This window comes from Colius striatus, chromosome 1 (genome assembly GCF_028858725.1).
Source record: "Colius striatus isolate bColStr4 chromosome 1, bColStr4.1.hap1, whole genome shotgun sequence".
NCBI classification, from domain to species: domain Eukaryota; kingdom Metazoa; phylum Chordata; class Aves; order Coliiformes; family Coliidae; genus Colius; species Colius striatus.
Genome location: NC_084759.1, coordinates 155,547,685 through 155,836,042, shown reverse-complemented (window position 1 = coordinate 155,836,042; position 288,358 = coordinate 155,547,685). Strand labels below are relative to the sequence as shown.

The following is a 288,358-nucleotide window of genomic DNA, read 5'->3' as shown; positions in this document are numbered from 1 at the left end:
CAGCAGCAGGCAAACACGTTACAAAACTGTGCTCCAAATAAGCAATCTTAGCACCTCTGGATCCTGAAGGGAAAAATGTACTTAGGCATTCAAGCCTGCACAACAGTACCCTTTTCTCTGGGGAAGGAGCTGGCAGTAAATGCCAATCATAGCCTGCAAATGGCAAAGCAGTTACAGTAAGCAGCCTGGGCAGGGACTGGTGGCCATAGAAAACATCTTCCCATCACTCTCTCCCCACTCTTGCATTGCAAGGCTTTCTCTCCTTGGTGCTACAAGCTGGCCTTCAGCCATTTTCTCATCCCACCTAGTCAAGTGCCACCACTACTAGCATGGCAGTGACAAACCCATAACAGCAAACCTCAGGTGAGATCTTGTCCATCCTATTTTCATATTCTGCCCCAGTCACCTGTCATGGATTTCTCGTGTAAAGTCTCGGGATACAAGAAATCAACACATCTACATCTGCATGTGCACAAGGCTCTGGCTTCCATTACACTTGTATCACCACAGTCAATGAGCATAACATCACATTACCCACTATGTTACAAAAAAGGTAAATTTCTTTCTCTGATCATGCACCAGAGCATCATTTTGGCCATTTGGAAAGATGAGTTGCAGCCTTTGAGACAATCACCTTATTTTATTTCTTTTCCTTGCAATGTTCTCCATGCAGAATCTGAGAAAACCTGCAGGATTTTTCCACAGCTTCCTCTGCAACTAGGCAAAAGCTGACAGAAGGTCATACTGGAGAGGCATTTTCAGTAGCTGTTGGAGGCAAAGCAGAGACTCGGGGACACCCACAGCAAGACACAGAGTTCAGGACTCAAGGCACGCAGACTCGACAAATGGCAACAGTTCTGAATATCTCACAAGCAACACAAAGATTCTGTAAATGATCTGCCGGACAGCTCACCTCAGATCTCCACACTTCGGGTATCGGTGTCATATCCTCCTGGGCCCAACTCAGGAAGCTCACATGTTGGAGTTCAACATGCAGGACTCTGGAGGGGAAGAAACATCATTTGAAAAAGCCTGAGGAGAGTGGAAGCACAAGGCTTCCCTGGGAACAGCCTCAGGGCACGGAGTCTCTCCTGGTCCAACACTGAGAGCATCCCAACTATCTGGCTTCTAGTCAACATAGCACTGTAATTCTCATCTGCCTAGAACTACATTGTCCTTTTCCATTAACCCCTTGCCCTGCAAATGTTAGAGATGCATAGGAGCCATCTGACTATTTGGTGGCTTTACATAGCCCACAGGCTGCCCTGAATACAGATCTGGTTCTCTATATCCATCTCATGCTAGAGATTCCCCTTAGAACAGAGACCCTATCAGGAGTGGGAGTCAGCATACAGCCTTGCACATAGCCTGCCTGGGCACAAAAAAAAAGGGTTTTCACCAACACCTCTCTGCTAAAGGAGCTGCACCTAGCCCATAATCATCTCTCCCAGCACAAGCTAATAAGTGGGCAGAGAGCTCAGTGCCTTCTCCCTCCTGTGAGGACACCCCACCCACAGCTGTGCACCTAGATAAAGTGCCAACAAATTATGGAGGCGAGGCAGAAAATCATTCCTACAGCTCTCTTTGCAAGATAATTTATAGCATCTGCTTCTGAATTCGAGCAATGCTGCAGCCTTCCTAACCTGCTGATCTTACTGCATGGTCGTCACCATCTCCTGGCTGTTTGGGGAGCTTATGTGAAGGAGAAAGGCATTAATAGACCTCATGCAGATTGTTAGCAGTGTTTGGCCAGCTTATTCAGTTGCCCACAGCTCATAAGAGGGGCCAAGGACTGAAACTGAGTGATAGAGATTGTATTCCTGCTCTCACTCAGCAGCACTAGAAGGATCAGCAGTTGGGTGTAAGAGGCAAAAAGGGGTACCATAGTCTCTCTGGACTCTCATAGACTGCATTAGCAGTCACAGTAGAAGTGGTACTTACGTGCCAAGGAAAAGTGCCCCAAACATGGCCATATTCTCAAGCTGGGAGATCCTCTTTATGTACCTACCATGCATTACCAGATTGCACCAGGCCACCCTGTTTTTTTAAGTCATAAAATTTTTGTCAAGCCTTAGCAGTGCAGGCTGAGGTAAGACTCTCCTTGCCTATACCTGGCTGACCAAGCACAGACAAGCATCACTCCTGTGCAGCATAGGCCTCTGTGTCTCACTCCTGTACATTCCTTCCTCAGTTGTATCACATCTACTGACTTCCAGTGAAACCTGAGTTTCTCACCTACAGCTGGACTTCAGTTCCTCCTGGCAAACAGTAGGGGACAAGATGCTAATCCTCTTCAAAGCAGGATAATACCCCCAGACCAGAGTATCTGCCTGGTCACACCTGGTGCCCATACAGAAGACAGACAAGTGGAGAATCAATTCAAACTGCACGGTAAATGAGCTTTCAGAGTCTGACACTCCTGCTCTAACTTGATTTCTCTAAGAGCAGGAGGAATTGTCCTTTGGAGCTCAAAATATCCATGTCTTGGCCACTGGAGTTGCCAAATATGTATCCTTCTTTCCTCAGTAAATTATTGGATGAGCCTCTCTGACACATAGGGTCAACACAAGACCTGCTATGTGAGCTGAGGCATGTTGTCATAAGTCATGGTTCTCATGAAGGTGAGGGCTGTGCCTGAGCCACTCAGGCAGAGCTGCCCAGTGCTGCCTCTCATGGTCAGTGCCTCTTGCCAGGGAAGGAGCAGTGAGAGCAGGAAATGCAGACACGCTGCAGGGCACTCCTCAGGATACACCTCCTGCAACTAGCCTTCCCTCCAAGAGCCCATCTGCTCCTCTTCTTCCATCCCTCTCATCTTATGCAAAGCAGCTCATTAGTCCCATTAGCATCTGAGCACCATCTCTGATTGTTCATCAGTGATTCCTTTGTCACCCTCCATCACTCCTGTTGAGCCTCATTAGTGCTGCTAGGAAGCAGGGGAGCTGTTGGGATATTTATAGGAAGGGTGGGGTGTTCTCTACACTTTAGTGCTAGTATCATTTTTTCACTCACCACCTCTCCTCTCACTCCAGCCCTTGCCAGAGAGCTTCCTCTTAATATGAGGGTTATCCAGTGGATTTAATGAGACAGAAAAGGACTAGACTGATAGTTTTGAGACAGGGAAATGAGAAAGGCAAACTGGATGTACGTAACGGCTCAGTCCTTGCTCAGGAGTGTATAGGTTTGTGTAAGGCTGGATACCTGTGGCAGGGGTCTGTGTGCTCCTGTGCCTAGATGCAGCATCTCACTGCAGCATACAGCAACTCACTAATGAATGCAAAGGGATCATCATGTGCACATGTCTATCCTGGGGAGGTACGTAGGTGCCCTAGATACAAGCATGGCAGCTCGTGTGTGTGGTACCTGTGTCAGGGGCTGGGTGTGAATGCATCTCTAGGCAGGACACCACCTCCCTGCACATAAGCTGATGAAGAGCTGTGTCATCTTCCCAACAGCCCCACAGGGAGTGACTTCCTTGCTCACTTACAAGGATGTTCCTTCACACAGCACTTAATTACAGAGGCAACTAGACAAAGACTAATCATTCTTTCTAATACAGGGGAGAGTGGTCATTCTAATGGCAGGAGATACTCGGTCTCTTTGGGAGAACAAGAGGTAGTGGGAGGCAGAGGAAGCTGAAGAAAAACCATAGGACAAGGAGAGGAGGACAAAGGAAGAACAAAAACCTAAATCAGTTACCTGGTACAGACACCTTTATGACTTCATAAATGGAATATGCTTAGTGTCAGCAATCTTTGCCTTACAGCACCACAAGGATGCCTCTCCCTAGTCAAAGCCACAGGCCCTGATCGCACCAGCAGCCAAACTGTGTGACATTTTAATACCACTTTTAATCTCAAGATTGCATCTTCCTTCCAAAGGGTTCCCAAAGAGTTTTTATAACCTTTCCAGACACATAATTCATGTCTCATGGCACTGAAATAGAGCCTGTTCCTGAGAAGGATGAGCCAGCTTTGCCACTGCGCAGGAGTTTTGGACAGAAAGCAATGACATTTTCTGTTTCCATCTGAAACCACAGGGTATGCATGTGCATATGTGTGAGGAGTGGGATTCTGAGGGAGCAATTGCACAGTATGGAAGCTGTCCAGGAGCTGTAGCCAAGTCCTCGGCTAATATGTAGGTTAGCACCGGGGAGCTGTAAGAAACGGCAGTGGAGATTCCGGCCATGGAAATTCTACCCCTGCCTCCCTGGTAGATCACGCCCCTACAGGCAGTTAGACCTCTGTGTGGCGGGGAACAGCTCTTGAGGCTGCAAGCCAAGGTCCTGACATGGGATCAATTGCCAAAAAAACAGGCTATGGATCCAAGTGTCTTGGACAAAACCCAGTTTTGGGAAATGGCATCCCATACTTCCCCCTGTTTGGGTTTCAAGCAAGTCCCACTACTTTCTTCTTCACAACAGCAGCTGCCCTTCCCATTCTCTCCATGAGTGTCTGCTCCTTGCCCACTGTAGGCAGGGGTGATGCAGGTCTCCTCTGGAGTTGGTGTACCTACCAGGCTGTGGTACGCCAGAGCTGTCCTGTACTGAGGCTGGTGAAGCATTGCAAGGAAGAGCCTTCTTTGCTCCCCACTGAGGATGGTGCTGGCTGACAGACATGAGGCAGGGTTGGCCATTGCTCTGTGGGAAGTGCTGCTCAGACTTGTCGGTAGACCTCACACAGAACCAGTATTCTTGACAGAATATGAGTGAGAGCCATGAGTGATACTTGGGCAGAGGAGTCCGTCTTGTAAATCTGTCAGGAACTGTGCCTTCCCTTCTTCAGCCAGTGGACTGCCGCAGCAGCAACCCAAAGCTCTTGGGGAACATCTGCCCTCCCTCACTGAGACCTCTCTCTGTGTCTCTAAGTAGCAGGAGCAGAGCTCTCCCTGCCCTCTGCCTCTGCAGGCCATCATGCATACAGTATTATGTTTGCATAGCTCCTCGGCCTTCATTATTGCTGCATCTCTCCACTTTCAGCTAATTTAATTGACTGCTCTGGTTGTGAAGAATCATGGTGTCTAGGCGCTAGGAGTAATACTTAGCATGATACTGCCATTTTCACATCCCAGAGCAGTGCAAACATTAACTAATGCTAACTCTAATTAGCTGCAGCTCACTGGAAAGTAGGTAAGCTTGATATTAGCCTCATTTTTTAGCTGGTGACACTACGACTCAGAAGGCCCAAGTTACTCATCTGTGCTGTGGAGCTGAGTTCAGCAAAAGGATTGGGATGAAAATAGGCAAATATATTTTGTAGGTGGTTCACCATCCTGGGGAATATTCTGGCCTCCCATACAACATGCATTTGCCCCAGTCATACCTCAGGGGCAGAGGACAGGATGCTTCAGTCCCGCCATGCCACAGCCTCCCCACAGAAGTATCTGTGCTATGCTCAACCAGCTGAGAATCTCTTCCTTGGCTGGTGGTGTCCTCACCTGCTGCTCTCTCCCACAGTACCCAAGTAGCACATACAAAGCCAGCAGGATTCAAGGAGATTTCCCAAAGCCACAGCCATGCAATAGTAGTGCACAGGCTTCCCCTTTTCTCTCATTTCCCACTGAAAGATGTTGAATGAAACGGCAAAACCCTGCACTGACTGTTCTAGAAGCCATATTATCAGTGAAAAGTGATGCTCTGAAGTTCTGCCATGGTCTAGCTAGCAGTTGCTGGAGAATTTCTAAATGCTACAATTCTTTCTTTAAACAGAGCATGGCCCTTGCGCTGGGACATTTCAGTTTTAGAAATCATAAGTCACTGCATCATTCTGTCCTCAGAAACTGCCCATGCTTTCTTTGCTCTCCTGGTAGTTCTTCCTCAACCAAATCCAAAGCTATCTAGAACTTAAACATTTCACACTCAGGAAAAGAGTCAGAGAAGTCTTTCCTTCTTCCTTCATTGTTGCTCCTCTGCCTCATAGCAGACTTTTCAGCAAGGTCATCAGAGATATCGATGGACACTTTGTAAGACTGGTTTGGGAGAGGTTTCCGACTGGACAACCGCTAACTCAGCCAGTTAGTCTGCTTCAAAATTCCCTCACGCTGCTTCTATCAGCAGCAGCCCTCAACCTTCACTCCTCCCTGGGTCATCACACTCTTCTACCTATTCTGCTGCAGCAGCTTCCTACCCAGAGGTAGCTGCATTTCCATTGAAAATGCATCTACTAGAGCATTGCTTGGAAGGAAGCCTGAGCTTTGAGCTGAGCTGTTGCCGTGTTCTCAGAAGAAGAGGTCAGGGTCTCTCTCTTGCACATACCCTGTGAAAGCTTCTCTGCTTAATGTTGTATTTACAAGAAAAGTTGGGGAAATATCACGGCTAAAATGATTGGTGAAAACAAGTTTGTCCAATACCAGGAATGGCTGGGAAGAGGGGTCAAAGGTAGTGCTGGCTGAAGTTGATTCCTGAGTGTAATGGGATGTCACTGTACAGTCCTCTTCCTTTATATAATTTTGCCACAATATAAAACCTGAGTGCACTAAGCTCTGGGAAATGGTAGGCAGTTCTGTTCCCTGCTCCCCAGGAAGACAGAAGAGTCAGAGACAGTATGGAGAAGGGCAGTTAAAATGGCAAGGGGTATGGAATAGCCCCCTTAGAAGGAGGGGCTGAAATGGCTGGTGTCTTTGCTTTGGAGAGGAGGATGTTAGGAATCTTTACAGACTCATCAAGGCAGTGGATAAGGTGAAAGCAGAACTGCTGCTCACCAAATGCCATGTTGCTGGTTGGGTACACAGGGAAGACACTGCTGAGAATAGCCAGGCTCCTGCACACTTACAAAATGCCATCACCCACTGGCACCATGTGACACCAAGAGCTGGGCTGTGGGGACCAGTGCTCTGGCTCGGTGAGTCATTTTTTCCATGGTAATGCAGACCCCCTGTGCCACATCACAATGTCAGGACCAGAAAATATTGTATTCTTGTCTTTGTTACATGTGCAGCAGACTGAGATCATCTGGCAGTCACTTAGCTACAAACACAGTGAGTTGAGGCAATCTGGTAGTTTCTTGTCCTACTTACCCATACAGTGAGTTGGGATAATTAGGCACTCCCTAACTGTACCTGGAACTCCTGTGCCTGCGAGCCATACCTGAAACTCTTTTTGCCTGTATTGTAGCCTGCTTTGGAAAATGCAAAAATTATCTGACAAGAATTGGGACCAAAGTGAAAAAAAGTGAAAAATGAAATAAACTACTGACCAAAGTCAATCATCTTGCAATCCTGCAAATAGCAGTCATAAGCAAGGCCCTTTTTGATCTCTGGGATTGCAGCTGGCTGTGACCCAGCATCTCCCACTGAGCTGGGACATCTCTCAGGGTGGATTTTTCAAAGGTTACAGATAATAGGTTTCATCAAGATTTCAAAGATCATGTGCTGATAGATGTCAACAAAGAAGAAGGGTTAATGATTGCCTGCTGACAAATGCTGATGAAAGAGAATAGCAGGTAATTCACTACAATTAGATTTCACGAGGTTTTGAAGAACTCTTGGTACCAATACTTTACTACAATTTGCAAAGACAGAAACATCTCAATTGTAGAGTAACTTCTATATCTGTGTGTGAGTGTGTTTGTGTGATTTTTTCCTTACTTTCTGTATTAATTCCGCTAGCCATAAACGGTTGCCAAAGTCTGAGACAAAGCCTGGATCCAGCTGCCCCTGGGGTCCTCTCTGAGGAGTGTAGAAAGCAAGGGGATCCATTCTGAACCTCCTGACTCAAAGAGAGGGTCTCCCTTTCCCATTCTGTCTCCAATCTCTGTGCATATCATTCTAAATTGATTCTAACTCATTTTTTCTTGTGAGTGTTTTCTCCTTGTAGTAAACCGAGTGAACCATCAGAGTTGCCATCAAACTCTGTTAAGTCTCACCTTTACAATTAAAATCACCTTTGCTTATCAGTGATTCTTTAAGTGATCCAAATCACTTTTCCATGCCAATATCACACCTGTATCATGCATAGTGGGTATGCTGTCATGCAAGCCCAGCCTGCATTGAGGCATATCACACAAATGAAAACCTGTGGTTGTCCACTCACAGCAAGCATAAGTCAACCCCCTGCTCTGACCATCACACATCAGTGTACATAGCAGGCAGATGGTGGGACAGGCAGGATCCAGATATCCTCTAAGCACTGACTCCTTTGTGCAGCTGCAAAACTGCTTCAGTGTTGTCTGTGACTGTAGCCTCACACAGCAGGGCTTGTAGTTTAAGTCAGCAGTGCTGTGGCTGAGTAGAAGTAAAGCAGCCATTCTGCATTCAGGTGATAAGCATGTGCTCTCCCTCTGTGAGAGAAAATGGGGTGAGGGAAAAAGTGCATGGGGACTTCAGACACTTATGTTATCTGAGCACCCTGAGTTGCTTAGAGACAGAGGAGAGGACAAAACCGCTGTCGCTTCTGGTCTCCTTGGGAAGATGAATACTGGCTCCAGCCAGTAGCTAAGAACCATCTGCCAAGTGGGATGAAGGCTTTCCTTCTCCTTATTACACTAGCCCAACTCTCATTTCCTAACTAGATGTATTTAATAAGCAGTGCCCAGTCTGACAGCTGTCTTGCAGTTCATGCATGAGTTAGAGTTTACAGAGAAATTAATACCATGAAGAACATGCTATACAAATCATATAGAATCCCATCATTCACAGCCTGCCTTCTTGATATCCCCAACACACCTTTGCCTCAGGACTATAACTGTTCATTCAACATGTTATGTACAGTCTTTGGTGACAGAAGACATCATATGCAGGAACAGGCAGCAGAGGAGGAAGCAGAGGAGGAGAGAAAATTATCCCTCCTTCAGTTACATTCATAAGGAGAGGAAAGCAATATCAAACTGAGGAGCTTCAAGAATTAATTTAACCACAGACTTTGGATCACACACCTACCTTCATAGGGCTGCATTTGAATATTCCATATCCTTCATACAGAACACTGTTTTAGGGTTTTTCACACTTTGACTCCACTCTGGAAGCCAGAGTGCTCTGCTGTTGCTCAAAGCTCAACTAATGCCACAAAGTTCAATGAGAGAATTTATCAGTGGAGATATTTTTATTCTAAATCACTAATTTCATTTGCAGTTTCTTTGATGTCCACATGTTCTCAGGCACCAGCAGGTGTGTGCCTATGTGGTCTTTTTGCAAAGACAGGGGGGTAAGGGAAACAAACTCATGAGTCATCACATCACTAGAGTTCCTCCTATGCAAGTGACCACGGGCTGGTTTTGGGCCTGCCTTTTGTTCACTTTAAGGGTTTACAGTGGTTGTGATCTTTTGTCTCCCCACTCTGTTCTACCTCTTATGAGGATTAGGATATATTGCTCATTTACTCATTCTCTTTAGTCTCCTTACCTGGATGTCTTTAATGGCTGTAGGCTTATCCTTTATCTTACCTCTTAATGGCTTCAGTGTGCCTTTTGCCTTATTTCCAATCTGGGTGTTTTGAGAAGCTGCAAGATGTGCTGTGATCTTGATAATCTTCTAGATTGTCATCAACAGCTGTCATTCCTGTCCTTCTGCCATGTCCTCTGGTGCCATTCATGCCCAGCCATTCCACTCTCAATGTGTCTCTTAGATCTCTATGATATCTCTGGCTAAGGCATAGTCCCAGCCCACACACCTTCCATCACTATGCCTGCAAGATCCTATCATAGAGAACAGACATTTTAAATGCATGGCATATTTAGCTGAAGAAAAGCTATTTCACTCGCTGGTGATTCTTGTGTCAGTAAGAAACATGTTCTGACTGCACAGTAACCTGGTACAGAGTTCATCAACAGGACTTCAGTCACCAGGAGACATGTGGGTGTGTAGGAAACTTGTCCCTTGGCTGCTTGCTGTCAAATCTGGACTATAGGCCAGGATAATTAGGAAGCGTGTGGGAGAAATCCGCATTTGAGCAGGCAAAAAATAATCTGACAGGTTGATTTTTTTCTTTTTTGAATGATATCTGTTTGAATAAGGTTACCTGGTTGGAAAGCCAGGCTGAGCTCTGGCAGAGGGAGACAGCTTGCTAGTGAGGCTCAAAAAGGTTTCTGATGAGTTCAGTTTCTCAGCACTGCATCACTTCTGCCATTTGCCATTCAGGTGCCCTGGGATCAAGAAGAGCCCCGTTCCACAAAGTGGTGGACCACTGAGCATCCAGTAGCTTCTCTTTACAGAGAAATTCAGGATCCTGCTGTGAGGGACTGAATGAGGTACAGATTTACTGGTGTATTTGGGTGCTTGGAGGACTCTGTAGATTCTAGTACGACCCCTGTCAGGCTACTGCATGCTGTTGTAAATCTTCTCCCAAGGACTATGGGACTTATCCTGCACACACAAGAATCAGAGAGCAGGACTGAGATCACCATAGGTTCTTTCTAGCCCTAGGCCTCATCCAATAGCTGGAGCTGCCCTTGGGGGTTTCTCCTGGCACAGCATGGCAGTGAGAGGGTGAGACCACTCCATTCAGAAAAGACAGTTTTATCCTGCCACCCTTTAGGATGGGTGCCTAAACTACCAGGACACCTGGGCCAAACTTATTTGTGTTGGATTTGGGTCCTAAAGCCTTAAGTACAGTCTTATGTGGATGTCTGCATCTCCTCCCCAGAGCTGCCATGTGCTGCATGAAGCCTCTCTCCCCAAATGCAGAGCTCACTGTGCTGAGCCCCCAGCACTTTCTAACAAATCAAAATACAGAAGCAGGTCTGAACTGAAACCAGTGGCAGTTTTGTGCATTGGATGTCCAAGGAATTGTGCTATCAGATGGGGAAATTGTGGTTTACCATTAGCAGATGAGGTGGTTATATTGTAGGAGAGAAAAAAGTGTTTGTGGCTGTGCTTCAAAATTACTTACATTGTGGTGGGGTTTGTGGTAGTTTTGTTTTCCTCAGTGCTTGACAGGTCCCCTCAGCGTTACGATGACCGTGTGTGTAAGGCAGTGAGGTGGGGTAAGTCAGATAGATCACTGACCCTGCTCGAGTAAGGGCTAAATGACCTCCTGAGTTTCTTCCAACCTGAATCTGTGGTTTTCCTCCCAAAATACAGTGACCATTTTCAGTTCTGGAGGAACGGCGCTCTGAATACTGGGCTCTAAATTTATCACATATAAGGGAAAGTGATTTCTTTCTTTCTTTGCAGTGCTAATCCCTAAAAAAAACTTTAAAAGGTCTTACTTAAAATACCTATTAACCTGGAAGACACATAGTGGAGCACACATGAATAAAAGAGCATAGATTTACAAGCCAAAATAAATGAAAACCAGCAGCACCCAGGAACATAAAGTGGTTCTGAAGATTTTAATAGAGTCTAGAATGAGTTAGCTCCCTTGTGATCACTAGAATAACAGGAGGTGGCTGAAATGGCTCCAATAAAGTGCAGCTATTTTGGAGGCAGTGAGCCTTTACCACTCCACAAGATACTCTCTTCGTTCATCACCTCTAAAAGAAAAGCTCTGGATTTTTGCTAGGTAGGAGAAAGGGTAACATTAGCAAATAGAGGACATGCATGAAAAGGCTGTCTTAATTACATTTAAGGCTAAGCTCTCCTGGGAAATATGGCAATTCAGAACTGAGCTTATCCTGACCATCCTAACCTCTGTCAGCATATGAGGAGCTCTGGGCAAGTATCCTGCTTTGTAGAGGAATAAATCAGAGCAGTCATGGTGTTCAGATTGCTGCCTGATCATCACAGGCAGTCACGGAAGAGATGCTTAGTCTAGGGGCTGCAGGATGCTTCCAACAAACTGTTAAGACTCATAAAAATTAAGACCCATCATATGCCATCATTTTAATGTGGCATTGGAAGATGACAGACAGCGTTAAGTGCTGTTATTGTTGTGGATCTCTGAATTCAAAAGGAATCTGTTAAACAAAATTCCCATGTGATCCTAGGAAGCAGCATTCCTGCTCCCACAGAGAAGGGCGAAAAAGAGTTCAGACATCTAGAAGGAGAATTAATAAACTCAGCAAATGTCTTGATCACATGAGTGGGACACATCAAATGTATCTAAAGTTCTAATGATGTAGAGAAATGTGGAAAAGAAATGAAATTCAGAAGATGGGAGAGAGTAAAGCCTTTCTCAGTCCTGACAATCACAGAAACATTGAACTATAAGCCTGACACAAGACAAATATAGTGGAAACAAACAGAGATTTAGTTTCCTCCCCTAACTCGTTTGATAAGCCAATGCAATGGAGAGTTAAGTACTCATGTTTCAAAGTTATTTCCTCTCTTCAGAAATCCCTCTATTTAGATACATATTTGCCTATTAAGCTTCTAACATAATATACTGCTGAGTGGTGTTCAAATACCTCTCTGGTGAAAGTAGTCTTAGATACAGAGAAATATTGAGCACTGGATACCTTGCCAAAGACTCAGAGAGCTAGACATATTTTTAATGCTTTAAAATCAGGTTATTGCATGTAAGTGCAGCAGCTTTCAGTCATCCCAATCTTGGCTACAGAACCCATATCATCCAGTTGCAGAGAGATGTTACTTTTGTGGCACCCACAGCTCTGAATTCTGCACAAATTTGTGTTGCAAATGGTGTTTCCAGCCCTGAAGCAGTGACCGGTAGGATGGCAGCAGCACTGCACAGGCTGGCAGCGTGTTGTGCATTATAGGACAAAGAGATCTTGGACACTGGAAAGAGAACAAACACTTCCTGGAACAACAGACACTGCAAGCTCTTCAGTATCCACAGAGAACAGAGCAGCTCTGCTTTTGCACTTCACTTGGAGGGTACAACACGTAACCTGAAAATGAAAGCCAAGCACACCTGAGATTCTGGGAACTGGGTTTTTTGAATTTGTTTTTCAAAAGTGTGTGTAGCCTGCTATGCTAACTGTATTCTCACTCAGCCTGAAGTTGCACTTTAAATATGTCGACATGGGGTAAGGGTTGGGGCAGGGGAAGAGAATGCCGTGTCTGTCTCCAGCTGATTTCTCTCCACTTTGGGCAGCACCCAGAACTGCAGGGCTCTAATCTGGATTGTTAGCCTTTGCTCCCCAGGCCTTTAACCATTGCCAGTCTAGTAAAAATCCCCAAAATTAGCAATAACCAAATACTATTGCAAAGAAAATATGCAACATGTAACAACCTGACACGGAATTTGGCAGAGGAAGTAGAATTAACCTCTGCAGCACTGGAAAAGGTGCAAGGGGCTCTGTTCACATCTTTTCCAGAACTGCAGTGGCCCAAACACAGGTAGTGTCCACTACATGCCCACCACAGGGTGGCTACCCACTTTATTTTCCTTGAAAGCTCCACATTCCTGCATTTATCAGGGCAGATCTCAGTTACATGCACAAAAACATGTCACAAACACATGTCCCAGTGCCAGGGACACTGGAAGTTTCAAAATATTTGAGGGCACAGATGTATCCAGGGAGAAACGATAAGAGAGAAAATTTGAGCAAAATATTTATGGAGTTTAAATTATTGGGTTTTGGGGTTGGAGTGGGAAGGATGAGGAAGGATTCTCACTTGGGATTTGTTGCCATCTCAAGGTGTGTAGTGTATGTCAAGGCTGAGATGATCGAGGCTTGCTGCAGCTCCCACTTAATGACCTGTTGTGGAGAAAAATTAATAGCATAACAAGGGGATTTTCTACTACCTGTGGGTTTTGTAAGCTCCAGATCTCTCTGAAAAATGGAAAAAAAAAAAAAAGGCTAAAAGAGGTTAGACATCAAAGCTGAGCAAGGAGAGATTTTTGACTTGCATGGAGTGTTGCCTTCAGATTTGCACTGTAGCCTGTTGCACTCTTTGGGACTACAGCTGGGCAAGGAGAAGAAACTCCATTCTGGAGAGGATTTTGATGTTTTTAATTATGTTTGGGTATGTGAGTGTCTCAATTTGGAACAAAGACATGTTTTCCTGGCTTTGGGCAGGCCAACAGGTGGCCTGCCAATAGACCATGGAAGCCTGTCTCTCTGCAAGTGAAAGGCAATTTGCCACTGAGGTGGGCTGAGGAAGAGACAGGGACATTTCCCAGAGCAGCCAGGGACCAGACAGACTGCAAGTCTGACCTGTCACAGCAGCCTCCATCACAATCATCATTGAGATCAAAATTGCTCCCTCATCCTCCAAATCGGAAGATCCTGAAAGCAGAAAAACCAGGCTGTTTGAATTCTCCCAGCTCTCCCCAAATGAGAAGCTCTCACCAACTGTTACGAATTTCCTTCTAGGTCCAATCTCTAAGCACACAGCAGAACATTTTGTGTTGTGCAGCTAGGAGTTACAGAGTGGAGGAGCCTCATAAGCAGCCCATTGAAATTCACTGAGGACCTGCTGGGGTGTGAGGTGTCCATTCCATGTCCAGGAAAAGCCAAATGTTCTCTCTGATAACAGCAATGTGGTTCAGTTGCTTTCCAGATGTCTTAAGTAACTGAACGTCCCTGCTTGTCCATTTATGTGACCCATTTTCTAATGGTGGCCAAGGGACTCGGACAGCACCGTAACCTGCAGTAAAATTTAAAGACCTCCCTACCCTCAGTCTCTCCATGGCCATGAGTGCTCTATAAAATCCTAGATAGATTCAATTAGGTAGACAGGAACAAGTTAATTGGCGGTGTCACCCAGAGTGGTAGATCTCATTGCTTAATGAACCAGTAAGTCACCACAAATGGCAGAGCTGTCCCTTACAATATTTTTAATAGATGGCAAAAAAGTTGCCTTGAGGGGCTACCATGAAGCACATGCAAGTACTAGCACACTCCCTCTTGCTTTTGATGTTGCACTTGCCTCCTACTGGCCTGGGTAGTGGATAAAATCAGGAGCTAAATGTCTTTTCTCCTGCGCAGAGGTGAGCACAATCTGGGCAAGAAGGAGGCCTAGAGACAACACTGACTGAGGCTGGAAGCATTGACCTGTCACAGCAAAAAGGAGCCTCACTCCTGTCTGCCAGCAGCACATCTCCCACCATGCCAGTGGTCTGGAGCAGAAAGATATTGAAGTGCTGGAGCGTGTCCAGATATGGGACGTGAAGCTGGTGAAGGGTCTGGAGAATAAGTCCTAAGAGGAGCAGCTGAAGGATACTGTGCTTATTCAGCCTGGAGAGGAGAAATGATCAGTCTCTACAACTACCTGAAAGGAGGTTGTGGTGAAGTGGTTTTCAGTCTCTATAAGTAAGGAGTGGTAGGACAAGAGAAAATAGCCTCAAGGTGTGCCAGGGGAAAGTTAGGTTGGATATTGGGGAAAATATCTTCACTGATAGGATTATCAAGCAATGGAACAGGCTGCCCAGAGAAGTGGTTGAGTCACTAGCCCTGGAGGTATTGTCATGTAGCTGTGGTGCTTAGGGATATGGTTTAGTGTTGGATTTGGCAGTGTTAGGTTAACAGTTGGACTTGATCTTAAAGGGCCCTTCCAATCGAAATGATTCCATGTTTCCTAATAGCTTTGCCATTTGGCAAGGCAGACAAGGCTCCTCCCCCCACTTCCACTTTTTCAGGGGCTTTTAACAACTAATTAATTAGTACTCAAGGCAGAGTTTTATGTAAATTTTATTTAAATCCCAATCAGTGCTCTCATTTCCGTGCAGAGTTATTTTTACCACAGTATCAGTGCTCAGGTGGGCAAGTTACAAAACTACCCAGGGGAGCAAAGCCTGACGTGCCCAGCCTGACAAAGAGCCTGGGAGCACAGGATGGCCTGACAGGTGGCAGAGAGACGTCCCTAGCATGCAAGCCAGTGCTGAGAAGAAGGGGTAGGAGCAGTTGCAGGGTACTGATAAGCTCTGACAAGAGGAGAAGTAAGTGAGTCTTGACCATGGAGCAGATCATAAAGCGCTGACTTCTGAGGACTGAGTTCCCCTCCAATGGGAAATGGCCTAACACATGGATATGTTGATGCTATAGACACCAAGGAGATGATGATGACAGCAAGCCTTAAAAACAGTCCAGATCCAGGGGCAGTGTTTTTAGCCTATTCACAAAAGCAGGGAGTGTCACAGCAGCAGCCTCGATAGTGGAGTCTTCTCAGCCAAGATCAGCTTCATTCTCAATGGAGCAGTCCTGACAGTCACTCTGGGGATCTTCCATCTCTTATCATTCAGATCCAAGGCCTTTGACCTATCCACTTGCCCCATTTCTCCCTTTTGGAACACTGTCCAGTCATGGCAGGGCCTAGGGAAACTTTTATTAGCAGCACTCACATTCTGTGAAACGGAGAGAGAAAAGAACACCTCTCCTAGAACTTTATGTCCAATGAGGTCAACTAGATCCTCAGACACCTCATTACAGTAAGCCATACTTCACAATAGCCCTTTGCAGCAGCACACCAAGCACCAGCCAACACAGCCTGCTTGTGCGTCATTGCTAGAGCAGCCAGGTGTGTGACTGAGACTATCCTCTGCTAACAAAGCCAGGGGTGCGAGTGTTATCGTATCTCTCTGGTTTATGGAGAAAGCAAAGATTCTTCAGCATCTCCTCCTAGATCATTAGGCTGAGACAAGATGCTGCAGACCACAAAGAGGAACCAGCCACAAACTTGTGACACAGCCACCCAAAACAGGTAGGAGGACTCATCAAGGAACTCCTAACTTGCTGCAGATTGGGAAAGCGAGCTTGGCTAGATGATCTGGAAGCAGGATATGAATTAAAGTGTTAGGATCCTCTACTCAGCAGCACAGGACAGCTACTTATTCCTGACTGCTCTTTCAAAATCTCCCAGGGAGCGTGCTTTCTCCTCACACTGACTTCACCCCCCTTTCCCCAGAGGCAGCCTCAGTTAAGTGAGGTCAGAAAAAAACACAACTCTAGTCTACAGTGCAGCATAGTGGAGAGCAGATTTTCAGCCACCATATCTGACTCTTCACAGGGGAAGACAGCTTTAGGATGGCTTTTTAGCTTCTCCTGTTCAGATTTTCTAGCAGCAGCCAGGAGGCTGAGTCAACGCGAGTGACTGTGCCTCCTGCTGGATGGATTCATGCTGTTGATCCTCTCTGCCAGTCCCTTCAACAGCTCTCATGGTGCTAATCAACTCCTCAGAAATCTATTAGTTTGATAAAAATGCTCCCATCTTTGGTTTCTACCTCACGAATCCTTTTCCTACTTTCAACCTCGATAATTATAGTTTATTTCTTAGAAGAGGAGGAATGAAAGGGTTTCTACGGGAGATACAGTTATCATCTGCTAACCATAGAGACAGCAAGAGTTCTGCCACTGATAGCAAAAGTCTCAAAGGCAGTATATACCATTACTGAGAGAAAAAAAACCCATGCCCACTACCAATTTCAAGACATCCATGGGCTGGGAAAAGTTACTCATTGCAATCACCACTTAAGTCACTAGAGAAAAGAGGGTGCAATTACAGAGCAAGAACTTCATACTAATGCCATCAACCATCAATATCTGAGACTTGGCAAATCCAAAGAAAGTCTTTACTAGGCTCCCTTTACAGTCATGGCTCATGCATAGAGAGAGTCTGTGCAACAGCTTTGGGGACACTGGAAGAATTCCAAGGTGATATTACTCAACACCTAATACTGCTTCATAACCAATTAGATTTATTAACTTTCCCTGCCACCCAGAGTCTCTTCTGTGATGGCAGACAGATGTTCCCCAGGTGTTTGCAGACTGGTTTACCTAATAACTTTGATAACCTGAACCTACACAGCAGATGCATTAACAGATTTTGACATGATGTCATTAGTTTTTCAGCTGATGGCAGGGAGGGATGAGGAGGAAGAGAGGGAAGAATGAATAAATAAATGTTGAAATAGAAATAAAAAGAGAGACTAATTTATAGTCTCCTTCCTCCCCCCAGAATATGCAGTCCTGGCACTGGCAGTTGGCTATCCCTATCTGTAGGATTCCTAGGTCAAGAGGGCAAATTCCACAACCATATCCATCCTGCCAAAATTTTCTTCCTCCTCTCTACCTTTACTGTTTCCTTTGAAGTATGATTGTGTGGAGTTCCATCTGTGAAGGAAGACTGTGCTTCACGAATGAACACACATTTCAAGATCACAGCAAGGAGGGCGTTTAAGGTACAGAGACAGGGAAAGTGCATCGCAAAAGGCAGGCAGGGGGTAATACAGAAACACTCCCCTTTCTGTTCCTTCTGGTGAGTCAATGTGATGAGTCTGTTGTGTAAAACATATGCTGTTTGTACATCTGCATAAAACGAGGCAGTGAGATCCAGAAGCATTCATTAAGGGGATGAATTCAAACCTTATTTTTAATCTCAAGCTTACTCCCTATCCATAATTAAACCTCCAGTCAGTCGTTGAAGCTCTATCTGTGTGCCTTCCTCACTCTTAAGAGAGGATTAAACCTTCTACCCAAGGAGTTGTAAAGACCTTATTCTACATCCATAAAGCCTTGCATTTTACATTTGTGGAGAGATAAACAAACAGTTTATGAAACATCCAAAACAGACACAATGAGTCTTCCAAAATAAGACAGAGGTAACCCAGGTCAAAAGTTGCCTTCATCTCTCATCATTTAACACTGCAGGCAGAGATAAAACAAGGGAAACAGAGAGAAAAGCCACCACCTTGGCCAACGGTCCCTATTTCTGTGCTGGAAATGAGTTCAGGAATCTGGCAACAGCTGCCCTTTTCCCAGAGAAGCTTAACAAATGCAGCAGCATGGCTTCAATTTGCAGCCTTTTTATAACCTTTGGTAACACGTTTTACAAATGAAACTCACGAGATCTGTGGACTCATTACTGGCTCCTGAACACAGCTCCCTTTGGATAAGGTATGACCACTTCGGCACAGATTTTGTGTAGGAAACTGTAGCATCTCTGCCTCTGTGTGTCGTTTGGCCAGATGTTCATCACAACAGTTAATGTTTCTCTAAACCCATGCAACACCAGATTTCAAATCCATCCTTTTCGAGTAATGAGCATTTTGACAGGAAACAGCAGATATTCACTGAAGGGTCCAGAGAGATTGTCACCATGCTGTGGCTCAGCAAGTACAGCTGCTTCCCACTCCCCAGGCACACATATTCTTCTCCACTCCAAGTCAGTGAGGCAGAAATCATCCCCTCCAAAACATCTTTTTCCACCTGAAGACCACACTGTAACCAAAATCAGTATCAGGGATATCGGTTAAGCCTTTGCAAAGGCTTTCTCTGTGCATTTCACAAGAACGTCGCCTGCATCATTTCCCTCCTGCCTGGTAAGTTAAGTTCCCTCATTTATCAAGAGATTGTTATTCCAAGCTTGCACAGCTTTGACCAGGCTCAGGAAAAACAGGACAGCAGTTTAAGGCATGTCTGATTTATACATTATCAAAGAGGAAGTCACTTAGAAAAATTATGTAAGCCTGTATGTGTCGACAGGCTCCATCTCCATCATCCAGGACAGTGTCCTTCCTGGTGAGACTTCCAACTGCTCCGGGATTAGCGCAGTTTGCCTCTGTAAGACGTTTTCGGTGCACTGAGGCAAAAGCAAGGACCTCATGGCTCCAACCCCCTGTGCCATGCATCAGGCAACTTGGTTTGTCTGTTTTAACTTACTCCAGCAGTAATCCTAAAATCAGGGCAGCAATTACTTAAGGCAGAGTTCTTTCAGATGCAAGGGAAACTTGCATATCAAGAGCCTGTGTTCCTATAGGCCACAAATACCAAGCCTCCCTTCTCTAGCATGAATTATACGAAATCACCAGTACTAGATGGAAGAGAGAATTTAGGGGAACAGAAGATTACTCAGAAGGGCATGGTTGACTGCTGATTTATTAGCATCTATCTCCAGAGTTTCAGTCAAGTGAGAATGTCAGGGGAGAGGTAGCAGAAGGTCCATTACCTTCCCTGCTTCCCTGCTTTCAGCCAACTGTGCTCCCCAAGAAATGTGTACAGGGAATACTGAGATCCTTGTAGGTTTTACTTTGTTTGTAGAAGAGGGCTGATCTGAGGAAGGGAAGGCTTTGTACAAGACTTTGGAGACACAGTGAAGCACAGCCACTGTGAATTAGAGCTTTTGATTCTAACCCTCTTCTAATACACTGCACTGGATTGGTTTGTCTGGCACAACACAGACACTCTGTTGCCTTTTGGCTCCACATACTCTGTTGTTTCCCTTTTATACTGCTCCTGGCAGAAACATCACTACGGAGGGGGAGAACAAATTATTTATTCCTGTATTGGAGAGGACCTGGAGGGAAAAGTGGTGGCAAACTATTACTTCTCCCTAGATGATAAGTCAAAATTCTCTTTCCCAACCAGAAGTACAAACTCTGTTCTTATCTCTAGGATGGCATAGGATGTCCCCTGCTATCACATGCTGCTCTCCAGGATGTGCCACTCTAAGATGACCAAGGCACCTTTACAGGACTGGCAGATGAGCTACAGGGCGACAAAGCCCTGAATGGAAGCTTGAGAATAACTCAACTCAGGCACTGCAGGTGAGGTAGCTTGGAGATTGTCCCAGGAAGCACTCCAACAAAGTCAACTACCTGTGCAACAGATTGTCAAAAAGCTAGAACAAAAGCTCTAGAGAGCAATGAAGTGCCAGTGACCACCTGTTGTCCACATCACATCGTCACTGTCCTGGGGGTAAAGTTCAATGTTATCCAGCCACTAAAGTACAAACAGCAGAACGTGAAGATGCATGTTTTGCATACAGTGCTGAGGAAACACCATGATTTTTTTCAAGGCAGAAGTAGATTTAGGTCTTAACTCATCTTGTCCACATGACTCAGTAGGCCTGGCGTCAGACAAGACTAAAGCCACTGCATTAAGCCTGTTTGCAATTCACTTGAAATATGGCGCTCAGTTCACATGGACCACGGGATGCAGTGGCAGAAGCCCTCCTGGGTGGCTCTGTAACAGCATGCATCAATGCTGCTCCCATGTAAAATGTCAGAGAGGGTAGCAAGCCAGAGATACAGAAGCATTCATCTGCTGGCAGTGTTTCCCTCTCACGGTGCTTGGAGGGAGACAGAAGATTCTCTGCTGTCCTATTCCTCCCCCAGGTGGAATGTCTTACACTAAACACTGTCAGCAATTCACCCACACAGAAAGCTGTAACTGTGTTCAAGCAACCATTCATCTTGCCCTCCTCCTCCACAGGAGAAAAAGACACATCTCCCTCCAACCCTTTCTTGAGTACAGTCACATCTGTACTGCAACATACAGGTGCAAGTGCCACCCACGCAGAAACAGCTTTACTCATTTTACACTAGGCTACGTGGGTGACTGTCTAACCCCAACAGCAAGCCCTTCTCCATCAGCAGCTGAAGACCACCAGCCCACCACAACTGTGCCAAGTATCGTATAAGGAAACAGAAAATTATCTTACTTACCAGATGAGTGATACAGATTGCTATAACATCCTTACTGGAGTGCTCTCCCCAACAAAATGGCAAACCCTTTGGGAAGACATATTGCATTTCATTGCATGGCTACTTGAACTTCCTACTTTCTGTTATGGTATGTTGGCATTAACACATCGCTCTTTACTTAGCATCTTACTGGTAGGCCCAGTTGTTACCTGTACTAGTTTGTAATGACCCTTTGTGGCTTGACCATTTGCTTATGCCGGGCTGCTGTAAATAGGCCTCATTCAGTCATGTCTGATTTGCCATTAACCACAGCAGCAGCTGCACCAAGGCAGGAAGCAGGTGACCAGAAGTTGAAGAGACCAATTTATGAACAATCAGGAATTGCACAAATAGATATAATCCTGCCAAGCACCTGGACTTTACTGGCCTTAGGACTCTACAGGCCTCCAATTTAAGCCTTGGTCTTGCTATTATTAGCTCTAAGACCTACTAATTACAGAGGGTTTTTTTTTTTCCTACCAAAAAGTCATTTAGGCTTTTCCCATGTCTAAAATATCTTTTTACCGATAAAGTTCTTACCCATGCCAGGAAAGTACAGACCTTCCAAGTTCATAGCTGGTAGCACAAGGAGTGAACAGGGAAAACAAGAAATGTGTGACAGGAAGATTCCATAAACCTTAAAATAGACAATATTTATAATTATGAAAATTGTAGGTTTCACAGTGATTACACACATGACTTTGAAAAGTGATCAGGAGTCACTCAAAGAAAATGAAATCTACCCACTAGGAAGCAGTCAAACTGCACTTATATTAGAGCTTTTGCAGGCAAGGGATGTTCATCTTGGAAGCTGTAGGAATAACATATACAATGTTAAGCCTGACCTCATCAAAAGCATAACTGCTCTTCCAGGCTCCAGTGCATTGGGAGGCTTGCTGCATTTTTCATATTAACATATATCAAACCAGCAGGTGAAGAATTCACAAAGCACCCCCCAATCCCCAGCACCCAGCAGTCTCTGGCTATCTGTTTTGATTCTCCTCTTTGATTTGGCAAAGGGAAGGAGTCACATGTCTATGCTCAGCTCTTAAAGGTCCAGGTTTACAAAGAGATCCAGCAGGTTTTTGTAATAAATATTACCCAGAGCCTCATCAATTGGGCAAAGTACAAAACTCAAATCTCAGATTGCAAAGTTCACAAAAAACCTAGGCCTGGAGACTATTAGCATAATTTGATGGGTTTTTTTTTTTCAGTTGAGCTATTTGGGCTACAGCAGGAACTTATTAGTTGATCTTTTAATAGGTGACATTTCTGGGAGCATTTGCTCCAATTTGAAAGGTAATTTGTATCAGCTGTTCTGGTTCCTGTTCCATGACTCTTTCCCCCTTCCCTGCAGTGGGCATCTGAGATGGCAACTTTTTTGCTTGCTCTGAGGAAGCAGGAGAGTGAAAAGGGTCATCTTTTATGCAGGATCGGAAAAATGTTTAACACAACAGGATCCTGAAAATGTCTTTACTTAGGCTTTTACCTTTGCTGACGTAAAGGGCCAGACCTTCTATAGGAAAGGTTACTGAAGTACATCTCCCTTTTTAGTCTAAGATTGAGAGAATATTTTAAGCTTGAAACAGTTTGTCAGTGCCCTAATATGATACTCATTTGGGTGGCCTACAGCATGCTTCCTAGCATTTCCCTAACGGTTTGTATTTAGCAGTTTTGACAGTTTAAGTCCTGCTGCTCCCAGTGTTTGCATTAAACATGCACCTTGCAATTTGAAAGCCCAGGTTAACTCTAGGCATTCTGCAACTCAGGGAGAAGGTCTTGCAGGTTTGGTTATGCCAAGCAAGCATGATTTCCAGAAGATTAAAGGAGTGCCCATAGATTCAGAATATGATTAAAGGAGTTTCTTCCTACATCCTCTCCCTTGTGCTGAGTTGCTACCCAGCACGCAGCTAGAACTGCCTTCCCTTCAGGGTCTAACTGGAACCCACACAGCCTTGATGGACAGAGTGATCCACTTCACCTTCCACTGAGCATCTGTTGTTAAGTCAGGCCTGAAGAGACTTCTCACAGCAGGAATCCGATTGAGGCCAATGGATAAATAACACCCATGTGCATCACAGACAGATTTATGTGTGAGAGAGTTACAGGACACTTTTAAATTAGTGAACACAATGTTCTCAAAGGGTATGAGAGTCAGATCAGTGCAACTCCTTCCTGAGCAAGCCTCACAGGTCTAATCACAACGTTCTCTGCTCAGGAGAGCAACATTTAAAGCAGCCAAGAGCTTCCTGTAGATGTCAGACTGACTTTATGGCAGCCAGGCAGTGCCTGGGTGGGGGGTGGCTGCCACGCTTGCCCCTGCCTCAGCTGGAAGGGAGGGAGATAGGGAAACAGCACTGCTTCCTCAGGCCCCATTCAGACGCAGAACAGCGGTGGTGGCCCATGGCAGTAGACATTTCGTCAAGACAAGAGTTAGGCTCCTGCTTGCTCTGTTGAGGAGACAGCTTTCCCTAGGACTGTCCCAATCCCAAATATTTATTTAAATCTATTTAAGGTCAATGTAGAAGTCAGTATGTGGGAGAGATTGTGCTAGTAAAATAATGCCCTTTTCTGAGGTAAGGATGTGGGTTCATGATTTTCACTCAGATTTGTAGTAAGGGTACAGTCTGGGTTTCCTGCACATAGGATCTGCTGCATGAATAGCTGTAGTTGGCAGAGATGACACATAGATCAGCTGCATATCCCAGAAGTATTTGCACTCAGGAAAAGCCTGAAACTCTTTTCAGCTCAGCAACTGGGTAAGCTCGGATTTTGTCCCAGCACAGCTGGGGCATATTGTGTCCACCTTCTAAACCCACACACTCACCTAGTTTCTCATGTGCAAGTTTTATCACTCACAATAAGGCCTGGGCATTCATATATAGCAGTATCAGCCTCACATTGACAAATGTGTGTGCCAAGGAATGGTGAAACCACAGGGTACCCCTGTAGGCACCCAAAGGCTGTACTTGGACACACTTTTTTTGGGTAGAGCTCAAGGAAACTAACAAATTGCCATACTCCAGACCTGCCAGCAGAGCAACATCATTGGCATTCCCTAGCACAGCTCTGCTAAATAAACTACCATAGCCAAATAATTCCTGTAACTCAAGACTTGTTTCCCCAAGCTCAGGAGGCAGGTTTGGTAGCAAGCATGCACACAGTTACAGCAGCAGATCGGAGGGCTTGGAAAGAAAAAGATAGGGCTGTAGGAGACAGCAGGAATGAACAAACTCCAAAGCAAGACAGTTTCAGAAGGACATCAGTAGAAGGGTCACCTACTGCTTCCCTTTATACCTGTCACCTCGCTGATGTGGTTAATAACCCCACTTGCCCTATTTCTACAACTAAACTCTTAATAAAACGTACATGAAAGCAGAAACAATGAGGATTGGTCTCACCTGTGAATCAGTTCTATCTTTCACGGCCTGAAAAGGGCTGGAAGGACTTTAGATGATCACATGGCTTAAATGCCTTTTCACCAGGAGGACAAATATCTTCTGTAGTTGTTGCTATGATGATAAAGAACCCGAGAAGGGGATTTTTGTATACTTTGTGGGTTGTACAGTTGGTATTGAAAAGTTAACAGCATTAAGTGTGATGGATTATTTGAGTATGAAATATTCTTAGTCATAGTCAGAAGAAGAGCTGAGCAAACATTTGCCATGAAAAAAATACAAGGACGGTTTGGTTTTTTTTTTCCCTCCCCTCATCTCTATGAAATTTGCCTGTTTGTCAGGCAGAAATAGTTTTATCAGAGCTTAGATATGAAGTGAGAGGCTGTGTATGTGTGTGTGCACGGAGGAAGGAAGCTGGAGAAAGAGCTGTATGCAGAGCTGGAAAGCTGCAGCTCCTAAGCTCTGCTGCTAGCTGTTGCCTTGGCCTGCTTAAGGGATGAATCACCCAGCTGGAGCCCTGAATTCGAGTCCAGTCCCAAACACCTGGGTCCACCTCCTGGGACTGGCACAGACCTCCTAGGAGACCATATATGAGACAAGCACAACCAGAAATCACGCTGAGCATGTGTTCAAGGAAAGTGTTGCTGAGGAAGGCTGCAGCATATTGACTCAGTTAAAAATCTTGCTCCTGAATTATGCTGGTTGTGGATTTACCAGGGAGCAGAGGAGCTTTGCCCACTCAGGCCTGGTTCCAGTGCCTGCAACTATACCCAGGGATGTTTGCAGGTTGTGTTGCCATTTTGAGGAGGTCAGAGCTGCCTCTTCCCAGCTCTGTTGCTGTCAGCTGGGAACTGATAAAGCAAAGCTATAACCTGAAGCAATGTACAACACCCCATAGTAAGATTTGCCAAATCAGGTGCCTATAGCTGATTATAAGTTATGCAGGTAACATGCCAGAGATGATACTTTTAAACCTACATTTTGCATGGACATAAATGTTTCAGTGTGCATAAATACACCTATGGAAGAAACTGGAAACAGGAACATCTTTGCCAGATGATGTTAAAGTGTTCTGCGAATTGCTGTGTGTACATTATGGCCACACCAAGACCTGGACAGACTTACAAACAGCAGATATTGCTACATGTTTCATCAGGTCATTTATCAATCAAGTGAAATGTAGCAAGATGTACTTCATGACTGCATTTTTCTGAGAAAAATCCGTAATTTCTTAAAAAGTGTTTTTGTTTCTCTCTGTTGTTTCTGTAACAGCTATGATCCAGACTACTTAATTTTGTCCAGTCAGTGGCTGTTCAGCTCTCCTGCCTCAAGCTAATTTGTTGGGTTTTTTTTTTCCCTCAGCTCACTATGCGAGAGGGTCTCTTTGTTCTTGTTTAAGGTGATCTCCTCATTCTTATGCAAATGGAACAGCTTGAGGCAGAATGGCATCTTTCTTCAATTAATTTAGAAATCGCATTTGCCACCACAAATCAATATTTTCCTACTTGTGGCTAACTTCAGGACATAAGGACTAAAGACCTTTCATCTGTTTAGTATCTGTGGTGATGCAGAGCCAGTACGGTGCTCTGAGATAGAGAGCCCTGTGCCTGGGAGAGAATTACTATCTACCATTATCTAATATCATCCTCATGTAACACTCTTCTATCTTGACCACATAATGCAGCCTCACATAACACTCTTGTATCTTCACCACAGTCCATTGTGGGGTAAAACACGTATATCTGCTTGCTTACCAAAGCCAACAGCTTCTCTGTTGGCTGGAGACACTATCTACCTATCCATTGTAAAACTGGAGCAGGCTGTAATGCTGTCAAGTAGCTTAAACTGGATGCTTCTCCCAGAACTGCACAAAGGGAATAATTAAGGGGCCTGATTCAGATTTTTTTTTTTTTCTGGGCTGGCCGAATCTAGACATAAAGATAAAGGAAGATCTGCTGAGCTGAACAAATCTGTTCTTACTGACCATGTTTTTAATCTGACATCCTGAAATTAGAAGAGCGATTCTTCCCTGGACCTGGCACAGTGGAGGAAACTCACTCATTTTTCCTGCTTATATAGGGAGAGTCCAACTGTGGCCATCTTGAGCAAGAAATAATGTCTTCTCCTGGGTCTGCTTCAGTAAATCATGTTTAATATTCCAACCTAGTTAGCTTATTCAGTGAGGCTTAAAAAAAAAAGGAAAATGAAACAAACCCCAGACTAATCCAGGACTCCTGAAGCCACAAAAGACAAAACATAACAAAAGTCCAGATGCATTAAAAAATTTAAAATATTTTTATTTAAAACCAAGACCAAATACATCTGTATTTTGATGCAAACAATCCCAATGGGAAGTCCCATAGATGAACTATGGACTGAGCCCTCTACTTACACGTACCACCTGGCGGAGGAGCAACAGCAGCTTTCTCTCCCTGCGACCCAGCCAGCACCGTTCCTGCTCTTTGGCACCTTGCAAAGGGACTGGGTTTGTCAGTGAGGGGTCCTGTGCAGCAGCAGTGCCTCTTAGGTGCTGGGCTCTGACAGAAACAGGTGAATTCATACTCCAGAAGGGTGCTGTTAGGAATGCACATCCATTTCCAGGAAGAAATCAAGGCTACATGGAGTCCCTACTAGCCCTATCTTTATTGTTGGGGCTGTGGCCCCACCATGTCCTTTTTTACTTCCTTAAATATCAGGACATGCATCCGGGAGTGACTGAAGCACCTGGCCTGGGCACTTCCATCTCATCCAGTCTGAGACAGTGTGTCTCTTCATTGGAGACAGGTCTAGAGCAAGCCAGAATTACTAAAGATTTTAGTGGCTCTTTCACCCTAGGGATGTTACTGCTAGGAGCTGTGCATTTTCTATTGCAAGATCTTAAAGCTCTTTTTTTTCCTTTTCTTTTTTTTTGTTTGAGTGCATCTCATTAAGTTTCTGTCACCCACCCCTCTGTGTGAAGATGAAAAGCGTTATTGTCCCCATTTCAGGGCTGAGGAAACTCAGGCATGAAGGGCTGAGCTTAAAGCAGCCTTTCTAAACGGATACGGGGAGGCTTTGGCAGAGTCCTGGAAAGAACCTGACTTTCCCAGACTGCAAGGCTTAGGATTTTAGCCTGAGACCATTTTTTTTCTCTTCTGTACAGAGCCCTGACAGTCCTGTGAGGAATATTATGTAAATACAGGTTGTAGCTGTTGATATAAATCACTGTAAATCAGTAGCTGACATCAAAAGCATAAAGCTGCTGATTCTTTCCTAATGGATGGGCATTTCATACACCTGACAGTGCTGAGAATCACATCTCCCTGCATGCCTGCTCCCTCAGCTCTCAGTATAACTGGAGGCACTGCTGCCTTATTCCTGCATCCAGCCGTGTGAGTTGTGCTCAGCCCTCCTGCAGGGAAATATCCTTCAAAAGCTGCTCCTTCACTTTCAGCCATCTCTGGTGCACCACAGACACCTATATGTTACACCCACCCATCCACTCTGACCTCAGAGTTGTTTGACCTGATCTCAGCCCCACTGCAGGATGAAATCTTTTGCTCTCATCCCTTCATCCTTTCCACTGGCCTCCTCACCACTCCCCTTGCATCAGTGCAATATCTTACAGCAAAAGCCTCACTGCCTGCCAAGCCAGGAGCTTGGATGATGGTTCCTCAGGCACTGTCTGCGTGGGTAGGGAGAGAGACAAACTAGGAACAGCCACCTTGGCAGACAAAGCACAGATGGTCCAGGGGCCAGTGTTGTTGTCTTTCCAGAATTGTGCCTCTGAACTAGAACCAGCTAAACACAACAGGAAAGTCTCCCTTGACTTGAAGGCATGACAAAAGCCAAAACAATTGCCAACAGTCAACATTAGACCTCCTAATGTTACCAGTAACAGAGTGGCTGAGTGGGTGACAGCAATGAGAAAAGTTACACCTTTACTTTGCTGCCCATTCATCCATGTGAGCAACTTCCCTCTGCTCATGGGTGAAGGATACACTCTTCAATAGGTGCTGCCTGAAATGTTCTGCTGCTGGTCTTCCTACTTCCCAAGGAACCTGTTCATGCCACCAACCCAAGCTGCTTTCCAAAATATTTCTGATGCTGTCAGAATGTCTTACCCTTTAACCCTTTTACAGGCCCAAAGCACTTTCTCCAGGTTCTCTGGAGTATCAAGATGCAACGGTGTGATGAAATGATGTTAAAAAGGCAAGATGACAATAGCAGGCAAATGGAGATCAGTATTACACATTACAGTTACTGGAGTGACACAGAAAAGCATGGGTTTGTCAAAGAAGTCAGGTCAAACTGCACGGGGCACAAATAGCACTGACCTTTGGGGACATGCAGTTGGACTCAGTATCAGAGAATGTAAAGGGTTTGCCACCAAACTGTGGTCTTGCAAGAGGCTATCCACAACCCTCTCCAGTCCTCTGTGTCCTCACCATCCTCTGGCCCTGGCAAGCTCTGAGCCCAGGGAGCATTTCCCATTTTGGCACCCTGGGGCTTGCAAGTGCTGCCACACTTCTCACTCCTGCAGTGCAGTGGTGTGGGCTAGTGCTTGCTGGGGGAAGCATGGCATCCTCATAGAGCCATATACCAGCATTATAGCATGGCCATCCATCCCACTCAGAAAGGTGAGTGTCTCCAACCAGCTGCTCTGATATTTCAGCCCAGAAACCTTGGCAGTGCTGACTAAAAGGGTCAGGATCTGGTGTAAAACCTCCCCTGAACCTGTGCCGAATTGAGAGCGTGCTCCTCAACAAGGGGTGAGGAAGAAGCAGAGCAGAGGGGAGACGTCACACACAGCCTGGGAGAAAATACAGCGCAGGTCCCAGACAGCTGGGTTGCCATGGCTGAATAAGCTAAATCTGGACCATGGAGTCTGGTGAGAATAAATACGTCAGCACCCATCAGAATAGGAAAGCTGTCCAGGTAGATTTCTGCTTCTTTTTCAGGCTGGATTACAAGGCTTTGCTCCATTGACTTACAGGACAGAAATCTTTGATTTTTGGAGCTGATTATCTGGCTAAGAGATGACAAGGAAGAGAGGAGCAATAGCGCTCAGCCCCCGGTAACCTATCTAGGGAGTGAATGAAAGCGACAAAAACCTGCCAGCACACTGCCTACACATGAAGAAATTCTGTTTCCAGTCCCCCGGGGGAGACTTCTCCTGAAAATCCCTTTCCTGGGAAAAAAAAGAGAAAAAAAAAAAGAAGAATTAAAAACCTCATTCCATGTGTGTGTCTATCTGTGACTTTTCCACTTGACCTAAGACCTATACAAACAACAGCAGCACAACAGCCATCACATTTGTGCCAAAGGACTGAGATAGTCTTGGAGCTCAGGGGTGTGACAGACTGGTACCTAGGGCAACCCCAGTGCAGGGCAACCCACTGCCCAGCACGCTGAGGGCACTACAATAGATGACAGCCTTAATTGCTAACTGCAGAAACAGGGAGCAGGCAGGCAGGAGTGCAAAGGAGCTGCTGCAGGAGGAGGACTCGACATGTGTGGGATGTCCCCATCCTGTTCACGTGCTCCCCCTGCCTCCTTTCCCAGAGGCCCACCTGGGATCAGAGAATGTGAACAAGGAAGATGACATGTATTTCTCCTTCAGATACCCTCCCCCTTGCATCTCTGGGTGCAATTTACATATGAATGCAGTGGTGTTCTTCATAAGCAAGAATTAAGAGAACAAAAAGGTGCAGGAAGTGAGGGGAAGGGAAAGGGAGAAAGACAAGACAGAAACTGGAGGTGGTGACAGGCACCCAGAGGCACTGTTACCACTCAGAATGATTCAGTGTTGTCCTTGCTGACATGCACTGCAAGGGTATAACTTAAGAAAGAGTTGCCTTCTCACTCTGTCCTCGTAGTGCCTGGCACCCTGATCCATTCTGTTCTGGTTTCTGGTACGCTTGTGCAGCATCCAGGCCATCTTTCTGCGGTGGACACAGCAGGCTGAGCTTTTCCAGCCCAAGGAAAGCTTCTCTTAGTGCTGCAGTCCTCCCCCTCGATTTGTTAGGTGTAGGGCTTTTGCATGTGGCTAACAGCCACAGATACAAAATGTGCAAAAATGAAATGAATTTGAAGAAATTAGTTCAAATGGTGCCTACACATTTGAGATCTCCAAGGTCAAGGGTAGCAAGCCTTCAGGCTAAGTTCCAAGTTTCCAGTGAGGGACAGACAGATCAAAATATTAATAAATTCAGAAATTTGACAGAAAATAAAACAACATGAATGTGCAAGCATCCATATTTGGTTACAGAGTTCCTTAAAAATAGCTGCTGGCAGAAGAGGATTTTTATTATGAACAGGGAAGCATATCTTTATTCAGTCTTTTGTTAATTTACTTAATATCACAAAATTGCTCAACTCTGAATTTCATCAAATAGGGTCTATATCCCTAGGAATTCCTCTGACAGAGGGGTCCCCCAGAATCTGGAAGACAATTTACAATTTAAAGAAACCTGCAGACAGATTGACTGAGTAAGGATAGGAGTGTTAGGAAAAGACAGAGTGTGAGAGCATTTTATGATTCTATGTGTAAAGGAGAGAGTGAGCTTCACTTTCTCACAACTGAACCGAGGAGATTTATACACGTCCTTAAATTTTGTGACAAGTGGAGAAAAGGTTCCTGCTGCTGGGTTTGGACCAGCTTGCATTCTTTCCAGTCTTCTTTTCTTCTTTTTTCTCCTTCTCTCTCTCTTCTGCTATGTGCAGACCCTATATTTTTACGGAAAACTCATCTTGGTTCTTATGGTGTCTTTTTAGATTTATATGTATTAACAAGAAGATTAAAAGCTCTGTTTAGGTCAGTACCAGTAGAAAATCAAAGGCTGCTGTTACTCCTGGGCTGAGTCAGATGGAGTAGTAGATAGCTGCTTCTCCTGGGGCCACAAAGGAGGTGTCAGAGAGTCATTCTCTCGAAAATCCACGCAGAGCAGGGTCACCAAGAGCTAGCATCTCTTCCTATCTCTCAATGAGTACAAGGAATTATCCACAGAAGGCAACTGTATTATCATGGCTGGAAGGACAGCTGCATGGCAATGCATTCCCATCCCATGGCCGTCATAAGTATTGCAGTCCTTGGGCTGGCATGGGTGAATGTCCAATTGATTCAGATGCATTTGTGTTTCACTGCAGATCAAGCGCGCCTGCTCTTCCCTAACAGCTCCTGCCTGAGCCACCCTTGGGCATGGCTGGGCAAACCCTACTCTTAAACCTTTGCATCTTCACATCTGACTTTCTGCTTCAGCCAACATTGCTGTGAGCCAGCGGACTGCCCAAGCACAAGCTGGGACCGGACCTCTGTGATGCTCATGACCTTGGGTTGCCTCTTTGTTGAGCTGAACTCTACCTCTTGGTTCATGTAAGGTGTATGTAAGGCAAGAAATAATCTGTTAGAAATATTCAGTTCAAGTATAAAATTATTTTGCGTATTAGTACCCCATCTTTGGTCATTTTCACCAGGTCTCTAGGAAATGAGTTCACTCGTGACCGTGTCTGCAGAAGAGTAACATTTAAATGAGTCCTACAGGAGATGTGAGGAGATTTCAGACTCTCTATAGTCAGAATTTACATAAGAAATTTGATTCTTTAAACAAGAGAACAAAGACCTACTATGTGACTTACCTGTCCAGTCTAATCAGCTCAAACACTGAATGAAATTAATTACAACAATTAGTGATGGAAATGAGCATGCCAGTGTTTCTCAAGAAATAGAACTTGGTAATGTTTCGATTACTTAAACATTTCTAAATCATGTTTTTAGCTCTCATATTTCATTTTGATTTAACTTTCCAGTTTTATGTTACCTTTTACAGCTATTAAATATGCTCTGATGTCAGCACATGAAACCTTCACATCATAAAATAACATGAAAAAAGAAGCAAAGAAGAGCCTCTAATCAGAAATAGTACTTTCAAATGTAATTCCAGCATTTTCTGAAATTAAATCTTTCTCATGTTGCAGTTTCCTTTTCTCACATCGCCTCAAAAGGAAGTTCACAAAATTCTTTCAGCTTTTATCCAGGGAATAGCAAAACAACAAAGAAACAAAATTTATAAGCAGCAAGATGAAGAAGTTTTCAATGATCATTTCTGCCTAGCCCTGCTCACTGCAGAGTCTTTCTGGATGAGTGACAGGTCAGCAATCACCTATAGAAATCACCTGCCAAATCGTTTCAAATTAAGTGTGTGAGGAAACTGGGATGTGCTCTTGAATAATTCACAGTCACCTCTGCTATCCGCTATCCATGACTGCCCAGCTGTAACAAGGGAGCTGCCAGCCAGCGCCGAGCCTCACTGCTGTAAAGCCTTGGGAAGGGGATGGGACGGATGGAGGTCACCACGGTTGTGCTGCGCAGATGTTGAGATGGGAAGATAGAGGCGTTGGATTTGAGCTAAAGCGTTTAGGCCCATGACTGAAAGTCTGGGGCATTTGGGTACATTAGAGCCCCATTTGGTGGTGTTGCCTTGCACATGAATGAAAGCACACGGAGCTTGTGCAGGAGCTGCAGCCTCGCCTGCCTCCTTCCTTGGGTGGCTTACCCAGGCTTCCCACCTGCCAGCCAGTGCAAAGGGTTTCCAAGGAAGTCATTCAGTCCATTGCAGTCAATTAATCAGAGCAAGCCAGACACCCCTGTCTGCTGTCACAAGCCATTGCAAAGGGTTTCTGTAATCCTGCCTTTGAACTCAGTGGTTATTGCCATTTACAATGGGTTTATTAGAGGCTTAATTGAATTGGTCCTGCTCACAGTGCTCATTGCTAACACGCCGTCCATTAGCAGCTGTTAATGAGGGAATCCAGAGGATTACTACATCAATTATCAGGTTTGGTTTGGACCAGAGGGGCAGCCCACAGCAGGTTCCTGTGCACTCAGCTGAGAAGTGTGACACAGAGAATGCACAGGGAGCTGATGTGCTTGCTTGTTCATGATGCCTGCATCCTCTCCATGCTGGGGCTCAGCTATCCAGGGGCTCTTCCCCATCCTGCAGCCTGAATGCTGGAAAGGACCCACACCCTCACACTGCCATCTGAGGAACCACCAAGAGAAAGCAGAAACCACCAAGAGGAAGCGTGCAAAGCCACAGGAAAAGAAGCAAAAATTACTGCACACTTTCAAAAAGCAGACAAACTGGTAGCTAGAAGTGGCTGATGGGGCCTTGTGTTCAACAGCTCAGTTATACTAGAAAAATTGAAATAGCTAAACACAAGAGAAGACTTCCTTGCTTTTCAGGTGAGAGAGTCTTGGCACAGGCTGCCCAAGGAGGGTGTGGAAACCTCCAGAGCAGGTTCCTGTGTGACCAGATCTAGGGGACCTTACTTTAGCAGGGGGGTTGGACTGGATGATCTCCAGACGACCTTTCCAAACCCCACCGTTCAATAATTCTATGAAGTTGGTATGTATCCTGAGTAGTGGAGCATCTTGCACGTGAAACAACATTGTGTGCACTGCAATTTGCAGATCCTTACATGTACTTCAGGCAAGTGAACACATCCATTTCTGGAGAAAAGGAGAGCTTCTCTCCTAGGAAAGAGACATCTGTCCTGGGAGCAGAGGGATGGAGGGATGGTCTCCCACACGAGGAGGAGGATGCTAGCTAGCCAGGGCCATCCATCATGAAGGAGGCATCCATCATGAAGGAGGCATCCATCACAACCCACTTTGCTGAGAAGCAGCTCTCCAAGCTCCTAAGGGGAAGCAGGGGGCCTGACCCTGCCTGGCTGAGAGATAGTGCTGGGGATGCAGCATGGGGTGGTCAGGTTGCGATTGCTAGTACCATGAGATGCTGGATGCCCATCTGCTGCCTCACTACCCTGCCACTGAAAAAACAAGGAGAGCGATTTTTTCCTTTTTCTTTTTTTCCTCCCCTCTCCTGGCTTCCTTCCCTGCAGCTCATTTTCCTTGTGTTTCAGATAAGAGAGCGTTCATGAGCAGTGTTAATTATGTTCTGTGGAAATGACTACAGGACTGCCAGGTTGCAGCAGCCTGGGTCTCTCTGCTGCCATGCCTGAGGCAATGCCTTTGCTGCTCTTCAGTACTGATGTGGAGCCTGAGGAAACCCTGCACAGGGATATGCTGCAGAGCTGAGGAGAGGCTGCAGGTTGCCTGTGCCCCAGCTTCTGCTTTCCAAAGCCACGGGAGCCATGGATGCTGCAGAAGCAAGGTCCAGAAGCCTCAAGGGTGACACTGTGATTGGAAATGAAGAAGGGACAATCGAGGGAAATAGCAAGGAGATGATCATGGGGCGGGAAGAATATGACTCCAGAGCGGTAAAGGAGTGGGGAGCCCTATAGAAACTAGGAAAATGATGCCCTTTTTGCATTAGATGTTTTCAAATGGTATGATAATTTTTTTTAATTATGATAATGGGAGAAATCGAGTTCCTCTTCCCCACCCCCCTAAACTTGTTCCTTGCTATTTTCCCAGCTTGCAGTTGTGACAACCACTGCCAAGAGGGACCACCTTTAACCAGTTGTTCCAGGGAAGTGAAGACCTGAGTAAAAGGACAGGGAAGTTAACTTCCAGGTGATCTCTTATTTCTTCACTCAGGCCTGAGAAGGAGTCACAACTTCTGCTCTAAGGGGTGCCAAAGCTAAGCAAGCCTTAGGGGCAGAAGGAGGGTAAAAGAAAAGGAGGATCTTGATTTCAAAGGCAAGAACAAAAAGTTATTGAATTTTGATCAAAATGACACTGGGAGAAACGGGGAAAAAAGCCTCTTGCTGGGGTGGAGTGGGCTGGTCATTAGCTCTCCGGAGGGGGAGGAGAGGTAGGGAGGCTGCCAGAGGAACTGGTGAGACCATTATTTGGGGACCTGAGATGCTGACAAGAGTAACTATTTCCATTTCAAATGGGAAGGGGAGGGGAGATCAAACACATTTCACAGTAATGATCCCAAGCCTTCCCCTGAACACTGAGCCATACAAAAGCTCAGTGTAATTGAAGCCAGACACAGCTAAGAGGAAGAAGCAGAAATCTGCTCGAGAAGGTTGGAGGGAACAACACCCACAAAGCAAACATAAAATTTCAACCTGCAACAAATAAATAGCTCTGTGGTACCTACAGAACATCTGAGAAAAAGCTATTCCCCAGCACCGGGCTCTCCTCCCTCCAGTTTCCCTACCACAGGCTGCCCACATACATCAAGAAATGCTCAGCAAAATGACACCACACTCTTTTCCCCAGCTCTCCAGAATCCATGGACATCTATTCCCAATCATATGGGTGAAGGACAGTGAAAAAAATGAAAACTTAGTGGTAAATAAACATTCATGTTAAACCTTGGGTTTAGGTGGGTATATTGATAAGTGCTCACTGCTTTTCATTGCCTGATCTCCTGCTGAGACTATATCTAGGTAGTTTGATATGGTCCCATTCTTCCTACCTGGAAACCAGTCTGAGATCCACCAGCCTACTTCAGAGCGACCTGTTGTCATTGTTGTCACTACCCCAGGTTTTAAGAAACTGGCTGTTTCAAGGTAATAAGGATTTAACACCTTCTACAGCCTCAGATTTCAAAATGCCACTTAGAGAGAAAATACGAGTCTTTTCCAATCCTGTTCTTCCAGCCCAGGAGCCTTCAGACAAGGGAGCAAAGTGTTTTCACGTTGCAGAAATTACAATTCAGGTTTATTTAACACAAGGTGTATCATTCTTGTTTATTCAGTTAATCCAAATTTAGTTTAAAATGCCTCCCCCAGGCTAGAAATACTGGCCTGATAAAGTAGAGCATCCACAACATTATCAATCACTCCAAACACTCTTAGCCCATCCTCCCTCCCCACATTGTCACCACGGCCAAGCTATGGCAGAAAAAAAGAGCTTTTCACACAGTCAGCAGAGCCAGGAGCCCCTTCACAGGGAGGGGTAAGACCACTCTGCAGAGTATTGGGTCATTTCTTCAGCCAGAGACAGAAGCCTGCCGTTACTTAACTTGTGCACAGCAGTAGGAAGAAGAGAAAAAGCGGTTTCTAAGGTAACGGTGCATCCAGCAGCTTCTGGCTGTGCACGAGACAACAGCTGGGGGGCAGAGGACAGCATGCAGGTGAGTGGTGTCCCCACTAGAAGCCCCACGCAGCACTGGGAAGGCACAGTGATGCTGCAATGCTGCACTGGGGAGGCACGATACTGCACCGAGCCAACTGCAAGAAAGGGCCCTTGTGTGTCATACTGCAGCAACCTCATCCTGTGGGGACCAGAATAGGGGTCAGTGGATCCACTGGTCTGAGCTGAGGCTCATGAGTAGCATGAATCAAGGTGCAGGTGTATGTAAAGTGTTCCAGTCACCTAGCCATTCTTTGTTGAGTCTTATGTGTGTTTGGGACAAGGCAGTGTGCACCAACATCACAAATGGAGCCTGCTTCCTTTATGACAGGCAAGACGCAGTTTGGCCCCATCTCCAGGGGCAGTCACCCAAACCACAGCCTGCTCAGGCTGGAAGAGGTTTTATACCCTGCTCCAGGGCTAAAACTCCTAGATTTTGCTGTCACGAGAGTTTGATCTGAGCCCAGATGAGGAAAAGCTGAGTGCTGGGACACAAAGCAGTGCTGAAATGAGCACAGAGTCTGAGCTGCAAGGGATGACATGAGCACAGAGGAGCCTGTGCACAGAGCCTGGACCAGGAAAGGAGAGGGAGGTGCATCTGTGCACCCATGTATACACATGTGTGGGCTGTGGGGCTGCATGTAGGGGATAGGCCAGTGCCCTAAGCATGAAGGAACGTCTGTAAACAAGTGTGTGAATGACTACACAGGAGAGGGTGCAACAGCACTGGTGGCTCTCAAACTAAAGCAATGACAGTAGGTAGCCTTTCTCACACACAGGCTATATTGGACCCCACAGAAAACACTTTTGTGACATACAGCCCTGAATATCAGCACTGTTTGGAAGTCTCCTTTAGCATCTGCAGCACGGGGATGCATGTGTGTGTGCAAGCTAGACCCAGGTGTGAACTTTGTGTGTTTGTGCATGCATTGAAGGTAGGTGCAGCCACATAACACACACAGATGTTCTGTGGCAGTGAGCAGAAGCCCAGATATCTATTTCTGAGCCCCTCATGTAAAACGTGGGCAGCAGAGCCTGTGCCTGTGAAGTACACAGAAGCACCTCAGCCAACTGGCAGCCCCACCTTGTGCTGCAGCCAGCACTAATGCAGCCTTGCCTGATATTGAAACCATTACTCTTCACCAGTCCCTCGCCCTGTGCTGCCTCTTCATCCCCAAGAAGCTTGGAGCTAAAATTATACACCCGAATAATTATTCTGTGGCTTGAAAACAATCTCCCTCCCTCCCCACCCTTTTCTTTGACGCGTGTGTTTAATATCAAATTATTTATAACCCAGCCTCGCGGTCAAGCTTTTAATGAAAGAGCTGCCACAGACTTTTAAAAGCATCGTATTCACTCGACTGGCCACATTATGCTGAGTAAGGGCTGCAGGGGCTTTAGTGGAAGAAGCCTTGCTGCTGAACATCCCCCCAGTCCATGTGAGCACATGTTTTACTCACACTGCCTCTTCTTCCCTCCATATTCTTTGTTCTGTCTCTCCCCTTCCCTATCTAGATCTGCAGTCTCTGCCTGGCTATCATGAAATTACTGCCAGCACTGATGTCTACAAATAAAAGAATGAATAAACAGGGGTTCTTCAATGACACGTGGATTTTTCCTTTCCTAGGATTATGCATAACCAAAGAGAGGTCAAATAACTGGAGGAACGGATCCCCTAACCCTCCCTCCCTCCTTCCTTCCTTCCTCAGCACGATCTGCTTCTTTTCACTGCACTAACCTTTTCCTTCTCTAAGTATATATGCACGTATACATATTCCTCTCCCCTTTCAGCATGAAATATTGATGAATTCTGCTCCCCTAAATGAAGGTTTGTTGGAGATGAAGCCTGCAGTTCATCTTCAGAGCAGGAGGAATGCAAATGCATTGAAATCCTAGGAGGGATGGGACAGCGAAATACAAAGGCTGCTGCAGCAGCTGCCAGATCACGTTTGATTCTGCGCACAGGCACAGACAGTAGCAGGGCAGGAAAGCTGCCCCGAGCAGCACCGACCCTCCTTGTTCCCCAAGCAAGAGGCAGAAACAGGCTGCCCGAGTAGGAATCTTATTTCCACAGAAAATATGCCTTATCAGGGAGGGCCAAGATATCCTTAGCACAGATGTAAATCTGTGACTATGGAAGCTAAAAGGGAGTTATTCCAGATTTACAGACCCATCAGGGGGGTTTATGCGTGTAGTTTTCCACGGTGCCTTCTGTCATCCCAGGCACCGCTGCACACGTCCAATTTTCATGGGCTCTGGCAGGAATAAAACATGCATAACATCTTGGTAATCAATCCCCTCTGGGTCTAAAGTAAAAGACCTGTCCCCAGGGGATCTGAGCACTTGGAAGAAGAAAACTAACAACATCCCATAACATTTAGGGAGCTGTGCTTTTCTTTGAATTCTCCCAGGAACAAAGTGATGATGTCTGTTCGTCTCTGTACATAATTGGGCTCTGAGCACTGAGTGAGGAACATCAAAGAGGTGAGAATTTTGTGCAGACTTCCAAGTGAAGTTCTGTGGCTGTTCCTGATTTAGCAGTCAGGTAGGTAAAGTGGGAGCTAGAAGGCCTCTAGAGACCTTGCATACAGAGATTCCAGACCACAGCCGTTGCCCAAAAGAGCCATTGACCCCTTTGTACATGCTCTCTCAATCCCAGCATCTGAGGAGGCAACTTCTGTTCTCTATCAGCAGCAAGTAGTCAAACTGAGGCAAAATTACAGCGAGCAAAAGCACAGGAGAGAAGGGATCAGCTTCTAAAAGGCTCTTCCCCATCTTCCAAGTCGCTGAAGCATCCTGGTTCTCCCTAGATATGAAGGCCTCTCCAGAACCAGAGGGGAATGGAACAAGAAATTCCCACACTCTAATGCTATCAAGTCCTTGAAATCAGTGCTGCCCTGACACCTCTAATCCTAACTGTCCTTCACACTGACTCTCTCCATTTTGAAGTGAGTAAAGACCTCAGAAAGTCCCCTCACAAGTCCCTTGGACAGAAACAAAACCCAGTGAAGCCAAATGTGAGCAACAGAGCCAACCTGCTGGTTTCCCACATGCAGCTGCAGGATTCAAGCAACACTACCAAAGCCATTATCATGCTTCCCACTCCAAGAGCCACGGCACCTCTGCTGGCCTCACAGCCGCTTGCCCCAGCCAGCCATACCTGGTGATTTATGGGGGTTCCCATGAGCTCTGCTCAGCATCACACACTCCCTGGCCACAGCCAGACCAAGGAAAGAAGCATAAATCCCATTTCACAGATGAGAGGAGTGAAACAGGGAGAGGTGGGAGATTTCACAGCCAAATTCCCCCTCCAGATGTCTCCCACCTTGGCTTCTCAACCCTTCCCATATCCCCTTGAGGGGCCCAGACCACTTACAATATGGAGCTCCCATGTTATGGCTTGTACTGAGGGAGGGTACCCATGGCTCCCCCTCCTTCTCCTCTGTGTACCACCAGCTGAATGCTTTAGTGTTTGTTTCCCCAGTTCAGAAGGCAGCTTCATGAATCCCACTATGTGGCTTATCTTCTGCAATTAGCACTTCCCACTGTATCTGATAGGAGAGAAAGACTCAGCTGCCCCTGATTAATTGCCAAGTATTTGCTTTCTTTTCCACTTCTGTGGCCTGGAATTAATTAGTTTATCCCTCTTATTCCTTTCATGGGCCAGAGCATTCTCCTTTTTTTTGTGCAATTACATATAATAGCAAAGCTTGAAATCCCTTGGGGAACAGTTGAGAGAGGCTCTCAACAGGGAGGAAAGGAGCCTGAAAGCAGGGAGATTACTAAAGGTCATGAGCCCTACAGCTTCCCTGCTGTCTTAAAATATATATTATTCTCTGACTCCAGCATAAATCTCTTCCCCTCACCACCTGCCTTGCTGCCTTCTCTAGGCTTTTCAGTAAGTGAATGTCCAAACAGCAGGGAAAGCTTGCAGACCTAAATCCCAAGTGTGAGCAAGAGATGCAAAGCAAGGGCCCCCTCTTGGCTGGACACCTTCATGTGTTGCAGAACACACAGCTCTCACAGCTCAGCAAGGACAGTCTAGCAATTCTTACCTGGCCCCCATGAGCTACACAGCAATAGGAACACTGACTCTAATTGGAGGAGATACTACGGTTTAGATGTAGCAGCTAAACAGTCAGAGCCTCTGGCTGAGGAGAGTTGCTGCTGTGGTCCCCTGGAAAGCCAATTGACAGCACCCTGCAAACTTGAAGGAAATGAGAAGGTTTCTAAGAGCAGAGCAAGCAGGCCATACTCGATCCCTCCCTTGCAAACAGGGGTGGCACTGCAACCAGTGCTCACTTCCCAGTTCTGCTTTCCTAAACAGTACTGTAAATGAGGAGTAAATGAGTCATAAAACAGTTACTGAAAGGTAATCCTTGCTCCAAAGGGAGAAGGCTTTTTGAATCTCTTAAGCCAGGCCTTGTCTAGAAACTACAGCCCTCAGGGAATGGTAGGTGAGGCACCCTTCCATCTTGCAGCTGAGCTGTGATGTGCCAGGTGATTGCATTTGACCCAGTGTACCCCAGCGTGAGTTTCAGGGTGCTTTTCAGGGGTCAGGATTTCTGTGAATGAAAATGTCAGTGATATCTAGCTCATAGATGTGGCAACACATTGTGGCCAGGACTGCTGCCCTCAGCTTTCCAGCTGTCAGTGTGATCATGAGCTCACCCGGGGTGGGGAGGGAGGGATTCCAGGACACTTACACAGACAAAAATTTGGCAAGTGCTTGTTTTCCTACTACTTTTCAGTTTTGAGTCAAAGAACAGACAGCAGGTCAACTCTTCATGGGTGTTTGCAGAGAGATGGGGTGATAGGGCAAGACAGTGTGCATAAGAGACTCTGGCACCCCACTCTTTGGATTGACATCTCTCCCCTCCCCCCTCCCCTGTCTCTTATAACTTCATTTGGCTGTCTTAATTAATAGCAGTGCCCAGTTGTCTCTGCTGCAATCATTTTGGGTAGACTGATAAAGGTTAGAAATGTGTGAAAGATAAAGCTTGTGCATTGCCTGGGCTGAAAATCAAGAGGAGGCTGAGAACTGTATCTGGAGTGCACAGTCTCTCTTGCAGCTCTCCTCCTCTTCCTTTCTCTCCTTTTCCCTGACTTGTAGCTCTGCCAGTTCTGCATCACGAATCCCTCTGAACTTGCTCTGCAGGCAGGGAGTGAACAGAGCACAACCATGCCTGGGAATCTGTGACTACATAGTTCTGTGTGTGTCAGGGAGAAAGAAATGGATCAGGCCACACACACAACGTGTAGCTAAGAAATGCAAGCATGCTAATTATATTACACACACACAACTCTATTATTTGAATCACTGTCCGCACCCTTCAGTATAATGCATGCTCCAGAAAGCATCTGTTAAGCAAAATACATTAACAAACAAGGAGGAGGGAGCTTGCTTTAAATCAACTGTATATATCCACCCAGAGCATGTGCTGCAGTCAGCGAGTCATCTCAGGAGAAATGGTTGCATGCCTCTCCTTGGGAAGGCATCTAGCTTAGCACTGGTGGGCTCTTCCTTGACTCAGCATGGTGTGGAGGGAACAGATATTTCTTTGCTCAGAGAATCAAAAGGACATAAACCACTCACAACTGTTTCCATTATCCATTTTTCTGGGAGAGGACAGAGAGTATTTCCAGGTCCTGGCACCTGGAGCATGGCTGGAGAAGACGAGTACGTATGTGGGGAGAGCAAGTTATGCCAGTGGTCTGCTGAGGGGTCAAACATAACCTCTGACCTACAGTGTCCTGCATGTTGGAATCCCCAGCGTCAGGCACAGAGGAGACCCTTTTTTACCTTCCTGAATTAATTCCCATTTATCCCTGAAATTCTTGGATTGGTGTCTTGGTTCTGCTCCTTTGATACCTGCATCCCCCAGCCACGGTCTACTGATAAAATGTGGTCACCCTGCCTTTACTTGGACAGTGGTGTAGTAATTTACATCCCCTAAACCTCTCTCCCCTTTGTAATTAAGTGCATTAAGAGCTTTGCATGGCCTCAAATGGCAGGACTGCAAAACTGAGAAGGCTTTCCACCCTGGCACCTACAATGCGATTCATGCACATGCACCAAGCATCATCCTTTGTTTAACCTTGCAGTAATCTACAGCTTTACTAAGGTGGCACTCACAGAGGTGACTTGAAAGGAAACCAATAAAAATCTCTCTTAAATTACCTGGCAAACCTTTTAGTTTTCTATTACCTTGCTTCACAGCTCTGAGTTAACAGCAGACAGGGAAGACAAGCAATGTCCTGCTTTTGAATGACATGGAAAGCCTTGACAGCTCGTTCAGGTTTGCTGAAGCAGAGCCCCAAGACACATGCATTTCTTCTGCCCAGTACCGCACCAGTATTTGCAATTGCTGAGCTGCTTGTACAAAACAAGACTTTCACATGTGCAAACAGGTATTTATTCAGCCCCCTTTGAATACAAAGCTGCTGCCATTACATGCATAAAGTAAGGGTGCAGCTCCTCAAAAGCAGACACACTCTACCCCAGCTTCCCAACAGCAAAGTCCTGAGCTTTCAGTGTCAGGCACCTCTCAGAAAAAAGCATCACATACCATCAGATTCCAGTTTGTTTTTGCATACTGGCTACCTCGAATTCTTCCTACTGGTTTCCACACAAAGTGTTATTGTTTTTTCTTCCTTCTGTACATGTCTTTGCTGAGTTTCCAGACATTATTAAGTATCTGTCACACTCCACACCAGAGGTAGCTGCATTTCAGCTGTGGCTGAATGATCACTGTGTACACAGTCTGCAAAGCAGTTAGCAATTCTTCAAGATGACAGGCACTGGGGATGTCAGTCATTTTCATTAACATAAATAAGATATGTTTCATTTTAGTCACTCTAAAATCATTGAGTCATTTATTGATGTCTCGGTAATTTATGAGCTCTGTATCTTGGCTGGAAACCTATCAGTGTGACTGTTTGCAGTATGAAATGGGCACAGTACAGACAGAGATCTCTGTTTAGCTGGAGTTCAACTATTTATTCCCTGGGGCAAAGTGTTAAGCAGACTGGGGTGATGATGCTTGGGAGCCTTTCACCTGCAGTTCATACAGTTAGTGACAAAATGCTTTTACTGCAGTGCCCATTGAGAAATGGGCTGGTCATTTCTCATGTTCCTGTTGGTGCTTTGGCTTATCATGGGCATCCAAAAACTGGGTTTAATTCCCCTTTTTGCTGGCAACCCTAGTCAAGACGGCAAAGTACCAATTAGGACAGAGAATGAACTTCCTTCCTACTCCTAGAAACGGACAGCCAGAAGGAAATGTACATACGTTATGTTTGCTTTGCTGCAGCAGAGCTTTTATCTGGAGGGGTGATGAAAGGGAAGTGTGAGTCTCCCAGGGTGTCTGTCAAGCACTCTCATCAGGCTAATTTCAGATAAAAAATTTATCAGGCAAGAGAACTGAGTGGGTTCAGATGAGCTCTGGAGAGGCATAGAGATTTTCTGCTAATGAGACAAACCAAAACGGTATGCCAGCTTGTGATCGTCCAGAGAGAAGAGGAGCCCTGCATCCTCAACACCACTTCAGCAGCCCCCAGCCCACTGGTGGGATGAAAGGTTTATCTAAAACATGTATCCAGGCTCTGCATCTCTCGCAAGATGTCTGCACAAGTCTCCCTCTGCCATGTGTTTCACATCCTTTCTGCTCTCAGAAATGCCCAGCAAGGGTATGAAGCCAAAGGAGAGAAGAAGGTTAGGGGAGTATGAAAACCAGTCAAGCAAACTGTGATGCTGGGGGTAAAGAGCTTCACACAATCACTCCAATTCTGGCCATATTTTTTTTCATGGGGATGGAGGAAAAGGAAAACAGGACTGCCAGAAGATGCCCAGAGCCCAAGCTGACATTTCTCTCTTCTCCATAATCTCTATGGCACCTGACTACTGAGAGAAATGCAGCTGAAAAAAAAGAGGTTTTATCAAGCCAAATAAAGGGGGAAAACAGGTAACCCAAAGCCCAAACAAATATCTGTGTCCCTTTCCCTCCTTTTCTCACTCCTATTCCTTTCCTTTCCCTTTCCCTTCTGTTTCTAATCTATTATCTTCTTTTTCTCTTACTTTCCCTCCCCATTCCTTCCTGCTTCTTCAACCTTCTTCCCCATATTTTCTCCTACGCATCCACAGAGGGATCCCGCTCCATTCAAAGGCCCACAAAAACATCTGGCTCCCCTAATCTCTACTTTCAAATACGTGGCAGCAGTATTTCAATGGCGACGCACAGAGACGTTGTCATCAATGCTTTGCCACCAGACACTCTGCCAAATCACTCTTCCAAACAGCCCACAAGAGCAGGAAGCATCCCTCACCATGCACTCACCCAGGGACTCTAGCCTCTGGAGTAGAAAGAGGCGACAGTCCTGTCTTCACTTCAGAGTTGGATCACACCCAGGAGTGCTGCTTTTTAGAAAGGATCACCAATAGCTGCCCCTCACAGCCTCTGACATTAGGGTGGTCCTTGGTTTCCCCCAGCTCCACAATCAATCCCATGTGGATAACCCACATGCAAGCTAGGGATGCTCAGGCACTTACAACCAGGAACCATCAGAATCCCTGACTTTCCACAGGAGGGTCATATCCCAAAGCGCAAAAACCCTGCTCTTGCTTGCTATGAATATTGCCCTACTCTTGCTTGCTCTGAATATCACCTGAATGTCACTTCTTGGCATGCAAAACCAAGGCTCTAGGCTGGAATTTGTCAATTCTGCATTTGTTGACTTGTCACCCAGGAATGTTAATGATCTCCCTGCATGGCCCACAGCCTTCAGAGGTAAAATAGATCATCTTGAGCACCAGGACTTCCACTGATTTACTTTTAATACATCCAGGCAGTAAAGTTCTTTTGGTTTTGATCTGATAACTGTATTTTCCAAAGGGACTTCATCTACCTATTTGTTGCGTGCCAGTGGGTTGGTGAGGGCATACTCAGATGGGCTCACACACAAGTGGGAAGACTGGCAGGCTGGTAAATACCAGCAAGGGTTCTTTTAACCAGGCTGCGGTGAGAGCCATTTGATTTCAACAAACAACACGGCTTTAAATCCAGTTAATGCATGCAGTGTGGTGGGTCCAGATGACTGCAGCAGATCACTCTGTAGAAGTCCAGCAGTCAGTAGACAGTCCTTCATTTTTGCTTCATCAACAGCAACAAAAGGTTCTTTTGCAAGACACCTGATCTTCTAACCCTATCAGAAATGCAGTACCTGGTGGCACTGGGACGCCAGCACAGCAAGGCTGTATGTATCCAGCTTCTCTGGGCAGTGGAAAAGCTGTGCAGATGCACCTTCAGAAGGTGATGATAACTGAGATGTTTTATCTGCCATCTGCAATCAGCTATTAACATCCACACAATTAGTTACTGTAGCCCAGTGATCAGCAGTAACAGAAGATGCTGTGGTATCTACACCACACCTTAATATCTGCCATTAGTCCAACAAAGCAGCGGCTCTGTATGAATGCCATGTATGATATATAACACTGACAGAGGAGTCTTTCCTGTCATCTGAAAGGCAGAAATGCAAGCAGAGCACACGCGTGCAGCTCAGCACAGGAACACGCATCACAAAATTGTTACAGGCATGTCTAAACTTGTCACAGATGGGACACCTCTCTGAACATGGGAATTATTGCTTTCTGAATATCTTACCCCTCTCAAGATACAATGAAACTCTTTCTCACAATAGAGGAACCAGAGCTGACATTTGAAAGCTGAGGCACTTGTCTAAATGCAAAAGACAATAAATCTATACCAAGTCAAAAGGTCAGAACAATCTTAGGATAGCTGGAAAAGGGTATCTCTAGGCCAATCTCCAGACAGGAATCCAGACCAACCCGTTCTGAGCTGTCACTGTAGCTGCCTGGTGTCTTAGACCTTTTTGTTTTATTTTTTGAATTTGCTCTTAGTGTAACATTTCACAGCCCCTTTGAACAGACTCCACTGAAACTCTCCAGATCTCTTGACACATTTTGGAGTCCAGCTTTGGCTCGCAGGGTGAAAAAGGTGCGTGTCAAAGCTCTAATGCCCTGAGCTTCAGGAGGAGGTAGCAGGCTGCCCCCACTTCTCCTGCCATGCCTGGTACCCAGCAGTAGGGCTACAGTCCCTCCATGATCACTTGCAAAGATGAAGGGCCTGGCTTCAGGACTGTGGCTTCTTCTCTCTTTCTGGAACGTGTGCCAATGCGTTTGGGGGTGGAGAGGAGAGGGAGCCCTGCCGTCCACATGTACAGTGACTCAATGTGTTATTTCTGGCAGCTATACCACACAATTTTTTTTTCTACATTAAAATTCAAGAGCCCAGGAAGGCAGCTCAGGGCTAGGCTTCAGGATGCTAAACCCTGCAACTCAGAGCAATACACAACAGTAGAAACATGTACATAAATATAAACAAAAGGACCACTCCTCCTCAAGGTCCTTACCGTGAAAACCTTTCAAGCTTCCAGGAAGTCATTTAAAAACCAAAAACCAATCACCCAAATCTCCAAGGACTATACAGCCTCATGTTGTGCTGGTACATCTGCTTTGGACTGGCCTTTCAAGTTTGCTGCCTGTGTCTCCCACCCACGGCAGTGTTTCCCTGGCTGCAGCGCCCTGACACTGCAAGGATGCGCACCCATGTCCAGTGACTCAGCTGCCTGCATGCCTTGAGAGAGTAGAGGGTGTTCAGGGTGTCCAACACCTCTCTGAGTCACAGCCCTGCCCTGGAGGACTGCAGGTGATTCAGCAGAGGGTATGCAATCGTTTATTTGTTTGTTTGTTTGTTTGTTTGCTTTTCTCAGCTATCTTCCAGGTGAGTCACTGAGCACCCAAATATCTGCTCACACCAGTCATGCAAAGCCTGGGCTGAAGGTGAAGGCTGTGCAGCTAGCATTGCATTTGGTTCAAGGTAAGTGACAAGCCCAATGCCCAGCAAGAGTGTTGTGGGGTACAGTGTATGTACATCCCTATGGGATCTCTGGGCATGCAGAGGCACAATGGACATGCAAGGCACCATTGGTCCTATTCTTCCCTGCCTCAATCATTCTGTCCCTCCTTCAGGTCTTGAAACAGGGAACACCCACCTCCACTGCCTTTATTGATTGCCCCTATGCCAGCAGCTATCTTGCAGAGATTAGCCTGTAAATGGGTTTTATACCCCTCCTCTACCCCCAGAGCAGCCAGCCACTCTAGCCATTCCTCTTCTGGCTGTCCTCACCACATGCCAACACATCCCTGGGACTCCTCAGGGGCCACCACTGCCCATGACATTGAGCCAATCTCCTCTTCTCCAGTATCACTGCCTTGGCCTGCTCACCCCTGGCACCACAACTCAACCTTGTGACTTGGAGAGACATGCCTGGTTTTAGGGGAAGCACAGAGATTTGGTGGCTGTAGAGGACAAGGGATCGTGGAATCACAGAATCATTTCAGTTGGAAAAGACCTTTAAGATCATCAAGTCCAACCACTAATCTAACACTGCCAAACTCATCACAAAACAATGTCCCTAAAGAGAAACTGATGCAGAGAGAGAAAGTTCCTGGAAGAGCTGTAGGGCAAAAAGGGAACCCCTCCCAGTGGTACTAGCAAGGTGGAGGACACCTTGAAACAGAAGTGGTAATGATCTGTCTTGGTTGCCCAGTCATCTTACACAGCCAAGCCAGGTCCACGGCACAGGAGGTCACACGCAGGAGAGAGCATGTAGGGAAAGCAAGGTATGTGGCTGAAGCATGAGACCTCAGCAAAACTAGACTTGGGGCTCAGCCTCCAGGCTATGGCACTTTAGAGTGTGGCTCCTGGCTGCAAGCCCTTCTGCCTGCTCGCCTTTGTGTCTGAGTTTTTCTCTCTTCGTCTCTCATGCTCTTGTGCTTTTCTGGTCAAGTAGGAGGTTTGTTCTGGGTTGGCTGGGGCTGGACCACCGTCTGGGAGCACAAAGGGAAGGAGAAGAGAGCACAGCGGTGGGGACAGGTGGTGGCTCCAGATGGCAGGGAGGGGATGCTGGGGAGGAGAGGGGCAAGGGCCAGAGAAAGGAAAAGCAGGGGATGAAGAGATGAGGTGGAATGAGTTGAATGAGAAAGCGCAGGAGAAGGAGACCTGGCCCTTCACCAGGGCACCGCACACCTTGCACTGTGAGTGGTCTCCTCTCTGGAATGTTTTAGTTAATGCTTAGAAAGGGAACAAAATGTGTGGATGCCATATATTTTTTTTTAATAACAGTGATCTATTTATAGGCTGTAAATTATACACCGTGAACGTTGCTCAGAGACAAGACATTATTTTGCTGCCAAGAGGGAAAAGGGAAGGAAAGAAAAAAAGAAAGAGACACAGAGAAAGGGAGAAAGAGACACAGAGAATGCAAGGAAGCTGTGAGCTTCTGAATCCCCTCTCTGCACCTCATATATTCACAGCAAAGGGCACGTTATTTGCGAGAGGGGTAACGCTGAAGAGGCATACGGGGCCAGCTCCAGGAGCCCAAACCTTCTCCTTGCTTCCTGCCATGGATGAAACATGTGGGACTATTTCTGAATGAGTTGGTGCATTTTCTCGGCCTTCTTCAGAGTGCCAGAGCAAAGCACTGTGAAAAATGTTGCACAGGAGCTGATGGCCTTTGTTATCTGGCACCCTCCTGTCTGCTGCAGACAAATTGCACAGGCCACCTGGCAGGCTCTTCTGGCAAGCAACTTCCGAGTGCTTCAGAAAAACACCTTACTATCCCCCTCTCTCTTTTCAGTCTCTTTTCTGGTTTCCTTCCATAAATGCTCTCCCTCCTTTTGCAATCATACATGCACAGAGAGGACATTAGAACTCAAATTCACCTGCTAGAGTTAGAAACCCAACTGCACTACTTCCCTTTGCAGCCAATAGTAAAAAGGGAAAGGCAGCAATTCACCTACTTGGTCTCCTCATTAATTATAAGATGGCCCTACAGTATTTAATAGAGTATAATATCTAAGAATCTAACATTAGATGAAACAAGTCACAAGATTTATTTTTAATGCAACTATTGATAAAACTTTTCCATAAATCCTGGGGCTTCAGAAAGAATCGCAGCAAATCTAACATAGCCTTCTCCTTTTTCTGAATCTCACTGACCTCTTTTTGGGAGGATCTCTTAGCTTTCTGCCATCTAATTGTACCTTTCATTCCACAACAGTCTAATCCCTTTTTTCTCATTCAGATTTAACACTATTTTTTAATACCGCATTCCTTTTGTTTTTATATGCTGGAAGAGTTTTTGGCCCAGCTTGCCTATAGAACTAAAAAGCCACTTGGTTATCTTTTTCCCCATATCTATCCTGTATGATCAAAATGGAAAACCTGGAATATGAAACCCACCCGTTTTACAGTCTCACAGTGACAATCACCATATATCCACCCTGCTGTCTCTGAAAACATACCCTTGAGTGGCAGCCCACTGCAAAACATCTGTGATGTCTTCTGAGGCATGTCACATTCCTGATATGGACCAGAATCAAACCCTGCTCCTTAAACATCCTCGAATGCAAGGACCATGTGTGTGAAAGTGTGCAACACTGAAATTCAAATTCAAATCCACCCTCTTTTCTCTGGTTCTTAGTAATTGGCTCAGATTTGGAGTGCCCAGGGTCAACCACATTCTGCAGGCAGGGCTTCCCTGAGTTTCACTGAAGACAACAAAGAATGACACTACGGATAACTGGAAAAAGATGAGAGAGATTTGTTTGACAGTCTGGTGAATCATGAATGGTAGATTAATAGGTGCCTGAGTAACTGACAGGGCACTGCTTGGCATCGTTTCAAACCAGGTAAGAGGCAGGAGCAACTTAAGCCAGTCATCCTCAGGGTGGAGCCAAAGGGAGATCATGAATTTGGATCAGTTTGCAGGGCACAGACTCCAAAGTGATTCTCTAAGCTGCTAGTTAGGAGGGATGGCATACACATGTAAGATGGTACCATTTCTAATGCCATGTAATGAAAACTGTGAGCTCCCTGGAAGCTCCTGCAAATGAGAGCAATAGAATTACAGTGCATTGCATCAGGAGCTTGTCCTCTGTAGTTGCTGTTAAAAGCCAACGTAGGACACTGCCATACAGAGCAGTCCTTTTCATGATGAGTGCCTCTTTGGTGACCTATGTGCAAAGAGACTTTCTAGTTCCACTTAAAGGGACATGGAAACACCACTGCAAATGAATCCAAAGGTAACTCTCATGCAGTGATGTACCAGGATATCTGAGCAGACACTCAGGAAAATGTTACATTACACAGAGCCCTATAAGTGTGTTCAGAGGTGCTGACTTCAGTCCTGGATATAGAGCCTTCATCAGAGATACCATGTCACCAAACTGCCTTTGTACTCCAGCAATGGGTCTTCCCACAGCTAGGAGAGCACATTCATGCTATCAGTGATGTGTGGGCATGGAACCTGAAAAGAAAACACTGCTGACAAATAAAGAGAAACTCAAATATCCAGAGTTTTCAGTTTGGCCTGGAGGCCAAGTTGACCAACAGAATAGATCAGCCTAGATACTCCTCATGCAAGCCCCAGGGAACAGCTCTACCTAAGCACAGTGTACTCTTCCTCCCCAAACTCTGATCTTGACAGAGATCAAATACAAGCATTGTAAAAGAATATCCCAGAGTTGCTGATGGATTAGTACATTTCTTTCTAAGTCAGTGCTACAGCTAAATCTGTCTGCATCATACTAGAGAGCTAAGCTCCTTCCCCAAACCTTGACACCTGCAACCTCACCTCATTCCTATCCCTTGAAGCTCAGAACTGATTCCTGGACCAGTGCTCCCTGCAAGCATATTGGCATCTGGTACACTTGGCAAGGTCTTATAGCCAACCTGTATTTCCACTGGTGCAGCAAATCAGAACTGAGCAGTCTCCTGATCTGAGCCTTTCAGAGCACAGCAGTCTCCAGAGCCACCCCTCTCATGCCCTTCCCACGCCAGAAACCCGTCTTGTCTCTGTGCCACACAGCCTGGCCATAGCTGCCACTCCAAGAGCAGATGCCTGGCAGGGAGACCCAGCAGGGACGAAGTTCTGCAGAATCATATCTGCTTCTTTGTCCTGGTTTCCCCCAGCTCATCTATGATTTCATTCAAAAGTGAAATCATGACAGCTTTTCCAGTCCTATGGGTTTCCCCCAGCTCATCTATGATTTCATTCAAGTAAAATCACGACAGCTTTTCCAGTCCTACGTAGGCAGGATCCCTTCACAGTTAGATTTCTCCTTCTTCTTTTTTTTTCGTTATTTAATGAGTATTATTTTGGGGTGGTGGTGGAGAGGATGGTGCCTAAATGCAAATGTCTGAATCTGTAGCATAAAAACACCTCTCAGCCTAAAGGAAGAAACTGACAGATTGATGGAGAGCATCACCGTCGTGTGAAAGAACAAATAGGGTGAAGATGCTGCCAGATGGGAAACTGAATTCTCCTTGTCTCAGTGAGCACAGATATTGTTGGTGGTGTACGTACCACTGGCACATTCTGCAAACAGACTTTAATCTTAGCTGTAGCTGCCACCAAATTCTGCCCTGGTCTGCAATCAGCATTAAAATATTGTACCCAAGTGATCTGGACTCTTGGAAAATCCTTTATTTGTACCACTCAGGAGATCCCAGATTCACACCTCTGTTCTTACAGCAGTGACTTCAGCAGCCACAGGTAAAGAAGACTGTAAGGATATCTCCTTCATGCACACCCCTCCCACCTCTTCGACAGCTGGAACCTCCTTTCAGTGAGACACCTGGGAGTGGTGGCTCTTTGCAGAAGGCAAGATACATTCTACGTGGGTGAGACTGTTGTTGTGAGGGCTCTAGAGGAGGCAAAAAACCTCCTCTGTTACTAAGAAAGGATCTGAAGGCCGTTGTCGGGGGAGAAGCAAAAGAATTTCCATAAAAGGAAGAATTATTCTGCCCGCAGCCAAACCACCTCGACTCTGATCTTGTCAGATCTCACAGCAGCAGCCAGGCTGGTCAGCCAGGGGAGGTGAGTCCCTCGGTGGGGAGGGAAGCAGGATGTTGCAGGGAAGCAGGGAAGGAAGGAGGGAGCTCCTCATCCTGTGTAGACAGTAAACACTTTATCCCCATGGACTTTTTAAGGTTGTTTTTCATGAGTGAAAGAAGAGAGCCCTTTATGATGCTGAGGGCGCTAAGTGTGCATCACATAGAGCATCTAATCTGGCTTTCTCATCTAATTCCAACAGGATTAATTAGATAATGCCACAGTACCATCCCTTTCTTTCCACCTTTTTTCCTCCTTCACCTAAGCTGCTCTAACTGGTTGCGAACATCAGTACTGGTTGAGCAACTGTGTATGGAAACCTCCAACCCCTAACGTGCTATGATTCGCTATGATTCTATGAAAACTGCCCTCTTCTGGTAAGAAATGTAAGGCCCTTGTGGACAAGGGGTCCCATAGCAAAGCCACTTATTTGGATCAAAATGACCCCTTTCCTAATCAACAGGAGTTATTCCAGGACACTAAACCAGGAGAGAACATGGTGCAAAAGAGGGAATTTAGAGTACAGGGCCTTCATCTATTGATTTAAAACTAGAGTCAACATGAATCACTGTAGAGTACATCCCAGTCCCTTTCTCTGCAGTGCCCAGGGATTACTGCAGGTAGCTTGTCTTCTTGCTTTTCCTCTGAACCATGCCTTGGATGGAGCTGCAGAGGCTGACACAGTGGCATCACCTTCCAATTTCCTTGAAGTCCCTGGGAGAGAGTTAGCAGTAGGGTTAATTGCACCCACTGCAATTTTCCCTTGGCTTGACCAAATCAGTGATGCCGGTTGTTTAAAATCACCATAAGACAAGTAGGAGGAAAATAATAGATTAGGGGAAAGAAATACCCAACTCTCGTCCTGCTGCTCTTTGGCCAATGAAGTGATAAGGCAGAAAAGAGAGAACACTTTTTCCCCATCACATGTAGAAGCTGAAAATTGAAGAGCAACTGAAGAGTATATTTGAAGATAGCACAAATCCTCGATAAAGCCTCTCTGAAACTTGATGAAAAATTTCAAAGTAAATCAGGAAAGCTGGGATTTTCTAAAGGATAAATCCATCAGACTGGACAAATTGAGAACAGACGGACACGTATGATTGGTCTGGGCTCTCTCTTCTGAGGTAGGAGTGTAGAGTGAGCTTTAACCTCTTTGGATCCTGTTGGCTCAAGGTAAAGCACCCGGTGTCTTTCAGTCACTCTTTCCTGTCATTTCAGGAGACAGCCCCAGCATGCTGGCACTGCAGATGCAGAGGCTGCTGGGGCAACTATGACCTTGGCATCATACCCATCTTGCCTTGCTCTCTGATCACGTTCCTGACTCAGGGACAAGATGTGGACACCACAGGCAAGCAGCACACCTGACAGTTCTCTCCCTCACCAGGAAAGCTCTTCTCTGAGCAGAGTGGCCAAGGTGGTTGCAGATGTAGTGTTGAGGTATTTGGGAGGAGATGCAGATGCAGTCACTAACCTCAAGTGATGGTTTTCTTCAGTATCTCCTATAGGAGAGCAAGCAGAAGCACTCTGCCTGGCTTTCCAGATCTGCACTAACCCTCACTCCCCCAATACAAAAAATGGCATAAATTTCTTACCCACTGTTCAAGGATTTCTCTTATCCCCTTCCCATTTCCAACAAATCGGTTCCCTTGGAACAGGCCTGTAATTAAGTAACTGTACAAGGGACTTTGTCATCAGGTAAATACAGAGGGTGATATCTGGAGACAGAAATTCTTTCCGTGGAGATTAATCAGAGTTCCTGTCCCAGTCTGTCTGGCAGCAGGGAGAAGAAGATATGAACACAGGAGAGAAGTGCCAACACTCTGCCTCCTCCCCAGACATCCAACACCATCATGAAAGCATTGTTCAGTGAGGCTCTTTAGAGGATACAGACAATTTCTCTATTTACAGGCTTTCCGTTTAGGAAGAGCTGCTACTAAGAAAACTCAAGCAGCATCAGGAAACAAAAAAAAAATGCCAGAGGAAATACACTTGATCAGAAAGTACCACATTTATTTGCCCCACATGCATCTGCTTCTCAGAGGGGATGCAGACAGGAACGGATGTTTGTGATGCACCCAGCGCTTGGCGGGAATGCAGGTCCAAAAGAGTCAATAAGATACAGCTATGCCTCTTTCTGGCACATCATCCTGGTAACAGATGTTTTGCCTTAGGAGTCTGTGCTCTTTGGTGCCCACCAGGCAGCAGCAACCTGACTGCAACGGCCAGAGTCAGGGAAGGGAGCAGGAAACATGCAGGGATAAAGAGAAAGTGCAATTTTGCTTTGTATGTTGAGTAGAAAATGTCCCATGTGAGGACAAAAAACCACAGAGACCACTGAACATAAAGAAAAAGAATGGATGAAGAAATGATGCAGAACTCATCCCAGAAATGGTGTTAAAGCAGTAAGAAGAAAAAGGGCTGAGGGAAGATGTTCCAGGCATTCACCACTAAAACTAATGAAATGTAGCCACAGAAGGAAAAAGCTCAAGAGAAGAGGGGGAAGACAGAAGCAGATTCTCGTGAAGAATGACAGAAATGTTCACAGGAGAGAGTGCTCACCCTTTCACCAGAACACTTAGACACACAGCTCCTGTCAAAGAACAGATGTAAGCAGGGATGGATTACCCTAAAAGAGAAGGAAGGCTCCTCTGCACAACCACATATGAGCTGTTCCCTTGTGCCTGAGTTTTAAGTACCAACCCAGCCAGAAGCACTGGCAAAGAGTGAAAAGACACATGTGTTATTCACAGTGGTCCATTCCCCATCACCACTCTCCAGAATGTAGTGTGGTCAGGCATACTGGCCATCTCTGACCATTCAGCGCTGCCCACAGGCAGCCAATAACAGGGGCACACAGCTCTAGATAACAATCTCAGAAAAGCTCTTGCTTAAGCATAATGACTTGTTATTTTAATCACAGTGACGATACCTGCACTTCTTGTAACAAGTTCACCCCTCAGGACATTTAATGGCAGAGTCCCAGAATGCTGGATTAGCTGTCTGGGAAGGCATGGGCACTTCAGGGAACAACAGGTCTCATCTGGGAGGTACATGGCTTCAAGTAAGCTCTTAGCCTGAGGTAGTGACTGAAACGCTGCTGACAATCCCAGGAAGGAAGGAGGAAAAAAAGATATTACGAGAAGGTGAAGAAAGCTTTTGATGCTCTGTTTATTGGGAGGTGTAATGTGATATAGATTTAGCCAGCTTTATCAAGAAGTGGAGGAGACTGCCAAGTCCTTCAGAAGATCAGCACAGAGCTGATCAGGACACTTCCAGAGAATTTATAAGAGGCAGCAGACAGACAGGGCCTAACAGACAGGAAGTATGAGACTACCTTTTCCAGCTTGAACCCACAACAATGGTGGAAATGAACAAAAAAATCTACAAGAGTAGGAAAGAAGAAGACTTGGAGAGGAGGAAGACACAGGCAGGTTGACCCAGTCCATGGTGACTCTCAGGAAGGTAAAAGGGACCAGACACTCAAAAAAACCTTCCAGGGACAAAGAGAGAAACCCTAAAGGCAACTACAACTCAGATTACCAGAAAGTCCCAGGAGAGACCGGCAAAAAACCCTACAACCCACAATGTCCAGGCTGGCCCAGATTTCAGAAAAAGCTTACAATGGGGGCAGTGGAAGGTTGATTTTTTTTCCCACCATCTAGTGGGACCCTTTGTTTTCAGGAGCTCCAGGCTCTGTATCACTTGCAGCAGCTGGCTGGTCATTCAGTGCATAGAGAAGAACTCAATATGGGATATTTTGCCCACAAAGCTTTACTTAGGAGTCAAAAATCATACTCTCATTTGGAGATGAAAGCACTTATGTGTGGAAGCAGATAGATACCCAAGTGTGATTAATGCCCTGTAATTTTTAATGTCTAAGCACAGATAAAAGCATAACATAGGAAATGGAGCTAGATCTGGCTTCAGGCAGAGGAAAGACAGGTACTTTTACACTGTGATTCTTTGATTTATTTGAAATAGGTACATAGAATTAGTTAAATTGTGCTCTTCTTCTCCCATGGATAGGCTGACTCTGTGGTAGACATGTATCCTTAGAGAGAGAAAAACACTACCTGCACATAGAGAGCTTTGAAAGGCTCCATTTACCCAGGCCAAGGCACAACTAACTTGGCGTTAATGAAGATCCTCCTCCAGAGAGGGCACCAATGGCAACCAATACATCTGAGAAGATACTGGGGTAAGTCTGCATGCTGTTCTTTCTGCAGGTGCATGATCACACCCACTTCATGGTGAGGCCATGAAACTGCCTTGGCCTTCACTCAAGAGCCCAAGCAGTCTCCCCCCAAGGCCTAGCATGACTCCAGCAAATGGGTAGCTGTAGAAAGCAGAGGCTCACCCACTCCACCCTGCAGACAGAGCCCCAGAGACTCAGAACACTGCAACCTTAAGTGCAAGATGGAAGAAAAAAGCAATTGTCATTTCCTCCATGAGACAAAAAAGCTCATCTATCCTGTTGCAGCCTTGGTGCTCAGCAGGAGCTACTGCTCTGCCCTGACACGTTTTCTCATTTCTCTGTTCCTCTGGGTGTACTAGCCATGGTCCAGGAAGGCCATGTCAGAGTCTGATGCTGGGGAACATAGTCCAACAGCACAGCCTGAAGAAAGGTCAACTAAAGTGATCATTTGCCTTTTCTCTGTTTGATTGTCAGCTAAGTACTGAGGAGAAGAGCTGTGCCACAAATAGTGCCCAAGAAGTACTTCACAGAGAAACCGAGAAGATGCTCTTAAAGAAAACCCAATTTCTTCTTCTGGGAGACCCCAAGAGAGGTCTCTGTTTAACAGGCACTGCACACAAACAAACAGTGACAACTCAGGAGCCATCTCCCTCCTCTACATATGAGTGATTCCTGCTGGTTTCCAGCAAGGAATATTGCATCTTTAGGTTGGATAATGAGATCCTGTTTTGCAGTGCAGCTTCCCCGCCCCAGTTTCTTCAGCATTGATGTCTGAGGGAAGAAGCCAGTCTGCTCTACCTCCAGCATCTCCTCAGAGATCGTTGACCAGAGTGCAATTAGTCCCAGTTGCAGAAGGCTGTTAGTTTTGTATACATATGAACAAGTGTGCTGATCACATAAAAATGAGCTTACAGAAATGGAAACAATGATTTCCTTCTTGTATAATTTTCTTCTCAGTCTTCTGTGCAGAAAGGTAGCCTGGTCAGTGGCCACAAGCAAATAAGAGAATCCAATCAAGACCTAGAGAGTTCCATGGAGGTCCATTGGAGTAAAAGGGATATTTTACTGTTAGGCAAGGGTGGAGGAAGACATTGTCTTTCAGGAGAGGCAGAAGCTGAATCTGTTCGCATAAAGGCATCCACAGGGATTCTCCATAAATTGGACACACTGGCCAAGCTGTGGCTGCTTGCCAGTCTGATTTATTGCATTTCAGCTCCCCTTCCAGCTCATATTGTGCAGGGACATACATGTGAAATGGATAGATTGCAGATGTTCTGTTTCTGCCCCTAGAGCATTCATAAAAAAAGTCAAGGTCCCACGCTGTTTGCACTGTAATCACGAGGGCCACCCACTGAACCAAGGCAGGTTGAGGCTGTTCGTTCAGGATATGCTTAGGGAAGTTTTCCCTCTAGTTTTGCAACCACCAGATACAGAAACTTATTTTTAAAAGCCCCTTGAGATTTCATGAAATCACCAGAGTCCAAGCCTGGCACTTTAATGAAATCCTACGCAAAGCTGGGAAACTTACTTCAACAACTTTCATTGGTCTCTGGGGTTACTGCTAGCTGTAAGGTCCTACTTACAATCTCTAACTTCAACCCAAAATAAATTATGAAAGCAAGCACCCTGCAAAATAAACACAGACCAAATGAGGCTGTTTAGCATCTATACTTCTCACACCACTTCATTTCTCTGTCACATCATCTTTCAGCTGTTGGCTTCTGTAAGCACATGCTGCCTTTGGAGGCACCTCACCTACAGCACCTGGATTAAAAGCACAAACATAACACAAGCAATTCAAACTGACCCCACAAACCAGCTCCATCCCCTAAAGAGACTGGAAAAGATTGTAGCAGAGATTTAAATCATGACTGGTCTTAAAGCCCAGATGTATCATTTCACAAAGACATAGGGACCAGTATTCAGAGCAGAGGAATTCGGGAGTTTAGTTTGGAAGTAAGAGGCAGAAGACTTAGCACCAGGCAATCTGAAGGATGTTAAGTACATTCATCTTGTCCACAGATGAATGAAATGTTATCAGTAGAGCCAGAGAAGATAATTTGTCCTTTTTGTCTGTCCATCTCTCTCCCTCTCTGCAGCTCAAGGAGAGAAAATAAAAACCTCCACCACGTCTATCAATAAATTTCCATTCCCTTTGTATTCCCCGAGGTCTGAGAGTATAGAACATACCAAAAACACCCCTTGCACATAGGACTGCCTCAGGATGCAGCAGAGGGAGAAGTGAAGGAGCTGGCAGAAGGTTGAGCCTACTGGAGCTCAGAATAAGAAAGGGATTTTGCTGGAACAGGTTGTGAGATACCCAGGAGAGAGCAAAGGGACTGCTGTGCTCACTGAAGAGCCCGTGCATGGAAAGGTTGGACAGGAGGCTGCACAATGGGCCTGGAGTCAAGGATCCTCATATTCAAGTAGCTCTTCTCATGCCAAAAGGCTTCCAGCATTGGAGACATACCAGAAACATGCTTCAGAAAGCACAGCACTGAGGGTTTCATCCATCCAGAAGAGCAGGAAAAACGGAGTGCTGTTGGGACTGTTTCCTGAGCATTGGGAGTCCTGTTTAAAGAGGTTCTCTCATCCATCCCTAGTAGGAACAGACACACTACAAAACACAAGGAAGGAGAGTACACACAATAAAATGAGGAGGCTGTTGGAATGAAGAACAAGGAGACCCAAGGACTGTGCTCATAGCCAGGCACAGAGTACATTGCACCTTGCAAAGTCCCACAAGGGTCTGGCAACCAGTATCTCCCATCTTTCCCGCCTCTTGCAACAAACCTGACTGAGACGCAGCATCTTCCCTCTGCCCCAGCTTCACGTCACACTTCCCTCTACCCTGAGACCTCCTGTACCTGACACAGCTGACTGGCTCGGCACTCCTATCTATGTCTGTGAGGTTCCTCTTCTTTCGAGTTCCAGCTATTGCCTTCACGAGTCCAGGAGGTGGTGGTGATTCTGTCTGCTGGAGGAGAACCTCAGCTGGCTGTTGAAGTGCTCTGCATGAGTTTAACAAAAGCCTTGGCAATGAAAAAAAGCTCAGTCCAGGGAAGGGAGAGGCTATAGACACCACTCTGTTGTGATGTATTTGTCTGGCCTGGGAAACATACGGCGGGAACTCTGTATGGGCTCTGGTCAGACCATAACATGCTCTGGGGGAAGTTTTACTCTAAAAGTTATGATGTAATTTTCTTTTTTTCTTTTTTTTTTCTTTTGAGGAAGGGAATAGTGGCTGAAAAATTGCAAAGTTTCTATGAAGTTCAAGAGTGGGAAAACTTCAACAGGAACAGTACAAGCACTGCATGAACGTGTCCCAGGAGCACTAGCGGAGCAAAACGCAAAACTTGACACATAATTTCTTCCATCAAGATCCAACCCAATGTCCCTCCAGTGCCAGCACTGAACTAAAAATCCACTTTTCCTCCAAAACACAGCCTAATTGATGCACAGAAGTGTGAGCACATTACCAGGAGGGGGAAGCGCTGGGGGTCTGTGTGTGTACAACCACAAGGCAGTTCTGCTCATGGGAAAGGGGCAGGAGGCAGTGCTGAGGGATCGGTGACCTCCAGCAGGGCATTGGAGGGGAGGAGCAGGTAGGGGGTTAGCACAGGGGCTGCAGAGAGAGGCACCTCCAAGTCACCACACAATATCCTTGACAGCATTCCAATTTCCCAGTGCTCAGACAAGTGCACAGCCAAGGCATTTGATGGGAGCTGTTATTTAAACAAACCAGTTGTTAATAAATCGAGGCTTTTAGTCCTAATTGGTGGAGAACCACAAGCCTGCAAACCTCCCAGAGCTCCTGAATTATAGATACTGCCCCAGAAGTGCTGGGAATGGCTGAGCCGTTTCATGAGTTGCCACAGAGCTGCTCCTGCCCGTCTCTGTACACAACTATGGCACTGCTCTGACATGCCTGACCTGCCATGACACAGACCGTTATACCCCGTTCAGAGGCAGATTCACCTACAGCCAGCCAAAAGCTCTGGACCCTGAGGGAGAAGGGCTTTTGGTGGAGCTGTTTGCACCTGCTCTGCATCCTGTCCACTGCTGGCTTCCTCTCCACTTCCCACCCTTCAGCTCACCAGCTCTGATGGGGCCTAACTCACACAGGTTTTGTAGCTAAACAACCATCAAGTGTTTCCAGTGACAGCCTTTTCCTTGTTTCTTACATCTTCCACAAGTTCACAGGTCTTCTCCCGTGTGCGGAGTGCTGGACAAGCCCAGAGGTGCTTTGTTTCCACATCCAAGCAGAGCCAGCTCACCATAGTCAGACCCCAGGTACCGCCTTATTCATAAATTATTGCCATTTGCATGCCTTCAGTCAGGCTAAGGACTCTTTCCTCCCTTGGTCTTTCTCTCTGCTGCAAGATGCCATCAGTATTAACTTCCCTTGTGTGACTATGAATACAAACTATGCAGACAGAGACCACTGACCAAGTTACGAGTGAATCTTTCCTACTGGCATCACATCAGATAAGGAGCCAGCACACAGCTAGTTATGGGGATCCATCTAAGAGGCACCAACATCCACTGAAGGCTATGAAATCCTCCTGGTTCCACCATTTGGAGCCTCTCTGGCTCTGCCAAGTGAAACATTGAAAATATTTCGTTTTGAAAATGCCTAGGAGATATCTAGCCTTTAGATACAAAAAAAACGAAGACATTTCCTGGCCTGGCTGCAGCTCCTGGGCTCCAAAGCAAGAGGCTGGGAGCCAAGGCAAGGGGCAACACAGCAGCTGCTGTTTTCCTGTCCTACCAAACAATATTTAACACGCCCAAGTCCCATTCATGGATTTATCCAACTGAGTACACTCCTGCCAAACAACTCGACCCTCATTAATCAGTGCTTTTCAACAGAAACACTGTCAAAAAATTCTTCACTAGGCCCCAAAGTCCTGCATTCACTGGGAGACCCTACAATACAAGCAAAGTCTCAAGGGTGGAAACCTTGTGATTTTAAATCCGTGACTTTGACTCTCCTCTTTCTCAATAAGGAATCAAGTTTCCCATCCTCTGGTACAGCTCTGCGCTTTCATTTTCAAATCTCTCAGTTGTAAGTCACGAAGACAAACGGAGTAGAGGGGAGAGAGAGAGCTCTGAGGTGGTACAACAGAGTCTGAATTGCATCTCTACAGCCAACTTATTTGTTCTGTTGCCAAGTGTTCCTACAATGACTTAGACTGGCTGCTCCTGAAGGCACCTAGATGCTAATAAGCAGAGCAGGGAAGGGAATGATACTTATTCATGCTTAGTTATGCATTTTTAGTCTCAGAAGTAAGCCACAGTCTGGGTGGAAGCCAAAATCCCCTGTAGATGTGGCACTTAGGGACACGGTTTAGTGGTGGATGTGGCAGTGCTAGATTAACAGTTGGACTTGATAATCCTGAAGGTTTTTTCCAACCTAAAATATTCTGTGTGAGCCTGTTATTTCAAGAAGGTTGACCAAATTGACCTTGAGCTGACCATGAGTACTTGTAACAGCAACGAGAGCTGTGCTTTTGATAGGTAGGGTCAGATGACTGCCAGGTCTGAGCTGGCTTGTTTTTAAACATTACCTCTCTCGGCTGAGATGATGTGTTTCTAGCAGTGGCCACAACAGTGCTTGTAAGAAGGAAGTGTTTAGAATGCTGTAGCTGACAACTGCTTGTGGTTGCTTACTGCCCAGACTGAAGCAGAAGAAAACACTGCAGGAACAAATATACATCTAATGAATAAAGCTGTGGTATATGGGGCAGGGAAACAGCAGTGACTAGACTAACTTGTACTAAAGCAGAGACAAACTCAGCACAGCGAAATGGCATCCAGACAAAGCTCTGTGCCGTGCATGCTAGAAAACCATTGGAGATAAATGCCGTTCACAGCAGAAAGAAATGTAAAATGAATTAACAAAATGTCTCTGAAGGACAAAGCCCTCCCTGCTGACGGTTTAAATAACTGTTTTGATCAGCCTTTACCACGAACTGGTTTGTGATTGACAGAAAGAAACAAGCAAAAAGGCAAAGGAAACATGACAAGAGATCAAATCAAGCATAGCTACATCACAGCAAGCACTTCTTTTGATAAAAAGCATGTTCTGAAATAGCCTCCAAGGCAGCCCATGTGGCAAAAGTAAGCCTGGCATCTTCACATCACCAAGACTAATTACAGAAGCATAGTTTGTATTAGGAAACCTCACCTGGTGTAATTTACAGAGTAACGTGCCAGTGAAGACATTACTGCCTGACCTGAGATATTACACAGAGAAACACAGCTCTTCTTGGCACCCACCGAAAGGATTATTGTTTTGTTTTCTCAAAACTCCATCTTTCCTTTTTTTTTTTTTTAAATCAACAGAACTTTGTGTATTTTCCTCTGTTGCATGCCAAGACAAGATGTAATAAAGCATAAAAACACAACTGAATTAGATTAAATAGATCCTCTGTAAAATAAGCAGTTGATAAAGATCCAGGGAAGTTTTTACTAATGGGAAAAAAATCCGATAAAAACGCAGGAGTTAAAATAATGGGTATCACAGTAATTAAAGTCTTTCTACTTTGTTGCAGCCGAGGTGCTGCAACAGAGTTCTGCATATGAAGAAAGGCTGAGACTGATGGGACTGCTCAGCCTGGAGAAGACTCAAGGGGATCTCATCAAACTCTGTGAATGCCTGAAAGGAGGGTGCAAAGACGACAGAGCCAGGCTCTCCTCAGTGGTACCCAGTGACAGGAACAAAGGCAAAGGGCACAGAGTGAAACACAGAAGGTTCCCTCTGAACATCAGGAAACACCTTCCTGCAAGGGTGACTGACCATTGGCATCGATTGCTCAGCAAGGCTGCAGAGTGTCCATCCTTAGTGATACTCAAAAGCCATCTGGGTATCGTCATGGGCAACCAGCTTTAGGTAGCTCTGCTTGAGCAGTGAGACCGGACAAGATGACCTCCAGAGCTCCTTGCCTACCTCAGACATTCCGTGATTCTGTGAACTGGGAAGAGAAAAAAAAAAATCCTCTAAAGTTGCCAAAGAGCATTTTTCAAGCCTAACAGTCCAAGGAGTTAGGTGCCATTACAGAGGAGGGGCTTTTGGAAAGGTTACCAAGCTGTATCATCTACAAAAAGTCTAAAGACAAACTGACAAAGGATCCACAGAGTTTCTAGAAATTACTGGTTGTCCACAGTCCAGACACTGTTCAGACTGAACTAAATGGGGAACATACTACTTTCAGTTCTATGAAGTGAGCTGTTGCACAACAAGGAGTGCAAGTACTAAAAGGAAAAAAATCGAGGGATTTTTGTACCAAGAAGTTTCGGGTGCATTCCTAGTAAGTAGTGATTCATCTGTGTGTTTCTCCTCAGTGTGTCATTTCAAGCATACCCATCAATGCAGAGTCAAACAGTGTAAATGAGAAATCCATACAAATGACAGAGTACTGGACAGATGAAGCACTACCTGATTCAAATGACCTGCATAGACCAGAATATCTGGCAGCACTTTATTTGGCAGCATTTTTTTATTAAATGGCAGCATCATTGCAGAGATTCTTGAACAGGAACGCTACGATCACCTAAAAAGCTTCTGAATCCAAGGTTAATTAATACTGAAGCTGCTACCAAAAAAAAAAAAAAACAACCCAAACCTATGTGCTGGAAGACACAGTAAACCTCTCTAAAAAGAGGGTCAAACTGTTATTTGCTAGAGAAATGAGAAAGAATTAGATGTGTCATAACCACTAAATGAGACCATGTGGCAAAAGTGACCATGACATGTTTATATAAAGACAAATTACATCAACAGAGTTTGAAATAGAAGGCTGTGCATGAATCTGGCTTAAAATTGCAGCTTGATCAATGGTCCAAGAGCAGTTATTACGGTTTAGGCCTAGCCAGTAACAAAGCACCACACAGTCTCTTGCTCATGGGCCCCCCATACACCCTCACCCTCCTTAGGACCTCTCTACCTCCTCCCCACTCAACAGCACAGGGGCGCTGGCAACAGGGGATGTAGTCAGTCCCTCACAGATGGTCTCTGACTCTTCTTCTCAGAAGAGGAGGATTCCTCGCAATTTTCCCCTGCTCCACAGGGTGCACAGGGTGCACCTGATGGTACCTCCCACGGGATGCAGTCCTTAACAAACTTGCCCAGCCTGAGTTCTTCCCAAGGGCTACAGCTTCTGCTCACAAACTCCTCCAGTGTGAGACTCCTCTGTGGCCAGCAGCATTCGAGGCATCTTCTGCTGCGACACCACCCTCCCACAAATTCACAGCCTCCTCTGGGCATAGTCACTGCCCCTGGTGTGGGGTCTTCTACAAACTGCTATCAAATGTCTGCTTTACCATTGCTCGCCACAGGACGCAGCAACAACTCCTCCAGCACAACTCCTCCTCTGTTCCCTCACTGACCTTGAGATCCACATGCTCTCTTCTCTCTCCTCCAACTTACTGCACCATCAGCAGCAGCTCAGGGAGGGGGGTGGAAGATAACAGGAAGACCCCTCCTCTTCCTGTTTCTTCTTCTTAAAAAGTGATCATAGAGGCAGCCAATTGGCTCAGCCACAGGAGTGGGTTTGACTCTGAGGCAGGGAAAGTTTCAAGCAGCTTCTTACAGGAGCCATCCTTACACCACCTTCCCCACTACCAGAAACATCTCCACACAAACCCGTGACAGCAGTGTATTAACAAAGAAGAACTGGAATATGTGTCACTGAGGAGCCACTTGTACTCCCATTTTACAATACCACCTTCTCTGATGGAGACAGAGATTTCTCAGGCACACAGGCACTTCTTGCTTGAAAGTAGCATGTTGAAGGGCTTGTGTATCTCAAGGGCCCTCTGCATTCCCTCTACAGGACTGAGAAAAGATCCCTCCTCCCCTTGTCTCTTTGTACATCCACAGAACCCTCACATCCATAACCAAGGCACCATCTAGATCACTCACATGCATGGCAAATGAAATGGGTCTATTTGCACTATGCCCATTGTGCCTCTCCTTGAGCAGACATGCAAACCTTCTTTCACATCCTTGCAACCACAAGTTCACAAGAAAAGCAGTGCCATTGGATGGGATGCCAGGTGACAGTTCCCTGTGGAATATTATCCACTCTCACTGTTTCCATTCAGGACACCTCAGCATTTAACAAAATAAAGCAGCTGAACTCTAAGTATCAGAACAGCACAGAATTCTAAGCAAAGTATCTAAATCCATCCATTTAGGAAAACCAGCTCTGGTACTCCCCAGCTGATCACATTTATATCCTGCCAGTACGATGGATCCCATGTTACTCCCAAGAGCAGGGAATTCCCATGCAGATCTGCCTCTAGTTGCTAATTCACCCCATGAGTTTGCTCTTGATTTGGCATTAATTTCCATGACTGTTCCTAAAAGTATTTAGCCTACTGCAAGACAGAAGCCTCATTAGGGACTGGTTCCCACTTAAGTACTTACAAATGTGATGGAGGTCGTTAATACATGTTGTTTTTTTAAGAGGCTCACACTACGTTTATACTATGGCACACCTTTGGAGGCAACCTCACTACAGACCAAAGTCCTCAGGTGTTAGATCCTGTACAAACACAGGTGAGACACAGACCCTGCCCTATGAAGTCTGCATAGCAGACAGCATACACGGTCAAAAGCTGCTTGCACAGCAAGACTGCCAGAGGAGGCACAGCCCAACAGCTGGAGAAGAAGACAGAGAGCTGACTTGGAGACCCAGGGTAGAGATTCCTTTCTCAAGCCTTTCACCTGTGTGCTGGTAGCTGTTCCACCTTCCTGACCACTCAGCAGCATGACAATCTGTAGTCATGTCATACCCACTGCCTGATCCCTGTCAAGAACTTATTTAACCATCATAGTAAAGAGAAATCTGAGCCTAAAGAGACTCTTCCAGTGAGATGGAGAGGAGAAGGAGCACACATATCCACCTTCTTCAGCTAAGTTTCCTTCCTCTTCATGGCCAATGTAACAGTGGAGGGTCCTTTTTGGCTGTTACAGCACGCAAGGGTACTCACAGCATCCTCTTGGTAGTGTCAGCAGTGGCAAATCACAGACACTGGCTGTCTCTACTCAGGGACTTTGTGGGAAAAAGCAATAGCAGAGATGCCATTGTTCATGTTGTGTGTGGCTACAAGCAATCACCCTGCATTAGGTGGCTGCTTTAGGCTTATCCACCTCATCTCAACACCTGAGTGATCCCTCAGAGCAGAGACCTTCCTTTTCCTGCAACTTGCCTTTGCCATGGCACCAAAAGGAGATGGAATAGTTTCTCTCCCCTACCTGAGCCCTACACTATGCATAATTGCATAATCCTCTGACGTCTTCCTGTCCCTGTCAGAGATTAATTTTAATCATGCTCTTGGTAAATTTCAACCAAGTTCAAACTACTTATTGGGTCACAGCACTCCTATATAAATGTCTGATCCTGAAATTTACTATCCCTTGTGCTTGTCTGTGACAGTAGTTTTGGTCAGGACAGGTGGGAATTGATTAATTTGTTCCTCTCTGAGGGGTGTTTTGAGCGATGAGAATTCAAACCAGCGGGAGCGATGGGGAGAAGAGCTATAAGTCTCTCTAAAGGCATTGCCCAGGAGCCTTGCTATGAGTAAGTACCTGCCTGACTTTCCATGAAATCGGTTTCATTATATATATTTGATGTATGTAACAAGAGCAAATCCCAGGGACTGATTAATTGCAAGGTGAGAAATGTAAGTGCCTTTAATGTATAAACAGGAAAATCATGTAGCCTTTAAGACTTCCTCCCTTGTACCAGACTGACTTGGAGTGTCTGTTGACCTGTTCTTGGTCGTTCATCATGCACCTGTTTATTACTTTCACTTCAGTCTCCAGCATTCTCAGTCTCTCTGTGCATCAGATCCTTGCTCGCCCTCTGACAGCTCCCCAGCCCTTCTTGCTTTGGATCATTTGAATTGCCCTTCACTGGACCTCCATGATTTCTGCACTCCTCATTAGTTACACCATTCCTTTCATCTCTCCTCATGTTTATCCTTCTGTTTGAATCCGCACACCTCTGCTTGTTTTACAACCACCTGGCAACACATGATGACAGGGTGTTGAAACAGCTTAGCTGGTAAGGGCTGGATAGCCGTCAAAATGCCATGTTAGTTACACAGGTGCTGCTGACTGAAGAATTGGCTCAGACATCCAGTCACCTAGAACAACACACGTTGAGACTGCCTTATTACTGAGCTGAGGGAGTGGGGAGATCTGCCTGACCACGAGCATCACTGCTTCCCATCTGTGCGGGTGCAAGCAGAGCAGCAGAAACATTGGGGAGGTGAAGAGAAAACAGCTTCCTTCCCACTGTGATGCACACAGAGGAGCAGATAGGGCTTGGAAAACATGCTTAAAGCTGTTTGTTCCTAGCACCAGCAATGACATCAGCAGTAGGCTGTGATCTCAATGCCACCCACATGCTAGGGACACCAAGCATGGAGGCTATTTCTGCACTCCACAGCCATACTAAACAACCCTAGTGGCAGGAGCTGCTATGCTGTTGGCAATACCCTCCATCAGCTGAGCAGCAAGCCTCAACACCTACTGTGCTTGCAAAAGGGGCTCTGGCAATTCTGATGGCTCAAATTCAAATTCAAATCCTATGTGACAGCACATACATGCAGAAGCTGCTTTTACTCACCACTAAAATGCAGTAACCTCCCACAGCCAGTGGTATCCAGATACTTGGGTTATCACAGCCTGATATCAGAGGGGGAAAAGGATTTAGAGAAGGACACACGTGAGAGCAGCCTCACAGCTCAAGCAAACACCCCTTTCTGGGCATGTGTCATCTTGCAGTCAAACAAGGCTTCCCTTCACTAGAAAATGTTAACACTATCGCTCAAAAGGCAAATGTGCTAATGTAAACAGTTGCAGCATTGGCTTGATTATCTACATAGCACATGGCCACACATGACTGGGCAGAGCACCTTTGCTGTGTCCGGGCTGCTGAGTTCATCCACGCTCACGGATAGGCTACAGCATGCATATATGCTGGCCACTACTCAAGTGAGAAAATCTGCATGGCAGCCCTTCAGTCAGGCACTAAAACAAGGACTGTGCAGTAACATTTTGGTAATTTTGAGATGGACGTTTTCCTCCCTATTGTTAATTAGAGAATATGTCTGCAAAGAATGAGTATCATCTCACAGAATAATCTTCTGCTGATTGCATCTCCTGAGCTCAGGCATACCCAAATGTGTACACAGTGCTGAGTGCTTGGCTGATTGCTGCATAAAAAGCAGCATTCAGATAGCCGGTGCAAGGAACACGATGCAGTAATAAGCAGTCACTCTTTGGGAGGTTTGGGTAGTTCAGAGTGTTTTCAATATATGGATGTGCAATCTTTCTTTTGCTTTTTCTTAGCAGGATATTATTGCATATAGCCCTATATAGTACAACACACAATCACACAGTAATATAAATTAATTACAGCTCTTGTTGCTGGAACAACACAAAAGACACAAAGAGGAATATAAATATGCATGCATACATGTATATAAAGGAGCCACAAGATAGTTAAGAGGTCACAGGGGAAAAAAAAGTTCTTGGTGGTTTGAAGCCATGGTTGGGAAAAGATGAAAAAATCCACCTATACTTATTCAAAATTGCAGGTAGAATTTTTAGATAAGGAGAAATTAATTATACAAGCTGGAACTGGGCCAGGACACTGTCCTTTTCTATACTACCCAGCGTTATCATGTTTGAACATGCTTGTAGCTAATTGAGTCAGAGAACACAATGCTGAGCACAACATTCCTCTGAGAACAGGAGCAAGGCAGCACAGCCCCCTCTGGGTCACTCTGGACCTATTGTCATGGGACATCGTGTTTTTGAATACAATTTTTTCTAGGGCCCTGCTGACCATTGAATTAGTCAAGATCCACTCTCTGAACACAACCATATTCAAGCACAAGGCACCACTGTCCTTCATGTTGCTGCAGACATTTGTGCTAATGTTACATCGACTGAGAAGGTGGCTTACCAGGATTTAGATATGGAAAACACACTTATGCAGCTGACACTGATGAAAAATACACAGGGATCTGTAAGCCTTCCACTTGTATAGTGCTTTATCTACATCTCATGTGGCAGAAAATGGGGGAAGGGGAGGGGAAACCCAACATTGCAGCTGTCTGACATTCGGGTTTTTCAGTCCTGACTCAAAGCAGTGAGTACATCTTACAACAACTGATCTTCCTGCAGAACCTTTCTTTCCTTCTCCCATTAAGGCTTTATATTATGCAAGGCACCACGGTGATGATCTCTGCTTTAGGGTCCTCTAAGAAGCCTTCCTAATTTTAAAATAACAAAGACTGAAGGGTTCATATCCCGCAGGCCAGTCAAGGCAGAGGGCAGCCCAGGATACTACAGGTTGGGGAGGACAGTAATATGCTTTAATTGCTTGCTAAACTTTTCCTTGTCCTCCTGGGACAGAAACGGGCCTTCTTGCTCCATGAATTTCACTGCTGGTACATGATGGAATAGTATCATTTCCTGCACCTCACACAGGAGAACATGGTATCTGGCACAGGACGTTTGCTGGAGCAACTGGATTTCTGAATGCCTTGGCATTAATGCCACAAAGATCTGTGTAGATAGTGCTTATGAGGTGGAAGGCAGTGCACCCAGTTTCATTGAAGCAAAGAATCAAGAAACCTGCCCAATCCTGGTAGGTCAAGTCCATTTACCAGTGCTTTCTGAGGGACACCCGGCAGAGGAGAGTTGGTCCCCAAGGCAAGTGCAGAAGAAGAGGTCCTTCTCAGCTACAGCTGCACTGACAGTGCTTCTGGGAGCATCAGAATTAGATCCCGTAGGACAGAAGAGTGGTCATGTTTTGGGACAGACATAGTGTTTTCCTTGCTGTATTGAAGGCAATGTCAGACACCGTACTCATAAGTACCTTTGATTTCAGCTACGTATTATTTTTATTTCTTCAAACACACACGTTATTTTCTGACTCCTTTTGCTGCTTGTTGATTTGCCTTTGAGTTCAGGCTGCCAACAGATGACTCAGACAGTAGAGCTCGTGGCACTTCATTCTGCTCCTGTTTTATATCACTCAGTCCTCCCCATTGGACCTGACATTTTTGGCTATCTCGCAGCAGAGAACTTGTCCCAGAAGAGAATCCCACTCCCACCTCTGTCCTCAGGGCCTGGTGCTCAGTGCAACTCACCTGTAAGGGAGGCATTTATCCCCTAATCATGTCTGCCATCTCAAACACAAGCAGTAGGTTTTGATTGACCTACCCTTAGCTGTCTTCCAGTAAAGATGTCAATGGGTCCAGACTTGCAACAGAGACCTACCCAGGCAGTGAGTTTGTTGGGAGATTTGTCTGAACCAAAAGAGGTATCCATTTGGAGATGATGTCAATCTAGAGTCCACTGAGTGGACCAAGTCTAGATGCCAGAGAAAACCTAAACAATATAGTTGAGATTTCAACCTCTAAAGCTTAGGTGAGCACCTACACACACACAGACAGAGGTGTGCATGCTCACACACAGTTACATACATATACACACACACCAGTGCCAATCATCTGGATAGTTATCAAGAGCTCATTCAAGCACAGTGGTATCGCAGGCATCACCTTTAGGCCTGCATATCTTATGTCTGAGAAATATTTCCTACTGTGCTATGACCGAGGAAAGAGGCACGGAGAGACGACACGTCTCTTTTACACCTAATGTTAGGGAGGTGCATCCCCACCTACATGGCAAGGGTAGCAAACCCTGGATGGAGCAGTGAATAGCTCTTTTCCATCATTGTCTTCCTGGGCTGTGTTTAAAAGCTTTTCTATAAACCTTATCTCAGTGAGCACTGATAACATCAGAATAAACCTATTTTTGTTACACTTGAATATCATAAGGCTAGCAATAATATGATTATTTCCCTCTATATTTTTACCCATTTTTTCATAGCTAGTCCTGGGCTACCAGATTCTGGCTGAGCTGAAAGTAAAATCAAAATCTACAGAGGAAAACGAATCAATCCCTTTCCAGTTCCAGCCCAATGTTGTGCATCTGGGAGACTCGGAGAGAGAGCTTGATTTTTCAGTCACTATCTCATTCACTGATAGCATCTCCAGACTTCTTCAAAATTATTTCCTTCAGATAAACTGCTGTCAGTTGAGCTGTTTGAAAAGTTCTGATTGGAGATTATTTCAGTGAAATCTACAGAAATAAAAACTGCCTGAGAAGTATTTTTCTGCTGTTTGAATGCTTTTTCAATCCCCTTTGATTATTTGCTTTTCAGTCATACACTCCATTTAGTTTCCTGTTTGGATTGTTTTTACCCTATTAGCAGTTTTTAAGTGTGCAGCTTGGCCAAAAGGTGAGTATTTTCAAACTTGAAATAAAATCGAGAGAAATTTCTCTTTTTTTTTTTTTTTCTTTCCAAAACAGAACTTGCCAATTAGCAATAAAATGTTATGAATGATACTGAAAAGGAAGAAAGTCTTCTCATTTTGAAATGATAAAAGCATGAAACTCTTTAAAGCTTTCAAACTGTTCACATTTTCCCTGAACCTCCAGCCAAGCGTTAGTTCTGGCTAGGAAGTGAAATCCATTGAAATACACTCCTTCCTTTGGCAGATGAAACTGGAGCAAGAAGTAAAGTTTGAATAACCTATACGATATTTCAGATATGTGTTGAAAGCTAGCCGGTTTAGATGACAGTGTCCTGAATTTGAGTGGGAATTAATCCAACTCCGACCCAGACCTGGAAAATAGATATTTCTTTTCTTAACTACAAATATGGTGCTGTAGGAATTGCCCCAAAAAAATCACATTTCATTTCTGCACTAAGCTGCTGTCAAAAAAAAAACCCAACCAAAATTCCCCATCAAAATGGTGCTGTTCTGAACTCAGAAATACAAGACTGAGCACCTCTGCCTTAGTAGCTGAAGAACATGGGTTGAGACCAAAACACAAAACCTCGATATTCACTTTTTTTTTTTTTTGCCTTCTGGTGTTACTAAGGTCTCTATTGCACTGATTGATCTTGAGGTTGGGGTGAACCATTGTCACAAAACCATCCCCACGAGCAGATAAGTCGTAGAAACGTAGAACCATTTCAGTTGGAAAAAGACCTTTAAGATCACCAAGTCCAACCACTAACCTCACACTGCCAAAGTCACCACTAAATCACGTCCCTCGGTACCTCATCTACGGGGCTTTTAAATACCTCTGGGGCTGGGGACTGCACCACCTCCTTTGGCAGCCCATTCCAGTGCTTAACAACATTGCCTTTTGGTGAAAAAGTTGTTCGTAATCTCCGGTTTAAGCCTCCTCTGGCAAAGCTTGAGTCATTTCACTGCAGTGAGCCCAGTGATTTACAGTTGATAATAGAACGGGGCAAGTACCACCAAGGGACACAGAGCTTTGACAGTGCAGGGCTGGAGCTGAGGCCCTCACTGCACCCTTCAGAAAGGCATCCACTTGGGTCTTAGATAATGTCCTGCTTCCTTTGGTGATGAACAATGGTGCTGACATTACCCACTGTCTCTCCAGCTTCGTATCAAAACTGAGTATCGAGCTTTTCAGTGTCTCCTGTGCTATTATTGACCTACCTTTCACAGTTAGTACTTAACATCTATTTTTAGGATTCTCAATAAGTACATATTTATGTGTTTATATATATACAATCCTCTTCACCTTTACATCTGGTAGTCAGGATTTTATTTCCTCAGCTCATAATTTTGTTCCTCTTTTCAATTATCTGCATTTACTAATGTTTCATTTCTGTCAGCTGTTATGAGCTCAGCACTGCTTTTCCTGTTCTGGATCTATCTTGCTGCATCTGAGCATTTCTGATGTGTTCTACCCTTTTAATTGCACCCCACAGGTAGTCTAGCATCCTCTGACTAGCTCAGCTAGTCCATTTTCTTTATTTTTAGCTCTCCTAAAAATAGCTAACTGCCCTCTCACCATTAAAGGTGACCCGCTGCTCCATGTTTCCAAAACCTGCCACTTCTTATCACTTCTTTATAAATACCCTCTTTGGCCTTTTCTGTTGGTTGAACCAGGGTGATCTCTGCAAAGACCAACTTCTTCCTTCAACTTCTCTGTAGTCTTGGGAGTCATGATTAGTGGTTGATGCCAAGTTGAACTGACTTCCCTACTGTCTTTGCCAGCCTGTCCTCCTCTGTAGGCCTAACCTGTGCTTTGGTTTATGAAGATATTGTGCCTTGTCACTTGCTGACCTGACAGGAGTGGTTCAAGACAACTCCAAAATCCTACAGGGTGTTTAGCAGTGTTATCAGTAGCTTCATGGTAGCCTTCATCAGAGAGGAATCTCATGAGGTTCAACAGGACAAGTGCAGAGTTCTGCATCTGGGAAGGAGCAACCCCATGCACCAGCACAGGCTGGGGGTCGAACTGCTGAAGAGCAGCTCTGCAGAGAGAGACCTGGGAATCCTGATTGATAATAAGCTAAATATGAGCCAGCAATGTGCCCTCGTGGCCAAGAAGGCCAATGGCATCCTGGGATGCATCAAGAAGAGTGTGGCCAGCAGGTCAAGGGAGGTTCTGCTCCCCCTCTGCTCTGCCCTGGTGAGGCCTCATCTGGAGTCCTGTGTCCAGTTCTGGGCTCCTCAGCTCAAGAAGGACAGAGAACTTCTGGAGAGAGTCCAGCGCAGGGCCACCAAGATGATCAGGGGACTGGAGCATCTTTCATATGAGGAAAGGCTGCGGGAACTGGGGCTGTTTAGTCTGGAGGAGACTGAGGGGAGATGTTATTAACATTTATAAATATCTAAAGGGTGGGCGTCGGGAGATTGGGGCATCCCTTTTTTCTCTTGTATCTAGCTACAGGACAAGGGTTAATGAGATGAAGCTGGAACACAAAAAGTTCCACTTAAACATAAGAAAAAGCTCTTTCACTGTTGAGGTGAGGGAGCCCTGGCACAAGCTGCCCAGGGAGGGTGTGGAATCTCCTTCCTTGGAGGTCTTCAAGACCCACCTGGATACGTTCCTATGCAACCTGATCCAGGTGAACCTGCTTCTGCAGGAGAGTTGGACTGGATGATCTCTGGAGGTCCCTTCCAACCCTACCATTCTATGATTCCATGTTTCTAGGTGATGTAAGGGGATATTGACTCATGGAAACAGTTTCCCATCCATGCTTTTGTCTCAATATGTGTTTGTGCTTCTTGAATGCAGGAAGTGCTGGAAGCTATTCCTTCATCCACTCTCACCAGGTAACACCAGGACACTAGCCTCAACCCACATCTGCTAGTGAATGCCAGGACTCTGAATGCCAAGACCCTCCTCTCAAGTTAACATTGTATTCTCAATTTCAACTCTTCCCCATTTCAAGGTTTTAAAACACCACACATGCAGTAATATTCCCAGCCATTCTCCAACTTAGGAACAAAATGAATGAAGACGACTAAGAAAGTGTTCTGATTATGGGTTCCAATTTTTTTAAACCCTGATATTCTGTGGTAAGTTTCTTTATTTTTGAATATAAAGTGACAGAAATAATTTGTTGTTAGAAAAGAGAAAGTATCTTTGACTATTTACAGATTTTGTACATCACAAAGGTTTTCATGTTTTTGTTGATTTTGCTTCTTTTTTGACTTTTTTTTTCCCTTCCACATCCTTTAAACAATGCTGAACTGGAAATCTCAACAGTTCATAAAAACCATCTTCCCCAAAAAACAAACCCCAATGAGAAACAAGAGAAACCAAAGGGGAAAAAAATCATCTCCTTTCATAGTTCTCCAGGAAATCCATTTGCTTAAATATATATATATATTTATATATTTATATGGTTTTTTTTTTTCAAGTTCAAACACCAAAATTCAAGAGAGAAAGGAAAAAACCCAAACCAAAACAATGTCTTCCCCGCCCCCCCCTCCAGAATCTGACGTTCCCTGCTTATCCAAAGTCAGAAAGAGTTATTTACAGAAAGAAGAACCGGAGGAGGGTGAAGGTGTTAGGAAGAGGAGGATGAGGTCATGACTGGTGGAGCAGAGATAGAAGAGTTAGGGCCTCGGAGAGATGAGGCAAGCCTGAGTTCGACCGCGCTTTCCCTTAGGAAGACGCTACACTGGGGAAGTATCCACAGTGTTCCCCTGCCCCTGTGTTCAGTGCAAGGGTGCTGCCTTACTGGGTCCCCGACTCAGCCCTACACCATTCTCCCCGCACACTGGTCCTCTCCATGCCAGCCAGCCAGCCCTGAACATCCCCAGCCAAAGGTGCTACATCGAGCAGCATGGAGGGCCTCATGGGTCTCCACTGCAGCCAGCTGAACCCCTTCAGGAGGATCAGTATCAAGGCAGCCAGGACACAATTGCCAACAATGGTTGCTGGCCCTTTCTGTCCCACTGTCTGCTCACCCATTTCACTCCAAGCCTAAAGTCAGTGAGCGTGCAACAGGAGCCTGACCCAGGGCCACAGTGTTACATGAAACTCAACCTGTTACCAGCGATCCTTGGCATCTTCTTGTATTTCATGACTATAGGATATTGGCAAGTAATAGCTACTAAGGAAAGACTTCTCCATAGAAATTCTACCTCTGATCCCTGTCCCTCCCTCCGTCCCTGCCATATCCTGACTTCACCTGCAACCTCCTGGAGGTGTTCCGCCAGACAAGTCAAATATCACATTGCACAAAATGATGTTGCAGATGTGAGCCTACAATTTACACATGATTTGTGTGTATTATAATGTATTAATCAGGAAGCACTATGTAAATGTGTGTAAATGCAAATCACGATCTTAAATCAGTTTTGCATAATCCAAGTAAACAAATTAATCTCCCAATGCACTTATAAATGTTAATAAAAACTTGACATTAACCATGAAGTTTAGATAATGTCACTGGATAAGAAAGCAGTGTTGTATGTCACATATGCCCTTGAAATGCAAATGGGTAAAATTTATAAGTCCAAGTCATGCATGCTTTTCAGAACTTACATTGCTCCTTGCTGCAAGTCATGTAAGCTCTACTTTTTCCATCGGCAATTTCATTTTAAAACACTACCTCCTCCCCAGAGAGAGTAAACCATCCAAAATTAAATGTAAGGAACCCTTGAATATTTGAAGAGTGGCCGTGACTCTGTAAGCAGGAGTATGCATAATTTAAAGAGGAACTGGCAAGACAGACCTAAAATTTTGGAGCAATTATGAGACTGTAACTTGAAATAAGCTGAATTGTAACCCTAGGAAAAATGATTTCAACATCTTGGCCTTTATAAGACAAAAGGAAACTAGGTCAGCCTCTATCCAGTTGTGCATTTCTTTGCACTTCAAAGCATCCCACAAGGTTTGGAAGCAAAGACCAAGAAGAAGCAGACCAGGAACCTCAGTCACTATTCAAACAGACCAGAATGTCTTGGATGAACTTCATCAAGAGATGGCAAGTTGGATGACCACTTTGCATGATACAGAGAGGTTCTTGATGAAGTCTCTGTGGCAGCCTGAGGTGTTATTGCACACTGGTGGAACCAGAAAAGGAAATAATTTTCTATACAATGTTTTGGCAGTCGCCCTGTAAAAGCTGAAAGTTTGTAGCAGCCTGACAAAAGCAGCAGAGAGGTGCTAAAGACTACTTGTGGGGAATACAGTAAAGCCCTGATGGCAAGTTTCCCAGGAAGGGAAATGAGTTTTATTTTGAATCCCAGTAGAGCCTCCATGATTAGCTCAGAGAAGTCAGGCAAGGGTGGCAGAAGCAGCCCCATGCACTGCACACATTCTGTGAGAGCCTGAATAGCCCAGTGTCTGTTTCCATCAGGCCTATACATGCACTTCCACATGCTATCTGTAAAAGTAAAAGTAATAAAAAATGCACAGAGAAAACTACCACAATTTGTGGTTCAGGTTCTCTTTCTCCAAGGCTGGGATAAGGTATAGCACTCTTGAGGCTCTGCTCAATGGAAGCAGTGAAAAAGAGCTGGAAAACCAGAGCACTGTCGGAACAGCAAGATTTCTCACCAAAGCCACCTGAAACAGAAGCTCTTTGCCCTGGGAAAAGAAGGCGTAAGAAGAAGACATACTGACATGTACTGAAGTGACGTCAGGCAAGTCTGTGGTTGCTCCTGCATGGATCACAAATTCCCCTCCTCACTGTTCCCTTTCCTGTGTAGGAAATTCTTGTCTCCTTACCGGGGTGGAAGGAGCTCATCTGGGTGATGTGTGCAGAGCACTGCAACAAGGGAAGCGTTTTTTTTCTCAAATCTTTAAAGACATAACAGTCTGAGACCTTGACTGATCCTTCAAGTTGAGGTCCTAACATCCCAAATCCTGTCTCCCATAAGCACAAGCTTCCTGCACTAGTTCTGACCACATAACGGAGAGATTCCTATACTGCTTTCTCCAAACAGCAACCGTGAACACAACATTTTCATGTAGTGAAAATGCCAGATATCCTTTTCCTCTGCCCATTGGCTTCGCCACAGTTCAAATACAAGCCATATCAAGTCACCTAGCTTATCATATGTCTGGATGCCACAATTGTTTCCCTTATAAAGTATACATCTCATTATATCTGAAGAAAATTAGATGGAAATGCATGCAAGAATTCAGAATATTTGCATAATATATGTAAACCATGGCATCTGTCAATTTACTTGTTAATGTAAATGCTAATATTAATATATTTCAATTTAGCATCAAAACTGCAAACTCTTTGAAGTAAGGACTGTGGAAGTGAAAAGCATCGAATGGACAAATCTTGTTTGGAAATGGGACCTAAAAGTTTTTGATCAATTTTATGTCAGGGTTTCACCCTGCTGGCAAAGCACTTCGTTACACTCACTGTTTCCCAGATCAATGACTGATACTGACATTTGCCCAACTCCACAGCAACAGCAGTGGTGATAAGAAAGGGGGAGTCATTTTGACCAACACAAAATTAACCCTGAAGACATCGATCACTACTCGCATTCAATGTGCATCCCCAAGAGGACCTTTCTGATGAAATCCTGACCAATGTTCTACCTACTGCTTCCTCTGTGACAGGTGCTATTGAGGAGGAAGCTCCTGCACCTTCTGAGGGCAGTTTCATATCCTCATCTCAAGCCAGTGGATCCCCTGAGAGTAGCTGCTTGTTGAGATTGCTATCACAATATTTTAGGTTCAGGAGAGATGAACTAGACCTCATTATTAAATAGTCTGGCCCCTTCATGAAGAGGTTTTAAAAAGAAAAAGCATTCTTAGCTTTTGTAGTGAAAATTTCTATAAGCACCTTTAGTAACTTAGCACTGTTAGCTTTCGATGAGATGGGATTTGTTTTAATAAATCTCTCCAGTGCTTCTGAGAATCCTTCCCTTCTTGATGCAGACATGGCACAAGCGTTAACTAATTGTTTCTTCCCAATGCTCAGTCCTTCTGGTTTCCAGGCATCCCCAGATATCCAGGATGGGTAATAGGGTGACTTCAACAGAGCTATGAAAGCACCATGTGCCTGAGACTCTGGACTCATGGCTCATTCCTTGAGACTAAGCTGGCAGAGAAAGTGGCCCTGCCCTTTGTAGCAGAAGCTATGCTGTTCCCTCTGAAAAAGGCTATAGAAACATACCCAGAGCCGGTGTCTGGGCACCAGCCAAAGATCTGATTCTACCTCGGCAAAACAGTACTCTACACAGAGATGATAGTGTGACTTTCAAGTAAGGGAAGAACCTTCCCTTTCCCCTTTCAAGGAAATTTCCCCTTGGGAGCAGGGGAAATAGACAAGGATAGAAATCAGTCCCCTCTTTTCTGCTTAGGTATGAGTCTGCACGCTAGTCTTGAGAGAGCGGCGGGTGTGTGGTGTAAGTCACTCAGCATTCCAGCGCACGTCCCTCTGCTCAGAGTGTGGCCCACGGGTGATCGCTTACCCAAAGCTTAACCTCGCGGCTGGCAGGCCTCACTCTCTCACCTCCTCAGCGAGGACTAATCAGAGAGCCACAGACACAGGTCCAAAACGTCATGCCTCTCCAATTTTAATCTAATGCCTCAGATAAGAATGCTGCCATAGAGCCCTTGCTCTCTGCATATAAAGAAGGGGAAGGTCAACAGGGACAGCAAATAGGGCTGCCACTGCAGCACAGAGAGAGCCCTGAGGTGCAGGGGGAGAAAGGAGAACATCTGAATGGTTAGTCCTAAGCAATATGAAGCTGCAAAGCTAGGAGAAGTGGCTGCTTTATTACAACTAGCTCTCTTTGATCCCAAATGGAATGCTTTCACCTATATCTTAGCACAGGAAGGTTCTACTCCCAGGGCTGAAAAAGAAGAATTTGTGTGGACTAAAGGGTCACCATAGCCAGTGCAAGTGCATTTATCACTTAGAAAAGTCCCTACATATTGGAGGGCAAAGAAGAGCCCTGAAATTGTTTGCTCCAATAAGTGAACAACATCAGTTTATATCCCCCAGGTATGGGATACGCATCTTTGCAGACGCCTTTCCTGTAACTACAATCTTAGTCCCTTTTTCAAGTGTTGAAAAGCAATATCAAATAGATCTTTGTCACTGGCAGAATCTGAGCTTGCCGATGAACTGTGCAAATCATCTGTGAGGATAATCAAACCTAGCAACACTCATGTTAACAAAGACACAGGGATGTTTCAAAGGACAGCATCTAGGACTTTTGTGCTCAAAAACTCTAGACTCTTGCCCTTGCTGTACATGAACACTGGAAGGACTTCTGCCCTCCCTCTGGCTTGGTCGAATGTCTACCTTGAACGACTTGAGATCTGAGCAGTGAGGTGTGGAGACAAGATAGGCAAAATGCAAGTTGTTCAACTTCATCATTAGGTCCCCTGTGTCTAAGGGAAGAGATGAGCCTGCTGCTTTCCTCCAGGGAATGAAGATGAGTTAGCATGGAGGCTGGAGTAGAAGAATGGCACCTGGCTGAACTTCCAGCTAGCATAACACATGGTCAAAGCCCCAACTCCAGACTTTGAGTCATTATGCCTGGAAATCTAGATTTTTCAAAGCATTTCCCAAATTTCTGCTTTAGCTCTGTTCCTGTCTACTTTCAGGAAGCTGCTTGCAAAATGTATTCCACCCAGACCCGTATTTCCAGGACAGAATCACAGGTGGTAGGAGCTGGAAGGGACCTCTAGAGATCATCCAGTTCAATCCCCTGCTAAAGCTGGTTCACCTCAATCAGGTCACACAGGAACATGTCCTGGTGGGTTTGGAAATCTCTAGGGAAGGAGACTCCAGTGCCCTGTGCCAGGGCTCCCTCACCTGAAGAGCAAAGAAGTTTTTCTCATATTCAAGTAGAACTTCCTGTGTTCCAGCTTGTGCCTGTTATTGTCCTGCTGCTAGGCACTACAGAAAAAAGACTTGCCCCAATTATCTTGAAACTCACTCTTTAGGTATTTATAAGCATTGAAAAGGTCCCCCCTCAGTCTTCTGTTCTCCAAGATAAGCAGTCCCAGGTCTCTCAGCCTTTCTTCCTAAGAGAGATGCCCCATGATTATCTTTGTGGTCCTTCACTGGACTCTCCCTGTCTCTCTTGAGCTGGGAAGCCCAGAACTGGACACAGGACTCCAGATGAGGCCTCAACAGGACAGAGTAGAAGAGGAGAACTTCCCTCGACCTGCTGGACACACTCTTCTTGATACATCCCAGGATGCCAATGGCTTTCTTGGCCATGAGGCCACATTGCTGGCTCATGGTCAGTTTACTGTCAACCAGGACTCCCAGGTCTCTCTCTGCAGAGCTGATCTCCAGCAGGTCAATCCCCAGCCTGTGCTGGTGCATGGTGTTGTTGCTCTTCAAGTGCAGAACTCTGCAACTACCTTTGATGCTTTTCCTTCTCATAACACTTTGTGGCAAAGTTATTTATTCTTCTCCACTACTCTCATTCCTGTGAGTAGACATCCAACCAATTACACTTTTCCTGAAGAGAGACAAAGCTTCCAGAGCTGAGGTTTTTATTGTGACTTTCCCTTGCCTGCTGCTGAAGGCAGACCTGCTGTCAGCTCAGCATCCTGGGCTCTGATGTGCACCTTGCACTTCCAGCACTGAAGCTAAGGTCCCTGCAGGTGTTCAGTCTCTTGCCCTATCCCTTGGCTCACATCCTCCATGGAATATCCTGCTGCTCAGGGAAGAAAAAAGAGATCATCTCTCAGATGAAGGAGGCAATAAGACTCGGGGGGCACAAAGTCACAGTGCTGCTCTTGCTCCATGTCACATTCTAGCTAGTGAGCAGACACAATGCATCAGCACAGCACTACATGGTCACTCACATATCAATCACCCTCTTCCTGATTCCCCCTTTTCTACCCTTATCTGCTGCTACTGCCTTAATCCCTGACTCTGCTATGGGCATGCATATAAATGGGTTGCTGCTGGTAGAACACCAGTCAGATGGTGATTGTCCAGGCTAAAAATAAGAGGCTCTTTGTGAGTCTCCTTATTGTCTTTGAGGCAGAAAATGTAGGCCAATAACACAAACACAGAGCTAGTCCACAGTAGTCACAGATGTAAGATACCATGTTCTTTAGTAAGAAGGCAATGGGAATATCTGAGTCATTGGAGAAAAGTATGGTAAGCAGTACCCCTAAGCTGTGTGTAATGACTTCTCATGGTTCATTGAAGGACATGGAACAGTGCTAGCTCCTCCTATTTGGGAACAAAGACCCCTTTCCTTAACATGCAAGGACAGGAGGCCGTATAGTCTTGCTGTTCCTCACAGCTAGAAAATCTTGCTGGCAAGATTTGATGGCAAAATGATGAGACTAGGAGACAGATAAGAGGGAAGAATGGTAAATAGCCAGATACTCAGTGAAGGAAAAACCTAGATTTATAACTAATAATGACAAAAACGTCACCAGACAGAGCAAAGCCATTCTTCTTCCCTATAGGAGTAAAAAAGCAAAACCAGATAGTGCATGGAAAAGGGATTTGCAACAGGCAGAGACGGGCTAACTCAGACCTAGATAAGCCAAGAAGTAGCTTCAAGATTTGGTCTCTCTTGTGTTAAAAGGAGTCCCCTTTCCTCCATCAAGAGGTAACGTGCCCATGGATCTTCTTTCACACCTGTATTTGGGGCTCAGAATCCAATTCCAGTAAAACTGGTCTACATCACTGTTGCCTCTGGGAGCTCCCTGTCTACTCCACTCAAGTCTATCTTGACTTCAGGAGAAGGCAAGATTTTGACACAGGTATTTTTTCTGCATATTGCCAGAGGAGTAGTCTAGGCTGATATTGAGTCTTTACTGATGTAATTCTTCTTGGTCAGTGCTGAGCCCATGTTTTAAGCTACACAGTGTGCTATTGGCTTCTTTGCCTTTCAGACTGATGTAGGAGACATTCAGACAGGAAGGATGGGAGCAACAGAGAAAGTCTCTTGCTAGCTGGTGGGGCAGTTTTAGTGATTGTATGGGAGATGAGAGGATGAGGGAGGGAAGATGAAATTCATGCGCAGGGTGTTGGATTCACTCAGGCACAAGGAATATTTTCAAGACAAAACAGACAGAACAACCTGCCAGCTTCCCTGGGACAGTCTTGTCCTCCAACAATTGAAAGGAGCAACACCTCGATCCACAGCATGGTGGGATAGGTGCTACCACTTCTTCAAAGGTGATGTAGTGCTCCAGCACTCAGCATCAGAACCTCCAAAGGAGACAAAGAACACAGGCACCTCATTCCTTTCAGGGAAGCAGAGAATCACCACTGTCATTTCTAAGAGGAACTGGAGTGCTGAGATGACACACTGTTTTGTCTGGAATTGGGAGAGCCAGTCTGTGCCCTTTAAGAAATCTGTCACTTTCTTCTTTTCTCTTTTTTTTAAAAAAGACTGAAGACTAGAGCTAATGTATTCTGGCTTAACTTCTGTGCCTCACATAACACAAACCAGAACTTTGTCAGCCCTTTGTTAGTATCTTACCTCCTTCACACCTGCCTTCCCAGTACCACAACTTCAGCTATTCAAAAATCATAAATCAAGCATTGAAAAAAAATCATGATCCCTCTTCATGTTCAACAGCAATTCATGGCCATTTTCAATTTGCCTTTTGGGTTTTTTTTGGTCTTTGGGATTCATTCGGTTCTTATTTCAAGATTTTCTCTACATCAACCAGAGATAAAAATATCTTTTCATATAAAATAAAAGTTGTATTTCAGGTTTTGGGTTGCCTTTTTTTAACGTAACTAAGATCAGAGAAAAACATCATGCATTGTGAAACTCACGGTAAAAGCCATGGCAGTATGATCCTTCTCTCATACACCACTCCTCCTATCTTCCTCCTTTTCCCTCAACAACTAAACAAAAACACCCTCTGCACAGCTTTTATTCTTGATCATTTTATTTTGGTGGTTTTCATGCTACATAAAAATTAGTTTTTATATCAAAAAATTATTCACAATATTTCCAAAATAGTTCAAGTTTTTTTTTTTTCTTTTTGTGTTTTTTAAATATTTTTAATGTATTTTTATTTCTTTTTTTTATACTGCAGCTAGGGTTACAAAACATCCCATTTCCTCTCGCCACCACCAATTCGCTGTCAGTTCCCTTTTACATTTGCATATGTTAAAAAAAAAAGAAATAAAAAGAACAAAACTCTTTTTTTATCATTTACTTGAGAAATAAAAATTCATTTGGCACTCATGTCTCTGTGGCTCTGATTTTCACCAGTGGAGTGGCTGGAGGTGGGCACGTATGTGTGTGTGTGTGTGTGTGTGTGTGTATATGTGTGTATGTGTGTGCGCACGCGCATGTGCATGCATAAAAGGGATGATGAGGAGGAGGCAAAATTTAAGCAAAGATGGTCTCAGAAGTGGATAGGATATATCTGCTGTGTGCAACAGCTTGACAAGTGGCCAGGTTCACCGCAAGATACCAACAGCTCAAGAGGAGGTAGCAGTGTTGGGCAGTAGAAGACTTACACTAAAGGTGAGTATTTCTTTTTCTTTTGGTTGATAGACTGAGCTCATCAAATGTGCTCTCCAAAGTAAATGTACATTAGTTAGAAAGTATATGCAGCTGAAGCTGACCTGTACCAGCTCTAGAGATGCTACCTGCCCCAACCCTAGTAAGCACAACAGTTCGCCAATACTGCTCTGAGCCACTTCCAAGTGCCAAAAGATGAAGGTTCTGTGCTTTCCCTTAGGTGTCATGACATTGACAGCTGGCCAGATACCCATGCACCACCTTTAACCCTTACTTCATGGTGTGAGAGACTCTGCTCAGCCTTGAGTGACATTGTTTGAGTTGAGGGTCAGCCCTACCCACTTGCAAACAGCTCAGGCCCAGGCTGAACACCTTTGGCCCATTTAGAGTAATTCATTTGTCTCTGTTGCAGACCTAGCTAGGCACCCTGCTCCTGCTCCAGCATGGGAAGGGCTGTGCAGGGATCGGTGAGCCATCTTCCCCTGCCCGACCTCCAGTCTGATCCATGACACACACAAGCTATAGGATGGTCTCCTGTGGATGCTTGTTCTCTTTGGGTCAGTCCCCTCAGCAGCCGCAGGATTCTCATCCCAGGCATGGCTGCAGAAACCACCAAAACGGGCCTTTCTCAAAACCTCCCCACCTGGGCGATCCCACATGGCTCCAGGAAGGCAGGACCCAGTGGGTCAGACACCTTCCCTGCCTGCTACCTGCCTTGCAGCAGCCTTTGGGGCAATGGTCACAGCTTGCTGGAGAAACTTTTTCTTCCTTTTTTTTTTTTTTAAGAAAAATAATGAGAATAAGAAAACAATGAAAGAAAAGAGAGGGAATAAAAAAAAAAAAACAAAACCAACCCCAAAAATCCACCTGTGCAACAGTTAAATAATTTGCCTCTGTGACTCTACAGGGAAGCTGGTGAAAAGCTGCTTCCCAAAAGGCTGCTGCCTCCTCTATATACCAGCCCTCACCTCCAACTACAGATGGTGCTTTGGTCACTGGCAAAGAGACTTTTCAAGATAGCCCTGCCATTCAGGAAAAACACGTACAAAGGAAAGATCCCACGGGTGAACCATACAAACAATAACTGCACAGAACTGAGGTCTCGGAAAGTTGTATTGCTGAAAACACCTCCCTGCTCCCACTAAAAGGACTGCATAAACAAACAAATGAATGAGCAAACAAACAATCAAACAAAAGAAATCAACTGCTCATCAACACTTATTTTTTTTCCCCACGTTAGAAATTTTGAAAATGCAAAGCTAAAGAGAGCAGTTTGCTGCATTTCTGACCACTTGTAAGAGAGAGCCTGCTCCAAAGATAAGACAAGCAACCAGACAGGCAAAGAGGCCTCCAAAGCTAGCAGCTTTCTGTGTTAACCTCCGCACTAACCGCTGTCTAGTGGGAAGGTCATTTCCTACAGCACCTCTTGAAGGCTCCAGTTTGTTAGGAGCTTTTAGGTGTATAGCATGTTGCTAATAGTAATAATACTTAAAACACACACACACACACACACACACACACACGTGTACACGCACTCACACACATATATCTTCTCTTCCATAAAAGACAAGCCAGGCAGAGCACAGGTTACAATTTGATGGAGAGGAAAGAGTGGCTGAACATGGAAGAAAGCAGAGGAGGCGGACAGATATGGTCTGATAGAAGGAGTCACTGGAGATCACAGATTATTCTGTTACATCTTACATATATAAATAAAAAGAAACCATCAAAGAGGCCCAGTGACACCAGGATGAAAGGGTTGGTTAAGTAGACTTAAGATAGTTTAGATGATGAGGGCCCCAGCCCCTAAGTGTTGCTCCTTCCTTATCTGACTAGTCATGACTTCTCTTTATCAGGTCCTGATTGTCTTTCCAGCTGCTGACAGAGGATGGAAACATCTTGTCAAGCAGTTTTCCCAGTTCAAGTGCTGTGCTGGTTGGCACTGTAGGTCCCTTCCAGCAGGATTTCTTCTCTGATGCTAGAAGTGTAGCCATCTCTCCTGGAAATGAATGGGATGTAGAATGGCTGCAGAAAGTTCACTCCCTCCCACACTCCCTATTTACTATTCCCTCTGAAGAAATTGAACACCTCCAGAGCTTGAGATTTGCAAGCTCCCTACCAAGCTCCAAGCAGCAATGAGAAGGTTCTTCCAAATAGCAGGAACAAGAGATAAATCCACCACAGCTCAGCTTTTGTCTGAACACAAAAGCAAGAAAGGCCAGGCTAGTGCTTGCTTGCAAGTAGAACTTAAGCACTTGCATTGCCCTTGGAGGCAGTAAAAAGAATAACAAAGGTGTCACTTGTTTTTGTCAGTCACAGGACAGGTTGACCAGATGTCTCCCAAAAAGATCTTACCAGTTGGCGCATGATTGTCTTCCTGTTCCACCCACCAGTTAAGGCTGAAGTAGGTAATGAGTGTGGCACCATGGTTTGAAAACGTGGCACGGCAGATTCAGCATAGAAGTGAATGAACACGTGGAATGGATTCCTGGTGCTGCCTTCGAACCATCTCCAGAAGGAGTCTGTATCCCAGCCTTGTCACTGATACAGAGCTGGTCACCCAGAGTTCAAACAAAGCAGTCATGCCAGGGCCTACCAGGTAAGCAACAGGGTTGCCAAGGTACCTACAGGTACACTTCACCTGGCATATGGCTTCACTTTTCTTTTTTCTCAGCTCAAACACGTGCGTACAAACACTTAAGCACACATACAGATTGTGGTACCACACATACAAATGTGTGCAGGCTGCACAAATACACATACCACTATGAACCCATCCCTGCCCCACACAGGTAGACGCATGCAAGAAACACAGACAAGCAGCAACAGGCATGCAGCATACACATGGTGATCCCAAGCAGAGGGAACCTTTCTAGGCTATGTGTAAGCACAGTGAGTTCCTGGGAGGTGAACCCTGGAAAATGCACTACAGGAAGAGGCCCACACAAGCAGGAGAATCAACAAAAGGCATTCTAAGCATCTAAGCCCCTAAGTAGCTCTTCCAAAAGCTCCTTGAATTTCACAGTTTATCTGCCTGTGCTGATGGATCTGATTCCAAGGCTTGAAAGGAAGCAGAGGGAGAAAGCACAAAACTTTTACCTTTTATCAGACTGATTTTTGTCTGTTCAGGGGCAAGTATTACTGAGACAGAAGTCTCATGTTACGGATGCATTCTCTCCAGATGCCTTGCAAATGTTGCAGTTATGCTTATGACACACCAAATATGCAAAGGAAACACAGTAAGGAGCTTGGTAACACTCAGAAAAGTAACTCATTATTTTGTTCAAAAGCTAATCTATGAGATATACTCCCAAGGAGACGTCTGCCCACACTGTTGGGGTAGCACCAAATGGGCCATCAGTTTCCAACTTCATTTATCCTTAGAGTTCTGCCAGGAGTCATTCAAATGCACAAGCACACACTTTCTCCCAGACTGACAGGTATTTGCAGCCATATATTCACAAGTACACAGGTCATTGTGGATCATGCTGGGACAGCCATGCCAAGGTCATAGCAAAAGTACCTGAGAGGGATGTCTACTCTGCTCACGTCTTTGAGCAGAGCTCCATTCCCATGCATTTGTAGTGGTTTCATTCACCCATAAATCAGAGTTGTAAGCCTGCATTGGCAGGTTGAGCAAGAGTTAGCTGCAGCTGGGAGAAGGCTGCTGCTCTGGATAACCTCTGGTCATTCTGACCTTTTCCCACCGCTCCCGGCTCTGCCCATACACTATAACTCAAATTCTCAGAGACCATGGCACATGACAACACATATACACACATGAAGAGACTGATTGGCCCTTTCTCAGACTCAGGTGCCTTGAAGGATGAGCAGGCAGTGCCATGGCTGTGGAGGATGGTGGGTTGATGGACGTTCATTAAGAAACAATGTAAATCGTTCAGACCGGAAGGAGCAAGGTGTCTTGGCATCTGCCTAGAGCCCCTACCATTTTCACATTGGTTCTGCCTCTGCTTCTTCACCACGTCACACCCTGTCACTCTCCTCCCTTACTGACATGACATTTGACCACAAACCCTAGGCAGCTAGTGCCAAGCACCAGCTTATATTGACTAGCCAGATAGAAAGGGATCAAATACTACCAGACATTCCCTCCCAGGTTTGTAACACAGCAGAACATCCTGTAGGTGTTTGCAAATCAATGGCCAATAGACAATAGGGAATAGACAATAAAGGAAGGTAGCCCTGCACTTCCAGAAGATAGCACACTTCTCTCCACCAGCCTTGCTTTATTCACATAGAGTAAAGCAATGAAACTCCTGATGTGGGTCAACTTGGAATAGATAAAAATTCTACCTGCCCCTCCTCTAAGTTCTCCAGTCAGCCTTCAAGGACTGAAATAATATTCTTTCTCTTAGCTTTCTCAGAAAAAAACAATTTTGCTGCTTCCTTGAACTGGCTAAATTGCCAGACTGATAATTTCTGGAGCGTGCAAGAGCAGAATATCACCTTAGTGAAAGTAACAGAGAAGTCAAAAACACCATCTTGTAAAAATCCATTCAAAGCTAGAATTTTCCAGGAGACAAGAAGTAGAGGCTTGCCTTTCACCCATCTTCTGCATAGCACTGCACAATCTGATGAAGACAACAGAGCAACAGGACAGTGATAAGAGGAGCAGAGTGGGCAAACAGCCAGCATAAGTCATTCTGGAAGAAGAGGCGTAGAGATGAAATTGAAGAATCAGTGTGAGTAAGATGGGAAATAAGTAGATAAGAGGCCAGGGAAATGAGGCAGTAAACTGATGGAGAGGTTGAAACACCTGAAAATGAGGTTCTGCTTAGAGGAAAGACAGAGAGGGTCTAAAGGAGAGGAAGCAAAGTGGACAAGAATGGCACAGAGAGTTCAAGACCACACCACTTCCCCTCCCATTGGTACAAAGAACGTCACAAAAAAACGGGAGATGGAAGAGTCGGTCAGGAGATGAAGACCCAGAGAGAAATCCCTGTAATCCACAATAACAAACGTATTCTTTTGATGTCCCAGGGAGAAGACAACAGGGACCACGGAAGAGAAAGTAATCAAAGAGCAAAGCACATAGAGAAGGAAACAGCCCTGTGCCTCACACAAACAGTCCCTAGCAATCAACACAGCTTTTATTACAGGAAATTATTAACACCCTCTGCTACCCACCACCCCTCACCAATCCCAAACCTCCCCTGTTTGGGGACCCTTTCTTGGCACACACATATAACATCCAGATTAACTTTCCGAACCAGCAAAAGCAATCACTGAAACAACTTCAAACACCACAGACCAATAAAACCACAATTTAGAAGTTAACTTTCCCAACCCCCCCATGCCGTTATTTAATAAGGAAATACTATACAGATATAAAACCCACCCTTTTCCCAACCTGAATATAATTGCTTGAGTTAGATTCTGTACATATATACACACATATTTACACAGTAATGCTGCAGTCAAGAAAAGCAGAGGATGTAAAAGTCACAAATTGAATACATAAATTAAAGAACTACCAGCAGAACATTAGGAAAGGTCATGTTGTTCCTACTTGGCAAAAATGCGTTGTGGGATAGAGTCATTAAGCATACTGCAATGTACCATGTATGTGTCTCTGTGTGTGTGTGTGTGTGTGTGTGCATACAGGCATGCAAGCCTCACAGCTTTCTGCTGTGTTGGGCTTGTTCATCTGTGTTTCACTTCCCCAGTATGTCTCGTATGTGTGCATGTGCCCAGGGGAACCCCTGTGCCACAGCGTGGAATTTTTCTCTGACCTGTTGGAGTGTATACCAGTGCTTGCTGCGAACCTTTAGTGGCAAGAGGCCAGCAGGTTAAGAGATCTGTACCAACACATCACAGAGATCCTCCTTTACTTCAGCACTCAGAGGACCTGTACCCTTGGCATTGGCAGATGTGAGCTCTGCTCTCTGTGTTATGGTTTCACTGTCTTTTTATACAGAAAAGCAGATTCATGCTGTGTCAGTTTTGTTGTCAGCAATGAAAGACGAGTGCCAGAATTCACTCAAATGGCATGGCTAGGAGAGGAATTCGGGAATGCTCAAGAGATGAAGAAAGAACTCAAAGCCAATTGCAAAGTGTTTTTTGCTGTTGCTGTTGTTGCCGATCTAATGGCAGACACCCAGGTTTGTCTGCAGTCAGCCCCAGGGAGGTCCAGAGAACCTATGACGAAGATGAAGCAGTAGTATTCGTATTGCCAGCAAGACAGTCAGCGCCCCAGTTTGCCTTTGAGCAGGGAGAAGGGAGGGAAGTGTAGGTGGGTGAATGCAGCAAGGGTCTATGGCTTGGAAATCTATTTGGCTGCAAATTGAAAATAAGCCCTTGTGGGGACAACAATCGGGTCCCACTAGTTACTATCTCAATGTGCCCTGCAGCATCCAGCAGCATGGTAGGTGTGTTCCAGGTGGACACGCCAGGTGTGTTCAGCAGCAGGGAAGCACTTATGGGAAAGAGTGGGTGCAGATGGGTATCGTGGCTTGGAGTCCATCCCCATTTGTTGCCATCAATACAGTTCCTTTCTCACACATGGTTCCCAGGGGCTCCTGTGGTGAGCCAGACATATGCCACAGAGAGGCAGCATAGTCAGACCCTACCCTTTGCCAGCTTGGATTGAGCAGGAAAGGTGAAGTGTAATTCCTTAGAGCGATGGTACAGAGTCAGCACAAAGCTGCTTCATTGACACTCCTTATCTTTATCCTCTCCCCTTTTTCTTTCCCTTTTGGCAACCAAAAATATGTGGGGAAGTGCAACCTCCCACCCTTCTCCATGGGAAGGGCTCATCAAAGGTTGCTTGACTGGAGTGGAGGATGTGTGAAAGGCCTAAGTCTGATCATTGGCTGTGTTCCCAGGCTTGCTTCCATCTGTTGATAAGCAATGGAGGTGGGAGGATATGCCACGTTTGATAGAAAGCTCTAAAGCAAAAACTTGCCTATAAAGATCCCTGAGGTATCTCTGATCACTCTAATCTGTCACCACCATCATGTTCATTCTCTGTCTCCCCCTCTCTAATTTGCTGGCAATGTTGCTGTGAGAAACAACCCTGATTTGAAGGTACAAAAGGGCTTTATTCAAGATGGATTCTAGTGTCTTCTTGGAGTGAGGAGCTAAATGTCAGCATGCATTGCTGAAGAAGTCAGAAGCAAAGAAGCCCATACTGGCAACTATTAACTCCTCCACCAGATCCTTCAGGAAATCACAAAGGAACATTCCTCCCTCCATGCACTGGAAATTGAAATATCAATTCCCTATGGGCAAAGTTCATACTTGCATATTGCTGGGTATTTTGAACCCACTGGGGTTCTTGCCTGGAGAGTTCTGACAATGCATGCTGGATTTCAGAGAGAACGGGATGGGTTTCTGCTGAGGAGGTGGGGCCAGTGCGCTTCATTGTCTCAACTAACAATAAGTCCTGACTGCAGCTTTTCTTCTCTACTTAACAATGTGACATGTAAAGTTCTGATGCTGCCCTCACTGGGAGGCATGATGAGAGACTACTACACCAGCCCTTTGCATGTTAACATCACTGTAAAAAGCTGGCGTGAATACTCCAAGATTTATGACATGGAGATCCATGGCTGCAAGTTCAACTTGCCAGCTGCTTTCCGCTGTGCATGGCACATTTCTGACATTTTTTTCAATATTTCCTCTTTCTCCTTCATACACATCCTCCTTCAGCTGAGTACTTACACACCAGTACCACTTCAGAAGAACGTGGCTCATGAAAATACCTCTCAGACAGCCATGCCTGGGGCTAAAGTGAGGAGGGAAATGTCAGAAACATTGCCAAAGGCGCCTGATCTTTCCTGGGAGGCTGGCTGCAAAAATACACGGTAGAGGTCACCGAACTGTAGAGGACACAACGGGTTTTTTCAGTGTTCTTGTGTGCAGAAACCTTGAGAGAAGGGAAATGCTCCCAGCCACTGCCCCAGAAAATACTGGTACTTCTACAGGAGAGAGAAAGAAATGGCAAGGAAAGGGATGTGGAGTTTTGTCAGGCTCCGATATGAAATCCCATTCTTTTCTGGACAGGTAATAAACAGCACATGGGTAGTTTTCTAGTATAGGCAACACCTGCTGCTAATATTACCTGATTGATTCACTTGAATACTTAGAATGAAAATACACCAAATCTAAAATTCTAAATATATAATCAGAGTTTAATAACATCATCAATTTATTTTCTGAATTATGAATTACACCCTCCCCCCTCCCATCCCCTCCCCTTCATCTCTGTCCCAAAACTTGTTGACCTGTCAGATCTAAAATAAACAAAGCAACCAGAAAAGATCGCTTAAAGGAGAAAGGATTAACCTGATGGACGCATGGCCTAATCTATTATGGGAGAAGGCAAAATACCAGGCTCCTGCAGTTAGACCAGTGGTTCAGTCCAGAATTTCCAGTTCTTCTTTTCTGGTTGCCCTAGAGCATTCATTTGAGTGGTTTGTGGCACAGTTAGTATTTGCAGAGCACTAGGAGTGTTAACAGTGCTACAACAGTATCAACACTAGATAACGAATTTGGCAAACTATCATTTGCCAATCGGTGGAACAAGGGACAGACCAGTTCAGAGAAAATACGAATCAACTTTCACCCCAGAACACAAAAATCAGAACCTTTAAGAAGAGATTTGAAAAAAGTTCCATTAACTTCTTTTTGGTTTGTTTTCGGCTTAATTTCCCTGCAGAGCCACCCTCCAGGTTTCCTCGTTCCATGTGGGGAGGGACAGAAGAGTACCGAGATAACCGCCAAAGAGATTAGCTGCCCTTGCCAGCTGTCAAGCTCCCCCCCAAGCCCTTAGGAAATACCAGAAATTATCACAAGCTTTCCCAGGTCCAAGATTTCTAAACCGAAGTAGAATTGGAGAAGTCTCTTAATGTCAAAGTGATGGTCCAACCTGAGCGGCCAGCTTGATGATTCACCCCACCTCTATCAAGACAGTGTAGTGCCTTGAGGCCCAAACTCCACAGAGAGATGCTGGTACAGAGAGTTTATATGCAAAAAGGAATTAGGGGGTGTTCCCGTCAAAACATGAAACCCTGCTGGCAAGGCTTGAAGTGACGTTCCGGCGTCTTCCATTCATGAAGGTAAAGGTGACAGGGCTATACGGGGGCCTCGGGGGAACACGACACACATGGGTTTCTCTCTCCCTCTCTCTCTCTCTCTCTCTCTCTCTTTTCCTCATGCGTACGGCCTCGACCCGCGTAAACCGCTTCCAAAAAACGCAGCCTGAAAAGTTGTAGAAAACAAACAGAACGGAAACAAACTTCCCCTCCCTCCCACCCCATGACCTGAATATTCACGAGAAGAGAAACACCACTTTATACAAAAACTCAATAAAAAAAGAAATATTTACAAATGAAAGGAACGCCTTCTTGGTGGCTGCTGTCAGATGTGCCTGACCAGCTGCCATGTGTTCTGGATTGCAGATCGCTCTGTTAATTTGTTTGGTTTCTTTTTTTTTCTTTTTTTTTTCTTGTTTTATCTATTCTTTTCCTTTTTGTCCTTGTAATGAGAGAAGAGAGCAAGAAGAAGTTCCCTTACCCCGAAGACTAAGGGGTGGCATTACAAAGACTTTCCCCCTCTTCTCTCCTTAATTTCCTCAGTGAAATATAAGAAAATACTCCCCTCAATAACCCTACCCACCCTCTCCTCACACTCTTTGACTTTACAGGCAAATCCCACCCTCCCCCCAAACCCAGCTTTAAAAAATAAATAAAACAAATAGGTAAATAAATAAAAGGCCTTCTGTTGGCTTAAAAAGAGAAAGATAAAATCAACGAGCGTGAGGTGAGGAATGTGAGAGAGGTGGCTTTAAGCTCCAAGAAATGTGGCTCATAAAGATGGGGCTGCCAACTCCTTTCAGGGTCATTCCCCAGCAGTGTCTCCATGCTCTCAGCACAAGGTTCTCTCAACCCTTCCCCTGGTGAGCCACAGTCATCAAGACACTGGGACAGACCCAGGATAAACAGGAGAGACTGTGCCGTACCTCTCAGGGTGGGAGAGGTCCGCTCGCACCCCCACCTCAGGAGAAAAAGGACACATGAAAGGGGAGTTCAGCTTCTCACTCCTACCATTGCTCCCTTTCCTTTAGTTTAACTTGCATCTAAAATGATACAATGGAAAGAAAGAAACATTCTTATCGATACTAGATGCATCAGGAAAGCTGTCACTACAACTGCAGGGATGGGAAACCCTAGGCTATTCCAGCTTTGCGCCTGTGCTAGTATCTCTCTCTCTCACACACAGAGGCACACGTACGCATACACATGCACCTCAGCCTCGCACGTCTTGTCTTCAGCCCTTAGCACAAGTTTCTTTGCTCTCTGGCATTTATTCAAGTGCACTCCGTCCCAGGAAGACAAGCCGTGTACTTCCCCTGTACATTCAATAGTAAATATACATACGTATTTCCCATGGGTGCGCACACCCTCCTCCTGTTTCCACATGTGCAAGGAGGCATCGAAACAGTCCACCAGCATCACCGTCACCACGTGCACCACATGCATTGTTTTTTCCTCTCCAGCACCATGACAAGCATTTGCAGACGGCACCTTATTTTTTTTGTTCCAACCTGCTGGCCAAAGGTAGGGAGGGCAGAAGGATGAAAACTCATTTTTTTCCCCACCCTCCTCACTGAAAAGGACATGCCAAAACAGATTTGGTGTCCCCTGAAGTGACAGTGACAAAACTCCCCAACTTTCCTTGCTCTTCAGCTCTGTTCCACCATGTGTGTTATCCACACACCTTACAGGATCATGGGTTTATTTTGCTTTCTCCACAGACATTTCAAGTATAAAGTTATCGTATATACTCACGTACAGGCTAACCCATACTGTACACTGCTCCCACCCTTTAGGTATGTCACAACTAGCGAGCAATTCACAGCTAACGAATCAACCCTGCACCCCTTTCCCCAAATTCCTCTCATTTCAGTGCAAATCAGCATCCTCTGTCAGAGATCACAGACGTCACCCTGCCTCCAAGGTTGCTTTCCCAAACTCAGACTCCACTTTCTTTCTATCTCTCACATGGGTCTGCCACAGAAGCAACGGCCGTAACAGCCGTTGTGAAACCACTAGCCAGACCTGCCAACAAGCCTTCTCTCCCTCCCCCCACACCCCCCCAGCAGACAATTCAACATTTTAACATAAAATTTCTCAGCATATACTCAAAGATATAATTTTTTTCAGCCCTAAACCCCCATATTCTTCACAAAATAATTTAACGAGAACCTTAGTATAGCTAACACAGAAGTGCATTCATCAAGTTAGTCGTGTTATTCCCCCTTCACTTTCTCCACATCTTCAAACACTACTCTTTTCTAGGCAGTTTTAGGAAGAGTTGCCTGAGCAAGTGTATTTTCTTGCACATCCATTACACTGTTTATTCTGTCTCCTCCTGCCACAGACACACACGTGTGTGTGTGTATGTGTGCACGTGCCCTTTCTCCACCAGAAGCCAGCAAAAGTGAAAAGCTAGTCACTGCCGCTCCCCATCAGCCCACCCCTTCCCTGACTTTTTCTCCACTTCCTGAAATCATGAGCAACGATATCCAATTCCAACGTCACTGTAAAGTGCAATGGCCAGGAATGGAGGAGAATAGGAGGAGCGAGAACATGGAAAAGGAGATAAAAGGGGGAGGAGTGGGAAAGAGGAGGAGGAAGAGGGGAAACCAAATAGGTGGCACTTGTCACCAGTGCTGCACTACTCAGAACTCCAGTATCCCACAAACTAAGGACGACCCAGGAGAGTAGTCGATGGGATTGATCCCACCCTCCTACGCTCCACATACACCCCCAGTCCCTCCCCGTGCTCTTCCCCTCTCACTCAAACATCAGACTCAATACTGGAGAGTTTCTCATAAACATGCCCGTTGCTGGAGCCATTGAAAGCCCTGGGGTTTTTGTTGTTAGGCACACAGGGGTTGGACTGGTTCCCTATACAGATGTCCTTCTGGAAACGGGCTGGCACAGCCCCATGAAGGGCTGAGACCACCGGCTTGTTGGTGGTGACGATGGCTCGGAAGTCTGGCCTAGCTTTGGGCCCTCCTGCCACCACAGGCTGCCTGAAGAAATAAGATTTGCTGCCGTGGAGCAAGCATTGGTCATCCCCAAAAGTGGGGATGAAAGGGTTTTGGGTGACCCGGTCGGGGTAGAGCGACTTGCTGAGCATATAGCCCCCGCTGCTGCCGGGGTTGTTGTGATGGTGGTAGCTGGTGGCGGGCACTGAGGACTTGTTGTTGGCAAAGGTGGTCTCACTGGCTGGCATCTCAAACATGTGGGCGTAGGGGCTGCCCTCCAAAAAGCGGCCCTTGTCCTTGAGGCTGACGCTGCGGGGGGCCAGGGCTGAGTCATCCTTCTGCAGGTCCACAAAGGTGTCATAGGAGTGCTGCCGGCGGAGCTTGTTGCGGTTCTTCTTCTGCACCTTGGAGGCAGAATTGGAAGGGCTCTGAGGATATTTGGAGGAGGAGGTGGCACTGGTGGCCACGGGCACGGGGGCAGGTGGCTGGTCCAGCTCTTGGAGTGAGTTGTCCTCACTGATGTCATACAGGTTGCCCGCTTTCTTGCAGGCCTCGCAGCGAATGCAGGCCTGGCGGGTGGAGTTCTGCCCCACCACCGATGGCGTGTAGTTGTGCAGCTTAGAAGGGCAACTGCGGCAGAAATTAGCCCCCGTCCGGTCCTCCCAGTCTAGGTTGGTCAGGTTCTTTTCCCACGGTGCTGGGACCCCACTCACGACACCATGTTTGTGCTCGTTACCTCCGCCAAACTCGCCCGAGCCGTGCTTGTGGTGGGCTCTGTTGGTGCAGGATCCGCCCCCTCCTCCTCCCGTGTCACGCTTAAACTCATCTCCCCGCTCTTTGTAGATATCCGTCAGGTCCACGTGTTCCCAGTGCGGCGAGTTCTCCTTGGCCCGAAACTGGTCCAGGTAGAAGTCCCGTAGCCCTTCCTTGTCCCTGAAGTAGCGCTTGTGGTCAGGAGAGCGGGGCGGGCGCCGGCGGTAGGCCAGCTCTATCTCATCGAACTCCCGTCGGGACTTGGCGGAGGCCGGGCGCTTCTTCAGGCTGTCCTTATACTGCTGCTTCCGCCGCTTGGCCGCGTTGCCCTCAATATTGCCGTAGGTGACTGTGTGAGTGGAAATGTCAGAAACGTCCGAGCGGATCAGGTCATCATGGGCCCCGCTGCCGCCATAGCGGTCACTCTTGAAGGAGAACTTGCCATAAAGGTCGCCCAGCTGGCTGTGCTTGGCAGGGGGTAACCCCAGGTCCAAGGGCTTCTTCCCAATGGACCGTGACTGGGCGTTGAAGGGAGGGTTGTCACAGTCGTAGAGCCCGTCGATGGAGCTGGTGCTGCCAATGCTGTGGGGGCGGTGGTGGTGGTGGTAGTGATCCTGATACACGTTGCTGTCCTTCAGCTGGAGGTTGCCAAAAGTCCGTTCCACCTCACTAATATAGTCACTAAAGAGGTTCTCCTCACAGGGGGGATTGTTGTAGGATTTACAGTCTGAGTGGGTGAAGCTGCGGCGGTGCTCGGAGATATCGTAGACCGATGACTCTCGGCGGATGAAGTCCAGGGCACTCTGTGGTGAGCCGTTGACCCCTGACAGATTGGCCATGTTCTTGGCTGTCCGAAGCAGGCGGAGGATGTTGGAATGGGTGTTATTCATAGTCGCCGTGGGAGAGTTCATTGCTGACTGGCGTTCCTCAATGGCCACACCATGGATGCAGCTGTAAATACCCTGAAATAAGAGAAAGCAGGAAAGTGAGAGGTCCTGTAAAGAGCACACAAAAGGGGACCTGAACTGGGAAGCACCCTGTGCAGCAACAGCATGTTCCCGTAGGACAGCAAGGACTGTTAGCCTTCCATCACAAAACATAATCAAATCAAATGAAATCAGACCTGCTCTACCAACCCTTATTGTTCTGCCCCTCTTTCTTGCCCCTCACATTTTTACCTTCCCTTCCATTCCTCTTCATTTGCTTAGTTTCATGTCATATCTGTAGGATGCAGAAACACCTGCTTGCATCTGTAAGAGTTATTCAAATCTAGTAGGTGTAACACGAAATTGCAAATGGGGAAAATAATATCCTTGGGAAGAAAAACATCAAGACAAATGATTCTGTGTGGATGAGAGGAGGAAAGACTGTTTTAGCCCTGAAATTCATCTGGAAATCAATGAATCAATGAGACAGGAGGTATCTTAAAAAGGGAACAGTTTCATTTGTCATACACTTAGGTACATTAATCACCACCACAGATTAGAAAAGGAAACAGAGAAAGAGCAGGAATGCCGAATAGGTATTTAGGTCTTTTGCATCTGGTTGAGTGAGGTACAATAGAATTTTTAATTGCATTCTGTTAAATTTAACAGTGATAACAGGCTCCAAAATGACAACCCTGAAAACAAAAGTCCTCTATCCAACCTCAAATCAGACAGCAGAAGTGCACAATTCCTCCACATCCCTCACTAGCGCACAGACTAGAGCTACCCCAGAAGCAGAAGGAAAGGGGCTCATTTACTCCCTGTCCTGCCAAATAGTGCCTGCTGATTAATGTCAATTGGGAAATGGACACCATCACGTTACCATGGTTTCTCTGCAGTTAGCAGATGATTAACACTTTTCAGACTTTTCACCAACCTGACCCAGGTCTAACAGACAACCATAAAAGAATAAAAGAATCTGTACTTAGCTAAGGATCACCCAATACAATCCCCCATCTAATCTCCAGACTAAACCAGGTTAGGAACTAAAAATATAGAAGAGAAACTGCGCCTTCGTAGTCAAAAGATTTTGTCATTTCTCTTCAACAGTATGTTATGTAGCGATTTTATACTCCTTGCACAATCAAAGCTAATTCTGCTACATCAGATACAGATCAAAAATGCTGAGATTTGATCTCACTTCAGAATGGACCAGAAGAAGGGACCAGTGACTTTAAAGAAGGAAAATAATCTCCAAATGGAACACTGCTAGCTACAGTAATGAAAGAAAGATGACTCAGAAATGACTAGAAACTGCTTTAAATGTATATATGATACCCTAAGTCAGATTTGCATTAAGCAATTGCTAAGTCTATGTGGTCATCCTCTCTGGAAGGATTTTTTCATTGCTTGGGGCATGGCTTTTGGTTAGGGTTTTCTGACTGTCTATGATAGCACACTTACCATTAACATAAGGTCAGCTGAAAAGCTGTAACATAGAGGATGATGAACAAATCCTGAATTTCTAAGCATGTTACCCACCATTACTTGGTTTATTGTCCCCAAATTTGGCCTCTTCTCAACTCACTTTGGAGGAGCAGGCAGTTACAGTTAATTTCTCTTTATACTGTGTTTTCATTTCCATGGCTATAATTCAGCAGAGACCAGACATGTCACAGAAAAACATGGGATGTTCTTGCAACATTAATGGTGAAAAGATGCCAGTCTTTATCCTGCAGACTATCACTCTATGCCACCTGTGTGGATAGTCTGGTGGATTTCCCTGTCTCTGGTACCAACGACTGTCCGAATAAAGGCTCCGTTCCACTCCCTTGGCTAATGACACTCACCCTGCTGATGGAGAAGACCACGCCGGGCTTGCCAGAGCATACACCCATGAAGCAGTGGCGGAACTGCCAGTAGAAGAGATGCTCACAGATGAAGGTGATGAGACTGAGGGCCATGGCTGCTCCTAGCATGTAGAAGACACCTGCCATATTATCTATATCCAGCTGGCTGCTCATAACCTCATTCTTCTCATTGTGACAAATGCCAGTGAGCCACAGAGCTTCCAGCTCCTCCATCTCCCCTAGAAAGACAGAGAGAACAAAAGAAAGTTAGTCTTGCAATGGCTAAAAGGTTTAGGATGGGGTAGACTGAAAGCAAGAAGCTAAGTTCATTTCCAGCATTCATGCTCTTTTCCCATGAAATATCCTGACTGCCCTTCTAATTGGGGCAGCTGCAATTTGTTGCAAGGAAGGCAACAGGATTTTTCCACAGTCAGATGTTAGCCACAAAAAGTTGCACCACAGGACAAAGGTATCACACTTGCCAAATGTCTACAGTGAGATCCTGAAAAAGTTGTCCACCACATGACTGAAGACCTGGGCTCACAAACTTCAGTTTTTGTATTAGCTCAATGACAGGAAAAAATAGTGAGTGATACTTGTAGACAAAGATGAGTTACTTTCAAATTAAAGCACTGTATGTTTTCAGTTCAAAATTCAAAACGTTGAGTCTTTTAAAAACAAAATGTCTGATTTCAAATTAGTTTCTGTCATATGCATAGCTCATTAAAACTAGGTGCAATGTTCCCAAAGATATTTGTGCATTTTTACCTGTTTTTCTTCCCTTCAATTTTGTCCAAATTCAACACTTCCAAGACCTTTGACCAACCAAACACATTACTAATTTGTATCAGCTAGGAGCAAATGTTCTGTATTCTAATTTCATACCCCACTTACTCCCATTATGATATTTTCATGAGGTGGGAGAGAGAGAGAAATACATACTGAGACATTCAGAAACAAACTGACTTTGCAGCTTGGCAATTCTTTTCATTCTGTTAGGAAAGTTAGTTTTTCATATCTTCAGCCTCCACTCCAGTGACAGGAGAAAAAAAAATCTGTATATTTATGTGGCATCGTAGCATAGTCTTTAAAGCTTTATGGAGAACTGAATGTCTTTTTCTGAAATAATATATATTAGTTTGTTTAGGAGATAGAATACTCTATCCATCAGGTGACAATTTTCTGTTGAAGTATATCAGAGATAATGATCTTTCCATATTTATTATACCGTATGTTATTATCAGATTTCAGGGAAAAAAATACAACTAAAATAACCTGTGAATTTTATTTATTCAAATTAAAAAGCACACAGTAAGATGTAATATGGAATGGAAAGGGAAAGCCAGGAAAATATTTTCTAAAAAATAATTCCTTATCCTGTGAATCTTTTTAATTTTTTTTAATAATAGCATTTTATCTGTAAAGGATGAGAAGAACCAGACAGCTATAATGTTCTGATTAAAAACTCACTCCAAGCCTTTCCTTGGTTTTCTTAAGGTCTTGGAAAAACCTGAGTTAACTCTTTCATCCCAAAATATTTATCCTTTAATTTTTAAAACTGCATGGCACGATACTATCTAGAATGATAAAGGATGGGATGGGATGGGATGGGATGGGATGGGATGGGATGGGATGGGATGGGATGGGATGACCACAGGAAGTCCAGTGTAACTAGCGGGTTTGGTCATGGCAAAACCTCAAAGGTAGTGAAAAGTTCACAACAGAAATCTTCTTGTTATGTTCTTCTCACAAGATATTTTTCAAACACACATCTGAGATGATTCTATGAAACTTTACTGCTTTGGACATTGCTTTTGATGATACTGCTATCCTGCGTCAACAACACAAACCAAGAGACATCCTTACATTTTTTGTGCAACCATACCAAATCTTTGGTAATAATCTGTTCTCATTTGAAATTTGAAGCACGAATCTAGGAATGTTTTACATGCAAAACTTGATATTTCTTAGGAAAACTCCAACTCCTCTGTTCTTGGCACTTACCATCTCCAAAAAGCTGTAGAATGGCAAGATCAACCTGGCGCTTCCAGCCTGAGTCCTTTTGGATGGCAATGCCATAGCCGGTGGAAGCAAACACTTTACCACTCCCAATTGTCACCAGCTTGCAGCCTTCATCTCTACCAGCCATGTAGTTTAGCACTGCTGCATCATAAATGAAAGCATCCAACTTCCTGCACAGGTGCAAGAAACAAAGAGGAGTATAGTACAAAAAAAAGATAGAAACTGTATGAGTTCAAAGGTGTTCTTAGGTAATTAAGGCAAAACCAAAACTCTTTCAGATAGGCTACAATAGTTTGCATCCTCACCTACACTAGACTTAACTAAAATCCCAGCCTAGAACCTGTTTATAAAGAAGGACTGTCTATTTCTTTCTGACATCTTGATAATAATAACTTCTGTTTTGAATACAAACACACTGCAAGATGAATGAAGTCAAAGGGATCTATAGTCTTATGAATGGCTTATATTTCTGCACTGCCCTTCATCTCAAGGAAACCTAAAATGCTTCACCTAAACCTAAAATGTATCAATATTAGGTAGCAATTAGATAACAATAGTAGGGGTTAGAGTAAGGCAGACATTGTCTCCAATTCAAAACCCTGGTATGACTTAGCTGAGCAAAATGTAATTTTCTCAAATTACAGTCAGGACATTATGTTTAACTCTAGTCACTGTGAAAATCACTACTGCATCTTTACCAATATCAAGTGGCCACAACAGCAGTTTTATGGTTTACCATGTACTTTGGTAGAGTGCTTAGCTGAAAACTACTATAAAAAAAATCTCTTTAAACACAGGGAAATCCCGATTATGGGCTGGGTTGGGTAGACGACACAACAGACTGATGAGAGCATTCCTCTCACTGCAACAAGTTGATTTGGGTACGTGGGACAGCCTCAGAGGGCTGCATCTTCCACATAATCAAAGCCAGACAATGAGCAAATCCTCCCACTAGATCTGAAATAAAGCACTTTCTCATAAAAGACCAAAGACCTTCCACCTTGCACATTCCCACACCCACACTATCTTTTCAATCCACCTCCTGCATATATTTCCAGTATGGTGATTATCTCAGTTCAAATGTTTATCTGTGGGGAAGTCTGTCCAAGGATACAAAGCCAGGATGACATCTACTGCAAGTGATGAGCTCTGTTTGATCCATATATTTCTAGGACAGAGCATATTTATTTCCTGGATGATGACGATCCTGGCAAATGTGTCTTCCCAGGATGGCATCCAACAATGGTACAATCATTTATAATGGGCTGTGTGTCTCTGAACCTGGCAAAAAGGTTCAGTAATATTCGGTCAATCTAGTAATTAAATTGGCTGAATATCTTTATTCGTGCTTTGGAATGAACTTTCTCATAAGAGTGCAATATGAATGTAAGCAAGAATGGTTTTTTTTGATGGGGCTAGTCTCTGACTATCAAAATGGTCAGCTCTATGAGAAAGTCTCTAATTAAAAGGCACAAAGGCTTGAAAAATGGAGCTTTAAGTCAGCTTCTTTACAGATTACACTGCTATTAAATTAGTATGAGTTGTTCAAACATACTTTTTGCTGATGATTTTTCCCATATTTCCCAAAATACCCAAAGAAATGCTCCCAATTTATATACTTCTTTGAATTATATTCAAACATAATTTTTTCCAGCCCTTGATACTCATATGTTCCAGAGAGAAGGGCTACTTCCAAACAATTTGCTTCAAGCACACCTTGCATTAGATTATATTAGCTAGTGGTACATTAGGGTGGGATTATTCTGACAAGGATTGTTTCAGCATCCTGATTAACATGATCCCTTATATGCAGAAGGAGGGAAAACAATGGAATTTCCAGGTGACAATCTAAATGCTCTGGGGAAAAAAAAAAACCCTTTGTCCACAGAGGTCTGTGAGCTTTTCCTGTGTATATATAAGGACTCATCAAAACGAAATATCTTGATGAACCAAGGTTTTTGGAACTAATATACACAAGGCTAACATACACAAGTGTACAGAAGATCCTCTCTTTTTTTTTTGTTGTTTTAAATTTTTAATATTCTTATAAACATAGCAAAACCATAAACTCTTATACAAATGTCAATAGAAAAACCTGACTAAAAGAACCACAGAATTATTCTCCTGTGCTGTGTGTGGTCTTGCCATACTTTTAACCATGGAATGATAACGGAGGTTCATTTTCTAAAGCCCACAAAAATTTTCCAGAGAAGCATGCAAAGAAGTCAGGTTTCTGTGGTAACAATGCAAGAAGAAAAATCTCACCCTGTCTTCAGCGAGAAAAGTGCATCATCCACCCCCCTCTGATTGAATTTCACCATGTAGCTGTGCATTTCAGGGTAGTTGTTGCGAATGTTCCTTTCTGTGCTGCCATTGGGAACCGTCCCGAAGCGGAAAGGGGGTGAGAAGTCATTGGGTTTCTGGAACTGCAGAGACAGGAAAAGAACATTTCTCACAACCTTTCAGCAAGAAGCAGTCATCTGAATGGGAGAACATGCTCTCCTCAGAAGGTAGCTCTGATTTTATTTTACTATCCTATAGAAAACATTATTGAGAAGATACTACATTTCACTATTTTGAAACACAAATGTCTCCTGCTAGTGCCTAAGAACTGAGAAATTAATCTGAGCAGCCCATTATTTTTGTCCACACTGGATTAAGTGCATAAAATAGCCAGTGATCAAAAATTAAAAGGAGGTTAGATAAAAGGAAAGGGAAAAAGTAACCGTGGCTTTGGAACACAGTCAAGGAAGGATTTTCAATAAAATCTACATGCATTTTACCACAAAATGTCATTTAATTTCTAAGAAGCATCTTTTTCAGCTCTGTAGATGCCTTTGCACTTCCTGATTCTGACTGAAGTAGAAAAGTAATTAATGAGGAGAGGTGCCTCTCAGAACACCTCACATTTACTTCACCAAATGAACAATCAGCTTTCAAACCTTTGTGCAAATGTCCCAAGTGAAATGCTATTAGGGGCTGCAAGTCACCAGTAACACTTGATGCCCAGAACAAAGCTGGCAGAACACTCCAAATCTTTTGCTGCTCCTAAGAAATAACATTCATCATAACATTCCCCTACGGCTGCAAGACTGTGAGATTTTATTTGCCACTTGCTTAACTCAAGTCATAATCAATGCTCTCTGGGGTTTTATGAGCAGTAGAATTCAGACTGTCAATTATCAAGACTGCTTAAAATCCCTAGAACCAGCAGATGGGAAGGAGCATAGAGTTGTAAGCCAGGAACAGAATAAGCAATCACGAAAAAGATTCAAAGGTAGGTTAAATTGAGGTAATCCTCTTTCTCTATTGATATATCAAGTAGTAGCTTGCCTGGTGCAAATTCTTGACTCCCAATTGTGACTGTATATTTGAATAATCCTGAAAAGCACACTAAGAATATGCTAACCATCAGACCAAATCCATTTAGCAGCAACCATTCAGTTGGTACGTGAATATTTGCAGTCATGTACTTCCACCTTCTATAGTGGAAACATGGCTGTGGTCTACAGCTATAGCTTAAAAAAACCATGCATGAGTCTCGTTCTAGAGTTCTGCTCAAAGCCAGTTTGGAACCTGATCAACCCAACTGAGGAGGCCAAAGCCACAAAAGCAACGTAACTCATTCACAATATCTCAGCAATAAAGCCAACCAAGATCTGGATCTGCAGATAGGCGAATGCATCATTCACATCTTTTACTCCTATATACCAATCAACTCATCTGGCTGTGCCCCTAATCATCTCTCCAGTTTGGATGGTGAGATGGGCTGACTTGTATGTGCACACGTGAATATGTGGAAGAGAACATGTGTCCTGCTGCTTTAAGCCAATAGAAAACACCAGGGATGTTTTTTTAGAACATGGGTTGGCACATCACCCAAAAAAAGTGGTTTCATATAGCATAATGCAGTCAGTAAGGTGGCTCTTAGAACCTTGTCACACTCCTTAGGGATGAAACAAACTCATAGTTATCAAAACCTGTAATGAAAACAAACTTTGATGGGAGAAAAATCAAAGTTTAAATAAGTTTAGCACTGCAGTATATAAGCTAAACTTATTTTTTTTTCCCCAGCTGATTATAAAAGCAGCTTAAGGGGACCCATCACAAGAAGCATGTTGCCATACAAGGCTCAAACGAACACAGTAGCTCCCCTGACACGCTAAAACAAGAGTTTGCAAAGTGGTAACTTGCTTCTCCAGAGGCTGCAGAACCCATCCTTGAGAGCAAATGGGGCACTCTCTATCCCCATAGACTGCAACAGAGTAAAGTCAGCAGGGCAAACAGCAGGCAGGTCCAACCTCAGCTTCAGCATGTGCTGTGGAGGGACATCAGCTATGAAAGCTTCTCTCTGGGCCCAAAGAGTACTAATAGAAAAAGAAGCTGCATCCAACGTCTATTTAATACCTTCACCCTCTATTCTCAGCAATAAAATCTCTACTCCTGTCTTATTACGGTGTCTATGAATTGGAGTTGGGATGATTATAGAGTCAGGCAGGGCTGTGATAAGGGAAACAATCCCACATCTGAGCTATTATTTGTCATGCTTGTGTTTGAGGGCCCATCTTAGCAGCCAGAGGTGAAAGGCTCCATATTTAGTTTTTTCACTTCCTCGACAATCAAGAAATAAATGAAAGCATTCCTCTTGTAGGAAAACACCGTTTTAGGCTATGAGAAAAGCATGTTTCTAGAGAGAGAAGCCAGGCTGATAGCTTCTACAAAACCACATGCTGCACATTCACTCATCATCCCTTACCCCTTGCTCATTCCTTAGTCAGAACAGATCTGCAAATGCAAATTATTCTCCATACACCCACATCCACACACACTTCAACCATAGCCTGGTGGACAACAAGACGGGAAACAGTATGAAAGGATCCATACAGGACACACACCAGAAATCTGTAGCTGGAATGCCTAAGAAAAACATACATCCATCAGCCACCTGTTTTGGTGTTTGCAAAGCTGAAAGTAATTGATGCTCAGCTGATTCCATGAAGCCAGAGACAAGCAGCTAACTTCTCCAAATTTGAGAAGAAATAGTGGTACGTGCATGCAGCTATCTGGCAGGAGATGGCAGCTGAAAAATCCCCATGTTTGCTTCTCAGCAGTAAGTGGGCACAGCTTGATCCAGGGATGGAGATATCTCCAAAATAGCTCCCCAGAGCCAAAAAATGCTGCATCTTTCTAGGCTTACTTCTGCCCCACATAGCTCATACTGTAGGAGCATACAAGCCTTCCCAGAAGATATACAGCACAGATGGGGAAGGAGTGTATCTTCTCCTGACAGCACAGTGGAGGAAGATGTGTGGAGGAACTGAAGAACCATAAGGAGGAGAGTTAATTGACACTGTTGTTAAAGACTTGAGTAAGGAAAGCCACTTGTTTGCCTTCTCCCAAGGGCTGTAAGAGTGGGCCTGAATGAGGAGCATCAGCTCCAGGGAAGCAGAGCACTTTGGCAGGCTGGTCTAGAGGGAATCTGAGAGATGTGAGACAGGAGCTGAAGCACAAATGCAGGGGCCATTACATGAAGGCTGCCTGTGAAGAAGTAATCTCAATGCCTCAGTAAATATTGGCAAAGGAATTAACCACAGATATTGACAGAAAGGGTCAGAATTTAGATTAATGAGAGAACTCTCACATCGTTTCATGTAAAAGTTTCGCCTGCCAGAGCCCTAAGTTACAGCTGCTGTACCCCAGGCATCTACAAACAGCCCTGTGAGGCTCTGGAAAAAAAGAAAAAAAAGTGGTGTTAACAGGGGAGATGAAGATAAGCAACTGCAGGGGTTACTGAGCAAATACAGCTGCAGAGAATCACAGGGAGCAGTCAACAGGGCTGTATAGTGTCCACACTTGTAGAAGCCTCCTTCACACTTTGCTGTAGCAGGAACTGTGTCCTGCTGCCCATCTCTACCTACCTTGGAGGGTGACTGCTTGGAAGGGAACCCCCAGGGTTCAGCTGCAGCCCTTCATCCAAAGAGGCTTGAGCAGAAGTGTACAACACTTGCAGTCTCCTACTGCCTTGCCATGGGGCCTCAGTCACGAGATGCTCACCTTGTACCCGAGGTGATGTCACACACTCTCTCTTATGAGAGAAAACCCTTATGGAGCTGGATTCTGATTAAATATCAGGGGGAGGTGGATGCTAGACATGGGGGTGAGAAGCAGACACCAAGCGTGTCTGAAGGGCTGGGGTAGCTTTGGGACACAAGATGTCTGTGTGCAGAGCCCAGCGGCTGCCCACCTCTTCACCTTCACTCCACAAATTGAAATCAAGAAGCATTAAGTCCAAATCACACCACAGCTTTGGGAAAGTAACCTCTCGGAGTCAGAGTGCAGAAATCTTCCTGCTTTGGAGAGCGATAAACACACAGGCTGGGGGCTATTAGCACATTCAGAGTGGAGAGCCCCTTTCCCACCCTCCTCGCAACTCGCCATGAGAGCTGTCGGCAGCAGCAATGAGAGTGGGTTTAAGTGACTTGTCTGGCAGAGCTGTTTCATTAGCAATTTGGAGCCATGCCGTGCAGAAAGCAGCATTGTTCTCAGATGTTCGAATATCAATCTGCATAATGAAACAGGTGATAGGAGCTCTTCCGATTCAGGCAGCCTCAATTGGAGGGAATTCAGGGATGAGGGGAAGGGGTTATGTCTAATTGGCCACAATTAATTTGATGAGATTTTTTTTTCAATATATTGTCTATCACCAAATGGTTCCTACAGAAAAGCGCATCTGCACTTATTTATCTGCCTGATGTAGGCCCTGTTTACACTGTAAAGTGTCTGCCAATAGCATTGAAAGCAGTTTCCCAAACTCAGCAAGCTCTTGTAATGAAAAGGCTCTTTTTTATCTGCTGATCTACTTTTATACTGTTTAAAAAAGTTAAAACCAAATCCCCTTCTGGATAACATAATGAGCTGGTAAAACTTGGGGTGAGTGTATATGTGTGTGTATACACGTATGCAGTGCCTTACCCTCACATAGTTTTTCTGGGAAGGCCTCTTTCCCTTTGTATGGCCCAGACCCCCAGTTTAAGTTTTCTACCACAGGAAGCAACGCAGCTCTGATCCACTAAACTAAGGTCTCCAGGCTCAACTCCTTTGTTAGCTTTAAGTCCAAAAGAGCTTGAGCCTATGTTAGAGGCTCTAGGTTCAGTTCCTTTTCCCAAGTGTTAAGTACCAAGTTGAGATGACCCAGGAAATTTCACTCTGGGAGCAGGTCTCTCATAGCCTCTGTGTCAGACTTGCCAATCGCCTCAGGGTATTTTGGATACTTTGATGCACCTAGAATGACTCTAGACATCCACCTTTGTACAGATGAATCTAATCATTGGCCCTCAGGACAGCTTGTCCCACTAAAAGTACACAGAGCCAGCTGCTGTGGGTAGCATACAGCCCCCCACCATACTCTGTAACTTGCCCATCAGGATACCAGTCACAACGTTTTGCACAGGCACCTATAAGCAGCAGTGTGCTTGCTCTTTTGGCAGCCATACAACCAGCAGATATCTGTTGTCACACACGCCAAATATCTCTAAAAAAGATGGCATTTATTAGTGAACTGCAACATAAGATTTAGTGACATCAGGCTAGAAAATTAAAGTCTGTACTTGAGTGCATAATTTTAGCACAACCTCTCTGCATTGCCAAAACATCCTTGATTATCCCCTCTTGCTCTGGTTCAGCTGCATGTCACTGCAGTCAGTTTGCACCTTTCTTCATTGCCTGAGAATCTAGTCAGGTTGTTTGCACAGGAGATTAATCCAGAACTTGTTAAAAATTAGAGAGTGGGTCCGTGACTTTCAGGTCTAACTCTGAGGTAGTTCTATGCCTACACTTCAGTCTTGATAGACTACGCATCTCCACAGCAACATGTCTTGCCCTAGCTGCCTTGCTTCTGTATCCTCTGTTTCAACCAGGAAATTCACTTCACAGCTAATGGATGACTCTCAAAGAGAGGAGGCTTGTCCTTTTCATACTCTCAAAATATGTCACTTTTGTCCCCAAGCTGCACTGTGAACAATGCCACAGGATCACAAACCTGGATCTGACCTTGAGATGATATCTCTCCGATGGGCTTCTCATAGACATTACAATTCCTGACACCTCTTCATTCAGCCTGCTGTGGAAGATAACTGGTGCTGGAGATTCTCCCATTCCCTGGACAGTTTCTGCTAGGGGTTTAGTATTGTCAAGTTCTTCCAAGCATGTGAACTAAGACCTTTCTGCTGCAATTCAACTACAATATTTTCTGTTATCTTCACCGTGGACAGGTGTAGTGGGTCTGGGATGGTAGTGATTTTCCACAGCAGCTCCTGCAGTGCTGTGCTTACTGTTGATATTAATATTATGACTACCGCTTGCACAGCATCAGGGCTGTCCCTCCAGCATTCCTTCCCCCACCTTCACCAATAGCTGTGGGTGGGCATGATCTTGGGAGGGACTATGGCCAGGACAGCTGACCCAGGCTGACCAAGGAGATATTCCATACCATATGACGTCAGCTCAATAATATAAACTGGGGGAGAGGAGCAGGAAGGGGAGGCGAGATTCATTTCTGGCCTTCCCAAAGCAACCGCTACGCGTACTGCAGCCCTGCTTCTCGGGAGGTGGCCGGACAGCGCTGCTGATGGGAAGTAGAGAGTAACAGCTTATCTGCTTTTGCTTTGCTTCCCGCGCGCGCGGCTTTGCTGCTTCTTTATTAAACTGCTTTTATCTCAACCCACGAGACTCCCATCTTATTTTCTCTCCTTCCCTGGCTTGCTGAGGAGGTGGGGGATAAAGCGGTGTGGTGGGCACCTGGCATCCAGCCAGGCTCAAACTACCACAACAGGGAAAACAGAATAGGCTTTTCTTCTCTGAAGGTGCATTTTATGTTTTAGAAGATCATTGAGCTATTTCTTCTCCATGCATCAGGGCTGAATAGGCCCTGTTTCCCCAGTTTTTCTTTGCAAGCTACATTATCTAGACCTGCAACCACTCTTTCTGCTGTCCTTTGGCTGTATCCAGTAGGTCTTTCCTTGACCTGTCTTTGATTGGTAGACAGTACCAAGAACAATCTGATCAAGACTCCAAGATGCTGAGAGAACATTACAGTAAAAAAAGGTCACAACGAGACAATAAAAGCATTGCTAGTGAGCGTTAATGCTCATTATTACTCTCCTCAGTGCCTCTCTATGTTGTATTGTTTTCCCTCTGTTCCTCAGCATTGTCATCTGCAGCTTACAAGTTCTTCAAAGATCGAATTCTGTCATGATCTGCATTCAGGTGGTGATCAGTTTGTTTCTGGAATGTCTATCATCAGCTCCAGTACCATCTTCAGGGCTCTTATTGTATTAATTTTCATTATTCAGCTTGATGATGCACACAGGCACAACAACGCAACTGTGCCCCATCACCTGTCCTGGGAGAGGAAGTGCTCTACAGACTCCCATTGTGGAACCTGCTCTATTGGTATGTTAACACAGGGCACTTTTACACTGCCACAATAATTTCCCTGCTAGGAGTGTGCCAGCCCAACAGCGTAGGTAGAAAATCATACAGAAAGCCTAAATCATAGCACTGGTACAACAATCTGTGAGGAGAGCAGACTAAAGAGACTCATTCCTCTATTACTCATGAATCTCTTGTACAGATACTTCTCAAGCTTCCTTCCTAAAGCATCCCAATCCCTTCTGCAGAGTCACCTAGTTTTGACATTACAGACATTTTTTATTCCCAAAGTGGAACTCACAGCCATTTTGAAGTGACTACCAGTTTTTAGATCCTCTTCTTACCCTAGCTCCAATTTCCTCTCTTCTGCATTCCCTCAGAATATCACCCTCCACCTCCTCAGGAGCAGCTGGGACTTCTCACATCTCAGAATGCAGTCACTACTTCAACTTTTCCTGGTTGTGTGGCCCAGTCACAGTAATCAGACCTAAGACTGCAGTGGCAAAATCCAGTTTCTTGTCTTCACTAGTCAAACAATATTTTAATTATTAAGGAACAATAACAACAAAAGAATAAAAATCAGGGAATGTAGACCATCAAATTCAGTGTAAGTTTTGGGAGGGCATAAAAATACCTTGTGCTCCCTCAGATTTTGACTTTGTGCTTTATCTTATTATTCAATATCCAGTGATGTTTCAAATTCTCTGGTCCTGCTTTGTATAGTGCTTTCACCCATGAATTCCTCTAGATAAGTCTGAGAAAGGAGTTATCAGCGCAGCTGACTGCAGCAAAGTATTAGATGAAAGTAATTTTAAAAGGAATATATAGGGTGGCTCACACCCACAAACAAGAAGAAAAAATATCTGTGAATGTCTGGTGATGAACTAGGGACACTTGTGGGTCAGGGAAGGGAACAGAGCAACCTGGGGACAATGCAGAGGTGGGGGCAGGCAGGTGAAAGCAAGACAGGCATTCAAATATAGCAACTTTAAAAATAGTTGTCCTTGTAAAATAACTGACATGAAAGCAGAGATCCAATTGGTGGAAGAAGCCACCATCACATGCAGTTATTGCCAGAGCAATGCACACAGTAGGACTGTGCAGCCTCTTTACAAATGGGATTGCTATGTGCAGATCCTCTCTGTACCACTTCTGCACAGATCAAAACACTGAAAAGCTTGGGCAGTGCAGCAATGGCCCAAACAGGGGGCATTTCAGGGGTCCCACATCTTCCATTGCCAGACCTAAATGTGCATTCTGGGCCCCCACTGCCTTCCTGCTGACCCAGACATTCTGGATAAACCAAGCCTGTGGGATCACTCCAGGATTATATCATCACATGCAGACAGAGTCCAGCAGGTATGCCCTGTGTCCGCCATGTGTGTGAGCATTGTGCAGATTCTGGGCAGCTTCTCCACTCAGAAGGTAACACTAAAGCTTTAAAATTTCAAGACACATTTCGTATGTTAAAGACTTCAAGTCAGTCACAGTGTTAGGTGTCCCTCAAGCTTGACCAGAAAACAAGATCTGTAGTGGAACTACCGAGCTTCACCAATCAGAGACAAAAGCTCCTTGCACAGCCTTAATATTAGTAGGTGTAGTGTCAGATGAGCACAATCATATGTGTTGCAATTTAAAAGGCTACATGATCTTAGTTATAATACACTTAACTTCTCCACGCATGCATATAGAGGATGGAGATCATCTGTTTATCCTGGTATCAAATCATGCCATGTATTCCATTCTTGGAAATCAGCTTCCTTGGAAGCTAAACATGATGGGTCAAAAGGCACCTACTGAATAAACCCAGGCAAGCACAAACTACAAATCATTGAGGCAGAAAGATGCCAATTAGTACACTCATGTTAATATCATTGGAAGTGTAGATGTTCATTCAGAGGGAGAAAATTAAGTGATGAAAAAGACCTTGAGAGGAGAGGTGGCAGCCAAGTACACAGAGGATTGAAATCTGCTTTATTTGCACATGAGACAGCTGGTTAACAAACTATGAAACTCTGTAAGAAATTCAGAGAGCGTAGTTTGATGGGGGAGCAATTCCATTTTTCATCCATTTTCACTAAGAAAGGCAGGTCAGAGTCTCTTATTTTCTAATTGATAGCCAACCTGTCTCAGCATCTTGTATGAGGCTACCAGCCACTGGGAAATAGGGCGAAACCCTGCACAAGTTTGACAAATCTAAAGACTTCATCAGGCTCAGAACTTTTATCCAAGCAATTGGAAAAGCCTACTCATAGTATCAGTGCAATTTCTTAAGCATTACTATAGGCAAGGAGAAAAAGCAAGAAGTAGGGTGCGCTCAGCAGGGCAGCTGGGACATCCCAGCACCATCCCAGAGGTGGAAGATTATGCCTTCCTTTAGCCTTCTGCAGAATGCTGCCTCCCACCTGCAAGTGGATGACAGCAGAGCAAGGAAAGCCCTATCAGTCCCTTCTAAGTGCTGGAACACTGGAGCAGGTACACCTGAAGCAAGCAAGCAAGCCTGCTAGGCCACCAAGACTCGGGAGAGGTTTGACCTTTGCATAGCCAAAGGCCTGAGAGAAGCAGGCCTCGTTTCTACTAGGTGAAGTAAAAGTGCCTGGGAAGACCACAATGTGTCAAATATTTATCAAGTGTATGTATGTATATCATGGTCACTAGCCACAAGCAATGAAAGGGTGACTGTTGGGGTTTTAATTTAATCCTGTAGGTCTTATCCTCCCATCCTCTCCCACCAGCAATTGAGCCCTGATCATTCAGATGAAGGAAGCCAGCTCTAATCTCTCAGGCTGCCAAATCCTGGTGGCAGGGCCATTGTCTTTTATTTGACTGTGGAGTGCCAAGTACATTTATGGCACTATATAAATAATAAATACAAATATTCATTGTTTCCCTCTACGCTGACTTATAGTGACGTGGGAAGCAGGACAATCCTTTGCTTCCTCCCTTCTTCCCCCTCTTACGTAACTCTCTGAAGATAGCTTTTTCCAGACTGTCACACAATCAGCATAGAAGTGACCAAATTTGCCCTCCAAAGGATTAGCTCTAAGGGATGGTTAAAACAAAGATTGAAAGGAAGACTCAGTGGTGTCCAAGACCTGGGATGGTTTGGCCGAGGGAGTGCAAAAGCTCCAAGCTAAGGGCCATGTCATCGCTCTATAGCTGACACCTCTCATCCAGCAAAGCCCAAGAGATTGCATTTCTCCCTTTCCAGAAAGGATGAATTCAGCCTATGTCTGACTCTGAGTATCCCCTCCCCTTGGATCTTACCCACTTAAGTTTCCAACTAAACTGCATTTTAACTGGCACTAATCCTGAAGAGCCCCCTTACAAGATTTTAGTGCTATTAAATCTCTCCAGTTCAACAGAAAAGAGAGAATCTTGAGAGACTGAGTCAAGACTAAAGCATATCACAGCCTCCTCACCATTCTGCACTACATCGTGCTGAGCTTAAAAAAAAATAAAAGAGGGAGAATGACAAAGAAAGTAGCACTGAAGCAGGAGGAGAAAAAGCATGCTTGAAAATCCACTGACTTTAAACATTTATAGCCTTAAAACTACCGAATCCCTTTTTAGCACACAGGCACAGAGGTTTGTTCCAAGGATCTCAGAAAGCATAAAAAGAGAAGTGCAGAATGATTAAATCTACGATGAATGTACCCATCCACAACCGTAAAAAATGATCTGAGATCGTATTTACTTTGACATTTACATTAAGTCACTAGTTAAAAAGATTTATGGCTAACTTATGGTATGCTGTAACTATTTTAACATCTATTTATTAATATTAAGCCTTTATCATTACATGTAATTACACAGCTATATACTGCACTATGTAGAATTTGTAAATAGTTCATGCTGTAGTAACTGATGATTTACAAAGAAGTACAGAAAAATAAGCAGATTCTAAGGCATAAAATTTCAGACTATCAGACTGAATTTGTATACTTCACTATGAAGTATTTTTTTTAATATTATATCATGTTATATACAAAAGTCGTATTTAAACAAAAGACTGAACACAGTTCAGCTTATTTACAGGCAATCGTCTCCCCACAGAAGCACTGGGGAAAGAAATTCAGCTCCACTCTAGATGTAAGTCTTGGAAACTTTGTTATTTGGTTTGGTCAAGTAAGGTGCATTGGACTTTACACAGTTTTAAAAGGCTCCAATTTATCACAGGAGAACAGAGTTGGAAGTGTCATGGTCTTAGTTCCATTTAGCTAACTCATATCTCCACAAAGATCTTCTGACAATAAAAATCATACTGCTGTTGAAAGGACTGCATATTTTCTGCTTTTGGACACCATCACATAAAACTTCCTTTGTATTGTGTCAAAAATGTCTGTTGATAGTCACTGCACAGTCCTGTGGAAGATTTGTACTGCGTCCAAACCATCCAGTCAGATAATCATCCCCTTACAGACCTTACAAGGTACTAGACTGACCCCTACTTTTGGTCCCCTTGGAAAATTTCTAGCTGACAGATACACCCTCTCTGTATTTTCCCTTGACTTCCCCAGAGTAGATATTTGTTGTGCAACAGCTGCAAGCTCAGAAAAGCATTTCCCTTCAATCATGTGAATAATAGCACATGGACTTTAATGTCACCACTCATGATCACAAAGTTAAGCACATGCTTAAATGTGCTGTGTATCTGGGATCCTTGTATAATTTCCATTTAACAAAGTGGGAAATAATTCATTTTTCAGTTTCACAGCCAAGTGTCTATTATTGCAGAAATACAGCAGATCCTTTTTTTTTTTCCCCAGCTTTTCCAGTGAATCTTTTGCTTTGTGTCAATCTGAAGCGTTCGATTCACCTCAGAATAACATGTGTTGTTTTGTCTTCCAATTATTTCCTTCTGTCACTTTCCTTTGTTACAGAAAAAAGTGTATTTTTCTTTTTTTTTTTTTAATGTAGGTCAACTTTATGAGCAGTGCCTTTAGAAATAACAAGTCAAAATACATGTCAGAAATATCAAACAAGATCTTTTGCTTCAAGTATACTAAAATGAGCTACTTTGGCAAATATCAGAATTTCCCACTACCTTCTTACACTCTCTTCAGATTTTTTTTTTTTAATTTTTTTTAAAAATATGGGCCAGTTTTAACTCTATAATTCAATTTTCTTGGAAATAAAAAAGGATATTTATTGAAAAAAATAGCTAGCCCGTGCTGCATAGAAACAAGCCCTTTGTCTCAGCATTTCATTAACGTCTTAAAAAGCAAATAAGTCAAATATGTGTGAAATTTCAGCCATCTACATTAATTTGCAAGCACACAGAAATCCATTTCTCTCCTTTTTATGTCAATTACAAAATTACCATTTTGATACTTTATTAGCTTCTTTGGCATTTCCAACTAATTTATAGGCATGGATACTTTTTTTTAATTATTATTATTATTATTAACCTACTGCATTCTAAATGATTTTATTGAAATGTCCTGCTGGCTGTTCACATTTGCTGTTATTCTATTACTACTGTATATGAATAGAAATTATGTATAGCTATTAGATTATTTCACACATTAGTTGGTTTTATATAATCTTTCCTGTATTTATTGCCTTTGTTAGACTGAAATACCGCAGGCACTTGTTTCTCTAATGTGTCTGAAGCTCTCCCGTTATTGGAAATTGGGTTATATCTCCTAATTACAGTCAGATGAAATCCAGACCCAGGAGCTGACTGCAGTATTCTGCGACAGGCCATCTTACCAGCAGGGCTCTCTCAGAAGGTAAGGGGCCTGGCAGCCCCCCTCTCTCCATGGACCCCCAGAAGGATGCAGCCCAGAAGAGGATGCTCTGGCTGGGCTTGCTGGCACCGCTGCCCTCTGGATGGGGAACTGACCCAGCCAGCACAGCTCTGCCCTTGCCAGGACCACATCCAGACATTCCGCTGCACAAAGTGAACTGGCAACGGGTGCTGGTTTGGCATCTGTGCAGGAGGAGAGCAAGTTGGCACTCTGCGAGCATGGGGAGCTAGAAGGGAGATGCTATCAGAGCAGCTTTTTGCCAGCAGGACTTACATGGCCAGTACTGCTTTCAGGGAGGAGTGTGTTTCACCTCTCTCAAACTGCCCACAGCTGCACCAGCATTAAGAGACACAGCTTGAGGTATGATTTAGCAGCTGCAAGGGTTAACATAGTGGAAATAACAGCAATTGTGAGGTGGGCATCTGGGTCGGCTCTGGCTGAAGTTTTGAGCCAGCTGAGCACAAAGGAGTGGCACTCAGCAGGGTGAGCATCACCTGGGCCAGAGAGAGAGTGGCAGAGGTCACTAAGCTCAGACAGGAAGCCTCCAGCCACCCTCAGTCCAAGCTACTCTCCTGGCATGGAGCTGTCCACCCCAGCCCAGCTCAGACGGGCCTGCTCAAGCATCCACAAAGCACAGCGGGGACATGATGTTAGTCGCTGGCTTGCATGTCATTAGGAAGTAAGTGCTGGGGCACAGCCAAGACACCATCCAAGTCCTTTGACAGCTGGAGCATTTCAGCCCACTTTTCTGGGGAAATAGTGGGTTGGCAGCCGTAGGCACCTCTCAGAATGGCTCTTCCCAGGCAAGACCCATGAAAGAAAGGGTCTGAGGAGACCCGCAGGGTGGCTGTCACAGGGTGTAAGCCAGCCTGACCTTGACAAGCATTCTCCAGCCAGGCACAGTAATGGATTTTGTGACTGCATATGGCATTTTGGCTGCTGTAAAGCAACAGTGGGACACCTTCCCCAGGTACTGTCATGCTACAAAGACATGGGCAAGCATATCTAGGTCTACGTGAATAAGAACAATATCCCTTAAAATACCTAGTCCTTTGCCTGTCGGCATGTGTTACGTCCTCTGCTGACTCCTTGTGCTGGACACGGCTGCCCTTGTCAGCTGATGTAGCAGACCAGGAGGTTGATCTGCCTCAATTCTGCTGTGGACACCAGACTACACATTGGAGATAAAAGAGATTGGAAGCTACAGTTGTTTGTCTTGGCCACCTGGCATTGGTCAGTGACGGCCTCCTTTGAAAGTCTGAACTGGCTAATTTATACAGGCAGGAAAATGAAAGCAGAGCACAGCACATCTTCATCTACCCTGGATCTACTGCAACCTGAATACTAGCCAAGCAGTGCATTGAAGGGGTGAATGAGGCTTCGGGGGGAGGAGATTCAGAAGAGTGAACTCTTCCCAAACCAGGACATCCTGAAGCAGCATGATGAATGTCTGGGTGGCTGCTCTAAAATTCTGCAGGGTCCTCTGCACGTTCAGGGAGTGTAAATCCATGAACTGAGTAGATTCACTCACATCTTTTGGATGGAGTTAGTCCCACCTGTCCTTATTCTCCAGAGGGAGCAGTTGGCCTTCAGTTTTTACCAGCCAATTTTCCTCTAATTCCAGATGCTCTGGTAGATCCTAATTTTACCCAAATGTTGTATTTGCACTAGCAGATGTGTTTGAGGCATACCTCAAATAGTACTGTGGCTTTTCTCTTCCCTGAGAAACAAAGCACACATGATTTAGGGTAGCAAAAGCAAGCATAGGTATGTCAGGGAAGAAAAGCAGAAGAAAATGACCTCAATCCAATACACACAGGAGGCTCTATAGTGAAATAGACTAAAATAGGCCCAGAAACTTGTATCCAAAGGCTCTGTGAAGCTCCAGGAGCTACCGCTTTCAATTGGTATTTCATGCACATATCTCTGCAGGTATGAAGAATATCTTGAAAAACATGAGAATGAAAGCGTGTCTGTCCATGAGCCTAGGCACAGCTTGAAACAATAGATCACAGGTATGAACTATCCCATTTAGCTCAGTCAGTTGAAAACCTAATGATGACAAACTAATGTTAACTCTGATAGGGCTGGCTGGTTTTGAACAGTGTCTTTCAGTCTGAGGGAGTCTACAGCTCCTAAGGAGTCTCCGCAGCAGCCTCCACCTGACAGAAAAGCATCCTCCACTCCACTCCCTCCTCAACATAGCACACGGCAAATGTGGAGACAGCATGAAACAAACTGAGGTTGAAATTAAAACAAAAAAACCCAGGAGCATCTCTGTACGGGTTGTATTATTCCATGTCATATTGCATTCCAGGAAAAAAAAAAAAACAACAAAAGGGGGAAAAAAGAAACCTTACAAATTAATCCACCACAGAATTTCCAGCCTGCTGTGCAGGACACTGTATCCACAAGGGGCCTGGCCACAATTTATTTCTAGACTATTGTAGGGGACACAAGAGACAGTAACTGTAACCAGTCCAGCAGCAGCAAACTGACACTTGCAGCCCTCTTCTTGCTGCTATCCCTGCAGTATCGCAGTGTGTGTGACCTACGGCTGTTTGGTTGCCCCACAATGGCAGTCCCAGTGACAGAGTAGCAAATTCAGTGTGGGCAATCGAGCCTCATAAGGCTCAATTCCTCGTGAGTAACCTTGCTGCAAAACACAAACAAAGCAGTGTGCAAAGCTTCAGACCCTCATGAACCAGACAGTGCTACCCTGCATGCATGAGCAATCTCCTCAGCAAAAGCAAATGCTCTGCGAGGACAAAATGCACTGCATGTAAACAAGGCAGTGAAACACACTCAGAACAGAAAACGATTTCTTGTGCTAAACTTCCAAGGGCCTCAAAAAATGACAGTATAATGTCAAATGCAAGCAACAGAAAATCATCAAAGCCATGCTGATTTACTCCCATGGGCGAAACTTGTCCCGAGAATAAACTAACAGATCATATTTCCTAGCCTAATAGCCAGCATTCCTGCACAGACCAATTATTTCATCCTGAAAAAGCAGGTTACCATTGCTATACACATCTCCAAAGGTCCATTAATTCATTTCTTGCTGGCAGTCAAGGTGTGGTTTGGGATCACGCAAGCAGGCACAGTTCAGTTCTGTTTCTAATTCATCGCTGAAGTGCTTAAAACATGTAAAAATGCAACTGAATATCAATGAAGAGTGGTCGTGCTATTTAAACTAGGGACTAAAGCTATGATGTGACTCTGAAAAACACTGAAGACCTTCCCAGTAAAGGCAGAGAGGGTAAAGTAGCCTCTTTTGTGGAAAAGGCTGCTTTGAGGTTTTGGGTGGATCCATTACCTTTTTGTCGCTCAAGCCAGACACCTGGTCCACGTATTCCTCTTGGATCATGAAGGCAGCCAGGTTGGCAGTGTAGCTGGCCAGAAAGATGACAGCGAAGAAGGCCCACACCGACACCATGATCTTGCTAGTGGTACCTTTGGGATTCTGCACTGGCACAGAGTTGTTGAACACCAGCCCCCACAGCAACCAGATAGCTTTGCCAATGGTGAAAGAGGGACCTCCTGGCTCTAGAGTGAGTGAGAAACATGATCCCACAGTGAGCATCTCAGAGTAAGTGGTCTGCATTTCCATTCACATTTGCAACTTGACTTCTGTTCCCACACGTGAGATGAATGCCTGCAGCTGTGCTCCCCTGTGTTCGTGACACCATGTGTCAGTAAAGGGGAACCCTGAAAAATCAGTTTCTTTAAATACAAACCATGCTCTTCACTGTACTTACACAGGTGCAAGGAAGAACACCACCTGAAATAACAGGGCTCCACAAGTACCTCTGCAAGACGGTTTCATTACTCAGTCTGTTGAAGACACATCACTCAGAAAAGAACACAGCTCCCTGTCCCTTTGTTCTGTGTTTCAGGTATGTAACAGTGACATACACTCTTATCTATCCCAGGAAAATCAGCAGCTCTGCCCCACAGTCCAGGAGCAGTTCCAGTGTTTTAAAAGCTGCTTTTTCCCTTACTCACTTTTCAATGTGGAAGCTCACTCCTATTCCAAAAGCCATGTGTGCTGCTGAAGCACTAGGCCTGAAAACTGGTGAAATCCTGCCTTCCAGCAGTCTCATAACCCAAATGTATGCTAGAACCATTAGTAGAAACCCAAACCAAAATTTGTTCAACTTGAGCACAAGAGGAGATGTCAGGGATGCTACAGATGCAACTACTCCAAGGATCTTGCTTCAAACACCAAGAAGACCCTCTTAGGATGAGAGCCCTCTGGCACAGTTCAAGGGTCTGTCACTTTTCTGATGGTGTTAACCTGACTGCAGTCTTTTGGGTAGCAGCATCCCATGTTTTATCTCCTCCCTTGGGTAGGCTGACTGGTACCCAGTGCTGCTGCTGCTTGTGATTGACTCCAGCAGAGGAAAAAAAAGGTAAGAAAGTTTTGACAGTACACTCCAAATCCCTGAGCAGTGAATAGCACAGATTATCTGAAAGTGCTGTGTTACTGTAAAAAAACCTGAAAGGTACAAGAGGCCAATTTTGCACCCAGGGAAATGTACACCAAGTTCAAAGCAGAATCATCGCCTGGCAAAACTAGAGCCTCTAGATGCCAGGGAGAGAAAAGTTGCTATAAGAAACATTTTGATAGTCCTTGTCTTTTTACATGTTGGAGTGGTAGCTTTATATCCCTCTCTACACAATGTGTCCCAAGACACACAGGTGCAAGGCCTGCAAATCATCATTGGGAACTGTAAGGTTTAAGGAAATTTTAAGAAGTTTCCTCCTGAAGCCTTCCTCTCTCCACTGATCACCTATGTGCTTTCAGCTACTTTGTCAGTCACAAACCAAGACAGCAATGGGAAATTCTGATCCAAAACAGGGACCTGGAATCCTTCTGAGTGCTCTGACTTTGAGTGCCCCAACAACAAACCAATGTCACTTAGGGGCTAGATCAAGGCATATACCTGGAGAGAAAATCTTGTTCAGAAAGAGAAAATGCAGATGTGGGAGGCAGGGGTATACTGTTGTAGGTGAGTTCAAATGCAGCCAAAGTAACATTAGCCAGAGTGCTCATTACCAAACAAGCATTGCAGTCTCTACAGCAGATTTCCACATTACAGCTGTCAGGCATAATATCTGCTCATAATTACTCGAAAATACTGATACTTGTAGCTGCAATTCAGCTAACTTAATAACTGCACAATTGCATGCCTGTAAAAAAAACCTGCTTCCAGTTTCACATCTGTATTAACATTTCTCAAGAAGCTCATAGGTTTAGAAGTATTTACTTGTGTCCATAGATCCATGAGGTTATGATTAGTTGTCATAAAAGTCCTCCTCAACTCCATGTTGAGAGGTTTTCCACTTCCCCATATATGTGGTTCTGCATTCTCATTAACACTTTTTTTTTCCACTCCTCTCTAATTTGATGGCGTAAATTGACTCAAAGCACTAGACTGGGGAGTAAATGAGTGCATTTTCCAGCATCTCTATCCCACTATTATGAAAAGACCAATAAACTGAGAAAGGTTTGAAGGGCTGATTCATGAGAGAGTGAAGATACAAAAGTCACAGAAGGGCCAGCTTGTTAATAAGGCTTTTTTTTTTTTGCCAATAAGGCGAAAGATGCTGTCTGTCCATCCTCTCTTTAACTTGTCAGGCTGTCTTCTGAAGATCAGAACCACACAGATAGGTCACTCTTGTTCCCAACTTTCTTGCTGTCCTTGTAAAATAACCCATTACCCACTCCCAGGAACACGAGCTTCCCACTTTCTCAGTTGGCCCTAGCAAGCCAGAGAGCCAAGGGCTGGAGAAACATGCCCAGGTGACAGATATGGCGTCTGGAGGACACAGGACTATGCTGGGAGGCTGGCAGAGCCACTTGCTCTCCAGGGAGATGTAGCACTGAAGAAAAGACTGACAGTGCTAAGCTCTCTGATTGCCTCAGAGAGCACAGCTCCACAGCCACTGCCAGCACCAGCTACCAGGACCCATTTTTCTTCAATGAGAAACGAGTTGGAGCTGGTGCATGTTTTAGAGATGAAAGGCTCCATCTCCTGAGCCAAGCAAATTATCCATTATACACGCTTGCACTCTTCAGAGCCTTTTTTCCGCCTCCATCCCCGCTCTCTTTAGTCTGAACACAGAGCTCAGAGTGGGTTAGATCCATATCTTGTTCAAGGCAAAGGAAGTATCCAAACAAAGGAGCCAGAACTGGAAGCAAGAGAGGATTGTAGCAAGGAGGGACTCTCCTTACCTCTGCCATCAGCAAGGCACCGATTATAGCCCACAGGGCTGAAGTACTCAAAGACGAAGACAGCCACCGCAGAGATGATAAGCAACATCACAAACATCATCACCCATACATCAGCACTGAAAGGCTCTGGAGAGAGAGAGAAAAACCATGATGAAAGACCTGAAACATCACCTCACCCTTCCCTCACCTCCTTTGTTCTTCAGAGTACCTCAATGAGAACATGGGTCAACTGGACTGCAGAAAACTAGAAGTTCCAACACAGCCTCTGACTTGAGCCTGAAAAACTTCTTGAATTGGGAAAAGTGTAGTTTCTATCTCAGTAATGACTGCATTCTTCCTTACTGTTATATTTGTGACACATGGCTCCATCTGCAACTACACACAGCCATTGTGGCATGCATTGATAAAATAGAACACATTGATAAAAGACTGTTCCCAGGAAGTCCTCCAGCACCATCTGGAGAGAGTGGGGAAAATCAGGCAGAACTGGCAGAGTTTCAGACAAGCATCCAACTTTCGAGATACTATTGAGCCAAAGAGCATCTCCAAATTTCTGAGTTTCAGCCATAATTATAGTAGTTTTTTTCAGCTTGGCCATGCCTGTACCAATGGGAACACTGGCTCATTCTAGAAACGTTAGCATTGATACTCTGCAAATGTTTCATCTCTGCCAGGTGTTCTTCTCCAAGCCTGAATAGATAAAGAATGGACTGAATCAGGTCAAAGAACCTTAGAACTTTGCTCCAGACTACAGCCAATATTGCAACCTCAGTGCAACTGCAATTTTACGTACCTCGACCATATTGACTGGGCTAATGATCCAAGACCTGGCTAAAGGCAAAACCTCCTGAAGACCAAGTGGTCATGAATCTCCTACTTAGAGAGGTCTGGAGAAATTTCTTTACCCATAAAAAGTTATTTCTGTTTGTAAATGTTCTCAGGATGCTGTCAGAGAGCACACAATACTTCTATAATTCCTATACTGTGTTTGCTATATCATAAAGCATTTCCTAAAGCCAAACAGTAGATACTAGGAAGACATGGATGTCTTGGGAAAATGAAGTATCATTTCTGCATTTTGTGATCACCCTCAACCGCTGAAGGACTTTAGAAATCACTTTGTTGGAAGACATAATGTGAGCACAGAACTGCTGGCCCAACTCTTCTTGAAAAGCTCTGTTAGATCTCTAACTTCTACCAGTCAGCTCTGTCAAAGGAGGGTCAAGGTAACAACTTATTCACAAATAACACCTCTCAAAGCTCAACAATTTATTGCTAATTGCTATCACTAAGTACTGTGGCACACCAGTTATATGGTTAGAATCAATTTTCTTCTGGCCTCCACTCTTTGAACATGCTATTAGTTGAGTCACTGGGAAACCACATGCTGCAGTGTAGGTGACAACTCTGAGTGAGCCCATTCTTTGCTGAGATTAGACATAAAATTGCTGAGAAATACCTGGTAAGTCTTAGGCAGTGCCTGTTAGCATTTGACTGGATTTTGCTTGCTGGGGATTTAGAACTAAAGTTTATTTTTATATACCTGTCCCACAAGTACTCCCAAAAAGGAATTTTCAGGCTAAGAATCACAAGCAACCTTCACCTAATTTTTTATGAACACGGGGTGAAGTTTTAATTTTAGATTAAAATGATACCTAAGAAGGCAGAAGGTGAGACAGTTCCATTGCTACGTGACACCATGACACTGATTCCCGTCTCAATGAAGGGCACAGAGAAATCCACCACTTCTGAACGCTCCTCATTAATGGTGAGAGATCCCACAGCCATATATGCCCGTTTGGTGACAACCTGGAGGAGGGAAAGGAAAAGATCACACATAGACTCAAGGCGCCTCCCAAGAACCACAGCCAAACCTCTCCTCACCTTCCTGCCTTTCCACACAGTCCTTTTACTCCTGTAATCCCATTCCCTATATTGTTTCTATCACCTCTCCTTTCTAATCTTTCATCAGGACATCTTCTTCTTTCAGGAAATCTATACACATTAATCTTCTCCTCAAAGCTGGTACGTGTATAAAAAATAAATCCGCAGAGGTCTTAGGATAAACACATCATCCCCCGAGAAGACATCTTATCTCATTTTTCTGTCCTTGCTTTCTCCTCCCTTTAACACTGCAAAGTCTTATTTCATTCTTTATGCACCTTATATACGATCTAAGCATAATCTAGGTTGCAGCCTCTCTAGTGCACGGATATCACCCTTTTTCTTTGACTGAGCAAGCCAAATTTGTGGCACCATAGAGAATAATAATTACTTATTGAACAGGAAAGGTAGTCATGGTCACAGTGTCACAGCAGATTAATTCCCCCTGTGCCCAGAAGGAATCCAGACCAATCATTTCTATAGTCACCTCTGTCCCTGCCCTGGAAGGGGAACCAATAATGAAAGGAGACCAGACCTGACCCATATCACCCAGCCCAGGGATGAAGCCCACCATGCCCTCCCTTTGCTGCTGACCTCTCCAATCATTCCATTCCATGTTCCATTGATCTTTTTCCCATGCTTGCCATTAGTCACCAAGTACAGATCATAGGTGAACTTGACAGACTTCGAGATTTTCTTCAGGATGTCGATGCAGAACCCCTTGCAACATTTCTTCATGTAATCTGGCTCCTCATCGGTTTTGTTCCTGAACCATCACAACAATAATAGGTTAAATGACTGGGAAAACTCCCTGAAGTTCCTTCTGCTGTCAGTATATGCTCCCCCTCCCACAATATAATGTGGTGAATTTCACTTGTGCTACACGTGCTGAAGGGTGAAGGGGCACACTATGATCAGTTGCCCAAACGAGCCAGTCATGAATGGACATAGGTCAGGCTGGGCAAATAGAAGTGACTTTTCTAGAAAGGATTATTAGGATATGATGGTATTGGCCCAACAAACTCTCTACATCCTGCTGGGAAGGGAGAGCCCAATAGGAGGAGAAAAACCCAGGGGTGCATACTCAGTCACTATGCGTTTCTGGCAAGGGACCGTGTTCCTCATGCAGGTGCCACTTAGGGGGTCCACATTCTCCACAATGACGAACGGTGCTTCTTCCAAGGTCACGATACTTAGGTGATCATCTTCACGTTCCTCAGAGTCGGGATACAGCTCAAAGCGGGGCCACACATAGTACTTCATCTGCAGCTTTTTTTCTTTCCATTTCCCCACCTATGGAGACACAAACCAAAGAAGATAGACTTCTAAACTGCCCCATCCCTCTGCACCAACCACAACTCTCCAAGGTCTGGGCAGGAGGACCGCTCTGGAGTTTCCAAGCTCATGGCTTATGTAAGATGAGGACATTTCTGGGGAGAAGGCTCTGAGTAAGCGGGTTCAAACAAGGGGAAACTGGAGAACAAGAAAGATGTCTTTGTTGTCTCATCTCTGTGATGGTCTCACCCTCTGGGAGAGTGAGTGGATGACCAGGGGGATACCATCAACATGGTCAAATGGATATGATGTCTTTCAAGCTCCTCAGCTAAACAATAGGAACAGAGTTTGTTGTCTCCTGAAATGTTGACTTTAGCCTAGTAGCCACTACTATTTTTTTTTCTGTTAAAAAAAGAGGAGAAATATATTCAAATGCTGAAACAAATGTCATTTTGAAATAGAGAAATTGAAATACTTCACTTGAAAAAGTCAAAATGGAACCTCTTTAGTTTTTCGAAATTCTGTTTTCATTTGGTTTTGGTGAAATTGACCAAACAGATTCATTTTAGCCAATTTCCGATTTTGTCCAGAAACAACTCCTTCTTCTGGGAAAAGGTTGCCCATTCCTAGTCAGGACTGAGTTCGTCCAAGAGACAGGTAACTGAACAGGGAATTGTTCTGCATATTCAGAAGCGTCTTTACAGGAGAAAAACATAGAGATACTTGCTAACAGTAATTCTCTCTATCCCCTGCCAAGGTCTTACTGAAATATCTGCTCTTGTCCTTTCCCAATGACTTGGTTACATACCTTAGCTGGAAGCAAATAATTGCTCTGTGTTTCTGACACACACAAAAAATAAAATCAAGGGGCATCTATGACTTTTTAATCGTGCAATTTTTCTGTAAGTATGTATTGCAATTTTAGATCTTTTCTCTTTCCCATTGCTCAAGCAAACAGATCATATGTTCACCAGTCACAAAAGGGGGGTGGAACTCAGTTTCCTTATACCTACTGCTACAAATAAGAGTTGTTTTGAAGCTACTCCAGTCCCTGAAGAGATGATATGTGTAGTACACCCACTGCCCATGGTATAACATTCCTTGCAAAAATTCCAGGAAAAGAAAAAACTGAACATCAAGTATGCTTTCAACTATCAAAGTCTTTCCTTTGTTCTCAATTCACCCCATCACAATTGACACTAATTAGCACCTTGGCTGGCAGCTGAAGCTGTGAGGGCAAGAAACTAACTGGGCTTTAGAAGGAACTTTCCTGCACTATCCTCAAAGAAAGCCCTCCAGGCCAGGGCTGAGACACATTTACTTGATGGCAGAGGCAGTGTGGGTGTGTGGGAAGTTTACAGGACTGCTCTTAGTGGTGTACCTGCTTGGTGGGTAAACAGCAAAGCTTCATTCCACTGCAATCCAACACCCCTCCCACCACCCCCAAATTTCAGTCCTTTATTTATTTAAATGACAGAATGGGAGGGAGAAGCACTTATTAGACGCTCATTAGGTGTCAGCCATTATTCTGTGAAACTCAAAGCCCAGCTGGGGTTTGGCATTTGGGAGCAGCTAGAATTCACATGAAACACTTGTCACCTTCAAAACAAACAAACAAATGCTTCATCTGGCCATGAAAGAAAAATCCACTCTGGGGGCTTGTGGAGGGGGAAGAAAGGCAGAAGACAGCAGCCTCCTCATCCATCCTTGCAGTGTGAACAGGGCACCCCAGAGAGAGCAAGGCAGTGGGTTTTGTAACAAGGAGGTGAAGTGGCCAGGCAGCTGGTCTTACCCTCCCAGGGGACTTTACAACAAGCAATTGGCAGAAAATGCCAAGGAGGTCTTGCCTCCAGTCTTCCCTTGACCCATGGTGGAGTACACAGCTATATTTCTTCTTTTTATCTCTTTCTTCTTTTTAATTTTTGGGTTTTGTTTGGTTTTGTTGCTTGAGTGGGTAGGGAGACGTTGTTTTAATTTTTAAATATACTCTGGTGAAAGTGCAAATACACTGCAGGTGAAAGCTGTCAAACTGGGAGCCTCAGGAACTGGTGGCCACTTTTGTCCAGAAAAGACAAATAAGTGTTGTCTAGGGAAACAGATACTCTGTATTCATAATAACATCTAAGCCTGGATATGGAAGGCGAATTTCTGAGGGAATAAAGGGCACATGCTCACCCAGGGTCTGCTGAGCCCTGGACTTTTCACTTGTTGATCAAGCAGGTCAATTTACCATCATCTGATCCAGAGATTTCTGTAGTGTAACTTTAACCCTCAAGCAGCTAAGCTCAAATCCCCAAAACCAAGTTCAGTGAAGCCACCAGACAATCAAAATAACTGCACACACAGAGCTCACTAGGGACCAGTGATTAAGATGTTGCACAGAACAGCCCAGACTTCATCTCAGTAACATTAACTTATCATAGAAATAAGCGGTTGATGAAAGAGACATCTTGCAGAATCTCAGTAGCACTTAGATATCATAGTAAAAGGCATGATATAAACCTCTAAGTGATAAAATAGATCAGATAGCCAAATCCAACTTGTAATTACCCAGAACTTCTCTGGGACAGAAAGGGGAGTTCATAAGGCTGTGTGCCAGGCACGTTTCACAGTGTTGTACTACACAGGCAACATTATGAAATTAGGATAACAACAACAGTTTCACCACAGTCTTCTGCACAGCGAAGCACCTGACCTGCAAATACAGTAGTACACATCCTGTCGTAGAATCATAGAATCACAGAACAGTAGGGGTTGGAAGGGACCTTTAGAGATCATGAAGTTCAATCCCCCCTGCTAAAGCAGGTCCACCTAGACCAGGTCACACAGGAACATGTCCAGACAGGTTTTAAAAACCTCCAGAGCAGGAGACTCCACACCCTCCCTGGGCAGCCTGGGCCAGGGCTCCCTCACCTGAACAGCAAAATAGTTTTTCCTTATGTCTAAATAGAACTTCTTGTGTTCCAGCTTCATCCTATTACCCCTTGTCCTGTCACTAGATACAACAAAAAAAAGTGATGCCCCAACCTCCCAACATCCACCATTTAGATATTTGTAAATATTAATGAGATGCCCCCTTGGTCTCCTCTTCTCCAGACTAAACAGCCCCAGTTCCCACAGCCTTTCCTCATAAGGAAGATACTCCAGTCCCCTGATCACCTTGGTGGCCTTGTACTTGACTCTCTCCAGAAGTTCCCTGTCCTTCTTGAACTGGAGAGCCCAAAAATGGACACAATACTCCAGATAAAATCATTCTAAATTGTCCCAAAAGGGGAAAAAAAAATCCAGGATATAAGGAAATGTTCTGATCCAAATTTTCAAATTAACTCTGGAGTGCCTCAAGAATACATGCAAATATTATGTTTACTTGCTAATCTAAACAATCAAGCATGCCATATATCTGCAGACACGGACAGATATGAATAAGCAAAGTTAGAAAAGCTCTGTGAACTAAGACAGGGCAGGCTTCTTTACATTCTCACACTTGCAGAGGTCAAATGTGTATGTATGAAGCTAAAGAAGAGCAGGCATAAGCAGTATGTGAGCAAGGACAGTGGGATAATAAGAAACACCACATATGCAGAGGATGGAGACAATGCAAGAGAGAGAAATTGCAAATGGGCATCATATGGTAGATAATCTGCCATGAGAGAGAAGTAGCAATTCACTGTGGGGACAGAGGTTAGCCACAACAGAATTAAATGTCACACATTTGTCCAGGTAATGATGCCTACTCTTAAAGAATATAACCTGTGCAGAGCACAGCAAGGCACTTCTGAAGTCTCAGGGTATTTGGTATTAACAGCTTCTGAACTGTTATTACTTAGGTTTTGCTCAGTGCTGGCCTCAGCAAAAAAAGAGGAAAAAAAACCATCCCAGGCATCTTACCTATTTGTCACCCTGCAGTTTCAAGACTCACTGGGCATTCTCCAATCATAGTTTAGTCATCCAAACTCCCACTAGGAGCCCTGGAGGGTCACAGAATCAGCAGAAGTGAGGATGCTAAGGATCCTTAAAAACTCCTTTCTAATCATATTCTACAATCCCTAGGTATGTTTCTATATGTCAGGGAAGGGCTTCTGAGAGTCAGAAATTCACCTCAGATTCCCCTTGCTCTGTCTGTACCACATCTGATCAAGAAAGGAAAGTCACTTTAGTTTGGGGATGAATTTGGAGGTGCTGAAGGAGGGGCGCAGCTAACTTATACCTTAAGTATAAGATCCTACTTTGGATAACAAGCTGTTGGAAGTAGAAGTTCAATACATTTGCAAAGAAAGAGCTATTGTAGAACAAAAAGTAAATCATATATGCTATTGGTTTGCCTAAGTATATGTTATCCTATGCAGACAAAAGCTAAGATTGCCTATGCAAGGAGAAAATAAGTGAGAGCCTTCCAAAAGCCTCCCATTGGGCTGGCAAATTGCCTTAACCATGGTAAAATACAGCCAGAATAAAGGTGTTCTGCAATATGTTAACGCACATCTTTAACGAAAGGTGTATCACATTAGTTCCCTGAAACTAATTCTAAATAGAGGCTTTTCTCTCCTCCCAAGGGAAGCTAAAGCTTATAACAGCCTTTTGTGGCAGATGTTTGTCTCACCTGTCCTTACGCTGACAGAGAGCCCACAGTCTTTGTGGGCAGTCTATTCCAAATGCTTAACTATCCTTACCATGATAAAGGTCTTTTTATTCCCGATGTCTAACTTAATTTTTCTTACTGTAATCTATACCAGGAGAGTATATTTCTTTGTGCTTCTACGTGTGCTCTTTTTCATGTTGTCAAGTCAGCCAGATATTTAATAACACAGAGGAGTCTCATTCAATGTATGTTTTATGTGCTACATAGGCAAAAGCAACCATCTGTTAAAATGACCAGCACCCAGTCTCACCATTTACAAAATCCGTACCCAGATGGGTTAGTATGGATGACTTACAAGTTATTCCCATGAACTTCTGAAATTGTCTGCTCCAGCCAGGGCAGAAACAAATCTCTGAGCTCCTCTTCATATGCCAAGGCAGGACTTCAAAACACAAAAGCATCTGGAAAACTCTCTAACTAATGTCAACAGGTGGAAAACCAAAAACTCCTAGAAATTTGGCTTTGAAGGACTAGGAAGCAGAACACAATTTTGGACAAAACCAGAAACGTTCAAATATATTTCTTAAGCGAGATGCTTAGAGGAATCCTATTCTTGTTTGGGGTGAAAGTTCAGTGGAAAGCTTGAATCTTCAGGTGCTTGTTTTTCAATGGGCTGCAGGAGAATTATGTCTGGGCAGTCTTTTGATAGTATTTATTTCATTCAGGCTGCCATTTGCACTGTGCCTTGCACCACTCATTTAAAATCTTCTCTCAATTCCTGCCACTCCTGCTATAGAAGAAATATGAAAGGAGCAAAAGGAATTTGGTTTCATTTACAGAATAAAAGGAAGACCATTCCAAACTCACTTAGGACTTGAACTGCTTTTTGCATTTCCCCAAAAGTTCAATGTTTCCTCAGGTTTGTTGGTTTGTTTTTTTTTTTTTCAGGAGCTGAGGGGTTTGTTCATTGCAGTGGGGAAGCACTCAGGCAACAATACAGAGCATGGATTAGAAGGCAGGAATATCCTATTCCACCAAAGATCTCCAGAACCCTATCTGCACCCTTGTGCCTCCACTCCACCTTGTGTAAAATAGAGATAATGGAATGGTTTCACCTCTGAGGTGCACTGAGCAGATAAATACACAAAAGGCCATGAGGCTGACAAGTAGAATGGAACTGAGGAGACACATGTGTGTCTAGAGCCAGATGAGGGAACATGTACAGCATGTATCTGTAAATAGTGTAAATGTGAAAATCTACTGTCTTTTAGCTTTGCTGTCAGATGGTTAACTGGGAAAAGGTTATGTAACTTTTACACCTGATTTTAATACATTAAAAAAAAAGGAAGATCAAATATAGAAAATATAAAGGTAGGATGTTGGGCAGTGGGCAGAAAATAGCAGTGTTATTGGTAATAGACTTGATGGAAAAGCATACCTAACCCCTCTGGGAAGCAGGGACAGTCCAGGGAGAGTCTTGTCAGTATAATTTCTTGCAGATCCTGAATGAGGACATGGGAAAACCAGAACAACTGGGCAGGCCCTGAAAAGGGCTACTGCAGGAATAATAGAAACACCATAGAAATAGCAATTATAACTGGGACACTGCCAGAAGAAGCAAGCACTGTTCAGGGTATGGTAAAGGCAAACCTGGGGATGCTGTTGTAACCTTATTGCTGCAGTAGAAGAAGTATGCATAAATAAAGTTGAATCACTTGGAATTGAGGTAGTTTTTGGAAAGCTAGTGCAAGATATTACACTATAACTGAACGACAAAGATCTACTGTAGCTCCACAGGCTTGGCTTTCAGTCTGGATACAGATGTTGTTACTGTTATTAAAAAGAAATTCTATCCGGAACTAAGTCATCATGGGAAACTTTAGCTTCATAGAGATAAGGTGGAGAACAAATGCAGATTTTAACAGCAGCATCCTGATGTCCTCTTTTTCCTGGATCTCATAGTTGACAAACTTCTTCACCTCAAAATTGCTCAACAGGCCATGCTGTTTTACACTTGGTTTGGGCAGAGCAGCAAGGAAACTTACAGAAAAGGTAATTATCAGATATAACCTTGGACTGAGCGATTAGGGTAACAGAGAGCCTGCCTTAAAGAAGGAGATTAAAAAGCTTGTTTAACCTAGATAAATGAAAGCCAAGAGGGGACATGACTTCTCTATATAATGGGGGAACAGATATACAAGGGGAGAAAAGGTTGGGGTTATTTTTAAGCAGAAAAATAACGTTGCTACCAGAAATAAGGTAATTTGGCTTGATGGATCTTAACCATCAGAGGAGGGAAATTCTGAAACAGGTCTCCAAAAGGAGCTGTGAAAACAACTAAAATGAGGTCAAGAAAAAGCACAACTGCTTTGTATAGGGCAATATAATGTTGCTGCCTAGAGTAGCAGTGATGGACCAGGTGAACCTTTCCAGTCCAGTGGCCTTAAGTAAAGAGAAGACATAAGAGGAATTCCTCTGTGGAAAACCTTTTCTCATTGATGTTTCAGCCTGCAGATGTCAAAAATCTCTCTTAATTGTTATATCTCTGTCCCCTAGGTAACCACGTGAAGATAAATACTTTTGTTATTGATATCTTCACCTCCTAGGCTCATACTTCCCTCATTCAGCAGCAAAACCTTCTCCACATCCCTGCAAATAGGACATTCCTCTTAGCATTAACTCAAGCTGGTTAAGTCATGACTCTCACACTTAATAGTGCTCACACCCCAGCCATTACCAAATGAATAATTCCTGTGATGGCTACAGGTCTGTATCCTCATATAGGCTGGTCTACAACAGTTGGAGGAGATGCCACAGAGAGCAAAAATCTCCTGTTTACAGACACTTAAGGTGATTAATTAGCCACATCAGCCAAAGCAGACAAGAAATGGTTCTGAATGCTCCACATGCAAAATTAATTAACACAGAAACAACACTCCTTCCTGAACCTCAAGTTCACCTTCCACAACCACCTGGGGAAGTCTGCTTTCTTCATTGCACCTGCAGAAGCAGGAATTGCTTCTAATAGCCTTTCAATTAAACATGTAGGCTGCGGGAGATGGTGGAATTTTCTTCCTCTATATTTGTACAGCACCTAGCATATGCCAGAGAGAGGCTTGGCTTAGAATACAGACAGGGTGAAGTACTTGCTCTTGCTTTACAACTCATTCTGGGAATAAAAGCTCTTTGCAGAAACACAGTCCCCCAGCTCACTGAGGTCTGGCATTTACACAGCTCTTGCCATTTTTGCTGAAACATTTCTTTCCTGGTGCGTTTATATGCTTTTTTGCAGTTACTGAGGTCCTGTCCCCTGCCATGATTAGCCTTAGAAGGTTAATGAGATATACTTTGAGCAATTTTGACTTCTGCAAAGTCAGTGAACTATAGAGCTCCATTGGTGTCACAGAAAGGTCAGAGCTGTGAGAATGCCGAAGTGTTTGCCTTGGTAAAATCATTCCTCCAAACCAGAAGGTACCAAGAGATCACTACAAGCACAAAATCAGCCCGGATCCCTCTGGGAGACGGTGGGTGTTCTTGGTGGTAGTGTTAACTCAGTAGCCCAGGAAGTGGTTCATCCAGGCTCCTGCAAGAGCATCATGGTTTCCGTGGGGACAGATTTGTTTAAGATACTCAGTGCTACCTGACATACACATAACCATGATTTATGGAAATGCAGACTGCAATCAGCACAGGCATAATTAGGAGATGTGAGGGGAGAGGTTAGAAGAAACTCTTCATGGTAGTGTGGGCTGTGATCTGAGTATGCTGGAGGATGTAACTTAGTAAAGCTATCACTTCTAGGGGGTTAAAATCAGGTATTAGGATTTTGGAAGAAGAATTAGAAAAAAAATTACATCTTAAACACTGCAGACCAACTGTACCAGCACCTGGCTCAGGCTCTTGCTTCAATCATGTTGCATCCTTAGGGCCGTCTAAGAGCCCTTCTGAAATTACTCTGTGTGAGGAAAAGGGAGCTCAATACAATGTTCTAAACTCTAGCAACATCAGTCTATTCTGATTCTGGTCTGGGAAATAAAATCTGAAGCCAGAGAGCTGACATTGCTCCTATCATTGCTTGTCTAAGGTGAAAGGAGGTTTCACCTTGAGCATGTCCACTGCTCTGCAGTGGGAAGATGGGGGGTAAGGGAAAATGTAAGCAGGGATACTGGTAAGACTGCCTGTTTTATATCATAAGGGGTTTGAGAGTCACAAAGGTTTAAAGAAAAATGTATTTTTATGTGCATATATAGTCATCTAAATGCCTTCTGAAAGTGTTTTGTGGTCTCTACAAGTGCATCTGCATTGTGCAGGTGTGTGTCTGCATCCAGTACGTGTCCACGCATGTAATGCCCTATCTAATGATTTTTTTTCCCCTTAGCGTTCCCTGTTGAGTGCTGGGCTTGGGTTTGCATTCTGCTGAGCTTTCATTTCTTTCACTCAGTCCTTTTTTCCCCCCTCAAACATGCTGCACAGAGGGAGGGATAGGCTTTCCAATTCACACTGCAGTCCAGGACACAGTTTAGAGCTTCATCTGGTAAGCAGGTCCTGTACAGCAGGTCCTGTACAAAACCCTGACACGTGTTCCCCTGTACGGTGACACCTAATCTTTACATGGAGCAAATATCCCTTCCAGCATCTCTTGGGACTTGAGGCTGAAGGAATGTTTAAAAATACATATCCAGAGGGAGGCAAAAAAACCCCCATATCCTTGTGCTGAGAAAAGCTAAATGTTGAAGCAGGCCCTGGCAGGGTTAGGAGAGAAAGCAACATGAAGAGAGAGGGGGTGGATTTCCTAAACCTCACTGTTTTCTGAGCTGTGCAAGCATGACTGAAGGTGCTGCTTTGAAAAGCTTCTTCCAGAATACTAGAGAGATCCTTTCATTTTCACCAGGGGGGTGTCACAGTAGGTGAAACACCTCCCCATCCTGAATACAACATCCAGAGCCCCTGCCCTCCTCATGCCAAGCCAACATTGCCCCCATGCAGAGAAGCACATGTGCTGAAAGAAGCACAGGCAGGCACAGCCGCATGCACACCCCTCTGCAGAGAAACATGGGGTGCTCAACTCTTCTCTCACAGGTGAAAAGAGGAAGAACACACCTTCTCTGGAGGAATTGCTACACATGTTGGGAGCAAGATTTCAAGGAAGGCAGTTACAGAGATGCACATCCCTGTTTCTTTTCTCTCTGGCCACAGAGCCCTGGGCAGGTGATTGCAAATGCTGCCCTTGCCTGCCACACACCCTTTGTCCAGATCCTCACATTGGATTAACACTGGCATAACTAGTCCCACCACCTCAACACCTTCAGCATGCATGTCTGCATGTTCCCCCCCACCCCGGCAAACGGCAGGGGACTCATGCACTGCATTGAGGACATCCCAAGGGATGCTGCTCCAAATTGTCACCAAATCTCCAAACTGAGTAGAAACACCAGCTCAGCTCAGCTCTTCACTCTGGTTCTCTGCCAGGTCAATTTAATTGGCTTTTTAAAGGGGCCAGATTGGAAACAAAGCTGTGGGACAGAGGCAACCAGGGACACCCTTGCTGCTTTCCCTCTATTCCGTGTGTGGTGTAGGGGGCTGCTCTCTGACATCCTTGTACCTTTTCTCATCCACAGTCTTCCTTGCTTGTCTCTATGAAGAAGGCAAGGAGCTAACCTCAGGCCACAATTAAATTTCTTCTTCCCTCCTTCTTTCTTTTATTCACTCAGGTTTTCATGAATAAACACAGGGGACGGGGGTGGAAGGAAGCAGAGACAGCAAACAGCTCTCACCTCACCTGTGTGACCAGAAAGGGACAGTGGTCCATCATGGCCCAGCTCATCAGCTCATGGTCCCCAGTGCACAGACCTGTCTCCTCATTGCTGCCTCTGTCATGCCTTCAGTCTGCTGCCCTGATGCCCTATGCCGGGACCAGCTGCAGGAGTGAGGCCGGTGTAAGTGGTAGAGAAACCTGCAGTGATGAGGGAGTAACTCATGGTGTGATTTCCACCCCCTGTCTCAGCTACCACTGACTTAGATCTGGGATGGGTGGTTTGTCCCCAACCCAACAGACACCAAACAACAGCCTCATCTCTATCCTGAAATGAAGTGCTGGCCCAAACCACAGCAGTATCAGCCAGCAGTGAGCATTACCAGGGTACTTCTGTCCATACTGCTGCAGAGCAACCCATCTTACGAGAGAGGGACTCCCAGGAGCTGCTGTGGGCTGTAGTCCTCAGCTGGACACCTCCTGGCTTAGGAGCTCATGCTTCAGCTCTCTGGTGAATGAGGGCTTCAGAAAGAGCCCACAAGCTTCAAGACTCCTGTCTGACCTACTACAAAGTGCAACAGCTGAGCTCTGGCCTTTACTTGAAAACCAGGGTGCTTTGATGAGTTTTGGCAGAACATTAGACAAGACCTGTCAGCTCTGCCTACACCCTACAGAGAAGACCTGACCTTTGGATGTAGCCCACCAGCAGGACAACCACTCCACTGTACATGTGTACATTACTGCCATGTGAGCAGCAGGGAGTGGCTCTGCCAAAGGTTTTGCTCTTCTCCCATCCCATACACAGGTGCAAACATGCACACACATACACTGAGATACCCCCAGTAGCAGTTCTTCAAAGCTGATCTGGGCTTAGAGTCCAAGCAGAACTGCCAAGGGCCCAGCTGAGGCCATCTGGGCTGCAAGTCATCTCTGTACAAAAGGAGTGCAATCAGACCTGGGTGTGGATAGAGAGAGAGAGATAACCTTGAAATCAGCAATTTGGGAAGGAGAGAAGAAGCTATGTATTTGCCAACCCCAGCTAGCAAAGAGGGGTTAAGCCAAGGACTGCTGTCTTGGGAGCATGGCCTTAGGGAGTTAAAATCTTTCCCTTCTCTCAGCCCTCAGGTGCACCTATTTTTCAGAGATTTGTCTGCCATTTTGTACCTAAACGTGCCGACATAAACCACATCTTGTGCCATTCCCTTCCCGCAGACTCAAAGCAAAAGAAAAGGCATGACAGAGGCAGACTTGGAGACCTAAGATGAAGTTAAGGCTCTCAGCAGGTTGCAAAAGGTCTTCTGTGGCACATGTAAGTTCATGGATCTAATGACTTCCTGCAGTTCGGAATTAGCTGTATGACTTCATATGTGTATTTAAATGTGTATGTAATGTGTAGCTACCTCTGTTATAAGGGCAGTAATTAGTAAGCCTGTAATTAGATTCTCTGACACTTGTCATTACAAAAGTCTTCAGGCCACTTCTCTGAGATAAGCCAATATCTCCATGTTTTGCAATAGGCATTTGAAAGTCATCAGGGAAAAAAAAACCCCCGAGGCTAAGGATGTGATTTTTACTTTGGCCCATCAAATTTCATTTACTCTTAACTGCATTATAAACTGTTAAATAATCATAACTTCTTTTCCGTCACTTTCTCACATAAATCCTGGCAGACAGCCCAACCAACACGTGAGCACAAATGTTTTAAGAACTAAGCCTATCAGCCCAGAACATCCACACTGATACCAAAGAACATCTCAGATTTGTCAGAGCAAAGGAAAGGTGAGAGCCCAACCAGGCTGCCCACAAAACATGGACAAATCATCCAGATTCCTCTCTGTCTTTTAAACTGTGCCCCACTGTGAAAAGGTCACTTGTCCTCTGCCATTTAGGATGCAGAAGAAAGGCAAACCAGTCTGAGATGTCGTGACTGTCTGTGGAACAAGTACAGGTTAGTCACTGGGCTGAGCAGTCAGATCCACCGCTGAGGGCTCAGCACGCTTGAGAATGAACAGCACATTTCTACGGAAAAAATTGGTGGTTTTCTCCTTAAAAGCAAAACCAAACACACACATATGCACACAAAGAAATCCCCATAAAGCAAACAACACTAAAGGAACTTAATTTAGGTCGAAACACTAGGAAATGGCAGGTTTACAGTTTCCTTTTCAGTCTTTCTTCCATCCCATTTGTGTGTGGACCTTTTGATTTAAGTTTTAATTAATGAGTGCATGCAACTCTCTCCATGGGAACCCTGCCTCAATCCTTGTACTGCATAGAAACTTGAAGGAGAAGAATTAAAGTGGCCCAGGAAGCAAGACTGACATTTCCTAGCTTGACTTCACAAGCTAAAAATGAAATCACTGTTCTTTTATTTTCTGTATATAATTGCTTATATGGCTTGAATGTACATGAGCTCTTACAAAACCAATAAACAGGCCAAGAAAGTATCAGTGAAGATGGCGAAAGTACTATCCGTGAATCACCAAGCACTGGCAGAGGAGAGATGAATAAAGAAACAGCGATAGACAGCAAACCAATCAAACAATGTAGAGATTACGCAATCCCATTTTATGATGAAAGAAGCATCACTGACCTTGCCAAGAGGTCAAACAAGGCAAAGAAAGTAGAAGCCAAGTTGAAGGGAATTATTGGAGAGAGGTGGAAAAGGGTGAAGCTGGCAGGTCCCTCATGGTCATGGTGCCCAGAATGTGAGAGGAAAGGAAGGCATTGACCAGGCAGATTATGCTGCAGGCAGGTCTCTCATGTTGCAGCATAGGGAGAGAGAGGGCTGGTCTGCACAAGAAATATGGACAGGACCAAGCTGGTCTGGTTTGTGTAATCTTAAGAGTACTAGCACGAGGGTGGGGTAGATGGCATGGGGACACAGTCCAGATGCCGTCTAGCCATGTTAGCCCAGTGGGGCTCAGCTGAGAGGCGAGGCAGTTTGCCAGGCTGGGGCAGCTGCCTTGCACTGTGCCATGCTGCTGCATCCCCGTGGCGCCGATCTGCTCGGCATGGATCTACCACTGCCAGCCTCCACCAGCACAAGCAACGCCTGGCTAGGCTTCAGAGGGCAAACTTGCCCCAAGCAGCTGCAACACCTGTGCAGAGCACAGATGCTTACTCCCCAAATGCCCAGGAGTGAAAGGACATAAGTGTTGGCTGTAATCTTGTCCTGTGCTTACTCTGTGACCTTAAGCAAGCCACTGAAGCTTTCTGAAACTCAGTTTTCCCTCTATAAAAGGTTCTTAATCCATCCTATGTTGCAAAGGGAGGAACAAGGACCTAACAGCTGGGAGCAATGACAAAAGTCAGCATAGCAAGAAGATTGTAGAATCACAGAATGGTAGGAGTTAGAAGTGAGCTCTAGAGATCATCCAGTCCAAAATCCCTGACAAAGCAAGTTCCCCTTGATCACATCAGGCAGGTTTGGAAACCTCCAGAGCAAGAGCCTCCACACCCTCCCTGGGCAGCCTGTGCGTGGGCACCCTCACCTGAACAGCAAAGAAGTTTCTCCTTGTGTTTGAGTGGAACTTTCTGTGTTCCAGCTTCTTTCTGTTACCCTTTGTCCTGTCACTGGGCACTACAGAAAAAAGTGTCACCTCATCCTCCTAACATCCACCCTTTAGGTAAGTATAAGTGTTGATGAGGTCCCCTCTCAGTCTTCTCCAGGATAAACAGCCCCAGGTCTCGCAACCTTCCCTCATAAGATGTCCCAGTCCCCTGATGCCTCAGCTCTTCCATGCCAGAAGAAATTGTGGAGCTCAGGGCTGCACCTACAACACCTTCACATCCCCCATCAAAGGAAGGAGCTTTGCCATAGAAGGGTGAAGGTTATTGCAGAGTGGCCATGCACACCAGCAGTCAGCAGCGGAAATTGTGATGATTAATGACAGAGCGGCAGTACAGCAGGTCAGGCATGTGGATCGACAGCTGTAAAAGGAACAGCAGGGTTTTATACGGTACTTGCTAAGGACTAGCTTCAGATCAAGAGATTAACTAAAGCTGGAGAGCACATTCTTGGGTCCTCTCCAGCTGCTCTGGAAGCTGAAGTAGCACAAGTGACCAGGCAGCTGTCATTCCTGGCTCTCTGAGGATACCTTTCCTGGAAGAGAGAGCACAGTGGCACATCGGCTGGCACAGCAGCACTCAGCCCTGTCCCTTGCAGCCTCCAGGAAGCTGACCCACCTCACCTCACACATGCAACATAAAGCTCAATAAGCTCAAGCCACAGGCCAGGCTCTCCTTTGTGGTTCTGAAAGCAGCCTCTCTGCCACCTCAGGACCTCACACAGTAGGTCTCCATACACACAGGTGAGATGTGGATGGGATGAAGGCTGCAACCTCCTTGGAGGGCAAGATCACTTCACCTATCCTGCCCTCCTCCAAGGATGCTCATCAACTTTGGCTGTGAGTTGGGGTTCACCAACGCACTGTTGTCTTGCAAAAGGAAATGGAGGGAGGCTCTGAGATCTGGGCATGAGAAACAACCTTGGAGAGGACCAGCTGATCAGCAGTCCCTGGTGATGAGACAGGTACCGTGGTTGGGTGGCCAGTCAGGTGCAGAGCAGCCCCACAGCCAGCCTGAGGCACGTGCAAGTGCCTCAGTGCCAACTTTAGCCCTGCCTGCTGTGCCAAGAATATCCAGAGAGCCGGGCCTTACACTTCTTGCGACAGAGAAGATCGTGCTTACGACTGAACATTTATCCCTTCCAGTCTGCTGATTATTTCACCAGGCAACCTTAACATTCCATTAATATCAGTTTTTGTGGAGCTAAATATATACACTAAGCACATATACAAATACATATAAATACGTCTCCATCTAGCAGAGAATCCAATTAAGTGAATATGTTACGCCTTAGCAATTAATGAATTCAACAAGCTGAGCTGCCTCTTGCATACCATTAAAGTTCAAGCAATATCAATCACAACAGCAGAAAGATTCCAGATTTTCCTACATGCTATCTACAAAGAGATCGTTTACACTTAAATCAATGAGTAAATCCAAGTCTGTTTGCAAACCTCAGGAAACTCATCTTCCCAATGACATATAGCCTGTCCTTCAACTCATAGTAGCCTGTTCTTGCATGCAGCATCTCAGAGCATTCCTTCCTGTTTATATATCTTTCTGTAGCATTTTCTAGATGGCAAAGGTCTGTAAAAGTGCTGGTATCCTATGGGTCAAAAGAAAGCAAATTCCATGATTGAATGGAGCTGGCTCTCTAATCACTTGACTGGTGCAAAATCTTACTTTCTCTCAGTTCACTTGCCAATTTTTTGTTTGCATTTGTACCCGTGGAAATGCATGTTTGTGTGCATGTGTGTGTGCGAGTGTTCATGCTCCTTCACAGGTTAATCCTTTTCCAGGACAAGGCTTTTTCATGCAGTTTCTGCCTCTCAGCAACAGACAATACCAAGCCCTCTAGGGATGGCTCATTCCCTCCTTCTCTCACAACACTCCTCCTCTGCATTCCCAAGACATTCCCCAGGGGAAAGTTCAACATAAATAAATATTTAAGTAGCCAGGAAACCACAGAAGATGCAGAAAAAGCACACAAGAGACTTGGCTGCAGTATTTAGGGCATAGAGGGGAAAGAACAGAGGCATGGTTCAGAGAACTGGGAGAAAAAAAACAATGATAAGAGTTTGAACTGGAAACACAATCATCCCCTTCTCTTCCCTGACCCAGCCAGCACAGCAAACTAGTTTTCACCACAATTCCAAAGCTGACAGAATATAGGTCTGTGTTAATACAGATGCATAAATCCAAAATCTAAGTATGTGCCTTATTGGGAGGCTAGTAGAGGAAAGAGCCTTTAACTGAGACACCGAAGACACAGCTAAGTTACTGTATTTCTAATGCTGAGTCATCTTTGGTTTAGATACTCCATGGTTCTCCTAGTTTTTTATCATACTCCAGAAATATCCTTTAATGAGTAGGATTGGAGCCTCCTTTCTGAGTACCAGTTGAGCCTGTTGCAGACAAAGACCAGGCCTGAGCTCCAGTCCTGGTTACTCCTTTGGCCCTGAGCTGGGTTCCAGGAGAGACAGCTGGCCACCCTCCAGAACCCTGCAGCCACTCACCCAGCCTCATCCCTGCTATGTGGCTCAGCAGAGGCTGTCATCGTATCGACAGCTCCTTCCAGGCTCATCAGCTTGTGGATCCTATACCCATGCAGTATTGTGTCTGCACCCAGAGCACTACAGATTGCACAAGTCTCTGTGAGATAGCAAAGAATAAAGTCATGATCTTTCCTAGGCTACTTGTAAAAAAATGGTTTGGTAGTGGGTATTATAGAGAGTAGGGTATAAAGTTGGCCACTTATCTCACACACGTAAGATAGCAGTTTGAGGCTAACAGCCATTTAAAATGCTCCATACCCCAGGAAACCACACACTATTTGTATACTTCCCGACATATCCAGAAAAGCTAAAAAGCCCTGAGAAAATCCAGTCAAGAGACAGTTTCTTGCAGAGCACACTCTAGTATATACACATAGCCCACAGCAGGCACCAGCAGACTTGAAGGACCACTTGTATGATCAGAGTAGGACATTTTTTGTGCACCGGCATGCAGCTCTCAGAGGGTGACACTCCAGAAAGATTTGAAGGAGAGATTTCAGGAGTATGTCCCAGATTTTTCACTTCCCCGGAGAGCCAAAAAGGTCAAGCAAGGCTCATCTTCAGGTTCACTAGTTTTATTTTCTGCTTTGGGTACAAAGATGCTGTCTGCTATTTGAGTTGTTGTAGAAAGTAAGCCATCAATGAAACCTTTGAATCCAAAGCGAATGCAACCAGCCAAAGCCACTTCTTCCTTCTGCTTCAGCAATTTCTGCAGGTTCTCTTCTGCTTCAGCAGAGTGTTTTTAATCACTACTTTATCCTCCTCCATTAGAGTCCTTTGGGGAAGGGAGACAGGGGAAAAAGCTCCTTACTGATAACTTGACTATCATGTACCCGCTCTGTATACCGACACAGAAAAACCTAGGTTTTGCACACATACAAACAAGTGTTCTCAACAGGAGCAAGAGAAGGGATGGTTTCTTACCTGCACTCTGTGCAATGAGTATAAAGAAATTATACTTCCTCCCCTAGGCAGCCTTTTTGCATCACCCTGTCTCTCAGAAATGAGAAGAGTCAGCAGTATATCCACCTGAGCAGCAGATGGACATGCCCTGTCAGCATGGTACATACCACTGAACGTGAGAGACCAGCACATTCATTCCATGCGTTCCCACTCTCTGTAAGCAGAGTGGAAAATGAAAACACCTTTCCCACAAATAGTCATCCAGATGACAAAGTGTAGCTGCATTTGCACAGCTGGGATCCGTTGGGATTTTTCACCCCACACAGATGTCACAGCTGATGATTCCCCAAAGTGGCTGCTGCATTGTCAGGCTCCTTGCAGTTTGCTTTCTCTGTGGCATCAAGCCCTTTCCACCCATCACCTTCTCCCTGTCTGTGATTACCACTGCCTGTCAGCACTGCAGTAAATATGTGTATATCTCCAGGTCTCTCATTACTCACTTTACAGAATTCTCTTTCCTAAAAAACACAGACTTTCCAATCAGAACAGACACTAATATAGAGAACAAACAAGAATTTTTGACAGGTTCACCTGCTCCACTATGCATGAAATTATCCTCATCTAAGATTTTTTTTTTCCTGCTTCCTGCAGGAGGTTATTGCACTTCTGCAGCTGTGACATTGTAAAGCTGTTGTTCTAAGTCCCCATGATCTTACAGGTCAAGAAAAAGTCGAGTCTCACAGGAGAGCTGATCAGGGCATCTTCAAAAAACCAGAAGTCCAATGATGCACAGCAAGCAACACAGCAGAACTGAGTGAATAAGAGCTCCGTGCTCCATCCAGCTCCTGTATGTAGCAAAGCAAACCCTGCTGGGGACAGACTGGCTTTTTGGAGGGGAACGCAGCCAGGTTCCTGACTCCACTTTCTCATCAATGATGCAGGTCTGAAGTCTGGGATTAGGACCCAGGTCTGTTGACCTTCACGGACTATATAGTCCTGATCTATCATCTTTTCACTTTGTCTGTGACAAAAGCCCTTCACATCCATTCAAAAAGCTGTCTCAGAGATCATTTGCCTGATATCATTTTTCCTCTTTCTTTTCAGTCTTGCTTTGCCTTCCTTCTTAGCTGCATCAAGTGTCTCTTTTATAAGCCACTTGATGCCTTTACTCCCTCAGACAGTAACAAGATATGAATGCTGACCTGCTCCACTTTCTTCAGAGATCCACATAGCTTTCTTCGATTTTGGCCACGTTCTTGAGGGAGGTCCCACAAATACCAGCGAAGTTATGTCATTGCTTTTCTTCATACCCTACTTTTTTGCCTAAATAGCTGCAGATAATTTGCAATAGTCAGGCTGCTGATCTGCTATGTCTATAGACCACAAAACTTGCAAATCCTCACCCATTTTCCCCTCATATTCCCCTAGGTGATCAATGCAAAAACATTCACTGCCATCAGCAACTAAAACATCCCATCTCTTTAGGGACTTTCCCTAAAGTATGCACTGCAAGATAATGCTGGATATTTACTATTGTTCTTAATTTGCCTGTTTTCCCTGTGCACTGACTCTCATCTGCCCATGTGGCCATGTTTTCTCAGCTGATACTTACACTGTAAGTGTTTAGTGGTTATGGCCATTGTCTTGGTCTCTATATGCAGTTCCCAGCACAATGGGGCACTAGTTAATGGCAGGCTTTTTCAGACTACAGTAAAGACAAATAATCAAAATAACCATAAGCTTGTTCTGCATAGTTCATGGCTCAAATCAACTGGGGCTGCTTTTTTGCAAGACAGAGAATGACAGTCATATTGCAACCCGCGTACTATTTGTTGCAATCTTTGTCTCTCTAATTATGCCTCCATTTTCACCTGTTTCCTAAACTGCCAGTTAGAATGGCTTTGCACTGACAAACAGCTGCCACATGTCATCCCAAAGAGGTAGGGCTACATCTCTACAGAGGGCAAAGTGATCTCTGCAAACAGGGCTCACTCGCAGAGAGCTCAGGGACCCCCTAGGCTAAGTGAAAATAGGAGGTCTGTAGGGTCACAGATTTGCCCCTGCCTGACCACTGCAAGGTCATAGAGATGTGGAAAATCTGTCTTGAATTTATACAAGTAATTTACATATATTTCATTGCAAATAAAACAATGGCAGAAACTCAAGAAATGGATTTCTAATTTCTTCCATTCATACGTCAAAAGCCTCTCTTCCCAACCCTGCTTTCCCCTGTCCCGGCACAAAACACACCCTTTAAGACACTAGCTGCTCACTCCATGCATTTGACAGACTCTGATTAAACTCCTAGATAATAACCTTGCAAGCCAGAGCCAAACTTACATCAGTACAGGGTGTTCTCAACATTGGCTCCCAAAAATAGTTCCTTGCCAATAAGAGTCAATCAGTTCAGGCTTTGCCAACCTATACTTCTACTGTCCCTCCCCATCCTAGGGGCTGCTGACACAACTTGTCCCCTCCAGAAGGGTTGTGATGCTCTAAATACAGCCAAGACTTGTGATTTGGTTGCTGAAAATACCTCAGGTTTGTAATAGTAACATAAACCTTGTTTCCACGGGTCCTCCCTGTCTCCACTCCCTGGTGTAAGAGAGACATGTGAGTCCTGGACTGCAATAGATGTGAGACTTTGGTCTACATCTTCTACAGCCTCCTAAGACCCAATGGCTATCATCATCTGGGGAAAACCTATTTTAAGTTTGTCCCAACAATTCCTGCTGCAAGGACTCCGCACAACTGGCTGCAAAGAGGGAGCACAGGGTGGGAAATGTGCAGCTTAAGGGAGTGTGTGATTGCAGACAAGCAGATCTAAAGAGATTTGGAAAGTAGACAACAGGGAGGAGAAAAAAGGTCCCAGGACAGAAGCAAATAGAAAAAGGGGTCCTTAATATGCAATGATGGAGTACAGTACTGTCAAGAAGCCAAACCAGGACCAAGAATGGGTCATTTTGGGAACACAAAACACTCCATTATGTCTTAATAATGTTAATTTTTGAGATCTGCTTTGCAAAAATTTACCCCTGACGTCAAGCAGTGAACCTACTCTAAAGTCAATGGAATTGAAGTCACTTATGCCAGAGGTGAATTTGGCTCCCAAAGGACTTTTCCATGCAATGATTTAGACAATGACTCTTCAAAGCTTATGTTGCTGCCATAACGTAAGAGAGAGAGGAAAAGGGACACAAAAGGCTGCAACGGAATATTCATCTGTCACACTCAAGTCTAGAGCTCAGCTAACCGAGGATGGCATAAAATAAGGGAAAGAAATCCTGGAAGCTAATAAGCATCCCTGGAGAAAACCTTATCCCCATCTAACAGTACAGAAGAATACAGATGTGATAATGCAGGCACCTTCATGCAAACTGCATCCCAGAATATTTTGTAAAGTTAAATACAAGACAGCAAATGGCATATGGCATAAAGAATAGCTGGTGCACTGAGCAATCAAGAGGCAGTGCAAATGGCCATATAATTTTGCCTTTTAAAAGCAACTGCATAAAAGCTCATTCATCCATAAAAATGCTGCGTTTCTGTTTTCTGCCTTCCTAGGAGCTTTCTTCCCTGCCCTCTTTATCGCCAACGACAGACTTCAGATCTTTTCAAAAGAGTGAGAACAAACACCTGTCCTTTCATGTCCAAATATTGCCCTCACATTTCAAGGCTGTTTTATACAGCTCCTAAGTATTACTAGACAGGGTTAGTAAAAAAGTTCACAGGGCCTCAAACTCATATTTTAAGAGTACTGCACATGACAGTGGGCTATGAATGCACCCAACAAAAGTTACCAAAAATGTGGATGGCAAGAGACTGTGTGGTGAATGCATTTGGAATTTGAAAATGAGAAATGAATAGGATACGATTTCAGTTATAAAAGGATAAATTTGTTTCTCAGTTCTTTTGAGAAGGCAGCATTTGGCAATGCAGTGCAATGAAATCTACACATCATGAGACTCAGTCTTCAAACTCTCTTCAGCCGTGTCTGCAAAAATTGTCAGCTCAGTTTAAAACAGCTAGTCAGACAGCAAGTTACAAACTCCATTCCTTATGCTGTAATACAGGTATTTCACTTCCTCATTGCCCCCAAGATCTCCCATTCTCTCCAGGTACATGTTTAGTTCATCTACTTACAGTGTGCAACACCTCTGTCAAATGCTTTGGAACACTGGCCTCTAAAAAGTGTTTTTGAGATGCCTAATACAAAACACGATAATATGGACATGGAAGGCGAGAGAGTTGAGATCTGGAAGTCCAAGGGAATCACAGTAGCCTAGATGGAATAGGACAAAAGACATATACAAGAAGTCCAGGAGAGTGGAAGCTGGGGTAGACTCAGAGACAGACGAACTGAAGCACTGTGGATGTACAGCAATGATAGGCAGATAGAAAGACAGACATATACATACAGAAGATACAGATGAAAGAAAAAGGCAAGAATAACGATAAGGCCAACTAAGGCAATAAAGAGCAAAGCCTGCCTTAAAGAAAGAAATAGAAGAGATAAGATGAAGCCCTTATCCCTCTTCCAAGGTTATAGATGATGTGCAGAAGATGGCCTGCCAACCTTTCAATCTCACTTTGAAGACCTCACTGGCTTACAGCACACATTGTGAGTGGTTCTAACAATTCTTGGGGCCAAGCAGTCCCTTGGCCTAGGTGCACCTGCTTGATTCAAGTGAGAGATTCCTTGTGAGCTCTGCTCACTTACCCCTTTACCCCATTATTTCTTGTAACAGCCTCCAGAGCCATTGTGTTGACCATATTGCAAAGGAAGTGTTCAAACAGACAGGAACCATCTGAACTTCCAACCACACAAACCCCATGACAGAAAGACTTCCTCCATCAAGGACCAAGTAAGAGCACTGACACAGTCAAAGATACTGTTCACATAGTGCTGTCAAAGGGATTGCTGCAAATGGAGAAGGTCTGGGATTGAGAGTTCATGGCCTGTTGTCCAGTCTCTCCCCTTTTCTCCCCAGTTCTCTCAATTTGCAACTGAACAAACCCAATTCATTAAACCACTGCTGCTTTGTCTTATTTTCTACACCTCTGATTATTCTCACTGCTTCCCCCGGACTCATTCCAGTTTGTCCAGATCTTTTTTGAAGTGCTATTCACAGAGCTGCACAGAGTTTTGCAGCCTTACCATCACACAGCAGAGCACAGAGATTACATCATGCGCCTTGCAGGCTAAACTCCTATTTATACATCTAAGTAAAGCATTTGCCTCTTTCATAACAACACACAATCATCTTCAGCTTGTGATCCTCTTTTATCCTACTCCCCCCAATCCTCTTCTGCAGAACTGTGATCTAGTTGATCTTTCTCTGCACTGTATTTATGTAGTCCATTATTCCTGCCAAGGTACAATAGTTTGCACTTGTCTGTATTGAATTACATCCCACTTTTTCAGAGTGTATCTCCAATTGCCAAGATCATTATGAATGCTAACCCTGTTCACCAACAAATTCACAGTCCCCCCAGCTTGCTGTCATCTTCAAATCTGATATGCAAATTCTACATCCATCACCAAGGCTGTTAAAACATTGAACTGAACTGAGCACAGGACAGACCCTCACAGAAGCCCAGTCCATGCTCTCTTCCATTTTGACATTCTTATTCATTTTGCATGCATTTGTTATTAGCTCTCCTCGAGACCTTGGTCCTCTAGATTGCTAACAAAGTGTGATGAGAGAGATGGTAAAAACCTTACTGGAGTCAAAGCAGATGACACTTTCAGTTTCACCTCTGTCCATAATGCCCGTTAGCCTGTCACAGAAAGATATTAGATTGATCTGACGTGACTTGTTCTCAACAAATCCTGGTGGACTTTTACATGTCTCCTTGTTATTGTTCAGGTGCTGACAAGGAGCTTGGCTGATAATTCATTTCATATTATTTCTGAGGACCAAGGTTAAGCAACAATGATTCCATAAATCTGCAGTTCCGAGGCTCTTTCTCCCTTTGCCCTATACCCGCTCTTTTTTAAAGACAGGAATTAGTGTTTCTCCAGAATCTGGCAAAATACTACCTGTGTCAGCTTTACAGGTATGGATGCAATGCAGTGCATTCACAGAACAACCTTTCTGTAAATGTTGTTTGGAGAAAGGGGGCAGGTTAGCTATGCAATGTATTGCTGCAGCAGGAGGAAGAAGGTTGTTACCTTGTCTTGGGAAACACACACCCTTGCCCTTGCACAAGTCTCTCTTGTCACACTGACAGCAGCATAGGGACTGGTATTAATATGCACCAGATCTCCTGTCCTACAGTCCTGGCCTGCAGCACATCCTACCGTTTAGCCCTTGACAGCAATAAACAGTTTAGTCAGTGCACCTGAGACCCTCAAATATTTCAGTCCATTCTCCCACTCCACACTTAGCCTTGCCAATAAGCCTCTGCCCTGCTCAGCAGGACCTCCAGCTACTTAGTCCTGCTCACCCGATCTCACTTGTATGCTCAGCAGGGACTGATGTTAACCTGATGGCCTGCACCTTACCTAACATGATGGTTCTCACCCACTCTTCCTCTTTCTCCAGCTCCTCTGAGACATTTCAATCCTGATTTCTCACTACTCCCTGCACCTGCAGCTGTGCTGCTGCATCTTCCACCTCAGTAAAGAGTTAATCCTAGGCAGGAAAAAAAGTTGTGCAGTATTTCAGGATGATAACCCAAGCTGTGGAAACCCAGTAGATGACCTGAGGCCTGCTTCACTTGTTTTGCTTGTGGTAGAGGACAGGCTGGACATCAGAGGTCAGGAAGCAGCCCACTGGAGGAAGGAGGTATCTGAACTGTGTGCTAGTGGGCCAAGTGGAAGTCAACAGCAGGCACAAGCTCTAGGCTGGAAGAAGTCAAGCAGCTGAGACCACTGGAGAAAGGAAGTTCCTCTATAACTACAGAGAGAACAATTAACTGGTGTCCTGGGGAAACAGTGCTATTCCAGGGATGAGCTCTGATGAGCAAAATAGCTTTTTCATGTACTAAATACCATGTGCACTCTTCAGTACAGATAAGAGTCCAGGTGTTCATCAATTATTGAGCTTGCTTGAAAAGGCATTTAGGAGAGTGTACAAGAGGCCAGTCTACAGCTCTACCTCAATCCCAGCTGGGCTGCTCTTAGAAACCCAGACAGTGAGAGAGGAAGAGGGGGAAAAAAAAAGAAAAAGAGAAGGAAGAAAGTAGAGAGAAAAGGGAAGAATCTGGTAGAGCCTTTCCCTTGCCAAAGGATATCATATATGGTATGGGAAAGACCTCTTTGCTGCCTTGGGGTATCATTCCTATAGTATTGCCCTCTTCCTTCCTACTTTCCAAGACAAAAACAGTATCTCCTTTTTTTTCCTCAGGATGCAACCCTCAGAGGCCACCTCCTTGGCTGCAGAGAAGACCTTGGATGGGAAGCAGCTCGAGGCAAGCACACGGTGTTGCCCCAGAAGCACTGTTACCACATCACGGAATCACTGAATCATAGAATTGTTTTTGTTGGAAAAGACCTTTAAGATCAAAAAAGTCCAACCACTAACCTCACACTGCAAAGTCCACCACTAAACTAAACCATATTCCTCAGCATCTCATTATGAATCTTTGAAATACTCCCAGGGATGGGAACTCCACCACTTCCCTGGGCAGCCTGCGCCAGTGTGTAACAACTCAGTGAAAAACCTCTTCCTATTCTCCAATCTAAACCTCCTCTGGTGCACCTTGAGGCCATTTCCTCTTGTCCTAGAACACTACTGAACATGCTACTGCCCCAGACTTCAGTGGACTTCATATCTTTATTAAGAGCTGCCATGTCTACCTAGTTCGATGGACTGGAACGTCCCAAACTCTTCTGTGTCAACTCCCATTTAGGGAAAAAGCCAGCTCTTACCCCATATCAGCTGCCAATATTCAAAATTCCACTTATCAGCACACAGCTTCACATGGATCTGCAACAGAAGACTGTCTCCTGAACAGGGCAAGATCATACATTTAATTAGCCATGCATGCTGGCTATAGCCAGCATTTAATCTTCATTATTGCTTTGGAGACAAAGCACAACTCTCCAGAAAATCACAAGTCTAGGTGCAGCTCTCTCAGGAGATCCACAGCTGACGTGCATCCAAAATGAGGAAATGAGAAGAAATCTTAAGGAGCAGCTGCAATCTCAAGGAACATTCACTCACAATCATTCAGAACTTTTCTATCTGTGAACTAGATTTCCTCAGATGTAAAAAGTAACTTATGCCATTGAAAAAGTGTAAAGTTAAAATTTGAGCAACCATAGAATTATCCTAGCACTAAAATGTGTCGGTTTTTTGTTAAAAGGAGGTAGTTTTTTCCTTCACAATACTATACTTGGAAAAATACTCAGTAAGGTCAAATTCTAAGTGCTTTTTTTGTTTGAGATTTTTGTTGTAATTTTGAGCTTCTGAAGGAACTTTGGATCAAGCACACGTACACAAAAAAAGAGTATCTTGGATGATCACAATCTGCGAAAGGCAGGGCTTTCTAAACTACGAGCTTGTGGTAAACTAGATACAATTACAGCAGACCATACAAGATGTCTGTAAAGTCAAATTTCTTACAGTCAAAGAAAGACAGTCTTATTTTTTTAATCACGAGCCGTTAAGAAGTAGCTACGAGTTTTGGGCTTCTTCGTTAGTGTTGCTCATTTAGGATCATATAGACATGCTTGTGGGATCTATTAAATACTTTTTCACACACTGGAGCATCAGGTTACAGAGCTTGCTGTTATAGTGCAACAGTGGGGGACACTGATGTTGATGAGGAAAGGACTGAGCATTCCCAAAATCAAAGAACCATTCCCAAGGATGCAATGGCAATGATTAGGAAAAAACAAAGACGAAGGAGTTATGGAAGTGGTAAAAGCTCTTGTAATACGGCTTATAAATCAAGGACAGGAGGTCGTGTTAGGCAGTGCACGCACACACACACAGAGAAAGTGTGCTACACACACACTACGTGGATCAGTATCTCTAACTCACACATAGAAGTAAATGCAGGACCAATGTGCTTCCACATATACCCTGTTAAGGGTAAGATGAAGGTAATTAAGGTAAGATTCCCACCCAGTACTAACCACTGCCTGTTCACAGCCATGCTGTTTGTTTCTGGACTTACGTTTTGTGCACAGAGTGCAGCAGTGAGCAAAAGCCAGAGGCTAGCCTGGATGGTGAGAAGTGTCAAGTAGGACGCAAGACTGCTGCACCAGATTTCACATCTGTCATTTTAGCTGTTTGAGACCTTTGGCCCTTGAATAGAAGTCCCAGACGGCAGCCCAAAGAAGACAGTAAGAAGACAGGAAAAAACCCATCACTTTGGAACTAAAAACTTGGGCTATTTTTCCCTAAAGACATGATGCTTTCCCTAAAGACAGGACGCTAGCCCATAATTATGTTCAAGCCATTCCACAAGTATATGTACCTCTGCTGGCTGTCCTGGCCTAAGGTAACAGAGGTTTCAACATCAAATTCTTCCAGAAAAATGTTTATCTCTAGCATAAAGCTTGCTTTCCTTTTCCTGGGCCCCAGGAGATCACATGCTTAAAATACCTGAGGGATGAGGCCCTGTTCCCTGAGTCAAACTCACTGGACATCTAACAATTCTGCCAGAATTTTCAACTGTTCTCAACATCTGTGGAGGAGCCTGGAATGACAGCCTGGCGATCAAATTCACTTTGGTCTCCAGAGAGCATAAGCAAAAGCCATCCTACCTCGTAACTGAGAAAATGGGACATTATGTCTTGAACCACTCTGAAGTCTCCTATGTCGTTTACTGCCAATATTAAAACACAATGAACTCAACCTGCTGTGGAGATGCTACACTGCAAGCCATGGACAGAAAAACCTGTAGCATAGAACAGAGGTTTCTTCGCAACTGCAGAAAAAAACCCTACTATTTCTGATCACCGGTGAAAGCCTCCTGATCTGTGTTCACTGTGAAGTTAAGTGGCAGAGGTATTGGGCTGAAGGAGGTTTTTATGATTTAACATGTTCTTTCAAAATGACTTCTATCAGCTCTTCTCTTGCCACAGTTTAATTTCAGATAACATTTCTCCAAGTACCTCTTTCTCGGAATCCAGGAAAGCTTCTGTGTGAAGCGTAGAGAAGGGAAATAGTCACAAGGACAGCTTCACCTCTCCTCCCTCAGCTTCTCTTGGGGAGTTTGCACACAGATTAAAAATAGAGGAGTGAATTGGTCTATACCACATGTCGCCCATCAGACTGCAGGAGTATTACCAGAGGATCTAGAACAATTGAGCATCGCCTTTGTAGAGGGAGCTGCACCTTAAAATGTTGTGTTAAAAATTCCTCATGCAAAACATTCAACAAGCAGAGGCCATATGTCCAAGGCCACAGGTCAGAATATCATTGACACTCAGCATGGCTTCAGCATAGAGAATTCCAATATATCAAGACTTTCTTTTTCCCAATTAAATATTTTTGCTGGTAATGACCGTAGAGAGGAAATTTTCATTCTTGAACAACAAATCTTGGACTGATTTATTCCAGAACCATACCTCTTTGTAAACTATATTGTCAAGACTGAGGATGGAGCTCAAAGTAAATAAAAGTTTGTCTTCTTCAGGTGGATTTAGAATCAGGTGGATCTGGATGCAACAAACTTCAAGAGGTAAAGGAAGTCATTGTGAACTTTAGTTTGAACTCTTCTTCCATAGCCATGGATACATAATTGGAGGTATGTCCAGATAACCATGATATAAATGGCAAGGAAAGTGTTTCCTCCACAACATAAAGCACCCCTTTCAAAAGCAAGTGCTGATAAAAGCAATCTGTGGAGATCAGTCCATTCACAAACCAGAAGTTTCCTCTTTATGCAGCTGCATCAACAGAAAGAGGAAACTTGATCTCATGCACTGCTGCAGTGCAAGGGCTTGAGGAGCTCCCCAGACTGCTGTGCTGCTCATCCCTTATTGACCACAGTACATTTCCTGGGACTTATCCTGGAACAAGCTTCCACAGCCCATCAGCCATCTTGCTTAGGAAATTAGAAGCACTGTCCTAACTCGAATGAAGACCACTTTCTTCTAATTGATCTGATTATTTTGACTTCTTGTTTAACAAAGGAGTCAACAAATCCCTCAGCTTTGTCCATCACTTTGTACATTTTGTATTTCATTAATCCCTACCTTCCTGTATCCCCTCTAGTTGAAGTGTATCTCCTCTGTTCACTGCCCTGCCTCTCATTCCTTATCCTTTTTGGTGCTCACTGTGTGTAAGAGAGAGATCCTGTGAGAATACATTCTCTAGAAGAGAAGCCAGAGAGGGAAGGACAAATAGTTTATTAGCCAACAAAGAGCCTCCGGGCACCATAGAGGTAAGATTTGCCAAACCTCATAAGATCACTGGTTTTATATATTTCCCATTCTGTACTGTATATTATTTCAATCTGTCTGAGTGCAATAGCAATAAAGTTGAAATATTTCCATGGAAACACTTCCGATTAACACAAGGTCAGAAAATGACATTAGAGACCTCCACAGTCCATAAAGAAGAAATAGACCCAGAAGCTTGCTGTACTACCATTCTCCTCAGCAAACAGGAAGGCAGTGCAACTTGTCTTAGAGGTCAGCAACCTTTGTCTGCATGTTACCAAAGGCATGGAACAAAGTATCAGTATATAGTCAAGACCACACCACTGGTAAGCTACATGTACAAATCTATAAATTTTTAGCTCAATCAACTTAGCTAATTTCAATCCAAGCTGAAGCATACAGCTACAGAACACTCAGGATGCAAAGCCACAGAAGGCTCTGGAGAATAAACTCGGTGCCTTCAGTTGGAGCAGAAACACAAAAGAAGGTAGGCCCACTTCTGCAAAGGAGATGTACTGTAGGGTCAGTGCATGAGCATTATTCAATGAAATGGCTTAACCTCACTACAACTTTGGCACAGGCTTCTGTGGCACTCAGCAGCAAGAGAGCACGATTGCTGCAGCAAGAAGTGAACAAAATATTACATGCAAAATTATAATAAAGATGTTTTTAATCAGCTAGGATGCTATTTCTTGCCCACATGTGCAACAAAAAAAAATATATGTGACACCCTGGTTGCAGAAGGTCAGGCACTCAGGCTCCTTTAATAGGCAAGTTGGAACATTGTCTAGTGCTTTTCTCAGCCCTTGTGGCCTCTTCCAGCCAAGCCTTAGTCTACAAAACTACCAAAAATATATTCTTCACACTCACATTGAGCTCTTATCCTCCAGACCAAGAGCCCTTGTGTCGATAAGCAATTACCTTAAACTATCATGTAGCTGAAGGGTGCAGAACAGAGGTGTTAATAAAGGGTGTGTGTCTAACTCAGCAACTGAATCCTGGTTATTACAAACTTCACAGTTCCCCATTCCCAAACCTAGCCTGGAACAGGTGAAGAAAATCAAAGGTCTTATAATCTGCTTCTACACTGGCAGCTCGGTAACCACCTTCCCCTGCAAGGAAGCCCTCTCTCTATCAGGCAGACAGATAAAAGGAGAGCTCATCCACTTTAAAAGATAGCTGTTTGCAGTATCTCTCAGAATTGCTCACAGAATGGTAACCTCTCTCCTCCTCTTTCTACAAAAGGTCAGGAAAATCCTTGAAGCCAGTTCCATCTTCCAGCACTGTCAGTACTGTGCTGCAGGTAGACAGTGGACTGCACACGTGGCAGTATTCGGTTCACTGCTCTGTAAAGTGCTGCAGAAACAGATGACCAGTAACAGCAAAATTCTAAGCAGAAATAACCTTGGCTTAATCTCTTACCCAAAATACACTTTTGTAATAAAAAATGCAATCAACCTGCTTTCAATGCAGATCTCACGAGCATTACTTATTTTAACCCTTCCCCTTCCAGTCCCTTCTCCCTTTTATTGGCTATCTTCACATTTTGGCTTTGCTGAGCTTTGCACCACTATCCTGTCCAGCATCATCTGGAGGGACAATGTTGGAAGAGCATGAAAAGATCTTCTGAACATGCATACTTCACATGATGAACCAGGAGGCAAGGACTGCCACCCCAATCCTCTAAAGGAGAAAGATGGTGCTCCAGCCCCAGAAAGAGGAGTTGGGTCAGGAACTGCAGCATCATTTTTACAGTGTCAGTATAACTCAGGATAGTCTGGTTAGCAGCAAAAGAGCAGCTTTGGTAGTAAGGAAGTGGAAGAGTGAGAAGGTGCCAGGCAGGAAGGAACAGATACAAGCTTTACACAACATTGAAGAGAATGGTGTCTAAGTGGAATGTCAGAGAGATCTTTCAAGAACAGAACATCTATTTTGCTTTAATTTTTAAAAACTGTCTTGCAAAATTGTGATGCTGTCTAATTATTTATCATTAATTCTTATTCTCATTCCAATAATTTCTATGTTTTTCCTGTCACACAGCTGTGCCTGTGTTCACCATACTCTTCATAAACCCTTGACAGGAAAAGAGATCGCAGCTTCAGATTTGTCCAGGATGTCGACCTTGAACTGATATCCATCCCTTGCTGTTTCCTCTGAGATCAAGGTTCAATTAGTCCCTCAGCATCTGCACAGATTTGCATTTTATCATTGCAGAACCTTCTGGAGCAGACAAAGATGGTAATTTCCTCCGAAGGAGGTACACTGGCTAAGACTCTGTTGGTTTTTTTAATACCAGAATCATCTGGTTCATGTTTCTGGCTTCCTGAAATACACAGAAATACACATTTGAATACAAATGAGAGGAGGTCTCTGGCAAAGCTTCTTTTGCTGAAAATTTCGAAATAGTATTAAACATATGAGAATAAAAAAAAAAAAAAACCAAAATAAATTTATACCTGTTTATAGTAATAAAAGGCTCTGGAGTGCCTCTCTTCAAACTTCTCAGCCCTCTCACAAGAAGCTGGAGTGTCTCAAGAAAAACAAGCACCTCCTATGAAAAAATGTAATTTAACTGAAGTACTAATTTTCCACCAAAAAACCTTTCAGAGGATTTTCTGCAAGTTAATACGAGTTGGTTTGGGGCAGAGTCATGCAAGTAGATATGTGTAAGCCTCTTTTCCAAGGCCTACACTTAAGTATTGTAACACATCAGCATCAACAGCTCTTCAGATTACATATCACTGAGACAAGCATCGATGAGAATGATAGACAAATGAATCTTAACCAGTGCTTCTTCCAGGATAACTGTCACACTTCTATAATATGAACATCTTCATTATATCCCTTTTGGTGCATTTCTCTTAATGAAATGATACTAAGATCTTGCCTTCAGGGGACAATTTACCAGTAGGAGCTGTACCAATTGGCAAGTCCTCAGCTTGAAGTCTCTTGCTGACCTTCCATCACTACTTTAGAAAACCTCCACTGCCTTTCACTTCACCTTTGCACAGGTGTAATTGTCTCAGAGCCAGTGGCTGAGATGGGAAACAGCACCAAGTAGAAGGGCAGAAAGGTAGCATGCAACATCTCAGGGGCTTGAGAAGTAGGCTTCATCTACCCCTTGCATCTTTGTCTACTCACTGTGACTTTGGCTGCATTACAGGCCAAATCAAACAGCAACCACCCACAAAATCCTGCTCCTGCTGTTGGACCGGAGAGGTTCAGCAGTCCCCAAGGCTCCCTCTCCTGGGGCCTCCATGCTGACTCCAGAACCAATACCTAATGTCTCCAAATTCCATTTTTGCTCACCATTCCCCAGTTCTACCCTCCATGGTTTTCACTCTGCCCATTTCACATGTGCCTAAATCTCGTTCTGGCCTTCACACAGGTTTTCCTACCTGTTCCTTGAGCCTCTTCTTAAGTGCTCCCGCAGGGTGCACCAGCCCTCAGGGAATGTGCTCACTTCTTGGGTGATAGGTTGTCACTGCAGCTGGATCTGTGCTGCCAGGAGGAGCTTTGGCTGTGCACACATACAGCCTATGCAGGATCTCTGGACTTCAGTGCCAGCCGAGTGACAGAACTTCTGAAGCAGAGGATATCTTTCTGGGATCCAGGCTTGTCCTCACTTGAGCCTACTGAGGTTGGTCTCTGCAGGATCCCTCTGTATCAGAGGAAGCAAAGGTCCCTTTGAGCAGGGAGTCTAACATTTAGCCACTCTGAATCGCCTCCTGGAGCAGTCAGTCTCAACATTGGTCACAGGTCCAACATTATAAATTTCACCTTCCTTTCCCCTGTGGTCCCAAGCTGTGAGTCTGTTCAGCAGAAGTGGGGCCAAGGAACACCTCAGCTGCCAGTGAGGCTTTGTGCTAAGCTCCTCCTGTCTTATGTCTGTGCTCAGAAGTCCTTTCTTCCTCAGCCTCCCTCATCATTATCCACGTTCTTCTCCTCCCATGGCCAATGCAGAAAAAAAGTCAAGGATCCTCCTTTCTTTAATAGGACTTGAAAATATCTAATTCTCAACTCACTTTCCTTCATTTCTTATCCTAACTGAAATCACAGGGGACTTTTTTTCTCCCTTACCTACCCCTTTCTTTGCCCTCTGTCAGAATTATTCAGCTTTCTGAAACATTACCAGATACACTATGGAGGAAAGATATGGCAGAAGAAATTAAATAGCATTGTTAGGTATCTATAATTACTGCAAGTCATTTTTTCCACAGTGCAGCAATTTCAAATCTCTCACAGCGCTCTCTTTGGAAACCAGATGTTGACCATGTCAGCTGTGTGCTAAGAATGCATTTTCATGAGTTGCATTTCTTGGAGTCTGCAAAGCGATGGTGACGGTGAAGGGGGACGCTCCTGGAAAATTCCAGCCGTGTAGGCACAGGGCGGGCAGCACAGAGACCTGCTGGGCTCCTCAGGGTACAGGGGTGCTTCTCAAGCAGAAGGCAAAGGGAATTTCTTCCATGCTCCTGCTCACAGGAAGGCAGAAAAGGTGGCTGGAGGCAGAGAATATGTGGGAGAGGAGGGATTTCCTTTGGGGGTGGATGTGCTGCCCACCCTCCAGTGCAACACATAGACAGACATGGAACAGTGAAAATAAAAGTTTCTGCAGTCGGTTCCTCTCCACTTCCCTCCCATTTGGTCTGTCCTGTCCCATAGCCAACAGCCACAGCAATCAGGCTCCCAGCACATTCATCAGATAACTGGTTTGCATCTTCTAAAGGAACCTCTTGATCCCTGATATTCAATCTAAATGAACTTTTGCTCTACCTCATGCCTCCCCACTACTCTTTAATTACACTCATCTGGATCGTCCTAAAGAAGTCCTTCCTTTTCTTACTGATTATTCCCTTCAAACACTTATAGAAAATTATTGTACTCCCTATCTGGCAAATATATTCATACATGAGAAAAATCTATCCTCAGTAACCAGGCAAGGGTCCAGTAATACACAGGCTACTCTCAGAAAGCAGGTTTTAACTAAAGTTCAAGTAACATTGAACAGTAAAGCCTGGGAATACTTTGGAGTGTTTATTTGAGACGTGGGACTTCTTAATGGAGAAAGTCCTTAGTGCAGATTTCACTAGACTGTACTCTTTTAATCTTTATTTGTAAGACATTGTCTCCATTAGTCCCAGGTTGGAGCAAGGTGTCTGGGCAATGAGCAGGAAAATATATACACACACAGGACTTCAAACACAGGAAAAAGAGCAAGGATGAGAACAACTGTTGAAACACAGACATGTACAGATCTCTATGGGGCTGTTCCTCAGCCATCCCAAAAGCCAAGACCTCAAATAGCAGTCACCTGTGAGACAAGAGATAACGCATGAAGCTGGTGGAAACTACAAATGCACACTGATCTATACACAGGAGAAGCCCAAGGGAAGCAGCTGTCCACAGGCAGCCCCTGTCAGAGACAGAAAAGCTACAGAAATGTGATGCTGCCATAATCGCAGCAGTTTTTACAAAGCAAACATCATTAAGTGCAGCGATACAAAGAACTGTGGCCTCAGTGAAAATGAGCACACATCTAAGCAGGAAAGCAAATAGCTTCCACTTCTGAAAAAAGAACAAAAGTAAAGCCCTGGTCTGAAAGAAGTGACCTGAGCAGTCCTGAATTCTTATAACATCCAGGTGATCCCTGGAGCAAGCAGTTAAACTCAGCATGCAGGAGCTGATCTCAGGCATCGGACTGCAGAAGGGACTCTATTATCGCCAGATGTCCCAGCTTGGATGGCGAGACTGTTGTATGACACTGCTTAGACTGGAAAACTTGCAGTACACCTCTGCTGTCCAGTGCTGCACCCAATATAAACTGATTTACCAGCAAACACTATTTCACAGAATCATAGAATGGTAGGGGTTAGAAGAGACCTTTAGGGATCATCTAGTCCAAATCCTCTGCCAAAGCAGGTCCAATTTCTTCTAAAAAAACCCCACAGGATTACATAATACCAGGGTGCACTGGAACAACAAAAGGATCTGCAGCACCTATTAGCATTACCATTGTGCCATGCACCCCTGTTATGCAGTGGGTGGCATGCTGCCCTGTTGAACAGTGTCACCAGTCTCCTAAGGGCTGATCCTGCATACCCTAACACTGAACAAGATGGTGTTATGATTAAGCTGCACAAAACCCGATTTTTCTAAGGAAGGTCTGAACAATATATACACAAAAAAATAAGTTACTGTTTCAATCGAAACCCAGGTTGATTTGCTTTTTCAATTTTCCACTAATCAAACTCATCCAACACACACACACAAGAATCATGTTCTTTATTGAACATGTTTAATAAAAGCGACGGAAATTTGGGTCCAAACAATCATCTGCAGGCACTTCAAGTACTCCCTGGCAAAGAAGTTGAAATTAAAAAAGAAAAAAATACATTACAAAACATTCCAGTCCCAAGGGCTAGACCCCCCCTCCTGAGAGATGATGGAGACTACAATTTAAACCTCCATTCTGAGTCAAGCAGAAAGGATTTGAATGTGGTTTTCCCTTTGCCTTTGTCCTCACCACCTGGTTAACAAGGCTCTGGGATCTGGGGGAAAATGCTGCCATTTCCTCCTCCACATTGCCTCTGTGAATGGTATCTAAAGGCTTTTGTGAGTCTGCATGAAAACACCAAAATGTCAGTTTTCATTTACAGCAGCAAAAGTTCCAAAATAAATCCTCTGCATCTGACCAAAATTAATATTTTTGTTGATCCCAAACTATGTTTCTTCACAAGCTCACCTGTTCCTCCCACCGTATTTCTGAGGCTCAGGCATTATCATCTGGAAAGGCAAGGACACGGGTGTTATCACTCCTGGTCTTTAATGATCCGTGTCATCTTCCCCAAAAACAGACTTTGGGGACAAAATTGGCCAGAGTCCAAGCAAAAATTCCTCACCTCCTTCTGTTTGAGACTCGCCTTTCTTACTCTACATGGCTGTGCAGTGCAGTTTTGCATCATTAAACAACCTAACCCCATTCCACCACACAAGCGGCTGAATGTTACTCACAGTGAAATGTTGCCTGTATGTTAATTTTGCAAAGTGCTTAGGACCCTTCTCGAAGGAAAGAACAATAGAAGTGTAAGTCATTATCATGTACAGCAACTGAGAAAATAAACCGAAGGCAAACAAGCACCAGAAACTGTCACACAAAATGCAGACCAAGTCGAAAGCTTAAAGAGGAACAAGAAAAAGGCTGTCAAGAATTCTTCAGGGCTTGGCATAGTGGGAGGGAGACATTGCAGAATGCAGCTAGCCCGGCAGAGGGAAATCAAATAAGCCTGGCAAACCGCTGACTCAGCAGAAGACAGAACAACCCCCAGCACATTTTAGAAATGAACCCCAATCAGAGCTTTTCATGAGGAAGAGAGGCCAAAGCATAGTGACAGAAACTCAGACACCACTACAAGGCAACGAAAGAGTGAGTGTCAGGATCTAACGTTACCAAAGGCAGTCTGAAAAAATTACAGACTTGGAGAAAACACAGTTCAGGCAGAGGGAAAACAAACGATGCCGAACATATTGTACGCTCAAATCGATGACACTAAATGCATGCCAGAGTTCATGAGCAGTAAGTCAAGCACACAGTAGCTCCAGTGATAACCAACAGTTTTAACACTAAGATACCTTTGAAAAGTAGCGGATGAGTTAACACATAACCATGCAGAGAAAACAACGGGGGAGACAACTGTCCTGTCTAGTAAAAAATACTGCCACGAAGCAGGTCAGCATCAAGCCAAGTCAACCATGCACAATCGGGATTCAAGCTCAAAGCAAGGAGGGTATGAGAGCTGAGCACAGAAATGCTGGTCAGAACCAACAGCAGAGGAGAGAAATCAAGTCAAAGACATAACAAACAAGCTACTCCTTATTGGGGAAAAAAAAAAGCGAGCAATTACATATTAAGAAAAATGTATTTCAAATACACTCAGCAGTAAATATGGTCAGATCTTTTCTACACCAGGAAAAGTAAACTGCCAAAACCCTAGAAAAGAAGAAAAAAAGGTGGAAGATGGTGTGTAAAAGAACAAAATAATGAAACCAAAGGAAAAAAGCAAAATAAAAACATAGGGTCCAATGAATATACAGATGAGGGCACAGCGCATCTCCCTTCTCTCAAGCCTCATGGAAGGAAAACAGAGCCTCCAGTTAATAACATTCTGGAAATGTAAAAATAGAAAAAGCAAAGGATTCACAGGCCCAGCAAATACATTGTTGACATGAGATAGAGTCTCAAGCAAATGCAACCGAACAGATGAAAACACATCCTCGGGCACTGGAGGCACGTTCACTCACTGTGAGCCTCACTCAGAGGAAGCTACGCCTGCATTTTCTCCAGACTCAGTTGGTTGTCTGCTTCCTCTCTGCCCTCATCTCTTCACAAATTTCAAATCACCACCAAAACTCCCGTGCTTTCCTCAGATGTCTTTTCATTGCATAGTCTGGCTACCAAAAGCAATAGGAAACTACCTTTCCCAATGGCACTGAGTCAACCTGTGTGATTTGTGGCTGCCACAAACTCCCTGAAGTGATTTCCAGCACGTGGCTGGGGACAAAGCAGGAGAAAGTGAAATTTGCTGTATGGTGTATCCATCTGGTGTTGTAAAACACACAACCTGCCCATGTCACTCCTAAGTGGAGTACGACTGGAGCAATTACTGTTAGGTTGATAAATAGTCAGTTCACTCATAAATAGAGTTGGGGATAAAAAGCCATTCTTGTGCTTAGACGGAAATTAGACGAGAGTTTTGGCCTGAAGAGCAAGGGAGAGAAATGTCAGCATATATCACCTAGGCTTTTCACAATGACATGCTTTGCTTAAAAATGGCAATGCGCAAAATGAAAGCTTTAGAAAATTTGATTTTCACATGACATTTTTCTGTCAAGACTGGTCTGTGTTACAAAATGTTTTTACTACCTTTAAATGACCTGATTAATTTTTGGTTTTCAGGTCAGAAAAACAGTTTGTGTGGACTCTAAAAGAAATATGAATTTGCTTTCATTCACAAAAGCAACCCAACAGCTGCTTTTTTTTTTTTTTTCATTTCTTACCAAATCAAACCCCCTTTCCTCCCTTTTTTAGGATGTTGTGGACTGATTAGGGATGATAGGACAGATCCTTGATACTGTGTAGTGACAGGAATATTTAATTACTGTACCCATGCTTGAAAGCTCATCTTCCCACAGCAGCTCAGCTATCACTTGAATTAAGATATGGATGTTTATTGTCAACATGATGGGATAACATGTTTCCATGAAATGAAATGCTCACAATGCAAGGGACACAGAGACATTAGCAGCATCTGACATGCCACGGAAACCTCCAAGCTGGTAGCAAGCAGGAGGGGTTTCAACCAGAAGCAGTGAGGCTCTGGCACCAGTGCACCAGCCTTGCACTGAGAGATGGTGCTACATCACAAGATGCAGTTCTACCATAGCTTCTTTTAGGTTCTTTGTAAAGTCAGGATTATCCTCTCAGATGTTAAGAAGACTGGAAATTTTCAAGTAGCCTAGGGTATTTATGAGTTGTTGCACCTTCTCCACTGCACGTCTTCACGCATGCAAAAGCACCTTTACTGCTTTTTCCCATTTGCCTTTCACACTCTTGGTGAGGGCCCCATAAGCTTGCACAAAAGCAGTTATAATTCTCTGCTGCCTATCAAAGCCTTCACAAGAGTTAGGCAGTTGGTGTGTAAAGCCTGCTGCCTACCATGCTGACTAATGTTGTCTGATTGTTCCCTTGTACTCCCCCGGTTGTCCATCTGTACCCATCTGCTGCCTTTTGTCTTCTAATTAAAGTGTAACCACTTTGGGGTAGGAGCCATCTTTCTGGTTAGCATTCACACAGCTCCCTGCAGAGCATAGTCCCAAGTCTGTAACTGAGTGCTGGGGACAGCAATGATGATGCACAAGAGGTGACTGTGTGTACAAGCAGCAAGGGGAACAGTGGGCGAGTCAGCTGGAAGAAAGCCCCAGATGAGAGTTCTCATCCAGAACACAACCAAGACAAGAGTAGTTCCTCTCCCATGGCTGGACAGTGTTACCACATTAGCAGTGCAGTCCTCAGGGCTGCCCTGTCCAAGGAGTCAGGTTCACAGCCCCAGTAAAGATCAGATGGTTACTATCACCCTCACCAGCTACACCAGCACAGAAATGGTAGGAGGTATTCTAACTATGGTCTGCCCTTAATAAAGATCTCCAGATTTCCCAATACCTGATTTGCATTAGAGGACAAGGTTTCTCCAAGAAGCTGTCATTGTTTCAATGTAAGAATTCCCTCCGGTAGCCAAGGAGTAGGGCCTGGTGGAGAAGAGCCAGAGTATTTTTCTGCAGGCTCATGAATCATACAAACACACTCCAAAATTCAAGCAAACAAAGTCAGGAACTGCTTCAGCAAGTGACAAAGAGAGTGAACAGCTTATGCTGACATAATATATGGTGGTTAGGAGAACATAACCAGATAGTGTCCTCTTTGGTCAAAGAGATGGACTAGCTCATTATTGCAGGCTGCAGTAATCTAATCTAATGGTCTGATATGACCAGTCAGCATTTGATCAGCATGATCCACAAGAGTTATATAGAAGGCTTTTTCAGAAAGATTGTTGCATTTATCACCCAATAAGGAAAGCTTTGTGTGGGACTTGCATCTGCCCTTCTCCTTAGGCTTCAGTATAAGATTAACATGGCCATAATTAGCTATTAATATATACAGTTATCTCCTGGACAACTGTGAGAGGCCAGACCAGAAGCAGCATAGGTGCATATGAGAAGCATAGGTGCACAAATAAAGCCATCTGGTTGTCTGATGAAATTAGGGTCATAAACAGAGCCATCAGATGTGACCTAGATCAGGTATCTAAGGGACACTCACTTGGGAGTGGGGTATCCATAAAATATGTATTCTTTGATGCAAATCTGCTGTCTAATGAGAAGCGAGGGATTCAGAAAATTATAGCCTCTTAGAGAAACGTCCAGAAAGAACACTTTACAATTAAGGGGGAAATGCATTCACAGACTTCCATTCTAATTTGAGCCATATGTGCTTAAATCCAGAACAGTTCGTCTGCCCTAAGTGTTGCTATATCCTTCTAAAAACTGGTTCTATGGGAACAGAATCAGTCACTAACTCTGAGTAGGTTCAAACAAACTCCTATGCCATTTCTCCTCAGGGACAATGAGTCATAAATCCTCATGTACACAGGGAAATTAGCAAAACAAGACCAATTGGCAAAAACAATCCAATCTTGTCTCTCCATAAAAGGAGACGGTGGGATAAGAAAAAAAACACATTTCCTCTCCAAAGTACCTGGTCAGGGTGCCGAAAATCCACACACAGAGCAGAACCTGACTAAAGGCAATAACTTTCACCCCAAGAAGGCAAGCATACCTATGCATGCATGTGTAAGTAATCAGAAAGTCTTGCTCAGGTGGGCACCAGACAACACAAGGAGGAAACTCTCTCAAATGACCTCATCATCTTTCCAAAGACAGGAGAGGACGTTCCAAGAAGATGCTTGGATTTGTACACCTGTAGGTTTGACCTCACAATCTTACATTCTTGTTTTTAAAGAGTCTTCTTCAGAAAATTGAATAATAATTAAAAAAAAAATCTAAATCCTTTCTTCTGCTGGGAAGTATAACAAGTACATGATTCATAATGGTTCTGCATCAACCAGCCAGTACCACACAGACTCATGCCAAAAGCCAAGAATACTGATCAGGTTTTCAATCCTCTTCTCCCCCCCTCCCCCGTTATTTCTGACACTGGGACACTGAACCTCACAAAGAAATAATAGTGAATATTTATTTTAATGCACGGAAAGACATGAGACCAGGCACCACGAAGGCTGTATCATTGTCAAAAGCTATAGCTTCTTCAGCATCTTGGTGATGTTCATCAGCCCTTCAAAGCTGCAGACTGCAGGAGGTGACAAGTGACTCCATACAGACTTTTGTTTGAAGCTATTCACAATAGCCTTTATACACCAACTGCCCGCTCTTAAAAAAAGGAAAAAGGGTACATGCTAGAAGCTTGCAGAAATGATGTCCTCACTGGACCAGGCTTCAAGTTTTTGCTGTTCATAACCCAGTTTTTCTTTCCTAGCAAATAAGTGGTCTCTTGTGAGACACTCTTCAGGTTCATCTTGTTCATCTAATCACAGAAATGTAGGCAGGCAGAGAACCACAAGAGATCACTTACTGCATCTACCAGCTTTGAGGCAGGACAAGATAGATTTAGACCCTATACTGTTGGATATTTTTCTATGTGTCCTCCAGCAAATGAGCCTCACAAGCAAATGAGCCTCACCATGTCTTGCCATGCTAACAATTAGATAGCTCCCCATATAACTAACCAAAATCTTTTTGCTTGAAAATTTAGCAAGATTTCTTCTTCTTTCTGCTTATAGTGAACATGAAAAGCAACTGACCATAACGTCCTCTTTTCAACAATGATTTAGGCTTCTGAAGACTTACCTTGCTCCCTTTCTTTTTTTTAGATAAAACAAACCTTCTTTTTCCTACATTTTTTTTCCCCCTAAAACCTTTCTGTAGCCTTCCCACATCCCAAGGGAACCTTTCCTAAGCACAGGTTGGCATGATACTGCTCTGTCCCAAGCAAGGAACAACATCACACAAGTTTGCCAACTCACCTTAAGTGGACTATGATCGAGCCTGAACACCTCTCTGGAAAGGCCATGCAACAGAAAGTAGCAGGACCATTTTTCACCCTGTTTCAGCATTGGGAAGTACTGGAAGTCTACAGTCACTGAGGCAGCTGACAGCATCTCATAGCAAATGGCCCCATTCCCGGGGAGCACTAATGTGTGCAATGGTGTAGGGTAACAGGCTTAGAGCAGCCTGTCCATGAATTTGTAATCATGGCCACACCGATGGCTAGAGGAAGCAGAACAGATGCTGCTAATTGATTTTCAAGAGTTCAAAAGTCAAATACTGATAATTACAGGAGCAGCAGCAGGCAAACATTTTATCTGCTGAAGGGAATGAAGGTTGATAGAGGCAGATTAGCACATGCAGCAGCGAGAATGAAACTTATGTCAAAAGTTCCCCATCTGTCCCTCTCTAAGATAGCTTGTAGTGGCACATGAACCAAACTCATCACCTGGGGCTTTGCTCGTCTAGTCAGGAGCAGGAGTTTCTGGAGTATGTGTGGTAAGAGATGCTCCAGGAAGCCTGCAGCCAGAGGGCTCTGTGGGGTGGCACATGAGCTGTCATGAGACACATGGAAAGGTGCTCTGAATCCACAGTGACACACGGAAGGGAAGAGGCAGAGAAGCATCAGCAAAAGGGAGAGGCTGAGAACAACCTAGCGACAGAAGTGATGCAAAACCCACTAGAAATTAAAGACATTAAAGAGGAAGAATCTCAAAAAGGGTCTCAGAGATGGTAATGTTTGTGTCATTCCCAGGTTTTCTGGGGGAAAGCGAGGCAGCAGACAGGAAAAGCTTGGCGGTAATGGGGACAAGACTGTTGTGCTCTGTCTCAGCAGGGAAGGTGATGTGAGAAAGAGCTGGAGAGCAGCACTTTCTAGCTCTCACAAAGGCATCATGAACCCAGAAACAAGTCCTCATCATATGTGGAGTCCTCATCATATAGAAGCGCAGAGCAGAAGAGCGATCAGTAGACAAAAAAGGCTGGGTGAAAACTCTTTCCACACAAAAGACCACAACCCACAGACACAAAACCTATTGTAGTACCACACTTCTGGCTCACCTTGTGAGACCTTTGGCCCCAGATCATCACTGCGTTGAGACAATGCCCTTCACAGGGCATAAGGGTGGATTTCCTTCACTATCTCCATCTGCATACCTGGTTGTCTGGACAGTGAAGCAAAGCGTTCTACAAACTATCTAATTAAAAGGCAGTGAGGGAAGGCACGCAGCCTTCTGCTCCTATGGAGCAGAGAACAGAGAAGTGAATTAAATGCAGCACATTTGCTTACCACAAGAGGAATTGTTATTCATGACTACAAGAGCAGAAGAGGTCACATTACTGTCCCTTTCCAGAAAGTGGTTGCTCTACGTGTTCCTTCATGATTGTCAGCCCTTTGAGGCTTCAGCCTATCTGAAGGACACAAGAGGAGATCTATCATCAGCAAAGTCTGGAAGCAGCTGTAGTTCTTCTGGAAAACGAATACCTGTTCTAAAATAAGTAGTGAGGTTTTGAATATATTTTTTCCCAAATTGGGATGAAAAATCAAAACCTCAAAAATTTTCACAGGCCTGAAGTCTCAGACCAGTCACTGACTGGATCCTTGCTGCTCAGAAAATGGAAGGCTTTGCACCCAGTTTAAAACATTTCCATATCTATCTATTTATCTATCTATGCAAACCCCATGAGACGTACTCCTTACAATCCATTTGCTCTCTTTCGAGAATCAACTGCACCAAGCTGTACAGAACAGCAAACTCTGTCACTACATCGAGACTAACAAAAATCATCTGAAGATTGGAAAACATGACCTATCAGGAGACACTGAACAAATTTGTGTTTAATCTACAGCAGAGACAACTGGGAGACAACATGAGAGAAGCCTTCCAACATACATAGAGAAGGTAAAAAGAGGAGGAGAATAAACAATTTTCTGTGTCTGCTAGGGAGGTGTCGAGTAGTAATGGGCTTAAACTGCAGTCAGGGAAATCTAGGTCAGACATTAGAAAAACTTTCCATGGTAAGGAGAAAGAAGCCATGGAAAAGATTTAATGGAGTTTCTAACACTGAAGTACTCTCAGAATAGGTGAGACAAACATCTGTCAGGAATAACTTCAGACCAGTTGATCCCTCCTTTGAGCACAAGAAGGGACTAAATGACTTCTTGACGTTCTTTTCAGGCACGGTGTCTGGTTATGGATAGAAGCGTGCAGAGATGTAACTAAAGACTGAGCTATAGTGAACACACACAAGTGGACTGAAGTAATGTTTTCCAAGCAGCTTCTTGTCTCTCATCTCCTACCACCTGAGCATTTGACTTAGAAACTCTCCTATGCTTTCTGCAGTTTCTTCTATGTATTGCCTAGAAGTTGCCAGGACAAAACACCTTTCTAATTTAGCAAAAAAATAGTGAGAGTTTGGATGATTTTACACTGCAGAGTAATGCACTCACAAAGATATTGGGATAGTGTGCTAATAATATATCAATAATTCACAGAATCATAGAATGGTAGAAGTTAGAAGGGACTGTTAGAGATCATCTGGTCCAAAACCCCTGCAGAAGCAGGTCCACTTAGATCAGGTCACACAGGAACGTGTCCAGGCAGGTTTTGAAGACCTCCAGAGCAGGAGACTCCACATCCTCCCTGGGCAGCCTGTGCCAGGGCTCCCTCACCTGAGCAGCAAAACAGGGTTTTTTTATGTTTAAATAGAACTTTTTGTGTTCCAGCTTCTTTCCATTACCCCTTGTCCTGTCACTAGATAGAACAGAAAAAAGTGATGCCCCAACCTCCTGACATCCACCATTTAGATATTTGTAAATATTAATGAGATTCCCCCCAGTCTCCTCTTCTCCAGATGAGCAGCCCCAGTTCCCGCAGCCTTTCCTTATGAAGAAGATTCTCCAGTCCCCTGAATATTTCATGGCCTGTATTGTGGCATTGCCTGCTGCCAAGGGCCAGCACTTTGCTTTGCCTAACTCTGCAAACACAGAGCAAAATGATGGTCGTTGCCACAAAGATCTGCTTCACCCTTATATTTTAATGTTTGCATTTCCAATGAATGGAGAAAACTCAGAAAAAGAGCATGTGGTTCCAGGCATGAAAGATATTTGTCTGTGATCAGAGTATGTTGGAGATGATTTCTGCATTTTCCACGAAGAAGCTGCCAGTGTAAAATTCAGATAGTTCAGAGTTTGATTGTAAAAATCTGATCTTCCCACTGAGCAACACATCCACTTCAAGGTAAAAAATCTATGTTCAGGAAGCACTATGGGGTTTTCATATCATTAATACTGTATTTCATCATAGCCTCAGTTCAGTCCAGCCCCTATGTAATGAACAACTGTTCTGGTTTAATGCATGCCAAGTAGACCCCTCAGACATCAAGGCTCAGGCAGGTCCCTGATTTAACCCCAACACTCCACCTCACCTGCATCTCTTCCACTACTTGTCTGGTTCATTTGGCAGACCACAATTATGCTCTCAGAGACTGAACAACTCCTCTTATGACCCACAGAAGCCTCCAAGCCCTCATTGAGGGTGTGACGGGCTAATGCACGTGACAAGCAGGATCAAAAGAAGATTGCATTTAGCTGTGCCTCCCAAGAGCCTGCAAGGAATTCCAGAGACAGATTCCCTACAGTCAACCTAATAATCCCTAGAAGGATTTATACCATTGCCCTGTTTCCCTGCTCTGACAATTAAGTTTTCCTCTGTGAGAACAAATTTGGTGCCAGATAGGAACAAATCCTCCTGGACCTTGCCTGATGGGCCCTAGTGAAGTTGTGTGATAGATGGAGCCTGATGTGAGGTCTCTGCAGCCTCAGCCTTGACTGCCCAGCCCCCTGTGCAATATCCAGTCAGACTGCCTCCAAACATGTCCAAGAGTTCTTCACACATGCTGATGCCATGCTGTATGTTTCCTCACACTCTTGTCTCACTGAGATATATGCTGACTCTCCCAGATCACACACTTTTATCTGGTCTGCACAGTGCCAAGACCATGAAGTTGATGAGTCTTCCTGGAAACCAAACTCATGCAACTAGTGTTTGCCAGGCACTAATGCAGTGGCTCTTCTGCCTCTTTCAAAAGTTGTTCCTCCAGTTTTCTCCTGAATGCACGTCTCTGGAGAGCTCCATTTCGTTCTCATTTCCCCATGAATTTCTCCCTGGCTTTAACCATGCAGGTCATTTGCAAGTCCATGCAGAGAATAAGCAGCCAAGGAGAGAAAGCTTTCTGTGCCTGGTAAAGGGGCATATTTCTAAGCTATACACATGATCACATCCAGACCAAGCTCTGCTTCATATCTATTGAGTGCTCTGCTGAATTCTCCTTGCTTTCACTCTGACTTCTAACCCACATTTCCTTTTTATATCTGAATGTTTTAGCCCTCAAACTACCCCTTCTGCTTCAATTCAAACCCTTTGGGAGTGCTTGTTCTGAGCCCGGACCACTGACATTTATGTGGGAGGTGAAATGAACCAAAGTTTTGCAAATCCACACCATTTCTAAAATGGTGCTTTGGGTTACATGCAAATTATTCAGAAATATGCAAACTTGGATCTTTGAACAACTTGATATGATCTCACGTACACATCCTACTTAATGCACCATCCCATTGCGAATGACACTGGCCAGATATATCAAGCACAGTAAACACAGGCATATATTATTACATGTGGCTGTAGCCCAATCACAGTCATTTAGCATACAGAACCTCACTGCCTCCAAGCCATGCAGGGAATATTTTCTGTCTCTGCCATTGAAACCCACAGCGCAGAAGAGGTCTCTTCTCTGAAAGGCAGGAAAACTTATGTTCAGAGGTTACAGAAGGGAAGCTGATTAATTTTTTATGCATGCTAATGGAAGAATGTAACGGCATCCTGCATGGAGAAGACAGCAGCCTGGGTATTGGAGAAACTGGTGTTTCAGGGTGCAGGGAGGAGATTTCCAGCCCTTGATAATAAAAGTACAAAAAAGTGAAGGGGATTATTCTCCTGGAGCTTTCCTCCATCCTCCTTCCTGATGCAGTTTGAGAATTACCAAACATGTCCTACCCTCTCCCACTTCCTCTCCTTGGTCAGAAGGATGATCACCAGCTTGGGATGCATCTGGTAGCCGTCCTCACTGAACGACAAATTCCTGCCTTCAAAGGTGACATTGATCAGGTACCTGCAGGAGAGAAAAAAGAGCAAGGAGAACGTTAATGCTTGGAAGCCAAACCCAAAAGAAACGCCTGCCTCCTCTCTGCAGCTTATGCTGGGATGGGAAGGAGTACAGCACAAGCAATGGAAAATCTAAGAGGAAGCAGAGGGAAGAAACAGGAGAATTACTCCAGGAATTGGGACAATCAGGCAAGGCAAAGCAATTGCCCCCTTTTTTATGACTGGAATAGGGAACTGATGTCCCACATTGGCTCTCAATGAATTCCTGAAAGCACATGTAGGAGTCACATGCACACACGTGTGCCCGCTATCCTTCATTTCCCCTTACTGCAAAGGGCAGAGGGATCCATAGCAATTAGCTGTGTAAACATACTCCACAGCCTGCACTTTACTCATTCTCCAAAGGGGATTTCACACATCACTCAAGGGCAGCAATGGCCAACAGGTGAAGTAGAGGAGACAGCCTCCCCCTAGCCCAAACACTGAGGCTATGCTAAGGGAAGCTGCAGAGGGTAAGGAGCAGTGCACCTGTAAGAAATTCCATCCCTGTCAGACCCAGTGTGCCTTGCAGAGCCCAAAGCAATCACCTGGAGCAGCTTAGGAATAGGGACAGTGGATGTCAAGATAGCCCAGCAAAAGTCCTTTTCTCAAGAGACAGATTCATACCTTATGCCCGGCAAGATCAAACTAAAGGGTGGTCAGCCCTGCAAATCCCCACAGCCAACGTTAATGATTCTCTTTGTCTGGAAAGGCCCCATCACTTCTGTGTAAGGCACCCCCGCTTTGGGGTATCTCATGTCAGCTGTACAAATGGACTATTAAACATTCTGGGCTTCAATCTTATTTATCCTAAGGCCTCTTCACTCGGCGCTGCCAGTGGAGAAGACCTTTAAGTGGACCAAGACTGCAGCTACACTCATTTCAAGGCCTTGCTGCATCAGGAGAGCACGTTAAAGTGACATTGCTGTAAATGAGATTCAGGGCTACTGTTTCCTTAACTGTTAGACAATGTGGGGAAGAGGAGGAGGAAAACAGACGTTTCACAGTTCAGTGGCTTATATGACATCTCCATGGCACTCTGACCATTTCCCCTGTTCATATATTTCACTTCAATTCACAATCCTGTTGCATGAAGTAGATTTTGCCTTTATACACCTGCTCTGGCACCAGTAGCATCACATCACCATGAGAGGCAGAGGTGACCAAGCTGCCTGAGGGGCTAGCTCCAGGACTCTGCCCTCATGTGCTGTGCCTGGTTCTCCTATAAATTACACAAGCAACATTTCCATTACAGAGAAGTTCTTCTGCTCTATTACACCATGACACCAGGAAACATTTCCTGATATTCAGCTTCAGTTTGTCCCTTCTGAACACAATTTTAACCAATTTTCAAGGAAAAAAAAGGGGGGGAAATCTATTATTCCATTTGATTCACTTTCCCACTATCTGCACACAGGGTGCTCCCTGCTAATTTAATGAAAGCAAGTAGAAAAGCAGGTCATGATTTTAGCTTCTTCCTTTTCCCAAACGTTTTTGTCCTAACTCCATTAATCAATCAAACTTTTCCACTAGTTTTTTGTTATTAAGTACAACTGGCAATTATGTTTGCTTCTGGGGCTGTTTAGTCTGGAGGAGACTGAGGGGAGATCTTTTTAACATTTACAAATATCTAAAGGGTGGGTATCCCTTTTTTCTATAGTAGCTAGCAACAGGACAAGGGGTAATGGGATGAAGCTGGAACACAAAAAGTTCCACTTAAATATAAGAAAAAACTATTTCACTGTTGAGGTGATGGAGCCCTGGCACAGGCTGCCCAGAGGGGTTGTGGAGTCTCCTTCCTTGGAGGTCTTCAAGACCTGCCTGGACATGTTCCTATGCATCCTGATCTAGGCGACCCTGCTTCTGCAGGGCAATTGGACTAGATGATCTCTGTAGGTCCCTTCCAACCCTACCATTCTATGATTCTAAAGAAAATTCCATACTTGATCCACACTGTGACCTTTGGGGGACATGCACAATATAGGAAACAGCCACAAGGAAGGCCGGTGTGAAACATTTGCAACAGGATAATTTTCAAAGGCAGATTATTTTTTGTTTTCCAAACACTGGACCCATTCAGCACCCAAACACTGAGAGAACCCCAAAATGTCACCCACATGGAAAATCTTAAACACACGATTGATGGCAATGGTATAAAACATCCCATGTTATACCACACATGCTCTTTTTCTGGTGTTTCTTTCCTAACCATTTGCATTGCTCAGGTACTGAGGAATAGCAAGTACAGACCTTCACTGGGTATGTGCAGCCTAGAAGACCCATGTAAGGCTCTAGTGGTGGGAGAGACCAAAATTACAGGTACATCCACTTCATTACTTCTCCAAACTGGCTACCAGAGTAAAGACAAAACAAGGCTCCAAGAAGATGAGCATTTCATTGGACTGATGGGAGATGCAACATTATATGTCAGTAGTTAGAAAGCAGTGCCAACGCCTACTTACACAGATAGCAATATTAGACAATTCTCAGCCCTCTTTCCACTCCCATCCAAGAATGATGCCACTATGGGAATCTCCCTTGCATAGCCTGACTAGAAGAGTTCACAGAAACTGGCAACAGATATGACACAAGAGAGTGTCATTTCTGTTTGTTTTCCACTGGAAAGATTAGAACCACTAATAATAATCAAGGAGGGATCATCAATGACTCCATTCCTTGGAGCTGCCTTGAGATTTAACACTTAAAGCAGTGCTAAAATCCCTCACTTTGCCTCTTAATGACTGAAATTAGTCTCCAAATTTGCAACAATACCTCTTCAGAGGGTTTTCTCTTGAACTCAGTAATATGTTTACAAAAGCTTGCAGAAGGAGTGCAGAGGAAGCAGCTCTCTCCCTCCAGCTTCTTTCCTGACATGTGACTTTCCATGACTGTGGCATGTTGGGTCCCATCACCAACGCAGAGATGCAGGGTGAGAGCTGTACACAGGGGCCTGCAGGGCTTGCTTGGGTGCACTGAGCAAAGGGATGCCTGCACGATAAAGCATCAGGGCTTGAAGGACTCCCTGGCACCCCAGGCTAGCAGTGTGCTGCGAGGCAGCCACACTCGAGCGGCTCTGCCCTCCATCACTACCACAGCGAGAGTCATCCCCTTTGGCAGCAGCACTGCCTTGGTATGCCAACGCAACTGCTGCCTGCTGGGGACAGGGGGATTTGTTCCCTCGTTACAGCCTACACACACTCTAGCCCTGGGAGACTCCCTGCCATGGTCTGCACTGAGCCACCAGCTGCAACAGGGGCACAACGTGAGGGCAGCAGGCTGTGGCATGCAGGTGAGGTAACCCAAGATGAAATTGTGCCTGTGACTTCTCTCTGAGATCAAGAGGGAAAGGGGGTGTGGGGGCGAAGGCGCATGCAGTTTAATTTAATTTGCTAGCAACAGCATTTTGCTTATGTGGGCAATTCTGGAGCTGCTCAATATAAGCACAAAATGGTTGAGTCCTTCCCCAGCGCAGTGGAGATGCAGCAGCTGCAATGTCCAAACTCAGCTGGATGGGAGCAAAGCATACATGACACTGTGGAAACAAGCTGACATTATGAGCCCTATGGTATGGACCAGCAAGCAGGAACAAAGAAGGAAGGGATATGTCCTTGGACTCAAAGCAAATCAGACTCGGGAGGACTCAACTCCCCATCCTGTGCTCTGACTGTTAGGTAACATCACTCGTCCTAGATGTGAGGCTGCCAGCCCTGCAAGCTAACATAGAGTGTTTCAAAGGCTGGCTGGCATAGGAAATAGAGCATTAAAACCACATCAGATGGCCAATTTAGGACCAGCAGAGAGATTATGACATTTTAAATGGTTTCAGCTAGTGATGGAGAAAGCCTGAAGAGGCAAATGTGGCAGACGGAGGGGGCTTGGGGGGAGACAGGAAGGGTGTTAACTGAATTTTTCTCTGCCACAGAGACAGCTCTGAGGTAGATGCATTTGAAATCAGTGGTAACTACTCCTACTTCTGCCTCCAGTGCCTTACCGGGAATCAGCTCCTCCTGACCTTGCTGGCTGGATGGGCAAATTTGGACATTGCCTCGATTCAGTCCCTTGCACTCCCTGCCTCACATGTGTGTGCACATATACACACACACACAGTCTCTCTCCCCTGTGCCCTGTCAGTGCTTGTTACACTCCAATGAGACAAGTAGTCTGTCTGAAATGGCATGATTATCCCAACATCGACCACTTCCCTGAATAAGACAGGCCATATAAATAAAACAGCCTCTCCACTGTCAGCACCAAGAAGTGATCTCAGCAGTCCAGCACACAAGGGAAAAACAGGGTGTAGGTGGAGGGTGGGGAAAGAAAGACTACAGGATACCTCCACTAGAGAGGATTTGCAGGGTAAAAGATAGGTGGAGTGTGATGCAGGGTACAGGAATAGGGATGCAGATCGCCATCAGCCTCTTGGAAACTCACTGTAATGTGAAACACTGAGACCAAATGCAACAGCAGTGGGATGAAGTCACTGAACGGCATTTACCCTGCAGAATCTGCATGGTAAAATAGGCTTTTTCTTTCCCCTAGAGACACCATTAAAAACCCCTCAGACAGAGGTACCAAGGACAAGCATATCTGTCTGCCCAAACCCATTTAATTCCCAGGAAAAAAGAAAGATGAGTGTGCCACTGCATTTTAGCACAAGTGCCCACAGCTCCAAATTGGGTTCCCTCATTCAGCATCAGCAAGATCTATCCAGCCTGGGTTGATGCAAACAGTCTTGGCAGAGTGCATCAGTCATGCCCACCCCACATGCCTGCTCCTGGATGAGGATGGACAGACAGAAAGCTGAGTGAACAGGGAAAAGAGAGTTTAGGGTCAGTGTATTTATCTAGAAATGTGAATTCTGACCTTCAAGTGGCAAGTGACTCACAAATAATGATTTAACCAGCACTAACTACGCTGTTATTAGCTTCTACTCTCATCTGAAAGTCTGAAATAGTGTAGATTTTTTTTTTTTTAGTGAGAAAACTGCAGCTGATCCCTTCAACTTCTGATTCAAACCTCCATTCTTGAAACAAAACAATAAAAAGCTTAAAACAATACAGCTTTGGGTTTTTTTTCTCCATATCATTGCTCAACATTTCCATGTCTGCCTCAGAGGATGGCCAATACATGCACAACAGACTTCCAGACCCAGTTGTGAGTGCATGAGGTTTTCTTCAGACGTCAGTCTCCATGAGTTATCAGGCCCAATTGCTCACCTGGAAAAAGTGAGCACAAGGCTCTGCCTGGGCCTTTGATGACGCTTCCCCGTGGCTGATACTGACCCTGGCTGAGCCTTTCCAAAGCTCTCCCATCGCTTGCTGCCCTGCGCTGCCCCAGCCTGCTGTGCTGCCTCCCACTGCTGTGGTGCTGGTGGCTTGTGGAGTTGTGAAAGGCAGGCACATCTGTCTGTGTCTGTGTAACATCTGTCCAGTGTCAGGTATGATTTACAGAGAAAGAATTCCATGCAAAGGGTAAGAGTGCAGCAGATTTTATGTAACAAAGGGCCGCACTCTGTCCTTTCTGCTATCATCAAGAAAAAAGAAACAAAACAAGATGGGAAAAAATAAAAGCAACCATCGACTAGAAAAATTGAACTTTAAAGGAATAGTGTCTCGCTCTTACTCATTTAATCCTTTCTCACTGTCCCTGTTGGCACTAATTGTGAGGAGATGCACTGCAAGAAAGAAAGCAAGTGTAGAAAAGCAGTCAACCAAATTCCAAACCGTGCAGGCATGCTGCACTGGAAGATCTGTCCCAGCTACAGCCATTTTATGCTACTGGGAACCAACCTGACCAGCAGGCTTAAAGAAATGCCCAAGGCTCAAGATTGTTTTCATTAAGCAAAGAGGTTAGGAGAGCATCTAGATTAGGAAATATCCCACAGGCTACAAGATAACAGAGATATAAGAGATTAATTTGGTTTCTCCCTGCTGTCCACACCTTTTTAAAAGACAAAAGGGTAGATACTGGGCTGGAATAAATAAGTGACATTCATCTGACATCTGTGGAGTGATACTGTTTGATCTGCTGAGATTCTGGCCTCTCACCTCTAGGAAGATGAATTTTCCTGGTGTTTGATCCTGACTTGTGAAATATTCATTTCTTGTGGAAGACAAATTTCTACTGATCCGTCTTTGTTGTTTCTTCTTCATATTCAGCAAAGTTTTGAAAGCAATGTACACATGGGTTGAGACTTCCAAGTGACAGCTCCTATATACAGTAGAAGGATTAGTCTTTTCCCTTGTTCCCTCTCTTACTCACAAAAATAAATAAAAAAAAAAAGGTTCTTCCACTTTATTTCTCGTTTCTTCTATTTATCTACCATGAATTTGTCATTTCAGAAAGACTCTGAGCTGACAGCTCCTGGGGACTGAGGATATATCTATCCTCGGAGTAGATAGGGAGCCACAGCAATGGCAAGGCTGCTTTCTTACACACGTTGCTTGATCCTAATGAGACAGGACCATTCTTGAGAAGGAGAAGCAAAGCTCACTTTCCACAGTATACACAGTCCCCAGCCTCCCTCCTGAAAATGTAAGAGAAAACTCAAGTACTGCAGCACAGGGTTTTATAGCATGGGCAGATGTCTGTCAGGAAGCAGACAGAGGAGATTCATTGAGCAGGATCACCCAGTTACACTCCTTGATGGGGAACATGGGGTCAGCTCCAGCCTGGGGCAGAAATAACATCAGTGGCACCAAGGTGAAAAGCTACCAGCCCAACTGTTTCAGTGAGCTTCAGTTTCCACAATAACTTTTGCTTCCCCATAACCATGCAGGACCTGATTGGCCATTTGCTTTTCATCCTATGCAGTCATTGCCTTTGATGGAAAAGGGAGAAGAGGTGCCATCATTCAGGTCTATTGGCATTTCACACTCTCTTTTCCAGGGTGCTGTTGACAGTACCAAGGCCAGACTGTGAGGGATAGGTGACCTGTAGGAAACACAGGTACATATTAAGATGAGGTGGCCTGTTTATGGAGAAAAGGACAAGATAAATGTTCATTTTGCCCCATCTAGTATGTTGGTCACAGTAATATCGTGAAAATCCAACCAAAGTCAAATTTTTCTCATAGACATCCTGACTGACCTATTTTCACAAATGCCAGAGTCAGGAAAAATTACTTATCAAAACCACTTTTCCAGTGGGAAAGGGGAATAGGACCTTGGCAACAACACTCTCTCATGAGTAGGTCAACATTTTGTCAGAAAGAGAACCACAAGACAGAAAATGAAGCTTCTGGTACGGTCATGCTTCCACACAGTTAGATCTGTTGTGTGACATCCTCTGCCCTTTCTTTCATGGACAAGAGTCTCAGTTAAAAATCACCTGTAAAGAGCTACCCTGAAAGAGTCCTACAAGAAACAGCATCACCTCAATGGTTATGGATATCACTGGAGATTTGGCCCATGAAAGAGAAGAAAGAATATAAAATTCCCATGCTCCTAAATCACAAGAGACAGCAAATAAAATTTCCATATCAAAATATTCAATTTTAAACCCAAAATATTTGATTTAGAACTTCTCATCCAAAATTGTCTTTTTTGCTGGGAAAATGATACAGTGCTAAATAGCTTGAGAATATACCTCTACAACTTCTGGCCTCACAGAAACAAGAAAAAGTGTTTTAAAAGCATACTCTGGTTAAAGCTGGAAATATCCATAAATCTCACAGGAAATCAGTCTATTCTCAGAAAGTTGGGGTTTTTTTTAATCCAAAAAGCTTTGATCAAAACAAATATACTTCTGAATTGACTCACAAAACCTTTAAGTAATAGAAAACGGCTAACAGAAAAATAGCTTTAAGGTAAAAATTTTTACGGTGATGGGATAAAATAAAATCTAAATGTTCAGTCCAAAAGTGGATCAAGCTGAAAAGCTTTGTTGAGTTAATAAATTCCTGCCGATTTCTTTTATAAAGTATTATTTTTTTTATTACCATGTCTTTCCATCCTCCTTCATTCAATAGGAACAGATAACATATCACTTTTCCCCAAAGTAAAACTAGTCTTCACAGTATTTCTCCCATTTGAAAGGACTAAAAATCTGCTTACATGGGGCAGTAAAAGCATGGAAAATTATATTTGTCAGAACAGCTGACAATGGGTCATAATTATGTCTTGGCATCCACCTAACAGGTCACTGATGGAAGCCATACCACTAGGAAAAGACAAATACTAAAAGGTTAAGCGACGTCCTTCAGATCTGTTTATCTGTCTTAGGGCACAGTCCTTCAAACACTGGTAGGACAAGCAGTTACAGAACACAAGTCAAATGAGGCTCTTCACAACGGTTTTTCACCCAGGATGATGCTTTCCAAGGTCTGTCAATTTCAAGAGATGTAAAAAATGTTTCAGTTGAACTACTGTCCCCATACCGTGAATTTAATCCCACTAACAACAGTCTTACTTTTCTTAATCATTGTTGCACATCCTGCCAAAATCCCCCATGGACCAACAAGGTTGTAGACCACAGCTTAAAACAGCTCATAGAGTAGATGTGCATCTGAAGGTGTCTGGTGTGCTGGGAGTCAACCATCAGGGCATCTTGGTATTTAAGCAGAGCTCGTTCCAGTTCCTGCCCTGGGAGTCAAGACCAGCAAGAAGGTGAGCACCATTTTTTTTCTAGAGCTTTCAGAACTTTCTTGCTTGTGGAAACATATTCAAATCTGCCACAAATGTCAGAAAACAGACAAGGCTAAACTAGCTAGAGAGATCACAGTAAATCCCTTTATTACATTCTCTGAAACAGCAAACTAACTTAACTTTTGCAGCTCACCAAGAAGCCACAAGCGATTTGGGGGTTATTAAACGTTTATCAAGTGTTGAAAGCATTCACGCATTTGCAAGGGCAGTGAATTCCCAGCACTTGCAGAAGCAGAGCCATTGCCCACAAGGAGACTCGGTCCAGAAAGTGTGACTGGATTTTCCTGGGTCTGTAGCGGTTCAGCCAAGATGGCACTCTATCACTTTCCTCCCTATCACATTCCAAGAGGAAATTGATTAAAACAAACAAATAATCACTCCTGTCAGTAAGGGAAGGCCAGGGTGGGGTATCTGGATGCTGCTCCTCCTTTGCCAGAGTAGCCGGTTCTTTCTGCTGCTTCTCACTCTCCCTTCTCCCTTTCTCTCCCTCTGTGGGTTGATGTTTCCATGGAAACGTGTTCTTTACTGCCGCTGAAATTACAATGCATTTAAAGCGTTAACCCTTCCTTCGGCTGATTTTCCTGTTTTATTTCCTCTCCCCTTTAAACTTCCTTGTGATTTATTTCCTTGCAGCATTGGGAAAACCTCATTCCTCCTGAGAAGACTTCCCAGCTGGCACTATCAGATAGATAAGGGGTACAGGATAGTACCCCACTGATGATGTGTCTAATTTAAGATTTCTTTTTTGGTGGGTTTTTTTTTTCCCTACATGAAAGCATTAATGCAGCTACCTCAACACTACATGCAGACAGCAAAAATGCTGCAGTAACAAAGAAAGTGAAGAGTGAGATAGAAGCAGCAAGTAAGCAACAAGCTGGCACATGTGCAGAACACAGCTTCAGTTATTGCCAGAGGTGAACGCCTTGTAGCCCCGCACTGAGCAGCAGCTTCTTCATTGCAAAGTGCTATAATTGCAGACCTCACCACTCCTCCTTGAGTCTAACTCCTCTTACTCTTCATAATCATTCCTGTAATTAGCCACCCTTGTCTTCACTTGCAGTTAGCTCTCCAAACGTTACTGTAACTCTTGCTGCAATCAGTACTCTCCTCACCATTAGCAGCACCCTTCCCCGTGCTGCTGCTTCTCCACCCAGATTGCCATCTCTACCATCCTTCCCACTGGCTTTTTATTGCCAGCCATCACCTTCATCAGCACTTCCAACGCAGCTATTGCTGGGGCACCGCTGCCTTCACTGGAGACAACTCAACCACATGACTACTGGCACTTTCTGTGCTCCCACTGTGGGACAATAAGGCTCTGAAAGCCAAGATGTCCCCATCCAGGTGCTTTCTGGACTCTAGATCCCAATTCAAAAATTACTCTGCAAATCCTCAGCCCTCAGCCTTTGCTTATCCCCATCCTGTTCACAGCCACAGAGCAACCCTTTGTGTTCTTCTTCCACTCACATCATCCCTTCTTCAAACACTGGGAAAATATAAAAGGGAGATAAATATCAAGAACTCCTTTCAGTTTTTCAGCTGGGTTTCTGCACTCAGGCATACTTTCTTTCTGCCCCAAAGCCCCATGGTGTGACAGCTTGCAGCTTGACCTCTACCTGCATAGCTACAGGGGCCATTTTCCTTTGCACCGTCTATTTTGAGTTTCTCAACACACACTAAATGCTTCAAGCATATCTCACCGTTCTCAACTCTTGCCCCAAAAGTCAGTGTGAAGCCTCCTGCTCTGATCTGGTGCATATGTGGTGCCGTGAGGATGGATCAGTGTGGGAGGAAGATGCTATTCTGAAATGAATTATAAATATGGATAATAAACTCAACCTAAGTCTTTTCTGCCTGTCTCTAGTGGGTTCCCAATATGGGAGATAGAAATATCATGGGTACATTTTGAACACGGCTGGGAACACTGCCAAAGTCCTACTCAGAGTTCACACATTTACATCATTTATATCACATCCGACTTATGCCTTGTATTATTAACTTTGCAGAGTGTTTTGTGATGTAGTTTGTAGTCCAGGCTCTGTTAAATAAAGTTACACGCCCTCTCTCTCTTCCTTTTGGTGAAAGAGAGAGTGATGTCTGAGGCTACACAAGGTCTTGCTAAGCAGGAGGGCGATTGTGTCTGCTGATACAGTCAGTGCACTCCTACATTCTCACACAGCGCCCTGGAAAACCTCTTGGGATCCATTCCTTGAGGTGGATCTAAAAGGTTCAAAAATAAAGGAAATATTTGCCTTCTGGTCAACAGTTCAACTCCTAGACCAGACTGGTAGTGACTAAAGATGTTTTTTCTCTGCTGCTGAATGTTCAGGAGTCTCTGACCCATACAGATGGAGTCCACTTGACAGATGCCTGACATGGCACTGCAACTACTCAGGCTTCTTCCACAGCAATGTTGGAAAACAGGTTAAAGACAGGAGGAGACAAACAACCCAGGGCATAGAACTGAAAAATTATGTTTTTCTAGAGTAGAATAAAAACATATTGAAAAGGAAAGAGGTAGAGCGTTACTGACAGATCAGGCTCTTTGCTTTCTGTGGGATAGACCACAGCGTGTGGCAGTTGAAAATCTATCACTTTCCGATGCAAAAGAAGAGTGGCTACAGTGACCCAGCACTGTATGGTTTTGCAAATCAATATTTTTTCCAAGAGCCTGAAAAGACTCCAGGTTATACTCCATCACCTACTCCACACACTCAATTTAGACTCTGTGACTATTATGGTATCTGAGGCCAGGCAAGCAGCAACTCAGATGCCTGATACACCCAGACAATGGGGAGAGGTAATCATAGTGCGCAGGTTAGGGCCTGCAGCAGGCCTCCTGAATGTAGCTGTCTACATAAAAAAGAAACAAAACATGCATCCTCAATGTTTTCTGAAGAAGAAAAGAGAGAGAAAAGAGTCAACCAGCTCATGTTGCTGCATCTCCAGTGAAGTAAATGTATCATTTTACTCTAGAGCTCCATTTGATCTTGAATTACTCCTCTGCTGCTTCTCTGTGAAAAGGTCAGTTTAAAGAAGCCTCAGGCGTGATGCTAACATCACGTCCAATAAAAGACTCTCAGGAGGTCTGAAATAAGTACAAGGTCCAAATTCAGGATATATTATCTGAAACCTTTCCTTTTCCTTCCTGAACAGTCAGAGTGGGAAATCTCCCAAGAATACTTATTTGCTCAAGAGACTTCCAAGACTCTATAGACCTAGAAATACTGTGCATCTGAGGATCCCAGGCCACAGTGCCCGCTTCGAGAAGCCTAAACACAGCATAGATGGAAACAACAACCATTCTGTGAGTGAGACCACATTTCCATGAAGACTGCAGCAGAGGTTCAGTCCCCACATCTATTACCATACCACAGCTTCCTCCAGTTCAAACAGCTCTGCTACCTAGAACAGCAAAGCTATGAGAGTACCCCAGTTGTTTGCAGAGATATCTAGGCATGTTTATTCAATCTGAGCAGAAACTTAACTTATTTCATCTTTAACTGGTGTTTAAGCTAACTAAAATGTAACCCATAAATGTCACACACAAGTCCTGATGGAGTGTGGACATACCCTGAAAGCTTGGGAATTAGCATGAGCACCAGGTGGGATAATGTAGGCTCTAGTTCTAGTCTCATTCAGTACCTTTGGCTGCATCATTTCCGCAGCTCTTGCTGTGCACATATTGTGGCAGCGTATGAGTTGTCTGCACCCTTTTCTGTTGGCAGCAGTCACTATGATCACTTCAGAAAAAGCAGCCTCCAGAGGAGGAACCTTTCAAAAATCTCTCACTCTTCCTTTTTCTCCAACATGCCTTGGGTGCTTAAACATTCATTGACGCAGACTCCAGGCTCCAAACAGCACAGTCCCTTCAGAAAACCTGTCATAACCTCCAGTAGCACGTAAGCACTTCTCAAAGCCATAACCTTGCTGGGGTATCCATCAGTCGGAGCTCCTTTCTGCAGCTTCTCACCACTCTCCCCCCCAGGAAGACCTCCGAGTCCATGACAGAGACTTCGTTCTTGCCCAGAGACAAGGTTTTGAAGAGGCAGATGGATCCTCCCCTACCCACACATTAAACTGAAAAGCAAACTTTTAACTCACACACATAAAACATTAAACCAAAAAAAACCCCACCCCAACAGGTGCCATGGGGGGAATCTGAAATTCTTTGTGGATTATGACTTTTCCATGGCAACAGGCTTGAGAAACAGGAGGGCTGGGGAGGGGGATGGGGAGAGGAAGGCAGAGCACCAAGAAGGGATCAAGCAGCAGAGGTATATTGCCATGGAAACCCTCTTGGATTGTCAGCCAACTGCCAAAGTCAGTCAGGATCCCAGAAGCAGTCTCAAAGGGAGGCCAGGAGGGGCTGGAATGGTGGCAGCTATCACCTGGCCAGCCCAAAGGATAACCCAGCTTTGCTCTTCTCCCTTTTCCCTGCCAGCCATGATGCTCCTGATGCCCTTGCCTCTGCCAGACAGAGCCAAATTTGGCCCAGCTGAAGAGTGGGAGGAAATACAGATGGGCAAATGAAACAACTAGGGTGGGCAAGCAGGAGCGAGGCAAGGAGGGATAATTTTTCTGATAGCCATTGGTTCATTTTTCACCTTTCTGGATCAATTAAGACCACACAGAAGCATTTGTTTTCACACCCCAGATGGCTGCAGAAAGAGGATGTCACTCCTAATCACTGAAATTGAGATGGAAATGTTACTTCCCTGCAAACTTAGCTAGTGAGGCAAGAAGGGCAGTGTTTGACTAAAAGTTGCCCAGTCCACATTTGCAAAGGGCCACGTCCCTTTCAACCGTGTCTATCCCACTCAGCACAGCAAACGTCCCAACCTATCTCTAACACATGACAGATGCCACCATGTCGTGGACAAGTGAAAAATTAGAGGAGATTCCGCTAATGGAAATGAAGCACACTGTGAAAGTGAGTTAATGCTGCCTTCTAACCCTCTTCTGCAATACTCAAAGGGCAGGCAGCTTGATGAAAAGAACAATCAGCCATTCTTACCCTTTTGCCTGCTCTGTTTCATCAGAAGCCTTTTGCTGCTGTAAGAAGTGGTCAAAGACAGATTTTGGAGAAAGAACTTAGAAAGGGCTGGCAATTTCTGTGAACCCTTGCTAGTATTTATAGTTGTACCTCTAGGATGGCAAGGGATGGATGAGTCGTTTCAGGCTGCAGACGGCTGCAGATGGCAGGAAGGAATTGACTCCTACTCCAACCACACAACTGGCTAAGCAAATTGTGGAGGAAGGTTCCCTTCTCCTGAAGCATCTGTTATCACCCATCTGATTACACAATGAATCAGTAGTATAAGGACAGGCTGCTGTGAAGGTGGGGGAACAGGGAGAGAAAGATTGCAAATCAGACAGTTATAAAGCAAGGAGATGCCAGTTTCCACTTTGTCACAGGAAAGGACATGGACCAAACAGAAAGGGTCTGGTTTGTATACTTTTAAGCTATGTGTTTGGATTACTACCGATAGTACAGCACCAATGATGTAGCTTAACTTTTAATGCAGTAATAGCTTGGTTTTCCCATTTTTCTTTCAGAGCAGGGGATCCCAAAATGCTCTGTGCTCTCACCATTCATCTCTCTAGATCATCTGCACTGATGAAATAAAGCAGCCAGCCTGCACTGACAACAGTACAGCAGAAGCAAAATCCTTATCCAACCACAGCTCTGCTGGACCACCAAGTGATTTGTCTGCACTGCTCTGCTTATTACTGAGACTGGAGGCCAAGCCCAGGACACCAAATCACTTCTATGATATTTTCACTGCTACTTATGTTACCTGGGATAGAGGGAATGCAAATGGATGGGGGCAGAGTTTTTTCCCACCTTTCCTGATGAAGGAAGAGCGACTGACTCGCTCCTGAGCTCCATAACTTCCGAAGTGGCTGATACAGAGCTACAATAATGATGCCTTTATGAGCTCAGTGTTAGGGTGCAAACTGTCAATTTGGCCCAGGCTCCTACCTGGGCTGTCGGTGGGACTCAAATCCAGTCTGCGTTTTGGAGGAAGAAAAAGGAAATTGTAATAATGACCTGTTATGGACTGATCATTAAACTGATCAATGTGGAAAAGAGTCAGCACGAGATTAGTTTTTTCATAAGGACTTTGCTTGGACAGCAAACAATAAAATAAGTCCACCTCAGCGCTGGTTTCCACATCTACACTGAGAAGATGCTGATAAGGTTGTTCAGTTGGGATCAATTTCAGACAAGTGAGCTCACAAGGAATATTTCTGTTCAGACTGGGGTCATTTAAAAGCTTGAAGCAAGATGACAATGTCATTCCATAGGTCAATATGAGGAATAATATTGGGTCAAGATAGTAGGCCCAGACAAGTTCAAGTTTGGGTCATGGCTAGCTATGAGATGTGGTCTGAGTCAGAGCCTGGACAAGATGCCATGCTTCGTGGGCAGCAGAAAGCTGCAAGGGCTCCCTCTCTGCCCTAATTGACTTACTAGTTGAGAGACCACTGTGATCTCTACCCAAAGGATAAGAGTTCTCACTCCAGCAAAGCTGCATCATTGACTTCATTAAAGGTGAGGGCAATACCCAAATTACACAGATCTCCTTGGAGGATAGTACTCAACCCAGAGCCTACATGGTGCACACAACTAACCATGCACCATTGCGCCTATCCCAAATATTTTCTTCCTGCCTTCACCATCACAACTACTCTTCGGGAATACTCTGTATCCCTCGCACATACATCTGCCTTCCTAGAAATGTATAGGCTATTAAATATGGACTTGTATCACTTACAAGAGCTTTCCTGGCCTATCTGTGAAATTGCTTTCTGTCTCTTGAAGGCGTGCACAAGAGACATTCTGTTCCCCTTTCCTCATCCTCCATTGACAGATCAGGTCTGTCAGCTTGTCAGCTCTCATTGGGCACTATTTGACATCAGTCCACATCGGGGCAGCGAAAATCTGTTTGCAGTCAGCTCTTCCAATAGCTCCCGTGGAAGAGGGGAGGCTGACCCACTCCAAAATGTGCTGCCTCAGCTGGCTACAAAACGGCGACAGATGATAGTGGTGTTAGAAAACATCTTGAGCCAGAGTGGTAATGCTGCATGTTTGCCCCGTCTGTTGGTCAGGGCAAGGGGAAGGCTGAGAGCTGGGATGAGGACCTCAGGGCTCATGGATTCCACACACAGACATTGCCACCAAGACCAGTAGCCAGTGACTGAAGAAGAGGAAATTTGCATGGCAGAGGTAGTGTAAGGCCACAGCTCGGTGGCGTGGACCTCGGAATAATGTTCTAAGAATCCTTTTCAAGTTGCAAATGTCATCTGACAATCCCAGGCTCAGTCCTTCCAGAGTAATACTTGACAGGGGTAGCTGAGGAGGGACGTCAGAGGCTAGCTAGGCCTGCAGTGCCCTGAGAGAGTCAGTTGCCATGGTACATCAAGTAGTCAGTCACTCAAAATAAGGTTTTTTGATCCTGCTTTCTTAGTATCTAAAAGTTACACCATTTGATATCCCTAAGAATCATTCTCAGAGTTTTTACAGAAAGCTAGAATCAATGCTACAGTGACTTGTAGGAAAAAATACTAAATTATTAGGAACACTGAAGTTGCCATCATAACCTCCTCCTCTCCAATTCATTTTATTCTGACAAGGGAAAAACTATACAAGAATAGCTGGGTTTCTAGGGTGGAGCTGAGATGCTATGATGGGCAGTTCAGAGACCAAGAAGACCGAGTGCGGACCACAGCGATTCTCAAAGGGAACCATTTTCACAGGGAAAGAGGGAACTACAATGAAAAAAATCACATGTGATTCCAGTTTCAGCCTTGCAGTGCGGCTTCCAGCTGCAAGCTCTCATTTAGTAAATGCTCACTCCATAACATAAAGACTTTGACCCTGTGTGGCATTGCAGTCCTTGATTGGCAAAACACTTCTGCAGATGAGCTCTTCAAATTGCAATTTTGTGCTTTCCTGCAAAGCAAGATGTGTTTAGGCCGTGAAAGGAGAAACACTTGATTGGATTTCTGTGCCTAGACAAGAAGATTCCAGATACTGTCCAGTCCCATCACACTATGCCCAATGAGACAAGCAAATAAAAACACACTGTGGGATGAAAATATCATTATAGCAAATAGATTTTGAGTTACAGGATAGAAGAGACCTCTCCTAAGAAGTGACTTGGTACAGCCCTCCACTCAAAGGAGAACCAGCTCAGGTCATTTTTTTTCACATCCATTTCCATTGAAATAACCAAACTTTGAACTATGATAATTAGCTTACTTGTAACCTCGTTTCATGTCACATTCACTCATTCTCACACATCCACACAACATATAAAGACACACAAGAGTTTTTTATGCTCACCTTCAAACAGGTGTGAACAGAAGCAATAGGTCTTTCCAGTCACTCTAAAAAAATGAGTAATAAAAAATAACTAAAGAGTCGGGTATGATGGTAGGAGGAGTAGGAAGGAGGCTGAGCCAAGAGAAGAATGAAGGGCAAAAAATATGACTGCAGAAAGGGGTGGATGGAGAGGTGGAATGGTGGAGAGGTGGAGCAAGGGGAATCTCTGGAGCTGTTTTAGCAGTAGTGAGAAATGTTAAAACCCTCCTCACAAGCAAGGTTTAGTTTTTCCAAGTTTCCTAGCCCAGCACTTCGGAGCCAGTAAGTATGGAACTAAGTAGCCATGTTTTAGATACTGAAGGTAAACTCCTTGCTTTTGGAGTTTCCTTCCCACGGGGCTTCAGTAGGTGCCAGCTGCCTGTTGAGGTCCCTGACTGGAGTATCTGCTCTCCCACCATTTCAGCAAGGAGCTACTCAAGGTGTAGGCAGGGACACACATAGCAGAAAAGGCTCAGGTGCATAGCTACGTGGGTGAAAGGAAGCTTATGATGACACTGAAGTGGGAACTGCACTTCCCTTCCTTGCACTAAGACACATAGTATAAAACAAAGAGGGATGAAAGTCCTGGAGTGAGCGGTAAGCACATGGCCAGGCCAAGACACTGAAAGATCAAGCTTGTTCTCCACCTCACAGTCTGCCTTGTGCCTCAGTTTCATCATTATTCGTGACAATAGCAACAGAGGATTCCCACTCTGGAACAGAGCTATGAGAGCATCTGCAACTCCCTCCCATCACTGCCTAAATGAATCTCTTCCTGTCTGCAGAATTGATGCACGAGGCTTCATTGCTTCTATCAAGCTCTGTGTAATAGATGGGGCTAGTCCTATTCAGAAAGCTGGCTAATCCATTCTGGTACCTTTTTAAGCTATTTGCCACAATATTCCCTTAAAGCAGCTACTTCCGTACTTCAATTAGATATTCTATTTTTAAGACATCTCCTTTTAGTATTTTACTTTTCATGAATTTTGCATTTGTTGTATCTTAATCTCAGGAAATACTATTTGTTCTTAGAACACTGAAGAAGGTATGGGAGGAACAAGCAAGGAAGTCTCAAGAAATTAGTACTGAGATGGAAGAAATATAAGCAAACTCTCTCAGAGATAAAGGTGGATGCAGTTGAAGGGCTAGGAAATATATGTGAAAGAAACTGCCTTGAGAGCACCCTGCAAAAGGCTTTATCAGGGGATAGGGAGAGAAATAAGTGACAGAAATGATACATCTCAGTGCCATTTGACAGGGAGACATTTTCTCACTGCACCAAGTGCAATCCTGGGCTATGCTTGGCAGAGGCGTATCCTTGCCAATTCCCTTTAATAACAGGGCTCTCTTACCCATGAGTTTTTGTGAGGTCTTCTAGTTATGTTTGTCTTCTAGTTATCAGTATGGCAGCTGAAGAAATTTACTATAATCCACAAATCTGGAGAATTTGCTTTTTACCCCTGCCTCCCAATCATTGGCGACTATGTCAAAAGGAGGTGGGGTGGGGTAGGAGAGGCCTGAGAGCCTTCATGCAGGATGCAGGGTACCCCAGCTCTGACCGATTCTTCAGGGGTGTGCAGCACATCTGAAGAACCAGCTTGCTATTTCACATGAGTGCTTCAGGCAACAGTAAGCCCTGCAGTGAAGAACTCGACACTCACTTGGGACTAAAAACAGAACACTTCTTATTAAGAAGGCTGATGTAAACCCCAGAGCAGGGAGGATGGAGGGTGATGCACAAAGGGAAGACACGTGATATTCATTCAGTAAAAGAAAAACAGCAGCTAAAGAATGTGCAAGGTTAATATCAGCTGGTTTTTTCCTGACCTAGAGCCTCTTGGAGCTGGGAAGCCAAATTGCCTGGGGTGTTTTTTTCACACATACTCCCTAGAAACACGCACCACACAGTCCATCAGGCTTAGCCTTTTGCAGTTGGAAAGAGGGGCAGATACCCAAATCATAGACTAAAGAAAAGAGTTTGCAGGGAGTGCTGCTTAACTCAGAGCAGGACTGGTCCTAGCCCAGAAATCACCACCCACTCTAGCTCCAGGGCTAGGTACAGCTTTCCTGATGCCAGCTATTCTCCAGTTCCCAAGCCAGCATGCAGCCACTCACTGCAAACTGGAGAGCAGCCATAGTCCCTGTGGGAAGAACATGCAGGGTGGGAACACCCACATCTTCCCCATATCTGTCTCTCTTCATTACTCCCCCTCTAACCTTCTGGCTTTCCGACTCCCAGTAATAGATGCTCTCCCTCTGTGATTTTAGAGACTGAGGGCAGCACAGCCTCTAGCTCCCATGGTCCAGCACAGCAACCTCACTTACAGTGTGGACCAAAAGGAGAACTCTCTCCAGGTCAGGACAGCTGCTAATCCCCAGCCTCCATCCTCTGCAGCTCTGAGCCTGGTCACTGCTGCTCCTTTATCTCCAGCATGCATGTCCAAACCTCTCCCCATTGCTGTCTGCCTGGTTTATAATCCCAGCTTCCAGATGGTTTTCATCATAAATTGGTCTTGCTCTGCCTTCTCTTTTGCCTAAGGCACAGGGACACCTCTTTGAATGGTGGTACATGGCCCACCAGAATCAAGGATCACTGTTAACCACATTTGAAAGGAAGAATCAATGGGCAAAAAGAGAATGTCCATTTTAGCTTGAATTGACAGTGAGGGAGAGCTAACGAAGACAAGGCAGCAAGGGTACAAAGTAAGACAGATGGACACAAAAGGAAGATGGTGCAAAATTTATATTTTCTGTTACTAAGATGTAAATGGATTTGTATGCTGCAGTAATTTAAAATAGATGGAAACTGGTCCATAAAGCCCCAGAGGGAATTAAGGTGCTGTAGTGTCCCAGAGAGCTGAAAAGTTGAATTCAATGCTGAGCTACTGCTCACTGGGAGACCTTCTAGATTCACAGCTCAATCGAAATACTGGTCTCAGTATTTTCTTCACAAAATGACCAGAAGGACAGAAGAAATCTGCTGCGCTGACCATCTTTCTCCCTCCATCTGATTCAGACACGTGCATAGCAAACTAATAATTCAGTCATGCATGTTCACCACACTCACTGCAGCCCACATGCTCACCCACCTGCTGCCAGAATAGGCACCCCTCCCCATTGCCAGAGTCGGTCAGGCATGTTTCTTCTCCCACTCAAGCAATCCCACTCAGCTCCATCCACACCCCAACTCTGTCTGCCTTTAACGGTTATCTCCAGCTCTGGGAAGGAGCACTGCAGATTTGCACTCCAGCCTTCCCTCTAAGTGTCCATTTGTTGCATCACAGAACATGCCCTGAACTAGAATGAAATTTCAGCCTTCGCACACTCTAACTTATTCACACTTGTTGCCCATGCTGGTTGTCTAAGGGATGGGAAGGAGGCAGGAGGGTATTAACAATACCTCTTAGAAACAGAAGATAGCTGCTGCTATCTGTGTCACTATATTTCACTTGAGTGAAAATCAGGCAATGGAGCCACTCAGGACTCCAATCCTTACTACTTTTATGTGCTGACATTGTGCTGTATGGCACAGCAGGAATTTGGGCTCAGTTGCTGACCCATCATTTCTAAAAGCTAGTGCTCACACACTAGGCTCAAGTTTTACAAGGTATGAGACAAAGTAGCTTCAGACACTCTTCAGAGCTCAAGAGAAGCTGATGCTAGCGTGGAGACAGTCTTTTGCAATTCCACATCATTATTCACAGGCCTCAAGGTGCACATGTCCTCTGCTTTCTCCACTGCCATCCTCAAGTCACTTACCAAGATCTTATTTCCTCTCCAAGAAACCACTAGTTAAAGCACACAGACCTTGAGTCCTTAATGCCTGTCTGTTCAGATAAGGATGTCAACCAAGATCTCCCTGGGAAGGCTCTCTAAATTTGAAGTTCTCATATAACTTGATATGGAATAATTTCTCTAAATCCCTTCCTCTGAAGTAATTTTGTAACATAGAAAATACTTCAATCTTTGAAGCCCAAGTGTGTGATAGTCAAGCAGAGTACTCTCACAGTGGGGTATAGGGCCAGCTGCAGCCTGACTAAGGATAAACGTAACAGTACCAATAATGCACTATGTGCGCTGCCTCTATAGCAGTTGCTCCTTGAGGTCACACAAGTCCCAAGCAGTATTTCTTCCCTAATGCAAGCATTTTGTGTGCATGAACAATACCACTCAGTGGGACCAAGTCACTTGTTTTTCCCCCAAGCTCCTCCATCTTTCTCCAATGGTATATAGCCTAAGCTACTTGGGAATGTAAGCAGAGAAAAGATCAGTTCTGACTTTTTTTACCTGAATGACGTTTCACGATTGTCATGCTGAGGGACTAGCTCACTCAGTTCCCCTTTTCACTGTTAAAGTCACAGAGCTAGATTTTACCTCAGCTAGGCAAGTAAACCATCATGATTCCATTCGGTATGTCTCTGCTTCCCAGTTCTTCTGCGCACTCAGTCTTCCTCTTTTGGACACTCTAGTATTAAAGATTTATACCACAATAATTAAGAGCAGAGTCTGAGTCTGTTTCCACTAAGACAGGTTTGCTGTTAAAGTGCACAGGGAATTGTACATCACAGTGCAAATAGATTCTCTGTCCCCAAAGGATATCACCTGAGACGAAAACTGTGCTTCCAATTCATCTGGTTGCTATAGTTAAATGTTCATGCCACTCTATTACACATATCTTAATTAATCTGTTGATTGTTCCCATACTCTCCCAGATTAGGATACCCTCTCCTAGCAAACATCAGCTTATTAACCCCAGTCACTCCTTCTAAAGTAGTCCCAGAACAGAACACTGCCTACTCACTAAATGCCAAGGTATTCATAATGTACTGATTTACCAAAAGGCATTGCAAAATCTCTCAGAAGGTTTTGAGTGGAGGAATAACACACAGGCTTTTTCAGAAAGCATCATTAAAACCAGACAAACCTTTCAATCCATTTAGCGAAGTGCCTGAAGGTTGCCTTTTCAGAGAGGGGAAACAGAAGTAAATACAGCACACTGAAATTGGATACACGCAGTGCCACGGGCACCAGCCCTCTTGCACATCATTTGAGATGTTGATGTTTTTTCCTATTTCCTCTTTTTCTTCAATCTATACTCAGTACATTTCAGGCTCAGGTAAGAAGACATCGTAATCGCCCTGGAGATTTTTATTTATCCCTGAGAAAGGTATAAAGTAGGCAGCAGTTCTCTCCACTGTCTGCTGAATGTCAGACAGGCAGGATCACTTACCTCTCAGGAAAAGGCAGTTCATAATTCAGCCCCACTCAAGACTCTGCCCCTTCTGCTGCAGACAACTCACAGGAACTATCTGGGAAGAGGACTGGCTCAGGAGATGGATAATATCAGCTCTGAAGCAGAATGAAATACCTTGTTCATCTCACCACATTGCCGTTAGTGGGCACAAATACTTACTAAAGACTAGTGATGAGTTTCGAGGTTGGGCTACCCATACTGAAATCCCCTTCCTGAGCAGACAGTGCTTGTTCTGGAGTTCACAAAAGGGAACACTAGGTTTTCTCCAGTGAAAGACACACCAAGTGTTAGGAGATGCCCAACTGTTGAAACTAATTGACATATTTCTCTCAGCATCCTGACCCCAAATTCATCTACTCATCCAGTCTGCCACATTCTGTAGCACACAGCCAGAGCTCTCAGCTGGAGCCTGTAACCTCACCATGCCTGGAACCTTTGTACAAGAATTGAAAAACACTAACTCTGGCATTGTTTTCTTCTCATTAAGGCTTCCCACATTTCGGGATGATTCATGAGCTACATGGGTTAACATGCTTTGGTGAAGGCAGGGCTGCAAAATACAGCTCAACACCTATGTCCGAAGCAAGGAGGGAGGGAGAGGAGGAGAAGAAAGAAAGACAGCCTGTGGAGGATTGGATTTTTTCCACTCTTTTGCTTGTTTGTTCTAACTGCTTGGCTGGTTGGTTTTAGTTCCACGCTGGGGACTGGCACTGATTTTCCTTTCATTGTGTGACATGCATTTTTAAATGAGTATTAAAGGTGCTGAAAGCCTGGGGGTAGGCACTTTTTTTTTTTAAAAAAACCTTGGGTTTAGTTCAAACTGAAATAAAACAAATTGTTCCTCTGCTTGCAGACTGAGCCCCAGGTTTAAGCCCCTACAAGGACATATTCAGCCAGTGAGGACACCTTCCTTGACCTCCTAAAAGTGCTCAGGAAGCCCACAGTCAGAGGTTTGCTGGGGCTGGTACCACTGTCTCTTCAGACTCCCCCCTGCTTCCTTACAAATTCCTCTAGTTGCACCAAAATTTATCTTTCATTGTGACATTTTCCATATCAGATCCTTATGCTGGGTTTGATATTTGAGGAAAATGGAAGTAAAAGCAGTCCATTCATTTACAAAAACGGGCTAGAGGAAAGAAGCTGTTTTAGCAATGTTAAGAAGGAAAAAAAAAAGTGACCTTTGTAAAAAACTCCAGCAAGTTCTCTGTTTTCAAAGGGCTTGAATTTTGATGAGAGTGGAAAGAAAAGGTTCTTTTTATGTCAAATGGTGATTTTTGCTTTATCGTGAAAACCTAGGCAGGCCGTAAGCCTTTGGAAAAACTGCAGTTTACACTTGTTCCTCACCTCACTGGGACTTCTGTAGTCTAAGAGACTTTCTTTACACGTATGTATAAGGAAGATCTACATCTGGCTTGGACAAAGTAAGAAAAGAAGGATTGCACCTCTTGGATTTGTATCTCCCGTGGCCCTGCTTGCTTCATGCATGCTCAAAATGGAGACTAAGTCCAAAGCAGTAAGAAAGAGCCAGGAAATTGAGCAAGATACATTGACTTAGGACACTAGGAGAAGTATGGGGCTGAAATACTACACAGGAGAAGAAAACTAGTAAGTGTAACACCTGGACAATTTGGGCAAAGAGATTAGGACTTGCTGGGGGAGAGAAGAAGATAGATGGAACAAGAAGCCAGAATGTGAAATAAGTGGAAATGGGTGAAAGGAAGGGACAGGGAGTTCAGAAGTAAGGAGTAAGCTAGATTCTTCTAGATCTAGAGTTCAGAGCTTAGTCCAGATCTGTGAGGCTGGTTCCAGCTTTGCTAGATAAGAATTGGACTGGGACAAGGAACCAGAAGTGCAAGAGACACGGCAAGCTGGAACAGAGAAGAGAAAAGATGTTAGAAGTGGGAAAGAAAAGCTGAAAAGTTCATGACTACTAAACCATGCACTTTGACAAAGTCTGGGCTTACTTATTACACAAAGTCAAACACAGCAAAATAGGGAAACGTCAGCATTACAGTTGTTCAAGCAATCTGAATGCAGCCCATTTTGCATAACTGCTACGAATCAGTCCTGAATGATGTAATCGATGACAACTTATTTTGCAAAATCCCTCTTTCATTCAATGTACTAAAGGGATTGAACTGAGAATAAAACTTAGCTGTTTGGAAGATGAGCAGTAATAAAAGGAGAGGTAGAGAATGGCTGGGATAAACAAGACATTCAAATGACTAAGTCAACTGAAAAGTATACTGCCTGGCTAGGTTCATCCCTACATCTGCACAAGTGTCATTGGAGAGGAGAGAGAAGAGAGTATTTCCTTTTAGTTGGAAAGGTCCTAAAATGATCATCTAGTCCAACTGCCTCAGCACTTCAGGGCAGACTAAAAGCTGAGGCATGTTGTCAAGGACATGGTCTAAATGCTTCCTAAGGACTGAGAGGCTTGGGGCATCAATTGCCTCTCTGGGAAGCCTATTTCACCCTCTCAGTGATGAAATGTTTCCTAAAGTCCACCAAGTCCAAACTTCCCCTGGTGCATCTTTGGACGATTCCTATGCATCTTATCACTGGATACCAGGGAGAAGAGATGAATAAAATTTCCTAAACTAGATTCTTCGCAAGGGGTCACTAAATCTGTGCACCTCATTTTCTGGATGATTGACAAAAGCTGATCAAACCCTCTGGCTCCCTTTTTCTCTGGTTGCAACTCTAAAGGAAAATGAATAGCGTAACAAGAGTCTGATTTTGGCAAACGGGTAAGCATACAGTTTTCACTTTCTTGAAACAAAACATTTTCAAACATCTTTTTTCAAATAAAAGAAAAATACATATTGCAAATATGTACTAATTTGAAAAATAAATTAAATGTTTCATCTAAAATATATTGAAATAAATAATTCAAGTTAAAATTTTAAAAGGGAATCAGTTTGGAGACTGTTCTGGTTTTCTCCTAGATTCAAGAAGATTTCTGCAAAACAAACAACAAAACTAGGTCCAAACAAACAACCCATATAACTTCTACGTCACCAAATCTCCATTAAATATTAATTAAAATAATCAATGAAAAAAAGTCCTCAGTTCTAGTTAAGATTTGGCAGGGGGCAATTTGAGGAACTGCTGAGTTGAAGTCAAACAGAAATTTGCTTTGAAGAAAGCGTTCTGTAATGATCAGTACTTTGAATAACAAGATTTTAGGTGTCTCAAATGGGCCATGAAAAATTAATAGACATTTTTTACCTTAATCTTGCTGCACCTCAGTTCTCTGCCTATACAATGGATTTACATAAAGCAGCTTGTGTCCTCTCATTTCACAGGAGTAGGGTGAAAATCCATGAACTTCATGATGGACCAAGATGCTGCCCTAACGTGTGCCACAGGTAACATCTCGAGACTAAAAATCCTCTCTTCTAGGCAGCCTCTGGAATCAGGCAGAATACAAAACTTAAGGCTACACATTAAACAAGGTGAAGAAAACAAAATACTGAATCACTGCTCAGTCACCCATCCTGCCTAGGGAAGTAGGCAGGGGTCCTGTCTTGAAAGATAGTATGCAGTCTTGAAAATGCTGCTCTGTAATGCATAGACACAAGAGTGCCAAATTAAGATTGCAGCCTTAATTCTGGCATTTTCTTCTGTTTGAAGTGCTTGCCTTTGCAACCTAAATACTATCCATCTGACACAGTTGTGTGTACATAATATATGAAAGGCTCTTGGCTCGGGGGCCTTGGACTTCACAGAACATTGCAGCAGTCCCCCAGAGTTTTCCTCCCTGGTTATTTTACTTCCCAGCTCATACCGGTTTTGCAGCACTGTATTAAAGCCCGACTTTTCCTATCTCCCTCCTTTAACACATGCCCTTCCTCAAACCTGCTTTCTCACCTCCAGCCACCCACTCAGCCAACTCCTCTGTGTTGACTTTCATTGCTGCATTGTTAATTATTTGCTTGGGCAATCACAATTGTAGGACTGCAAGCACAGACAGAGGTCTCACTACAATAGATATAAAGCAGCAAATGCAATAGTTAGACGTTTTCTAATTTCAGGGCAGGATTGCAACAGTGCTGGCTTTCTGCATCCTTCCCGGTTTTGGTCCCCACTGCAGAGATGCCTGCCTCCATCACTTGCTCCTCTGCAACCTTCCACCCAGTAACTTTACTGGTGGAAGGTGGAAAGAAAATCTTTGACTCATGACATCTGTCCCTAGCTGCAGTTATGTTCCTTCTAGGCTCACATTCCCTAACACTTTCACATCTATAGAGCATCTATGGTCTTATAGTCTTTAATCCATATGTCTTTACCTGAGCAGAAGGTGAATCATCCCCTACTACTCACCTGAAGATGACAAAAAGCTCTGGAAACTGCTTTTGGAGTAAAATTCCCTTCTAGTATGGTTTTGTTTACCCCACAAAACGTGCCCATAGTCTTAGGCAAAGACCATGTAGGCAACATGTTCGCGTCAAATGAAACAAAAGCAACATATTAGGGTGGTAGTAGGGGTTGATGTTTACGAAAATTCTACACGGGGAAAAAAATAATTTTGAAATTACCAAAAAGGAAAGATACCTTTTAAAAAATTATTTTAGGGCTTTTTTTCATTTGTCATTGAACTTTTTTTTTTCCTACTAAAAATGCGTTTCAGATGTTGAAAATATCAAAACTATAGAAAAAGACCGATCCAGTCCAAAACATGGATAATCCTCTACTCCCTGGCATCATTACACCAGCCAGTGCAAGATCCCTTCTGCACCATCTTCCCTTGTCCTGACCTGTTATAAATTACCGTCCCCTTCCTTTTTCTTATTCCCTCTCTCCCTTCCTCCCTCTCTCCTGGCTCTCGCCTTTGGCTTTCCCTAGTGAACAGTGAGCTGCAAGAAGCATTCCTGGGCTAGAAATTAACATATTAATGAAGAAAGAGCCTTGAAGAAGGGTTGAAAGATGAGGGGAAAACATCGAGAATGAGGCAGGCAGAACAAAATAACAAAGGGAAGATATAATGAAGAAGGGACACAGAGCCAAAGCACAAAGGGGGGGGCAAAAATCGTCTTTCTCGGGAACTTGTACTGCTTCAAACGCTTCCATGGGAAGAAAAGATGAAAGAGAGTAAAGAAATGGGGTAGGGAAAATTGAATGGTTCTTCTGTTTTAAATCCAGATTTAATATTTCTATAGAAAAGGATCACCTATTGAGGGAAGGATGAAAAAGATGGAGGAGGGGAGCAAGGAAAGGACACAGAGACACAAAAAAAGGGTGTATGGCTGGTAAACAAGAGCCATGGGTTCATCCCTGGCTATTTGCAAATCACCATGAGCACAGAGACATGGATACGTCAGTGCAATATTAGAGCTTTACCTATGGCTTATTGCCTCCCTGCAATCCTCCTTTCTCTTCTTCCACAACGTACTCCTGAAAGCCTGCCCAAAAATCATATTGAAAAACTAAATGCCAATTAGTAAAGACTACTGTTGATCTGGCATGCTCAAAAGAGTCTCACTCCCAACTCCTCTCAGCACTTTCTCGGACAAACAGTAGGAAACCTGTTAGGATCAGTGGATTGAGGAGGAAGTAAAAAAAAAATGTTAGTTCAAATATTTAAGTGCTTTTTCAATCACCTGTTCCTCTACTTTACCACCCATCATTTACATCCTCAGTTAGATGCACTGCAGAACAACAGATTCTAAATACTGCAGAAGGATATATGCTAAATTTGCTCTTGTGCACATTAACCAGAACAAGCCCACCACTGTCATGCCTGCTAACAAGACAACAGGGCCAAAAAAAGAAAAAAGGATTCTTGGCCTGGAGAAGAAACATAAAGAAACAGCATATTTAATCCTGAAATACACGGCAGACACTGCAAAACCAGAAGACATAAGGACTTGACTAGGAAAACAAGCTTTTTGACATAGCTCTGTATCAGTAAAGGTGTGAGTTGTTACCAGAGGGACATTCCTGTAAAACAGAATTCGCTCAGTTAATTGCCATCTTTCACAGTGCCACCAGCATGTGCCACCACAGAAGAACTTGTTCCTCAGCTTCCTGGTGGTACCAAACCGTCTCCTTGGCACCTCAACAGAGCACAGCTATACTGAGAGCATCCTCAACATCCTGAGTGCTGAGGGCTCATGATCTTCTGCAGCACCTTCCTGAAGGCATTATAATCAAGTAAATATCTACAGGCACAACAGTGTTTGTCTCCTTGACCAGCCCCACGTCTCCTTTCTTCTCTAACGGTGACTGGAGTGGATGAAGGACCATATCTCACTCCGTCATCTCCCATTGAGACCCCTAGATGCTACCACACAGCTTTCTTCTCTGAGGTTTAAAAAAGAACTTCCAGCTTGAGCCTCTGACACAAAAATAATAAATTTATATGTCTGCTTTCCTTTAACTTCTCAGGCAGTAAGAAAAGGCTATAGGAATTCACTGGTGTAGGGGTCCCTGATGCCCAGCTTCAGCAGAATGGCCACAGACAAGGTCATGGCACCTGTACAGCTCTCAGGCTTTTGGTGCTGCTGCTCTGACCTGTGGCAAGTGAGAAGGTAAGCTATGAACCACACAGAGGAGTAAAGGTCAATGCCACCCACAGTCCTCCCACTAGGGGAACCAGCTGTGTGCTGAGCTCAGCACTAGCCTGTGTGCCCTTCACAGTGGGTGCCATAAAACCAAGTCCAGTGATGCTTTTTATTTCCCCAAATGCTCCTCCTTCTGCACTACATCCCTGTGCTCCTTCACTGCCTTTCTGTCAGCACCCTTCTTTGGGGACCTGCTTCCATGCTACTGACTGATGGCTGCAACGATGGTCGCAGAGATGCTGCAGCTGAGCACCAAAGAGCAGGATCCCTTCCCTGGGCTTTGCGAGGATCTAGAAGTGGGTGTCAAAAAGGGAGGCAATCAACAACGGTGTAAAACCAGCCTAATCTCCAAAGGTAGGTGGTGGATACTTCTCACCTAAGCAGCTCTCCACTCCCACGTGGCTAATTCTACCCCTAAATGACAACATAACCTCCATACTTACATGGTACTTCCAGTGCTAACCACTGCTGGGACTGCCACGATTTTCTCATTTGGCTCCCTCACTCTGCCAAACTTTCTTGTTAAGCAATTTCATGGAACTATAATAAACTATCCCAAATCAATTTCACAGCATTGCTAAGCTTGTGCCTTCATCAATTCAAACTTGAGCTTTCCACGAAAAATTGCTTGGAGAAAAAAATCCAAATCAGTAAATTAAGTAAACTTTTCACTCCAGCCAGTCAAACTGGGACTTTTTCCAGAATTAGCATCTTTCCACAGCCATCAGAGAAACTGCGACTTGGCACTATCTCCAAGGTACTTCTTTCATCTGACCAGAGGTCTCACATTAGCAAAAAGCAAGACCTCCTCTTCCTCCTCACAGCTACATTAAAACAAAAATAGATCTGCAAGTAGAGCTCCCCTGGTATCTCAATGACATGCCTACAGGAAAGAGAAGGGAAAGGAGATGAGGGAAGCAGAACGTGCAAAACCCTGCAAGATTGATCCTGATGCACTGCCTGGATCTGGGCAAGTCAAATGCTAGAAAGCCCAGCATCCCATGCTCACCCCTAGAACAGCTTTTGGACACAAATACATACTAAGCATACTGAAGAGCAGTTGCTAGATGTCCAGAGTTATTCAGAGACTGTAAACATCTGTACTTTGCACCTCAAAGTCTTCACAATCCCTTGGTGACACTGGAGAGTATTTCATCATGGCTTAAGTACCAGCTCTTCTAAGCTCTCATCATGCCACACGTCACCACTCAGATACAGAAGGGAAGCCTCAGCATCTTTAAGAAGAGGGTGGAAAGCATTTCTTGCAGCAGTCTGTGTTTGAGGTATCTCATGTCACTCACAGGGCTTAATCTGCCAGTGATGCATTTTTTCAAATGGGAAGAAAAGTATGTTTTTGGGGAGACCATCTTTTTATTTATAGCACCTACTACCTTTGTGACTGCATCCTCTCAGAGCTTCATTACAGTCAATCTTTTTGCTCCCCATCCAGTTCTGGTTATCACTTGTCTATATCCAGTGGTAAATACACAGCAGACATGTTGGACTTGTCCCTCTGCCCTGGGCTGAGTTTCTAGGGGAAATAAGCAGATAATCAGTGTAGAACCTAGATATATCTGCCCAAAACATGTCATGGTCTTGTGATGAAGGAGGTCTCTGAAAGCATATATCATCTGCTGTTGAAGTCTGCATGCTGGAAAAGCTGCCAACCTCCTTCCTGAAAACCACTTCTGGAGCTGCTGGCTGCCTGCTTCACACAGGCACACGAGAGGCATGTGTGGCACTGCTGCTAATCTCTTGTGCTTATTAAACAGCCCCAATGTCTTGGCAAAAATCCACCTCCAGTAACTTCATTCTGCCAGCTGAAATTCCTCGTGCAGCTCCAGTGAGGTGTGGTATTCATCTCCGCTTCATACTATGTGCTGTTAAACAGTTGCTCTATTTCACCCCAGAGATAGCTGAATTTTAGCAGTGAATTAAGCCGTCCCTTTCTACTTTGTAAAGTGCTTTGGAATTGCAGATAAAAGATACTACAGTCTGTCATAAATAAATGTAAGATGCTGACACTGCTACTGGAGGTAGCCATCTTGCTGAAAAACGATTTCATTTGTGACACTAATAACACAGGGAAGAATGCCGGGTAAGACACTGAAAACTCATTTCCATCTCGTTTTAAAACATCTCCAAACACCAGAAAAACAATCAGAGGCAAGTCAGCATTTGTGCGCCTTTAACCACCATCAGGCCTCAGAGATTCATGAGTTTTCAGTCTTTCGGTGTGGCAGCTCTCTTCCACTCTGGCCACACCATCAGTAGGTGAACTATTCACCCAGTGACCTGCCGTATCACCAGATCCTCCACAAAGACTAACCCTAATTTCACAAAATCCATCTTTCAAGTATTTCTCACAATGCATTACGGCAGAGGAGTGAGCTCTAATCACCTTACAGTCTTTACTCAACCAGTACAGATGTGGAGACCTGTTCAGTGTGATATGGCAAGCTCAGAAATCCCTCCACAGGGGTAGAAAAAAAGATTTCTTTGTAGGAAGACAGCCAGCAGCATTCAGTCTGATTGATCATTTCAAGGGCACTACGGTTAGATTTTAATATTCATTTTATATTAAGGTGCTTGAAGGCTTGAGTAGGGACATTTTTATTACTTAAATCAGGAGAGAATATGCTGCAGGAATGATAGAGCAAGTAGTGGACTGGACAAGTTGACAGGTCTCTATCATTTCTATCTTCTTTGTTACTAATTCACTCACATTCTAGCATTTTAAATACCACATTACCAGATTATCTTTCATTCAAATACTTCAAGAAATACAGTACACAGTTAATGTATAATACAAAAAAAACCCCATGGTAACACACATCACCTTCACATGTTCTTATTCAATTCAAAATCAAACATTCTAACCTTAACAAAATAGGAACACCTTGTCTAACACTGTAAACTGATCTTTGAAGTGAAGCTCGCTTTGAGTTATTTGTCTACACCAACAGAAACCCCACTAATGGATAATTATTTGAAAGCTAAACAAATGCACTCATTTCACACTGCCATAACTCAAAATCGGGTGAACAGGGTCTGGGTTTTTTTTGCTCATTTTTTTTCCAAATTGTTCACCTTTGAACTGAGAACAAAAATAAAATTTGCAACATGAAACAAAACATACTTTTAGAATTACAGCTACTTGAAAATAGGCCAGTGGAGAGGACTGTGGGCTGCAGAGGGGAGCCTGGATTCTGCACAGGTAACAGGTGTTCAAAACCACAGTTTGGTTTGTTCCCTTCGAGGTAAGTTTTCGGCTGCCTCACAGATACGCAGATCCAAATTTTCCCAAAATTTGGATGTAAGTCTGAAGTATACCCTTAAAACAATGACTTTGAGAGGAATTTCATCAGCAACATCTAGTCAGGAGTGCTCTAAGCCTCAATTCAGCAGAGCGCTTAATCACCAGCATAGCTTGGAACATCCACGATGATTTCTTAGATGAAGCATATACAGCAGAGACCATTGAACAGCAGGAGCTTCTGGAGGGGAGCAGATCAGCTTTTTAACAGGACTCAGCTCTTTCATACAAGAGTGTAGGGCAGCAAGAGGAAGGGAACATCCCATCAAAAGTTAAAACACAGAAACTGCATTAAGACTACAGAACCTAACAAAGAAATAATGTCATCCTGGATGTGCCAGGGTTAATGCCTTGACTCTCTGCTGAGAAAGGCCACCTGTTTGGGGTGGGTTTTTTTCCCTTTTATTGACCAATTTCTGTCAATGGCAAGGCTGTCGAGGCCTCCCGGTCCCTGGGAGGGTGCCACTAGGCGGCGAGCTGGGTTGGTGTCTTGTCAAACAGCATCCTGAACTCAAATCGCATCAAAGAGAAGGGAAGAGAAAGCTGCTCCACAGTTGCATAGGGAGCCATAGCAACGCAGCAGTTCCTATTTTTAAAGACTTAAAAGATAGTAAGAACATTAAGTCTGAGGGGAGAAAAAAAAAAAAAACCAACAAATCACCACATTTTTATCAGAAAAGAAAAAAGAAAAATGCACTTGTCCCTTACAGGCTCTAGTGATGAAACCACATATGGCTAACCATCAATTTGCAGGTGTACAAGTCAGAAAACGTCCACAGTCTCAACAAAGCCAGTCCCTAAAGGAAAAAGGCTATTTTTCACCTTCCCTCCACTGATCTGTTATAGCAGATTTTCAAATTCCCTGGGGCACTTGAAAACCCATAGGAACCCAGCTGCATTTTGTGATCCGGGAAGATGTCGCTGTAGTTGATGCCAAACCCTATCCAGAGCTGTGTTTGTGGTTTCTCACTGCCTTCTTCAGCTCTACCACCGCGGAAAGGCTCGGATTCTCTTTTCATGAAAAGTGGCGAGAGCCTGAATGCACATTGTCACCAGCAAGTGAAGTTGCCACGGTATTAGCACTAATTGGACTTGGCCGTGGAGCAGGAGATGTCTCAAAGGGCTGGAAGCAGTACATGGACATTTTCCCATCTGGAAACTGATGGTGCATACCAAAATTCATTCCCAGCTGGTGGATTTTGGAGGCCTTTATGAAAGAGTCTGTCCTCTAATGAAAAGATAACCCTTGCCAAAAACTCATCACTTCACTTGAACCCTCCCATCCTATTTTAATTGCAAAAAGGATGAAAAATCCAGCTGTCCACACAGAACAAGTGCTTCCTCTCCCCCTCAGACAAAGCCCTGCTCTGCAGTACTGAGGCATCCATCCTGTGGTGACTGACAAAGAACAAATATTTATGCCGTCGCTGCTATCGTATACCCTCTTTAAAAAACATGGGGTCTGCAGTATCCCCCTGGTATGCTGAGTTGGTTTGACATTAGACTTTCCCCTCCAAGATAGTTGTGCCTCCCACCGCCCAGACAGCCCTGTTTAGGGGCTGGGCAAAGCAAGGACAGACAGCCACAGATCATGCCCTTCTGCATCAGGCACCCTTGGCATCCTACCCATATGGGGAAGGTTTGGGTCAAGAGCACATTACAAAGCTGCCATCAGTATCCCCCTTCAGGAGACCGAAAAAAAAAAGAGTGAGAGGAAGCTAACACAACTCCTGAGATGTGGTGACAGATGGTTAAATGCTCCCCATACCCTCTGCTCACCTCCTGGGCAGGTGGTGTGACTAACTGGTAACCCCAGAATTAGAAAACTGGTGCCTTTCAGCAGCACTGAACAGCCACAACAGGGAGCAACACACACAAGATAAATGAAATCCAACAGGAGATGCCAGGCAAGGAGTTAACAAAAGAAAGCAACAGTAGAATGCAAGCAGCAGCGAGCAAGGTGACGTACAACAGGTGATATGGGGAGAGGTGTGGAGGCTCAGACCAGCCCCAGCCGCTGCCAGAGCAGTGACAGGTTGAAGCAGCTTTCAGCAGCAGGGGTATCTGATCCCTCAGCAGTGCTCATGCCATGTGCTGCCAGCTCACACCAGCCTGACAGCAGCTGGACACGCCAACCAGCGAGAATGTAACAATCTGCTAACAAGACACTGGCTTAAAGGCTCCGAAAGGTCAGAAGTTACATATGCTCTCTCACCCTCAAAGTTTCTGAAAAGGGCAATTTCTACATCCACGCAAACACGTCTTTTCTACCTTCTGTCCTCTCCTCCCTGGAGTTAAGCAGCAAGCCCCAGCACTACCATTGGAGCAACACTGAGTAGGGCTGGAGTAGGGCTTCTCAGACAGCTGCCAAGCAGGTAGATGCAGCTCCTCTGAAGCCAGAGTCCTCTGTGCTGGCCAGTGCTCCTGTCTTTTATCACAGTTAACCCGACAGTCCTATGAATGGAGAAAGGATAAGACACAAATGGACCTTTCTCCATTCCTGCTCTCAACCACCTTTCTGTGCTGTATGAAGGTGTGACGCACTTGGCTAGGAGACAGCACAGAGTGGCTCTATGGCAGTACCTGCAAATGACACATGATGATTCCTGTGTTTTATGTGGCAGGTGATATTTTCTGTCACAGGAGGGTGGGTTGGGAGACCCAGGAAACAAGGAAAGGTCCTGCCTGAGCACTGTCCCTGGCACTGACCTAGGGAAAGCAGGTCCAGAATGCTATGAAGAATGCTACTTCCCCTGTGTATCAGAGTGGTACAACACCCTGATGACACACTGTACCTTTCCAAGAGTATGTATAGCTCCTGTGGTCCTGAGTCTCCAGGGAACAAATATATTTGTATGATCCTACTGCAAGCCTTTTCTTTGCTCGCTGACTCACTGTTCAGCTGCCTAAACCTTGGCAATTCCCAGCTTCCACTAGCAGAATGTGGCCATGTGAGAAAAGAGCTTGCCTTGGCTGTTCCAGGAAAAGTAGTTTCCAACCATTCATGGAGGGCTCTTGCATTTCTTAACCTATTGTCATGGAAAACTCCAGATGAAAGTTAGTATTTCTCCTAAAGTGGAAGTATCATGTCCAAACAATGCACCAAGTTATAGTTCGCCAGTTGTTTACATATTTGAGGAATCCAAGGTGCAGAATTTAACTTACCTTTGTTCCCCTTTTAATGTGTTTCCTTGCAAAGACAGTATAATTCCACATTTGTATTTTCATTCCAAAGCAAATGCTTCACTGCACTTTTTATTAAAATGAAATCTGGTGTGTGCAGCCTGGTGTTAAATGAGATACTATTAAAGCCAATCAGTGGAGAACTCATTAATAACCCTACAACAACAAACTAGTAGTTATGGCCCAGCATTCACAAGCAGTCATGACAACCAGTAGAAAGAACCCAGGTCTCATTGAAGGCTATAATAAAAACATAGCTTATGTAGCCCAACAACTGTGAATATCCATACAAAACGGCTGAGCCTCAAATATGTGCCAGAAATCATATTCTTTTCTCATGACTCACCCCTGAATTCCTCTCCCAAGAATGCTCCTGTCATTTAGTTATTTCTTCCCATTTCTAAAGTGTAATGAGAAGCACCAATCCTGAGCTCAAGGAAATCTGTCCCATCAATTAAAATAACGGAATAAGCAGAAGGCTGCCTATAAACACATCCACCTCTGCCCACTCACTCCTCAGCAACTATGGTGAAGGGAGAATAGATTTGCTCTGCAGAATGCCTAGAAGGTTAGCAGCTCTCCTTGGAAGGGCCAGGAGAGAACTCCACATCTGAGCATCTCTCCAGAAGAAAAGCTTGCTAGAAATCCTGTCCCAACCTTTGTAATCTTTTCATCTGGTAGAAGGAAGCAGAGAGTACAGTGGTTTGGCCCATCCCCAGGAGAAGACTGGCCATTGAGGTAACTATAAACTTGGTAGACTGAAATATTCCAACCACATTTCTTTCTGAGACAATGAAGGAATAAATGAACAGATAATTATTACAAACAAAACAAAGAATTAAAGACTGTAACTGAACTAGAAAACAGTGTTTGGATATTTGGACTCCAAATTATCACCTAAGCCTATTATCTGCATAAATTGAGATAAATCCCTCACTAGAGGAAAACTTCGAGAGTCATTCAAAAGTAAACTAGCAATTCTTGTTGAACAAACTCTTCTTAAAGTATCATTTTCCTTCAGCTAGTAGAGTTACCTCACTCGTGGTCTCATTTCTATGACAAAATTTGCAACGTTCAATGGTCATGATTATACTTCTGCACACAAAGGAGAATCAGTTTCAAGAAAGATAAAAACCAGTTGCTATGAAACCGTTATTAATACAAGAAGATGCAGATCAAACACCTACACTGGCAAGCAGTGGCATTTAGACAACAGACTGTCTTGTTTCTTTTTGTGTTTGCAGACATGTCTCAAATAAAACTTTGTTTGCACAAGTACTTGCAAAAATGAACAAAAGTGTAAGGAGGAGGAAAGACATGGAGAAATTGAGGTGTTTTCTAAACCTGGGCAACATTCATCTCATTTCCTCCTTGCTCCATCATACACCCAGATCAATCACCAAGTGAGACCACATTGAGCAAGATCACTTGATTTCAGCTGCATTCAGAACTATTGCATTTTCAGAAAGGAAAAAAAAAAAGTGAGAAATGGTCAAAGTTCAAAGGCAGATCTTGGGAAATGACTAATTCACAGTCTTAGTGTATAATGTGCCCCAGCTGAAATAAATTACACATTTTTTTTCAGTTGGATGTGTCACTCTCCAAAGAATAAAATGGGAAAATTCCTTTATCACACTGCCTCCCAGCTATGAATTTGAAGTAAATTGGACCACTTTGGATTAGCTTCAAGAGTTTCTGAAACACCAGCTACATGGTGATGTATTATCTGAGGTCACATACACTTTGCAGTCTCCCCAGACATCAAGCCCACGTACATGCATTTCTCTATTCCATGTAGGCATGTAGAGGCAGAACTGTAAACTGCAGATGGCTGAATATAGTATTGTTGGGTCCAGGGCATGACTAAAATTATTTTTCCAGAACCTTCAGTCCAGTCCAACAAGATCCAGACCATGACCCAGACATACAGACATTACTGCTGTCCACTTCACACAATTCACAAGTGTTGTGGGATCTTGGTAAGTGGAGGGGTCAGGGAAGGTGTGAAGCAGCCATGTCTGCAGAATCTGTAATACTCTTGGATAGACAAAATATTTCAGGAGAGATTTAAAGACCTAAGATAGACAAAGTATATCAGGAGAGGTTTAGAGCTCAGCACATAGTAAATTCCAACAAGTTCAACGGGACTTGAAGGTACAAACACAGATTACAGTCATTAATCTCTCTTGGTTTTGGTTCAGTGAGGTGAACTCACGTCATTGTGTCTTCCTTTTCCTGCTTCTTCTCACACCTCTACCTTTCTTCCCACCCAGACTCCAGGCTGTAAAGCTGAACTTGAAGCTGTCACATTTCTAGTGAACCTTTGGATTTGTAAAAACAATGGCTTATTTTGGACACCACTAGCTTTTATACCTCAAAAGACTGCTGAAAGTAATTTCACTTAAACAGAAACCCAAGCAATAACTCCTTGAAATCACACTTTTTAACCACCCCACTGAGAAGTACAGATAAAGTGGAAACACTTGTTGAGGGTGGGTCAGAACCTCAGCCTGACAGAGCACAGGCCAGCACTGTGCGAGACAAAGCGAATATTTGCACTGTGGTCACAGAAGCAACAGCAACACAGTGTTATTATTGCTGAGCCAGCTCAGGTGCCTGCAGCAATCTAGGCAGTGGCCGAATGGAGCTTGGCATGGACTAATTGACTCTGCTTCCCAGCGAGACTGATGTCAGTACTGAAACTAAACTGGGTATATCTACATGTATCTGCAGTCATCCCTGTGAGTGCTGTACACAAAGCAGACAAGGGAGAAGGAACAGTATGATTTGGGCCATGAAGGTAAGAAGAAAGCTAATGTCTTCAAAAGTAACAAGAACCGCTTTCATGTGAGGTGCCCAAGCTTGAGGGCATATCTACACTGCACAACAGTACTGTCACATCTAGAAACTCGGGAGTCTCTGAATTGGCAACTTCTATACAATGCAAAGAACTGCTCTGCAGAGAGATTACATTGGGTCCTTGAAGCAGTATAGCTATATAGGTATGATGTTATTCACAGGCCAATACAGTGTCAACAGAACTAATTAGCAGAAGGTCTCTGCAGAACACTGCAGGTGACAATGTTTTGTTTTCTAGATAACTGCTGAAAAGACACAATACAGGTCCCCCAAAAACATCTCTTTTCATTTGGAAAGGTAGAACAACAGCCTGCCCTGACACTACTTCTGATAACTTTGTAGCTATTACACGTGTTTTCCCAGATTAATCATTCCAGGGATGACTCAAAAGAGCAGCAGAAAACACTCCTTACTCCTAAGCCTAGCTGGGAAGGAAACTGATAAAAGCATTGGGCACTTTTAGAGGTTTCAATACTTGCCAAAAGCAGGTATGGGGAAGAGAAAGCAAAGGCAGTAAGATCTGGTAATATGTCAATGGATCATAGAGACAAAGAACAAATAGCAGACAGTCTTATGGGTAATAAAGTAGGTCAAATAATACACTTTTCTTTCAGTCGCCAACTTTCAGACAAAGCAAAAGCCACTTTCCTGACCACCAGTTTATCTGCCTTGTACAGTTGACAGTGAGGGGTCACAGCACGCAAACCAATCCATCACATTTACACTGTTCCATGATTCATCATGACAAATGAACATTGATGCTGAGCACTGTGTGATCACCTCCCCTGATGGCTGCTGCCTGGATTCCCCTTGTCCTACCACAAAGCAACCAACCTGCCCAAGGATTTTATATTTAAAACATTGGACAATGACAGCTGAGCAGGTCAGGGGAGATCTGGCTAATTGCAGATACCACATCTTCCAGCTCTTCCCATGTCTAATTATCTGGGTTGCTTAGTGACACACTAAAACTCCAGCTGGGACAAAAAGGAAGATCTAGTAATCAGAGTGCTATTCTAGAGGTTGCTCCACCACAGGCTTCTTCTGTGATCTTAAGCAGACATCTTAGCACTGTTTCTTTATAAAATCTGAATTTGGATGAAAAGAAGATGTTTATTCAAATTGGCCTTCCCTATTTTAAAATGCTCTTTTCCATCTAGAAAAACTTAAAATTCTGATGGAGGTGCCTAGGCTTCCTGCACAATGTGCACAAGAGAGAATGAGATCCAAAACATTTCTTAAACGATGGCCAAAAGGGTGCCAATGAGCAAGGCGATAGCACAAGTCTTCCTTTTTTAAGTAAACTGTATTGTTAAGACACTCAAGGTCTTTAGAAGCTTCCAGTGTAATGCAGGAGCAGAGTAGAGTTGTTGTCTCTCACTCTTTTTGCTATAGTTCTCCAGATCTCTCTGAACTTCCTTGTCTCCTGTAGCTCAAGGCTAACAGACAAGCAGAAAGACACATGGTCCTCAGACAACACGTGCCATGAAACTGTTCCAGGTGGGTTAAATAACCAGCACCTAAAAAGGACACCCATTCACACACTGGAGGTTTCTGGAACAGAACCTGAAGCCTTCTACATTTCAATACAAAAATCACTACTGCTTGCAGCAAAAACCTACATAAGACTTACAGGCCCATTCATGCAAAGACACTCCAAGGAGTTGAGCGCTGCTATAAATGCAAAATTGTGTGCATTGAGGGGCATACTTGGATTTTTGCACTATGCCTTTGTTGTTCCTTTTCCTCATGCTGGCTTGCTCCCTGTATTGTGTGGAGGCTTACTAAAGGAGTAACAGTACTGACACTCAATGACACACAACAACTTGGGTCCCATCATAAGCACACCTCCCCTTGCCCTGGTTCTGGCTGACATCGCTGGCTGCCCCAAAGCATCACATGCCCTAGCAGAATTATTCTGGTCTCAGAGGTCCTCTGTGACCCCTCTCTTGTAAGGCTAGTCCAGCCCCTTCCCTTACCTGTTGAGCATGTTGGACTGGTAAATCCTTTTCTCCTGGGTGTTGTAACAGCTGCTCTTGGGCTCAGGGATGAAGCTGTGTTCAGACAGCATATCAGAAGCAGCCGTGGTGATTATGGCTATTCCATCCCTCACTCTGGCAGGAAGACCGTAGTCCCATTCATCATATGAGACAGAGATGAGCCCGGTGGGGAACTCGGATGGCACTGTGTCTGTATCCCCTGCCACCAGGCTGGGCACGATCCACGTGTAGCCATAGCCTGTCAGACCCACAGAGTTGGCCACCTCAAAAATGTAGGTGGCCTCTTCCTTTGTGCAGTAGAGGAGGATAACAGGGCTTTGGAGCTTCTTGAGCTGGTTCTGGATCTTTGAGTCCCCATCGTCCAGGGACATGTCCAACAGGAGGACTTCCTCCAGTTCCCAACCCACAAAGCTGTGCTCAATGGTACTGCGAATCTTGTTCACAAAGTCCTGGTAACCAGGGAAGTAAGTAGTGACAATGGAGAAGATGTACCAGTCATATTCTTCCATGATGTTGAGCATGACAGAGGCTTGCTGTTCTATTGATGGGCCAAACTGGAAGAACATGGATGATTCATCCTAGAATAGGAAGTCAAAGAGAAGAAGAGAGAGAAAAACAAAGAACAGGTCAAAGGAAGTAAACAGCACTCCTAGTCAACTCATTGAGCACGGAGAGGGAGGCACGCAGTCAGAACATTACACTTCATGTCTTGGGCAGAGTTTAAGGATTTTTAACTTTAAAAATTTAAGTGAAGCAAATGGAAAGGAAGTAAACACCTTTTTATGACCAGCTGTCCTTACTTCATTTTTAAAGGCAGGTTGCTGAAATAACTTCAGGATTTCAAATGTTAGGCATGATTCTAACAGACAGAGAACAAGTGATACACAAGTGAGGCCAGAAAATGAGAACTGGTACAAAATATTTCATGGCTGCAGAAATTAAGAGCTATGATAATCCCTGGATTATCATAACCTTACATGTAGTATGAACAGAATACACAGCAGGTTTGATTTTTATTTAGTTTGGGACAGTCAATCTAGTTTGAGAATCCAGACTGAAGTAAAATTAGAGTAGGCAAAAACACTGGACAAACACAAAAACTGAGAAACTCAACTGCAAGCACTTCTCAAAGCAAGCGGTAGTGCAGAGTGTTACAACTGTGAAGGCTTAGACTCAGAACATCATAAAATCTACTAAAATGGGGAAAAAATCTAAACTATTATGAGTTTTGTCTATATCAAGTTTTAGAGAAATGTCAGTTCAACGTTTATCTTGGTATTTCTTTCACATCCTTCTACCATATCACATTCATCTTTGCAAGAATTGGAACTTGCATCATTTTATAACCTCCAAAACGGGGTTTCTTTACAGATCTCAACTCTCCAATGGCATAATGCAAGTCTTTTTCACCCTGAGGTTTCACAAGATATCAGACTTTCAATTTGTGACAGATCTAGCAAAATCTGAATCCCTGCATTTGCCCAATTAATGATTGAAAGGAATAAAAAAAGCATTTCTCAATATGCTTTCTTATAGATTGATCTTCAGTCTCTTAAAATCCACTGCAAATTCCCACTGACTTCTGTACAGTAGGATTGGATCACAAACAAATAAACAAAACAAAAAGGCAGAATTAAACAGTATATTTCTGCAGAAATTCTTATTATAAGAAGAAAGTTCTCCAAATCAATTCATCGTCTTTAGGAATAAGACACGAGCCTCACCTTCACTCAATAAGCTAGAAGAGCTGAACCAGAGATCCAAAAGGAGGTAGACAGGAGTTTTAGACCTGGGGAAACTCATTGTGCAAATGCCTCAAAACAGTACCTCAAGATATTCACATTTAGAACAGCTCTCTACCAAATTCACTCTCCCACAACCTGGAAGGCAAAGCTGTTTTATGACAGTGATGTCAGTTAGTCACCCATCCATTCATCCCTTCTTTAGTCATGGTTTTGATTACCTATAGTCATTTGCTTTATTGGCAAAATAAGCCATAGCTCAACAAATGCAGAAAAAAAAAAGCTCTGATCCTGCACCCAGCCTTAAGATGTTTGCTTCTCTTTCCTAAACTCCCTATGGGTAACATCTTCCAGGAAAGAGTCCTTGCTCCCAGATCCCCATGCCTCTTCTATGAGGTTTGGTGATTAGACTCTGTTCACTTCCTGAAAAGTCCTCCTAGGGATACTCTTTGCTTACTGGAAAGATAAATGTACACATAAAGCAAAAGGAAAAGAAATCGGCAACAAAACAGAGACAAGTAAAAGAAAAAAAAACAACCAGGAGCCACACAGGAGCCTCTCAGTCTGTGGTAAACAGCTCATACTTTCCATCACTAGAATTCACTCCCATCTGCCAGAATTGTGCTCAAGAAAAGAACTTATTCTTCCAATAAAAAGAGACTTTTCTTATTTGAAGCTTACAGAGAAAATCAGGAAAGACAGAAAAATGATTGCACTATTGTTAAGGCATCTGCCAGAGTTTGAAGAAAGCCTGAACAAGCATCTCCACTGCCTTTCCTTGCACTGTGCCTTTGAAAGCTACTTGTACCAAATTGAATGCCAGAGTGCAAAAACATGCCTTAACATAATGTGAAAAGGCAAGACGGCCTTTTGATAAATGACTATCATTTATTTTTATGTTAAACAAAAGCTTTACTATACTTATGTATAAGAACCTTTGAATTGACTGCAAATTTCCACAGTTTCTAGTAAATCCACTAGTATTTCAAGGTTGTGCATGTGTGTGTGTGTGCACACACACACAAAAGAGTTAGCAGGTGTGATAACGAAGCGCAGAAGGTACAGGTACTGCCCTCCCTGTGATTTTAAACAGTAGGTAGATGCTGCAGCTTGAAGTGCCCACCGATAGTTTGTTCCACATGAGTGCAAGCCCAACTGTTGAAGGGAATTCAGCCCAAAAGATTTGATGAGAGAAAATCGTGGCTCCTCAATAACCAGAGTGTATCAGAACATCAAAAATCAATACACCAAATAGATAGCTTTATCACAACCCAGCTAAACAATCCCTCTCCACCAAAAGTGCTCCTCCTTAAATCAAACAGTACAAACCACTTGTCTGTGTATGTAATAATTGCTCTTGAGCAACTGCTTGAATTTTTATTATACAAGCAACAAGAAGAGACAACTCCTATTCAAAATGAGAACATTAAGGAGGTGTACGCCAGTGCAGCTCTTGGCTTGCCAAAATGTCTCTTGGCACTTGGTCACCTCAATACTTGGGCTATCCAAATGTTCATTTCCTAACCAACTCAGCACTCAGAAAAGAGAGGGACAAGGGAGGAAGGACGGACAACAGTGTAGAAGAAAGCATCCCTCTCATAATAAATCAGGAGAACTGCTGATAGAGCTGGACAGAAATCTCAGTCCATGCCTTTGGGGGACAAAAAGCAAACTGAGAAAAATATCTGAGACTTTTCTCTCCTTATTTCTGAATATACCTGCTAGTAAGGCAGGGAGAAAGAGAAGCAGCTGAACCGATGGTGAACTACAGGGCTATTAGAGCAAGAATTTGACCTCACTGTTTAAATTAGAGGTAGATCTAAGGGAGTTTTAGCATTTTTACATATACCTAGTCCATATAATCATTATTGCTTTATTACAGCCTAAACCCAAAGAGGAATATTTTACCCCTCCAGATATGAAAGGTTTTTACAGAACATTACAAGCTCCTATTTTTCTCCTACAGAAACTTCACTTTCGACTCCCGTTTTTCACCTTGGAACAGCCAAAACATGGTTCAACATTACTACTGGGAGACAGATCTAAGTTTGGGGTAGGGATAGGTTGAGTTCAAAGTAGAAGTCCTTTATATTGCACATCATCCATGTGAAATACAATCCCCTGGCTACAGGAAAAAGCTTGTCTTTCTCCTGCAGCCCCTTCACCTGCAAGCACAGGCTTCCCATCGTTAACTGCTGCAAGAGACAGTAAGATGCTGCAGGGTGTCTCTCACTGTGTCTGAAAGAGTAAGGGCTTCATTATAGGATCTCAATACCTCCAGAGATCCCAGTACTCCCCCACTGTCACCCTGCAAGGTCAGGGATCTGTAGTTTGCAGAGCTGAGCTGGAGGTGGAGCTGATCAATTGACACAGCACCATTCCCCAACTGACAGATGGCTTCCCACAGAAAATCTGCTCTGAGTTTACCACTGCTGGGACAAGTATTGCCTCCCCCTCCTGAATGTTTAGCCCTCAGATAAGGAGGTTGGATTGCACATGGTGAAGGTGCAAAAGCACTCACCATAAAACCTTCAGTTGGAGACCAGTGGCTGACAAGTTCCCAGGTGGATGGAAGGGGATTTGTGGAGATGGCACAAGGTTCAGAGAGTGACCAAGTGTCACTGCTACCAATTCTAAGTTGCTCAATGCCTTCTGTCCCTCAAGAACAGGCCCACGCAGGTATTGCATGAAGGCCAGATCTGGCTCCCATTCACCTGGGATGCAGGCCCTTGGCAAGGCTGCAGGTGACTCCCTGATGAGCTCTCCTGCAGCTGCACCCTGTTGAGACCAATCATTGGCCGTTTAACAAACCATTTACCTCAGATGTGGCGGGAGATTCCCCAGGGTGCTTTTCTCACAAGTTCCTTCCTAACAGCCTCTCTGGATTCCCCAGGCAGGCAAAAGCAATTACTGCATTACAAAGAACTCTTACTGTCCAGAGCAAAACTGCTTCTCAGCATGGGGCAGGCTTGAGAACATTCCTAAAGCTGAGGAATGCAGGATCCCCGAAAGGAGTTGCAGCAGACCGGTCATCTTCAAAAACTGCAGAGCCTTCCAACCCAGCCAGAGTATAAATGCAGATTTGGGGAGCAAGCAGATCAGCATGCTTTGTTTCCTCTATGAAACCTATTTGAACACAGCCTGGCTCTGTGTGCCATCCTCCTGTTGATGGGCCCTGACCAGGTCTTTGCTACTGGTGTCAAGTTCCTTTAGCTCCGCTCCAAGTGCCAGACCCCACAAAGTACAGGTGTGTCAAGTTATGCACAAGGAGTTGGGTGAGGAGCATGTGCTTGCTCCTCAGATTTGGAGAAATAAACCATGTGTTTACAAAATGCCCTAGGCTGCTATTTCCACACAGGTGCAGGAGAAATCCAATTTCTGATGCTCTGGGAGTAGCCCCTCTTTATTAGGCTTTTGGGAAGATCCATATATCCAACCCCATTTGTTGCTGCATTAAACTTACTATGCAGCCATAATTTAACAACTGGGATCTCTCCTTTCCTTCCTTTCCAGTTTGCAAAGGGGATCCAATAAGATCCTAACAACTCAGGACACTATCACTTCCCAAGGTCCTCTTCTCATCTTCCTGATTCAGAAGGAAAAACTGATTGTATGTTCATTTCTTCATTTCTTTCAGCCTTGATTTGCAAAATTCCTCTATGACCTACAAACAAACCACATAGGGTTGCCTCTTGTTTAGACTTCAGCCCTGCCTACTGCACATTTTGTGGAGGCAAAAAGGAGTGACAAGCACCAAATAACTTCTGGAAAACCAGAGACCTTAATTTCCCTACCTATGTATTTCTTTTCTTCAAAATTGAGACACCACTGTGTACCTATTTGTCACAGTCCTGATGGGATACCTGATTCATTGGGAGTTTTATTGTTCATGATGGAAAATACTGCAACAGTTCAAAGCCTTATAATTAAGTTTTCTGTATTTCTGAGTCTCATTTGTTATAACAGATCTGACAGGAAATCAGGATCTTTGTTGCTTAAATGTTCATTTACTCCTGCTTATTCTTACCACAAATGCATCACTGCCTCAGGCTAGCCTGCAGTCAAAATCTTCTGTCTGTTTTCTCTCTCCACACTTAATTTTTTTATTTAGTTTTCAACAACCCAATACAATAAAACTCTGGGTTTAATATTACTGGCTGCATCATCCTGTGCAAGTCCTTTTCTTGAGTGCTCACAATAGGAACTATGAGAACACAGTGACACTGCAGCCTTAGCACAATGTCCCTGTGGTGGGATTGGTATCAAGAACAGCAGCTCTGCATCTCTCACAAGCATACATACTCACATTTCTACAAATATACATATTCACAGCAAAACCTACTCAAAGTAAGGCTGGAGCATGTTGGACCGTGTCATTTTTAATGACTCTCTTCCTATCTGACGCTACTTAGTAGGATTTCAAAACTTTTATGTCTTACTGGTACAGGTTCCCTGGGTTAATATTGATTTGGGTTCACACAGCAGATGGAGCAGATGACCTCCTGCAATCCTTTCCCATTGCTCTGATTCACCGATGAGTGGATCATTCTTGATGAAAATCCCTAGAACCACCCTGGGAACGTGATGTTAGTGGGAAGTTCAAATTTCTTAAATGCAGAATTGTGGTTTACATAACCATATCACTTACCAGTTGCCTCCCTTGTTCTCATAATAACTACTGAACATATTGGCATTATTTGACAGAAGGATATATAGCTCAGAGATGATGGTTACAGAGAAGTGATTACAGAAATTGGCGGATGAGCAAAAGGGAGAGACCAAGTTCCATGTCCCCACTGATGGAAAAGCAAGCAGGATAAATTAGTAGAGGGCTGTAAGAGCCCTCTTTTACAGGACAGTGTGTTGCTGTCCTTCTGGTCCCTGATAGTCAGGGCATACAAGTGGCCAAGAAAGAAGGTCTGCAGCAATTAGAATGGTTGTTGACTCTCTAGGTCTTCTCTGAAGGCCACAATCCCTGGTGACTACTGAGAATAACTGAGACACAGAATCTAGAGTTGCAAGTGTAGCTCAGTTTTGTTGCCCAGGCAAAAGGTAACATATATACCAAGATTCACATGTATAATGACATGAACTATGCACTAAGTATTATCATATACACAGATTCCAGGCTTGGGCATTAATCTCCCTGTAGGAATGGAAATAGACCTGCTGCAGAGCCCTAGCTCAGGGAGGGTACAAATGCTCCAGCACCAAGGAGCTCCTGAGAGCTGCAATAAAGAGGCCTCTGATTAAAGATGACTCAAGGGCTGAAAAGAGCAAAGTGATTTCCACTTTTCTTTTAAGGGCCTACAGAAATCATTCATTCTAAGCATTTTGCAGCAGATGAAACACAAGATACCCCAGATTCTGTAATCTTTATCTTGGGATTGTTTCACTCCATACAGCTAATAAAAGAGATGAGGGTCAGGGTCGTTCTCTGATATATACAGTTCAGAGAAAAACCCCAAAAGTTGTTTGACTACAAAGAGGGAGCACCATTTGTGAATTTTATAGTCAACCACTGGCCAAAGCAGGCTAGTATATGACAATATGCCATACCAGCTTCTCAGAGCATCAAATATGGATGCCAGCACTTTTCCACAGAAGGGAAATGGCAGTTAGCCAGCTGCTAAGATAAACAGTCTTCACACTAGGCTTGTTGCATTTCCATTTTCACCTCTGTATGTATGTGTTTTCTTCCTTGATAATCTTACACGGATGGATTAAACCACCAGTCACTCTGAGTAGATTCTGTGCACCAGGTGCCGTGTTATACCATGTTGGCCATCTGGACAGTCCAGGCCTAGGTCCCCTGTCCCAGCTCAGACAAGCCCACTCAGATAGCTTAGTATCCTGACATTGTCAGCCCAAAACAATTAGAGGAAAGTCAGACTGCTCCATTACTCATCCCTTCAATTACATCATGGTGTTGCCTGGGGCTTCTTTTCTGGCTGTCTTACCCTCCAGACTAAGGTCTGAATTTTGACTGTAAGCTGAATGGGATGTCATTGGTATAGCCATATTAATCAATAGCAGCCATAAAACTATTCAGCACTCTTAAAAAAGTCCAGTCACAGTATTTGGCAAGATGTCATTGAATAAATTTTTCAAATCAACTATCCAGGGTGAAATATTATTTCTTTTTATCATTTCTAAATTAACTGCTCTTCCATTTCATCAAGTATGCCTTTTGTCTCTTATTATGAGCAAACTTTATTATGAGCTGAACCTCCAAAGGTTCACAGAGTCTATTTAGATAAGTCCTGGAAGTTCAGCATTGCACCCATTGTCCTCTGAGTCTTTCAGGAGCTGAAGATCTCCTCCTATTGTGGCCAGGTTAGAGTGAGGCTGTGAAGACACATGTTTTCTGTCTCATGATGTAGTGAAACCTCCTTTCTCTCCAATCCTGCATTACTTATTTTAGCATTAACTTTCTGTGGGCAAGGCTGTCAGTTGCTCTGCGTCCTAATATGTGGCACTGGCAGTCCTGATGATGCCAAAGCCTTGCTCAGCCTTTGCGGAGAGGGTGAAGTTGGCTTTGCCTATTCTAGCTGGCTGGACCACAGGTGAAGCAAAGTAACCAATTTAAAGTAACATTGTACCAGGGTTTAATCTTTCCTTAGAGGCTGGTCTTAATAACCAGTTTAGATCATTTTTAAGATCTAAACTTGCCTCGGGGTGCAAGTGAGCAAGTAGCTGAAGACAAAGCCTGTGTGGATGTGCCCTCTACTTCCCTTAAGGCAGGGTACAGTGAAATGCTTCAGCCTCATCTATCCTGTCCAACAGTAAATAGGCAATGATCTTACTTAAAACTAAAAAAAAAAAACCAAAAACAAAAAAAACCAACCCACTCAAAAGCCTAAAACAAACAAAGAAACTTAAAATGGGAGAGTTCTCTAGCAAGGGGACAAAACCAAGAGCTGAGATGTGACCAAATTACAGACTCCAGATTTCACACTGCTCCACATCTGAGTGTCAGTTCTCTAAGAGGGTCAAAAAACCAATGCTCTGAGTACAAAAATAAAAAAGAGTGAGAGAAAAAGGAAAAAGATCTGCCTCCCAGTGCCTTGGTCCCGGCAGAGCAATGGGGTTTCCCTGGCAACCACGCAGTGATGCAGCTGCAACCGTAAGCTGCGGACAGACGGCATCAAGCATCGGCAGCTCCAAGCTTGCTCCGCTCCCACAGCGCTGTGAGACACAGCATGGCACTGCACAGCTCGCCGGCCTCAGGGCTCCGAAGGCTGTGGCTGAGCATTGCTGATCTCACTCACCCTTGCTCCTCAGGGTTAGTCCCTCTTTGCTGGCAGCCTGCTGGGACCCGAGAGATGCTCAGGAAGAGGGACTGACAAACTATCCATCTGGACCTCTTGTACCAAGTAACTAGGGGCAGGCAGGAAAGGCAACACTTCCCCTTCATCCTGCCCACCCAGTGATCCTTCTCTAGGGCTGCCACTGTACTCCCTGGAACTGTTTGGCTCTGTAGTGTGAGAGGAAGGTGTGAAGCATTTATATGTGTTGCTATCTTTGCTTCCCTACATTCACCTGGGGATTCAGCCCATGAAGAGAGCCAGGTTTATTTGGTTAGCCCAGATCACTGCCTTTCTGCTGTGAAAGATTCAGAAATTCAGAAAGAAGTAATCCCACCTGTTCTCCTCCTGAGCCTGGAACATTCAGCCATTTCATATTCACAGCTTTCTAGGACCATGAGGATCCACACTACCCTTCAGTGCACCCTCCAAATCAGATCCTGTCGCTTTGGAAAGGAGGTGCTGCTTGCTTCCAGTACACCTCCTCCCTGCCCTGAGCTCTCCCAAACCTGACCCACCCTGGCTCACTCCAGCTTGCTTTTTGCAGCATGGGCCAGGACAGGAGCAACATCAAACCCTTGCTGTGCACCAGGAGAGAAGGCACCTCTGTAGTGTGCATTTTAAGAGGAATTTTACCACCTTCCTTGTGCTGCCACAACAGTATAAAAGAGCCCGGACACAAAATAAAGAAACAGTAGACCCTGGTCCACTTTTGTTTGGACACACTACTGTCAAGCAGCTGCCACAATAGCATGTAACGTTTATGTCTGCAGCAGATGATAGGAGGCACAGGAATCATGAGCTAGCCCTAAGGAATCTATGTATTATCACCATGTGGAAACTCCATCTCGGGTCCAGTAGAACTTCCAAGTCAGGAGAGTGAATTCAAATCCTGTCCTGCACTGCTGTCCAAGTTTCATATCTACTTGGAGACTCTCTAAGCCTAAGGAGAGAACAAGAGGTGGACTTCTGAACCATTGAACCTGGACTCTGCATTCAGTCCCTGCTTTGGAAAGTGACTGTATTACTGTGTTAAAAGAGTCCTTGACTGGAACAAGCAACAAGGATTTCAATATGCAGCCTCATTTGTCATGCTTGAAGGCCTGATCCCCGGCAGAGCTGCTTTGGCCATAGCTAGTTACCTCTCGTACTCCAGGATGGATGAAAGCATGGCAGCACCGACCTTCTCTCTACCCAGCTCTCCTTCCTAATCAGCCACTGAGCAGGGCCTCTGTCAGGAAGCTGCTGTCATGCCTGTCCTGCTCATCTAATTGATTTGCAAAGTTTTAAATGATTATTGATTCTCCTCTTCCCTACTGTGGAGACTTTGAGACCAATAAAGCACATCAAGTTATTTGCACAGATATTAGAAAGGAAAGAAACTCCCTCCTCAAATGTTCTTCTTGAGCTCCCATCTATTAAGTCTCAGGATCACAATAGGAAGCCTACAGCTTTACAGACAAAAACACTCACAAATGTATAAAGTACCTTGCATGCACACATGCCCATCCAAATATTTTCAGGATGTTCTGCCAAATACAAACCTGCTGAATTACTGCTTCCTATTATTTTTTTATTGGGATCATAGCTCTTTAGTTCCTTTTCTTTGCCCTGATGATTAACAGCCATTTGCCTTACCCCTTGCTGCTGTGAGACTGAGGCAGAAATTGTGGCAAACCTCCTATTCAAGGAAAAGCTATTTCTGAACTCCAATGAATTGGAAGTTGTTCTTGCTAAAATACTGGACCACAGAAGTCTTGCTACAGCTTGCAGCTTCCCCACAGTTCCAGAAACAACTTTCATTCATGATTGCTACAGTGATCGATGCTGTAATGACCACTATATCCATCTCCATGATCTAAGCATGTGAACATTTACAGTCTTCAGATTTTGATTAAGACAATTTGTGAGAGTTAATCAGGGTGCTGTGAGTTTCAGTTGTGTACTTCTTTTTGCTTGGGTGATGAAAGTCAAGAAGCCCATTTTTATTCAGCTTAACTGTGTGCCAGAGCATATGTAACTGAATTCATTGTTTTTTCTATACTTACCCACACATTAATAAAGAGTGCCATCTACGTATTCAATATGCCCTTGACATAAGTTAAAAGCAGCAGTATAATAAATACAACACTCTTGAATTCAGTTTTTTCTGTCTATATTAGGCTTTGTACTTTTTGAAACAAAACCCAAAGCTGGGACTGAACTGCCGTATCTTTTTCAAGATCACACATGCACACGAGGCACTGAGATTTCTGTCAAGGATCAGCACAGCAGAGAAAGGGATTGATGGAGCAGTAAAAGAACTTGCCTCTGTTGGCCGTTAATAATAAAAGTAACAAAAGCCTCTGAGAGAATATAAGTCAGGGTGAAGCATGTAAGGTATAGAAATAGCTTTGACTGACTCAAAGGCAAAGCCAATGCATCTTGTTTTCCTGCATCTCCCGTTGCCTGTCCTCTTTCTTAACCACACACTCTGGCACAACAGGGGAGTGGGAAGTAGATGGAATCATCAGCAGGAGCTACAGAAAGCCAGGGAGAAACTAGCTATTCAGTCTGAACGTTGCCTGGCCACAGCCAGGCAAAAAAAGATGAACAAATGAAAGTATGAGAGGGGAAAAGAAAAAGCCATGTCACACCTCATGCAAGCAAAGAGCCATTGGCTGAGATATTTTGTCTTTCCCTTCCACTTTGTATCACCATCTCTCATTATTTCTTGTTGTAATATGCACAGCTGCCTCCAGGTTCTTCAGTGCATGCAGGTGCATATAAATATATATACCTACACACATGATGGCTCGAGATAGGCAAATTGCCTCATCTCCAATATGCCAGTTCCACTCCAGCTCAGTCTGGCAGCACCTAAAGTGGATTAGCATCTGACAATGATCCCTGTGAAATGAGGTGATGGTGCAGTCCAGCCTTACTGAAGATTAGTGTCTAGATCACACATGCGTTCAGAGGTAATTAAGCCTCTGGTGAGCACTCTCAGAGAGAAGCCAAGGATTACACAGCCTGCTTCACTACATATCCCTGGCCACAGCCCAGAGGAAAAGAGCTCTCATGCCTTCAAATTGTGGGTGAAAGCATTGGAGACATGGTTTTAACAGACTATTTTTTTTCCTGAAAAGGTACAATCCTTCAGGACTCATCTTTCATGGAGTCAAGTAGTCATCTAATAAATCTACACCAAGATGATCTAGGTTAAAAAACAAACAAAAAAAAACCAAAACAAAACTGTCTTTCCTTTAGGCAGGTCAGTAGATGCAATACTTGTGGGAAGGGAACAGCCACAGGAAGGTTTATTTCAGAGTGCAGCTAAGTAATTCTGGAAGCTGAGACAAACTCATTACTCTGGTCATCTAGCTTCAGGATAGATTTTTTTGCTGTTAGGATGAAGTGCCTTTTATCCTTTCATGCAAAACTTCTGAACATCTGTCTCCAGAGAAGTACTGGGCTGAAAAACCTTTCCCTCAAGTCTGGTGGCTAGTGCAAGAAGCTCAACCTTTTCACTATCTCAATGGATGCAGGATATGTACATTCCTACACTACGCATCCATCTGCACTGCGTAGGAGCCTGCAGCACTTGCTGTGCACCCTTTATCACAGACGACGTTCTCCGCTTTTCTGTGCTAAGAGTACAAGAAATGGAGTTTAAGAACTATGTGCGTTCATCATCTCAGCATCAGCGCTTTTCCAGGCATGCAGCCCTGCAGACTGGGCATGCTTGGTGAGTCACAGAATCATAGAATGGTAGGGGTTGGAAGAGACCTTTAGAGATCACCTAGTCCAACCCCCCTGCAGAAGCAGGTTCACCTAGATCAGGTTGCATAGGAACATGTCCAGGCGGGTCTTGAAGACCTCCAAGGAAGGAGACTCCACACCCTCCCTGGGCAGCCTGTGCCAGGGTTCCATCACCTCAACAGTGAAATAGTTTTTTTTCTCATGTTTAAATGGAACTTTTTATGTTCCAGCTTCATCCCATTACCCCTTGTCCTGTTGCTAGATACCATCAAAAAAAGAGATGTCCAAATCTCCTGACATCCACTATTTAGATATTTGTAAATATTAATGAGATTCTCCCTTGGTCTCTTCTTCTCTAGACTAAACAGCCCCAATTCCCAGCAGCCCTTCCTCATAAGGAAGATGCTCCAGTCCCCTGATCATCTTGGTGGCCCTGTGCTGAACTCTCTCCAGCAATTCCCTGTCCCTCTAGAGCTGGGAAGCCCAGAACTGGACACAGTTCTCCAGATGAGGCCTCACCAGGGCAGAGTAGAGAGGAAGGAGAACCTCTCTCGACCTGTTGGCTACGCTCTTCTTGGTGCATCCCAGAATGGGACTGGTCTTCTTGGCAAATGAATGAAGCATATTGTGTGTGAGATATCAACCCAGTGCTCATGTGGGGTCCAATCACTTTTGTTATGTTACCCAGTAATTTCTAAGTGCTAACAGCAGTTCTCTTTCCTCTTTCACTCATCAGGCTAACACCACTAACTTCAAAGTCACACCATACTCTCTCTAGGTGGAAATGAGAATGTGATTAGGCTCCTTTTGCACTCAGCAGTAGGCTATGGACACAACCTTTCTACCCATCGGTGGGAAAACATAGCCTTTACAGAGGTCCCTCACTGGATTTCCTTCCCATAGAATCTCTTTATAAGGTAGCTCTAGGATATCCAAGGAGGGAAAAGCATGCAATATTTTAACGTATTTCCAGATTTTAAAATGTACATACTCCATCCACACATAAAGAGATGAAGATTCTAAATCCCCTGTTTTACAGGAAGCTTTCTGAGGGCCACGAATTCCCCTTCAGCTGTCTGCTCTGAGGAACTTTGCACAGCCCATTGATAATTCCTCGATTTCATTGCTATGCAATATGCAAATTGTTGGGTCCCCAGAAGATTTTCACTTCACTTCATAAGCACCATCATGTCTGTTTCAGTAGAGATTAATCATACAAGCCCTCTCAGCCTTGGACTCAACTCTTCTCAGGGCTCCTCTAAACAGGGCAGTTTACTGCCTTACACAAGGTCAATTAAGTGTCTTCGACAAAGGACTTCAATAAAGGAATCCTTCACTCTGCTGGGCACACTGACAGCAATATTTTAATAGTGCACACGGATGTGGCCCAATGGTTTACAGTCTAAAGATTAACAGCTTTTCAGATGGAAGTGGCAGAAGGACTTTAAGTGGGCATCCCTCCTGCTGGGATGTGGGCAATAGACATAAACTGTACCCATGCTTGGTGAGTTTTCATAGAAGATTTTTGTAAGTAGGCAACACCTTCCATCCTACAGCTTGCACCAAACCACCTCCTCAGAGTTTAACAGCATCTTGCAGTCTTTATGGGCTCAGAGGGGAGATTATTGCCACTAGAGCTTCTACATTTTCCTTGAAGTGCTCCCCTCTAGGTATTGAATGAGCTAGGTATCACAACAGAAAAGATTTTCATTTAGCATATTTTTCTTCTCAGCTTATGTACTCAATGCAGAGGGAATATGATAGATGAGATCTCTTTGCTTACCCATATCTGCATAAGCTTGTTTTAAGCATATAGTACGATTGCTTCAACTTCCCAACAACAGCCTCCTCCCATCTCCAGGCCTCTTAAAATTTTGCCTGGATTGTGTAATGCCACAGCCTCATCTCAGAGATGTCAGAGCTAAGCTGGACAACCTAGTAAGCCCACAAGGCACAATATCTTGCAGAAGAATTAGCTTGGATCCTTGATGCTGAAGAGTGGTTTCAGTAGAGACCCTGAGCTAAGTATATGATGACACGACAGCACCACCCCTGAGGCTAACCTGCTGGGTGATACCTAGAGGTCCACAAACTGCACCTTGCAGTTGTGACCTCCCCAAGACTCGTTTCCTTTCTGCAGTACCTGGGCACCGGAATATCTTGGGGTGCTTCCCACCATTTACTGCCATTTGCCCTTGCTGCCTGCTCCTCAGGATCTCTTTGCCCCATTATCTCAGCGAAATTTGTTTTCTGCTTCCCAGGGCCCAGGGACACCTAAACCTTTTCACTCAGGCCCACCTTGGACCCTCCTCCTTCACCCTCCAGCCTCACAAGGTCCCTCTGCATCGCCCTCCCTCCCATCTTCTGGGCACAGGGTGGCCATGACTGTACTGGGACTGGGGCACCAGGAGGTGAGGCCAAAAGGACAGCAGACGGTGAGTTCACATCCACATACACTCACATCCCGATTAAGGATCCAGCTTTGTTTCCATGGCAACGTGCAGAGCCATGGCAGCATAGTCCCTTCCAGCACACGGGTGGCTGTGGCAGCCACTCTCCGCACCGCTAAATCCTCTGGTGGCTGCTGGGACCTGCCCACAGTGACCCCTGACGTGCTTCCCAAAGCCGAGCAGATTAGGGCTCACAGATTTCCTACTCGTGATGCTCCAGCCAGAAACAGGCATATAAGGATGTGCCGACTAATAGCAGTAACAGAAATAACACCATCATTCACAGTCGAGCTGTAAACCCCTTAGAGCAGCGTTAGAGATAAATGCATTTTCTTTCCTGGAAGCCGGCAATGATAACAAAGTGCAGCTCAGGGAATTAAAAGAAGGGGTTTTTTTTCCTACACATAGGTAGCTCTTTAGTGAACAGTCAAGCAGCCAGCGCTCCCCTGGATCTACTGACAAATACCACGGGCAACCAAAGCCAACTCCATCTTTAGGGACAGGTTGTCCCACAGAGCCCACCTTTCTGTGGCTCTTTCTGTGATACTCCTTCCAAACAAGGATAAGGACTCTCTACAATTCATGATCACTTTCTACAACTACCTGGAAGGATGTTGTGGCAAGGAAGGGGTCAGCCTCTTCTCTCCAGTAATGAATGACAGAACAAGAGGAAATGGCCTCAAACTGCACCAGGAGAGGTTCAGATTGGACATAGGAAGAATCTTTTCACCAGGACAGTTGTTAAGCACTGCCACGGGCTGCCCAGGGAGGTGGTGAAGTCACCATCCCTGAAGATGTTTAAAAGACACATAGGTGAGATGCTGAGGGACATGGTTTAGTGGTGGGTTTGGCAGAGTGAGGTTAGTTGTTGGACTCAATAATCTTAAAAGGTCTTTTCCAACTGAAATGATTCTATGAAGGCCAGCCTGTTCAGTCATTCCACTCCCATAGTAGGGAGGTGAAACACAAGACAACAGTCAAGACACCAGGTCTGGAAGCTCTCACTCTTCTCAGCATCTCTCCAGGAACAGGCATGTTAGGTATGGCCTGATGTTTCTTCCGGCTTTCTGCAGTCAGAAAATCTACTTGCCAGCTTAGAACTCAAAACACAAGCAGGACTGAAGTGCTCATGATTTCTTGGCCATTTCTACTACACATCTTAAGGGCTGTCTGCTGAGAAATGATTGGGAAAATTAATCCAAATTAACTAAAGTTGTGAGTTTAGCATGAATTCATTAAATCACATTAGCCTTGAATGGACACAGTTCTTCCAAATTAAAGCAACCCTTAGAAGAAAATTGAACCAAACTGAATTAAGGTCCTTTTAATTCTGAAGAACAGAGTGCCTACATGGGGTTTGATGTAATTAAGGAACAGCAGTCTTGAAGGGATGTCCCAGTCCTGATCTCCCAGACAGCCTCTCCATATTAGTCTTTTCAGGAACCTATCATGCTCTCACTGAAGAGGGGTTAGGTTTCTTGCATGCTCTGTGTGGTTTGGAGGCTGGAACAGAACCTCTCTGTACTGATGACTTTGTGCTGATGCCTGTTCCTGGCCAGTCAATACCTAGTTGCTCTTTACCTTGAAGTGCTCTCCTATTGCCAGTGTACTTCCCCCTCTCTTGTTTTAATGGAGGACAGCCTTTTATACTCTCTCAGCCTGTATTTTGCCAGGTTAGATAAGCTGCATTGACTTAAGTCTCCTCTTTTAAAATGTGTTCTTCCTTCTCTCTACGAACCAGATACATTCCTGACTCCATTTTCCTTTAATTGGGATAACTGGAATTATATGCAGAATTGTACACAGAGGAAATTACAGTAGAGCCTTTTACAATGATACTGATACTTCCCTGCCTTGGCAGGGAGTATCCTGCCTGGCACCTAGGAACATAATTGCACTTTTATGCTGATGTCTCATATCAAAGGCTCAGTCATCACATCAGTAAATAATACTCCCACTTTTCTCTTTTTCCTTTGCTTCTAACTGATAATCCCATTGTTTTTAGGATCAGTTAGGAGGAGTAACTAAGAATCTTCCCATACAGGCCAGCAGACTCTGCAAAGGCACTCAGACCAGCTAGAAGAAATAGAAATATGTTAGTGCTGCACTCTCCAAACAATTTCTGCTGATCAAGTCCCTCACATCTAGTGTGGGTTCTACCACATGGTGCCAAATCATGTCTACCTGCATGTCCCTGGACTTAACACCAGTGCACTTCACCTTTTTTCTCACAAGTCTTCAAGACTGTCCTGTTCTTTCTGCTTGTTCCCTATTCCACTCTGTAGTGACCTCGCTATTCCCAAGTGTGCACAACTGTCCTCATGAACATGATCCCTCACACTCCTACATCATAAACCAGAGCTAGACATCTGGAAACGTTTACAGTTCTGTGGTTTAAAAAGTTTCAGATTAGCCACACTACACTTCATCTCATTTCTGGCATGGGGAGTGAGAGAGATAGGTTAGAAATGGCTAATGGGAACAAGGCAATCTGGTCTCCCGTTCAGGAAAGGATACAAGCACATTTACAGCAAACGTCACATGAATACAGCCAGTTAAAAAAAAATAAAACAATCTTTGTACAACACAAATCCAAGCTGGGGACTACATTACTACAGGAAATCATTGTATTGAGCAGCAGAAAGAGGCAAAGAGGTAAATTATTAGGTTCTGCTTCCACACGCCACTATTGCCATTCAAGTTGCCATTTACCGAGGACCAGGTTACTTTGCTGTAAAATTAGACCTTTGTCCTGGTAATTTAGGCCCCTAAAAATATTCATTCACATTTTTAATGCAAAATTGCTTAGACCTGGCTTGTCTGTGTGTGCTTGCTGTCAGTGCTCCCATATAAGAGTTTTATTTGCATATTCATGTATGGAAATGTGAAAAACTTGCAGAAGTGTACATCTTCCATGTTCATATGCAAGTATTCAAGCCAGAAGTGCTTGTGTGCTCATTCAACAAGGGAACAGAAACAATACCAAATAGATCACTCTGACCAACCATAATTAAGTAATGCAGTCTGTATCAATCCATAGAGTAAATATTTTCCAAGAAGCTCACTGAATAAATTCAAATAAATTTGAGAAAATTATGATCTGCACAATTGATATTCCATGAGCAGAAAAAGGAAGCTAAATTCACTGAATAAATTATGTTGTGAATTAGTCCCCCCAGCTCTAGCAATTACTATGGCTGGATTATTAAAATGGATGAACAATTTACCATCAATAGTATTATTTTTTTGTTCTGGGCACTCAAATAATACTACTTAGGTTTTCTATAGCACTGCTTAAAATAAATTAAATAACAGTGTGCCCTTTTTTTTTTTTCTTTTTTTTTTCCAGAGGAGGAAAATAAAGTAGAGAAACAACAGTCCTGGTGTCAGTGTGTACCAAACTTGACAGTAGGTACCAGCTCAGCAGACTGACTGGAAGAGATACAACCCACACCCCTGAAAAGCCAGCTAGATCCTTCCCCCAACAGCAGCACATGAACAAGTTAGGATGTGATCCTTCATGCACATCACTTGTCTTTCAGTAGAAGATCAATGTATTCAGAATGCAGGAAGAAAAGGGATCCTATTAGTCTAAAGCAATAAGCAATAGTTATTGTTTGAAAGTGTCTCAGCACATTTAATGGGCTAGTGAGCACTAGATTTGCCCTTTTAGAACAGATTCTTTGAGAAAATCCATTACTTTTGAACTTTTCTTTAGTGTCACCAAACTATCGTGTTCAGCAAACCATACTCCAGTCCAAGAAGTAAATTAGCTATTTGGAGAGCTTGAAATGAGATTGAAATCAGCTTGTTACTGCAACATAACTTGGGAAGTAATCTACAGGATCTCAGTCTATTGATCTTTCTGAAAGACCTCCTTCAGCAAACAGGCACTATTGCTACCCTGTTGCAGCAAGGCAAAGGGTGGAGGAGGTCTGAGCTGCCCACAGCCTCCCTGGGGTCTTTCCTGCAGCAGTGGTGAGAGACTGGCCCAAACCATGAGAAATGGGAGGGCAGCTGCAGAGCAGCCTTCTCTCATGCTGTGCCTGGGATGGCAACTAAGAAAAGAATTTCGTGCTGCAAGAATCATCGGTTTGGCACCTTGCACCAGCCTTGGAGCTATTCTGGTTAAAAGAAGCATGGCAATTTCCTGATAATTTCACTAAAAAGAAAATCCTGAGTCCTCCCAATCCTGATGTAAAACCATGGGTTAGTGCTCGTCCATTGCTCGCTTCCCCAGGTGCTGTGCTGCTGCCACATGCGAGATTAACAAGGAGGTTATATTTAAACTTCCAAGAGGAGCTGCTGTGCGATTATGGGTCTATTTAAAATCCTCCGGGCAGCTGCAGTACATAATAACAAGTCAGCGGGAGGGAGAGAGAGAGGGGAAGGAGGAAAAGGAAAGGAGGGGGGTCTGGAACGTCACGGATTGTCTCCGAGAAACTGATTGCCAGGAGATAGCAGGGGGTGCAGTCAAGTTAAAACTGCACCCCGTGGGGAGCAAAGGGGAGAGAGGGGATGTGGGAGAGAGGTGCCTGCAATGGAGGAGCAGTGATGGCAGGGAAGGGTTGGAGAGGGGGGACTGGAGAGGCCGGTGTGGAAAGCTGCCAGACCTGAAACCTCATTGCCTTAGGCAAGGACGTCATTCCCTTAAACCTGCTCCGCCCGCTCCGGAGGGCTCTGTCACACGCCACTGGGTGCCTGTCCAGGCTTCCTCAGATCACAAGCATTTGAATGAGTAAATAGCTATTATTAGACTGTCCTCTCCAGCCTGCCCACACGCACATCTCACCCTTCGGCCAGCACAAAACTACACCCAGGAAAACAAACCACCCCAGGGCTTTACCCACTCCTAAGCTTTGCTGCAGCTCTTGGGAATCTGTTCTCTTGTCTCAGTTGCAACTAAAGAAGAAGGATTTCCTAATGAGACCAGTGCAGGGACCCAGCTCCTGCCGCCTCTACATAAATCACATTTTCTGGGTTTTTCCTCAAAGCTCTCACCAGCTGCCTCCACCATCCTCTGTTATCAAAGAATGGACAGGATGGGTTGAGGCACCCTAGGTGCTCACCAGCAAGCATTCTCAGTTTGCTCTGGCATCAGAGCCCACTGACATCACATCTGGCAAGATCCCACGGGCACACCTGGGACAAGTGAGGCAGCAGCAGCAGTGGCTGAGCAGGTGGAGGTGAGATAGGTCCCGATAATGCAAGAGGTTATACTGGGCTATGCTGAGGAAAGAGACCCTCAGCACTCCACATCAGTGAAGGATGAGGGCTAATTAATTCTTAATTCATACAGGAGTCAGACCCTTCAGATACAGGTGTGTTTCAGATAAATCCCACCTCATCACACAGGCTCTCATCTAACAATTTCTCTTTGGTAGTATCTATCACAGCCTCCCGTCTGCCTGCCCTCTCCTAACAGTTGAATTTCCATGTCCTTTCAAAGACTTGCTGCAATACAGCCAAGATGACTGCATTTCAGTGCTGACTGGAGCCTTTGCGATGCAGTCTATAAAATACTTTGGGAGCTTTCCAGGGGAAAAAGATGCTCCAGAAACATCAGTCACAGCAGTCCACACACCTTCTCTGATATTGTCCTTTGTGACCCTTTCCTACTCTTCTTTCTTCTCCATCCTCCCATTCCTACATGACCAATTTCAATACTGGAGAGTGGTGCTACCAGGCAAGGAAGGAGTGTCTCTCCAGAATGAGATTTGCCTCAATTTCCATCAGCAACAGAGAAGGGGGGGGGGGAAATGTCCAAATTAAGCTGCTTGATTACTGAAATTAATCTTGTCACTTAGCATCCCTGTTACACAGAACGGGGCCTTTGATTAGTCTCCTTGTTTCAGAATATTACAAGCAGACATTTATTAAGCAGAAGGCAATTCTTATGCAGGGGGAGAGGGGCAGCTGATTTCCAAGGGAAATCTGCTCTCAGGATAAGAGTTGGCCTCAGCTTTGCCCACATTCCTGGCAAGTGAAGGGGTTTTGCTCTGACAAGACAGCCAGAGACCCCCAAGGATTCTCCAAGATCCTCCCCTGAACCTATGACTAAGGACCATCCTGTCGTTACTGTCATAGGCTTGGTATTTATAAGGATGACAGCTCTTGCAGCAAGTTATCACTTATTATTACCATCATACTGACAGTCCTCAAAGGTTATGAGGTGCTGTGTCCTGAGTGCTGGGGAAATGCAGTTAGATGGGGAAGTCTCAGAGCCCACCTTGTCCTAGGAGGTGCCATCCAGGAGTTCCAGAGCCCAAAACTGGCACTGCTGGTACAGAACTGGGACAAGAGAGAGTAGAAAGTTGCTTCCTATGGCTTCTTCTGATTCTGCTTCCTCTCCCCCTGCCCCTAGCCAAGAGGTATACTGGGTGTAGGGACATATTCCTGGCATAGGGACATGTTTACCAGCATCCCACCAAAATCATTTGCAAATTTGAAGTAGGATAAACTGATTGCTGAGTTTGAGGCTATACCAGACAAGGGCAGCCAGCACTGAAAGGTTGTGAAACCAAAGATCAACCTTTACACTATCTCCCTTTCCTTCCTATGCAAGGAATGCTTTTGGTACCGCAGGCATAATGCTCACAGTATTCTGGTATTGCTACTATTGCTACAGCATCACAGTGCTCTGCCCTGCAGGAGAAAGGGAGACCACAGGGAACATGAGGGTAAGACTTGTCTAAGCTTTCAGTACAATTTTTTGCAGCCTGTTGATCTGGAAGCTGGCAAAATTTGGGAGGTGTCTAATCATTTTCATCCTCAAACTGTTTTCCAAACATCAACTAAATAAGCCTCACAGTAGCCTAAATCCTCCAAGTTCTTGCTTGCATTCACCAGTGAAGTCAAATTTGCCCAGCCTATGGAGATGTATGATTATCATCTCTGTTCTATGGATGGGGAAATTGAGGCAGTGGGAATCCAAGTGATTCAGAGAAGCTCGCATAAGTAAGCCAAGAGCGAGCTCTTCTTTCTTTGGGTTTTTCTTAGCCTTCTGCATCCCCACTCTTTGCAATACAGCCACTCAGCTTCAAGGCTGCATTCAGCAGCCCACATATAAAAGCAGATTAAAGATTCAAGAGCTGATCAAACTTATTTGAACATCCAAAACTATTCTGAGGGGCCCAGATGGAGGCGGGGACACAGGTGTGTAACAAGCTCTAATTTTAGCTGATTTCACTCGTCCTTTCCTCCCCCAGGGTGGCTGACAGGGCATACAGGCTGAATGAGAAACTGCTCTGATGAGGCATCTACAGGTTTGGTGCGGTTTTGTTTGTGGGTTTGCTGTTTCTTCGGTACCAGGGCTGCGTGGAGCATTGAAATTCCACCCTGAGCAGCAGTGAGCGGCAGAACCTGGTTTCCATAGCACTGCCATGGAAACTGCGCTCTGAGAATCTGTGCCTTCAGGCCCCTCTGCGGCTGAAACATCTCTCTGCTCCTCCCCAGCACCCACCTCCACACTACAAGCCCCCAGACCTCCTTAAAAGTCTCGGATGATTAAAGGGTGTGGTATGTAGGAAAAGCTCCCTAGATGGCCCCTCCCTGGATCATAACGTGTAAAAGTGTCCTTTGAAGAAAAATACTAATAGCATATTTCCTTCCCCCTCTTCCATACCTAAAAGTAGAAAAACCTACAGTTAAAATTCCTCAACTCGAAATTGCACAAGTGAAAATTCACCTGGTGCAAGACAAATAATCTCACGCAATGGTTTATCTTCCTTTTTCTTCCTGGAATATCAGATTCTGAAAGTGAAGGATTTAATTAACTGTTAGACTGTAGAACAGGCTCCCCTTAACCTTCTCTGTTTTGGGGTAGGATTTTTTGCTTCCCATCCCATGGCTTACACTAAAAAAAACTCATAGCAAGGGCTCCATGAAATGGAGGCAGAAGTCAGACAACAGGTGTGTGCAAGATATGTGTTATTTCCTTCCTGCATTCACTGATTACTTGGGGAAGTATACAGCACAATGCACATGGAGCTAGCATCTTAGCATCCCAAAAAGATACATCCTATGAGGACTAGCAAGCCATCTCCACTGGCTGGGAGACCACAGGTCCATCCAGCACTTTGATAGGTCGGTCCATAACAACCTTGGTCATCATGAGGAGTTTGAGGTATAGTGCTTAGACCTTCTGCCCCAGGAATTGGACAGGAAAACGAAGATCTAAATTTCAGAGCATCACAGAAGCAAGTGAGAATCAAGACCTAACTGACAGGGAGCAAAAAGCAAAAGCTCCTTTTTAAGACCTTCCATCACAGGTCTTGAGGGAAGAACCATATCCAGAATGAGAGATAAGTCTAATCTCTCTGCTATACCAACACTCTGAGCTCTGGTATGCTTATGGAAAAGGATATTGTGTTATCAGGATAGGTCAGAAAATTTTGTTCCAAGTGGGTTGAAAACCACCCACACAGCTGCTTTATGTACTGTCAAAAATGGCAGCTCTAATCTGACATGCATGGAGCAAAGTGAAGCCCTGGGAGAGGGACTTAGTTCAGAGTCCATCAAGGGCACAGACCTTCATATCTTCCTTTCTCAAGCAAGTGTCAAAATAACAGCAATCAACAAATATCAACATAATATCAAATTTTGCATATTTATAAACTGTTCACCACCTACTCAAACAGGCACATAGCGCTACTCTCCGAGGCAACCCGTGCTGTCACGTGAACCAGCTCTTCTCCACATGCAAAGCAAGATCGAGTCTATCAGTCACATCATGACCAGGGCCACATCTCTCTCACTTGCTGTGGCTGTAACTCATCCAAAACCTTGGTGAGCAAAATGACTGATTCATTGCATTCCCTTGCAGAGCATGAAGAAGATCACCCATCTTCCATTGTATGCATCCAGCTGACCTGACAGTCTCCCACAACAACGGAGTATTTTCCCGTGTCACCAGGTCCACCTCTAGCTTTTCTTCTACAGCCTGTGTGTGCATAATAGCATTTCATGAAGAAAGGAAGCTTCTCAGACCCCAAATGCTTTGAGCTTTTCTTTTTGCCTTACTCGTCCCTTCATAAAACTAACTAAAAATCCCAAGTGACTTTGACTGCAGTTCTGGATTCCAGTATTCCGTTGAACAAAAAGCCTGCAGGAGGCAACTCTCACTCTGTTGATGCCATGCTGTGATTTAAAGGAGCTTAATACAGATCAAACTATAACCTCCATCCTTTTCACTCTGTTCTTTATTATTTTAATGAGGTTTTTGACCCATCTGTTAAAACATGGATGAAGAAAACTTGCAGTTACATGTCAAAATCCATGCAAACTACTTAAAATTCATGCTTACTAAAACTGGCCTATACTCAGATGTTACTAAGCCAGGTGTACCGTGTCTGGAAACAAATTTGGTATGCCTGATCACCTACTTAGCAGAAGTGTCTTCTAATAAGATTAACTAGAGGAAGTGAGAATGATAACTTAGGACAAGAACCTACTGAATTGTTTTATTTTTGTGCTGGGGTTATTTTTTTTCCAGGCAGCAAGAAAAGATAGGTGGTTACTTTGCTGCAAGGGGCTTGGTTTTTTTTTACTGCTAACTCTTTCACTTGATGTGCCCTACATTTTTGGTATGTGTGTGAAAAGCTTTGACAGCCTCTTCAATACCACTGCTCTTCTGAGCTCAGGATAAAACCTCTTTGGCCCCTCTCAAGTTTATTTTAAATCCCTAAATTACCTTCACATAATCTTCAGTCTCTCATCTTGTATTCACTGAACATCTTTGCGCGGGACTGCTCTCAAGACCAAGGCTGCTGAAACTAAATGAGGCGTTGACTTTTCTTACAGAGATTGTGGTACTTTTTCCTTGTCTGTGGGGCAGTATTGGCAATACTGAGATCTACCTGCAATAACAAATCTTTAAAGCATGTCATTTATACCACATTGCTACTAGTTCCTCACAAAGCTTCTCAGATCATCTGGTAATAGCTTCATGGAGTTTAAAAGCAGCTCAAAATCTCCACTATCTAAACATTCATGCCCCCACTATCAGAATTCTTCTCCTCACAGAAGCAGGAACTGATCTATTTTTAAACAATTATTTACTCGTTTGGATCCTATGTGTCCACCATTACACATTTCACTTCATCACCTAATGATTTCCAGGGGAATAAAATCTTCGATTTACTCTAATCTCTACTTAGGAACAAAAGCGCATTTTCTAGGGTCATGAATCACAGACTGACTTGCCTCCTACCACTTTACCCTATAGCCAGGCAGCTTTCCTCAATGCAGGAAAACATCCTCAAATGGTACCTTGAGGAGACCTCGGCTTAGCCGGTTTTGAACCTTACAGTGGTAGTATTATAGATTATTTCTTCTGAAGTTTGCTTGGCTTTTAGCCATACTTTTAATTCAGCCACCTCCCCACAAAAGACCAACTCACCCCCATACATCCTCAGTTTCCCTACTTTGTCACTTCCTTCCATTAATTTTTCTTTCAAGGCTACTGTTATTTTTTTCCTGGTATCAGATTAATATACTTCCATGCAACTTCAAGAAGTATCCTATTTACTTTGATGCTGACGATAAAATCATCTGCTATTGCAAAACTGTCCTTTACAGCTACAAAGAGCTGCCCAGTTTTAATGATGATGTTGGCATCTTCTTTAACTATATTGGGAATGCATTTGCAAAGTAAAGCACAGCACTGCAGTTCTTACACCCTTTTCTCAAATGTCGGCACTGTGTTGGTTGTTGCTGTTTGCTGCAGCATCAATAGTTCTCTCTCATTTTTGGGTGGATGCTGACTTTGAAGCAGGAAGGTGGCCAGAGTGCTTTTTGCAGATTTTTCCTTTTGAATCATATCAGATTCCTCATCAAATTCAGTCTCTCTGGACTCAGTGATTCCTCCCCTCAGGAAATCAAAGTACTCTTCCAAGGTTTACTGTGGAAAGTCTTGTTTTTGTCTTCCCGCTCCAATCACCCTCTCTGAGTTTTGTCCCCTCCTACCACCATCCAGTCTTTTGTCAGGGACTGGTTTAATCTCTCAAAATTGTCAGATGGGGTCTTCACCCTTTCTGCTTTCATAAGCCTTTTCGAGTTTTTTGTCTTGTTTTTAATACTCTCATTCAAAAGCATAGGTTGAATTTGCACTGACTGCAAGACTATATACTCTATTTTTATACTCCCATTCCAAATGAAATCTTGTATAGCTAAAGTCCTCTGAGAAAAGCCCATGCCTCCAGTTACCTGCACTTTTCCATTTGCTTGCAGGTTTAGGGTTGGTTACCATGTATGTAAGTGTTCCCTTGTATCACCTGCATTTCCAGAGAGTCTTAGGTCTGGCAAGGCTTTTGTCTGCTCTATTCTTCTACTCAGCATGTTTTCTTAGCTCATTTTACTCCTGGTGCCATGTGCTTTCCAGCAGTCGCTCAGAGCCAAGGAGCCAGCTTCGTTCAGCGTCCATTCACAGGCTGCTTCACAGGAGTAAGGGGAGCATCCCTGTAACAAAACAGCTGGCTACAGGTGGCTCCTGCCAAAGTATCTTGAAGTTACGCATCCCCACAAGCCCTGGAGTATGTGTCCTCTTTCAAGGGCTTGCTTAGGCAGCTCAAAAATGTCTAGTCAAAAGCCACTCAAAATGAAGCACACATTACAAATCAACATTGCCCTTACGTGCAGGATTTGTCTGTGCATTACCTGTTTTAGAATACATTTCTGGTGATAACCAAGCCTTTCTTTGAAAGGCCTGGTGATCATCTCATTTTCCAAGGGCTTCTGGTCATGCAGAAACACAAGCAGATGCTATTGTGATTGGTCATCCTCATTATAGACTTTAGAAGCAGACTCAGTCACCTATGCATAGCTGCAGAACAGACTCCCTTTAACAGGCATGTCTGGCTCATTTTATCAGCCATGCTCCTCACAGAGTTGTCCTTTTTGCATCCACATAATCTTTGGATATTATCCACAGCAATGTAGTTTGGACTGACATTGCTTTGCACTATGACCAGGAAGATCAGCAAAGGTTGCCCTTCTCACAGTTGCACAATGTGTCCAACTGAAGAAGGTAAATTTATAAGCATCCTGGACAATCGTAATACAGATTCCAAGCAAAGCACCTCTCCTACCCACTCATCATGACATGGAGAGAGGAGTACAGACCTATATGGGAAAAGAATATAATGCTTTCAATAGGTGTAATTTAGATAAAGTAGACCCAGATAGCAGCATGTTGTAACAAAGTCAGCAAGCATCCTTTTTGTATCTAGACACTCCCCAATATATATTTGCAGGCACAAGTATGCAGATACGACATCTTGGACACACTAAGATACCAATACTGAGCATCAAGCACAACCCCTCTCCTACACACCATGTTCATGTCCTCAAATCGAAATCACTTGCTTCTCTGCCCATCGTGCCCTCCCAATCCATCCACCTCCATGTTTTCTGTAGGTAACCAGCTCTTCTCCTTTGCCTCATACCACCTTATATCCTGCATATAAATTTGTCCTCAGGATGGGGAAGCATCCATGCAGTGGTGGTGATGGGGGCAGGGGATGAAGCTGAAAAGGCTGCAAATTTCCAGGATGGAGAGAGACTTCCAATAGTGATCGGCCCTGCATGTTTTGGGCTTTTGCTGTTGAAAAAGGTATCAGAGTGGCTTGAGAGGCTTTCAAGCATTGAATTTTGTCTGGAGGGGCGCATGTGGGTAATTGCATTTCATTTCTTGAGCTAGCAAGGAAACAAAATTGCTGTTTTGTTCATAGTTGAAGGACAAAAATTTCTCCCATTATCACATATGAAAAGGCAGATATTTGACATAATTTACAAGAGATAAATACTTGAAAAAGTCCATTTTGGGACATCATGGGAAGATCTGGTTTGTTGGGTTTTTCTAGTCTGTCATCTATTCAGCTGTCAGGCAAGGGATCTGGAAGTGCTGCACGGCCTCTCTGCAGACAAACCAACCTGCCTCATTTCCATTCACAGTTGTGACAGGCCTGACACATTCTCAGGGGACTTTTCAATACCGTAGAATCAACATTTTCCAGAAAAAAAAATTGTTCCACTGGAAAAGCTTTCAGGCAGTCCTACTATACCCTTAGAAACATTTCATATATGCCACGATGCTGAGCGCATATTCATACACTGTTCACATTCTAGAATCTCCAGATACTTAAAGTGCCTGTCCCCAGAGAAAGAACAAAGTAGAATATGTCCCTTAAAATGCTGATTGCAGTTAAAATGACAAATGATTAACGCGAGCTTTTGCAAGAGGAACTCATAAGTGGACTCTAATGTTCATTCTTTCTCTTCATCTCCGTGCACAGGCTCTGATTCCCTCCTCAGTTTTGGTTAGCAGCATTGAACTGCTCTGGGCTCTGATCCCACTGCTGACTGCATAGCGGTTTCTGCCATGCCCGTGAAGAGCCTCAGTGGAGTCCATAAGGATCTGCCGTGGAGCTGGAGACACTCACATGCAGAATCCAAGTGTGCCGTCCCTGTATGTTTTCTGTTGCCCAGAAGCATGAGGATATTGCGCACACATGCTGGATTGCAGCCTCAACTTCATCTTTTTTTTGAAAGCTCTCGTTATCCCCACGAGCTCTCTCCTGTGGGACTCCGTGGCTGGGAAAATTAAAATTTTGTTCCCTTCAAACGCTATGTCTCTGTTTTTCCTAGAGGCGGCTACAATTCTTCCTCTGTGATCTGAAATTGCAGCAATAATTATATTTCCTATTTTGTTCACTGTAGTTGACTGTTTTGGCAGTCATCTTGTAGCAGTAATCCACACATAAAGAGTCATCTTGCATTTTTCAATCCAATTGAAAGGGAATTGTTTCTTAAGAAAAGCAAGGAGGTGAAAATGTTCCCCTCTGGCTAAAATTTCAAGTACCTGGGTATTACATGCAAGAATTTTACCTACCTGTCTTTTTCATCATTGCATTTTACAAGCACTGATTTAAATTCTTTGTAGTTCTAGGGAGGCCTGAGAGTTTCTTCATATTGCTTTTCCCTTAGTCCTCCCTCAATTCTCCCAGACACTCGGAGAAAGAATTTCAGTTCCCTCTTTCCAGATGATGCTCAGAGCACCGAATGCTCGTTTTGTTCTTGTTTTGTTCTGAGGCTATTTGTTTGCTCTAGATCAGGGGAAAGAATGCAGTAGAAATTAAGGCAAGCATCCAGTGGAGGCAAGGGAATAATTATTCATTCTTGCCATCAGCTCATTCTCTTGGTTTGATTTACACAAGTTGCCCCAAAGTTTTCCTTCTAATTATTTTTGATGGAATACCCAGAAGCCTCTAATAACAGCATTTAAATGTATAATGTAGCATTAATAATGTTAAACAAAGCCTCTGAAATCCCCTCCATTCTACAAGCCTGCTTTCAGATCAAATTCTTTGCACAATAACCTCTCCTAGAAACATACACACACACCCCCCCCCCCACTGCTAGTTTGTTAAGTCCAGATACTTTTTCCTGTTTGTCCTGGTTTCATGTGGGATAGAGTTACCTTGTGGCTAATACAGGGCTGTGTTTTGGGTTTATGCTGGAAATAATGTTGATAACACAGGGATGTTTTGGTTATTGCTGAGCAGTGCTTGCACAGCATCAAGGCCTTTCTTGCTTCTCATCCTGCCCTGCCAATGAGTGGGATGGTGAAGCACAAAAAGCTGGGAGGGAACATGGTCAGGACAGCTGATCCAAACTAGACATGGGGCTATTCTATACCATAGACTATCACACCCAGTATGGAAACTGGAGAGGGGGGATGGGGAGAGGAGTGGTGGAGTTGTGCAGATCACTGCTTGGGCATCAGTTAGCAGGTGGTGAGTGACTGCATTGGGCATCACTTGTCTTCTATTGGTATTTTTTTTCCTCCCAATTATTATGTTAGTTTAGTTAATTTAGTTATTACGTGTTCTTATCTCAACCTACAAATTTTGTTTTCCAAGTCACCTCCCTATCCTAAGGGGAGTATCAGGGAGGTGAGTGAGCAGCTGCATGGTGCTTAGTTGCTGACTGGGGTTAAACCACGACACAGTTTCCCATTCATTTTCAATCTTAAAATTCTCTAAGTCAAGAAGAATCAAGAGCAGCACAACAATGAAGTTGTGAGGGCAAGAAACACTTAGGGTCAGGACAGACGTAAAATAAGGTGACAAGAAATTGAGTCTTTAAATCCTGCACATTCCAACTGCTAAATCTATCTCTGCATTCCAGACAGGGCAAGCACTTGAAATAGTAACCTTACAAGAAAAACAAGTTTCAGGACATCTCAGCAACAACTGGAAGATGAAAGTACTGAAAGTTCAGGAAGCAGAATTGCTGTTTGGGAAGCATCCCACCTCCATATCCAGCACATCTAAGTTTTCAGCCATCTTTCCAACTTGCATTACCAAAACCTGCTCATCACATGAGGAAGCTTCAGATACATTTATTGCAATCACAGGAAGTCTTCTGAGCTTTGCTCTGTTCTTTTTAAGAGTAGTTTAATCTACTTTCCCCTCTCTCAAGCATGCAACAATTCAGGTGTTACTTGCTTCTACAAGACCTCTACTGCATCCCCTGTGACCCAGCTGCTGCTCTGTCCAGAAAACCACACTCAGTCCAAGTCATACCCTACACCTTGCTCCCTGCTACTGGGAGCTGCTGAGCATCTCCATGCAGCTGGTGTTCCACAGACGAGAGGCTGATGGTAACATCAGGGCAATTCTGCAGTAGCAATCCAGTAAATTGCAGCTTCATAGCAACACAGGATCTGCTCTTGGGTCAGACAGTGCTAAACACCTGTCTGCTCGGCATCACAGGCCAAAATCTTGCAGTGTGCTCACTAAAGAGAAGTAGCAAAGGGATAAAACCCTAATAGGTCAATGCCAATCTAAATAGAAATGGCAAGGGAAAAAAAAAGAGGCACAGAGTTTTTGTACCATAAAGGCGATTCTAGAAAGTTTCTGCATCTCAGACTCATGTATCACTTCTGGGGCGTCTTAATGCCACTTCATGGCATCATAGAAACACTTGCAAGATGAGGCCTTGAAGGATCTTCTACAGGATTGTCACCAGCACTAGATCCAATCATCTTTGGCTGATCCAGCACTGGGCCCTTGTTCCAGCACTGCACTACGCTCTTACTGAAATATTTTTCCTGATGCCCAAGGAACTACCATGGCCTCTCATTAGGTTGTCTGGCACTACCAAGAATAATGTGGCTCCTTCATCTTTGTAATGGCCCTTCAAACAGTGACAGGCAGCCAAACCTCTTAACCATATCTCAGAGGGTAGATCCAAAAACAGTTCCTGAGAACAGCGCAGGGCATGTTGTATCTGTATCAGGGCCAGGTCAGTTAGACGCTGCAAGTAAACCCCACTGTCTATACATCTTCTTGGTTTCTACTGGAGAGTCTCTCTTGAATTCCTTCCTCAAAAGGATGCAGAAGAGTATGAGGATGCATGACACAAGTGGAAACGTCTTCCTGAGAGTCAACTAAATAAACTGCAACTCTCCTGCAGAAAAGTGACAGCTAGTGAGGAATATGGTAAGGACTTCAAAGATCAAGGGCTGGATAGAGAAGGTAAAGAGGGAATAACTGTTAGCTACTTTTTCCAGTAAAAGAACGAGGGGTATCAAACAAGAATGCCAAGTGGCAAGTTTTCGATAAAGAAGAATTTCTTTGGCCTGTGAGTGGTGAAACTCCTTGTCTCTTGGATACTAACAACATGCATGGGTTTGCAACTGCAAAGAGTTTGTGTGAGGGTAAATGTATGGAAGAAAAACATATCCAGAACTACTGCATACAAAGATACAGTGACTAGCTTAGAAAGTCCTCAGACATAATTCACAGGATGTTTGAAGGATATTCTGAAGAAGTATCATTAATTGATCCTCAATCAGTTGCTGTTGGATGCAGAACAGTGGGCTAAATCAGCTTTTAATCTAAACCAGTTCATACATCATTACAAAAAGGTTTCAAAATTACCATTTACTAGAAAACTTTAAGTCTACTGGGATAGTTTAGCTAAGTCCCTACTGCTATGGGTCAAACCCACCTTTTGACAAGTCCACTCATCTCTTTTTATCTAAATGATGCACCGTTAAACAAGACTTTTAGCCTCCTGAAGAAAAGGAGTGTGCCTGACCACCCCATCAGTCCAGCAAGATATTACTGCCATCCCACAGCAGCCAAAGATGTTGAGCACCTGGGATGGAGCCCAAGGACTTCAGCCATGGCACATCACTCTGCTACACTCTTCATTTCACAGTCAACTACCCACAGCTTCAGAATATCTTTTGTGAAAAACAGCCATGCAGTACCATGGCCAAGATGGAACAGGATTTGAGGGCAACCATCTCAACCAAAATTTACACTTCACCTCCACTCCAAACATTCATATTTTTGTCTTCCCCTGATTTTCTGCTGTCTTATATACACCGAAGTCCCAAAATATACCACAAGTGTAAAACTGGTCTTGGGGTAGTATCCCATTTTGCCAGGGGAAGAATGAGCAAGGAAATCTCACCTTTTCTGCCCTGACGGGTAGAAAATGCTGGACCTTACTGCTCTGCCAGGCATCACTTCACACTGTCGTGATGACAGTCCCTGAGACAGCAGTCTGCTCCCAGTCTCTGACATCATGCAGCCTCCTGGACCTGCCCATTACAGGTAAGTTTCAATTTCTGTGAGTTTCTAGTGCTATCTGTGCCAACTTCTTTCCCTCCTTACTCCCTTGGGTCAGAGGCATTGTCCAGAGAAGACAGTTCAGCTGTGGGCATCCCTGTGTCAGACTAATCCCAGCTGCCGTAGAGGCCCTGGGAGTTTGTCAACAACCAGAATAAACTGTGGTGGATCTGACTTACGCCAAATCCAGCAAGGAGAATATACAGGTGTAGGAGTGGTATAAAGCTACTTGACCATTTCAGTGTACTGATCTGTACCAGGCACAGGTCAGCATATCCAGGGTACAAAGCCCAGCAGCACAACATCCTAAAATGGTAAATAACTCCTAAGGTCTCGCTGCAGGTACCTGCCCCACAAAGGACAGGACTTTGAGGAGCCAAGGCTGTCTGACAGGTTTGTGCATACCAGCACGTTTCTGTTCATCTTAGGTTTATTCCACTAGCTTTCCTAGTCCTAACATATATTTTAAGCTGAACGGCTCTCACCCCAGCACCCATTTCCAGACAGCCCTGGCAGCACTCAGGCAGAGATGAGACAGCCGTGTAACAAGCATGGAATAAGAACACCACAGTCCCACACTGCCATCCCCTGCTAACCTCACCACCTTCACACCTCTCCTGTCCCTTCTTGCCCTGATCCTCTTCCCTGGGGAGAGGAAAGTTGGTCCTCACAGAGCTGGCACACACCAAGCTGGCACGGACTTCAGAGGAATTAATTCAGACGGGCAAAGGCTGATCCCTTTCAGGGAGTGTTGGAGAGAGGAGGCAGCGCTCAGCACTTCAGACATCAAGGGATAGTATGAGAAAAAGAGATGAGAGAAAGCCTCACATAGAAAAGGCAGCAGGAAAAATGTCCTAATTTGGAGAGACAGGCCTCATTGCCATGGCAACCCAGAATCACCCCAGAGCGGCCAGATCTGACTTTGTATGTGGTGTTAAACGATTCAACCATTAAGAGAAAATACTAAGGGGAAGAAAATAATGGGGCTGCGGAAAGTATGTGGCAACAAAGAGTTTTCCTCTGGGGGTACTCGGGCAACTGAAGTGAACCTTTTGAGTCTTAAGTTGTATTTTTTCCCCCCCATCTTTAGGCGCAGACACATTTTTGTGCATTTGCTTCGTTTCTGAATAGTGAGTCACTCCTTCCTCCCTGCACTGCTTTCGCTCCCCAGCCTGATGCTAACCAGCAGTAGGCTCAGATCCTGCCTCCTGGGCAACAGGGGAAGAAAAGGCAACTAGAGCCTCCATTCCTTTATCCAAAACTCCCTATAAGGACCTTACAGGACAAAGTATAAACTGGGAACGCTTGGCAAACAGTGTGAGGACAGTGCAGGGTGGCAGCATATGTGGCCAAGGAGGTGGCCACATGATACAGGGTGACAGTGGTCACCAGCAGCTCTCATCCCTGGTCTGTGGCCTTGAGAAGGCACACATGCGATATTTGCAAGAGACCTGGGAGCTGCTAGGTGGCCATGAGGTGAGAGAAGCAGCAGGAGAGAAGTCACACAATGCACGTATTACTAGCTGAGCAAGGTAGATGCATCCCTGCAGTCATTAATTAATTATCTGATCTCACCTTGAGATCTTTCTGCCTGCGTTAGTCTATGAATTACTTTGAACATCATGTCAAATCTCCTCATCCCACACCATCACCTCCTTCCACCCTCACTCTTATGGTACCCTAAGCCCTTCCTCGTCACTGCTGCCCCTTGTGAAACACTCCTGTTTAGTGTCTCTTCTCATCTTTTTCTTACTCCTGAAACAGTTCTGACTATTTCTCTCACCCCTTCTGCAGGGGCCACACTTCAAAGGATGCTAGAACATGGTTGTGGACCAGTATGAAGAGTAGTAAAGTCAGGTGAGCAGCAAGGAAGGAGTATCAGAATATGACTTTATCCTCTGGAGGTTTCCTCCTTGCAACTAAAGGAACAAATCTCAGGGGATGAGTTCCCAGTGGACCTTCTCCTATAGATTCCTAAGTGCAAAGAGGTAAATTGATTGTCACAACAAGATTCTTAGCTCATGTCAACCTACTTGTGTCAGCTCCTTTCCCCTAACCAATTTATTCATCAAATAGCAGCAAAACATTTGGCCAAAAGAATTCCTTGATAGCAGGGATGGATGCAGTATGGAGAAGGTCAGGACATGCCTCTACATAGTCATGGTTACAGAGAGACAGACATACATTTTCCATGTACCGTTACCTGTTCCTGTATGACACCTCTTTTCCCTGGCCACAGAAACCAAACATGCCTAGCAATAAAATCCTCTTCCTAGTACTGCAGTCTGGTCTAGACCAGGAGGGGAGGAAAATGGAAAAAACTAAGCTCACTCCTCTACTACCAAACAATGTATGATTCAAGAGATTTGTGTATTTTATAGCAGCAGCACGGCAGGAGCTGTTGGCTGGCTCCTGGCACTCTGGAAGCACAAAATGTTTCCCCACAGTCTGTATTGTATATTACCAAGTATCATCACTGGCATGTCTCAAGACAGCGACACACTGCTGGACCAGTGCAGTGACCAGCGAGTGACACTGTTGGACAGAAGCATGGTCCTAAGCACATCAAGGAGACAAATACCACTCACAACCTCCATTTCCCCTCCCCGTGGTCAGTATCACAGCATGTCTCTCCTGGCACAAGGACTGCCAGCCACAGCTTCAGTTTACAACAATTAAGCAGACGAAACTTAAAATCCACACGTGTGCATAAAATCTTCCAAGGGAGCCCAAGCAAGGACAGAAGGATCAGACAGAGAGAATGGCTGTGACAAGCCATGATGATGAGCCCTGCGGCCTCTCGCCAGGACATGGAGACAGCAAAGGTTAACAGCACCATGGCTCATTGGGGGAGAATGGACCATGGGCACAAGGAACAGCACAAATCTGCAAGGTCTCTAGCCATTCCCTAAATGAAGCTGTTCCACCATCTGCAGGCGAGCACGCTTTAGCATTAAACATTTTGCATGAAGGCCTAATTAATGGAGCACAAAGTGACTTATTAAATTTAAATTAAGGGACCAACTGACAAGCAAAAATAAAAGAAAAAAACCCTACGTCTCTGGCCAGGTAACGGCTGTATTAAACATTTGGATGTGCCCAAAGCCCTACAAAACTCATCTGACAGATGCCGAATAAGCAAAGTCTACCAACAGGTAATCTGAGACTTTCAAAACAAAAGAGAGGGAGACCACATGTGTTTGAGGAGTCTAACATATGATCAAAACTACCAGAAAGAGAAGGCTGTCTGGTTCATCAACTGTTTAATTCCTCTCTCTCTCCTTCTACCTTACCAGTGCTGTCTCCTGCAGGCTTGCACATACTCCAAAACTTTGTCAGTCCCATTATAAATTATTTTGGTGTTTAGACTGCAATTGCAGGAGATGAGCCCATAGAACCAGGGACACTGCTCAGAAAGATGTCTGAAGTTTGCTGTGCACTTGTCTGCCTCACATTTCATCTCATTACATCTTTCAGACCTTCCTGTCTCTCCATTTCCTTGGGGTTCAGCCCCTGCAGCACACTCCTTCCTCTAGACTGAGGAATACATACCTTCTCATTTCCACCTTAAGGCTGGCCCCTGCTCAGCCTACCCAAGTCACCTGCTGGTTATCGCATGCCCTGATCTCCTTCAGTGCCAGCTGGGGAACCCAAGTAGCCTTGCCACAGGGCTAAGACTAAGGCCAGACAGAAAGCTCCACCAGCACAAAGATAGAAACAACAACAACAACAAAAAAAACCCAGGGCAGAAAACACACGTCTTCTTGTCAATTATGAAGAAAAACAAGGTGCAATTCACATTTTAAATGTAATTTTTAAGCCTCGTCATTGAAAATACAGTTAAAAGCATGTGCCCTCCTCTTCCTCAGAGGATACTAATGGAATAATCCAATTACTGCTGCTGTCATCAGGGTAATATCTTTTCTCAAGAGGTCTGGTTTTGGGTACAAATATTGAAATATCCAATATTCTCCTTCAAAATCTAATGGACAGGAGCACGTGACACAGAACGAGAGCCCGTTGATGACTACGTCTTGTTTGCTGTTGCTGCTGTGATCTGCCCCGCCACAGCGGTGTGACTCCCAGACCATGCACACATACTCCAAGCACAAGTGTGAACCTACTGCCCAACCCTGAGAGGCAGCCACACTTGTGTGACACACTCGTCCATGCGAAGCACCGTGCCGGAGGTGGGGAGGAATCAGAGTGAGTCACCAAGGAAGCATGTGGCAGGGAGGGAGAGCAGGCTGCAGGCGTGTTTGGGGTAGACCATAGTGCATGGGTCACTTGTGCAGAAATCACAGCTTTTGAGACATTCTAGTGAGGGGCTTTGCCCACCTCCTGTGTGCATTTTTAGCTTGTTTTCTTTAGGAAACGAGGCTCTAGCAAACCTGGTGCGTGTGTGTTTGTGCGTATGTGAGTCAGGCTTCCCAGATAACTCCTGAACCTGCTGGCCAATTTCCACCTGATTTGACAGAGGGGCAGAGGACTCAAGAAGAATTAAATTCTTACAGTGCTGTACAAAACAAAGCCTGCAACTTCATGCACTATCAAAGCCTTTGCCTGGCCCCACAGCAGCGTGTATGATTCACCCACTCACAGTCAAACACTCACTAGGCAATCAAATAAACTTCAACCTGACCTGGCAGCATGCCTGCAGTAGGCAGCACCCATACACAAAACCCTCGCAGCACCACAGTACATCTCTTTTTTACCCAGCCAGAGGGTGTAAAAGACACAGTGGAAACTGGAAGAAAAGCAATAGGAGACCTGGGGAAAATGGGATTATTGTAGGGAGGAAGTGTAGACAGCTTCTGAAAAGCTGAAGCTGCTATGTGCACATATGCTTATTCGAGCTGGACATCATCTCATTGAAACAGGATGGTGGGTGGAGAAATGAGATACCTTTAATGCCTCCAGTCCTCACTCTTGGGGGAAGGATGAGTACAGCTCTTCTGAAATCTCTTCACCCAGCTCAAGTTCTCTCCTTTGTGGACTCTCTGGTGTCTACTAAGGGCTCAGCTCACATTACAGTCTTGGTATATAATTCAGTTAAAGAGTCAATTAACCATGAGATGTGAATCCACTGAAAACAGGATTCATTCATTTGGGAGCTGACAAAATTACTTGTTCCATCGCCCTTCCACTTATTCTGTCTTCTCAACAAGCTGTTCCAATGTCAGGTCATGAAATTCACTTACAAGTGTGCCAGATAGGGGGGAAAAAAAGTAAAGATTTTTTTAAAAAGGGAAAGTCTCTAGTCTGGATTTGCAAAAGCAATGAAAGATGTTGGGTGTCCCTTCAGAGATACAAAATGGAAGGCCCAAAGGTGGAGACGCCTAGCATTTTTTCAGATTTGAGCTGCCTTAAGCTGCCTCACGTTGGATATCAAAAAAACCCAAAAAAAGCACCTATAATCACTGTTCACACTCTAAACACTTTAGCCTACTTCTTCGAATGCCATCGCTTCCTGGGAGGTGGGCAGAGCCCATTCAGCTCCCAGGTGTCCCGCGCCTGGCAGCTTGGCAGGCAGCGCTGCATAGAAAAGGTTCTCTGCTCCACCAGCCCCAATGATGCCACCTGTTCCCAACCCTCCTGCCGCCCACCCGGCCCTGCCGCGCCAAGGAACAGCCTGAGCCTGGCCAGCAGCCCGCACCGTTAAGGAACCCAAATGGAGCCAGGCAACTTAGAAGTGCCTGCCTCCCATGTCTCTAAGAGATGCTCTCTCTGCACACTGTTATCTGACAAATGTGCCATCATCCAACCAGAGCCTGTCTCTCCACTTCCCAAGCTACTGTCTCCTTTGTTAGCAATCCAAAGACTCTTTTTTATCTACCGTACCTTCAGAAGAAGATTGTCTTCCTCACATTTCTTCAGAGCTCACTAGGCAGTTTGTGGTTTTTGTTTTACTTATCTCTAGTAGACAACTAAAAGGTACCAATAATCATCAGCTCAGTGCATTCTCTGAAGAAAAGCATGTACTCTCCTTTCTGCACTGCTCCAGCAATGGGAGATTCCCTGCTCCCCACATGCCTTTGTGAGCTGAATGTGATGGAAATGTATTTCCAATGCGGGGAGTCTCAGCAAGAGAAGGCCACCCCCTTTGGAGGGAAAAATCTTATTTTGAGAGGGTCAGAGCTACCTGAGGCCACTTGCAAGGAAGAACATTTGTGGCAATAGTATTTTTACCTTGCACTCAGCCCCATGCCGAGTGTGTGAAGCCTATGATTTGGTAGGTTTAAATAGAAGTTAAGACAAAACCCTCCCAGATCTCTGAACTTTGATCAATGTGAAAAATCAGTTAATACAGCTCACCAAACATTGAAACTTCATCTCAAGTAGGTTTGTGTTGGAGGGTGCTCCCAACAATCAGGAGCCGCAAACCCTCACCATGCACCACATCCTCACAGGGAGCTCTACCCCAGCTGAAGTGACACCACACATTGTCCCTGGGCAGCTATCCATAGGCTCAAAGCCCAACCCTTAGCCAGAAGGAATGACCAGTGATGTGCAAGGCTGTCACAAACTGTTCCCTGAGCTTTGCCTTGCCTTACCCACTCATCCGTGACGTGGAATAGAAAACGCTAGACTGCGTGTTTGGCTGCTGTGAGAGGATCACCAGCTTGTCAAGCTAGTGATGTGGAGAATGGTATTAACTGAGTAATTAAATCATTTCTGTAATTACTTTCACACAGCTATAAATAATGTAAGCCCACACATTCTCTCTGGAAGCCACAATAGTGAAAGAAGAGAAGGTGAGGGATGCAAATGCAAAAGGAGAAATAATAATAATAATAATAATAATAATAATAACAACAACACTTAACATTTATACAGCCCACTGCATTTTCAAAGCACAGTGCAAACAATAATTAAGAAATAGGTAGAGTGACAGAAAGGGGAGGGTGAGAGGAAGGGAAGCTGGAGAAGAGAGAGGAAGGGAAGGGGAGCAGGCACGGAGCAAGATTTGAGACCTGGCAGCACAGCTGCCATGCTGCCCAGCCCCATGGCAGGGCCACGCCATGGGGCTCTTTATCCTGCACGTCTGTACTGTCACAGCAAGCTGGAGGTATAAGCACACAACACTGCTGCTGCAAAAAGGGAGCAGCAAAACGAGTACCCAATTGGGACGACGTACTGCCCTGCACAAGAACACACCTGGAGGAGCTGGCACCTCCATCACAGGGCATCCTCACAACGGCTTCTGTGTGTCTCCTTCATCACAGAGGTCTGGTGGTGACGACATTGACATCAACCCAGGCAATTGGCTTAGGCTGAGGGGCTTGCCCCATCCTCTCAGGAGCTTCTGCCTCTCCCCACCAGGCCTGGGACTCTGACACATGGTATGCTGGCTAAGAGGGGGAACAGCCAAGTCAGCCCAAGGCATGTTTTGGGAGACCTGTTGGTCTTCCCCCAGGAGGGAGCACTGATCACAGTGTCCCTTTCATCTCCCACAAGGAGCCATTTCCTACTCCTACTGTGGCTCAATGCAGAGCAGGGGGAAAATATTTCTGTCCACCTGAAGGGGAAAAGCATCGTTGCCCAAATCCACTGTCCTGTGCCCTGCCTCAGTCCAGACCTGCTCTCCTCATCCAGATTCACTCAACAAGTTTTCCACCCATTTCACACCCCATGTCCTGTTTACTCAGCAGTTCTGCCATCCTCCTGCTCCCCAGCCATTGTTCCCATGGCAAGCCAAACAGCATCATCTGTGCAAGCAGCATCACCTGGGCAGGCACATCTCCTCCTCTTTCTCCTCTCTCTCTGCCATTTCCTATTCTTAGTCTACTGCTTCCCAACTTTTTCCAATCCCCTGTCCATCTCCTTGTTTCAGGATCTCTTCCAGATTCTCTCCCTCTACACTGTCCCCTCATCACACCCTGTGTGCCCTACCACATTCCAGCCCAGATCTTCACGGCTGGATGCCAAAAGAGAGCTCCAGCATGCCATGTGCAGTTTTAAAGCACAGTTTGCAAGTACAAGATCTTTTCAAGACATGTGGCAAACATCTAAAAAGACTCTGCTGCACATAGGCAGTTTCTCGTGCTTAGAACAAGGTTAAACTTGGGGCAACCTATGAAGTTGGCTAAAAGTTCTGCCCCATGAGACACCCATTTCACACCTTTGTCTTAGCTCTGAGGCCTGTGGTGCTCAGGCAGAATCTTTGGAGGAAAACGTGCCAGCACTTGCAGCATGGGTAAATCACGTATCTTCCTGGGCCATGTTTTCAGAGAGAGATGGTTTATTTTCCAAATAAATAGTGAAATAAATCAATCAGCTTGAGGCATACACCTGGCATAGGAAACTTTGCTCAAACAGCCATAGTCTGGCAAAGTTACAGGAAACCCCCAAGAGGATCTTATAATGGGGAATGTTGGGCAGGCTTACAATAGACGGCACTACCAGCCCTGCATACAATAAGTTCTTCTGCATGCCACAGCTATTCAGCCACCTCTAATGGGGGTTACAGCTTCTCCTCCTGGAGTGCAGATTTTCATATCAAGCATTGTATTTATTTCAGCTAGAAAAATCCATTAATTGCTCCCTAGCAATTAGGTAGACTTTGCCTTTTGTACAGCTCAAAGCACTTTACAAAAACACTGTTATCGGTCGTCTTTCAAAGGGTAAATTGCTGTAGACAGAAGTTGAGCAACTGTCTTAAAGTCATGTTTTATGGCAGAGCTGCAGAGAGGACTCAGGTCTATAGCCCTGCTTGATTCTCTGGCACCCTTTAGATCAGTCCTTCTCAACGTGTGTGCCTGCCTTTTTTGCTATTTTCCTGCCTGCCATTAGACTCTCTATGTCCTTGATTCTTTTTTCCCTCTCTTTTTTTTTGAAATATACATTTATTGTTATTATCAGGAGCCTCATAGATACACAGCTAGAAGCTATTGTCAAAGCACAGAGAAAAATTACCTCAACAGAGCCTTTAGGATTTTTTTTTTATCAGTCACTCCCAGGACTTACCCTTATTTTTTTCCTCCTGAAGAGAGGTTTTCCTATCTGTCTCTCAACTTGTTCATCTTCTTTCTTCCCTGCTCTAGCTACATAACACATTCTTAGTTCAGTTGTGCTTGGAAACAGCTGGATTAACACTGTTTCCATGCTCTACCCTAAAGACAGTAGATCACATCCTAATAAAACTTAGTATCTGAACTTCTTTCTTGATACACATATATATAATTTTATATTATCACTTAACTTAGCATATTGTTTAATATCTTTCCTCAACTTTATCCTATCATTCCTACTTCCACTTCTAGTAGCTGTGCCAAGCATTGTTTTCTCTAATCTTAGTCTACCTCCATTCACTGCGTATATAAATCATACCCTGACTCATTGATCAGCCAATCTACAATATGCACATACAGCTGTTTCAGTCTTTCTTTATATATCAGTTCCTCCAGACTCTTAACAGAGTCACAGATGACAATTACATCATTTTCTCTACTGTGGGTTTTTTTCTCCACCCTACATATATGTAATTCCCTTAACTTCCTTCATAATCCATCCCCTCCAAACTTGGTTAATAAGGCAAATGAAAGGCAAAGAGAATAAGAAATTCCCTGGAAAGAATTGTTTCTCTCTGTCCTGAGGTTACTAGGGAATGACACGCAGATTTAAAGCAGCAGCAGCATCGGTCAATTTCACACTCCCTGTTTTCAATTTCATTTTGAGGACAGTATAGGGTAGGGACAAATTTGAGTGTAATTAATTTAGATTTTGTGAGACAAGTAACCGCTTGGGGTTGTAATATAGGACTGCCTGCTCCAGAATGAAGAAACTAATCTCCTCGTCCGGCTGGGGATGGCACAAATTGATTTGATACTTTTGTGCTGGATTTTTTTTGTTTTCAAGAAAGAGGTTGTAGTAATTAATGATTATAAATAACTATGGGTCACATCTCAGCAAGCTCCCAAATTTTCTTAAGTGCTTCAGATATGGAGATCTACCTGAGCAGTATCATCAGTGTGAAAATCAAGGTTAGAAATCTAGGAAGAAAGAATCTTCTTCGCAAAAACTCTTGTTATTTGCCAGGTCTAAACTGGGTGACAATCAACCTCTTCCTCACAGATATTCCAACATTATTTTCAGAGGTAGACAATGGCAACACCGCATTTAAACAGTAGTAGGAAAGAGATTAGGCTTCTCTTTCCCTCAGGTACGTTGCAGCAGTTACCTTCAGAGCTAGTCAAGGAAAGGTTTTCTGTCGCTCGAAAGAAAACATCACTATAACAACAGAAGCAGCAACACTTAGTACTCCTAGAAGAATTCTATGACCCAAAATAAAGGAGCTTATAAATAGCTACAAAAGGTTGATGTAAAGGAGTCAGACTTCACTTTTCCTTGGTGTTCACTGTCTGGGACAATTTCTGCTGAAGGAAGGCATCCATACCTCTGTATAGTTGTTATCTTCAGCATCCTACCCCTACACCCCAGCACTGCCAGTGCCCAAAAGTACCCCAGCATACATCGGCATGTTGTAAGCCTCTGAGTCCCTCCAGGTTTTCTCCTTCCCAACTCTGTGACACTCAAATTCAGATGACACCTTCAGGCTTCAGGTGTCCAAGGCTTTGCACTTCCAAGGCTCAGGAAAGATGTGAAGCGCATTCAGTAGAAATTATTAGGGGGCAAAAAAGCAATGGCGATATTTCAGGGAAAGTTACATTTCTGACACTTTTTTATGTTGTTTTTTTTTTTAAGTAAAAATGAAAAAATACTCAAATTCCATATTTTTCAAAGCCTTGAAACAGAGTTCCTTCCAAGCAAATGCGAGATAAAACAGTAGGAAACTTTAAAAAGCAGCTATATTAATAGGATAGTTAATAAAAGAAACAACACACTTACTATGATTTTTTTTTTTCACTGAAATAATATTGACAAGAGTACTTGAGCTCTTGTTTAGAAAATGAGAGTTAGCATTGAAGGATTTAATGGCCCTGGGGAGAGGTTAAAGCTCTTAAAAGTTCATTTCCAGGTTTCCTAACATCTGAGGGATTTTAAGTGCTGTAATTTATCTGTAAAGTAATAAAAACTGTTCTGGGGAAATTCTCGGATGTTAATTAATCTCAACAGAAATACTCTATGTTCCCTTTATATGAAAAAAGTGTCATTTTATTTGGATGGATTAGATATAGATGCAAACATAAACTACAGATCTACCTAGCCTGTTGTTACGTGTGCATACTCAAGGGAAGAACAACATTGGCACATAACACTGACTTTTATTCTCTATATTTCTGTGACCTACCTTTCTTCTCCCTCCCCAACTTTTGCAGCAGACTCATAGTTTGAGGACGAGCGATATTTAGTTCACTATTTGTGAGCTACACAGGGCTTTCATTTGTCAGCAAAAGGAAATTGAGTACCAAAAGTAAAACAAGCATATTAATCATGTCCTCAATAAAATTACTAAAAGCTTGAAGGGAAACTGATGAGTTTTTTGTTTTGTTTTGCTTTTCAAAATCAAACTCATCTTTGCTAATCAATAGATTAGCCTAAGAAACATTTACTACCATCAAATGCAGTTTCAGAGAAATGAAAATGCCTTGTGAAATCACATGAACTTCACTTAATTTTGCTTTGGAGAGGAAAAAAAAGGGATAGAAATCTAACAACATTAAAACACATCCTTTCAACATTTGCAGATCAAAATATGTCTTCCCTCCCACCTCATCTAAGCAGCATTTTGTTTGGGATTTATTTCACTTCAGTTCATATAATCCATTCAAAGGGAACTTCTCCTTTTGTTTGTTTTGGTTTTGGTTCTTTTGTTTTAATACATTTCCTTCACACAAGGTCTCTAACAATTTCAGGTGTGATCCCTAATGGAAATGAAACAAATTTACATCCAAAAAATGAGGTTTGCATTCCCCATGCATCTCTATTATTTAACCTTTGGAAACCTGAGAGTGAAAGTGCTTTGCTTTTAATTACAGATGTTCTGCTTTTAGCAGCATTGTCCCAGTGTCTTTGACTTTGTCCTGGTTTCAGTGTGTAACTAGGTGCTCAGCTTATCCAACTAGCTTTGGCTTCTCTGTACAAGCAGTGTCACTTTCCTGCACTTGGACCAGCAGCTAGTTTTCTTCCCTGGTGCTTTACAACTATTGTCCAACTTTGGACTTGATCCTCACCAAAATACCTAAGAATATCACTGCTGCAGCAGCATGGCATAGCCATGGAGGTTTCACAGTAATCTTCAGCATTGAAAGAGAGAGAGACAGAAAGTTTTGGAAACCTCAACAGAAAACAAAAATGCAGGACTTTAGGAAGTGGAAATGGCAAGGTGGAGGAGAAATTGCCAATTTAGCATGAACAGGGAAAAAAAGAGGATAGTATTGGAGAGAGTAGCAGTGAAGTCAGCCCTATGCTGTATGAGAAAAAGAGTGAAAGTCTGGCCTAGAATGGATCATGTATTTTAGATCTCAGGTTAGTTTCACGCAGCTTTTGTACAGGTTTTGTTACGAGCACATCCCAATTTAACAGATCATTCTTTCCTACTGTTTTATTTCTACCAGCATGGCTACCTTCCACGGGCAAGCCTTGTAGAAAGCAGTAAGAAATGCAGAGGTAGAGAATGATTTTCATTTGGGAAAACATAATATTTTTTCTCAGTGCTGCCTGTGCACCATTATGTTACTCTAAAGCTTCACGGGACAAGAAGCTTTGGCAAAATAATGTGACTGTGGAGAAACTGTGAGGGACAGTTCCACCAAAAATGATGGTCACTAGCTGCAGTATAAGAGAACCTAAGGCATTCTCTGTTCTTAACTGCTGTTCTTAACTGTTCTTCTTTCATTATCCCCAAAGTTGACTTTTTCTGATCTTTAAAAAAAAACAAACAAACAAACCCTCCCCATATTAATAGTCTGTTATTGCAAAACAGACAAGTCAGCCAAATGCTGTGGTCACTTTTTAGGCAAGAAGATAAATCTTTTCCAACACAGCAAGTGTCCTAAATCTGTACTACAATTTACTCTTCTCTTAAGGTACCTATAAGTGTTCCTGTTATCGTTTTCCTTTTCTGTGACTACTCCTAGTTCTAGTTCAGAACCTTCTAGTTCTGGGCAGAAGTGATTTTAGGTAATATTTAAAGTATCATAAAGAAAAGCCCAGCCCAGATTTCCAGTCTCAAGTCTGCAAACACAAGATACTGGTTTGTGTGCTTATCTAAACTGAAGCTTGGTTTGCAGTATTGAAGGTTTCCTTCCACCATCAATCTCCTAACACAGAGCATCCTCATCTGTCAGCTATTTCCACACTGTGATAGGATTGAATTTCTACTTTCAAAACAACTGGGGAGAAAGAAGAAGTTATTTTAAACACTGGAATAGGAGCAGACATGCTCACCAGTCATGAGTGCATTGCAGTCCTCTGGACAATGCAAACTAATGTTTAAAATCAGGCAACGCAAACTATAAAAAGAAAGGTCATTGCAGCAACTTCAGGCAAACTGAAGAAATCAGAGAGCTTTCATAAGCAAAGTTTTGCATCACAAGAACCTAGCATTGTTGGGGGTGCACATTTCTCTCCATCTCAACTATTCCAGATTAAACACAGTTCATCAGCAATCCATGCTATACTCTTTCTCATCAGAGGTCCAGGTTATAGTCCAGACTATAGTCCTAGCCCTTTTTCAAGGTGCCAGCACCAAAAAACAAAGGTCAGATGCCTCCTTGTAGGTCTGAAACACTGTGATCACTCTTCCGCCCTGCCTCACAGTTATAAGGATGTCGTCTCCAAGATGAGTGAATGCAGGGGCTATTGGACTCCCTCAACCACCACTCCCAGGCCATCCAGCCCTGACAAAATGACTGCTGCAGTTCATGCTGTTTGGCATTACTGCTGGAACATTCATCAGAGGCTAAAGGTGCTGAACGGGCTATGACACAACTTTTCCACAACAAAGTGGTCTCTCCAGAGCTTGAGTGAGGCACATCGTGTGTCTATGCCTCACTGTTTTCCTCAAACTAAACCCAGATCATAGTGTGCACATAGATCATCTGCTCATTTTCTTCTGAGGCCACATTAGACAGAGATCAAATGTAACACTTGTTAACAGCTAAACCAGTGAAATTAGACAGGAGCACTGAGGAAAGAAAAAGCAAAAACATATGCAAATTCCTACATACTTATTTTTCAGAGGAAAAGGGGCAAAACACAGAGAAAACAACAGATACAAACATTACTTACAAAACTGAATTAAATACAGTATTAAAGAGCATGAGTTTAAACAAAACAATCAGGAACTCCAGATGTTACACTTTCGGCAACATTTTCACACCTGCTATGTTACATCTAGGGCAGGATTCACGGCATTTAACTTGAATCATCAAGAGCAAAGCAGAGTACAGCCTTCTTCAGTAGCCAGTAGGAAGAGAGAGGGCTGTACAGTGAGCATTTCACTGCAGCCTGAGGTGGATGGGGTGAATTGACTTCAGGTGATGCCTCCTTCCCCACTGACTGTAATGATGACTAGACCGCCAGCTGGCAGGTAACAAACTTCCAAATGCATGTTAACTGAGATTAAGCTGGCCTATGCTGAACATTATACAATATTTCTGTTATATATAGAGAAGAGAAAATTCAGGTTTGAAATACTCTTTTTTTTTTTCTGTTGCCTGCCCTTTCATGTCTCAATTTACCAGCTTCACAGTATATTACAAAGCCCTTTTTACACACGGACCCAAATTTCCTCCCAGACACACTTATTAAACCTTCACTGAAGGTGAAACAGAATTTCACGTGCTACTCTGGGGAAGGTGGTTTGACCGAGGAGTTTTTTGCATTAACCTCCAGAGAAGAGGGGCTTATCTGTCACACCAAGGCCTTAGTGGTTTGTAGGATCCTTTAGGTTTGCATCGGCACTACTGATCACAAATGCACAGCGAGCATAACGAAGCTATAAGTGCGGGTCCGAACCTGTGAAATGCTGAGCAAGTTCAATCACAGCTGACTGCTGTGGGCGTTGAGGGGGTGCTGAAAGAAGCAATCCATGCTTGCAGGATCAAACCCCAGACACACAACTCATCTGCAAAGAACATGCCTAAGAGTCACTGAAAAGCAAAGCCTCTGTCAAGGCCCTCTGTGGAAAATAAATTGTTTAATGACTGACCAGGCTGACTTCGGTATTTTTAGTAGAATATGAATGTATTTACTCTCTATCATATTTTAACTAAATTAAATATTATCTACCAAAGATTACACACCTGGGAATCAAAAGCTGTAAAGGTCAGCCTTTTCAATTTATGTTTAAAAGAAATTTTGGCCTTTCCTAAACCTGCAAATCTTTGTACATAACCTGTCTTCTCTGTCTGCAAAATTCCAAAAAGAAAACGAAGTTTGATAAAACAGAAGTCTCCATTCACAAGGCTTCCACCTTTGAGCTCCCCACGGGCTGCCTGCCCACCAGAACACTTTTTAGAAGTGAGCCAGTGGGGAACACGGGGCACTTGCAGGAGTTGCTGCCTTCCCAAGGACAGGCTGGAGACAGGTGGAAAGAAAAATCTTTGCAAAGTTCAATAGGCTAAATTTCTCTTTGAATTACAGCAGCGTAAATCTGATCTAATCCTGCCAAAGGCAACGGGTCTATGCTGGATTTACACTGCGGGAAGCTGAAATCGGAATTTGGCCTGACACGTTCAAAGTCGCAAGGACCTTTTCCCAGTGCTTAGGAGGTCTGGCATCAGTAACACTCAGGCCTGTTCAAAGAGGATGTAAAATGCCACCATAAGTGTAAAACCCAGCACTTAAGTGTAACACTTCAGACTTCTTGCACAGATATCAATAACCGTACAATGCAGCAGGCAGGAGAGCATCGAGATGAGGCATTGTTGCCTGACTGTCCTCCAAGACAGAAAAGCTTTATTGTGGGTGAAATGGGGCAGAATGACTTTAGCATATGTGCAATTATTCAAGGAGAGAGAGGAAAAAAAGGCCTATGATTATTTTATTCAGTGACTACTTTGGTTCAAAGGCTGATACAAGAAAATAACATTATGTATTAACAGTATGTTATTTGGCAATTGAACAGTTGGTCAAAGAGTGAGAAAATGATTTGTGATTAATTTATTCCCATCTCTCACCTACAATAACATGCACTGGATTATTTATTTACCAGGCAAACAAACCAGAATGCCTGGATTTCTCAGCACACTAGATCCCTTTCTGAGGAAAAGCTGCCACAGTGGCCAGCTTAATTCTTCCCACTCACTCACTAGACCCTTTTCCACCTAGTTAAATGCTCAAATTTGTATAAGAATGACCTATAAAAGAAAAAAAAGCTCTCCACTTGTGTCTTCGTTTTATTTGTGATGCATAAAATGTGGACAAGAGGATCTTCTCAATAAAAGGCTCATCCCTGACACTGTCTGCCACCCACTGAGCCTGCAGGGAAAAGGACAAGTCATTTCTCTCAGGTATTCCCACAGGTCCACAGCAGCCCAGAGGCCACTGTATGCCACACCATGTGGCCAAAAACACACTCTGGTGTGAATTGCTGGGTCTCTGTTCCTCCCAGGAGGAAGACTGCTACCAGGTCTGGCTGCACCCCATGAAGGCTCCCCTAAGCTGAGAGTTATCAGTTAGCCAAAGATGCTGTTCCCTCTGCATCTTGCCTTGTTCAAAGGCATTAGTAGGAAGGGTGTTTTGTGTAGTAATTCCCCAGAAAACTGGCTGGGGCCTGGGAAAAAAAGTGAAATATCAGTGATATGACAGAATAAAGTAGTGCAGTGGAAAAAAAAAAGAAAGGACTTAGCTGGACTGGCTCAGACTGGTTAGTTGCCTTAGCTAATACCTATTTAACTTTAGGAGCTAATGAACACTTCTGAGAGAGGATGGCTTTATTAAAGATTCAATTATTTTCCAATTAAGATGTATGAGCTGTATTAAATGTTCCTGAAAAAAAACCCCACAATGTCGTCCAGCTGTATGCAGGAAAAACCTAAGCTAGCATCCTTGACTCTTCTAAGGTAAAACACAGGGAAAAACGAAGCCTTTAAAAAAAAAAAAAGTCCCAATCATCAGGGGCTCTTCACTTTTCCTGAGGAAGAAGAAAAAAAGGCTGGTTCTTTTGCAGTTCTCTCCTACCTGCTCCTTTCCTTCCTCAGTTTTCCTCTGATGCAGATAATTCCACATGATTAATAGGCTCTTCTCAGCAGTGCTACAGACAGTTAGCTCTTTTAATCTCTCTTTGAATCTGAGACTGCCTAATCCCCCAACCCTTCATCCCCATGAGACTACACCTGAAGATCACAGAGTGAGATATTTCTTTCCATTTTAAGTTTCAATCTACAGGTCCACAACAGAAGGAAGCTTAAATTTACCTTATCTGCCATGATCATAGAGGAGCCTCCATGGATACCCAGGATGGGAGTGAGGGTTTGGGCAGAGATGAAGTCCAGGATCTGGGCAATGGCTTCCTGGTCTGTGTCATCAGCGAATACCACCCCTTGAATCTTCCGGTCTGACATGAGGTCACAGATGCGGGTAATGATGCTCTTGGGATCTGTCTCATTCATGGCCACCAGCTCCACCCGAGGCACCACTGATAGGTGGTGGAAGTCATCTTTCTCGTGGGCATCTTTGATGGCCACTTCGTCTGAGGTCCCCACCAGGATGACCGCAATGCCAATGCTCGGGTGGCTTTTCTGGGCATGGGCCCCGCTCCCTGTTGTTGCGAGGACTGCCAGCACCAGCCAAAACCTTGGAGAGTAGCACTCTACCCTGGGCCTCATCTTCGGCTCTTACACTCCCTGAGAGAGGAAGAAAAAAAAAGGAAAGGGGGAAAGTAAGAGAAAGTGATTAATGGACAAGTCAATCATGCACTCAGCCTTTGAGGCAGATCCATTGATCTTCCTCAGCCACTAGACCTCCTCCCATCAGTCCTTCTTGCCTTATGCTCAGCTCTGTGGCTACCTTCAGGGCCCTGTTAAAGCCGAGGCAAAAAGACCAGACCAGCCTCAACTTTAAAGTTTGGAGTCACTTCAGGGAACAGCTGTCAGCAGATGAGCTCATGTCACCTATCAGATCCCATGTCATTCTAAGACCCAAGCCAAAAGTGACAGGTAATTGTCCTTTGATGGCTGATCGTCTGCCTTTGTGAAACTAATTGCTTATGTCAAGCCCATGTCTAAGTGCTCACTCTCAACACAAAGGAATTACTGGTGCTTGGGCTCAGTTTGGCCTTCTGCTGGAGGTACAGGCAGAGAGGTTGAAGGGATCAGGCAGATAAGGATTCCCTTTTACTTTCTTAGCACAGCCCCTCCAGAATAAAGTAAGAGCAAATGGGCAAGGCCATTTGATTTGGGTGTATGCGTGTATCCACCACATACAACCTTTCTATCACCAAAACACACACAGCTCCAGTCTGTAGTAGAGTCAGCCATTCGCATTTCACCCATACAGGGTTCATTTGTTTTTAAAAAGCCAGGAACACAGAAACTGGATGGGTGCAGTGTAGGGAACACATTTACTCCAAGCTCATACGACACCTATTTTGCCCAGGAGCAGAAAGACCCGCAGCTACTACAACCAGGGATGTTACACCAATCTTTTCCTTGAACATGTCCGCTTTATTTTGTAGTCATAACGGTAGAAATGGAAAAACCCAATGAGGTCATCTCTCCAGCTCCTGCTTGAGCAGGACTGTTCCCTGCAGGACTGTTCCTGACTCTTTCTTTATTCAGTCTCGTTATAATAATAGTTCACATTTCCACAGCACTATTCATCCTCAAGGCACTTTACAAACACTAACAAAATAATCCTTGCAGCACCTATGCAATGTATTTATCAGAATCATGCTGGTCTGGGGACAAAACCAGAGCAATATCCCTCCTTCAGTCTGCCCATTACCGCTGTGGGAGGCAGCAATACTTGGTGTGACCACCCAGGGTCATACTGCCCTCCCAAGGAAGTTTCAGTCATTTCAAACTAAAGAGGACTTTCCCTTGGCACAAGAGATCTTGCTCAGCTATTCATGTCCACAACACTGTTCTTCAGCAGCCAGGCACACCTGGAATAAATACACCAGCCCTGCACTTCTTTGCACTACACCTCTGGTCTTGGGGGTCCAAGAATGGGGTCCTTCCATATATCTCGCTGCTACACATGCCTCTATCATATGAACAGCAAGCCACAGCAGCACGGACAAGGCTGGCAAAACTTCGAGGGAGCTAGAAGTCCACAAAACAAACTTAACTGCTGCCAGCCACCCACAAGGAAAGGGTGCAAGGGACCCTATCTTGCTCTGCCCAGGAGAACACAGACTCGGCACCTGCTCTCTCATTGTCATACCAAGCCGAGAGAACGTGTCCCGCATTGACACTACTGGATAAATAAGCAGATAATAAAATAAACAATAAATATGCAGTGGAGGAACCAAATCCACTTAGGAGGCTGAAAGGGACTGTGGGTGTGAAGCGCCAATCGATTCTAAACTCTGACGGATCCACTTTCCGAGAGATGCTCACAAGGAGAACCAAGAGACTTTGAGAGTTTGGCAAAATGAACAGCTAACTTCATTCCGGCAGGACTGTTATCCTCCAATTACAAGTCACTAAATTAGATTCCTTCACAGTGAAATGCAGTCCCCACTCCTGCAATGCTTTATTAACTTTAATGCACTCTATACGCTCTCTGTCTCTCACTCTCTTGCTCACTCACTTTAATGCTATATTTGTTCTCTTTAAAATCTGTCTCCTGCGATCCCTCTGCAGAGTCTTACGTGGGATATTACACTTGGTTAGGCAATGGCTAGCTGTGATGTCCAGGGAGCAAAGTGTAGGTTTTTTCTAACTCCCCTCCCACCAGGAATACTTTACAAGGCCTTCCAGCCAGGGCTCAGATAACAGCAATGCAGGAGCTGTGAAGGTGATTATGGCAGCTGTCTGCCTTCATGCCCAAACACAGACTTCTCCCACTGGGAAAAATGCTGGCCAAGAAACCCATTCCCTTCTCTTCACCTGCATCAAAGCTAATAAACCTCTAGCATCTACCTCCAAGCAGCAGATCCTGAAGAGTGCTCAGGTGCCAATCTGTTGGATGTCTAGCTCACAGGATGTGCTCCCCAGCAGATTTTTCCATTCCACACAAGATGATGGAGTTCCCTGCACAGTGCCAGATACTCAGGCTTCAGCCAGATATTCAGTGAGCAGCCAGGGCTATGAAGAGTCTAATGCAAAGACAAGGTCGTGAGTGCCTCCACAGCTAAGTTGGCACCTCTAAAGCCAACCTGGCATCTCCAATTTGGATCCTCAGCCACAAGCTTCCTCTGGATCAGGCAGAGCAATGCTAGGTAGCCTGTGTTGTACCACCCAAGACATCTCTCCCTCCATCTCTCACTCACACATAACCCTTCTGTCATGCTCACAATGTTTTTCAGGTACTCCGTGTGCAGTTTGCATGCCAGACACCAGTGTCCTTCTGAGGTTATAGCAGGTACCAGGTACAGGCTGGGCTCTCATTGCATAGGACATAGGAATGTTATTAGGCAAGAGAACACCAATAAATCCCACCCAGCTCAGAGCTAAGTGGTAGTCTCCACTATTCAGCTCCTGTAAGGCAGCAACAGGTTCACAGCACAGAGTTGAACTCCTCAAAGACTGCAACAGGGGTGCTCAATCCCTTCCCTACTCTCCTTGGGGCTGACTTCTCTTTTCAAGCAGTAGCCACTATCCACACATCCACTCCTCCCATGCAACTGCTGCTTGTTGGAGAAAGGGACAAACATCCCAGTACCAACTCCATCTCTCTTTCCTCCTTGAGTGTAGTAGGCGTCCGGAAGATCTCGGGTTGTAAGGCGAGAGGTGGAGGGTACAGAAGAGGTAGGCATGGGGTGGAGTGAGAGGAGGTGCTGGTGTTAGCAGATAAAGGCACATGGTGTAAACAGGGGTTGGAATAAAGTATCATCCATGCTGATCCTTGTCCCCTCAGCAGGGTGGGCTGAGAGGTCCGTGCGGGAGGCCTGGTGGTGTTGCCGGTAGCAGCAACACTTGAGTCTGACTCATTATGATCCCTTTTGAATGTGTGCTAGTAGAAGAGAGGCAGGGGGTCTATTGGCACAGATTTATTATCAGATTAAGGTGATCCCAGAAATATTGTGAAAATGTGGTTTTGCATACCCAGTGCCAAGTTTTATCCATTAATTTCTACACTGTTCAAGTGCAAAAGTTTAATACACCCTCTCAAGGAAGTACTGAAGGCAGCAGCACATGGATCTTCTCCTGAGTGGTGTTCTTGTTTCCAGAGAAGAACAGAAATGGACAAATTCACACATGGAGAAATTCACAAGCACCTGACAAGGCTGCAGTTGTAAAACAGGGAATTTGCTGTTAGTTGCCTCAAGTTATTGCAACTTTAATATTACTAGAGTTTAATTTTACCCGTGAAGAATGATTTTTAAAAAGTGACAGTATATTTTATTACAAAGTCTTTTGCATGAGTAGGTTGTTCCCTTGGTAGTGGTGTGGGGCAATACAGTGTTATCAGTTATCACAGTTATCAAGCTCCAGTCTGATAAGGAAAATCCTTTACACTTACTCCACACTATTATATTGTCCCTTTCTCCCTGGAAAATAATATATGACAGGACCATTAGATGAAGTGGTTTTACAGGCATATCTATATTTAGATATAAACATGCCTGTAAAATCATTATACCTCCATAATCTCATTTTATTTACCAATAAAACATATCCACCACTGTAGAGGGATGCAGCATCTACTTAGTGCTGCAGAGCAATGTTACACAATCAGAGTCAGAATGAGAAAGGGAAAGCTAACTTCTCGAATTGAAAATGCAAGAGGAATGTGTAGGTAGTCAGACAGTAATTATTCAGATTGGAATTTGGCCAGGACCAAAGGTTAGATTGCTTAAAAATATCATGAGAACTTTATTTGACATTGCATTTTTATGTGGACCAGATCTAAGTAGTAATAGAAAATTATTAGGCTGCACAAGCAAAATACTGCTCAGCATTTGGAGATATTTCTGAACAATATTTCAAAATGAAGAGTACACAAATAGGTCACTGTGCACTCAACCAGGTTAACTGTAAGCAAAGTACTAGGGGTAATGGGATGAAGCTGGAACACAAAAAGTTCCACTTAAACATAAGAAAAAACTATTTCACCGTGATGGTGACAGAGCCCTGGCACAGGCTGCCCAGAGGGGTTGTGGAGTCTCCTTCCTTGGAGGTCTTCAAGACCCACCTGGACATGTTCCTATGCGACCTGATCTAGGTGAACCTGCTTCTGCAGGGGAGTTGGACTAGATGATCTCTAAAGGTTCCTTCCGACCCCTACTATTCTATGATTCTATGATACTGCTCAGGCGTTGTACAGCAAAGCTGGGCAATCTTCAGGTCAGGTGAAGAAACTGAGGCAGAACATGGACCGGTTCCAGGAGTCTGGGGGCAGTTCTACCCTATGCCAGTGCTGTTGTCTCCTTCTGCTGCAATTGGGCCAGCTGGGCAACCTTGCACAGTACTGCTGTAGCCCTTCACAACACCTGTGTGTTCCGCAGGCCCTAAATCCCTATCTCCAAGCTCAGATAGCAAGAGGAAAGGAAGACCTGTAACACTGCAGTTCCAGGCAAAAAGCTATCTTAAAGCCAGCTTTCCTAATTCAGAAGACAACTATGCTTGGAGGAGGCTGAACAGTGTGCAGCAGCCACCAGCAAAGGAAACTTTGTAGAGATATTGACTACATACTGGAGGAAGAAGAGCATCACCTACTTCCAGCTTTCCCCTCCTGTACTTCCGTGGAGGGCCATGGGGAAGTTCATCTTCCAGTGCTTTCTGGGCTCTGCTTACTGGGAGCTCTGATGAAGCCCCAGGACCAGTTAGAAGACTTCAAGCCACAGAATCTGAATTCAACGGCTAATTTTGCATCTGCACCAGCTGCAAAGCTAATTCCCAGCCCTACTCTCATCCCTGATCACCAGTCCAATTGGTGAACTCACCATCACTCTCATCCCACTGCTCTCTAGAGACTGCCAGCTCCAATGTTAGCCATTAGTGTTACCTACCCTTTGGTATTTGCTCATTGCTGACAGCATCTTAATTTACATTGGCTTCACTTCTCAGACAGTTTGAACAGTATCGGACAACGACTCCAAAAGCAGTCCTTGTGTTTCAGGTCCTAGTTGAAGATCAGAAGAAATCCACCTCATCTGTGAGACTCTACAAAGCTGGAAAGTGCTTTGTGCCTGTCATCCAACACACTACCAAGGAACAGCAAGTGCAGTAGAAGAAGCTATAGGCAAGTTAACATTGCATTAGACCTGCAACTGAGCTCTCTGGCAGGGAAATACCTGTACATCCAGACCAAACAATAATGCTATTTCTGTGTTTAGTGACTAAAGAAGACTGGTGCACGTTTAAACTTTCTGTCTATCACCTGCCCTACAGTTAAACTGCGGGACCTAAGAAGACCTGTGTAAAGAAAGGGGCAGGACTGATTGCAACCTCATAAACTGTTACTCCTAAGAGTTGTGGCTTAAAGCTATAAATCACATCATAATTTAAACCTAAGTTTCTCCAGGTTTTTACTGGTGTCCTTCTGCACCTTCAGCCCAGGCTATTTGTATGCTGACAACTCTTGTGCTGCTGTTCCCCACATTACTGCTTACCAGGTAGGTGACATAAGTGCCTATAAATCCTCTTCTGGCCCACAGCCCTGGTATTCCAGGAATTTTGTAAACAGAGACAAAGAAGAGGGGGATGGGTCTGGGGCACGATGGATGTGTCTTCAAAGTGCCTTAACTTTGAAGCTGCTGATAAACAGGCTGAATGATGCTGCAGGAAAATCTCCATACATTCAGAGCAGGAAGACAACAGAGAATGAAGACAATGGAAAATGCCATTCACAGTGATGAATGCAAGAACAAACCAGCACCTGGACTGAAATGGCTCATTATGGTGACTCTGAGTGAACACCCTCCCCAAGGGCATTTCAGTAGTTTTAGATGATAACTCATACCGTTTAGTTTAACTAGCTTTGAACATCACTTATAGTCTTACTCTGATATAGAAACGTTCCTGTGACAGTGGTAGAAACGTTTCTCAAAGGCCCTTCAACTAGGTTTTTTTTTGCTCTTCACAGCCACTCCCACTCCAACATGAACCTTTGTCCACACCTGTAATGTCCCACAGACTTATTTCTATCTAACTTACAAAATTTCTGCTTCTTTTCCCTTATTTTCTCCAAATCAGTCTTTTTCTTTTGAGGAAGACATCACACACTGCCAACCAAAGCCTTCAAAGCCCTCAGAGCTCTTTCATTAGCTCTTTTCATTACAGTATGTTAGCTTTCCTCCCATGGACACTTGATGATAAGTAGCACATATTTTTTACATCTATTCCCTATTCACTTTCTTTCAAGCTGTTCTTTCTTTACTAGACCAGGTACAAACTCTTTTCTAACTTGGGCAGTGTTGTATTCACCCCATATATTGCATATTCATTCCTCCCCATATCTGATGGCTAGTTTGTCTCTGTCTAACCAACAGGTGTATCCAAGGATAAGGTGAAAAAAGTGCTTCCCCTTTTTCTGCCCCATGCAAAGAAGAGCAATTCTCTCCATACACTTCAGGCAGTACAAAGAACACTTTGATCATCAATTAGACCCATATCATTCCCAACAGATAAAGAACTATGTCTCATTATTGTAAGCTTGCTCAAGGGTAAGTTCCCAGTGTCCTTCCCTCTTCTTCCCACCCACGTATTTTACATACCATGGGTGATAGCTGATACAGCCACAGCCTGCAAGCTTCTGCTGAGACCAACACCAAGTGATTCATAGAAATTACAAATTAAAATCTTCTACTTAATAGTCTTGCCCTTCCCCCACTCACTTCAGGATTGCTGTCTAAGGCATCTGCTTTAGCATACTACCTGCATTGAAACTGACTCAAACAATAGGATTACCACTGCTAAGAGACACCTCCAAGGCTCACATTTATAAACATTTCCCTAAACTCAGCCTAAATTTCCATTTGCTTCACTATTCTGTTGCTTTTGTAGTATCTCCTTCATTCAGCCTAAGCAAATTCTCCCTCTCAACTTACCGTTTTCACCCTGAAAATGCTTGTTGATGGTTATCTGATCACCCCTTGGGATTTTGTTGCAGGAGAAGTTCAGCTGTGTTCACCGCTCCTCATAAGCTGAGTACCTCCAGGTCCTCACCAGAATGAGGGAGGGAGGGTGGAGGTAACGGCTGGGCAGCGGAGAGAGGAGTGAGTCTGACCTGTTTACCCAGGCTGGCACACACGTGCAGAGCTGCGGGAGTCGGTGTCACACACAAAAGCCATTAAGCGAGACAGCAGGTCAGTCTGGCATTGCCCAGTGCCAGCTTCTAAATGCCAGGGCATAGAGCCTTGGCACAGCCATCGCTCTCTGTGAGCCTGGCTTCCAGAGCCAGGCTGGAGCCTTCATTCCCCTGCCAGGATCTCACACTCCCCCAGCATCCCTCTTGGACAAGTTTAGAGGGATGAGACAGGCCCTCCCTATCAGAGATTGAAATACCCTCACCACCTGAAGGGGTCAGTTGCCACAGCTGTCACTCCGTGTATGCTCCATTTGAAGCAAGGGTTTCAAGCCTTACGAGACATGCACCGTTTCCCACTTCCGACTGTCAGCTGCCCCATCACAGAACGAGATCCAGGCTCACAGCAAGATCACACAAAGAAGATGTGTTGCTGTATTCTCAGGGTCCCTCCAAAGGGATTTCAGCACCGTGGAAAGCAGCTTTGCCGTCTAAAGTGCAAGACTGGCTTTAAACAGGCAGCAGAATGCTGCACTAGAGAAACACTGGTATTCCCAATTAAATCAAACTGGAACAATTCAGTAATCCATGAAACAATCACTTCCTTCCTTTCTTAACTCTCCAATTCCACTTTTCATTTCCAAGAAGGAATCAGTAGCACATTAATAACATGAGGACATTAAAGACTGTGGTTTCCAAAACATAGATACCTCCAACCCATTAACATCTATGAGAAACACACATTTAACTTCACTTGGATGGAGAACACACATCCCCAGTATTTCTCATTATTTGCCAAATTGAGGTATTCTATTCAACCTTAATCAACTCTGCATTTTGTGCCTTGGCAGACTGTTAAGACTGAATTTTAAAACTTAAAAAATAAGCATAATTTTGACTTCAAAGGATGGAAAGGCTTTCGCATTCCCCAGACTCTCTCAGGCACCTTGTTCAGTACCTGTTCTTTCCCTGTATCATTTTCTTAAAGGGAAGACACAGAGTGGGCAGACAGAGATTGCACTGTCTCCTGAAGGCAGCTGCCAAACGCCATGCCAGTGCTGGAATCCCATGGGTTACTCTAAGTCTCACATCAAGACACAGTCTTAAGTTTTTTGGATACCAGATGTAAACACTGTAAAAGCCAAATCACAAAGGTTTCTCAAAACATACTGTAAGTGGGAAAGAAAATATGATTTTTCCTTTTTATAGGCAGAAAATGAGTGATTCCTTCTTCTACAGTGTTGAGAATCCCAAAACGGGCATCTGAACCAGAGGGAGACAGTCTCTGACTATACTTGCACTTTGGATACAGTTATCCAGTTTGCTGCCAATCTCCTCAGGTACAATGTGTGACATGGGATAAAAGCTTTAAAATATAAATTTGCCCATTCCTTAGGAATGATATTCATGGGGGTGTTTCAATTACGCAGCCCAAGCAGCAAGGGCAAGCTCGGAGAAACAATTTGTACCACCTCTGCTCATTGTGGCACTGTTACAGCAAATCTTAAACAGCCCTAAAGCAGAGTGCCAGAGCTCACCAGACCTGATCAGGCCCTTATAAAGGTGTTATAGACAGCAAGAAATAGCAAAGAAGGTGGCTCAGTGCCCAAAACACCAAGATGTGAAGGGGCCAAAGAAACCACTAAGTGGAGGCAGCAGGGTGGAAAAAGAGAGATGTATCCTATGAGTAGGTCCAGGACAAAGCCGCAGTGCTACAGACCTTGGCAGGTTATGTTTCACAAACTGCCAGCGTCCCTCAGGAGCCTTGTGACCTCTTGATTTTCTCTGGTATGCAGCATTTTAGAAAATGGGGTTTAGTCACCAAAGGACCCATGAAAACACCAGTCTGGAAGTGAGAGGCACAAGATGTGTCTTCAGCATTGGCAAAAATGCGTGCCACAGCCATCAGAGCCAAGAGGAGTCAAAAGCTGGCTCTTGTCAAGCCACTAGAAGTGATGGATGAGTGCTCAGAAAACTTTGTTGTGAGCCTCCTTCCTTATAATTGCCTGTCTCTTGTCCCTTCCCTTTTCCTCATTCTAATCCTTGATAAAGGAATTCTAGATTTCTGTTATCACTACTTGTAGAAGAACAAATCAAGATCTACCTAGAAGTAATAACAAGGGAAACAGGTTGTACAGTCCCAACTCAACATACCTGAAACTACTCATTCCTTTAGAAAAACTTGATCCTTACAATAAATACTAAAGCCGGGATGAAGGGAGAATTGACATCTGCAAATCAGGACTCTTTTCAATGGTCTCATTTTTCTTCTCCTTTCCCTCTCTACTCTCCACACCCAACATTCTTCCCTTTCCACATCTTTCTATTCCCAAGTTCAGTGACCAGTAAGGCACCAATCATCAAGCTGCTGGATACAATACGCTTTCACAGGACATTAGTGCTGTGCACCAGACCATGCTGTGCCTGCTACTGTATGACAGGTCAGGGCCGATTCGTCTTACTGAGACCTTCAATCAACAGCGTCCAGAAAGCTTTCCCAGCTGGAGGGACCCAGCCCAGCTACTGACCTCTCTCTCCGCTCACCACTCCATCATATTTATAGAGTTGCAATAATGGAAACACACACAGCCAAAGCCACACCCGGACCATGGCTAGTCACTGGTTGATGATGCTTCAGGTACAGGGATGGGAAGATCCAATCCAGTGCAAGCAAACAGATAAGATTTGGCTCAGCTAAATGCCATTCCCATGCATTTTTTTCCTCTGTTCTCTGGTTTCTCCAGCCTCTCAAATTCATTCACTCTGGCTGCATCAGTCAGCTTTCCCAGTAGCTCACCTGGCCGTTCATTCCTCCACATGCTGGCCAATGTACATGAAGATGTATCAGCCCATGCCTTCTACCACCCTAGCTCCACCACTTGCTTCCTCGGGGTGAAACTCAGCCCCCTTGAGCCACATCTCATTTACACGAAAGTCACTATAGCCCACTTCTGCAGCAGGGGAAAAAAAAAAAGGCATTGGTAGCAAGAGTAAGAGAGAAAAATGATCAAAACCAGACAACTGTCAGAATAAAGAACATCCTACCAGTAAAAAAGAATCCAATACTATGGACAAAGCCTAGCCATGAGTTACTTATGCTTTAAGGTCAGTTTACAGTTTTAAATCAGCATAAGAGGGCTTAGTATAAAAGAAAATATCGAATTTCAATATTTCACATAAACTTCCTTCAAGCTACAATATATGTCCAAATCTGCCTCCTTTGACACCTTTCTCCATCCATCACTTATGTCTAATCCGTATTTTGCCCTTCATGGCTCCCACAGGCATTTCATTCCTCACTTTAAGCACTGTCATATTTTTGCTCCATCCTTGGTATTTCTTAGCTCACTTGTATTCACACTGCTAGGTATCTGGTTTTAAATCTTGCAGGCATGGAGGGAATGAACCAAAACAAGTGAAGTCTTGCTCTAATCCCTCATATCACCATCTAAAATCAATAAGCATTTTTTGAAAGTGTAAACACCATTGTTTTCTTTCTCACCCTTCGCCTTCTCCTCCTCATCAGAAAGATGGAGATGCATCTTCTCTACTTCATGGAGTTAGAATGTTTAATTATTTATCATATTTAAAGTACTTTTGGCTCTCAAGTGATAGAAGCTACAGGAGCTGAGATTATTATTGCTTTCCATCGTACTCCCCTGAAGGCAGCAATGTCTTCTTGTGAGATCATACCCAACATTACTCACGGGATCCCAAGAGAGTGTATTAAAACCTGTATGTCCAAGATCTTCAGGACAATAAATCCTACTTTAGCTAGGGGCAGAGAGGAAGAAATTGCTGTAATACCATAAATAGTTGTCGGTTTCCAAGAAGAATCCCTAATATTTAGTATCGACTTTGCCACATTGACTCAAATCACAAAATACTGCTGATCAGTAGTTTCTGATAAAACAAGTTGTCAGCAAATGCCAGTTTGTTAGGCCTATTCTCATGAAAATATCTCAACTTGCAACACATTTTCATCTACTTCAAAACAGCTTCCTTGTTGTCAAGGAAGAGCAAGAGCAATGCAGAGCTATGGAGAGCGAGGCAGAGCTGTAGCAGGCAGCCAGCCTCCAGTGTCCATGCTGGAGGTGCATCTCTTGTGAGCACCAGGATTCAGCCAGATCTAGAAATCTTCTGTTTCATCAAGAGATCTGCCCTGTGACCCTGCTATGGATCCAGGGAGTCTGGTCCAGCAGCTCTTGGACAGTGAAAATGTAAAGCCCAACTCTATCTCAATTCACTTGCAGAAATCCAAAACATACATTCTCTTATACGTAAGTCTCAGAAGTGGAGGCTCTTGGACACTTGGATTTAAACAAATTTGGGGAAAGGGGCCAAACCAGAGTCATCAGGCATGGCCAGAAATTTCTGGAAGCTCTGGTTTCCTCCTAAACAAAAACCCTGGTCTTACACTGGGGAGCCTGGAGACCCTGAGAAGCCTGGCTGGAGCTACAGTGTCAGAGGTGCCGGAAACCTGGGATTCATAAAGATTATGTCCTTGAATGTAACCCTGAGGGCCTACAGCCTCAGGCCAGGCCATGAGTGAAAATGACCCAGAGCTGCAAACCCTAGGACCACAGAGGAAACAGGTATCTTTGACAGTTTCACCATAGTTATTAGTCACTTTTCCTTGTTCCTCTGAAATTGTAGTTTCCCAATATTTGCAGGGAGAGGGAAAGAGATTTACCAGTAAGTTCAAACTAAAACTAAGTTTCTACCTCTGGATGTCACCCTGCCTGGAAAAGCTGCTTGCAGCCTATTGCCTTATGATCCTGTCAGATTTCACAAACTATACTGGGCTGTGTCTACTAAGCACCTGAGACATGTCTGTAGAGAAACACAAGGGGTTCTGAAGGGTGTTGGTAGACACAGCATACCTGGTGTCATCGATGCGTTTACAGAGAGCAACTGCTCGGCTTTGGGGAAATTTTTTGATGACAAGAGGTAGTCCATAAAGACTGCAGTAATCCTGGAGTCAAGAGACAAGTAGTCTACCCCAATGCAAATTCTTCCAGTTCCCATCATTTTCTGGGTTACACTGACACAGAACAGTGTTGAAAGACTAGGACATTTCCACTGCAAAATACACATACTCTCTATACACATTTGTTTCATATAAGTATATATATATTTATTATGATTGTTTAATATTATAATGGGTATATATGCACTCCGACTCATCTTGGACCAGCAGGTAGGGTTGCATTTCTTTGAAGGAGGAAAGCAAATGGAAGAAGCAGTTCTTTGTAGGATGGCCAGTTGCTCTCCCTCCCCACAGTTGTTTATGGGGTGAAGGCAGAGGCAACACTCAGCCAGGAGATGGGAGGTTAGTGAATATAGTGTAAAGGCTGTTTCCGCACTGCCCATTTTGAAATGCGTAGCACTGAGGTGCCAGGCCTGTCTTGTGAAGGGCTTTTATATTATCCTGAGGTGAGGAGCACCGTATAGCCATCACATTAAAGCATTCAGTTAGTGACAGACTACAGTCTTTAGCAAGGTCTCACACTTGTTTGCGTATGACAGTACCAATACTGACATCCTGAACAGTCGAAGATTATTTGCTGCAAACATCACCTGGCCCTTAAAATGAAGTAGAGAAATCAAACCAGGTTGCCTATATGAACTGCTCCTCCAGACTTTCCCTTGAGCACACCGCTCATCGGCCTGAAACTTTCTGGGTCTATGCTCACTTCGAGATTTCCTTGTTTCTCCTTCTCATTACAGTTTTGACAAGTCCAGGTCATAGGTCTGAACCACAACCCAAAACAGTCCCTGGCTTCAATTTTTAAAAAAATAATGAAAATATTAGTCCTTAGAGGTCATGCTGACTTTCTACAAAGTCTCTTTGACACAGCCCCTGCTTTAATGTCCTGTCAGGATGACTCTGTGACAGACCACAGGCATTTTTTCATGCAGCTGCATCGACTGTAATACATATGAAGATGCCCAAGAAGTCTTTGCACTATGTGTTTCTGCTATCTCTGTGTCGGAGAGGTGTAAAGACCCTCTGGTCTGCTGCAGCAGCATTTTAAACCCACTTTGCACAGGTGTTAGCATCTTTGTGAGGCACTGGATGCCACACAAGAGGGATCATAATCTATAAACACAGCACATACACAGAGAGCAGCCTCTTGCCACACTCCCCGTGATACTTTTCTCAGGAGAGAGAGAAAAAGATGTTGGAACAAACAAGATATATATGCATTATCACTTGATTACATTGCCTGATGTTGCTCTGGGATCCCTTTTCCTCTTGTTTATACTTTACCTTCTGAGTCTGAAAAGCTTCTGGGACCCCAAACAGCTTCCTTGACCATATTCCTAGCACAGCTCTGTCACCACTCCATCCAGAGGCCAGGAATACTTCAGCAAGACTAGAAGCACTTTATCACTCCTTTCCTAATTAAAAAGATTAGAGAATAGATGAGACCACAGCTGAGCTCCTAGCACTGGAGCTGAAGTGAGACAGTGGGCAAGCTTTGCAGCCCCTCCAACTGATTCATTTACCCAGGCTGGCCTGACACACAGCTAAGGGAAGATCCTTCTAAGGGAAGATCCTTCCTCTCCAGATCCTCCTGCCTTTCAGCTTCCATCCTCAATAATTACTTTATTCATCAATAAAAAGCAATTGACTAAAAGTATACATACAAAAAAAAAAAAAAACCAACACTCAAACAAACCCAACTCAGACCCAAAATAGCAGCTGCCATGATATTACAGAAAGAAAAAGCTCGCAATCAATGCACAAATTCCACAGGGGAGGTAGCTCAGGCTTGAGCTACTGCCAAGATGACACTTGTAGGGAAATAAGCCACCAGATGCAGGGGAATGGACTGGAGTAGCCCAGGAGGAAAGGAGGGGGGGAATACAAGAAAGAAATAAAACAAGACATTAAGCAGGCTGGTTTGCCCATCACTAGTTATTATGCTTTACAGAGTTTATAGGTGTCTTTCACTTTTTATTCCTTCTGAAGCAGCTTCTCAAACATCCCAGTACCTGCTACAAGACAGCCAGCCTGCCATACCCTTTCTCAGCACACTCCCAAACAAAAAGGCTTCAGTGTATTGCTGCAGAGCAAGAAGAGACACATCTTCTCTAGCCACTGTGACTTGATGGGTTCACTCTTCTCTCATATATCTCATCTTTCAAACTTTCCCAACCACGCAGCAGGCATGAGGAGACAGTCCTGTCTCCCTCATGCCCTCAAGCCCACACTGGTGCAACAGCTGCAGTAGCGTGAACAGAAGGTACATCCCGTGCCAACAGAAATGTGAAATGAAGAGGTTGATGCTTCACCAGACAGTTTCAGACTTGTTACAGAGGAGAGAGAAACCCGCTTGAAAAAACTCATCGTCTCCTGGACAGGCAGTAGGGGACCACTGGAGCACTTTGGGGTGAGTACCAGATGCAAGATGACAAATATACAGAGCAGGAATCACACGGGGGGAACATGGAGGCAGCGAGAAACACAGGCTTCCTCAGGGACTGCAATGACATGTTCAGGCAGGGAGCACATTCAGAGTAGAGGAAAAGATGCACGTACCAAACCGTCAAGAGAGCAAGGTAAAGAAGAGATAAATCATCTGAACACAGCTTATAATGAACAAAATCAGGGAGTGAAAGGAGAAAAGCATGTTCTAGAGAAGGATCTCCAGCGTAAAACATGCAGTGCGTACACCTACCTACAGGGAGCAAAGCCAGGTGACTGCACCCTCCGTAACTCAGTATTATCCCAGAACGACTGCTCGTGCTGGTGCTCATCCTTGTTTCACACCACCCCTTCAAAGGGCTATCTCCCTAGACATCATGACTGCAAACTCAGACAACTATAACTTGTACAAGTGAAACCTACTCTTGTCTAGCACACTGAAGGGAGTGAAGGAAGGTCCTCTCTGGCTGTCCCAAGAGACAACCCTCTGCCAGTACAGAAACAGCACTCTTCTACAAAGATTTGAGACAGAAAAAAAATAAAAGGTAAAAGGCTATATCCTAAAGTTACAGTCCCGGAGCAGCTGGCACATGTGCCAAGAGCGATGCAGATAGTGCTTGCAGACAGATGAGCTGCACCATGGAGGGAGGGTTGATACGGATGTTTTCGTATTCCTTGTCCTCATGGTGCCTCCACGAGTTAAAGAGCACCCACTCCCCAGAAAGGGGGACTGCACCTTCCTCTAGCCATATGTACCTTTCTGAGGATGTGAAAATGCTCAGTCAGATGTAGTCAGTGCCTCCACACCTCTGTCACGAGCTGATATCCGTTCCAGGTGCAATGTACACAACTACGTATCAGTAAGAATGATTAGAGAAGGAGAGGAAAAGCTAAAGGGAAGGAACCAGCAGGGCAGAGAAAGCGAGGACAAGAATGAAAGTGAAAAGTGAGAAAAGAGAGGAATAGTGAAAAGAGGAGATAAGGATGGGAGAGAGAGTAGAGAGGGAGTTACTTTGCAAGCAGTAGCTAAAAATCTCACAACGTTTATGGCAAATGATGCATGAAATACACTGTCAGGAATGTGATGCCCAGAACCTATTGCTGCTAAATATTTAATCTGATTGGCAGGGAGCTGTTAAAACCTCCATCTGGATCTCAGGCTTCTATAGAGCAACAGGTAAAGTAAATATATCATCGTGTAGCAATTCACCTTGGGTGCCATCCGCCTTTCCAATCTGCAGCGTTGCACAGGAAAAAAAAAAAAGTTGCCAAGGGACACTAATAACAGCAGAACGAGGCTACAGCAAAGACACATCTTATGTACCTTGGCTTCCACTACAACCTAGAGACAAATAGGAGGTGGATATATAGAGTTTCTTCTCAGAAATTATAACACAATGCTGCAAAGATCTCATACTATGCAGTTCACGCCTCTCAAGGACTATAAAGTCACGCAGAACTATGGTACATCAAGGCTGCAGTTCTAATGGTCCCTACTTCTCTGCATGTTAATCCCTGAAGCCAGTCTGTGGACAGATCAAAGGCAGCCTTCAGCAATCAGCTTCTGCCATCTGTGGAGCATATAGCAGGTCAGAACGTCCTATATATGTGTATCCTAAGCCAGCACAGAAGAGTGCAGCAGGATTGGCAGGGTGCACACAGGAATGCAGCTCTCTGGGGTAGAAAACCTCATTGTCTGGTACTGCAGTATAGCAAGGGGAGGAGAGGGCATACATCTGCTCACAGGGGCACATAAGCACATGCATTTGCACATCCAGAGCGGGCTCCCCCTTTCCCAACTCTAGCCACACAGCCTTCAGAGAGGCTGCTGTCCCCATAAGCTCTGGTGTCCCTGAGCTGAGTCCCTGCTCCCAAATAGCCACTTCTTGGAGCTTTGCAAAGGAAAAGGATTATGTTTAGGCAAAGATTTTTCAAACTACAACTCTGTTTTGAGACAGAGGGAAACTTGGCCACACAGAACTACTCTGGGAAAGAGACTTTCTTTTTAATCATTTTGTGTTGTTCAAATCAACTCATTTCTAGAATGAAGGTATTTGGGGGCTTATTTCTTTATTTAGGTATAACGTAATAGCTAACTTTAAGGTAGAAATACTGTTCTCTGATGTAAAGAGTTCCAGACCAAGTTCCTTCCCATTATCCAATACACTAGTAACAGGACTGCAGTTCTTCCTAAGAACTCTGCACGTCCAGGGCATGTGGTTGACTCACTGCACTGGCAAGCCACAAACTGCATGAGCCCAGTGACCGCTTTCCAAAAATGGATAAATAAAAACATAAGAAATGAAAAGTCTTGACAGAATAGTACAAAAAAGCAACACGCCCCATATTTGTTTCACAACAGATACGTGATTTTACTGTATCATCCAGGACATCTGCAAGCCTAACACTATCTGCAGATCCTTGGAAGTCTGAGGTGAGGGCTTCATAGGTAACATAGCACTGAGCACCAAGATCTTTTCTAGACAGAGATCTTACAGAACTCATCATACAGTGGTATTCAGCAGCATAAATCTCCCATCATATTCTCCTTTCTGTATTGCTGGCTGCTTCCCTGTCGCAGCTGTTCAAGGAGCTGACTTCATCAGAATATGCTTTGTGAAGAGCTTTTCTGCTCTGTATGATGCTTTTGCTTTATTTCTTTCATTAAGAGCCAAATCACTGAAGAATGCCAAGGGTAGAGCTCTGAAAGTCAAGACCAAGTAAAGAGTAGGTATTTTCTATGGCATCATCAGTTGAAAAGTCTTAGGGCACCTCACAAACACAAACGAAAGTGTGACTTTTGAATATAGCTGTATGGTGTGCATGTCCACATCATCCCAGCTCATAGATGAATAGGTATGCTAAGTGACTTGCTCATGGGCTCTGACAAACCCTGCTGCTGTTTGAGAAGCTATTTAACCCCAGCTTGCCATGCCCATAGGAAGGTACTACCTGTAGCTGGCAAGACAGAAGGAAATGTGTGCCTGAGTTTCAGCCACTCTAGTTAACAACATGATATGATCTTTTCATCCAGCAACGAAGGTGGGCTTGCCAGACCACTGAACTGCTGCAGGAACAAACTGCTGGGGCAGAGAAAGGAAACAACTTTATTGACCATAGCTGTTGATTTACTGAGTAAGTACCAATGCACAGAAAAGTCTCTGCTTTTTGGAAGTCCGCTGACCTGTCTCCTATCTTTATTGCTAGACAAGACTTCCTGTAGCCCAGGATGGCACAGCTCAACTTGCATGCAGTGCTTCAGTCTCTGCCTTAAAAGATGTTGTTCCTAGTTATTGTGGTTTAACCCTAGCCAGGAACTAAGCACAACAGAGCCACCAACTCCTCTCCCAGTGGCATGGGGAGAAAAATCATGAAAAATAAGTAAAGCTCATGGGTTGAGACAAGAACGGTTCAATAACTAAAATGAAATACCATGTAGTTATAACAAAAAAAAATATAGTAATGAGAAAAAATATGACAGAGAGAAATGAAACCCAAAGAAAAAAATAAAATGAAATTATGTCCAGTGCAGTTGCTCACTACGTGCTGACCGACTCCTGAGCAGCAACCCATACATCTCCGCCAACTCCCCCAGTTTATATACCGGGCAAGATGATCTGTGTTATGGAATAGTCCTTTGGCTAGTTGGGGTCAGCTGTCCTGGCCATATCCCTTCCTAAACTCATGTGCCTCCCCAGCCCACTCACTGGCAGGGCAGGGTGAGGGGCAGAAAAGGCCTTGATGCTGTGCAAGCACTGCTCAGCAATAGCCAAAACATCCCTGTGTTATCAACATTATTTTCAGCATAAGCACAAAACATAGCCCTAAAATTTCCTCTGTCCCAGCCAAAACCAGAACATGAGTGTGCAGCAAGAATCTGTTTCTCCAATCATCATCTCCTGTCACTCTTTGAAATTGCTCGTAACTACCAGTGTCACTGGGAAACAGTCACTGTCATATAAGGAACTAAACTGTAGCATTTATTTTACAAATGGCCTTCCAAACAGGTATCGTAAAAGAAAAAATTTAGGATGCCCTTCACATCAGGCTTGACAGAGCTATTCACCCAGAGAGACTGGAGAAACAAGCCGAGATACTGCAGCAGCTCAGGGCTCTGTTCCTTATCTTTACTTCTTCATTTCACTTGGAAATGCACTCAGTCTTAAAACAGATCAGGAAATTAATATTTCCAGGTATGGAATATCCTCCTATAATCTGAAAATGGACTTCGAATGAAAAAATGTGGAGAATTTCTTAAGTATAACTGGATGAGAAACACTGTGGTAACAGCTCTTGCTTCATGATATTTTCCCTTGCCAAATATCAAAATGAAAAGATACAGGATTGCATGGAGACTTTTTTTGAAAATCTAAATAAGCTATTTCATACCTTGAAAAAGATTTACACCAAAGGGTCAAAAAAACCCCACAAACCAGCTAATACACACTGTTGGAACTAGTTCCTCGTTGCATTTTTCAATAAGAAGTGTGCATTTCACCTGTAGTCCTTTCACTGAAAAAGACAGCACTCAAACAGACACATAATCAAAGAAGAAAACATAATTAAACAGAAACATTAACAAACATGTCCTGAACAAATAATCTGCAAGGAAAAATGCACCATGGCACGGGCTCGTTTAGGAGCTCAACAGCCTTTTAAAGACTATGAAATTATATGAAATCTTGCTGAAACAAGGTTGGTTCCCTGATGTCTGTGTCATCCCCTGATAAGCGAGTGTCTAATGTTATCCCTGAGCATCTATATTCACAGCAATTCCCCCAGCCTCCCCTAACCTCTTGTCACTTGATGCTTAGGCTTCTCCTTCACACGGATCCTGCTTTACTCAGCTTCAGCTGAGGGCCCACTTTCTTCCAGATCTGCCCTTAGTGACTAAAGAGAATAATTGGCCCCTATTCTCTCTTTATAACAGTCCTTTAGAGATTTGCAGACAGTTAGGTTTCCACCCACAGTTATCTTTCCTCTAGACTGAACATGCCTGGCTCTCAGCATTTCTTACAGGATTTGGGTGTCTACTATCATCTACCCCTATTCCCTTGCTTGCTTCCCCTCCAGCCTGAAAATTGTCTCTTTTTTAAAAAATCTCCAACATGGAAGGAACACCACACGATTACAGCTAAAAGGACAGGGAAAGAAACAATCTACAGGTCCTGCAAACCAGAGTGGGGAGGGCTCCTGCACGAGTACCACATCCTTTCCCCCTCTCCTGGAGAATTCAGGACACTCCTTGTAGCAAAGCTCCCAGAGCTACTTTCTGTCAAAGACTGCCATCACCTCTCTGGGGATGGGACTTTAGCCTCTGTCATGCTCCACAGCGGGAACTGTGCTGCCTATTCAGTGCTTCCTTTGGTGTGGTTTGTTGCTATTGTTTGGTTACAGCTACTTCTCCTTTGGCTCAGGTTAGTCTTCTACACAACTGCCCTAGCAGTGCAGTCCAGATACCTAACAAATAGCTGCTTTGATAGCACCAAACAATCCTTCTTTCTCCTCAGTGTTTACATTCTTAAGCACACATTTCAAGGCAGTCATAACATCTCTCTCTTAATTGTCATTTGGCCAAGTTAAATGTAATTAGTTACTTTAATCTTCCCTCTTAGATCAATCCCTCCAGCATCTTAATCATTTTTGTTGCTCCACTGAATTTGTTCTAATTTGCTGCCATCTTTGGGGCACCAAGTTCTCCAAGTGAACTCAATAGCTTAGGTACGCTCAGACCAGGCACATGGGGGAAACATGACTAGAAACACGTAGGAAACATTTCCTTGCTCCGAGATGCTGTAGTAGTTCTGTTTACGCAATCCAGAAATCACATCAGCCTCTTTGCTGCCGCATTGTATTGCAAGCCCATGTCTCGTTTGCTAACCAGTGTAACCCCAGTGTCATTTCTGGCATTACTGCTTTCCAGAGGTGTACCTCTCATCTCTGCTTTCTTTCCCAGTGCAGTCTGATTTTAACTCCTACTATTCAATTTATTATCCACTCTGCTAATCCCCAAATCCTATTCTGAGGTATGACTGCTTAGCCAGCTATATATCTCAAATCTCTTTGATTTCCAATGGAAATACTCTCACAAAGCAAAAGGTACAGGCTTTGTCATCAGGCTAAAGTCAAGGCACATCCCTAAATTCACAAGACAATATGAATTTTTCACACCTCTGTACCCAACATCAGAGCCTCACTGAAAACTGCCAGAGGGTCTTCAAACACTGCAGTCTAGCTGTGGTGGGGCACCACCATTGTGCTGCTGGATCATGGCTTTGCATCAGGCCCTGCTGCTTTCAGAAAAAGCAGTGGCCCCTGGATACCCATGCAACGCCCTGTAAGAACAACTGGGAGCACTGGGCAGGTGTGGATTATGTACCAAATGTACCACTGCCGGAGTACATTTCTGCACAGTGGTCTTCTCCATAGGCACCCTCAAAATGGGCATGGCACCTTCCTAACACCCTGCACATCAGCTTCCTCCAAACAGTGGTGGCAAAGGTTCCCCTTCTCCTTCATCCCAAAAGGGGGCAGTGGGAGAGGCTTCTTCAAAGCTTTTCTGGGAGACATCACATTGGTGCAAAGCACCCCAGATGCTGCCTGAGCACTAGGCAGTCATAGAAGCAGGACCTGGGTGCAAAAATTTTTAGGACGATTTAGAAGGAAAAAAAAATAAAACAAAACCTTCCCCCTCCTCCAAACCTTGTCCCTCTGAAATTTCCAGAACACCAGAGCCTCCAACAGCTCCAAACTAGTTCAAAAGCACTGAGACAGAGTGGCTTTGCCCCCTAGACACATCCATCACCTTCAGTGCTACCCTGACAAAGAGCTGTGGGTGATGGCATGAGGTCCAGTTGGGCTTGTCCAGCCTGGAGGAAGGGGGAAGAGGGGGGGAGGAGCAATGGGAAGACGTGGTGCTGCAGAGTCAGCTGTAGATGGAGAGCTAGCCTTGGGCAGCGCCGATACATTGCCTTTGAAGTTGCCCATCTCTGTGGGGAAGATGCTGCTCTTCCCAGTCCTGCTTCCGCTAGCCACAAGGCAGCTGCAGCTCAGCAGTGCCTAAATTAAGTGGGTTAGGGGGCATTGCCACTGTGTCTCTGACTGTGCCAGCTCCTTGTCTGCTCTGAGCCCCAGATGGAGGGAGGCACATCTACTCACACTAAGCAGTCTGCAGTTTCCCTCTCCCTAGAAAACAGCAGAAAACAAAGCACTGGCTACTCCCTCCCACCCTCCCCCATGCATATGTACTGCTAGCACAGGTAAATTTATGAGTCAGCTCTCTCAATCCCTGATGGCCCAGGCTTTCCCAGGACTAGAATGCAATTTACTGCCAATGAAGTCCAACGAGGTGTATAAATCTGCCCTGCTCCCAACACCTATTCTCATGACCCAGGTCAGCCCACTTCCCCCTCACCAGAAGCCAGAGAAGGTCTTCTGCTTAACTTTCCAGTCTCGTGTGCCAAAAGAAAGAAGTGAGTGAAGATGCTTAGCACAAGTAAGGCCACTTGAAAAGCCACAATGTGTGTGAATTGTCTGGATTTATGACAGTCTTTAGCACCACCACAAAGATCCGAGCTACAAGGAAAAGCATCAGTTTGAGCAGAGGGAAAACAAAGTGGATTGAATAAAAGTGCAGAACTGCAGAGCACTCATCCTTTGGATGTTCAGAAAATGCAAGAAGGTAGAGATGTACACATACATCTCTCTCAGTTCAATATTTTGCACTTAGTTAAAGACCATAGGAGAGTAGTTTACAAGATTTTGGGGTGGTTTTAGCCTGAAAAAGACCAGACCTATGTACACATCTGGAGTAAAGTAGCTCCAGTCAAATTCCTGACCATATCTCCTGGCACAGACCAAGGTTGGGCACTTTCTGCCAAATGCTGATCAGCATACACTAGACTAGCATAGCCAGGATGGAGGTGGTTAGCTTGGCTTCAGCTATCTGGGAGATGATTTTGGCCAAAAAAAACCCTTAGTGTGGCTCTTACCATCTTGGTCTAGCAAGGAATGAGACAATTCTCAATTATATCTTCTCCAAGCCCTCCAGTTTTGCACCAGGAACTTCATCCATTCAGTGCACTGCAAGTGCTACTCAAAATTGTATGGCTGTTCACTACTATATTCTTCTATTCACTGGTACAAATGTTTAATGTTTCATTTCCAGTTACTTTAAGAGGCACAGCTTAACCTACTGCTTCAAAGTGAAATTTGCCTTCTCTTCACATTGCTACACTGGTCTTTCATTGAGTAGACTATCTCCAGATGATATTATCCAAGTTCTGTATTTCTTTAGCTGGTGTAATAAATGTGCCATTTCAGCAAAGCCAAGGTTCAAGTTGAGTCTTTTGCACATGAACCTTTCTAAACCCCCAGGCTTATAGAATCATTCTTCACCTAAAGAACTTTAGATTTATCAAATCCAGGAGAAGCATTAGACCAAACATTGTCTTTCTGTCACATCCTTTATGTTCACTAAATATTTAGACATCTTTTAATGAAGGAAATTAGAAGTTTTAAAGGGAATTTAGGTCTTTAACTCTTTCTTTTGTCTCTCGCTCCAGGTGTTTGACAGTAAAGGCAAGATCTATGATTTTTCATCAAGTCTTGTCCTTTAAATTTCAAACCATTGCTTTATACTACTCTTTCAAAGTCACTCAGATTATGAGGAATCACCACTGACTTGCGTTAAAAGTCTCACGCTCTGTTCAAATGGAAATTTCAGTTACGCCAAATACAGGCATTTTAAGCAGTTCTTACCAGAGAGTCATTGATTTTTTTCGCTTCCAGGCACAGTCCACGAGGATTTGGAAGAGGAAACTCGACACAACTTAATCTGATCCCAAAAACAAATGTCAACCAGATTCTATACTTATCGCTGCTTTATACTGCAGGAAAAGTAATACATTAGACAATCAAGAAAATGCCTGAAAATTTATAAAGCTAAAGAAATGTTGATGAATCTGATGGTATCCTTATAATCATGTAATTTAATGCTTGAAAAATGATGAAAACATCAAATACTAAGACAAAAATTATCATCCTATGGATGCAACTAACATCAAGGACTGACACAGCATTCATTTTGGACATCAAAATGGCAACCTAGACAGTACTTCAATAGCTCTTTAAGATGTTCCTTAGATCACAAAAGTGAACAAGTTTATAAAAAGTAATACTTTGAAATG

At 44.3% G+C, this 288,358-nt stretch overlaps 1 protein-coding gene across 1 annotated transcript; it reads right to left on the bottom strand.

Moving 5' to 3' along the window:
* Positions 1-96,491: 96,491 nt before the first annotated feature.
* On the bottom strand, positions 96,492-264,207 carry GRIN2B (glutamate ionotropic receptor NMDA type subunit 2B). Its single transcript, XM_010210327.2, has 12 exons — positions 263,797-264,207; positions 213,570-214,168; positions 173,250-173,364; positions 126,627-126,835; positions 126,137-126,308; positions 125,314-125,467; positions 123,659-123,784; positions 120,737-120,966; positions 104,501-104,661; positions 102,218-102,405; positions 100,214-100,452; positions 96,492-98,399 (listed from the first exon to the last, which is right to left on the bottom strand). The coding sequence occupies exons 1-12, from the start codon at positions 264,205-264,207 to the stop codon at positions 96,492-96,494; spliced, it is 4,512 nt and encodes a 1,503-aa protein (XP_010208629.2).
* Positions 264,208-288,358: the final 24,151 nt, after the last annotated feature.

Coding starts and splice junctions, on each gene's coding strand:
- GRIN2B (XM_010210327.2), bottom strand. CDS start 264,207: ATGAGGCCCAGGGTAGAGTGCTACTCTCCAAGGTTTTGGCTGGTGCTG. Junction 126,309..126,626: donor CAGAAACGCATAGTGACTGA/GTATGCACCCCT, acceptor GTGATGGTTCAG/GAACAAAACCGATGAGGAGC. Junction 98,400..100,213: donor TGGTCTTCTCCATCAGCAGG/GTGAGTGTCATT, acceptor CTCTTATTTCAG/GGTATTTACAGCTGCATCCA.